Source organism: Bos indicus, chromosome 21, assembly GCF_029378745.1.
Source record: "Bos indicus isolate NIAB-ARS_2022 breed Sahiwal x Tharparkar chromosome 21, NIAB-ARS_B.indTharparkar_mat_pri_1.0, whole genome shotgun sequence".
Classification (NCBI taxonomy): domain Eukaryota; kingdom Metazoa; phylum Chordata; class Mammalia; order Artiodactyla; family Bovidae; genus Bos; species Bos indicus.
The window spans coordinates 5,777,276-6,065,633 of NC_091780.1; the positions used below are offsets into that span (position 1 = coordinate 5,777,276).

At 45.6% G+C, this 288,358-nt stretch overlaps 2 protein-coding genes and 1 pseudogene across 7 annotated transcripts; 1 reads left to right on the top strand and 2 right to left on the bottom strand.

Annotated features, from left to right (window-relative positions):
• Nucleotides 1–10,319: 10,319 nt before the first annotated feature.
• On the bottom strand, nt 10,320–145,272 carry LRRK1 (leucine rich repeat kinase 1). Of its 6 annotated transcripts, none has more exons than XM_070775003.1 (34): nt 145,123–145,272; nt 138,765–139,017; nt 102,593–102,756; nt 94,682–94,853; nt 89,201–89,380; nt 88,637–88,785; nt 58,692–58,918; nt 57,514–57,641; nt 57,256–57,419; nt 56,142–56,279; nt 54,896–55,008; nt 53,812–53,888; nt 48,470–48,599; nt 47,226–47,338; nt 46,643–46,857; nt 43,895–44,059; nt 43,218–43,390; nt 42,457–42,577; nt 41,916–42,075; nt 41,243–41,519; nt 37,949–38,120; nt 35,265–35,428; nt 34,124–34,263; nt 32,638–32,887; nt 30,073–30,239; nt 27,579–27,776; nt 26,372–26,649; nt 24,648–24,842; nt 23,745–23,896; nt 19,002–19,119; nt 17,813–17,929; nt 14,288–15,138; nt 13,807–13,908; nt 10,320–11,699 (listed from the first exon to the last, which is right to left on the bottom strand). In XM_070775003.1, exons 2-34 carry the CDS (start codon nt 138,862–138,864, stop codon nt 11,522–11,524), a joined length of 6,048 nt encoding a protein of 2,015 aa, XP_070631104.1. In that variant the 5' UTR covers nt 138,865–139,017; nt 145,123–145,272; the 3' UTR covers nt 10,320–11,521. The 6 variants fall into 6 exon arrangements, with proteins under 6 accessions (XP_070631104.1, XP_019839293.2, XP_070631101.1 ...); XM_019983734.2 differs by lacking the exon at nt 145,123–145,272 and adding an exon at nt 144,310–144,797; XM_070775000.1 differs by lacking the exon at nt 145,123–145,272 and adding an exon at nt 143,602–143,742.
• On the top strand, nt 81,514–83,760 carry LOC109575101 (phosphatidylinositide phosphatase SAC2-like; annotated as a pseudogene).
• A 2,015-nt stretch (nt 145,273–147,287) lies between the features above and the next one.
• ALDH1A3 (aldehyde dehydrogenase 1 family member A3) lies at nt 147,288–189,696 on the bottom strand. The gene is made up of 13 exons (XM_070775006.1): nt 189,510–189,696; nt 184,158–184,262; nt 181,727–181,867; nt 177,013–177,142; nt 176,645–176,706; nt 174,210–174,338; nt 172,568–172,681; nt 170,577–170,679; nt 168,130–168,314; nt 158,831–158,995; nt 157,341–157,498; nt 156,452–156,526; nt 147,288–149,177 (listed from the first exon to the last, which is right to left on the bottom strand). The coding sequence occupies exons 1-13, from the start codon at nt 189,606–189,608 to the stop codon at nt 149,105–149,107; spliced, it is 1,539 nt and encodes a 512-aa protein (XP_070631107.1). The 5' UTR covers nt 189,609–189,696; the 3' UTR covers nt 147,288–149,104.
• Nucleotides 189,697–288,358: the final 98,662 nt, after the last annotated feature.

Below are 288,358 nucleotides of genomic sequence, written 5' to 3' on the forward strand. Positions count from 1 at the left end.
AATGCATATATATGGAATTTAGAAAGATGGTAATGATAACCCTGTATGCAAGACAGCAAAAGAGACACAGATGTATAGAACAGTCTTTTGGACTCTGTGGGAGAGGGAGAGGGTGGGATGATTTGGGAGAATGGCATTGAAACATGTATAATATCATATATGAAACGAATCGCCAGTCCAGGTTTGATGCAGGATACAGGATGCTTGGGGCTGGTGCACTGGGATGACCCAGAGGGATGGTATGGGGAGGGAGGTGGGAGGGGGGTTCAGGATGGGGAGCATGTGTACACCTTTGGTGGATTCATGTTGATGTATGGCAAAACCAATACAATATTGTAAAGTAATTAGCCTCCAATTAAAATAAATAAATTTATATTAAAAAAATAATAAATTGTGTGTGTGTTGGTTGCTCAGTCGTGTCTGACTCTTTGTGACCCCGTGGATTAGGATTCACAAGGCTCCTCTGTCCATGGGATTTTCCAGGCAAGGATACTGGAGTGGGTCACCATTTCCTTCTCCAGGGGATCTTCCCCACCCAGGAATCGAACCCCCGTCTCCTGCATTGCAGGCAGACTCTTTACCATCTGAGTCACTAGGGAAGACTGAAGTATAGTTCAGGTTCAATGTTTCTTTAATGAATTTCTATCTAAGTTTCTACCCACTGTTACAAATGAGTTATTGGTGTCCCCCACTATTATTGTATTGCTGTCTACTTCTCCCATCAGATCTGTTAAAATTTACTTCATATATTTCAGTGCTCCAATGCTAGGTTCATTTGGTTTTTATATATAAAAACCATTTTTATATTTTATATATAAAACTTCATATATATCCTCAATGAATGGTTTTATCCTCTTAAATTACAATGGTTATATGCTTTTAATGAGTTCACCCTTTTGTCATTATATAATAACCTTCTTTGTCTCGTTACAATTTTTGTGTTAAAGTCTGTTTTGTCTGCTATAAATGGGTATAGATACCCTTGCCCTTTTTTGGTTTCTATTGCCTAGAATACTTTTTTCTGTACCTTCACTTTCAGCATATGTGTGTCTTTGAAGCTGAAGTGAGTCTCTTGTAAGAGCATACAGTTGTATCTTATTTTTTATTTATTCAGTCACTTACTGTGTTTTGATTGGTGATATATATACATATATAAATTATAATTGTACAAAATTATATTTACAAGTGTAACATATAATATAGTGACTCACAATTTTAAAGTTTAGACTCCATTTATAGTTATTATAAATATCCTATTTATATTTAAAGTAATCATTGGTAGGTAAGGACCATTGCCATCTTTTTCATTATTTTATGGCTTTTTTGGTAGTTCTTTCATTCCTTTATTCTTCTCCTGCTGTCTTCCTCTGTGATTTGATCGTTTTCTTGTGGTGCTATGCTTGGATTTCTTTTTCTTCATCCTTTGTGTATCTATTAAAGGTTTATTCTTTTTAGTTATCACGAGGCTTACAAAAAACATCTATAAGATCTTAAGCTGATAAGACTTATCTTAAACTGCTAAGAACTTTGGTCACATCTAAAAACTCTATCTACAGGGGGCCATGGTTCAGACTAGATTACTGCTCATCTGGGTCTCTTTTTTGCAGTCTCCAGGGTGGGGAAGGGAAGTCCTAGAGCTGCATGACCATGGGATGGTGTTGGCCATCCCTGGCCTCCCAGATTGCTGCTATGTGCCGCCTTGTGAAGATTTGCCTCTGCAGAACCCCACAGGTGCGCCCAGCAGGGCACCTGTGCTGATCTTTCCTCCCACAGCTCACTCCTTCTGGGTCCTTTGTGGGTGCGGCAGAGGTGGGGGGATCTGCCCTGGAGTGCAGTGGCTTGGAAAAGATGGAAATCGGATGCTGTCACCCTCTGGATCTTTCTGGCCCCTAGGTCAGAGAAATGGGGGACCTGGCATTTTAAGATGGCAAACCCAAAGCATCTCCATATCTGTCTCCCTCTGCCTTCAGTTAACTCTGGGATCATGCACATTTCCTGGGCGCAAGGCTGGGAACCAGGCTGTGGGCATGCTGTTGGGCTTACATGTTACTGTCTTTATATTGCTGATGCCCAATTTATCTGGCTTGTGAATCTATTAAACATGAAACAATAACCCATCTCTAAATATTAATACACTTCTTATATATCTAACACATAACAGCTGAGTATTGACAATTTTACCTAATTATACATTTAAAATTTTATTCAATCCCACTTATAAACACTTAAAATCAAAGTCTAAAATACTAGATTACCTTCAGCGCTAAGAAACAGGCAAAACACATATGAAATGCTACAAAGGCTACACAATCAAGTGCTGTACTAACTATAAAACTGTGCCCCAAATGCTACCTACTGCCTTGGACTCACATTTTCCTTCCTTGTTCCACACTAACCTTCTTCTTAGTCATCTTCATATTCAACTTAGTCATAGTTCTTCCTGTGGTTTCTGAGCCTTCCTAACTTTGCAGTGTATGGGTCTCACACTCAACCCAAATATGGGAGAAGGGAATTTCCATACACCACCAAGTAATTCTCTGAAATCAGCTGGAGGTCTTACAATTCAACTCAAACCTGACACTATCTACCCAGAGATAGTGTCAGAGTCCTACAAGACTGCCCCGCCCTTGACACACATTTCACATGCCAATCCAAGTCCAGATCATCACCCATGCTTCTAACTGACTGGCTATAGACTGGAGATTCCAGTGAGCCCCACTAAAGTGGCTCACAAACCTCAGAGAAACGTATTGCTTACTAGATTACGAGTTTATTATAAAGGGATATAACTCAAGAACAGCCAGGTGGAAGAAATACTTAGGGCAAGGAATCGGGAAGGACTGTGAGTGCCCTCTCTGGGTGCATCACCATCCACAAATCTCCATATGTTCACCATAGGGAGAAGCTCTTCAACTCTGTCTTTTTGGGTGTTTATGGAGATTTTATTATATAGGCACGATGATTAAATCATTGGTCATTCCTGATCAATTCAAACTCTACCTCATCTCCTCTCCCTGAAGGTCAGGAAGTGGGACTGAAAATTCTAACCCTCTAACTACATGGATTATGTGATTGGTTCTCCTGGAAAACAGTCTTCATCCTTTGTTGTTATTCTTATTCAGTCACTAAGTCATGTCCGACTCTGAGACCTCATGGACCGTGGCACACCAGGCTCCCTGTCCTTCACTATCTCCTGGAGTTTGCTTAGATTTGTGTCCATTGAGTGGGTGATGCTATCTAACCATCTCATCCTCTTCTGCCCCCTTATCCTTTTGTCTTCAATCTTTCCCAGCATCAGGGTCTTTTCCAATGAGCTGGCTCTTCGAATCAGGTGGCCAAAGTATTGGAGCTTCGGCATCAGTCCTTCCAACAAATATCCAGAGTTGATTTCCTTTAGGATTGAGTGGTTTGATCTCCTTGCAGTCCAAGGGACTCTCAAGAGTCTTCTTTAGCACCACAGTTCAAAAGCATCAATTCTTTGATGCTCAGCCTTCTTTATTGTCCAACTCTCATATCTGTACATGTCTACTGAAAAAAAACATAGCTTTGACTATTTGGACCTTTGTCGGCAAAGTGATGTGGAAACAGAGGCTCTTTTTACACACAGAGGTTTTTTAAACACTGTCTAGGTTTAGCATAGTTTTCCTTCCAAGGGGCAAGTGTCTTTTAATTTCACGGCTGCAATCACCATCTGCAGTGATTTTGAAGCCCCGCAAAATAGTCTGTCACTGTTTCCATCATTTCTTCATCCATTTACCATGAAGTGATGGGACTGGATGCCATGATTTTAGTTTTGTAAATGTTGAGTTTTAAGCCAAATTTTTCACTCTTCTCTTTCACTTTCATCAAGAGGCTCTTCAGTTCCTCTTCTCATTTGGCCATAAGGATGGTGTCATTTGCATATCTGAGGTTATTGATATTTCCTCCTGAAATCTTGATTCCAGCTTGTGCTTCATCTGGTCTGGCATTTTGCATGATATACTCTGCAAATAGGTTAAATAAGCGAGTTGTCAATATACAGCCTTGATGTACTCCTTTCCCAATTTAGAACAGGTCCATTGTTCCATGTCCAGTTCTAACTGTGGCTTCCTGACCTGCATGCAGATTTCTCAGGAGGCAGGTAAAGTGGTCTGGTATTCTCATCTCTTGAAGAATTTTCTAGTTTGTTGTAATCCACACAAAGGCTTTAACCTAGTTAATGAAGCAGAAGTAGGTGTTTCTCTGGAATTCTCTTGCTTTTTCTATGATCCAGTGGGTGTTGGCAACTTGATCTCTGGTTCCTCTGCCTTTTCTAAATCCAGCTTGAACATCTGGAAGTTGGTTCACATACTGTTGAAGCCTCACTTGGAGAATTTTGAGCATTACTTTGCTAGTGTGTGAGATGGGTGCAGTTGTGCAGCAATTTGAACATTCTTTGTCACTGAGTTTCTTTGGGATTGGAATGAAAACTGACCTTTTCCAGTCTTGTGGCCACTGCTGAGTTTTCCATATTTGGTGGCATATTGAGTGTAACACTTTAACAGCATCATTGTTTAGGATTTGAAATATCTCAGTTAGAATTCCATCACCTCCATTATCTTTGTTTGTAATGATACTTCCTAAGGCCCACTTGACTTCACACTCCAGGATGTCTGGCTCTAGGTGAATGATCACACCATCATGGTTATCTGGGTCTTGAAGATCTTTTTTGTACAGTTCTTCTGTGTATTGTTGCCACCTCTTCTTAATATCTTCTGCTTCTGTTAGGCCCATACAGTATCTATTCTTTATTGAGCCCATCTTTGCATGAAATGTTCCCTTGGTATCTCTAATTTTCTTGAAGAGATCTCTAGTCTTTCCCATTCCATTGTTTTCCTCTATTTCTTTGCAGTTTTTTCACTTTAGGCAGGCTGTTTTTATCTCTCCTTGCTATTCTTTGGAACTCTCTGTTCAGATGGGTATATCCTTCCTTCTTGTCTCAGCTATTTGTAAGTCCTCATCAGACAACCATTTTGGTTTTTTTGCATTTCTTTTTCTTGGGGATGGTTTTGATCACCGTCTCCTGTACAATGTTATGAACCTCTGTCCATAGTTCTTTGGGCATTCTGTCTGATCAGATCTAATCCTTGAATCTATTAGAAATTATACATATCTTTTAAATTACAACTACAATTGACATGCTCTAAATAACTTCTCTTTTTTGGTATCATTCCAACTTTTTACAACTTGTGTTGCAGGAAGGACGACCCCTTCCAGGGCCTGAAGGTGGACTCCTGTCTGACCCTGGGAGATGAACTGTCCAAGGAGACATACGTGCTGACAAAGCAAAAGGCTTTATTGGGAAGGAGCATCCGAGCAGAGAGCAGCAAGGTGAGGGAACCCAAAGAACTGCTCTGCCCCATGGTTTGTGGTCTCTCTCGGGTTTTACTCTTTGGTAAAAGGGTTAATTTCCAGGGTGTCTCTGGTCAATCACTTTTCTTGGCCCCTACTCTGACTCGAGGTCCTTCCTGGTGGTGCACACATCTCAACCAAGATAGATTCCAGGAAGAAGGATCCTGGCATGTTGGCAGAACATGCCAACCCCCCTCCTTTTTCAGTTCAGTTCAGTCACTCAGTCCTGTCCGACTCTTTGCGACCCCATGAATCACAGCATGCCAGGCCTCCCTGTCCATCACCAACTCCTGGAGTTCACTCAAACTCATGTCCATCAAGTCGGTGATGCCATCCAGCCATCTCATCCTCTGTCATCCCCTTCTCCTCCTGTCCCCAATCCCTCCCAGCATCAGGGTCTTTTCCAATGAGTCAACTCTTCGCATCAGGTGGCCAAAGTATTGGAGTTTCAGCTTCAGCATCAGTCTTTCCAATGAACACCCAGGACTGATCACCTTCAGAATGGACTGGTTGGATCTCCTTGCAGTCCAAGGGACTCTCAAGAGTCTTCTCCAACACCACAGTTCAAAAGCATCAATTCTTTGGCACTCAGCTTTCTTCACAGTCCAACTCTCACATCCATACATGACCACTGGAAAAACCATGGCCTTGACTAGACAGACCATTGTTGGTAAAGCAATATCTCTGCTTTTGAATATGCTATCTAGGTTGGTCATAACTTTCCTTCCAAGGAGTAAGCGTCTTTTAATTTCATGGCTGCAATCACCATCTGCAGTGATTTTGGAGCCCAGAAAAATAAAGTCTGACACTGTTTCTACTGTTTCCCCATCTATTTCCCATGAAGTGATGGGACCAGATGCCATGATCTTCGTTTTCTGAATGTTGAGCTTTAAGCCAACTTTTTCACTCTCGTCTTTCACTTTCATCAAGAGGCTTTTTAGTTCCTCTTCACTTTCTGCCATAAGGGTGGTGTCATCTGCATATCTGAGGTTATTGATATTTCTCCCAGCAATCTTGATTCCAGCTTGTGCTTCTTCCAGCCCAGTGTTTCTCATGATGTACTCTGCATATAAGTTAAAGAAGCAGGGTGACAATATACAGCCTTGACGTACTCCTTTTCCTATTTGGAACCAGTCTGTTGTTCTATGTCCAGTTCTAACTGTTGCTTCCTGACCTGCATACAGATTTCTCAAGAGGCAGGTCAGGTGGTCTGGTATTCCCATCTCTTTCAGAATTTTCCACAGTTCATTGTGATCCACACAGTCAAAGGCTTTGGCATAGTCAATAAAGCAGAAGTAGATGTTTTTCTGGAACTTTCTTCCTTTTTCCATGATCCAGCGGATGTTGGCAATTTGATCTCTGGTTTCTCTGCCTTTTCTAAAACCAGCTTGAACATCTAGAAGTTCACAGTTCACGTATTGCTGAAGCCTGGCTTGGAGAATTTTGAGCATTACTTTACTAGCGTGTGAGATGAGTGCAACTGTGTGGTAGTTTGAGCATTCTTTGGCACTGCCTTTCTTTGGGATTGGAATGAAAACTGACCTTTTCCAGTCCTGTAGCCTTTTGGCCCCTTCCAAAGTCTGTTTTCTTGTGGCAGCACCTTGTTCCTTACTGGGACCTCTGATTGCAAGACAAGGCTTACAAGTGATTATCATTGTGCCTGGCTACGTAGGCGGTTTCGGTCAGTGGTTACTAAGACTTGCACTATTTCAATTACCTAGTTAATGAACCATCAGAACTCAGCCAGAGCAAGCCCCTTTTTGGTGGGCTCCTTTATCCTTTAAACACTGTCCCTGAAATCCTTGGATACCCAACTTGCCTCAGGCCCATTCTAAGTAGTATGTGTATGCTTATGTGTGTTTGTATGTACATATTTTTGAATGTGCGTGTGTGGACGTGTGTGAGTGTGTGTGGAGATGGAATCAGCAGCCTTCCAAACAAAAGCCCTGCTACCCTTCAGTGGAGAAATGCAGTAGGTCCAGATCTAAGATCCAGGGGCATACATGAGAATGGTGAAGTATACATGAGAATGGTGACATATAGATGAGAATGGCAATGCATACATGTGGATGGCGATGCATACGTGAGAATGGCGAAGTATGAAATGGCCGCTTTTAATAACAGAGCTCCAAAATGCTTTTGATGATTTTATATACTAGTTTTGATTTTTTAAAATAAGTAACACTCATGATATAAAAAGGCCATCCTAGCCATCTGATTCACTTCTCAAGGCAACTACAGGTCTGAACTCTTGGTCTTCTACACTGAAGGTTATGAAACCACGTGGATGGTTCCTGTGTCACGAGTTATAGTACTCCACCTCCATGTCTCCCTTTTCTTTCAGGATGAGGCTTTTTGCCCATTTGGATCTCAATTTCCTGTCCCCTTCCTCGAGAAGTTGTGAGTCTGGGAGAGCAGGGCAGAGAGGACAGCACTATAGAGGCTGGTCTGTGGGCAGGAGAACCCTGTGTGAGTATGCTGGGGGTGGGCATAGAGGGGGTGAGGCATCAGCAGCTAGTATCCAGCAGCATGGCCAGGTGAACTTGGGTGACAACCACAAAGCTCACTTCTTGCTCTTGCTGTGTGTCCGTGGTGGAGTTTGGGACACTCTAGGTCACCTCTCGGAGACTCAGGCTGATTGAACAAGCACCAGCTCTAGCTGCAGATCCTGGGGACAGAGTGGAGAGCTCCCTGGAGAGTCTCACAGGGACAACCCAGTGCTCTCGCCCCACGTGATGGGCAACCCTTCCACTCACCCCACACCCTGTTTTCCAGAACTAGTCCCATGGCCTCTTTATGCAGCCAGACCCCAGGCCCAGAAGAGCAGGGAGCACAGTGACAGCCCACAGGATGGCACAGCCCATGGAGGGCAAAGGGGAAATTTTACAATCTTGTGTGCCTATCATTACTTCTATTTCATTTTTAAAGCATGTGTTCCCAGTGGGAGTCCTATTGCCTTCTTACACCCATACATCAGCTTTCATCTACTGTGATGTGTGTTACACCTTAATTCTCAAGCAAAGCTGTTAGTAAAAGTCTTCTTGATACTTCAGAAAAAAAGAGATTTATTTTTAAAAATTTAAACATTTACTTGGCTGTGCGGAGTCTTAGTTGCAACATAGGGGATCTTTAGTTGTAGCATGCAGGATCTTCAGCTGTGGGGTGGAATGCTCAGTTGTGGCATATGGGATCTGATTCCCTGATTAGGGATTGAACTCGGGCGCACTGCATTGGAAGCACACAGTCTTAGCCACTGGACCACCAGGAAGTCCCAGGAGATTTATGTTTAAAGTTGGGCTGTTTCACAGAGACAGAGCCGTGTTTCCCTGGAGCAGTTCTCAGAGAGGACTTGTGTGTGCGCTGGGTGAGGGTCCTGGGTACCCACCCAATCAGGTGGGATGGTGGTCCTGACCGGGGCCAGGAGACAGTCCTGGCCCTGGGTCAGGGCTGAGGCTGGATTGTCACGTATCTGTCTCTCTTGGTCCCCAACCAACCCTGGTGGGTTAAGACGTGTCATGGCCATCTCACAGAGGAGAAACCAGAGCCACAGGACTAGGGTAGCTTGTCTGGGGTGGAGGGTTTAAACTTATAGATGTCACACCCTTAGTTTGGGCCTTTGGGAAGGAGGTTGAAGCCCCAGACCTCCCTCTGTACCTGTGGTCGCTCTAGGGACAAGATCTACAGGCCAAGTCGTGCCCAGTGCTCACAATGCAGAAGTAAGCTTCGGCATGGCCAGCCACAGAATGTTCCAGTCCGCCGTTACTCAGGTCTCTGCCCAAACTTGAACAGATGCTTGTTAGGGTCAGCTCCAGAGCATCACCTGTTAGGTCTCAGGGCTTTGCTTTGGCCAGTAGCAAATACACCTGAATTGCACTTGGCTCTGGGTTAGCAGAGAGCAGGACAATGCTTATACAACAAAGCACTTTCCTTGTCTATGACATGACAAAGAGCCCAAAGGGAGGTAGCTGGGGCTGATGTGGCAGGCAGTTCCCCCTTCACTGCCCAGGGCCTCCCTGCACCCCTCCCCCAGTGAGGGGGGGACCTGCCCTGGTGCTCCAGTGAGGACCAGGGAGGCGGGGGAGGGCCACAAAGGCTCCTGCCAATTGGGCCCTCACAGATTCTCCTCAAGCCCTACTCAGGCGTCTCCACAGTGTCCCTGGGCAAGCCCATAAACAGCATTTCATCGTTGTCTCCACAACTCTTGCCTTACTGTTGGGTCAGGCTGAGTCTTGTTTATGTCCTCTACCCATTTTCCTGTTGAGTTTTCTCTTTTTCAGCAGCAGCTAGAAACTTTTTGCTTAAAGGATAAACCAACTATTTGTGTCTCCTATTTATTACTAATATTTCCCCTCAATTGACTGCTTATCTTTTTAGTTTGTAGAAATTTTTCCATTTAAGTTTTTAAGTTCAAAGTATTCAGGTTAATGAACCACTTCCGTATGATTTCTAACTTTGGTGGAGACGACCCCCCCAGCTGGCTCTCGAGAACACGGGCCGAGCTCACTGCAGCTTGTCGCCATCCTGGGGCTGGGCGAGGGCGGCGGGGAAGGCTGGGACCCGAGCCGGGGCTCCTGAGGGCCACAGAGCAGTCCGGCTGCAAGTGAGGTGGAGCACGGGTTTGGGACAGAGGAGGCACAGGGCCTGGTTTGCATTTGAGAAGTTAACTAGGCAGCCAGGCGGTGTGGAGACAGCAGGACGGGGGAGCAGTAATCTCCGAGTCCCTGCTGGGGGTGAACGGCAGGGATGAGGGCTGGAGGCTCAGACTCCAGTCCCCCTGAGGCCACGGAAAGCAAGAGGGGAGACTGACGGAGCCCATCTCTGCCCACAGAAACTGCTGGGGGCACATGAGCCCGGAGGGCACGTCCCTCCTGCCAGGACAGCAAGTGGGCTGGGTGGGTGGGACACGCTAGGACTGTTAATGTGTGCGCTCCACAGACAGAAGCCGTGACTTCATTCTTGAGAGTCTGTTTATTTTCAGATAAAAGGAATCACATTTGCCTACATACCCCACAAAACCTAAAGTTTGAATTTTATAATTTAATTTCAGAAAAAAGTCAACAGTTTGCACTGGAGGATGATCTCAGGTTCCCACTCCTGTTCTGGGTTAAGCAGCCTCAAACAGTTACTCTTGGTGATGATGTGAACGTGAATGCATGCGTGTGTACACACAAGTGTGTGCATCCTTTATGAAAGTTCTTGCTGTCATACCCATACATCCCCCTTGACAATTTCACTTTTTTAAATTCTGCTGTACTATTTAGCAAATAGATAATTTGATACAATGTGATACGATGTGATTTCACAATAAGAGGTCTAATCATGGAGATATGACTTAATATGTTAAAGTAATAGAAAAGCTTATTATGTGCAAACAAACAGGGCTTATGCTGCAGCTGCATCCGAGTTTATTTCACAAAGCTGTAAACACAGGCCCTTTCTCAAGTCCTGCTGATGGATGGAGTCTCTCCTGCCTTCTGTCGGCAGGAGAAGAATGCAGCGGCTGAGGCGTGCTCCGCCCTGTGCGGCTCTTGGCTTCCCAGCCCGTCACTTAAAGGAACCCATTCATCCCCACGCCGGGCAGTGCTCCTCTTGGGGTCCTTCTGAGGCTTTTCACACACAGGCTTTCCCGAGCGGGAGACATCTGATCTCCGCCTGCCCAAGCGGGGCCCCAGGCCCCAGGGACCCGGGAGCTTGAGAAACGTGCTGAGAGCCGGGGAGCTGCCAGGGGAAGGGGCAGGGGTCACAGCCCTCATCCCTCCCTGCCCTGAGCTGCTCCCCGACTGAAGGCCCTAGTGTAATTCCACCCCAGGCCTGGGGGTGAAAGTGGGGAGGCCCACGAGGCCAGCCAGGCCCAGCCCTGAGAGTGGACGGAGGGGGCAGGGGCCCAATCAGTTCTGCCCACTGCCTTCCCTTGGGCTGTAAAACCAGCACTGGGGGGCAGGGGGTGGGTACCCAGGGGACTGTGCCCTGGAACAGGAGAACCCTTAAACCCCCGGTGTGGTGGGGTCGTCTCAGCACTTCTTAGCAGCAAGTGGTTCGGAGGACAACCCAGCCTGCCTGCCGGGTCCTCAGAGGGCTGCGGGCTGCAGGCAGAGGGCTCAGGCTGCAGGCCCACGCTGGACGCGTTCAGTGAACGCTCGCCCCGCAGGAATCACCTCCTCTTCCGCACACAGGCCTCCAGCCGGCCCAGCTCCTCGTAGGACTGGTAGAAAATGTCAAACTCCTGCATGCCCCAGCCCCTCCAGACAGCCAGGCACCACTCCAGATTTTCATTCTCAAAGCCGCACACAACCGTGTCCTTTGCCACCACGGCAGCCTCCGTGAGAACCCTGTGGAGAGAAGGGGTCTGAGAAAACCCACGGGAGTTCCTGCTTGGTCAGGGCAGCAACCCTCACCCTGCACCTTCTCAGAGGACAGAGCCTGGCTAAGGGGGCATCTGTGCACCCCAGTCTGGCACCAGAGACGTGCCTCTCTGTCTGGTGGCCTAGCATGTGGGCAGTCTTTCTAAAGCCTAAAAAGGGGCATCATTTCAGCTTCACCTCAGAGCAGGTATCCTCCCTAACATACCTCAGACCCCAACATGTCCAGAAAAATGGTCAGCCTTCCGTGTCTACGAGTTTGGCATCGTTGGATATGGAGGGTTGACTGTGCGTCCTTGCGTGTGCTTAATTGCTCATTCATGTCCGACTCTTTGTGACCACATGGACTGTAGCCCACCAGGCTCCTCTGTCCATGGGATTCTCCAGGCAAGAATATTGGAGTGGGTTGCTATTTCCTCCTCCAGGGGATCTTCCTGACCTAGGGATTGAACCTGTGCCTTCTGCATTAGCAGGCAGATTCTTTTCCCACTGAGCCACCTGGGAATCCCAGGGCTGACTATCATTTTATATATAAGGACTTGAGCATCCTTGGACTTTTGTATCTGTAGGGGTCCTGCAATCAGAGCCCCCGCAGATGCTGAGAGAGGCTGGAATGATCAATTCTATCTAACAGTTCTTGCTTATCAATGGTCTGTGACAGGTTTTAAGCTTTAACTCAATTCCCTTGCCACTCAGTCCAGGCATGATTCTTCTCTATTATTATGTTTCCACATGCTTAGGAAATATAGGGGAATATACTAGACAGAAAATCTGTACCAAGTCCAAACTATGTACATTTTTAAAAGCAAGTTCTGCATGACCCGGGCACACCCTACACATTTCCTTCCGGGCCTCTGCAAGCCATGTGCCCTGCTCTGAGCAGACACTGCCAGCCTCTCCTCCCTCTGCCCATGCGGCCTGACGGCACCAAGGCCACCATGTAAACTGGGATGTGTACGGAAATCTGCTCTCATGGGCCTTGCATGTCTCGGGCACTCAGTAGCTCTTTGCCAAGGGACTAAATGTCTCAGCACGACTGAGTGACTGAGCAGCAGTAAATGTCTCAGACGCATCTCAGAATGCTGGTGGGCTCAGGCTATGGCCTTCATTTTGCTGGCTGCTGGGTTGCTTTCTTCCTGCAGTGAGGGTACCTGCTCTTGGTAAACCTGTCTTTGGGGGAAAAACAACGGCAGGGGAAAAGTCAAGGGCACTGATGGTGGACACTCTGAGGTCAACAGGCCCGGGCTCTATGGACACACCTGCTCCCCTGGGAGCCTGACCTGGGACCTGGGGACCACTGCCCCCACACTCAGCCAGCACTCAGGAGCAAACCCAGCTCCGGTCTCCAGAACCATGGGTAGGGCAAGGGCCACTGGCCCAGGGGCCATGTACATCTCCATCATCAGTCTGCTCCGGGGAAAGCGGGCCGAATGCAATTTCTCCATAAGGGAGAGAAGCGCATGGGACTCAGCCCAGTGAGGGGTGTGGACGCCGCGGGCTGCCTGACAGCCCCGGGAACACTGGCTGGACCAGCCTTGCGTCAGTGCAGCCAGGTGGGCTGGGTCCGACAGGCATCCTATGGTGGCGTCTGGCCTGCCTCCTGACAGTGGGCAAGTACAGCTGAGCCCAGGAACGGGCATGGCGGGCATGGACATGATGAAGGCTGGTGTGGCCTGGCAGCGTGGCTCCACCTGGTGCCCGGTGGGAGGAGAGGCTCCTCAGGAGGGCTCCCCTGCTTGGCAGGAAGAGTGGGGGACCACCTGGATCCCCATTGCCACTGCAGCTGAGCTGGGGCTCTGCAGGCTCCCTTGGGTGGGGCAGGTAGTCCATAGGTGCCCCCCAGAAAAGAAAGCCGTGACTGTGACTGATGCCCAGCTCAGCTGGCATTTGCTGATCCCCTGGGAGCTGCCTCCTGCAGACTCTGTGTTGCTCCCCCTCTGCCTCTGCTGACAGGGCTGGATGCTATGGGTTTTGGGTAGAGGACGGAAGGGCCATGGCCATCACGTGGGGAGGTGGCAGCGGGGCCTCGATTCCCTAAGCTACAGCCTGGCTCCCACATAGCTGCCCTCTGTCTTACCCGTGTGGAGTCAGCTCTCGGGCTTTCAAGACAGCAATCACGCGGCCCCGCTGAGTTCCTGCCTCCTTCTCCAGGCTAATGACGATGATATCTCCACCGCGCCTAAGAAACCAAAACCCCGCAGGGGAACCGTTTGTCCAGGGCTGTCCTCTCCAAGGGGAAACGGAGCGGGTGTGCAGAAAGGCAGGGAAACAGACTCAGCTTCAGCAAATGGATCGGGTTACTGAGAGGGCCCCAGAGCTGGGTGAGAAGCCCTTTGCTGGTCGGAAACCCGACCACGGCTCTCCTCTTTGGTGCCCTGAGCTCTGGTGGGCCGACAGGCTTCTGTGCAACCCTTCTTAGGTTTGCTAAAGGGAGCCCTCCAGTTCCAGGAGAGAAAGGCAGCCCCTGATGCACCTGACTGTACTTGAAGGTTCCCTGCACTCTGGCCCCAAAGCAAGAGCAGAGAGGGCGCAGGGTGACGCCCCTCCAGGACACCTACCTGGGGACCCAGATGACGTCTTTCACGGCGAGGATCTTCACAGCCTGCAGGTGCTGGCTGAACGCCTCGCCGTCCACTGGGCTCAGGTCATGCACCGACCTGTCGGAGCCCACGGTGGGCTTGGGCAGCTGGCTGGTGTCCTCGCAGTCAGAGGAGAAGGGCAAGCTGGCAGAGCTGGCCGGGGAGCAGGGCAGGCTGGACAGGGCCATCGGCGCCGGGTGCGGCGAGGCCGCGGAGCAGGAGGATAGGGAACAGTAGTCGGTCAGCGAGTCCTGGTGGGTGAGGATCTGTGTGCCCAGCTCCTCGCTGAACATGAAGCTCACGTCGGCGATGGATCCCCTCGCGGGCTCCCTCGTGCTGGCTGTGGGGCTGTCCAGGGGCGGTGGGCCCATCGGGCACACGGGAAACACGTCCCCTAGGGGGCTGGGGTCCCCGCAGAAGTAGCGGGCGCACAGCTGGTAGGTCGCCGAGTGGTACAGCACCAGGCAGTTGGCCCTATCGTCCAGGCACCACACCACCTCCTCGCCACGGCACTCCGAGCCGCACACCACCGACGTGACCACCGAGGGCGCCGCGTAGGGCTCCAGCCGCCGGCGGATCTCCAGGGCCGCACAGTCAATGACCAGCAGGCCTGGCCCGTTGCTGTACCAGACCTCGGACCCGCAGTTGACCACCTCCATGGCCGTCACGGGGTAAGGGTTCTGCCGGGCGTCCTCGTCGGGGATGCTGAACTTGGCCCTGTTGGCTGTGTGCGAGCACAGGTAGGAGCAGCCGTAGTCCGGGGCGCCCCACGCCGCCGGGAACACCGCCACCAGGCCGTCCGCCAGGCCTGCTAGCACCAGGTGGGAGTTCTGAGGAGGGAAGACAGGGTGTTTGATGCCCTTGCAGCTCAGGCATCCTAGGAGAGAGACAGCATGTGCCGAACCCATCCCTGCAGGCACCCTGTGAGCACGCGCTTTCTGCTAGCACCTCCCGGCTTCTAACGAAGGCCGGGCTGCCAGCAGGATCTTCCGGGTGTGCTCCCAAAGGAGGCGTGGCTCAGGCCCAGAAGAGCCGCCTCCACCCTCCTTCCTGGGAGCAGGAGTCCCTGGGAGCGAGGACCATGTGCTGCTAGGACCCTCGATGAGCCTGGACCTCTTGCCGGGCCAGGAGGAGGGAGTGGCCTTCCCCTCGGTCCCCAGGCCTCTTCTGAGGCGGCAGTGGTGCCTTCCTTCCCCTGAACTCTGCTGCATAAACTCACGCTGGCTGTGGGTGCCCCACGGGGCCGGGACTCCTGCTCGCAGCTCCACAAGAGCAGGCCTGGGTCTGTGCATCCAGCCCTGCCCCCAGGGCGGCCCGCACAGGGAAGGGCTGACTCCTAGCCACCTCGGGGACTCGCCCCAGTTTTCTGCTCAGGTACCAATGGGTGCCTGCTGAGCTAAGTCTTGAAGAAATCACTTCCAGCTCAGTCCTCTAACGGAGGCACCTCTTGGCCACCACGCCGCAGGCCCTGCTTCCCACATCTACTCTGAAACACCTGTGGTCCAGCTGACACCGAGAGGGGCCTTGGGGTGCGCCTGCCCTGCCATGAAGCACATGTTCTACGACCACTAGAGGTCACCAGGCAGAGGCGCTGCTGAACGCTGGGCCTGGCCCCGGGCGCCTTGGAGCGTCTGTGCAAAGCTGGGAGCAGAGAGCAGCTGAGCAGGCTCGATGCCCAGGTGGGCCGGGAGAGGGGTGGGAAGGGTTCAGGAGCACAAAGCCAGAGCCGGGAAAGGGCAGCGGCCCCGGCCTTGAGCCAGCGAGGGCGAGCAGCAGAAAGCCTCCTTGTCGGGAGCTGGGAAGGCAGGCTGTCCAAGGCGATGAGTGAACCAGCCCCGAGATCAACAGCCCTCAGAACGCTTATCAAAATCCATCTTCAGGATTCCAGGACAGAAAAGAGCCAAAGCAAATAGGAGCAAGGTCTCTCTCTGAGTCCCAGCTCCAGGCCCCCGCCAGGCGGCGAGTCCCATGTCCTGGCTGGGTGTGGACATGCACGTGCAAGAATTCAGGGTCTGCCCTCTGCGGCCAAGGGGCAGCACGTCCTCGGAGGGTGCAGACACGCCGATGGGGAGGCTCTGCACAGAGCCGGCTTTGTTCCTGCCAGCCGCGCGGGCAGCGGGGCCCCGGCTTGGGGCTCTGGCCAGCCATGGCCTTAAGCAACACTTTGTGTCGTGCTCCGTGGTTCAGTGCAACTGGGTCCTGAGCTGCCCAGCCGCGCCTGTGGGGCCACAGTCATAACTGACTCTAAGATTGATTTCAGGTTTTTTTTTTCTTAAGAAATGAAACCATAGAGGGGTGGAGAGGAGAGTGTATGTAGTTCACGACTGTCAGGAAGTAGCAACAATGCTCTCTTTACCCAGTGTGCTAGCCCAGGGCTTTAGGTACGCTGTGTCCAGAGATCCTCCTTACCATCTCTTTTATGTCCACTTTGCAGAAGGGAAAACTGGAATCAGACGATGATAGTCAACTCGTTTTAACAAAGCCGCACCAATAACGGCCCTTCGAGTGGGGAGCTCACAAACAAGTGCCTCAGGGCCCACAAAGGCGTTCCAGAGGCTGGAGAAGCCTTGGGCACGTCACCGAGGAGCTGGGGAAAGGGCGGCTCAGCCTCTCAGAGTGGGGGGTCATGGCCCTGATCTTCATAAATGAAGAGGAAGAGGTGTGAGCAGCCAGATCGCTTCTGGAGGGAAGGGCCTGCTGGGCACGTGGTGCTGGGTGGGGAGGGGTGCGGCAGGGCCGCCTGTGGGCTGGGTCTCATCTCAGCTGCAGCAGCGCTCGGGGTCCTGGCTGGGGTGGGCACCACTCGCAATTCACTTGAGAAAGGCAGGAGCTAGAAGCTGAGGTGGTGAGTCTTTGGGGCCAGACTGGACACACAGGGACTGAGGTCTGGGCTGGATGATGTGTCTCCCAAAGCAGGAAGAGCTGGAGGGGGCAGGGATACGGCTGCCCAACAGGGGTGGGGGCCTGCCAGGGCCTGGGGACTGAGTGGCCATGGAGGTGCCGGGCCAGGTTCTCAGAGGGCACACGTGCAACTGCTCCTGGACGCCAGCTGTACCAGAAAAGCAGCTCACTCCAACTGGAGCTGTGGCATTTGCCTGCGCTTAGCCCTTAGTTTTACTGGTCACTAGCTTCCCTGGTGGCTCAGATGGTTAAGAGTCTGCTTGCAATGCAGGAGGCCCAGGTTCAGTCCCTGGGTCAGGACAATCCCCTGGAGGAGGAAATGGCAACCCACTCCAGTATTCTTGCCTGGAGAATCCCAAGGACAGAGGAGCCTGGTGGGCTACAGTCCACAGGGTCACAAAGAGCTGGACATGACTGAGCAGCCAACACTTAGCTTCTCGGAAACCCAGAGGCATTGAGGATGGCCCGGGCCTCCTGTCTCTACGGCCGACTGTGACCTAGGCCTGGTGGTCCAGAAGAGCATGGCTCTGCTCCCTTCCCTACCAGCCCAGCGGAACAGGTGACGGAGAAACAGAAACCTGTGCACCCACCTCCTTATCTCACCTTTTTTATAATAGGTACTGCCAAGAAGCAGGTGACGATGGCCGGGGTGTCCAAAGCCCGCTGGGGTGTGTTCAGTGGACACATGCCCTTGAGGCTGTAGATGTAGATCTTCTGGTCCTGCAGAGGAGACGGCTAGCATGAGAGCTGGCTGCAACGGGCCTGCAAGCTCCTGGGGTGCACGCGGCCTCAGGAGGCCCTTCACCCCTAAAGAAGTAACATTTATTGAGGCCTTCTGGTGGCTGGTTACATACTTCCGCTCTTTCTAGAAACTCTGAAAACTACAGAATAGTCTAAAGAAAAACATAAAGTCGTCCACACCACAATCCAATTTTCAGGGAAAGCCACCTTTGGAATTTGCGGCCCGGACTTCCAGTTTTCTCTGTGTACTGGTGTGTGTCTGCATCCCCAACAACACTGGGACCACACTGCTGTGCTGCTTCTCTGCTTTTCTCCTCCCAGGACGACGAACGTGGGCAGAGGCCCTTTCCTCCCTGGTCTGTTAGGGAATGAGGCATGTCCATCACTTGAGTGCACCAGAATTTGGCTTATATGCGCTCAGATGTTTATTTTGTTCATTTTCACTACTGTGACTTACACTGGAATAAGTATTCCTACCCTCCTGTCTTGTCTGAGTGTTTCTGTGTTTGTATGTCTTGGTGTTTTCTTTAGAGCAAATTCTTAAAACTGAAATTACTAAGGCTTGCAAAGGCATGAATATTGTTGAGATTTGTGATGCATATTTGAACTACACTTGCCATCTGGCAAGGTGGCACCAATTCATATTCTCCCGCCCAGTAGCTTCAGGTCATTTGTTTTTGTGGCATTCCTCTCTGGAGGTCTCAAAAGACAGTTCCTTGTGCCTTCTGCTGACCTCTTTACACGAAAGCAAGAGGCCTCAGAGCTGAGTGGATTTGCTGTTAGGCAGGCGTTGTTATAAGAAACCCAGTCACTTCACCAGCCTACCGGGGTGAATCCCTCTTGCTGGGACTGTGCACTTGACACATCAAAGCTACATCCCAGCCACCAGTCAGGAACTAGGCGGGTGAGCCGGCCCTGTGAAAAGTGTGGGGTGGGGTTATATCTGAAGTTCGAAACGTGCCTGGGTGTCCTGCCTGTTTTGTTGCTAAACCTGACCCCCCAGGGGCGGGAGTTACCCTCGTCGATTAGAGCCCTACAGGGGCGCGGTTACCTCGGTGGCCGTCCACAGGGAGTTCTGGATCTTGAGTTGGCAGCTCAGCTTCATTCCCGCACAGCTCATGTGCTGCACTTCCAGAAGGCCCTTCTCCGTGTTCACCACCGTGTAGTTCCTACAAGCGGCAAAACGGTGCAGTCAGCACGGGCCCCCCTCCGGAGGGCAGGCCTGGAGCAGCAGCCTTGGAGGAGGGCATCAGCTGTGGGCCTTGCTTACCCTTCCAGCCCAGGGCCCAATTCTGCAAGTTCTGAGGGGCTCAGGGCTGTGGCAGAGCCTGGTTTACCTGCCTGGTGATGCTTGAACATTTAGGCTGAGAAAGGCCATTCCCAGTGATCCTCTCTCTGTGATCTTTGATGGCTCAAAAAGTTGCATGAAGGGACACCAGGAGGCTGTACGTGCACCACAGTCACTCCCTGCCCCCTCCCTGGGCATGTCCTCTCCCCGCCCCCAGCAGAGTATATCAGGTCCTCTAGAGACACGGTGAATGAGCTGCAGAGTAGACGGAGGGGCGGGGGGCAACGAGGGGGGTGGGCCTCGAAAAAGCATAAGTGCCCTGAGAACTCACAAGCTGCTGTTTTGAGGGTGGCCTTTCTCTCACCCACCCACCCCTATGTCCCCCCACACTGCCGTCTGTCTCCCCGCCACCCTTGACAAACACCCAATGTGCTCACTGCTGCAGGGGAGGCTGCAGATGGGGCAGGGGTGGGTTCTTCACCCAATCCCTGCAGATCTGTCCTGCAGTCCAAGGGAATAAGTCAAATGAGTGGCTAGCAGTTCTCAATGTAAAACTTTTCTGCCACCAAATTTTGGAAACCCTTGCCACGGTTGTCTGATAACGTGTATTTGTAGATGATAGAGTTGAATGAAAAATCAGCAAATGAACACTTTCTTCAAAGTTATATTCCACCTCCCCTTTTCTCCAGTCTTTTTTCTATGCACTGAGAATATGAAAAATAAATAACTAAAACACAGAGAAACTTACAGGATAACACTCCCCTATTCCCTCCAACAAGATTTCACGCGTGTCCTGTTTTCTGCATGTACCACTTCCTTCTTTCCCCTTTGTTGTTGCCCAATTGCTAACTGAGTCTTTGCCACTCCGTGGACTGCAGCACACCCGGCCTCCCTGTCCTTCACCATCTCCCAGCGTTTGCTCAAGCTCACGTCCATTGAGTTGGTGCCCTTGTCCTCCCTAATTCAGGATGGTCTCATTTTCCCCTCCACTCTCACTTTCCAGGACCACTGCCCTTTGTGCTCTGGCTTCAGTGAGCGTGTCCCTTCTTCAGGCTGCTGGTGAGCTTTTAAAACCTCCCCACATCACAGGGGCCTTTCCCTTCCCACTGGAGATGAGCTTTTACCGCTTTGGGCAGTGTTGTCTCCAATATTGTGGGTGAGTCTGTAACACTGAGACGGTAAAGAAAGCACCATCGTGGGGCGGCGGGGAGCGGGGAGGTGGGGCAGAGCCGATGCCAGAAGCAGTGCCGAGCACAGCACCCCTGGGAAAGGCTCTGCTGCTGCTGCTGCTAAGTCGCTTCAGCTGTGTCCAACTGTGTGTGACCCCATAGACGGCAGCCCACCAGGCTCCGCCGCTCCCAGGTGAGCAAATGCTGGGTCAAAGGGCATGAGTATCTCAAGGCCATTTAAAACATATCGACAAATTGTTTTTCAGACAGATGTGCAAATTTACATACTCACTAGTAAGGTATGACCAACCTTCAGCAGTTTCCATTATTATGTTTGAAAACAAAGTTTGCCAGTAGGATAAGAAAAAGGAATCTTGCAGATTGAATTTACATTTCTTTGATTATTAGAAAGTTCTAATGTTAAAAATATTCCTTGCCTATTTTATGACTGAGATTTTAGTATTTTTTCCCACTGATGTGTAAAAGTCTCTGAAACAACAGATAATAATTTCTAATTTTCTCTATTTGTTTAAAAGATTTTTGAGAGTCTGCTGAGAAAATAAATATTGATGGGAAAATGGGATTTGTTTTTATATTTATATATCTGATGAGCACTTCAGTTTGTTTTATGTATACATTTATATCCTTTAACAGTAAGAGGGCTTTATTTTCACGACAGGCAGTATGCCTGTATTTCCTGGTCTTCTGAGAGTGTGACACTCCCCAAAAGCATTTGTGGCATCAGGACGCTGTCTGTGCCCATGAAAGGAGTTTGAAAACTGTGTGTGCTAAGTCACTTTAGTTGTGTCTGACTCTTTGTGACCCCATGGACTGTAGCCTGCCAGGCTCCTCTGTCCATGGGATTTCCCAGGCAAGAACACTGGAGCGAGTTGGCATTCCCTTCTCCATGGGATCTTCCACACCCAGGGATCGAACCTGTGTCTTTTATGTCTCTTGCCTTGTGCTGTCCTGCAAACCAGAGCGCCCAGCTCCCCCCTCTCAACTCCTCCCTCCTTTCTTCTTTTGCAGTGTGCGTATCACAGCCCACGCGCGCATCATCCAGCTTCAGGAACGATCACTCTCCGGCCGTGTCAGTTTATCTCTGCCCCCCATCCATTTTTTTCTCTCCCCAGATTCTTATGAAGCAAGTCCCCCAAATCATCTTTTTATCTAACATTTATCTGTATTTATCTCTAAAAAATTATTAGAAAAAAAATTAAAAACCTAACCACAGGGCATGACCACACCTAAGAAGAGATGCTAACTCCTTACTGTCATGAATGCCCAGAGCTCCAACTTCCCCAATTCTGTCATCATTGCTTTCACAGTTTACTTGAATCAGTAGTGAAAGAAAGCCTGCATTTCTGCTGATTTTTATGTCTCCAAGTCTTTTGATAGGCTTCCCTTCCCTTTCTTGTTCTCTCCGAGCAGGTCACCTGCTGAAGACACGGGCGGTGCCCTGTGGAATTCCTGCAGCCCAGGGCATCATTCACCTTATTCCCCTGCTCCCCATCTTGAGTCTCGATTAGATTTCATCTGATTTCTTGGGCTAGAAGGCGAGGCCCACAGTGTTGGGATCTGGCTCCCTCTGTGATCGTTAATGGTCACTGCCGACGTCCGTTACTGCAACAGGGATTACAAAATACTGCCATTCTAATTCTAGTATCTTGCTCCATTTACTAGCTTCATTTACCCTAAAAAGAGAAACTTCCTCCTAACATCTCTTTTGCTGGCTACCCTGGGGAATAGCTCACATTCCAGACAGACTAGTTTTCGGAATATTAAGTTTGCTCTCTAGGAGCCTCCAATGATGATAAATGAGGAGTTTTTTTAATTAAAAAATCTTTTTAATGACTACTTTTTATTAAGTAGCATTAGAAACTTGTGAACTTAAACAATTTGATGTGTCTCAGTTTATTGCAGATGCTTATTCTTGCTGAGGCTTGTTGCCCTATCTTTAGCCCATGGGAACCTCTTCAGGTTGGGTCCTGAGTCCGTTTGACCTAGCCTCACCATCTCTGATGGCATCCTTGTTGTCAGTGTCCAGTGTTTCAGGCCTACTTCCTCCCCTAGATCTGGAGTCAGGCACTTCTCCAGTAAGCTTTGGTTCCCTCGGACCATCTGCATCCTACGGGGTCTCACTGGCATTTGGTCAGTCATTGTTTCTAGGCCTTTTCAATGGGCATAGCTAGGAAATATGAGTTCATTCTTCTTAAAGGTAAAATACTCACAAATCTACCCAATTTAAATTCAGAACTACAGAAGTTTTATTTAACCTATTTTTTATATTTTACATGATAAATATCACAATTTGCAAAGCATGGCGTCAATATAATTATTCATTAACTTTACCCTATAGTTATAAGCAATGCCTTAAAACAGCAACACTACCACCACCATTATAATTACTGTGCGTATACACACACACACACATGCATTTTACATAGATATAAGTATTTATGTATACACTGTTTACATATATACTTTTCTTTTTTCCTTAGGGCATGGTTTCTCAGAGCATGTCTTAGGTCAGAACGCTCCATCACAGTGGCATAAACCCTGATGAAAACCATACCAACACTGACCTAAGTAAAATGGCAAAGTCCTTCTCATTTATTTCATTGCATCTAAAGCTTTGCTTCATCTAAGCCTTACCAGATTTGCACACCTGCACATATTTGCACTAGGCTTCCTAGATCATGCCATGAAAGTCTTTCCTGCTTCTGCAGGTGTCACACTAGGTAGGTGGGAGAGGCCAGGACTGAAGCATCTCACACAGGATGTGCTTTTCTGCAAAGTCTCTGATGCTATCTTTCCAAATCCCTGGCCTCGGTGTCCTTCTCCTTGAATGAATATGAAATCCTCTCCCCCAGGCCCTTGTCCTTCGCACCCCATCACAAAGAAGAGACGTGCCTGGGAGTTGGGTGGGCGGCAGCATGAATCCCTATTTGGGCACCCTTTCTGCTTGACCGGGGGCTCCTTCCCTCCTCTCTACTCAGCACCTCCACTAGCATCTTTCTCTCTTCCTGGCCCCCAGCATCATTTACTGTCTCTGCCATCGAGCTGCAAGTAACTCCCACCTTAAAACATAACCCTCCCTTGACCCCTGCCCCTCATGTTCCAGGCAGACACCACATTTTCTCTGCTTCTCTTATTCACAAACCCACATGTGCTTGTCTGTATGCATGTGGACTGCTTTCTCTCTTGAGCAGACGCCATCAGGATTTCAACTCACCATTCATTAAACACCTCTCACCATGGTCATCCACGACTGCTCCCCATCCACCGCTGCCCCCCACTCTGACAGCAGCAGGTTATGGCAAGCCTCGGATGTTACCTGGACTCCTCCTTGCCTTCCCAGAACACCACCATGTACTCCTGGCCCTGGGATGAGAAGAAGGACGTCTGCTTCCCACAGGGCAGTTGGTACATGAAGGTCGCAAAGGTCGGGTCCTTCATCTGGCTCACCACCGCCAGGGCCAGTGGTCGCTGAGGGAGAGAGGCCCACAGAGACATGAGTGAGGGTCACTTACAACCAAATGAGTGCCCACCCTGTCCTCAAAACTAAGGGTCTTAAACCAGGAAGAAGTAGAATCTGCTTATTCAGGACCCAACCGAAATAAGAAGCCAAAACAGCTTCAGATACCAGAAATAAACCCTCCCAGGCGTCTAGGTCACCATCGTCCATGGCAATTCAAAACCAGGTGGTCAGGTGAGCATAAGCTCTGATATTCCAACCCTTTTGTCCAGGGACACACAGTTGTAGAAAGAATTTTTCTCAAACCTCATTTACTCTCAATAACCAAATCTAACTTGATAAATGAGTTTTAATCCTGAAACCACCGATCTCTTCCAAAAACAAAATGATAGCTTCAAAATGATAATATGACTCCTGTTTCTCATGAGCAAACTTTCTTCCCATTCCTTTAAAAAGAGATATGTACATTTGCACTGCTCTTTCCTGGGGGCTATACTGCTATAAAGGGGTTGGCTTGTTTTATGTGCATAATGATGTAACATAAAAGTTGGGGAGGAAAAGAAACTTTGCTTTTCCTGAGAGTGATACCACACAAATAAAATGAACTGGGTGTGTCAGAGTAATACATATATCTTTGTAAAAGAGCAGAGAAGAGCCCATTTGTTTTAGACCCTCAGTGAAGAGTGGGCAGGCAAGCACACAGGTGCGCTCTGGTCACCCACAGCCTCCACCAGCTGCTGGAGCTGCGAGGACCCCAGGTACCTTCTCGGGCTTCGTATCCCAGCACTCCATCATAAGCGCCTGCAGTCGGTGGAACTGCACTTCCTCCGGCTGACCCAGAACTGGGCGGATGCCCTTGGACAGCTTCTTGGAGATCTGGAGCTGGTGCTGGCCCAGTGCGGGCCGCTGTCCTGACAGCAACTCGTACAGCACCATCCCATAGGAGAACATGTCTACCTGGGCAGAGAGGCAAGCCAAATCAGACACCCTGCCTGGGCCCAGCAGATCTTGCAAGCTGGTCCTGACAGAGAGGGAGCAGGGAGACACATTAGAGAAGGAAAGCGTGGGTTCTGCCCAAACGAAGGCAATCATCAATTCACCCATCCATCCACCTCTCTCCACCTGTCCAAACATTCCACCAACCATCTGACCTTCCATGACTCTGTCCCCTAATCCATCTATCTTCCAGTCCTGTTTTCCCTTCCTTCCTCCCTCCCACCTTTCCATCCAACCATACATCTACCCACACACATGATCACCTTCCCTTCTGCACATTTATCTGTCCATCCTTCAATGTATCCATAAATGCAGCCCTTTGACTGTCCTGTCCATTTACCCATCTTCCAAAACTTCCTTCCTTCCATCCACCCACTGAACACATGATGAAAACCTGGTGTCAAGCACTGCATAAGGGTTTGAAGGATGCCATGGTACTTTCCCTTTATCAAAACAAGGCAGGAAAATGCAAACCCTTGGTTTAACACGCTTGATAGTAGGAGTACATGCAAATCACAAAAAAGGGGAAAGTCTCCCAGATCACAACATCTTGATTCATCTAAATGTCATGAAAAGTCCCCTAAAGGAGAGCGTGACACAGGTCTCCATAAGGGTCAAGAAATAACCTTTTAGCAGGAAAATGGCTAAGACAGACCTGAGCGTTTTCAATGTGAAGGTTCTGTTATAAATTTAGTTATGAGGTGCTTTGCCGCCTGCTACTCAGAAGCTTATTTTTGTCACCCTGATTTGCCTTTTCTATCTTGGTTAATAGCCACGGTGCTGGGTTAACATGTTTGGGTCATTTGTGGAGCCATCAGTCAATGACTCATCTGCAAGTCACAAAATAATGAGAAATTATAGATAAGAGGAGTTTCACTGCTGGATCACTAATTAGCCAGGGCCAGCCCTAGATGCAAGGTGAGCACTGCAAGAGAATTTGGAGTTGTCTGTGTACCTGCACCTACCCAACAGTCCTCAGGGAAGAAGGCCCTGTCCCAGTCAAGGTTGGCCACACGGCTGTCTAGGAGGCTCTGCTGGACCTGCCGGAATCACTCTCTCCTCCTGGCTTCAGTGACACTGCCTTTTGATCTGACCAGGGGCCTTTAGCAGCTTTATCTGTCTGTTGCTCATAAGCCACTGCGAGGCTGGTCCTCTGTCCCCCTTTTGCATATCTGCCTGGCAGAAGTGGGACCCAAGTCTGGACGCGTCTCTGTCTTGGACTTTTTGTCCACTGTGCACAGCCTCTACTGTGTTTCTGAACTGAGGTTTGAGAATTCTGAGGTTCGGTAACTGTTCTGCAGCTAAGGAGATGTCACCCTTGACGTTTCCAGGTGGACACAGGCCTCTGTGCCCTTCTGGTTCATTCCAGGGCCTCCCGGTCTAGCACGGGAGAGGAGAGATGTGTGCTTGAGGGTGTGTAGAGCCCAGAGCTGCAGGTGCCCCAGGACCAGGCCATCCTGGGCCAGGGGACTGCTGTGGGTGGGCCGTACCTTCTCGTCATACACGATGCGAGGCCGGATCTCCGGGGCCTGGTAGCCGGGAGTGCCCTCCACGCCAAGGGCACCCTCGTGGAACGACTGCCGGGAGATGCCGTAGTCGGACAGCTTGATGTTGATGTGCTCCTTAATGTCCAGAGACCAGACCAGGATGTTGTCGGACTTCAGGTCACAGAAGATGATGTTCTTCTTGTGCAGGTAGGCCAGGCCAGAGGCTATCTGGTAGGCTATTTTTTGGGTGAGCATGTGTCCCAAGGGCATAAAGGAGGAATCTTGGCAAAGAAAAAATATCAAACTATTATCATAACAATTCTTATTTTCTTACCTCTGTCTTCCCCAGTATTTTATAGTCTACACATGCATTCTCATTGTTCTCTAGGCTGGGTGCCAGAAGAGACAGAGGACAACCTTCTTAGGATTATTTATGTTAGAGATGCTTGTTGTGAGTGCTTCATTCACAGTATCTCATGCCTGCAGTGGTTGGTGGTTTTACTTAAAAAAAAAAAAAGCCAGGATTCAAAATTCCTAGAGCTCATCTCAGGCCAAGATTGCTACTATAATGTCAAGGAGTGAGTTGCAGGTATAAGAACTCCATTAAAAAAAATCTCTTCTGTTGAAAGAGAAATAATTAATTTTAATTGATTAATTTTAATTGCATTTCTTCTTCCTGAGTTAAAAGACAGCTCTTTCCCTCTATCAGTTCTTTGGAATTTAGTTACTCATTTCTTAGGGAAAGTGTTCTGAAGTTTTGTTGAAAAATAATGTAGGCTAAAACTGACCGCAGGGCCTCGGATGTTTAACCATGGTGGATGGACACGGAGCCCTGTGGGCAGAGAGAGACTTGAGCGGCCGCAGGCTTCCCAGGCTCTGCTGCTTGGGGCTGCCAGGGCTGCCTCCTTTGACGGTCTCACTGCCCTCCAAGGGGGGCTATTACCTCCTTTGATGGGTGAGTAAATGAAGCAACTTCCCAGATCATGGCAGAGAACCTGGACTCAGAACATGGTTCTGTCTGACTCCAAGCGGCAAGCTCCTCCAGCGGTGCCAACGCCACTGCCTGGCACTGAGGCCTGCAGACGCTCTCCTGTTTCCACCGGGCATGGCGCACGAGACTCCGGCAGCCATGCCCGGCCCTGGCTGGCTCCCTGGGCCCTGTGCTGCCTGCTGTGGGCCCCTGGGGGAAGACTCCAGGTGCAGCGCTTACCTCTGGCGTTCTCGGACAGCACGGTGTTGAGGCTGCCCAGTGGGGCAAGCTCCAGGGCGAAGCAGAGCGGGTGGATGCTGATGCCGATGAGGGACACGATGCAGGGGTGCTGCAGGGCGTGCAGCATGCTGGCCTCCTGCCGGAACTCCGAGAAATTCCTCATGGCGTCAGTGGCCCGCAGGTGCCTCAGCATGGTATCTGCGGGGAGAGCTCGGCTGTCAGCGCCACCCAGGGTGGGGGCCTCGCCAGGCTCAGAGCCACCTCTCGGGGACTCCCGGGGCTGGCTGGGGCCAGGACTTGTACCTCTGGGGGCTGCAGTATCGTCACCCAGAATCAGGCACCAAATGGGGGCACTCCTGAGGCATCTGGGCTGGTATCAAGCCCCTTCCTCGGGCACCATACTTGTCAGCTGCTACACTCGGTGTTCCAGACTCTTTCGTGGAGGGCTGCACACCCCCACCCTCATCACCCACCCTGCTGCCTTCCCCCCAGCCTGCTGTTCACCACCTAAGGCTCTCAGGTGCATCTTATTCCAAAACTGCAGCCCTGAGGGCCACCCAGAGCCTAGCAAGTAACCAAGCCCCCACTGCTCAGCTGCAAGGATTCTGGGGGCTTGGTCACTGCTGCTCACCTTACCCCTAGAGGCCGGGGCCATGAAGGCAGACCGGACTACCGCCCTCGTGTCGGCCAGAAGAAAAACCACAGGGCGGTCACGGGCCTGTGACAGGCCATCTCAGGCCAAAGAAGGAGCATCTAGGGGCAACGGTGGGCTGTGCTGTAACGTTCTCCCACTGCCTCACAATCACCCCACATGGAAGGCGTTTGCCTGAGTCCCCCTGAGGGGCCTTTTCCACCCATCGGTCACCCACCAGGCTGTGGCCAGCCCTGGGTCACTGAGCAGTATCCACCTGGTACTGCTTGTCCTCTTGGGTCCTGATCTGTCCCTCCCCTGTTCAGATTCTAAAATCAGGAATCACTGGACATGGAAGTTTAAACAGCAGAAAGAAAATCTTGGCAGTTAAAATGGATCGATTGTGCCAGATGGATGTGTGAGCCAGACAAATTTGTTTTTAAGTGTAAAAGTTGTTTTTCACATTGGGCCTTTAAACCATTAATCAAGTATTTTTGACTATGGCTGAAGTCTCTGCCCCAGTTTAATGAACAGCCAGCCTTTCTCTTGACTCCCGACGTGTGCCAGCCTCTCGCACATATGCAGGCTCTCTCTGTTCCCGACAGGCCCAGCCGTGCCCAGGAGTACCCCACCCTAATGCTTGGAGCCTGGTAAGTCAGGACGTTTGCTGGGCAAGCCTCTCCTCTTTGTCTTCCATTGTGGAGTTTTCCTGGCTGTTCTTGGGTGTTTGTCATTTCATATGCATTTTCTTTTTCTTTCAATTTTAATTTATTTATTTGGCCCTGCTGCACGGCACACAGGATCTTAGTTCCCTGGCTGGGGATCGAACCCCTGCCCCCTACAGTGGAAACACAAAGTCTTAACCACTGGACCACTAGCAAAGTTCCCATATGAATTTTAGAATTAGTCAGATTTCTCTCTCTTTCTCTCTCTGCCTCTATCTCTCACACACACTGCTGGAATTTAGATGAGAACTAAATTGAGTGATATCTATTAATTATTTCTCAATATCTTGTGGCTTAATGGCTGCCACGGAAGGCATTGTCTAATGGGTCATTGTTGCCAAATTTGATGTTGAGCTCACATCTAGCAACTGTATCAAACTCTTGCTGGCTCTGACACTTGTTAATAGTCTCTTAGATTTCCATTCTCTTCCCACGTCTACAGTTTTGCCTCTTCCTTTCTAATCTGGTTCTTCACATTGTTCCACGATTCTAATTTTCTACCAAGGGTGTAAATTCCTTCTGTGATCATGACGATAACCATGCTAAGCCAGGGGCCAAGAGAAATGCAACCCCAGTGGCTGGAAGGTAGAAGGCCCCCACGTGCTCGCCTTTGATGGGCATTAGGTGGTGGCAGGTGGCTCTGGAGCACCTCTGAGCTGCACACAGTCAGTGGACAAGGGCGGGAGGGGAGGGGGTGAGGGAAAAGCTACCCACGATGGCTCCCCAATCCATTCATCTGGACTGGGATTGAGACTTAGCCACTATCCTTCCCTTGGTAACTGCATGGGGGGCGGGGTGAGTCCCCAGGGTGAGGGGTCCACTTGAGGTCTGCCTGTGTGCCCATCATGTGGGCACTGTGCTCGACATGCAACGGATAGAAATTGTAAGGCTGGCCCATGCTCTTGGGGGCTCATGTCAGACAAGAAAGTCACCTCCGAAAGCAATTTCTAGGCCGTGCTCCTCCTGATCCTCAGTCCTGGCCCACATCTCACCAGGCAGAAAGCAGGACCACCCCTGGGGCCCACACTGGCATCATCCCCATCTTCCGCTGCCTGTGTGGCCTCGGGCATCTGAGGTGGTACAGGTTTGGACTGAGGGAAGACAGGTCTGAAAAGAAACAACCCAGGGCCCTGTTTACCTGCAGGGGCATTTGCATAGTTCTTGAATTTCTTGATCTGGAATCGCTTCACAGCCACAGGCTGGCCTTGGTACCTGGCCCGGTAGATGACGGTGCCACTCCCACCTTGGCCCAGGACAGCGCTCTCATCCTCGCTGTGCTCCAGCTTGCTGTTGTCCAAGAAGAGTCTGCCAGAAACACCGTGTGTGTGTACTGGGGGTCAGAACAGACCTCCCTCCTGCCCCATGTTCCCCCAGAGATGCCCACCAAAGTTAGAGGCGGGTCCTGGGCTGGGTGGGTGGAAGAATGTGCTTGGCTATCAGTTCCCACTGAGCAAAGTCAGGGTTCAAAGCCACCTGGTGGGGGGTCAGACAGATTTGGGATAAATGCCAGCTCTGGGTAGGTCACTTAGCCTCAACAAGCCTTGGTCTCCTCTGGAAAGTGGATTCATAACAGGAATGGTCTCAGAGGTGTGAATGTTGACTGGTATAGGATGGAGCTTCCAAAGGTGGTGGACACAGAAAAAGAATTCCTGTGGACCTTTTCCTCCAGAAGGAAAATGCTTTGAGAGCTAGTATCTATTGGAAATTGCATATATTTATTGCTAGGTTAGCTGTCTCATTTCTTACTAGTAAGCCAGTGATTGGCCATGTAGAGCTTCTGGTCAGTGTGTCTAGTGTCCTGACAACTGATGGCTGGGATTTCACCCAAAGGCAGGGATTTAGACCTTCCCACCTGTTTGTATGTTATAATCCTAGGTCAAAGGGAGACTTCTGTTGGAAGTACTGCAAGTCACTCCTGGGAGGGACGGAAGGTGGATGGGGGAGGGAGGAGGGGAGGGTGGCAGGCGAGCACCCGAATGTCCTCCCATCTCAGGGTCCCCCCGGCCCTGCAGAGGTCCCCAGGTCTTTCTCCTCAGCTACCTCCACCAGGTGCCTCCACCGGACCTCTCCTGACCGAACAGACTGACCCCTTCTGCCCCTCATCACCATGCAGTCTTGCGCACGCCTTCCAGGAAGAGACTGTGCAGCAGCTGAATCTCTGCAGAGCCTGACCACATCGCACTCCAGGCAGATGCAACTGTACTCGCGGCGGACCCGCAGCTGAGGAGGAACCGGGCTATTCTCCAAATGCCCACCCCAAAACACCTGCTCAGGAAGTGTGGCCCTTGGGAGCCTCCTGAGACAGGGAACAGTGGGAATGCTGGAGATCCCTCAGGGCCTTCTGTCAGGACTCCTGAACAGGGACACAGGACGAGGCTCTGTGGAGCCAGACTCTCCCTGCCTGCACCTGCCCAAACTCCCAGCTGGGGAGCGTGATGCTTTGAGGTCCTGGTGGGACATCAGCCAAAGTTTCCAGAAAGTCTCTGCTGGATTGTGAACCCTGTTCAGATTCTTGGGTTTTTCAACTCCCAGCCAAGTACTTTGGTTTAAGAACCATGCTACAGCTTGTAATTAGATCCAAACCAACAGGAACAACCAACCTGGCTTTCCAGATTCCACACAGTAGATTCCAGAGTCCAGATTCAGTGGGGGCATAAAACATAAAAAGGTTCAGCAAATAAATAAAAACACTAAAATTTGGGGCTGTTTAATTGGGCACCCCATCATGAAATTTGATTCATACATATATAAAACTCTGTATGTGGTCTCTGAGAAGTGATGACCCCCATGTTAAAGATCTAGGAATAAAAGGAAGTTATTTCGCAGAAGAGTAGTATTTAATTTTCATTTCCACCAATGAGGTAACTGGGGAATATGAAAAAGAACCATGGGGGAATTTCTCCAATGTAGGAAGTGATTTCTTAGTTTAATAGACTCATCCAGAAGCATGTTTTGGAGCCACAGTTCTGCAGTATCAGAGTATTCTACATCCATTTTCTGGGGTCAGGGAAACAATTTGGAAAAAATGATGATACAAATATTCTTACACCCCCAAGTTTAATTTTCTTTAAAGAAATCAGATAAAGCAATTCTTTGAATAAGAAAACAATTCCAAAACACTCCAAAAACACTGCTAACCAACAAGGTCAAATTCTTTCCAGGGAGACCAAATCATGGCTTCTGGTTTCCATGACTACTTGGATTCTGTGATGGTTTCCTATAGGACGGGACCACAAAGTGTTCTCTCTTTTCTCCAGCATTATCTCCCCAGTTATTATCTTAGATTAGTATAGATAGACTCATCTTTAGGGATAGATTCAGGGGATCTAAATGCTCAGCACCAGAGCAGCAGTAAGGAGTCATCATTTGCCAAGAAAGGAAAAGGAGGTGGTAGGTCTGGGAGTGCTTCCTTCTTGGACACCAATGAATCTTTGTCTTCTATTCCTTGATCTGGCGGCAAAGTAGGAGTCAGAGAAGAGGGTCAGCTCAACAGGAAAGAGTGCCAGCTAACGTAAGGGTGAGATGGGGTGGGGCCCCCAAGGTGACTTTGCCCTCCAAGTGGTCTGCCTGCTGGCTGGGCCTGTGTGCCTCACAGACAGAGAGTGACAGCCTGGCTCCCTTTAGGCAGCCTAGGCCAGGAACCTAGATGCCACCCGGGGCTGGATGGGAAGCAGTAGGTCTATGTGTCAGCATGGAGGCCTACCTGGCTGGGAAGTCGGTCATGAACAGCTCGGGGACCAGTTCCTGGAGAGGCACCAGGAGGTCAGGGTGCCTGGGGCAGGAGATGAAGTCCCGCTCAATGGCTGTCAGCACGCAGTCCTCCATGTCGAAGTACTGCACGTCCTCTGACCTCTCGCTGGGGTTGCTGTGCTGAGCCCAGGAGGCCTCGCAGACAGGGCAGGGCACATACTGCTCCATCAGTGGGGTCCCGTCACTTTCCGTGGCCGTCAGGGCTAAACAGGGACAGAGTGGGCATCAGCTCACCCGAAGGCAGCTGCAAGCGGGCCCCTGACAAGCACCTACACCCCCGGCTGGGTGGGCCTTTCACAAGAGAGGGGTCTGCCTTCCCTGGCCTGAACCCCCAGGAGAGGCTGAAATGTGACTGTCACACTCTGGTTCCTTTTTGGAGGGCACTATCCTCAATCCTAAAAGACACTTGCAGGGAGGGGCCAGGGATGCCCTGGACAGTCGCCAAGGGTGCAGACCCTGAGCTAGCTGGCCGAGGAGGTGCTGAGAGTCTGGGGATCCCTGTGCAGGACACTGCAGGCCGGGTCTGAGCTACGCCACACTCAAATGACTAAAATTACCTTCTCGTAGGCCCCTATCAATGCCTTTTCTCCTTGTAGGTCACCTTTCCCGTCAACACGCAAAGGACACCAGACCCTGGTGTCCAGAGCATGCCCAGCCCTGTCTCTTGTTTGCTCTGATGCTCTCCTGGGCAGCCAGCTCAGGAGGCCAGAGGACTGGACTGGCAGGCCAGAGGGGGTGCTCAGATCTTAGACCCACTCTCCGCTCTCTCGGTCTCTAGCCTTCCAGCGCTCACAGGGAAGAAGTGGCCTGGTTTTGCTCAAACGGCCTCCTCCGTGCGGGATACCCCGCAGTGGATTTGTCTCCAGTTCAGTAACAAAACAAACAGAGGACCTCAATGGCTCTACTTCAAAAAGTATTTTCTTTGGGTGGACTGTCAGTGAAGAAACTGATCAAAGGGGCTGGAAAGGGCTGCGTGGGTGGCTGATCACTGCTGGGACTTGGGGGTTTGGGGTAGGCATGGAAGGAGAATGGGGGCTCTTGGCAGGTGTTTGTGGAAGCTTCCCTCCCACCCCTGCGCAAGGGCGGTTTCGGGCTCCCCTCTGGATTTCAGCAGCTTTGTCCTTACCACGTAAACAAGACCATGTGAGGCGCCTATTGAAGGTCCTCCTAGACCACATGTGGTACCTGGGGCATTCTTCCTACACACTGGGCGCCAGGGCACAAGTACTGCCTCCAGGGCCCCATCTCAGCCATGGCGCCCCCGGCTATGCCTGCAGCTGGACCCCCAGGGCTCAGAGCTCCACCAGAGGGCTGCTAGGACCCCTCTGGTTTCCTAGGGCTGAATCCCAGCGGGATTTCTGTTCTCCAAATGGGCTCCACCCCAATTTATAAAGAAATACTACCATGAGCCAAGGCCTGGTTCAAGAACGCTTTCTTACCGGGAAACCACTGATCGATCAAGGAATTGACATGGTCTGTGATAAAAGCCATTGCCGAGAAGTCCCTTATTTCTGATTGGCACATGATTTTTATTCCTCCGCTTTTTTTCTTTTTCCAGTTCACATCCGAGGATTCTACACTGCAACCCAGAAACCAAAAGAGGTTCATTGCAATTGGCTGTGAAGGGCCCTGGGATAAGCTCTCTGCCTCCAGGGTGAGGGTACAACTCCCAGGAGACTGCTCCCCTGGGGGTGGGGAGGTCCTGAGTCCGTGTACTTGTGTGTATGGCCCTGCCTTGTCCCCCTGCTGCCCCCAAATGGTGAGGTGGACACGAGGATCTTGCCGTAAGGGGTGCTCAGGCTGAGCTCTGAGCCTTCGATGTGACCCTGGGAAAGGGTTTCCCATCTGAGCCACAGGGCTTTCGTCCATCAAGTGATGACTGTGCGCTTTAAGTGCGACTGTTACCTGAAAGCCCCAGGCACCAAGCATGGCCCAGACCAAGCCCTCACAATATTCACTTTCCCCTCTCCCCCTCTCTTCTCACAGAGCTGACAAATATTTTGAAAAACTCAAAGTATGAAATAATCCTGTGTATATCAAATTAAATCTGATTAAAAATCAGTTATTAACCTGTTGAGCCAACTTTTTCTCTCCCTCTTTCTCTTCCCCACCACCAAAAAAAAAGAAAAAAAAAGAGCACAGGAAAAATGTACTGTTAGGTATCACGAGATGTGGTCTGGGGAACAGTGTCTTCCCCTGGGGCGCACTCTCTTAGGACGAGGCGGAGGTGCACAGGACAGCTGCGAGGCCCTAAGGAGCCCCCTCAGTGACCGGGGTGCTGGGTGCTCTGACCCTGAGCTCGGGGGCCGCCCACTGCCCTCCCGCCGGGCTCGGTCCCCACACCCTCCCTGGCCTTTCCTGTCCTGTCAGGAGAGAGGAGGAGGTATGAGGAAACGGGGACCCTCTCAGACATTTGCTAGCGGGGGCCCTTTCTACTTCCAGCAAGCTTCTGTGTATATACGCTGCCCTTGAGAACGGGGCTCTGCACGCCAAGCGGACAGGCGTCCAGTGGCGGCTCCTCTGGGGGCCATTCCCAGCACGCCATGGAGGCCTAGTCAGGTGAGCCCCTCATGCACCTACCTGAGGTAGCCCCCATCAAAAGTGACCAGGAGCCCCTCCTGCCAATAGATGGTCTGGTTCCTTTTCACTCTGAATGTGCTGCAACGATTTCTCTGGTTTCCTGTAAAACTATAAATGGTGACTTTCCTGTGCCTGCTCTTAGTATTCTTCCTGTTTTCAAACAGCTGAAAGAGAAAAGACCCTGCTTGAGTATTCTGGGCTCCGTGCTGGCCCTGGGCAGAGCTGTGAGGAGGCCCGTCTGGCCCCGTCTGGACAAAGGACACCGCCCGTCTTCCCGTCCCCCGCCCTCCACATCCTCATCTTGCTGCCAAACGAAATGCTGCATCATCTAAAGGAGTCTCTAGGATACTCTGGGAACACATTTTCCCTAAAACACAGAAAACAGGTCTTTCTTTTCCCTCCCTGATTTTATAAGCAAAAGATTACCTTAGAAAATGTGGAAAATACAGAGAAATATGAGAGAAAATAAAATACCAGTTTAACACACAGGTCATGAAAATTTTGGTATATCTTATTCTAGGTTTTTTCCTATCTATCTGTAATGTTTATAAAACAGCTGAGGCCATATTTTGTAACTTTGCATTTATAAATTTCTAATTGTGTGTACTTTTAAAAACTTTGCTTTTCCTGTCTGATTAGAAACTCATAAAATTCATTTTTCTAAATCTCAATATTTTATTAAGTAATTTGTTGAGTCATTCTCTTCTTTGGACTTTTAGATTGGTTCCAGTCTTTTGCTATTACGGATAAGCCAAATGAACATGAAAAAACCACAGAGCTTTCTCTGATTTCAAATGACTGCTATAGTTCAGATTTATAGCTGTAGGATTACTGGGTCAAAGGGCTTGAACGTCTTCAGGCTCTGGATTCCTAGTGACGAATCGCTTCCAGGGTGACTAAGCTGTACATCCACTCACCATGACGTGCGAACTTCCCTGACTGCTGGGCTGGCTGTCAGCTCTCTGCTAGTTTGATAGGTGAAAAGTAGTATATTTTCCATGCTTGAATCTGCATACCTTTGATGACTTCTGAGACTGAATTCCAGCAAAGCTTCTTTTCCTAATTCTGAGTGAGGGATGCTGCTTTGAAGGGCCCTCACCCGGCCAGCCACTGAGCACCCTTAGGAGCTCAGGCCTCACACGACGCCGAGCTTGGCGGGGGGTGGCGGGGTGTGTGACCTCCCACTTAGAACACGGCAGGAAGCAGAGTTCAAAGGGAGGGAGGGTGACAGCGGGAACACTGGGAGAGCCGGCCCTGCGCCCACTCCTTCCCCTGTCAGCACACCCAACTGGGTTGCTAACAAGCCTCTTTCTTGCTAACACAATCTGTGAGAGGTTTTGGTACTTTCAGGCTCTTGCATTTACTTTTGAACATTTCAGTAAAATGGGAAGATCAAAGACTATCTCTATTTAATAGGCAGGAAGTTTAATTCCATAAGGGCCTTATAACTCGAACATGTCAAAGGCAAACTCACACTGAGTTTACTGACCATTTTTCAACAATTCTGGCTTATGTCAGGGGTTCTCACAAGGTGAAGTAGGTTGGAATTCTCTGGAAGGCTGAGAAACAGAGCCCTGAGTTCTATACTGGTGCTTCTAATGCAGGGGGTTTGGAGCAGGCTTGAGGGCTACCCTAAGAGCTCAGTTGCTAAAGAATCCACCTGGTTCAATTCCTGGGTCGGGAAGATCTGCTGGAGAAGGTAAAGGCTACCCAGTCCAGTATTCCTGGGCTTTCCTTGTGGCTCAGTTGGTAAAGAATCCACCTGCCATGTGGGAAACCTGGGTTCAATCCCTGGATTGAGAAGATCCCCTGGAGAAGGGAAAGGCTACCCACTCCAGTATTCTTGCCTGGAGAATTCCATGGACAGAGTAGCCTCATGACTGAGTGACTTTCAGTATAGATTCACTTTGAGAATCTGTACTTCTAACAAATTCCCAAGTGAGGCTGATTCTGCTGGCCCAGGAACCCCACTTTGAGAACTACTGCTCTAGCCAACTGCCACTTCTATATTATTGCCCTGCATGAAATGAATATTGACTGATAGCCAAGCCCTCCTCCAACAACCCTGGTGAACCCACAGAAAAGAACTCCTTCCATTAGGTGTTTACTCCTCCCAGACCAAGTTAAAGCTCTATGCCAGTGGTTCTCAAGCTTGACTGGACAGCGAAATCAACCACCTGGAGAGCTTTAAAAAATATGATCCCTGTGTGCCACACCCACAGATTCTGACTTGTTGGTCTGTGCCTATTAAGAGATCCCCAGGGGAGTTCAGTCACAGCCTGAATGGCAAAACCATGATTCTCCCGGCGTCACCCCTGAGCAGCAGCATACTCAAGGTCAGTGTCTGGATAAGCAGATTGTGAGTCCCGGTCCACAGCCACGGAGCCAGGGAATGTGGACGTCGGTAAGACTGAAACCACTGCTCCTCATGGGATAGTCTGCCCAAGCCAACTGGGTGCTGATTTGGCATTCACAGAATGACTCGCGTGGGTCTGTGGCCCACAGGATAGGAGGCAGCCGTGCTGTACCAGGGTCCGGACCCTAAGCCAGCAGTTCTGCTGCAGGAAAGGTCTTCAGTCAGGCTCCTCCAGCAAAGGGTATCTCCCTCCCCCGACTCCCACCAGAGCATGGCCGCAGGTGCTTGGCCTGCAAGCAAATAGTGCTCTATGCAGAAAACACAATACCTGGAGGTCCATCTCAGCCAAGCTGATCAGCATCCGGGCTATAAACCGCTGCCAGAAGCCAACCGGGACGAAGCTCATCTTAAACACTCTCTGAATGGTGTTGGCTGTGGGGTGCCGCATGCCGTGGGTGTCCAGGCCCGGTTTGGATGGAAGGAGATGTGGCAGGAGATAGCTGAAACACCAAAGGGGGCTGGTGAACTGGGGCCTGAGCTCTGCTGTGGGGCTCTGACCCCTGCAGACAGCCTGGCCTGGGGCGGGATCTGCTGAAACAGCTCAGGTTGCCGGATGCCTTCCTCCCAGGGCCTTTGGAACCATTTTTAGAAAGAGGGGGTAGTTTATATGGTAAGCATAAATACTCCAAGAGAAAACGAAGATAGGCATAGCGAATCAGTTTGTTGAAGTCTCTAAGATAGAGACTAGAACATGGCGAGGGAAGACGTGAAAACATCTGTGGTCATAAACACAGACACAACAAATCACAGTTGGTTCTCTGTAAACCGGGTTGCGATTGGGGAGTCACTTAAAATTAACTTCGATGGTGAAGGAAAAACAAATACAGCTGCACAGTTCCAAGCACAAGATATCGGGGTCAGAGAAACGTCTTTGGCTTTAGAAGCTACTTATTGTTCTTGGCCAGTTGAGACAACACAATTACCTTGACATTTCTAATGAGGCTCTTTGTGCAAAAGAATGATGTTTTATAAGAGCACTCTTACTCATCACAGTGTCAGTGAGCTGTTCACGACTGTGATCATTTGCAATGAGGTGAAACGAGGGAGGTCCCTCCAATAATTCCCTGAAAACCAGCATCTTCTGTGTGTGCTGGAGGAGCTAAGGTAGCCTTGGGCAGAGCCTTGGGTGTGTCCTTAAAGCCTTGCCTTCAGTTCTCCTAATCCTCTAAAATTCCATCAGTTTAGGTCCTATAAAATGTCTTTAGGACTTTCTGAAAGGAATCCCTGAAAATACTGTAGGAGGAAAATTCAAAGACAGCCTGGGGGTGGAGTACCCAGGGTGTCTTCAGCACACGGCCCTATCCCATTGCCATTTTGCTTCCTTGATGGCGGAAGAATGGGGATGCCAGCCTTGCAGGGTTAGAGGACAGACAGTGGCTGTGTAGGTGAGGTCCAAGGGGACAGATGGTGAGGTCCAAGGGGGACAGATGGTGAGGTTTCGGTCCTTTGCAGCCATTATAGGTCTTGGCCCAAAGGACCTTGTCAACGACCCCAGCTGGAATGCCTCTGTCCATAGCCAGGAATTCTCTGGCACATGCCTTTCAGTTCTGAGAAGTCCTTCTTTATCTCTCTGACCTCAAACAGGAGGCCGTTGTCAGCGCCCAGTGAGATCTAGCCTGCTTCTTCTGCCTACGTCATGTTCAGCTTGGGTGCATGGGACCCCCTCCTTGGCTGTGCCCTGGGACTTCCCGATTCTTTCTATGTGGCCGGTGTGCCCTGAGGGAGGGGGCACGCTCTGTACCCAGGTGCCCCAGCATGCGGCACACACAGCAGGTGTTCAATATTTTTGAAGGTACAGATGACTTAAAAGTCAGCATGGCAAGTTAAGAGGTTTAAACTGATGGGCAAAGGAAGCCCCTCTCAACGTGAGCAGAGCCCTGGGCGAAACCACTGGCACTGGCTTGAGAGCAACCGCTAACAGGGCAGGGCTGCCAAAGGTGTGGGCTTGGGGAACTAAGAGGGGAGTTCTTCATGTGCCTGCCGACTAGAAAGCCACAAAGACCTGGGCACTGCATGGGGTTTGCACTACGGCGGAGCCAGTCCATGATACATCCCTGAGGCTGTCTCAGCAGTTGGGCCGGAGCCTTCCCCAAGTGCTGAGAGCCAGTGCATCCCTGCCTGGAAGAAGCACAAAAACTCTGAAGTGTAGAGAGAGGTTTAGAAACCTTGGAAGGTTTTCCCAGGGACTGCAGGTTGAAAGCCATGCTCTAAAAGGAGCAGCAAATGCCTTTGTTTTTGTTGATCATATAAAAGCTTATGGTGCAAACAGCTGAAACTCCTTGTCTCTGGGGTACAAGGGACCCATTATATCTACACTTAGAGGTAGATATAATGCTCAGACACTCCTGACTTTAGATGGAACTAGACACCACTGACTATGAGTACTTAACGCAAAGATAGTAACAATAACAGCACTGATAATCCTTGATGTCCTGGAAGCTCAAAGGTGCAAGAGATAACGTTTCATAGTTTATATGTACTCTCTGATTTAATCCTCACATTGACTATAATACTAGTAGGTGATTGTATTATTTCTATTTTACATATGAGGAAAAAAAGAGGCAGTTGCTTTTACAGAGTGAGAGTATTTCCGCATTCCTCTAACCTGTTGATAAAATAATCACAAAACTGTCAAATTCCGCCAATGCTGTAAACTCACAGGCTGCTTTACCAAGGGCCAAAGTCAAGGACACACCCTGGCCAGGATGTGAGGGGTCATGTGGATTCTGAATTCCTCTTTAGGGTTTCTCTTTTTAGGACTCACTCTTGGTCCCCGTGGGGCTAAAGCAGGAAGGACTGAGGCCCCTCCCACAGTCATTAGACCAAGTGGAAATGTGGGTGGGAGCTCAGGCAGAGATGGCCTAGAGTTGGCTCCCAAGAGACCCAGTTGGTGCTGATGGAATTGTTCGGCTGGCCACACAGGGGCCAGGCCAGCCCCCTGAGAGTCCAGAGGGTGTTCCCCTGGAGCTCTGGGGTTAAGGGGCCGGTGGTGCTGTGTTCCAAGACAGACATCAAAAGGGTCTGGAGATTTGGCATCCTGGCTACTGCCTCATGGTCAACATCAGCATCAGACCCAGGAAACGGCTGAAACTGAAGTAGAGAAAGGAGGCTCTGAGAACAAAGCCAGAGCTTTGTTAGATTGAACCCACATGCCCCTCGAGTCCTTGCCCTCCCTGCATTTTGAAACTGGGCTAGATGGTTAGCATGCACACTTCGTGAAGCCCGTGCCAACCAGCAGCAGCTGAAGGTCCTCAGCCCTGATCAACCAATCAACCGCCCAAAGCATGAACTCCCCAAAGCTACTTTTAAGGCCACTGCCATGCTTACATGTTTTCCTACGCCTTTCCAATAAATGGGTTTCTTTGAACCCTCTGAACAGAGACACCCAAGGCACAGGGAGAAGCAGCCAGCCGGGACCGGCTGAGCCCGACCACCCTGCCCCAGCCCAGGCAGGCAGCTCCTGTGAGGTCCCATCCTTGGAAACCTTGTCAGGCCACCAGGGGCCCCGGCCTTAATTCCCTCCTGCGGGGAACAGCCGGCTCGGCCCAGTCTGTCGCCTCACCTGTCATTGGCGACGGGCAGGGCGATCTCAAATTTGGCCAGGAACTGGAAGTACTGCTCTTCTGTCTGCTTCGTGAAGCCCGTACCAACCAGCAGCAGCCGAAGGTCCTCGGCTCTGATCACCCCATTCTTGGCCACTGACCGAGAGCCCTTGATGTTGAAGATCCTCTGCAGACACTCGGAAAGCCAGATGGGGTCGAGGAAGTAGAGGTTCCTCAGGCCGTGGCTGGTGTCCGGGAAGTGCAGCAGGGAGCCCGTCTCAATGAGGAAGCTGATGGCTGCCCGGGGAGGAGAGGAGAGGGCAGTGTCAAACAAAGGGCAGAAGGGGCTCTGGGTGACCTCCTCCTAGGGCGGCCAGGCCACAGATTCTTCTTAGGAAGCTCCCAACACATGGGGCCCTTTGCAGCAGTCAGCTACCTCCTCACAGGTTCTCAAGAGGCCAACGTACTGACCTCCATAATTCATGCATTCCATCTGTGCAAATCTGCATACACGTTAAAATGGATTTGCCACCCCAAATCGATAGCTGAAGTCTTTGCCGTCATTTGAAAACACACGCAGAGCAATGAAAAGTCTGGGTGCCCCTCCCCAGGACCCCGCCCATGGCTGTGCCTGCTGGCACCCAGCTGAGCCCTTGCGGCCCGCCCGCCCGGCCCACCCTCGCTGCTGCCCACCAGACTGCAGGTCCTCGTAGTCCTGGATGTCACTGCAGGGCATCTGGTCCACCAGCTGCTCTAGCTGCCGGTCTGTCAGGTACTGCACATCGTCACTCAGGCTGCGGTGCTGCTTCTCTGCTAGCACAGCCTCCTGGAGGCTCAAGTAGCTCCTGGGGATCTGGGGCGGGAGGGCAAGGCTGGGCCCTCGGGGCTTGGGGCCGCCCGCCCGCCTCCTGAAGACCGGGCAGGTGGGCTGTCTCTGCCACGGCCCCCCACCTCTAGAAACCGCTCACAGAGGGGCCTCAGGGCCTGATCCACAGCGTGCACAGCAATGTGCCTCAGGGCAGGGGGGAGAGGGAGGTGCAGACCCCCTGACAGGCAGAGAGCGGGCCCTTCTGGCTTCCAGGGGGTGAGGGGAACCCACCAGCCTCCTGCTTCCTGGGAATGAGGGGTACCCACTAGCTTCCTGGGAATGAGGCATACCCACCAGCTTCCCTGCTTCCTGGGGATGAGGGGAACCCACCAGCTTCCCCACTTCCAGGGGATGAGAGGTACTTACCAGCCTCCCTGCAAGTCGCTGACAGCCGATGGTGCTGCCCACGTCCTTCATGTTGCACGTGACCTGGAAAATGAGCTGCCGCAGCCCTTCCTGACCTTCCAAGCTCTTACAGGAGAGTTCGCTGTGGGTACAAAAACGAAGCGTGCACACTCACCAGACCCCCCTCTCTGATCAGCACGGCAGGGTCTCTGTTTTCCCAAAGGTTCCATCCCAAATACCGGCAAGTTGAGAAAGCTCATGACAGACAGACACAGAGACATACTGAGGCCTGACGCGGTGCAGGGCACGGAGCTGGGGGACCATGGTGTGGCGCCTCAGTCTTTCCAGTGTGCCCATGTCACCCCTCCGCGGCACCCTTGCCCATCCCAGCCCTCAAGACCACTCGGACCCAACAGGCGGCCCAGGGCCACGCCTGGGGGCTGTTGTTGCTCAGAGACCAACAGTGTGCTGGGTGGTGTGTGAGCTCCTGTTTGCTGGTGCCACTGGGGCCGCGCACACAGTGCTGAGCGTGGCGGTGGGGAGACCCAGACGGGAAGTTCAGACAGCGTCTCCAGGCCCTGGCCTGCAGGTCCTCGGGCAGCGCCTCATCTTGCTCAGGCTGAAGCTGCCACACTTCACCCTGGACGGGGCTCCAGAGGATCAAAGCCCCCCTTCGGGAGCCCCCTGTGGGCAGAGCAGCTGTCTCTGGAGAGACGGACAGCGAGGGGCGGGCAGCCACAGCCCCGAGAGGCTGGGTGCACAGGATGCCGTGGGACACTCACTGCAGGTGTTTACACGTGATGTCCGGGAAGCCGGTGGCCCTGGACCCAGAGGGCGAGCGGCAGAGGGCCAGCACGTAGGCGCGCAGAGTGGCGATCCTCTCCACGCGGAATTTGGTTTCAATTAAGTCCAGATGTGTTCCCACCACCAGCACCACAGCATTTGGGGCCTTGGCCTGCAAGAGAGAGTCTGGGCTGAGGATGGGAACAGTCCCCTGGGCGGTGGGTGTGTCAACCCCGGACGCCCACAACCCTCAGCCGGCGCCCCTGAACTCCTCTCTGTAAACTTCGAGGGCCTGCTGCACGCCAGGGGTGTGTGAGGGCCCTCGACTCTTCCCTGGGGTCTCTACCTCTGATTCCTTCAGACCGCACCCCACCTCCTGGCCCACATCAACTTTCCACTGCAGGAGGAGAGCCCTGTTCCCCTCCTGGGTCCAAGATGCGGGGCTCTTACACCGAAGGAAGCAGCAAAGGACAAGGGCACCATCAACCATGTAGCGGAGGAGGGACAGAAGGCTGCGTTTCACGGCGATCTGTGATCCTAGGGCCTCCGTGACAGTGCAGCTAAGCGCACCCTGGGTCTCCCTACCCGTCTTCTGTGCCCCACCCCACCCCTGAGAAGTGCTTGGGCACCTGCGACGTCCTGAGGACTGAAGGCTGGAGGGCGGGGGCCCCCTCACCTCGATGTTGAGCAGCCAGAACTGAAGGCTGGCCACGGCCTCCTCCCCCAGAGCCAGGTTCCAGACCACCACGTACAGGGCCTTGTCCGTGAAGAAGCACTGGTTGACCGTGGCCATGCTGGCGGGGCCGCCGATGTCCCAGACGGTGAACTCCACAGACTCAACCTACTTGAGCAACAGGGCAGCGACAGGGAGACACTTTAGCAACCAGGGCGTTAGCCAGTCCCTCTGAGAGAACTGATCCCTCAGCACGTCGCACACGGGGGTCTGGAAAAGGCGCAGCTGCAGAAAATCACCGCCCACTCTACTGTGTGTCTCAGTGACCAGCCGTCTGAGGGACAGAAGGGGGTCCAGCAGCAGGGACAGAGGTGGGCTCTGGGGGGTTCTATCTCCTGCTGCGGGAGCAGTGGGGGATGGACGGCTGGCTCCCTCGGGCGGGGGCATCTGTGGAGCACAGGAGGGTGCTGTCTGTATCCGTCTGAGGTGCGGGAGGTGAGGGGACGCCTGTCAGAGGAGCCTGAGGCTTCTGGCAGCAATCATAGCAAGACTGACGCTCCGTCTGAGCGCGGGCAAGGCCACGCAGACGCACCGGCCAGAGGGCGGTGGCACAGGGCCCTGACGGAGCACGCTAACAGGTCAGCTGCGGGGCTTCGGGGGAAGGCTGTGTGAACAGAGGTTTCTGTATAGCGCTATGAGGTCAGAGTCTGGCCCGAGCTGCGCTTCTTGGTGGCAAAGAATCATTCCCACCATGATGCAGGTTGGCCTCCAAAACAGCGTGCTGACCGGCTTTTTCGGTAAAAAAGATGAAAATGGACAGCTGTTCTAAGCTGGCTTAAGGCCCGGCCACACAGAGAGTTACAGAACTGAGCATTCACAAGATCAGGTGGTTGTCCTTCACTGAAAAGGGTAGGCGGAAACGTGAATGATGGCAGAAAGGAAGTGGTGGGGGGCGGGGGGCGGTCACTCCTCAAACCTCAAGACAGCTATTTGCTGAAGAACAGCTGGAAAAAAGCGACACAGAATAACAGCTCAAAAAAGTAGGAGAGAATCCAGAGATTCTGGTTACTTTCAAAAACCTTTGGACATGCGTTACCTAGGTTCACTTCTGGGGTTTTCTTGGGAAGGGGGACGTGCTGGTGTTAATTATTCCGCTGTTCCGGCCCTAGTGGGAAGATCTCCACTCTCCAGAGAACTAGTTTCCGAGTCCGTATCAACATTCACCCACCTCACTACAACTGACTCAGATTCATTCCTTTTTATGGGCTAAGTAATAGTCCATTGTGTATATGTGTCACAAGTTCTTTATCCATTCATCTGCTGACGGACATCTAGGTTGCATCCATGCCCTGGCTATTGTAAACAGTGCTGCAGTGAACTTTGGGGTATATGTATCTTTTTGAATGGTGGTTTCCTCAGGGTATAGGCCCAGTAGTGGGATTGCTGGGATGGGCTTCCCTCATGGCTCAGCTGGTAAAGAATCCACCTGCAATGTGGAAGACCTGGGCTCGATCCCTGGGTTGGGAAGATCCCCTAGAGAAGGGAAAGTATTTTGGCCTGGAGAATTCCATGGACTGTATGGTCCATAGGGTCTCAAAGAGTTGGATACGACTTAGCGACCTTCATTTTCACTTTTCATGGTAGTTTTATTGCTAGATTTTTGGGGACTTTCCATAACACAAGGAGCCCAACTTGGTATTCTGTGTGACCTAGAGGGGTGGTGGAGGGAGGCTCAAGTGGGAGAGGAGATATATATATATATATATATACACACACACACAAACACAGTTATGACTGATTGACATATGGCAGAAACCAAAACATTGTAAAGCAATTATCTTCCAATGAAAGAGATTTTTTAAGTTATAAAAAAATAGACATTCAGCTTAAATGCCTAATGACTCAAATTGGATTTCCTTGACTTGCGAAGTGATTTTGTATGAAAGACTCTGCAACAAAATTGGTTTCCAGGCCATGGGGAACATCACGCAGCCTCTGGCCTCAAGGCTGCTGAGTTTATTTTCCACAAATAAACTCTTTGTGTCTGTGTCCCTGTGTGGCCACGTGTATACCATAAACACAGCAACAGGTAAGGGAGGCATCACTGGCACGTGCCCATCCCTTGGGCTGGGATAAAACAGGCTCCCTTCTCTGATTCAAGTGTAAGACAATTCTTGCTTTCATCTGTCTCATACTGAATGGAAAACAGGATGATTAACAGGTTCATTGAAGGACTCATTTAAAATAGGGTTTAGAAACTGGACTTTTCAGAACTTGGGGTGAAAGCAGGTGTCAAGGAGGACAGGGCCTTTGTTCCGGGGCTGCCTTCTCGGCCTTCCTGCTAGGGGTAGGTACTGGTGTGTCTCACTTCTATAGTGGTAGTTCATTCTCCACCATGGGGAAGGGCCCTGTCCCAGGCTGTCTGAATCACAGTCCTTGGGGTTAGAGCTGATGAGGCCTGGGCACTGTGATCTTTAAAAGCTCATCAAAGAAGTCTAACTGTCAGCCAGGCCTGGAACCACTGGCCTGGAACCTCAGCTCAGCTATAAGAGAAAAAATACAAGGACATTTAAGAGATGATTCACTGTCCTTGGCAGGAGCTGGTTTGAAACAGTACATGACGACTCTTGCAAATATCCTGGGACTCAGACACTGGGCAGAGAAAGTCCTGGGCTCTCTGGAGAGGAGGAAGCAGGGGCCCTGAGCGCACCCTCCCTCCCACAGGGACTCTGCACGCCAATCATCCTTGACCTTGGCTCTCGAGCCAGCCGGCCTCTGCAGCTCCCACTTGGTGGTCCTGATGGTGGCCTCGCTGTGTACCACCTGGGGGGCCCTCCCCGTCTGTAAGATCTCCAGGAGGGTGGACTTGCCCTGACGCGGCGGACCCACGATGATCATCTTCATCTGCTTGCACTTCTCTGCTTTCCGCAGCTGAGCACGCAGGTAAGACAGCATTGCTTTGGGGCCTGTGCAAAACCACAGCGGGGCAAAGGAGATGCTGCTGCTGACACAGAGCAGGGAACACACTCACAGTTCTTGAGAAACAAAGTCCTGAATGAAGGAGCACCTTCTGTGTATTCTAATGGGATGAACTGAGAAGACTTTTGGGTCTATGGAGAGAAGGTGTGATACAATTCACCCCAAAAGTGAAATCTAAAAGTCAGGGACCTAAAGACAGCATCCTAGTTCTGGAGAACTTGGCAGCATCTTCCCAAATGTGGGAGCTGGATGGAGGCTCCACGGGTCCCCAGGAGTGTCTACTCCAGGTCCTTAGCAGCTAGACTTGAGCATCTTTCCCTGGGAGGCGGGGCTTGTGATGCTGAGGAAGCCCTACCTTCTTTTCTGATCTCTGCAGGCACGTTGACGATATTCAGGTCTTCAATGTCCAACTGCCAGAGGTTCCCCAGCTGCCCCAGCTCAGGAGGGAGCTCTCGGAGGCTAGGATTGCTGAGGGCATAAACACACCATGGGAGCACACACACACCACAGGAGAACACACATACACACCATGGGAGAACACACACCACAGGAGAACACACACACACACCACGGGAGAACACGCACACACACCGCAGGAGAACACACGCACACACTGCGGGAGAACACACGCACACACTGCGGGAGAACACGCACACACACCGCAGGAGAACACACGCACACACCGCAGGAGAACACACGCACACACCGTGGGAGAACATGCGCACGCACCACGGGAGAACACACGCACACACCGCGGGAGAACACGCGCACACACACCGCAGGAGAACACGCACACAGCAGCCTGTCAGCCTCCAGGGCCTGTGGGGGCCACTGACAATCTGTACCCCAAACCAAATATCTTGGGCCCTGATTTCAAGTGTTTCATTTAAATACTAATTCCAAAGACTTTCCAAGTGGCACCAGTGGTAAAGAACCTGCCTGCCAATGCAGGAGATGCAAGAAACGCAGGTTCAATCCCTGGGTTGGGAAGATCCCCTGGAGCAGGAAAAGGCAAGCCACTCCAGTATTCTCGCCTAGAAAATTCCATGGACAGAGGAACCTGGCAGGCAACAGTCCATGGAGCTGCAAAGAATCAGACTGTGCAACTGAACACGCATGCTTTTCCAAAGCCTTTTCCCCTGGGAAGCCAGTGCTACAATGGCAGCTCTGTCTTCTGCAAATCCCCATGGGTTAGAACAGGGTCCCTCCCCCAACTTCCCCATCTCTTCAATTAATTACACTGTCATAAAGATGATCGCTACCTCTTTGAGACAAGGCAACGTAGCCTGAATTATTTTGCACACTGTCTGAATCCTTCAGCACTATTGGGCAGTAGGTACTCAGTGAATGAAAGGATGGATGATTGAGCCGCTCTTCCCATTACAAATGAGTGAAATAGCAAGGAAGACGTCCTTGCACAGCCACCCCTACCTCCCCCTCCCCTACCTCTTGGACTAAGTCGGGCTCTGAAAATCCAACTGCTGCTTCTTGGTATGTAGATAGTGTCTCCCTGGCTCCTGTGTCCTTGGATGGTTCACACAAGGACATTCTGCTTCCTGGGCTGAAGGGCCGGTGCAGCGGCACTGGCTGTGTACTTACTTCCCCAAGTAGAGTTCTGATAAGCTCTTCAGTAGGCAAACTGAGGGCGGGACTGCATCCAGGTGGTTGTCGTTCAGACAGAGGACTTCCAAAGACTCACTTAGGAAGGCGGGAAATTCAAGTACACACGCTGCAAAGAAATGGCGAAGCAGACTGTACATTGGAAGAGAATTCTGGGCCATGACAGCATGGAGGCCAGGTGGGTGCATGCACTGGTATAACCTCTAGAGGGTATCTTGACAAATCTATCAGAATGAGGTGCTCATCTCACCAACCCAGGGATTCCAACTCTAGGAAATGGTCCTACGGACATCCTAGCATGTGTGGCAAAGATGTGAGAACAAGGACGCTCAGTGGCACAGTTTGCAGTAACAAAGGTAGAAGACAGCTTGTATGTCCACCCACAAGGAGTTGGTTAAATGAATAATGGGATTCTATACAATTATTACAAAGCACGGGGTGGGTCTACATGTATAGGTATGAGGAGATACACAAGAGATACTGGTAAATCAAAAAAGCAAGGTGTGGAAGCAGATATCCAGAAGCCTAAATTTGTGTACCATAAAAAGTGTACAGACATGTGAAAAAGCAGCCCCCCATGCACTTAGATATGTTATATGCATGTGTGCATAATTATGCACGCTATATGATGCTATGTGCATGTGTACACAACACACATGCCTACATGCTTACTTTTGTTACATGAAGTTATGTGCATGCACATGTTATATACATGCACACATATACCACACACATTAATATGTATACATGTTACATGTTATCACCATGTGTATATACACTACAAATACATACATTACATATGTGTTACAGTGCATGTCAGACACAAATGCAATTGCTACCACAGACACGTTAAGTTCCGTAGTTCTCTCTGGAGAAGATCACTGGTGTAACTGAGCAGGACCCTATGGGGCTTTCCCAGAATAGCCCACCCCAACCCCACGTCCTCTGCTCGCCTCTTGTCTGTAGAAAAACTGGGGCCTTCTAGGCTTCCCCAGCTCAAAAGAGTACTTTTCATCAGAGAAGTTGAGAAAGTACAGAAACAAAGGAAAACAGCCAAGCAAGCCAAAATAATAATAATTCATCCATTAAACAAAGTCAAGGAGCTTTAGTTCCTCCTCAAGGGCTATAGAGAATATTCTGAGTCATGAATATTTCAAGCTGTTTTGCAGTCTGAGACCTCCGGCAGGTGGAAGCAGTTAACTGCGTGCTGTAGACAAGCACGTAGACCCCAGACTGGTCGGAACCACAAAGTGGATGCTGACTCCCGACGGCCTCACCACCAATCAGTCAGGTGAATGTCCGTGAGCTGCTCCCACCCCCCGCAATCCCCCTCCCTCGCCCTGTCTTTAGAAACCTTTCCCTGAGAACCTTTGGGGAGTTCAAGCCCATGAGCACTAGCTGCCTGGACAGCTTGCTTGCCTAGACAGGCACCTGCAAGAAACGCTGCACTTGCCTTCGCCACGACCCGGCGTCGCTACGTGGTCTTTGCTGGACACGGGTGAGTGGACCCGAGTTCAGTTTGGTAACACTGGAAGACTGACCATTCACTCCACACCCTTGGGTGCAGTTCAGAAATTCTGTTTACCGTATATTAATGCATTTATTACTTTAATTGAAAAAAAGCCAGTTAACTGAAAAATAATAATGTGGACTTGGTTTTTATGCTTCCAAGGAACAAGTCAACTCTCTAGTACATTTAAGTGATTTCAGTAATTATGCTGGTTTTGAGGTTCCTATTAAAATTACAGCAAATTTGCTGTTTCTACCGCACCAGAGTGTATGAGTTGAGAAAGAACGTGGGGAAAGCTTGGAAACTGATAGGAATCAGAGGGTCGGATTGCAACAGAATCTCTGAAGCGCCTTCTCCTCTCTCCTGAGGCAGGGAGAATGGGGGCAGGTGAGCACCCCCTTGAGGGTCCCTTTCAGCTCAAATTCAAGATAAAACAACTGCCTCAAAGCCCTCTCAGCCAGGTCTCAGCCAGGTCTCTGCCAGACACACAAGATAGAGAAGCTGGAATTCTTTTGTGGGGCTGAAACGATGCCTCTGCCCTGGATCACAGCTCCTCCCTTAACTCTGGCTTTTCTCCACACATGTAGACGCAGTCTCAATGGTAACAGGGTAACCTGGCATCAGAGAATGTTCTGGGAGAGACGATAACAGAATACTGATATTGGCGCCTGGATAGTTTGCCCAGCTAATACCACATGAATGGGATTCAACACAGTGGCCCCTACAGAAATAAATGTGCAACAGACTCCTAAGGACAGCTTTGTTCTTAATCCTTGTTCTATAAGAAAAATGTTCAAAAAGTGTTGATTTTTTTTAAATGAACAAGAATGATCAACTTCACCCTGCCCTAATTTGCATGAAAAAAAAAAAAAAACCATCAAGAAAGACCCACTTTCTTCCCAGAGAACACGTTCTAAACACATGGCCTCTGCAGTTTCCATATTTAGTTTCACCTTGGTGTTTAAGAAGCCTCTTTAAGAAACAGACAGATGGAATAGGGACTTGTCCTCTAAACAGAGACAACACCTGTCACAGACCTCTTGGCCCAGAATGGAAACTCTGAAAACCGGGCTGGGCAGAGAGCACAGCTCGAGGTATTTATGAACTGTAATTACTTATTCAAACGTTATTTATGACTCAGCTGGTCTGAATTTTACTGCAAAAATGGCCATCCAAATTATTTTTGGACAAGACCACTGCGCCAATGTGACTACTTGAATGTACATAAATCTACTTGGAGTTTTCTATCCATCTTCAAACAAGTAAAGATGATGCCTTACCCCAGGTCAACAGCCCGAGAGAACAACCCTCCTAGGAAAAGCATCTCTCCCTTTCTCCCAGGCACGGGCCTCAACTCTCCAGATAAAATCACAAAATCACAGGGCTCTTGTTGCGTGCGGACAGCACAGCGCCCCCACCCCTGCCAGGGAGCCTCCCAAGGGCTGGGTCCTCCCCAGCTCCAGCCACGCCCCTACTGGCCACCGCAGGGCCACTTTTCAGGGCATGGTGCGTGTTTCTGCCCCGCTGGGCCCCGTGCGCCTCTGGTCTTGCACTCTGGTGGTTTCATGAAAAAGCGGCTGGTCCCCGGGGAGTGCTGGTCCACCTCCTGAGGCACCGGCACGGTCTGCGTTTCTGGACTAGAGACACCCTCCTAGTCCACTCCAACTCCCGAGGCTTGGCCTGCCTCAGTGGGAGTGCAGCTGAGGTCCACCAGCAGCCCTTCTCCTGCCTGTCAGCCTGTTTGGGTTCCATGAGACAAAAAATGCTTGCTTTTCCTTCCTTCCAAGTGAAATCCTCAGGTCTGGACTCAATTTCCAAAGTCCTAAGGCTCTTTGTTTTGAAAAGGATCAGTTATGAAATTCCAAATTGCATTTCCCTAGTAGCGAGGTTCGAGGCCTTTCTGTTTCTTCCTGGGCCATCTGGACTTCCTTTCCTGTGAACTGTTTATATCCATTGCCCAGTTTCTGCCTATTGGGTTGACTTTAAAAAAAAAAGTCAATTTGTAAGCTGTCTTTGTATATTAGGGACTTAAGCCAGTTTATGTTGCAACAATTTTTGTTGCAAATATTTCCTCTCGGTCTGTTTGCATTATGCCTTTGCTTACGATGCCTTTTATTGAACAAAGTTTTCCCATTTTTTTACAATGCTAAAGATTTTGCTTTTTAAAAAATTACTCTTGGATTTCCATCTGCCTACACTCAAATTATATATTTATGCTCTTAAATGTTATTTTCTTTTTTCTTTTATGCTTCAAGCTGCATGGAGCTTATCTCCATCTGCATGGAGATATTTGTAACTGATGTAAGGTGGGCACCTCATGCTGTGTTTTCCCTTCTTTCAGCTGGACAAGCAGTTATATAAGCACTATTTATTAAAACAATAAAACATTCTTTTGCCCACTGAATTGAAATGCCACTTGTGTCATACTAAATTTCTATTTTTGGACTCTTCTCTGTTTCACTATGATACATTCTTTTTTCAATCATATATAATCAGCAAAAAAGGGCAACAAGTAGGTCGACTGTTTAGTTCACCTCCTGTAAATGTGTCTTGGCCTCTGTGGCATTCTTATTCCCACCTGACACCACCTACACTTAAAAAGCAGTTGTCAAGATAGATCAATCAAGCTGAAGAAAAAAGTTACATTACGCCTAAAATAACCTAAATATTGGTTCCATTGGATAGTATCCACAGGGATATATCTGTGAGTGTTGACGGCTTTAGAACTCCTGACTTTCAGATTAAAAAAGAGGGCTGGTGACTGAACGAGAGGGACAGTCCACACCTCTCGCTGTACCCTACAGAAATCAAGAACTAAAAGAACTATGTTCCTAGAAACGTTCTCTGCGGAACTGGCCTTGTCATGTGGCCGGTCCCAACCCTCTAGAAAAGGTTCTGTTTCTGATGAGTCTGGAGGAAGACCTTGAGCTCCTCTAGAGCCTCAGTGTAGCTAGGACAGCCTGCAGGACCCAGGACCGTGGTGTTTCCACGGGCGCCTCACAGGAAGCCGTGGTGTGGAGGCAGGAGAGCAATGCCCCCAGGCCCAGGGCCGACACTCACGGCGCTGGCCTGGCTCTCCCGCTCAGCAGCCCCTGCCCACATCAGTTACCCCTGTGCTCAGACTGAATCGGGTCCCTCACATCCGTGAGTGGGGGCCCTGACCCCCAGCGCAATGGCATTAGGAGACGAAGTCTTTGGAAGGTGACCAAGTTTAGATGAGCTCATGAGGGTGGCCCCACAATGGTGTTACTGTCCTTATAAGAAGAGACATCGGTGGGCTCTCTCTGCCATAGGAGGACAGAGCAAGAAGGCAGCTGTCTGTAGGCCAGAAAGAGAGCCTTCACCAGAAACTCACTGTGCACCCTGACCTTGGACTTCCAGCCTCCAAAACCGAGAGAAAATCTATTTCCGTTGGTTAAGCCACCCAGTCAGTGGTGCTGTGCTATGGAAGCCTGAATTAAAGACACTCCGGAGGCTCAGTTTCCTCATTGGCAAGATGGAAAGTCACAACCCACGTCATGCTGTGATGGTTACAGAGAGACTGACACATGCAAGGTATCTAAGGCAGTTCTCACACAGCAGGCCATCCACACGCAGGAGCTGCTAGACTTACTGGGCTGCAAACAGGAAAGCGGGGTGTGGGACACAGATTGGCCATCTGGGTGACACGAGCCACGGGCACAGTCAGGAGCCCGGATCAAGCACAGGCGTCTCTGGCATTCCACCGGGCACTGCAGGCGAGAGCCCACTGGAGCCGTCTCCCTGCAGGGCTCCCCCCAGCCCTCTCACCTCCCGGCCGCAACACACACACCTGCCTCCGTCCCCGAACGCTGGCGGCCTCTGGTGGTGAAAAAGGAAATGCGCTTTGTTTTAAGGACGTCTTCATTTCTGTAGGGGGGAGAAACATCCAGGTTTGAGGAAAGCACGGCAAAGACATTTCTTCTTGGGCTGTGACTATGCAATGGCACGCAGAAAGAAGGGAGAAAATACCCCCAGAAGGGTGCTGGGGCCCCTGCAGCCGATGTGCAAGCGTGGACAGCCACTGTCTGCTAACTGCACCAGCTGTGCTCACAAGTCTTTTGGGGAAAAAAAAAAAAAAAAAGCAGAGAAGACAACGTAATGCCAGCAGGACTGGTGGTTTCCACTCCTGAGCTTTTCCGTCTCAGGCAGGGCAAGCCTGGCAGGAAGGCCCGCTCCAGGGGCTGCTGCTTTTCTCTGCACTGGGGGAGCTCTCTCAGAGGGGTGAGTCCCACTGAGATGCCGCAGTGGTGGCCCTCAGCCAGTGAACAAGGAAGCTGGGCTTCCTAAGGAGACCTTGGAGGGTACGTTTTATTCAGTCTACACATACTGGCTAGTGACTGGCAAAAACTTTTGAACAGAAGGACAACTGAGGCTGATACAGGGAGAGTCTCCAGGAGTCTTTAAATATTGGCAACTGTAGGGTACTGTGCTGGGCTGAATGGTGTCCCACCCATTCTCATGTTGAAGTCCTAACCCCCAGCATCTGAGAATGTGAGGTATTTGGAGACACGGCCTTTAAGTAGGTTGTCCAGTTAAGATGAGGTCATGAACGTGGGCCTGGATCCAGTCTGCCTGGTGTCCTTACAAGAAGAGGCGATCAGGACACAGACGGCACGGGGGAGACTGCGTCGACACAGGGTCCGCTGTCTGCGTGCCGAGGAGAGGCCCCGGGAGACACCGGCCCTGCTGCTACATCCCTCTCAGGCTTCCAGCTTCCGGAACTGGGGGAGGATCCACGCCTATTGTTTCAGCTGCCTGGTCAACAGACTTTGTCATGGCCGTTCAGCGAGCCCGCAGGGATGCCATCCCACGGGTCTGTGACTGGGCTCACACACACATCTGAGAGCTCACCGGGGACAGAGACCCCTGCTTACTTGCCAAAGTGATTTCTGGAGAGATCCAGGGTTTTGAGCTGTCTGCAGGTCCACTTCTCTTGAGGTGGGAGTGCCACCAGCTGGTTTCCCTGTAACTTCAAGAACATGAGGGCCTACGGCAGAGGGAGAGAGGGCAAAGGTGATGTAGACACCACAGGGGTGGAGGAACAGAAGGGAAACCAAACGGCTATAACCAATTCACTCTCACAGGGATTCCAACAGTGAGAGGCCTCACAGAGTCTTCAGACTCCTGACATCATAGCAGAAAGGGCAAATGGGACAGTTAATAGATCCTTCCCTTCAGATCAAGGTGAGGCAATTATTCCAGAATGAAAGGAATGAATTGACACTTCTTAAGAGTGACAATTACTTGTGGACCCATCCTGGGTATAGCAAAAGTCTGAGGCCCTGGAGGCCACAGTGCCAGGGCAGGAAGGGTGGGCAGAGCATGATGGCTCCCTGGGCTGGCCCAGGTGACACCCTGGACAGGGGTCGGGTAGCGGCAGCAACACTGAGGGTGACCCGCCCGGGTCACGGAACCTCTGCCAGCTTGACACGGACTCCTCTGGGGTGATGGAGAGTTCCCCACCCAGGCCTGGCTCTGCGCACCAAGTGGTGACTAGGACTCACGCTCTGCTTTCAGAGGCTCCCACTGGGCACCAAGTGGTGACTAGGACCCATGCTGCGCTTTCAGAGGTTCCCACTGGGCACCAAGTGGTGAATAGGACCCATGCTGCACTTTCAGAGGTTCCCACCGGAGCAGGAAAAGCAGACAGGTCTGGGAACAGCCCTGCTGGGACACACACAGCCAGGGCTCTGGCACAGGGCATTTCCTGAGTTCACGCCCAGCAATTCCAGTTCTTCCGCTTCCGGGCAGGGAGCAGGGACGCGACGGCAGTGCCGCCCGAGCCTTGTGCGCCAGCGGGCCTGGAGGGCCCACTCGTGCGCTGGGAAGGAACAAAGCCACAGAAGGTCCAAGGGGCTGCTGGGCTGTGCTTACTGTCAACATTAAAGAAAATCCTGGAAATAAAAACCCACCATCCCACTTCCTCCCAGAGCTGGGTCATTTTGCGCATTTCCTCTCAATCTTTGCACACAACCATGCATGATCTTGACGGTTAAACTTTTCTGTCAACTTATTTTTTCTTTGTCTCAAAAGCTCTGAAGAAGTACAAAGAACTGCAATGTGGAGTGGTTTTCTTACAAAAGCTGAAAATGAGAAATAAGGTGCTATTACTTGACTCACATCAAGCTGGAAAAGTCCCAGGGGAACTTCTTTCAGTGCGTTTTCTGAGAAGTCCACATCCTTCAAGTGGTTCTTCCAAAACACAGCCATTTTGTCTGGTAGAGACTCCAGGGCATTTTTGGATGCTTTGCAACATTTCTAGGAGTATGACAATAAAGAGAATTAATCAGCTTTTTAAAGGCAGGGGTTTCTATGAGAAAGACTTTCCAAATTTAATGTTAAAAATAAGACCATTACAAAAACCTCTGTAATAAATACAATTCAGCTAATTAAGAGGCTACAGACTATTCCTGGGCTTCCCTAGTGGCTCAGCGGTAAAGAACCCACTCCAATATTCTTGCCAGGAAGTCTTCATGGACAGAGGAGCCTGATGGGCTACAGTCGATGGGGTCAAAAAGAGTCAGACTCGACTGAAGCGACTGAGCACACACGCATGCAGACTCTCCTTGCCCTGTTTTCCTGTCCTTGCTCCAAGGAACGGGTGGGAAAGGTTTCCTGGGGAGACCAAGGTGGCTCGTGGTCTTCTCCCTTCCCCCAGGACACCTGGCCCATTGTCCTTGAAAATAACGGGACGATTCAGGACAGTGTTCTGCAGAGGAGCCTACACCCCACACGCATATATATTTAAACTAGAAATATTAATGTTAGGAATGGAGAATTTCCATATTTTCTGTTAAAAATAACAGCAAGAAAACACAAATATACTTTATGCTGTCCCATCTGTTTTAACAAGCAAACTTGCCAAGAAACAAAACCACCGTTTGAAGGGGAGTGCTATGCAGGCAGACTACGCCTTCTCTCCTTCATTCTTATTTTATGGTTGTCCTAAGGAATGGCCTCGCGTTTTTGGATAGAACTCGACCCGGGCCATCCCATTTGCAGGCTGTAGCTGTGGAAAGTCTCGTAGGTGCTATGGTGCCGATCTCAAACCCAAAGCCGGAGGGGCTGGCTCTCAGGTGAGTTACCTGCCTGAGACCCTCAGCTGCAGATGCTGAGTGACAGACACGCTCATCTATAACATGGGACAACTCTGCACAGCGAGGGGAGGAGCACGGTGCACCCTCAGCGCTGTGGGACTGACCGCTTCCTTCACGGTTTCTGGCAAGTTACTAACCAAAGGGCAAGCCCAGGCATCTGGAAACGCCTTCAGGTTATTTCTGGAGACGTTTAGACAACTGAGCGATTTGAAAGAATGGAGGAAAAGTGCAGGGAGTTCTGTCAGTTTGTTGTCAGAAACATCGAGCTCCTGTAGCTTCCGTAAACCAATCCAGTTCGTGGCTAGGAGAAAATAAGAGGGATGAATTAGTAAAAAATATATCCCAATCAAGAAGAAAATGTCAAAGTACATCAGGTTACTGATGATGAAACATACCACTCTCTTCTTCAAACAATTTTTCCAAATAGTTTTTTGAAGCCGTCAGTTTTTGAAGTTTTGAGAGATGCAGGAATCCTGGTGGGAGGTGGGACAACTTGTTGCTGGAAATGTCAATTTCAAGTAGCCTGTAGTTGGGAAAGAAGGAAGTCAAGGCATCGGAAGCAAGCCGTGGCTGCGTATTTCTCTGTAAACACGTGTCTTCTCCTGGCACGAGGATAAGGAAGCATGGAAACACCAACGTGACTTTTGTTAATTGTGTTGCTGTCACTGTGTTGAGTGTAGAAAGAAGACCAGAGCTCTTTGGTTGGCCCGGGTCTCACGCACCAGTAGGGATGTAACCTTTTTCACGTATGTGATAACAGAACAAGCTGGTGTCCTGAAGCTACTGCAAGTCCAGAGAGCCGTGCTTTGTGACCTTTGGACTCTCGGGGGTGCCCCACTTAAGGACCCCCCACTCCATGGCACTTGTTTAATTTTTTGTACGGGGCTTCTTTCCCAAGAGTTACTGCTGACCCTATGCTCTTATCAACATTCTTTTCCTCACTTCACTTAGAGCCTTAGCTTTTGAAATCAGCTCACATCCCATATGGAACCAGGGCTTACAGGCATGATCATCAGTACATCAGGGAAGAGAAGGTCCTTCCCCTCCCCGTGCAGCCTCAGCAGGGGGCTTGGGTGTCTTCCCAAGGCCTCCCAGAAAAAGAGACAGGAGCTGCCCACACTGTCAGACCATGGCCAGAGTCCTGTGCAGTTAACTGCTTCTTGGAGGCCCTGCTCACTTTCCTTGGGAGGTAGGCCAAAAGCCGGGGTGTCTGGGCCCCATTGCTTCCACCAGCCCCCTTCCTCTGATGCCTGCCTGCAAGGACCAAGACTGGGCATTGTGGGCTGGCAGGCCTGCATAGCTGCAAAGAGCAGTGGACACGTGGGTCAGACAAACCACCCTGTCAGAACTCTCTGTGTTCACGTGGACAGCAGGCCGGGACCTTGTGCCCAAGAGCTTGCTAAAGGCACGGACAACTTCCTTCTCTCATTTTAGCTGAAAATCTGTTTTCCAAAGCACCAGCTACAATCAGGGAGCACGCCTGCAGGAAGCAGACGCTGCAGGCAGAGGGTGTGGGGGCAGCCAGGCTCACAGGGTGAGGGCCCCCCACTGGGGCCGCGGGGCAGGAGCCCACCTGGAACAGATGATTTCATCTGATGACTGCACGCTGGGCAGCTCCCCCAGGTGGTTGTCTGAGAGGTTCAGCTTCCGGAGGTTGATGAGGCCCCAGGGGACGACTGAGGGGAGGGACGCAAGGCAGTTGGCAGAAAGATCCAGCTCTGTGATCTGGCAGGAGATGTCGATGAGCCAGTCCAGATCCACCCAGGGCAGCTTGAGGTGGGACCACTTCACACGCAGAGCCTGGGTGTTGGAGAAATGGGCAAAGCACACGCCAGTGATAAACCCAGGGCTCACGCAGACTTGGAATAAAGCAATGGTTTATCCAAGTGTGAGTCTGTCTGCTCGTCTCAGCAGAGTCCTGAGAGATCGGGAGCACTGGGAGCACACTGTCACTTGGGGGCACCTGTATCCTCGAGGGGATCTCTGCAGACACAGCAACGTGCTCTCCAGACACGAGAGGGAGCACGTGGGCTTCGCGTCACCTCTGAGAGGGCTGATCACAGCCGGGCGGGACACACAGCAGGAATGGCCCCTGCTTTGTGCAGAAGAGGCCACCCCAACTTGGAGGACCCTCCCCAGCCTGCAGAAGAAGGCGGAGACCCAAACCTGCGTCTTCTCCCTTCAGGGCACTCTTCCCCGTGATTAGGACAAGAAGTGCCTGCACGTGCTCACACCGAGTACGGTGCTTTGTGGATGCACCGCTTCCAGAGTGAGCCACAACACACAGGCAACGGCCAGACCACATGCGCAAAGAAGACTTTGACCCACAACCTGCAGCCTACCTGCAACCACAGCCTACCAGGACACTAATAACCCCTCATCTAAACTGGAAGGAGGGACAAAGCCAGAGAAGCGGTTACTTCTCAGTCGAGTCCCGGAGGTTTGGGGCCAACCGTTACAGAAGTTACCCTGTAACTTCCTGGACTAGGCGTTGTAGTGAGTCAGGGGTGGGGCCTGGCATTTGGCATTTCCTTCAAGCTCCCAGGTGATGCCAGAGCTGCTGGTCTAAGGAACATACTCTGGGAAGGAAGAGACTGAACTTGACCTAGAGCTTGACTCATTCTATTTAAAGAAATAAAATATAAATTATATGATCCTTTCTTTCAGGTGAGAAAGGTTCTCTAGCCCTAGGCTAAGACAACTGCTGTGACTAATTAGGGAAAGTCAAACATGCTCCCCCAACCAGTTATGAAGGATGCCCCCTTCTAGGTCACCACCTCCAGCTTGCCCACCCAACAGCCTCCAGACAGGGCACACCTGACGGCTTGCCCTTGTCCGTGATAAAGCCTCTCCACTCCTCTGACAAAAGGTGAGCGACAGTGGCTGACTCGCTGCCGAAAGCACTGAATAAATCTCCTTTGCTTTCCTCATTTGGTTGGGTCAGAAAGGCCAGCAGCTTGCTGGCACATGGTGGTAAGTGGGATCTGGTGAAGTGTTCATGAGCAGGGCTTTGCTCTTCTTGATCATCCAAGAATGTGGTTTCTGGGGAAAGGAAATCGGCTCTTTTGGCTAGTTTCTCTAAAGCAGCTGGAAATCCATATCAGAAAATTGGAGAAACAAGAATTAGTGCTTCACTAAAGGGAAAATGTTGCAACTGGGAAAGATACCAATAACGTGAGGTAAGTTCACTTTTAAAATTGGCAGCAGTAGACTCCCTTATCTGGTCACAAGGTGGCGTGTGCGCCTCGTCTTTGTCTCCTTGGCTAACTTGCCAGGACTGGAAAGGCTGGGTCGGCTGTGCCTTCTCAAAGCTCTGGGTTTTGAACCAAGGAGATGGGGGCTCTGTCTCTGCCTGCCTGTCCCTCTCCATTCACCTGGATGGAGAGAGGCGGTCGTACACTGGATTTCAGGTCAACAGAATGGAGTTTTAGTCTCAGTTTTATTTTAGACAAGTCAAGCTTGAGCTGTAGGCCTGTTTTTATTATCATTATTGTTTCCCCCATAATTATTTATCTTGAAAACTTTCAAAACTGCAGAAAGGTTTAACCAGTTCAATGCATATCCATTCATATGCACTTCATCTAGATTCACCAACTGTTAATACGTTGCCACATTTCTTTTTCTTCTTTCTTCCCTCCACACAAACACACACTTCTCATTTTTTGCTGAGTCATCTGAAAGTAACCATGGCACTTCATTCACACCAACGTTACCTTGGAAGAAATGAAATCAGTACAACATTATCAAATCCATACTCCATGTTCAAATATTCCAGAAATGTCTTTTATAACTATTCTGCATCTTGATCCAGGATCTCATCAAAAATCACACACTGCATTTAGTTGTCACGTCTCATTACTTTTCTTGAATCTAGAAGAATCCTCATGACTTTTGCTGTCCTTTTAAACTTTGACACTGTAAGTTTTCAAGTCATTCTAGTTGTTTTGTAGAATATCCCATAATCTGAATTTTGTTTCCTAATGTTTAGATTCAAGTGAAACATTTTTGGCAAGAATCTCAATGTTCATTCCTACTAACTGAACTCCACAAGAGGGCACCTGATGCCATGTTATTTCACTAATGGTGATGCCAAGTCTGATCCTTTGGTTAAGGGATCTGTCCTTTGTAATGCCACATTTTGTGTGTGTGCGTGTGTGAGCATGCTCAGTCATTTCTGACTCTTTGGGACCCCATGGACTGGAGCCCGCCAGGCTCCTCTGTCCATTGAATTTCCAGGGCAAGAATACTGGAGGGGGTTGCCATTTCCTCCTCCAGGGGATCTTCCCAACCCAGGGATCGACTCCAAGTCTCTTGCATCTCCTCCACTGGCAGGCAGACTCTTTACCTCTGTGCCACAAAGTCACACTGTACTCTTTGTGATTAGCGATCTGAGAGGGTGATATTCGGAGACTAGTGAATGCTTTCTGTTCCTACATCAGTTCATCTTGTCGTTTTAGCATCCATTGTTGATCCAAGGTGTCCAGATCACAGTCTGACTTTCTCTACTCTGCATGGCCCTGTATGTCCATTCAGGTCACCTGAACTGATACGGCAGTCAAACGCAAAGTAAAAAAGAGACTGGGTTTGCTTTTAAATAACAAACCTTAGGTGTCGATTGAAAGTTTTATAAATAAAACTTTGGAAGGGCCATCAAAAATAAATAAAACAACAGGCAAAATTGACATGAACCAATTACGACACAAATCAATCAGACATCCTCGGGGAACCAGCTGAGACTTTGTGTCCCGATGATGGCAACCTCCCTCCTGCATCTCCTCTGTGTCAGCCTCTCTGATCCTGGAGCTGCAGCCTAGAACTGCACAAGGAGCAGGGACTCTGCCTCAGGGACTCGAGCCCTGTGTTTGCCTAACTCACCGCATGTGGGGCCTTGTGCAAGCTGAGTGGGGGTGAGCACTTTTTCAGGCACTGTCGGGCTCAACTCCCTTTTAAGGAAATCGCCTGTGGATTCCGTGCTGCGCTAAGTCAGCCCAAGGGTCGTCTCCATCTCCTCTGCCCCAGGAGGCAGTGTGGCCTTCCAGAAGCTGGACTGCAGGCATCTCCAGTGCTAGGCCTCATATAACCACCTCTGAAGCTCAGCACTGTGCCTAGCGTGCAGCAGGCACTCAAGAAATGTTTGTGTGCTGAAAAGAGTCAAGCCACTGCGACCAACAATCCATCTACTACCGCCTCTAGCCGTATCCACCACTCTAAACTATCAAGGTCTGCTCAAACCCCACAGCCTCCCCCACTGCAGTCTGTCTGCAGAGAACACCTCAACTCCTGCCCCGGACAGCCCTGCACCTCCACAGTCTTCCCCAAACACCCCCCAAATTTCTGGCCCACTGTTTCTCCCAAGACCTCTGCCCACCCTCTGGGTTCCTTTTGGCAGATGGCTTGTGGGGTTAATAATTTGTTCTTGGTAGAAGGTAGAAGAAATCGGGGAATGGGCCACCTCCTAGAACTGAGGATTCAAGACTAAAGGAAAACTTTCAACTAAAGCCCAGAAACTCAGTTCAGTTTAGTTCAGTTGGTCAGTTGTCCATTGAGCATGTGGTAGTTTGACCCTGGGTTAAACAACCAAACAGTCGGTCCAACTCTTTGCAATCCCATGGACTGCAGCACACCAGGCTTCCCTGTCCATCACCAACTCCTGGAGCTTACTCAAACTCATGTCCATTGAGTTCGTGATGCCATCCAACAGTCTCATCCTCTGTCATCCCCTTCTCCTCCTGCCTTCCATCTTGCCCAGCATCAGGATGTTTTCCAATGAGTCAGTTCTTTGCATCAAGTGGCCAAAGTATTGGAGTTTCAGCTTTAGCATCAGTCCTTCCAAAAAATATTCAGGTCTGATTTCCTTTGGGATGGACTGGTTGAACCTCTTTGCTGTCCATGGGACTCTCAAGAGTCTTTTCCAACACCACATTTCAAAAGCATCAATTCTTCGGTGCTCAGCTTTCTTTATAGTCTAACTCTCACATCCATACACGACTACTGAAAAAACCATAGCTTTGAATAGACGGACCTTTGTCAACAAAGTAATGTGTCTGTTTCTTATTATGGTGTCTAGGTTGGTCATAGCTTTTCTTTCAAGGAGTAAGCGTCTTTTAATTTCACGGCTGCAATCACCATCTGCAGTGATTTTGGAGCCCCCAAAAATAAAGTCTCTCACTGTTTCCATTATTTCCCCATCTATTTGCCATGAAGTGATGGGACCAGATGCCATGATCTTCATTTTTTGAATGTTGAGTTTTAAGCCAGCTTTTCACTCTCCTCTTTCACATTCATTAAGAGGCTCTTTAGTCTTTGCTTTCTGCCATAAGGGTGGTGTCATCTGCACATCTGAGGCTATTGATATTTCTCCCGGCAATCTTGATTACAGCTTGTGCTTCTTCCAGTCCAGTGTTTCTCATGATGTACTCTGCATATAAGTTAAATAAGCAGGGTGACAATATACAGCCTTGACGTACTCCTTTCCCGATTTGGAACCAGGCTGTTGTTCCATGTCCGGTTCTAACTGTTGCTTATTGACCTTCATACAGATTTCTTAGGAGGCAGATAAGATGGTCTGGTATTCCCATCTCTTGAAGACTTTTTCACAGTTTGTTGTGATCCACACAGTCAAAGGCTGTGGCATAGTCAATAAAGCAGAAGTAGGTGTTTTTTCCGGAACTCTTGCTTTTTTGATGATCCAACAGATGTTGGCAATTTGATCTGTGGTTCCTCTGCCTTTTCTAAATCCAGCTTGAACATGTGGAAGTTCATGGTTCACATACTTTTGAAGCCTCGCTTGAGAATTTTAGGCATTACTTTGCTAGCATGTGAGTTGAGTGCAGTTGTGTGGTAATTTGAGCATTCTTTGGCATTGCCTTTTTTTGGGATTGGAATGAAAACTGACCTTTTCCAGTCCTGTGGCCACTGCTGAGTTTTCCAAATTTGCTGGCATATTGAGTGCAGCACTTTCACAGCGTCATCTTTTAGAATTTGAAATAGCTCAACTGGAATTCTCTCACCTCTACTATCTTTGTTCATAGTGATGCTTCCTAAGGCCCACTTTGCTTTGCATTCCAGGCTGTCTGGCTCTAGGTGAGTGGTCACACCATCATGATTATCTGGGTCATGAAGATCTTTTTTGTGTAGTTCTTCTGTGTATTCTTGGCACCAGAAACTACCTGTTCATAAATGAACCACAGGATTCAGAAAGTGAACCCAACACTAGAATTCATAGAAAGGTTGTGGGGCCAAGGGATCATGGCCTTGCTGTCAGTAACCAACTGACCAACCTGCCACAGGGCCACCAAGGTTCTCTGGAGCTGTTGGAAGCACCAGGATGGTGGGCCTGGAGCCAAGAGAGTCTTGCACAAGTTTACAGGAGAGAGAGGTCGCTTTTGATCCTGGGTTTCACAGGGTTACTCAGGGACCCCAGATTTTGCAGGCAGTCTGGCCTCTGCCTTTGCACTCTGTCCTGCCACCACGACAAAGGGGACAGGGTGCTCCCTGGTCTGTTTTCTTTCTCCTGGAGTTCAGAGCCCTCATCCTTTGAGTCATTTAAAGCCTCCTGAACCTGCAAGTCCTTCAGCGAGGGTCTGTGTTATGGCCCCCAGTTAGGCAACAAGGATGCCATCCTGCCTCACAGTCAGCACTTACTTGAGCACTGCCAAGCGCAGGCCAGCCTGCCAGGCACTGTGGCTCTGGATGCTGCAGATGGAACCAAGGCCCAGGGAGTTTATGGCTCAAAGGAAGAGCTGTGTGTACTGACCATGCATCTGGACATCCTAACTCACCAGTTTCTTGGTTTTCATGGACTAAGAGCATATGATGTTAACCACAAAGCCAGGAATGAACACCCGCAGGGAAGCCTCTCTGCTTCTTTGGAGGCATTATTTATCAGAAGTAAATCATCAATAAGAAGTGAGTGGCTGTGTGTGGCACTCAGTAACCTGGACATGAGGAAGGGGAGGAAGCAGATCCTCCCAGTTCCTAAAATTGAGCTTTTTTAGGTCTAATGCCCACCACAGTTTCTGCAGGGTTGAAATCTGAAACTCAAGCTCAAGCCCTGAGAGAAGCAGTAAAAAGCAGAAGTCTGAAAACATGATGACACGGACACATTCAGAATTCAGACATGCTTGTGAAAAGACTTCTGGGCTGGATGGTGGTTGGAAAAACATGTAAGGTTTCTACCTGGTCTTGGAATAGTCTGAGAACTTTCACCTTCAAAAGTTACTTTCCTTTTGGTGCACAAACATTACAGGGTGTACAAGTATTTCCAAAGCGGCAGTGAGGAAGAAGGAAGGAAAAAGGATGCATAGAAACCTAGCTGGGCAGCCCTCATTACTTATTTGTGTTTAGTGCAGGCAGGACTACAATAAACCAGGTTCTGAGGGAGACAACCTAGCAAATGTATCATTAAACCCATGCACGCTGAACTGCAAAGTCAAAGATAGCTGGCTGTAGAGATCCCAAAATTCAACAGCACCATGGTTAAGGCCACATCACCCTGGAAGAAGCAGACAGACAAAGTGCTATGTTTGTTCTTAAGCATGAGTCCTTTCAATTCTGGACCTAAGTAAAGGAAATACTGATCTCCCAGAAGGCAATGTAGGTGACTTAAGAAACTTGTTTTCCAAGGCCGTGATGGTAACTATGACCAGTTTAAGGAAGACCAGGACACTAGGCTCAGTACAGACAGTGATGTTTGGGAGGACCTCTGCATAAGGAGGTCTTGTCCTGTGATGGAAGCTGTGGTCCAGGAAGGCAATTGCCTGCCTTTGCACACTGCTGCCTGAAGCTTCCATAGACAAATGTCACAGAGATTGAGTCCAAGACTGAGAGCATGCCTTCTTTCATGCTTTTATGTTGGCGCAACCCTTATGGTTGAAGAATATAATGGTTTATGAAGGGCTGAAATTGATAATGCTTTTAGGCTGGCTTTAACCTGAAGAGCTGAGGGGCTGGCAACTGGGCCCTGAGCGGACACAGAGAACTCTGCTCCAGCGCTGGGAGGACGTGCCTCTGCAATCTTGAGCACAGCCCCAGCAGAGCAAGCTCCAATGCTGCCCCCTTCTTAGGTCTCCGTGGAACCCACAAAGCAGAATCTGCATCCCTTCTCCTCATATTCTCATCTCACTGTCCCTTGAGGGGACAGATGGGAACTCAATGACAGCAAGGCATGACACAAAAAAGGCAGTCAGTGCAATTAGTCTTTTCAGTCAAGACTAATTGAGTTAAAATTCTCCCCCATGAGTCAAAATGGGGGAGAATGCATAGAATGTTCTAAAATGTATTCATGGACCCTTAGACTACATAGGGCTTCCCTAGTGGCTCAGATGGTAAAGAATCCACCTGCAATGCTGGAGACCTGGGTTCAATCCCTGGGTCGGGAAGATCCCCTGGAGCAGGAAATGGCAACCCACTCCAGTACCCTTGCCTGGAAAATCCAATGGACAGATGAGCCTGGTAGGCTACAGTCCATGGTGTCCCGAAGAGTTGGACATGACTGAGCGACTTCACTTTCTTTCTTTCTTTGGACTACATAGAACCTAAGACTTCCTTTTTGTGAGTAAGCACATTCCTGGGTGATGGTTCTTTGTTGAAATAGACAGTAAGACAAGAACTACCTTCTGACTGCGAAGGAGTAGTCAGGGCACCAGACAGCTAAAGGAGTGCAAACCCAATGGATGTAATCAGAAAGGAAGAGACTCACAAAAAGGTCTGAAGAACAAGCCAAAAGAAACCTAAGAACGAAGGTGTCCAGAGCATCAGTCAGCTGCAGAATCTGAAGATAAATCCTAGGCCTCCTGAATGACATCAGTGACTGCAAAAGGGGGTCTGTGCATGGAGGCCAACAAGTTAGCAGTAAATTTCAAGCCTGCAAGTGTCTTCTGGAGCCCAGACTGTCAGAGGAGGCTCTGTGTGATGGGGAGTCAGCTGGATCAGCGTGCTGGAGACAGCAGCTCTGGCCCAGTCTCCCTGTGCAGGTGAGGGCCATGGCAAGTGAGGACTGACTGACTGCACCCCCAGCCACGGCCTGGAGAACCCTCTGTGCAAGGCTCCCAAGTGCCTGCTCAAGTCTGCGCACCTAGCAGGAACAGGCTCTCAGGAGAGAAGGGGCGTTGAGAGTGGAGGGAGGAGCAGGAGCCTGGACTTGACTGCCTGTCTGCCTGTGTGTGTGAGACCACCACGGAGGCGGACTAGGCCAAGGACAGCGGAGTAACAGCCACAGGATGGTGTCATGGGAGGAGCTGTGTCCCGGCAAAAGATATGCTTCTTTTCAGGTACCTGAAAATAAGCTTATTTGAGTTTGTTTGGAAACAGGGTCTTTATGGAGGTAATCAAGTTAAAATGAGGTCACTAGGGTGGGCCCTAGTGTGACTGGTGTCCTTATGGAAAGGGGAGGTGAGACACAGAGGTGGACACGTGCAGAGAAAAGAAGAGAAGTCAGGGTTGGGGGATGGCATGAGACTAGAGTGATGGGTCTACACGCCAAGGAACACCAAGGACTGCCAGTAGCCACTGGATGCTGGGAAGTGGCAGGGAAGGGTCTTCCGCTGGAGCTGTGACAAGGAGCACAGGTCCTGTCAACACCCTGAGTCAGATGTGCAGCCTACAGAACTTGCGACAATACATTCCTGTTATTCTAAGCCAACTCATGTTTGCTCCTTTGTTACAGTGGCACTGATACAGAAGGTAACAAGTTAAGTGATGACGGGAGAAGTCAAGACCTGAGAATCCAGAACATTTCATCAACAGAAGCCCACAGATTAAGAAAGGAAATGGAATAAGCAGAGATTCTTAAAAGACACTGCTTATCTTGAGATAAGCAGATTAGAAACACAATAAAAATGTAGGGAAAGGACAGTGAAACCAGTTATTAATTTAGGGAAAAGCCTAGGAGGACTCTATGATGAAAAAGGAGAAATTTGAAAATGACCTGAGGATAACAAAGCCGGTAAGGGAAAGGAGAGAAGAGAAAGGGGAGGATAGCCTAAACTCAGAAGAAAGATTAATTAAATGACTCAGTTATTAAATTAAATGACTTAGTGAGAGAAAAGAAAAATGAAATCAGTTCTGACAAAAGCCTTCCTGCTAAAAATATTGTAAATGTCAGAATTAGTGGTGGTTAGCTGCCAATAAAATTTCAGACAAAGGAAAAAAAAAGGGAAACATAACCAAGGAAGCCAGATCAATGCAAAACGTAAGCACAAAAATAACTTATAAACAATCCTGCAGTGGCATTTTAAACAGTCAACACGGAACAGTCTGATGCCTAGTAGGGCACACTCAAACCTGAACCCTGTAGGAGAACCTTCTGGAAGTTGAGCTGTGATGGCATGATAATACCTTCCTGGTAACTCTTTGCAAGGCATACACAGAACTTTTTCAAATGACCCTCATAGTAACCCTGTAAGCTCAGGTACAATTTGCATATTAACAGCCTCAGTGAGGAAATTGTTTGAAGGTAAGAGAACCAGGATCACAGTTCACATCAGGAGCCTAATGTTCTCTTCCCACTGACGGCGTTCAGTCACAAGGCCATGAAATAGCTGACATGATTTCAAAGGCATTAGGAGAGATAATCAAGGTGCCTCAATGATGGTAAAGCCCCAAAATACATCATGCTAAATCTCTGGGTTCCAACCCAGGACAAATTCATGAAAAACAAACTCATGAAAATTTTAGAAAAATATTAGCAGAATATGATAGGTCTCATATGCAAAAAAATGAATAGAGAATTATAAATTACACATAAGAATGGGAGTAGGGGCCAGGAGACCAAACTCTTTTCTCAAATCAGTATGAACTTGCACATAAATTGCTAACATTCTGAGTAAGAAACAAAAGTAAAAGGAAAAAAGGGAAAAGGCAAGCCTCCCGCATATCTTATTGCTGAACAAAGGCAAAGTAAAGGTAAAAATCAATGATGAAATCAGAATTGAAAGGTATCCAATTATTTGGACACTAACAATGTCCTTTCAAATAATGCTTGGGTAGGAGCAAAAATAGCTTCCCTGGTGGCTCAGATGGTAAAGAATCTGCCTGCAAAGCAGGAGACCCAGGTTCCATTCCTGGGTGGGGAAGACCCCTGGAGAAGGGAATGGCAACCCATTCCAGTATTCTTGCCTGGAGAATTCAGGGACAGAGGAGCCTGGTGGGCTACAGTCCATGGGATTGCAAAGAGCTGGACATGACTGAACAACTAACACCACCACAGGAGAGAAAAACCAATTCACACGAGTAGAATATATTTTTAGACCAACAAAAGCATCACAAGTAATGGGGACAAAAACTCTGATAACGGTTATCAAAAGGAAAAAGTAAAGCGTCACAAACTAGCCCTGCCCTGCTTAGAATGGAAAGCTAAAAGAAAGTGGGGAAATGAAATTAGAGTAAAAATAGAAAAACCAAAATGAAATAAAAACAAGGAAGTTGCAAATAAAACCAATTTTAAAATAATTTGAAAATAATAAAGTTGATAACCAATGACTAAATTAAAAATAAAAGTACCTTAATAATCTAAGAATAAAAATGACAATCTATCAACCACTGGAAAATAATGTTTAAGTTATGGGAGATGTCCTCAGCCAGAGCTAAAAAAACAAATAATGATATTGAAATGCAAGATTTACTTCTAAAATAAAAAGTTCTCAAAGTGATACAGTGAGAGAAAAAACAAAATAATGTATATGAGACAAACACGGAAAATAACTAAAGGCTCACTCTCCAAAGGCTCCTAATTCAATATAGCTCTTTTTCAATCCAGTCTTTCAAAGAACTAATTGTCTCTGTGTTACATACATGGTTCCTTAACAGAAGACTCACTTCATTTTATGAGTAAAACCAATTATTCTTCAAGAGCCATTAAAATTCTAAGTCAACTACATGTAGACCTATGGATGCAAAAACTGGAACAAAATTTTCTCTAATGGAAATCAACAACTGAACTCAAAGGTTTCAGTTCTCCAACCAAGCAGGATCTATACCAAGAAAAAAGCACAGTGGTAACTTCTGGAAAACCATCAAGCACATTTTGTTAAAGAAAAGTGGTCCTCTTTGAATCATCTAAATGCCAAAACATATTAAAATTTATTATTTTTTCTTCACTAAAATTCTTCAAATAGGTAAACAAGGTCTGCTTTTAAATCAACATTGTGCTTTTCTCCCTGTAGTATTTCGGTCATTCCTTTTAAAAACAGGAAATTTACCAAAAAATCTTCCTTCCAACTTAAGAATTTTGCCAATAGCAATTTGAGAGAAAGAAAAAAAGAAGGAAATAAAAATACTATCTCTGCAATTACTACCCTATTCAAGTTACTGTTTGAGAGAACTCTGTTTCCTCAATTTTTAAATAAAGACAATTTCTACCTCATAGATTTGTATAGATGATTAAAGTAGAATGTTTTGCAAAGTACTTTGTTAGCCATGAAGTCCTTTGCAAACAGAAGGTTGCTACATGTGTAAAAATTTATCCATCCGTCTATTTACCTGTCCATCCATGCATCCGTCCAGGGAGCCCACCCATCCATCTACCCACCTACCTATGTTCCATCCATCCATCTAAGCAACCATCTACTCACCCTGTTCCAGGCCCTACACTGAGAGGCAAATACAGGGTGAGCAAATTCTTGCTTTGGAGAAACTTCCAGTTAAATGGGGGAATTGACATTAAACAAGAATATCACCCAAACAGACAACCCCAAATTTTAAGTGCTATGAATAAGAGGGAAGGGAGCTCTAGGAGAAGGAAGAGGGATGTGACCCAGCCTGTGGGCTAGGGGAGCCCTTCCTGGGCCTGGGGCTGAGGTGTGGCGAGCTGGCGGGGCGGCGTGGTGCAGAGCGCGGGCAGGGCACTGTCCCTGCTGGGCAGTGTCCACCTTTGGGTAAAGCACACCCGCTGCAGTTCCCCTGCTGCTGGGTAGTGGGGGTTTTCTCCTACTTTCTTATAAATAACCGTGCTTTGAGCAGTGCAGTTGTGGCAATTACTTTTTTTTTCCTTTTGAGTTATGTCCTAGAGGTATCTTTCATAAAGGAAATACCAAATTCAGAGCTGTTCTCTGAGAGAAAAGCACTTTATAGCTTTTGTCACATGATGCCAATTACTTTCCCCACATATGGAACCAATTTATATTGCCAGCAGCAAGGCTTTGGTGTCCCTTTCTCTTTGACGCTGCCAAGTGTCTTACTCAGCATTTATATTTATTTTTGTGAGTTTAACAGGTATGTGACAGCATTTTCTGTAGTTTCCAATAAAGTTGTATGTGCTTCCATGCCACGATTTACTGTCTGTGTTTTCTCTTATGTAAATTAACCATTCATTTCTCAGAACTTCTTACCCAAGGCCATTTGTATGCAATATGACCACGGCTCTGGCTTGGGCACTGCAGACTACTAAGCATCTCATAGATGATCTATAAACACGGACTGAATTAAACTCAATTATCAATTGACATATACCTGTATCAATTCTTTTGGATTTCAGTTTCTGTCGGTTCTTTTTTCTCAAGTACCTTCTAATGTTTTTCTTTTTAATATTTCTTTAAAATTTATATTTTACTATACTAGTGTACTATAGTAAAAATATATCTTACTATATTACTACATTTTACTATAATTGATTTTAATATATATCATTTATCTTATTTGTGACTATACATCTTGACATACCTTTAAAGTTTTGAAATGTAATCATTTTCTTTTATAACTGGAATAAATGTGCTTTTAAAATATATTCTAACGAGTTTCCAATGCTTAACTTTTACCTGTCTGGAATTAATCTGCATAATTATGAATGTACTTGTCTATGGCCACCTGATGAGAAGAGACAACTCATTGGAAAAGACCATGATGCTGAAAAAGATTGAGAGCAGAAGGAGAAGGGGGCAACAGAGGGTGAGATGGGTGGATGGCATCACTGACTCAATGGACATGAGTTTGAGCAAGCTCCGGGAGACAGTGAAGAACAGGGAAGCCTGGCAGGCTGCAGTCCATGGGGTCGCAGAGTTGGACATGACTTAGGGACTGAACAACAGTGCTGATATCCAATAGTTTCAATGACATTTCTTTTTCTTCTCTTATTCTTTCCTTATTGTGTTTTCTGCTGCTGCTGCTGCTGCTAATTTGCTTCAGTCGTGTCCAACTCTATGTGACCCCACAGACGGCAGCCCATCAGGCTCTGCCATCCCTGGGATTCTCCAGGTAAGAACACTGGAGTGGGCTGCCATTTCCTTCTCCAATTGTGTTTTCTAGTTGGTCACATATTCCAAATAATAGTATTTCTGTATCTCTATGAATCATTTTCTCCACTGTAAATTAAATGCAAGTGGTTTGTATAACTGCTGGTTTGTGTTATGTTTGATGATCCATTAGGGACGTTCCATTAGGGACGCCCAGCATGAACACCTGCCTGGAGGGTTACAGGGTTCCCTGGCTCACCTGTTCTCTGTGACCCTCACTGTCTGTTCTCCAGTTCTAGGAAGCACTCACCGTGCGGACGGCATCACAGTGGCAAGTTTATTCCATAGGGAAAGCATATGAACAGGGCATGAGGGTGGAGAAAGCTGTGGCATTCGGAAACTAGAGAAAACAGACACGTGCAGGATCATCGGCTGAATTCCAGGGCACGGAAAAGCGGAGCTTACTTCAGAGGCCATGACCGTTCTGAGTTTGATCTCATATTTAGTAACTCTCACAGGGCAGGTGAGGTGGTGAAGAGGCAGACTAGCCAGTGGTGAAGAGGCAGAACCGTGCATATTCAGGCTGCCCCCGCACTGCTGCGCACCCGCTGGGCGGGCCACACCGCCCGCCCCGCCCAAGGAGGCTGCGAGGAGCCGAAAAGGCGCGCGGTACAAATGCAGAGATGCCCTGGAGAGTTCACAGTTCTCGGGTAAGACCCTGACACCAAACCCCAGGCCTAACTGGGGCAAGGATGCGCCCCAGAAGCCTCACCTCCCCCAGCACCAGCGGCCCTCGGTCAGCTGTTCACGGTGGCTGGAGCAGAGCTGAGCAGCCGGCCCTGCAGCGGGGGTGCCCCTTCGAGCGCCCGCGTGTGCGTCCTGGGACCCTCCAGACCACCCTGATGCCTGAGAAGGGCGGCCTCAGCTCCCCAGTGCAGCCAGGCCCTTTGTGCTCGGGCATAGACACCAGCATCTGGATGGCCGGCCACCAGCAATGTGCAGGGTGCATCATAAGCCAGAGCTGCTCCAAAGTGCCAGCAGTAATAATGACAGTGTAGTAAGTGCAATGAATGATCCTCTCTAGGTTCACTATCAGATCTGACATTATTAGAGACTTCTAAAGAAAATTAGTAAGTTCCCAACTGGGTAGTTAAAAAAAATTCAGTTCTAATCCACTTACTCCAGCACTCAAACCAGCCCAGCAAGCCCTCCAGCTTCTCACTGCTGAATGGGACAAACACCGTGCCAAGTCCAGGCCCTGCCTTGGCCTCCTGGCATTTGTTTCTTTCTGGCCATGCCAACACCAAAGTGTTATTTCTCATGGCAACAAAGCAAACACTGACAGAATGGTCACCACGAACACAGGCCAGCTCATTAAACATCCAGGCAAGGGTTTGGGCGACTTTCCAGAGGGGCACTGGGGAGCCAGAGCTAGGAATGATTTTGGTCAGATTTGACTTGGCTTCACTTTTCTCTTTGAAAAATGCATCTAGACCATGTGATGCAGGCTCCTAGACTTTCCTTTCCAAACACCATCAAAACCTTAACTGCCCGCTGACAGTGGAAAATCAATGTGGGCTTCTCGGCCCTTCCCGATTGCCGGCAGAAATAGATTCTGGCAGCCTGAGAACTAGGCTGGGCCTGACACAGAGGCGTGGGGAACCTCAACCAGCCATGGCTTCCACAGAGGCAGCAATTCCATTAAAAAATACCAACTGGCTGGTGGGGAAGGCAAAGCACAAAAACAGAAGAAAACAAGATGACTGCTTTAGCAAGGTCACTGCCATGAATGGCCAGGAAGACAGGGAGTTTTCAGGCTGTGTACACATAGCAGCCAAGTACCCTTTTGACGCCAAAGCCTTAGTCCAATATTCTAAACCCCAAATGCCAGTTCAATCCCCCTGCATACCTGGGAAGGTCAGGGCACTTACCTCTGGCTCCTGAGTCATCATTCTTGAGGCTGGACCCCCCCACACACTAACCCCCTCTCTTCTGTTGGCAGCACAGAAGGAAAGTGCTGTCATAGGTCAGCGATCCGAGCAGCCAAATGCACCTAATGCAAGGCACTTGAGTGTGAAATTCACTTGAATAATAATAATTTAAAAAACACCACCCTCTTTGGGGAAGCACAAAGAGTCCTTATGACTCAGGCTGTACTGTAATTTCATTTTCTCTTCCTATGCTACCCAAGAGAGCCAAGGAGAAGAAAAGCAACTGCGTCTTGTCTTTGCGTTCTCATTTATAGAATGCAATAATCACGTGCATGCTCTATCCCTGCCCTGGCAAATTAGCAGGAATTACTGGTTGAAAATATCACAGACACAGATCTCAACCATTTCTGCTTTTAACCTTAAACCAAAAAAATGAAAGTTACCAGGTGCATCTTAGAGTCACTTGGGAACTTTCTAAAAAGTACTGATTCAGGTCTCTTCCTACAGATTTGGATTTAGGTAGTGTACAATGTGGCCTGCACATTGTGATTTTTAAAAGCCACCAGGGACTCCAATTACAGAAAAGTGCAAGAACCACTGATCTACATGAAAGACCTGAGGGGTACACTGCAGGGATCATGAAATGAGAAAATCCCCAAGTTACAAAGATTCAGATTCTGGTCTCAGCATCCCTGTTTAATATTTTCTGTTCTCAGACAAGTAACAGAATGTCTCTAAACCTCAATATTTCCATCTGGTAAACAAATTCTATTTCTTGCAGTTCTTACTGAAGTGTTATATGGTTCAAATATGATAAGAAAGTGCTAGGAAAAACACTAAACACTATACACATGTAAGGGTTAGATGATCATTATTTCCTTTTGCAACCTGAAGCTGATGTTTAATGTTTATTGAGACTTATTATGTGCCAGGCCTTGGCCTAAGTGCACAGCTGGCTTCCAAGATAGATACTAAAACTACCTCTGTTTATAACTGAGACCAGCCAAGGTACAGAGAGGTAAGAAGGTGTGGAAAACAGAATATCAGTGTTCTCTAGAAACTCGCAAATCAGAAATGATTAGAAAAAGGTAAAAAGGGATCCCTGGTGCTCCAGTAGCTAAGACTCTGAGCTCCCAATGCAGAGGGCCTGGGTTTGGTTCCTGGTCAAGGAACTAGATCCCCCATGCCACAAATAAGGACCAAAGATCTCTTGTGTCACAACTAAGACCCTAAGCAGCCAAATAAATAAGTAAATAAATACTAAGAAATGAAAAAGGTAAAAAGGAAATGTTGCTGTTCAGTCGCTGAGTCATGTCTGACTCTTTGTGACCCCGTGCTCTGTAGCACACCAGGCTCCTGCGTCCTCCACTATCTCCCAGTTTGCTAAAATTCATGTCCAATGAGTCAGTGATGCTGTTTAACCATTTAATCCTCTGCCACACCCTTCTTCTCCTGCCCTCAATCTTTCCCAGCAGTGAGGGCTCTTTGCATCAGGTGGCCAAAGTATTGGAGTTTCAGCTTCAGCATCAGTCTTTCCAATGAATATTCAGGGTTGATTTTCTTTAGGACTGACTGGTTTGATTTCCTTGTAGTCAAAGGGATTCTCAAGAGTCTTCTCCAGCACCACAATTTGAAAGCATCAATTGTTTGGCACTCAGCCTTCCTTATGGTCCAACTTTCACATCTGTACATGACTACTGGAAAAACCATAGCTTTGACTATATGAACTTTTGTAAGCAAAGTGATGTCTGTACTTTTTTTTCTTTCTTTATGTGTGTATATATATATATATATATATATATATATATACATACACACACACATATAAACACATATATATATACATATATACACATATACACATATATACAAGCTGGAATCAAGATTGCCGGAGGAAATACCAATAACCTCAGATATGCAAATGAAAGTGAAGTGAAAATGAAAGTCACTCAGTCATGTCTATTTTACTCCATGGACTATACAGTCCATGGAATTCTCCAGGCCAGAATACTAGAGTGGGTAGCCCTTCCCTTCTCCAGAAGATCTTCCCAACCCAGGGATCAAACCCAGGTCTCTTGCATTACAGACAAATTCTTTACCAGCTGAACCACCAGGGAAGCCCAAGAATCCTGGAGTGGGTAGCTTATCCCTTCTCCAGCAGAGCTTCCTGACCCAGTAATCGAACTGGGGTCTCCTACATTGCAAGCGGATTCTTTACCAATTAAGCTATCAGGGAAGCCCTAATGGCAGAAAATGAAGAGGAACTAAAGAGCCTCTTAATGAAGGTGAAAGAGGAGAGTGAAAAAGCTGGCTTAAAACTCAACATTAAAAAAACTAAGATCATGGCATCTGGTTCCATCACTTCATGGTAAATAGATGGGGAAAAAATGGAAACAATGACAGATTTTATTTTCTTGGGCTCCAAAATCACTGTGGACATTGACTGCAGCCATGAAATTAAAAGATGCTTGCTCCTTAGAAGTAAAGTTACGACAAACTTAGAATATTAAAAAGCAGAGACATCACTTTGTTGACAAACGTCCATATGGTCAAAGCTAGTCATGTATGGATGTAAGAGTTGGACCATAAAGAAAGCTGAGGGCTGAAGAATTGATGCTTTTGAACTGTGGTGCTGGAGAAGACTCCTGAGAGTCCCGTGGACAGTGAGGAGATCAAACTCATCAATCCTAAAGGAAATCAATCCTGAATAGCCATTGGAAGGACTGATCCTGAAGCTGAAGCTCCAACACCTTGGCCACCTGATATGAAGAACTGACTCTGGAAAAGACCCTGATGCTGGGAAAGACTGAAGGCAGAGGAGAAGGGGACAGCAGAGGATGAGATGGTTGGATGGCGTCATTGACTCAATGGACATAGGTTTGAGCACACTCTGGGAGATAGTGGGGGACAGGGAGGCCTGGCATACTGCAATCTATGGGGTTGCACAGTCGGATATGACTGAGTGAATAACAACAAAATAGTTGACTTACAATGTTTCAGGTACGCAGGAAGGTGGCTCATTTATACATATACACATATATTATTTTTGAGATTATTTTCCATTATAGGTTATTACAAGATACTAAGTATAGTTCCCTGTGCTATACAGTAAACCTTTGTTTCTTGTTCTATATCTATTTTAACTTAGAAATCTAGCATTTTAGTCATACTAAGGCAAACAAGTGGAATCAAAATGTCATAAATTTTTTAGTTAGGCAAAAATTCATGTTTCCTAAAATATATATATTATACATACAATTTATATATATGTATACAAAAGTTTTTCTGCAATGCTTTATAAAGACTTGAGAAAGAACATAAAAAAAGAGAGATGGAGAAATTGAAAAACATAAAATGAAATGGGAGTACTTAATATGAAATAGAAAAAGTGAAACAAACTGCATAAAAGATCATCATAGTCCAGTCATTTTTAAACATGGCTCCTCATTAGAGATATATCTGGCACTCTGGAGGAAAAAAGCAATACCTGGGCCTTTGTATTTTTTTAAAAAATTCCAAGAAAATTCTGATATGAATCTGGGTTTTAAAAAGAGATTACAGGTTTTGCTATTAAGTGGTAATTTTGGTGATACAAAATTCTATTACTTTTCTGTTGACCAATCATGATACAATGGTATTTAATGAATAATAGTTACATAATCACAATAGTAAAAGATGTTTATCAGTTTCACAATCAATAGCCAGACGAAAAGTAAAAGATAATTATAACTGCATGCCATAATGGGAACATGACTAACCTAACAATATAAAATAATCACACACAATTTGGCAGTGGAGGGGGGGCGGTCAAGGAGAGTGCTGTGGTCAGCAGAAGTGCATACATGTATATTTCCATCCGCTCAGCCAGTCTATGTCTTTTGGTTGGTACATTTAATCCATTTCCATTTAAGGTAATTATCGATATGAATGATCCTATTACCATTTTCTTAATTGTTCTGGGCTTATTTTCTGTAGGTCTTTTCCCTCTCCTGTGCTTTCTGCCTAGGGAAGTTCTTTTAGCATTTGTTGTAAAGTTGGTTTGGTGTTGCTGAATTCTCTTCAATTTTGCTTGTCTGTAAAACTTTAGATTTCTCCATCAAATCTGAAGGAGAGTCTTGCTGGGTAGTCTTTCTTGGTTGCAGGTTCTTCCCTTTCATCACTTTAAATGTATCGTGCCATTCCCTTCTGGCTTGTAGAGTTTCTGTTGAGAAATCAACTGATAACCTGATGGGAGTTCCCTTGTATGCTATTTGTCATTTTCTCTTTGTTGCTTTTAATGTTTTATGTTCATCTTTAATTTTTGTCAGCTTGATTATCACGTTTCTCAGTGTGTTCTTCCTTGGGTTTCTCTTTCCTGGGACTCTGTGCTTCCTGGACTTGGCTGACTATTTCCTTTCCCATGTTCAGGAAGTTTTCTTCAGCTATGGGTGGGCAATAGTCCTTGTGATCGCAAAGAGTTGGACACAACTTAGCGACTAACACGTAACACTTTCAGAGGTCTGTTACGCTGTCTTCATTCTCTTTCATTCTTTCTCCTATATTTTGTTCTGCAGCAGTGATTTCCACCATTCTGTCCTCCAGGTCACTTAACTGTTCTTCTGCCTCAGTTATTCTGCCATTGATTCCTTCTAGCTCATCTTTGTATGTTCTTTAGCTCTTCTAGCTCTTTGGCAAACACTTCTTGCATCTTCTTCATTCTGTTTCTGAGATCTGGATAACCTTCACTATCATTATTCTGAATTCTTTGTCTGAATGGCTGCATATCTCCACTTCAGTTAGTTGCTTTTTTTTGGGGGGGTGGGTTATATTGTCCCTTCATCTGGGACATACATCATTCTATGCTATTTCATCCTGATTAACTTTCTGTAAGGTGGTTTTTATTCTAGCTGCTGTGGGACTGTGGTTCTTCTTGTTTCTTCTGTCTGCCCTCTGGTAGATGAATCTAAGAGGCTTCTGTCGGCTTCTTGATGGGAGGGCCAGGGTGGGAAAAACTAGGTCTTGCTCTGGTGGGCAAGGCCTTGCACAGTAAAGCTTTAATCCAATTATCTGCTGATGGATGGAGCTGACCACCATCCCTGATAGTTGTTTGGCCTGGGACCCAGCCCTGGGGTCTACAAAGTCTATGGCAGAGTTAATGGGGACCTCCAAGAGTGTTTACTTCAAGGGGGACCTTCCAGGACTGCTGCTGCAGTGCCCTTGTCCCTGTGGTGAACCCCTCCTGACCCAGGAGACACCCCACCCCAGCAGGTAGTTTTGGTCCAGCCTCCTGTATGGGTCATTTCTCCTTTCTTCTGGGTCTGGGTGCATGCAAGATTTTATTTTGCCCTCCAAGACTGGAGTCTCTGTTTCCCCCAGTTCTATGGAAATCCTGCAGTCCAGTCCCACTGGCCTTCAAGGTCATATTTCATAGGGATTCCCAGTCCCTTTGTTGGATCCCCAGTCTGGGAAGCCTGACACAGGACTTAGAACCTTGACAGCAGTGGGAGAACTTTGGTGTTATCGTTCTCCAGTTTGTGGATCACCCATTCAGCAGGTATGGGGTTTGATTTTAACATATTTGTGTCCCTTCTACCATCTTGGTGTGGCTTCTTCTTTGTCTTTGGACATGGGGTATCCTTTTTTGGTGGGTTCCAGTGACCTCCTGTTGATGGTTGTTCAAAAGCTGGTTGCAATTTTGGTGCTTTTATCAGAGGAGATAAGCGCACATCCTTCTACTCTACCATCTTGAACCAGAACTGATATCTATGCTTTTTAATACACTGTCTAGAGTTGTCATAGCTTTCCTTCCAAGGAGCAAGCATCTTTTAATTTCATGGCTGCAGTCAATGTCCACAATGATTTCTGAGCCCAGGAAAACAAAGTCTGTCACTGTTTCCACTTTTTCCTCTTCTATTTGCCATGAAATGATGGGACTGGATGCCATGATCTTCGATTTTTGAATGCTGGGTTTCAAGCCAGCTTTTTAACTCTTATCTTTCACCTTCATTCAGCCCTGGGATTTCTTTGGAGGGAATGATGCTGTAGCTGAAACTCCAGTATTTTGGCCACCTCATGCAAAGAGTTGACTCATTGGAAAAGACTCTGATGCTGGGAGGGATTGGGGGCAGGAGGAGAAGGGGACGACAGAGGATGAGATGGCTGGATGGCATCACTGACTCAATGGACGTGAGTCTGAGTGAACTCTGGGAGTTGGTGATGGACAGGGAGGCCTGGCGTGCTGCGATTCATGGGGTCGCAAAGAGTCAGACACAACTGAGCGACTGAACTGAACTGAACTGAAGAGGTTCTTTAGTTCCTCTTCACTTTCTGCCATTAGAGCAGTATCATCTGCATATCTGAGGTTATTGATATTTCCTCCAGCAGTCCTGATTCTAGCTTGAGCTACATCCAGCCCAGCATTTTGAATGATGTACTCTGTATATGTTAAATAAGCAGAGTAACAATATACAGCCTTGTCATACTCCTTTCCCAATTTTGAACCAGTCCATTGTTCCATGTCCGTTTCTAACTACTGCTTTGTGACCTGCATACAGATTTCTCAGGAGGCAGGTAAGGTGGTCTAGTACTCCCTTCTCTTCAAGAATTTTCCACAGTTTGCTGTGACCCACATAGTCAAGGACTTCAGCGAAATAGAAAAGAAATAGAAATGTATGTAATCAAAAAGGGGCTTCCCAGGTGGTGCTAGTGGTAAAGAGCCCACCTGTCTATGCAGGAGATGTAAGAAACAAGGGTTCAATCCCTGAGTCGGGAAGATACCCTGGAGAAGGGCATGGCAACTCACTCCAGTATTCTTGCCTGGAGAATTCCATGGACAAAGGAGCCCAGCGGGCTATAGTCCCTAGGTTTACAAGGAGTCAGCCATGATTGAAGGGACTTAGCACACATGCATAATCCAAAAGACGGAAGGCATAAACCAATATGACAGGTCCTGCAAAAATGTGAATTAGGTGTGTTCCTCTTTCAAAAGACATACTCTCAGTTGGGATTAAAAACTCATTGCTGTTTACAAGAAATACACCAAAGACAAAGACAAAACTGAAAATACAGGCAGTCACTACAGGCACTGGGTTTGGTGCAGACTGCTCTGACTGTGCAGTAATGACTGACAGAACAGGCGGCACTGACTAGCCACGCACGCCTTGGGGCTCCTCCCCGCCCAGCCTCAGGGCCAAGCCTGAAGCGGCAACCTGGCAGTGACTTTCCAGATCCTTCTCCTTTGCGCAGGTTAAAGTTTCTGTAAGGCTGTATTTGCTCTGTAAATCACTGCTTTTCTAAAGCCTCCTGTTCGTGTAGCCTGATGACCGTTGCGGGGGTGGGGCTGCGTGAGGGGCTGGAGGCATCGTGGAAGGAGGGGTATCTGACTGGCTGCCCTTCCTCCAGGCGTGGGGGAGGGGAAGCACCCAAAGAGCTTTCCTTTCTGTTCTTGTCTTTTTTTTGAAAAAGGTCTGGGTTTTTTTTCTGTTGTCATTTTTGTTTTTTTCTGTTTAAGTTGGGTGGAGGGTGGTGGAGAGGAAAATTAAGTATTTACTGAAGCTTGCTGCTAAGTCGCTTCAGCCGTGTCTGACTCTGTGCGACCCCATAGAGGGCAGCCCACCAGGCTCCCCCTCCCTGGGATTCTCCTGGAGTGGGTTGCCATTTCCTTCTCCAGTGCATGAAAGTGAAAAGTGAAAGTGAAGTTGCTCAGTCGTGTCTGACTCTTAGCAACCCCATGGACTGCAGCCTACCAGGCTCCTCTGTCCATGGGATTTTCCAGGCAAGAGTACTGGAGTGGGGTGCCATTGCCTTCTCCATTTACTGAAGCTTATACTTTGGTAAAATGTGTGGGTGGGGGAAGGGCAGACATTTTTCTCAACTGCCTGTTATATGCCAAGTGCTTTTCCTTCTGGACTTGATGCTTTTGACTAAGATCATGTTTGACAGACGTAAATATTAGTGTCAAAATAGAAGCTAGGATGAAGTAACACTAATTAGTAGGTGTAGAATTTATTTCAAATTACATGTCATGACATAATTTTTATGGCTTGGCTCAAGAGACAGTTTTAAGAGCACATCCTCACTGATGCTACATTACTGCTTTCTAACCATCTACTTCGTGGCCTGTTACGATGATGAAAGTTGACAAAGTAAACCAGTATCAACAACTAAGTCTGGTAGATCTGGGAAAAATAGAAATAGGTCCTGAACCCACTCTTTGGTTAGCCAAATTTGTCCTGCATGAGATGGCACTGAAGATATACAGAAGCAAGTGGCTGTTATCACACACTGAGAGCTGTAATGCATAATCCAGAAGAGGATGGAAAAGATACCCTTCAGTGCATTGCAGAGATGCTGCAGATCACCAAGCAAGCCATGAGATTAGGTGTACCTATAATAGAGAGAAAGCTTGAGAGAAAAATCAGTAAACCTCACAAAGACATCATTGGCATCAGTTCTCAAAACTAAGGCTCTTTGGCCCAGGTGAAAAGTTTTTAATGAGTAAATTTTCATCTCTAAATAAAAAAGTGATACAGACCAAATTCATTGTAAATACTGGTAATCTATGAAAGTTCAGAAATCTTACAAACTCTGAAATGAAAGTTAACTTTCTAAAACCAAACTTAAAAGTAAATCTTTAGAAATCAGATAGTTGTCTTGAAACCATGGAAAACACAAGTGTGATGGATAATAAAGCCCAGGCAGAGTCAGATGGAGAAATGTCTTCAGATAATGACTCATACCACTCTGATGAATTCCATACAAATTCTAAGTCTGATGAAGACAGGCAGCTAGCTAACTCTTCAGAGAGTGCAGGGACAGCAGACTATTTCTTCCTAACTGTGGTATTATTGCTTCAGCACCTCAATTAGGCAGAAGATCTTAGTTTACTAGAAGCACTGATATTAGCATTCATGTTCCTTCAGAGGTTACTATTGCTCATGAACATGGGCTTGGAAAAGGCCATGAGTCTTCTTTGAAGAAAAGTCCTTCTGCTGACATCATATACATGTTGACTGGCTTTGCCAAGCCTGTGGATATTTGCTGCCACAGATTTGTTCAAGATGCACAAAACAAAATGACCAAGCTATCAGAAACCAGATCTGTTTCTCAGCAGGATAGGAAGAAAGGAAATCAAATGACTAATCAAGTTTCTCATGAAGAAATTCAATTGAATCAATGGAAACAGATACCTTCTCCACCATCTCAATTAGATGTGTCTTTTTCTGCAACAGGCCCACAGTTTGTGTCAGTTGAACTAGGGCATTCAGTTGTATCTCAAAAGACCACCGGCTCCAAATCCAGCATGCTTGAACTTGAGACAGGGCTTCATGTAACTCTTTCTCCTTCAGAGAGCTGTAGCAATAGGGCAGTCTCTCCCTTTGGAAAGGTTTGAAGTTTCACAGAACAGGTTGCTAATATTACCCAAGCTGGATTAACCCAGGGGATAAAGTTTGCAGTGGCAAATGTTCAGAAGAGCCCTGTAGAACCTGAAGTAGTTAAAGAAGTCCAACAAAATGAACTTTAAAATATATTTACATAACACCAGACATGAGTAATTCAGATTTAGTTTTCAGCCACACAGAATCCTGTGGTTTTCATTTAATCAAAAAAAACAAGGTGTCACATAATCTGTACTGTCTTTGAATTTAAGTATCACAAATTCTAATTATGTTTATTTGGAAAGGTTCTAAAAGGAGATTAAACCTGAGCAGATTCCCAAATTATAGAGCTAGGACAATCGAAGTGCATCATCCTAGGGTGTGTAGACTTAAGTAGCTTATACACTGTAGGGGAAATGGCAACTCACTCCGGTATCCTTGCCTGGAGAATCCCATGGACGGAGCAGCCTTGTGGGCTACAGTCCACGGGGTCGCAAAGAGTCGGACACGACTGAGCGACTTCACTCACTCACTCACTCACTCACACTGTAGGGAGGTTTGTCTCTTGAAAAATATTTCAGGAATAGATTACTTTGGAATGTAATAATCTTAAAGTTTTTTTGGAGTGGGCTGGGTGGGAAGAATGTATGAAATAGACACAAAGGGTGGACATGGATCCATTTAGGTAATTAGCATTTTTCATAATTTGTTTCTGTTCTGGCAGCTCATTTCTGTGTGTTTTCTCTACAGGGGAAATACTTAGTTTAGTAACTTTCAAGTGTTACTAGTATGGAGTAACTGCTATTTACATTTTAACATAAAAAACTATTGCTTTAGCTTTTGATGCTTAACCATTCCCTACAGAGTTAATTGAGGGCTAATGGCACTATATAGTCAAGAAATGTATGCCCATTTGATTCTAATTTTCCCCACATCCTACATAAACAAATTTAAAATATTGCTGCCTTGTAAACCCCAAAGTCCAGGAGCATTAAGACTTGCCAGTCATAAAACTTGAGGTGTCAGATGTGAATATCAGAAACTATTAAGTTTGCTCTTTTCAGAATTATTTAGAATGTACACATATTGGATACTGGTAATGCCTGAAAGAAGTCTTCAAATTGTAATTTTTTGCAGAAGGCAGTCCATCACCTGGAGAAGGAAATGGCACCCAACTCCAGTGTTCTTGCCTGGAGAATCCCAGGGACGGGGGAGCCTAGTAGGCTGCAGTCCATGGGGTCGCACAGAGTCGGACGCGAGTGCAGCGACTTAGCAGCAGCAGCAGCAGCAGCAGTCCATCACATATTGTGTAAGCTATCATAACTATTTAAAATTTAGTCTGAAGCACGATTGTGCTAAAACTTTAGGTTTTATGACTAACCTTGACCACATGGAACCAGGACCTCTTCTGTAAGCCCATCATTAAGAAAGTTGCACATCTTATTCCAAACAAGTATTGGTTTATCCGGCACCTTTAGAGCCTTATGCTATTGAAGTGATTCTCAGCTAAACATTATGTCTGTTGTAACTTTGACAAGTATATCCATTTTTGTAATTTATCAGTGGTATATCTGTTTTTGAAGTGTCAAATACTGTGACTATGCAAAATAAAATATCATTATAATTTAAAGTGAAAAAACCACAGTGCTGTTTATAAGAAATACACCTAAGACAAAGAAAAAACTGAATATAAAGGCTTGGAAAGCTTATACAAGGTGGATGCAAAGGAAAAAAGAGAAGTGTGGCCATGTGCAGAGCAGACAAACCCAATTTTAAGGAGAGAAGCTTTGACGGGGTTAAGGCAGATATTTGACATAATGAATAGGTCCAAATGGGTTATAAAGCCATAAACCAGGAGTACAAATGAAAAACTTTCAGAACTATATGAATAACTAGATAAAAATCAGTAGATGAGGAAGCCAAGACTAAGAGATGTAAGGAACCAGATGGAGGTCCTAGAGCAGTGAGGCCTGGAGCCCAGATTAGAGCACAGCCAGGAAGCCTCCCACCAGAGCCCATCAACCAAATATTCAGAGATGATGTCAAGACGGTTTCAGTACAGAGAAAAGCCAAAGTGAATGAAGGAACAAACAAAATAAATCATGAAAAATAAATAAAATCTAGTGGTTCCTTGAGGACCTCTAGAATATATAAAACCCTGACTAGCCTGATTAAATTTAAAGGAGAAAAAGTAAAACTGTTCAACATCATAAATCAATATCATGAATGGAAATATAACTACAGACATAGAAGAAAATAATTACTGAAAAAGGTAAATGTAACATACCATGATGGCAAATTCAAAACTCTAAAGGAAATAGATGATTTTCTACCAAAATATAACCTCTTGAACTGCACATAAGCAAAAGCAGAGAACCTGAACTGACCAATGATTTCAAAAGATGTCTGAAAACAAAGACCTGCTTTATCTAATAAACCATTAGCAATAAATAATTCCTATGAAACTTCTCCAGACTGTAATAAAATGGGAAGTTCTCCAAGTCATTCTGTAAAGCTAACATTGTCTCATACCAAAATCTCAAAGACAATAGAAATAGAAAAGTATAGATCAATTACCTATAAATATAGAAGCAAACACTGTAAATAAAATATCAATAGGTCAAATCCATCCATAATAACACCAATTAACATTTATTACAAATTTCAATATTGGGTTAACACCTACAATCATTCATTAGAACGGCAAATTAAAGTAGAAAAACTATGTGAGTATATCCACAGCTGCTAATATAGATCCAATAAAATTCAGCAACTTTTCTTAATAAAAACCTAAGCAAAGAGGAATACATGGAAACTACCTAAATATATAGCAATAGTCTATTTACCAAAAATGCTGATGCCAAGACCTTTAAAATCAGGAACAAGAGAGATACATCTGCTCTTTTCAGATGATTCAACTTTTGACATTTCTGCTAATACATAATAAGCCATGAAATAAAGTTAAATAAATATTAGAAAAGACAAGACAAACCTGCTTTGAATTTGCAGATAACTTGATACATACCTAAACGTTTTGAGGAACTTCTCTGAAAACTAGTAAAATTAATAAGAGAAGTTGGTAAGCGGATTGGGTAAAACAAATAAATAGAAGAGCTTTCCTTCATATCAGCAATGCTAAGTTGGACATGGGAAAGAATGATATACATGCCATTCAAACAATGGCAAAAACAATAAAAAATAAACAAAATAGGTTCAGGAAACCTTTATCAGGAAAACTATAAAATCCTGTTAAAGGACCTAAATGCAGCACAAGTCACCATGGAAGTTACCGGGGGAAATGCACAAAAGGGAAAAAACAAATGTCTGACAACAGTTAGGGTATTTTTGAAAAAAGCAAATAAGGAGTAGAAAACTTGCATTAACCAGTCGTAAGGTTTAAATAAAATGCCTGTAATCAAAACAGCGTGGCATTTGAACAGAAATAGATTTAAAGGCTAGTAGACCAGTGCAGAGAATCCCAAAATGTATATAAGTATATATTGGAAGAAATGGCAATGGTGACATTTTAATCCCGAAGGAAAATCAAAGTTTACTTTAAAAATTGTGCTGGAATATTTGAAGAAAGGAAAGTTAGATTCCCTCCCTCAAACCACATACACAAAGAAATACCGGGAAAACTAAGACCTAAAATGTAAAAAATAAAAGAGTCAAAATGTATAAAAGACTCTAGGAGAATATTTACATAAAAGTGAGGGGGAAATGACTTTCTTATATAACCTAAATGCCATAAAGGAAAAGACAGGCATATTTGATTATATATTCACATATCTTTGTTATCTCAAAAGATAACAGACGAAAGACAAATATAATGGATTGGGAAAAATATTGGTAACATCTATGATAAACAAAAAAGGCTTAAAATCTCTAATATACAATAAGACGCTTCAAAATTAGAAGGAAAAGGTGAGTAATCCTTGAGAAAAATAATCAATAAACTGTAACAGGCAACTCACACAAGAGGAGACACAAATAATTTATGAGGATATGCAAAGATGCTCAACATCATTAAGATACGAAATATGGACATTAAAACAAGAAGATTCCATTTTTACCCATGAGAGCGATGAAAATTAAAATGCCCCTGGACATCCAGTGCTGGCCAGGGTGTGGGGAATAGAAATCCCCATGTCACACTGGTGAGAGTGTTGAGTCACCACAGCATTTGGGGAAGTGATTCCAAAGCAGTCCACTTTCAGGACTTTGATCTACATAAGAATTACCCTAGAAATCAGGCTATATCACAAGGGCAAAACCCAGAAATAATCCAAATGTCCACCACCAGGAAAAGGGCTGAATCAACTAAGCTACATTCACTCTAGATTTAAGGCACATATCGAAAAGAATGAGATACAGCTACATTGACTGAACGAGGGGGAGTCAGTGATGGAGTGCTCAATTTAAAAAGCCAAATTGAAGATAATGTAAATAATGCAATCCTATTTTTGTTATTAAAATGGTAAACTAACTATAACTACTCCCCATATGTGTTTTTTCCCAGTTTTATTGAGCTATAATTGACATATGACATTGTGTAAGTTATGACATGTTGATCTAATACATTTATATATTGTACAACGATTACTACTGTAGCCTTAGCTAACACCTGTACCATGCCACTTAATTACTATTTCTTTTTGTGGTGAGAACATTTAAGATTTATTCTCTTAGAAACTTTCATGTATATAATACAGTGTTATTAGCTGCAATCACAGTGCTACACATTAGATCTCCGGGCTTATTTATCATACGGCTGAAGTGACCAACACTCCAGCTATATGACCAACATCTTCCCATGTGCCCCACCCCTCAGGCCTTGTCCTACTGTTTCCACAGTTTGGCTTTTTTAGTTTCCACCTATAAGTAAAAACATACAGTGCTTATCTTTCTCTGTCTGACTTCTTTCACTTGGCATAATGTCCTCAAAGTCCATCCACGTTGTTACAGATGGAACCATGTCCTTCTTTCTCATGGTTGAAGAATCATCTGCTGTATGTAAACACCACCTCTTCCTTATCCATCCGTCCACAGACAAAGACTACTCACCATTTTTCCCGGACAACTGCTGGGCAAGGCGCTTGCTTCAACAAAATACTTCCTGAGGAGATGTTTGCTGGGGTCAGGACTGTCCAGTAAAATGTAGGAGCAGAAAAAGGCTCCATGCCGAATCAGGAAGATGGCAATATCTTCATTCCCTACAGGACAGAAAGCAGAGTGCTCAGGGCATTCGGGACACAGAGCGTGTCACGGTTGTCCAAAAGGCCAGACACGCACGTGAAACGAAAATGAGAAGGGCGTGAAACTGCTGAACGTCTCTGTTGCCTCCCTTGACTGCACAGGTGCCTGTCAGTGAGAGCACTTGTGTGGGGCCTTGCCCTCTGCAGCACCTCCGAGGGGAGTCGCATCTGCCGTGGTTGGTCCCTGGCACTGAAATCCCCTCGCAGGAGGGAGTCGGCGGAAGGAAGGAGGATGCAGATCTTTTGAAGAAGAAGCCAAGAACAGAGCTGCGAAACTCCATGCAGGCCACCGGAGAGCCAAAGGCGAGTGTGACAGGCGGGCCCGCGTCTCTACAGGACAAAGGCTCTCGCAGGAGGCCTGACTGGGACCCACCTGACTTGATGGCCGCGTACAGCGGCAGGCGTACGATGACAGGGAACTCGTTCTTCCTGACTGCGTAGCTCTCCGGGTCAGCCCCGTAGGTCAGGACCAGGAGCTTCACCACTGCCAGGTGCCCCTGCTGGCAGGCCAAGGCCAGCATCCAGTTCAAGAGCCGCTGGGGGCTGCAGGGACCTGCACGGATGACGGGACAGAGAGTGGCTGAAGGGACAGTTGTTGCTGCTCTGAAATCTCCTCCAGCCACGGCCCTGTTTCCCGCTGAAAGTCGCTTATGTCCAGTTGACAGTGTCTATGGAACAGCCCCCCTGAACTGCATATGACATTTCCCCACATCACTATAAACCCACCTGCCCGTCAAATAACACCCGCTGGGGAAAAGGAGCATTTAGGACAGCACATGCAGTGAGATCGTGATGAAAAATGTGTGTGTGGAAGTAAGACTAGTTAGAACTACCTACTCTCAGAGCTGCAGAATTCTCTCCAGGTGGTAGGACGGTGAGATGCCCTTATTCTCTGCCTCATCCCCAGCCCTGACTGCAGCCCTGGAACAGCGTCACACACAGGGACACAGGTTTTGGAGACAGGTGACTTAGGATTAAAATATTTCTGCTGTGTCATCTGGGGCAAATTTCTTATCCTCTCTGTGGCTCAGTTTACCCATAAGTAAAACGGGAAGAGGAACACCCTGCCTTCCAAGTTTAATGTGAGGATTAAATGACATTGTGTATGTCAAGTACTTGCTTCAATAAACTGTCACAACATCTGACAAGTGCCTGATATAACTCATTGTGGTATGTCATTATGTTCTTAGAGTAATAACACTTTCTGCTTTCCCAAATTATCTGTAATACAAATATACCACTTTCATAAGTTAAAAAACACTTTGGTGAAGAAACAGATCAGCCCAAAACTTAAGAGAACTGCTCCCTAAAAGAACTGCCTACTTAATTCCAGGATGAAATAACACACTGAAGGAACAGGGACAGCATAGGCTGAAATGCCACAGTATCTTCAAGTTCAAAGTAATGCAAGGTCTTTTGGATCTGGCTGCCATGGAAAAATGATCTCATCCCCCACGTGGACACTTCCCAATTGCATCATAACACTCATTTCCAGAGGTGGAGAGTTCTCAGGAACCAAAGTGCTCTGGGGTCTGGAGAGAGTGCCTCTCTCTGTGTCATAGGAAATTGACCAGGAAATGGGGTGAGGTAGAGAAGGCAAGAATTAAAACCCAGTACACAAGGTACCTGGCATCATGTCTGGGGTGCAGCGGGTGCTAAATAAATATCCCTTCTTTGCCCTCAATTGATGACTAAAATGAACAATTCAAAGGAGGAGGTACATGAGCAGAAAACAAATTACCCCTAACTCAGTTACAACCAGATATCCAGCTGTGAGAATTGTGGTTGTCATGCTGCTAACTTCTGCTGAGGATGGAGTGCGTCAGTCTCAGGAGGCAGGCCCTGTATTTCACAGTCATCATTTTAATATGAGGAGACCAAAGCTCAGGGACAGTGGGGAACTTGCTGAAGCTCCGACAGTTGGTAAATGGCAAAGTCAAGCCTTAAGTTCTGCTTTACCCGCAACCAAAGGGTACTATCTTAACCATAGAAACCCCTGTGTGTATTCTTTGAGGCCCAAATCCAGCTCAAAGAGCCCCATTTTGGTTTCCATCTTTCCACCTCCTCTCTCTCGTCAGCCCTGCTGAGCTACAAGACCAGAAATTACATAATGATGTCCTTCGAATGATGTTCATAATTACACAGTGATGTACCCGCCCACCACGGACCTCTCCTCCCTCCTCTTCTTGGACCCACCCTTGTTCTCCAGCTGCCTCTTATCTTACCTTACTCCTGACAAGGGCCACCCTCCCTTCAGGCTGGGAACCCCCAGAGGACCAGACACTGTTCTGCCCATCTCTGCATCCCAACAGGGCTCAGCACAGTGCCCTGAACTCTTTCAGTCCCACTAGCTCTGTCCCAAGTCGAATTAAAGACAGGACATCCCAGGAGCTGCTGAAAACCATGCCCAGCTCCAACATACTCAGGTCCAGCCAAGCTCCCTGCTCTGCAAAGCAGGCAAACCAGGCTCTTCCCTTGCTTGTCTGCCAAGTAAACCCTACTCAGTCTGCAAAGCCCAGTTGAGATGTCAACTCCTTCTGAAGACCTCAGCCTGCACACGCAAACAAGACCATCCCCTGATGTGTGGTCACAAACGACTGTGTAGACATTTCAACCTCTGCATGGTTACACCACACAGTTACTCTTTTCTGCCTCAATTTCCTCTGCTGTACCAGGAGCTACTAAAGGGCTGGGACCACCTTTTTAAAAAGCCTCTGTGTCTTTCAGGTTCTGTAGTGTGTCCAGTACTTGGCAAATGCTCAATAAATGTAAGCTGTCCAATGAGTCAGCTGGCATAGACTCTTTGGGGCAAGAACAGAGCTACTCTTGGGGATTCCTGAGGAGAAAGAATCAGTCACTGGCACCTCAGGGGCTCCTCTCTGTCTTCCTATACCTTGCTTGACCCAATCTGTGTCTATGGGCCCTAACAGTGCCCTGATTTCTATTCAAAAACTCATTCTTCCTTCAGGCGTATGAGGGCATGCCAGCTTGGAACCAAATCTGAGCACAAAGCTACCTCAAAGGACACAGTCAGACACTCCCTTAACAGTGAAAAAAAAAAAAGAAAAGTGAAAGTCATTCAGTCATGTCTGACTCTTTGCAACCCCATGGACTATACAGCCCATGGAATTCTCCAGGCCAGAATACTGGAGTGGGTAGCCTTTCCCTTCTCCAGGAGATCTTCCCAACCCAGGGATTGAACCCAGGTCTCCCGCATTGCAGGCAGATTCTTTACCAGCTGAGCTATAAGGGAAGCCCAAGAATACTGGCGTGGGTAGCCAATCCCTTCTCCAGGGGATCTTCCCGATTCAGGAATCAAACTGGGGTCTCCTGCATTGCAGGCAGATTCTTTACCAAGTGAACTATCAGGGAAGCCCTTAACAGTACTACTGCATAGTTTGTGGTATGTATGTGTGTGTGTGTGTGTGTGTGTGTGTGTGTGTGTGTGTGTGTTAGTTGCTCCGTTGTGTCCGACCCGTTGCAACCCATAGCCTGATGCCCGTCAGGCTCCTCTGTCTGTGGGACTTTCCAGGCAAGGATCCTGGAGTGGGCTGCCATTTCATAATTTGTGGGGTCCCATGTAAAACTTAAAATGGGGTCCCTTGATTAAAAACTATTACAAATTTCAAGAGGGTAATGCAGAGTGTAGTGGGCTTCCCAGGTGGCGCTAGTGGTAAAGAATATGTTTGCCAATGCAGGAGACCTTAAAGACGTGGGTTTGGTCCCTGGGTTGGGAAGATCCCCTGGAGGAGGGCATGGCAACCCACTCCAGTATTCTTGCCTGGAGAATCCCACGGAAAGAGGAGCCTGGCAGACTACAGTCATAGGACTGCAGAGAGTTGGACACAACGGAAGCGACTTAGCAGGCATGCTCACAAACCAAGTGTGGGGCCCTTCTAAGTACGGGGCCCTGTGAGACTGCATTGTCACATACCCATGAAGCTGGCCCAACTCCCTTGCAACATTCTAACTCCCAAAGACCACTGCTAAGACAATGCCTCAGCCTATAGCTGTAGCAATAACTGTAACAGATCCAAGGCCATTACAGGAAACCAAAGGAGACCAGGATTTCTGAGTCTACCAGAGAAAAAATTACTTGTTATTAAGAAAGCAACATAGCAAGGAACATCCAGACAATGTAATATTATTCAGTGATAAAATACGTGTGTGTGTGTGTGTGTGTGTGTGTGTGTGTATGAGCTCTCAAGTCATGAAAAGACATGGAGGAAACTGGAATGCATACTGCTAAGTGAAGCAGTCTATCTGAAAAGGCTACATACCATATGAACCCAACTATATGTCATTCTGGAAAAGGCATAGTTTTGGGCTCTAAAATCACTGCAGATGGTGATTGCAGCCATGAAATTAAAAGATGCTTACTCCTTGGAAGGAAAGTTATGAGCAACCTAGACGGCATTTTCAAAAGCAGAGACATTACTTTGCCAACAAAGGTCCGTCTTGTCAAGACTATGGTTTTTCCAGTGGTCATGTATGGATGTGAGAGTTGGTCTCTGAAGAAAGCTGAGCGCTGAAGAATTGATGCTTTTGAACTGTGGTGTTGGAGAAGACTCTTGAGTCCCATGGACTGCAAGGAGATCCAACCAGTCCCTTCTGAAGGAGATCAGCCCTGGGATTTCTTTGGAAGGAATGATGCTAAAGCTGAAACTCCAATACTTTGGCCACCTCATGCGAAGAGTTGACTCATTGGAAAAGACTCTGATGCTGGGAGGGATTGGGGCAGGAGGAGAAGGGGATGACAGAGGATGAGATGGCTGGATGGCATCACCAACTCAATGGATGTGAGTTTGAGTGAACTCTGGGAGATGGTGATGGACAGGGAGGCCTGGCGTGCTGTGATTCATGGGGTCACAAAGAGTCAGATACAACTGAGCGACTGAAATGAACTGAACCAAACCAAACTGATGAAGACAGTAAAGAGACCAGTGGTTGCCAGGAGCTGAGAAAGAGATGAACAGGTGGAACAGGAGGGCAGTGAAATTATTCTGCGTGATACAGTGATGGTCCATATATGTCATTACACATTTGTTAACAGTCATAGAATATACAACCCGAGTGCAAACTGTGCGCTCACGTTAGTAATAACACATCAGTATCGGTTCGTTCATCAATCTTAACAACTGTACCATTCTCATACAAAACATCAATAATAGGGAAACTGTAGAGGGTGGCATATGAGAATTCTTGGTACTTGCTCAACAACTTTTCTTTAAACCTAAAACTGCTTTAAAGAATACCCCCAGATTTCTGGATCTGGATTGGTAAACAGTGTGAGGACATAAACATTTTGGAGTGAAGCACCCCACCCCCAATGTCTGTCTGGTTCCTAGGAAAAGAGGGTCCCCGAAGGACTTCCCTGGTGGTCCAGTGGTTAAGAATCTGCCTTCCAATGCAGAGGATGCTGGTTCAATCCCTGGTTGGAGAACTAACTCCACATGCTGTGGGGCAGCTGAGCAGGTGTGCCACAACTGGGTAGAAGCTTGCGTGCAGCGACAGGGATCCTTCATGCCACAACCAAGGCTCAATGAAGCCAAACAAATGAGGAAATAAGTATTTTTTCAAAAAGAGGGTCCCTGAGCAGGGGTGAAGAACCCACACCCTGGGACTTACCTGGCAAAATGAGTGAAGTGGCTCAGTCGTGTCCGACTCTTTGCAACCCCATGGACGGTAGCCCACCAGGCTCCTCTGTCCATGGGATTTTCCAGGCTAGAGTACTGGAGTGGTAGCCATTTCTTTCTCCAGGGGATCTTCCCACCCCAGGGATCAAATTCAAGTCTCCCGCACTGCAGGTGGGTGCTTTACCGTCTGAGCCACCAGAGAAGCAAAGCCTCTTTACCTGGCAAAGACTCGAGTAGCTCCTGAACGACATCAGTGTGCCCAAACTGTGCTGCCACCACGGCGGGGTTGTCGTCAGTGGGCTCCGTCGGTAGCTCTACCAGCCTCTCAGTGAGAAGATACCGGACGGTCTCCAGGTCACCATGGGCTGCAGAGATACTCAGGAGCTGGCCCTGGTCAAAACAGAGCAGGGACAAGACATCAGCACAAAGAGTGCTGTTGGGAACTGCCAAGAGAATCGACTCTAAAGGCTCACCAAGCCCACGGGCAAGTCTGGGACTGTGCTGCCCAGGACGGCAGGACCAGTCACGTGTGGCTGTTAAGGCTTGAAACATGGCTCATGCAAAGTGAGATGTGCTGAAAATATAAAATCATATGTGATTTCAAAGTTCATTCAGTTGCTCAGTCATGTCTGACTCTTTGCGACCCTAAGCAGCATCCCGAGCTTCCCTGTCACACCAACTCCTGGAGCTTGCTCAAACTCATGTCCATCGAGTCAGTGATACCATCCAACTATCTCTTCCTCTGTTGTCCCCTTCTCCCCCTGCCTTCAGTCTTTCCCAGCATCAGGGTCTTTTTCAGGTGATTTCAAAGACTTACTACAAAAACGGTAAACTATCTTGTCAATATTTTCTGGGGCTCTAAAATCACAGTGGATACTGACTGCAGCAAAGAAAATTTAAACACACTTGTCCCTAGGAAGGAAAGCTATGACAAATCTAGACAGTGTATTAAAAAGCAGAGACATGTTTTGCTGACAAAGGTCCATATAGTCAAACCTATGGTTTTTCCAGTTGTCATGTATGGATGTGAGAGTTGGACCATAAAGAAGGCTGAGTGCTGAAGAATTGATGCTTTCAAATTGTGGTGCTGGAGAAGACTCTTGAGAGTCCCTTGGACTGCAAAGAGATCAAACCAGTCAATCCTGAAGGAAATCAGTCCTGAATAATCACTGGAAGGACTGATGATGTAGCTGAAGCTCCAATACTTTGGCCACCTGATGCAAAGAGCCAACTCATTCCAAAAGACCCTGATGCTGGAAAGATTTAAGGCAAAAGGAAGGAGGCAGCAGATGGTTAGATAACCTAGACAGTATCACCAACCCAAGAGATTTGAGTTTGAGCAAGCTCTGAGAGATAGTGAAGGACAGGGAAGCCTGGTGTGCTGCAGTCCATGGGGTTGCAAAGAGTCAGACATGACTTACTGACTAAAAAACAAAAACAATCTTGTCAATAATTTTTACATTGATTATATGTTGAAATGATAATCTTTAATATATTCTAGTTAAATAAAACAGAGTATTAAAGTTTACTGTTTTGTGAAATTTGACCAATATCTGTGCTTTAGTTAATAATATTGTATACAGGTTAATTTCCTGTTTTCTTACATGATATTTCTTTATATTTTCAGAATTGTATTAGAATACTATTAATAGTTATATAATCACAATAGTAAAAGATGTTCATCAGTTTTCACAATTAATAGTCAGAAAAAAAATAAAAGATAATTATAATTGCAAGCCATAAGGGAAACATGATTAACCTAACAGTATAAAATACTTACAATCTGAGGCATTAAGCAGAGTGATGTGGTACATGGAAGTACATATACGCACATGTTTTCTTCCACCCAGCCAGTCCATGTCTTTTTGGTGCATTTAGTCTATTTATATTTCAGTTAAGTTTGATATGTATGATCCTATTACCACTTTCTTAATTGCTTTGGGTTTATTCTTTGTAGGCATTTTCCTTCTTTTGTGTTTCCTGCCTAGAGAAGTTCCTGCAGCGTTTATTGTAAAGCTGGTTTGGTGGTGCCCTCTCTTAACTTTTGCTTGTCTGTACAACCTGATTTTGACATCAAATCTGAATGCAGTGTTGCTGGGTAGAGTATTCTTGGTTGTAGGTTCTTCCCTTTCATCACTTTAAATATATGGTGCCATTCATTTCTGGCTTGCAGAGTTTCTGTTGAGAAATTAGCTGATAACCAGATGAGAATTCCCTTGTATGTTATTTGTCATTTTTCCCTTGTTGCTTTTAATATTTTATCTTTGTCTTTAATTTTTGTCAGTTTGATTACTATTTAATATATGTCTCAGTGTGTTCCTCCTTGGGTTTATCCTGCCCGGGACTCTGTGCTTCCTGGACTTGGTTGACTATTTCTTTTCCCATGTTAGGGAAGTTTTCAGCTCTTACCTCTTCAAATACTTTCTTGGATCCTTTCTCTCTCTCTTCTCCTTCTGGGACCCCTATCATGCGAATGTTGGTACATTTAGTTTTCCCAGAACATTCTTAGGCTGTCTTCATTTTTTTTTCATTCTTTTTTCTATATTTTATTTTACAGCAGTAATTTCCACCACTCTCTCTTCCAGGTCACTTATCCATTCTACCTGTGATTCTGCTGTTGATTCCTTCTAGTGTATTGTTCATCTCTGTTTGTTCCTTTAGGTCTTTGTTCTTCTAAGTCTTTGTTAAACATTTCTTGCATCTTCTCCATTCTTTTTCTAAGATCCTAAATCAACTGGATCAAATTGCCAACATCTGTTGGATCACTGAAAAAGCAAGAGAGTTCCAGAAAAACATCTACTTCTGCTTTATTGACTACACCAAAGCCTTTGACTTATAGATCACAACAAACTGTGGAAAATTCTTAAAAAGATAGAAATACCAGGCCACCTGACCTCCCTCCTGAGAAATCTGTATGTAGGTCAAGAAGCAACAGTTAGCACTGGACATGGAACAACAGACTGGTTCCAAACAGGAAAAGGAGTACGTCAAGCAAGGCTGTATATTGTCACTCTGCTTATTTAACTTATATGTAGAGTATATTACGTGAAATGCTGGGCTGCATGAAGCACAAGCTGGAATCAAGATTTCCAGGAGAAATATCAATAAACTCAAATACACAGATGACATCACCCTTACGTCAGAAAGCAAAGGAGAACTAAAGAGCCTCTTGATGAAAGTGAAAGAGGAGAGTGAAAAAGTTGGCTTAAAACTCAACATTCAGAAAACTAAGATCATGGCATCAGGTCCCTTTACTTCATGGCAAATAGATGGGGAAACAATGGGACAGACTTTATTTTAGGGGGCCTCCAAAATCACTGTAGATGGTGACTGCAGCCATGAAATTAAAAGACGCTTGCTCCTTGGAAGAAAAGTTATGACCAACCTAGATAGCATATTAAAAAGCAGACATAGTACTTGGCCAAAAAAGGTCCTTCTAGTGAAAGCTATGGTTTTTCCAGGAGTCATGTATGGATGTGAGAGTTGGACTATAAAGAAAGCTGAGCGCCAAAGAATTGATGCTTTTGAACTGTGGTGTTGGAGAAGACCTTGAGAGTCCCCTGGACTGCAAGGAGATCCAACCAGTCCATCCTAAAGGAGATCAGTCCTGGATATTCATTGGAAGGACTGATGCTGAAGCTGAAGCTGAAACTTCAATACTTTGGCCACCTGATGAGAAGAGCTGACTTATTGGAAAAGATCTTTATGCTGGGAAAGATTGAAGGCAGGAGGAGAGAGGATGAGATGGTTGGATGGCATCACTGACTTGATGGACATGAGTTTGAGCAAGCTCTGGGAGTTGGTGATGGACAGGGATGCCTGGTGTGCTGCAGTCCATGGGGTCGCAAAGAGTTGGACACAACTGAGCGACTGAACTAAAATCATCTGTGCTATTATTATTTTGAATTCTTTTTCTGGAATGTTGCCTATCTCCACTTCATGTAGTTGTTTTTCTGAGGTTTTATCTTGTTCTTTCATCTGGGAGATAATCGTCTGCCTTTTCATTTTGATTAAATTTCTGTGGCTGTGGTTTATGTTTTGGAGCCTCTAGGATTGTAGTTCTTTTTGCTTCTTCTGTCTGTCCTCTAGTGGATGAAGCTGTTGGGAAGGACTGGTATGGGAAAAAACTGGGTCTTGTCCTGGTGGGCAGGGTCTTGCTCAGTAACACTGTAATCTGCTGATGGGTGGGGCTCCCTCTCTATTAGCTGTTTGGCCTGAGGTGACTCAGCCCTGGAGTCTACAGTCTATGGCAGGGTTAATAACCACTTCCAAGAGGGCTGGCTTGCCAAGGAGCACCTCCCAGAACTGCTGCTGCCAATGCCTCTGTCCCCATGGCAAGCCACTGCTGACCCACACCTCCACAGGAGACCCTCCACTGTTCATTATGTGTTTTCAAGATTCCACATTGTATTTAGTTGCATTGAGCGGCTTCAGATACATGTAACAGGTTCTGATAAATTCTCCTTTAATTTTTAATCTGTTACAAATATTTTCTAATTTTCCTTGTTATGGTTTCTTGGTTACACCCATCATTTAAAAGTGGACGTTTATTTTCCAAATACATGGAGTTTTTAAAGTATCCTTGATGCTAATTTCTCATTTTGATATTAGCTTCTCATTTAAATTCTTTCTTCTCTGTAATCACCTTCTGTGTTTTCTCAGTCTTTTAACCTTTTTGAGGTTTTCAATGGCTAAGTCTCTTAGTAACTGTCACATTACACTTGAAAATATGTGGGTTATTTTCAAATATCTTTTGATATTGATTTCTAACATAACTGCACAGTGATAAGAGAACAGACTCTGTATGATTTCAATACCTTTGACCATGAAAGTTTTGCCCTTTGTTTTACATCCCTGGATACGTTCCAGTGTCTCCTGGTTTATAGTCTACGGCAACTTGAGTAGAACTTGTACCCTGCGTTGTGTGAGAATTGTATACATCTTAATAATGTTGAATTGATTCACAGTGCTTTTCAGGTCTACTATATCCTTCTACTTTCATGTCCAGTTATTCTATTAACTTTTGAGGGTTTGATTTATTTTGAAATTCCAACTAAAAACCTTAATTTATCTAGTTAAAAAAATTGTAATACATAGTAGAACTATATGTAACTTTGTTCTGCATTTTTCAAGTCTTCTGTAAATGTGTTATAATACTATCATACTTTAAAAAATTAAGAATTAAGAAAAGTTTACCTGTTTTTGTTTAGTTTTTTAACGCTACTTCTAGAAAACTCTACCTTCTAAGTGTCTCATATTCTGTTTCTTTGGAACAGCATCATTGTTTTGCCAAAAGTTTTCACTTTCATCTCAGGTTCAGATTTGTTAACAAATTATATTATATAGTTATACATATATCTCCTCATTGTATACAAATTAACAATACAAATATTTATTAGAGAATTATCTAGTCTACTTTCAATACACATTAAAAGAGAAAAAAAAGAAACAGCAGAGGACAGCAATAGTATATACATCATGAAACTGAATTTGCTGACATCTGGACTTAAACATGCCTTCCCAGGTGGTGCTAGTGGTAAGGAAACTGCCTGCCAACACAGGAGATGCAAGAGATGCAGGTTCAATGGGAAGTTCTATGTGACGGCAGTCTGGAGGTCCATTTGGGAAAAGGTCCCAGGCAGTGCGACTGCTCTGTGGGTAACACTTTGGACTGTTGCTTCTTCGGTCCCCACTTAACAATCCCCAGGCCACAAACGATGGGCCAACAACTTTGACCTGCTCCAGTTCTCCCATAAGAAGAGAGGTTTTGACCACATATACTGTGAATTCATAATGGGAGGAATCAAAAATGCTCAGTTCAGTTCAGTCACTCAGTTACATCCGACTCTTTGTGACCTCATGGACTGCAGCACGTCAGACTTCCCTGTCCATCACCAACTCCTGGACCTTGCTCAAACTCATGTCCATTGAGTCGGTCATGCCATCCAACCATCTCATCCTCTGTTCTCCCCTTCTCCTCTCCTGCCTTCAATCTTTCCCAGCATCAGGTCTTTTCCAATGAGTCAATTCTTCACATCAGGCGGCCACAGTATTGGAGCTTCAGGTTCAATATCAGTCTTTCCAATGAATGATTCAGGACTTACTGCCTTTTGAATTGAATGGTTTGATCTCCTTTCAGTCCAAGGGATTCTCAAGAGTCTTCTCCAACAACACAGTTCAAAAGCATCAGTTCTTCAGCACTCAGCTTTTTTTATGGTCCAACTCTCAAATCCATACATGATTACTGGAAAAACCATAGCTTTGACTAGATCTACCTTTGTTGGCAAAGTAATGTCTCTACCTTTTAATAGGCTGTCTAGGTTGGTCATAGCTTTTCTTCTAAGGAGCAAGTGTCTTTTAATTTCATGGCTACAGTCACCATCTGCAGTGATTTTGGAGCCCAAGAAAATAGTCTGTCACTGTCTCCATTGTTTCCCCATCTATTTGCCATGAAGTGATGGGACTGGATGCCATAACTTTAGTTTTTTGAATGTTGAGTTTAAAGCCAACTTTCACATTCATCAAGAGGCTCTTCAGTTCCTCTTTGTTTTCAGCCATAAGCATGGTATCATCTGCCTATCTGAGGTTATTGACATTTCTCCTGGCAATCTTGATTCCAGCCCGTGCTTCTTCCAGCCCAGTGTTTCTCATGATGTACTCTGCATATAATTTAAATAAGCAGGGTGACAATATACAGCCTTGATGTACTCCTTTTCCTGATTTTGAACCAGTCTGTTGTTCCATGTCCAGTGCTAACTGTTGCTTCTTGACCTACATACTGATTTCTCAGGAGGCAGATCAGGTGGTCTGGTATTCCCATCTTTTTAAGAATTTTCCAGTTTGTGGTGATCCATACAGTCAAAGGCTTTGGCATAGTCAATAAAGCAGAAGTAGATGTTTTTCTGGAATTATCTTGCCTTTTCTATGATCCAACGTATGTTGCCAGTTTGATCTCTGGTTCCTCTGCCTTGTCTAAATCCAGCTTGTACATCTGGAAGTTCTTGGTTCACATACTGCTGAAGCCTCGCTTGGAGAATTTTCCAAAAATGCTCTCTTCTCAATAATTATCAAGCACATTGAACTTGACTATTTTCCCCCCAAAATTCTCTTACAACTTTGAGAAGAGGCTGGAGGTTTAGTAATTGAGCTATTTCCAACTATTAATTAAATGAAGACCTTAAACCTGTGCTAATCAAAGTATTGCACACAAAACATCAATAAAGTGCTCTCCTGGTTTACAGCCAATAAGAATTTCCCACAAGGACCAGAACATAGCAATGATCTTCCCAAGCTGTAGGCCAGCAAGAGGGTTGATCTCTATAAGCTTTTGGAAAAAGTTTGGCTATATGTTTCAAAATTTTTAAAAGGCTCTTACCCACATTCTCAATTTTTGCAAATCTACCTAAGTGAAGAAAATAGCTGACAATAAGAAAAAAATTAGGCAAAAAAACATTCAGTATAGTATTATTTATAGAAATAAAAAATTAGAAACAATCCAAATATCTAACCAAATGGAATAGCCAGATAAATGAGACTGTCTCTACCAGATGAAATGTCATGTATCCACTGAAGGTGAGGCACATAAGGAACCTATAGTCATACAGAAAATGGTTCATATAATATTAGATAAGAGAAAACAGTATGCAAAACTATACATAAATAAGACTCTATCTATATTAGAAACAATAAAAACAAAAAATGAATGTTCAAATCAGCAACTCGGAAAAGAGTATACCAAAAATGCCAGTGGGATTGTTTGGATGATTAATTTTGGTTCTTTTTTCCTTTACTTTTATGTTTTTAAATTTTTCAGTTTGCACATGTGCTATTTTATAGTGGAAAAAAGTATAAAAGACTATATTAGGTTAAAACCTCGACTGTCAATTTTGTCCTTTTCCTTTCTGTGACCCCTTCCTGCCCCTGGGAATGATGGCCCAGCGTACTTACCTGACAAGCTGAGAAGTCCACTTGAAAGGACTGACACCAGGAGGTTTACATGAGAAACAAGGTATTCAGAACCCAGGAAATATCCCCATTATTATAATGATAACAAGAAAAGAATTTTCGTGGTTAACCTTCACTCAACCTGGGTCCCCAGTTCTGGCAAGAAGGGCTGGCATAGACCTTACCTTTTCCAGCTGGGATGTGCTCTCGTCACAAGCTTCTCGGAGCAGATGCTGGGCTCTGCTGATGTTTCCTCGCCTGTATGCAGCATGAATGCCTTCCGTCCTGGGGCTCTGCACCATGGGCTCACTGCCTGGCATGGAGAGTTTGCTGCCCATGTCCCCAGCACCTGGGTGAACAGAGGCACACACACATCACCTCCACTGCCAGTCCTGCTTATGGGAACCACCAGAGAGGAGAGCAGGATGTGCTTAAGCCAGAGAGGGCTGCTCTGAAATGCTGCCAGTGTCACCCAGCACAGCCAACTTCAGCACCTGCCCCCTGTGGAGGCACTTCCTGCATGGAGCCAGAGGTGAAGGCGTGGGGAGGCTGGAAGATTCTGGAGTGAGACAATGCCCAGGGAGCGGGTCCAGGTCCCCCAGGGCAGCTGCCTGGCAGGCTGGCCTCACCAACAGCAACACCAAACTGCCCCACTGCTATGTCCCTCAGAGGGATACGGTATCCCGTGGAGGAAGAAAGGCAAGTCAAAACCTGAGCATGTGGAAATCTAGACCCTCTCTGCCTGGAAAATGCCACAAAGGCATGGGATTTAGAATGGCAGCCCTCACTCCATACTTGCTGGGTCTGAAGACGCAGATGTGAAAGCTGTCAGCCCTTGGAGCTCCCGCTCTAGAATGGCTTCATAATTAGCAGTCTGTAGATCCCAGAAGGCTTCAGAGACTTCCTGCACATCCTAAAGTTGCACAGAAAATTGTGCGTGTATGTGTGTGTGTGCACATTTCTCTGGGAAGAAAATTCAAGGTTCCTACTAGATTTGCAAATGTATTACTGAACCATTCCTACTAGATTTGCAAATGTATTACTGAACCAGAGTCTAAAGTTCTGTCTCTATCATAGAAAAGACTGCAATGAATGAATAGTTACATTTGATTGTGTTAAGTGGCAGCAGAAATGGGAACAGAATTCAAAAATCATTCTTGGCCAAGTTCACCCAGCTTGTAAGAGGCAAACCATGACTGGTGTTTGGTTTACCAGCTCTTAGGCTGGGTCTAACCCCACCCCATCTCTTTGAAGAGATGAAAAAAAATGGCTTTTTTTTCATGTTAAAATGTAAATGATGAAGAAGGTTGCCTTCCAAACATTCACATCACAAAAGCAAATCACATTACAGCAGCTAACATTTGGAAAAAAGTTTTTTTCAAAATTTATTTACAATAGGATAAAATTTACATGTTTAGAAATAAATCTTTAAAATGATGGATAAGATCTGTATCCTATAAACTATAGGGTATAGATATAAAATATATATATATAAAAACTATATATATATAATATATAAAAACTATAAACATTGCTGAAAGAAGTTAAATAAGACCTATACAAATGGAAAGATATCTCATGTTCGTGGATTAAAACAATCAATATTATTAAGTCTCAATTCTCTCCAATTTTATCTGTAGATTCAATGTAATCCCAACCATAATCCCAATAGGATTTGAGGGGGATAAAATTGACAACCTGGTCCTCAAATTTGTTCAAAAATTCAAAGCAGTTACCCCAAACAATCTTGAAAAACAAGAGTTGGAGGATCTACACTACTTGATTTCAAGTCTTACATAAAACTATAATAATAATCAAAGCAGTGTGCTACTAGTATATACAAATATATCTGTAGAACAGAATAGCTTCTCAACTTTCTGTTGGGAAATAGACTCATACTTGTACATCCAATTAATTTTTGATAAGGGTGCCAACACAATGAGAAAAACAAAAATTATTTCAATAAATCGTGCTGGGACAACTGGACATCATTGAATAAAAAGGGACTCTGACTCCTACTTCTCACCACACACAAAAATTACTTTGAAATGGATCATGGATTTAAACATAAAGGTTAAAACTGTAGTGTTTCTAGGAAAAAAATATCACAGGAAGACATTTTTATGACTTGAGAGTAGGCAAAGCTTTCTTAGATGGGACACAGAAAGTAATAAACATGAAAGGAAAAAATCACTAATTAGACTTCAACAAAATTTAAAACTTACGCTCATCAGAAGGTTGATCTACCATTTAAAAACTATTTACCATTTGACAATGAGTAGGCAAGTTACATACTGGAAGAAAATATTTGCAAAACATACACCCAAAAAACGGATGGTATTCAGAAAACAGGAAGAACTCCTATAACTTGGTAATAAAGGACAAACAATCCAGTTAAAAACAAGCAAAGATTTGAATGGCAGAAGAGATTCAAAAAGCTCAATATCATTAGTCATCAGGGAAATGAAAATTAAACACCACAAAAGTCAGTGAAATTTAAAAAGACTGGTAATACTTGGTGAGGATATGGAGAAACCAGAACACTCATACCTTATTGGTTGCATCTAAAATTGTACAACCACTTTGGAAACAAGTCTATTGGTTTCTTACGAAACTAAATACACACCTATCCTATGACTTCCTTATTCTATTCTTAGGTATTTACCCAAGAAAATATGTCTAAAATATATCCAATAATGTTTATATTAAATGCCATTCATAGTATTTTCAAACTGTAAAGGTGTCCATCAAAAGGAGTTGAATAAATAACTCCCATAATATAGTGACTACTTAGCAATCAAAAGGAATAAACTGCTGATCCACGAAATGATTGATGGTAATCTAAAAACACACTGCTGAATGAAAGAATGACTTCATAAAATGATCCCATTTATATGCTGTTCTGATCTATGGTGGGAAAAAAATCAGAACAGTGGTTCCTGAGGGTGCGCATGAAGTTCACCAGAAAAGGGGCACGAGGAAATTGTTTAGGCATGGTTCTATATCTTGATGACGTTTTCAGTATACAGGTGGTGGCTTTTGTCAAAACTTATCAAATAGTCCAATGAAGATATGTACATTTTCTTTATATAAACTTTATCTAAAAATTATAAACAATATTAAACTATAGTGAATAAAATGAATACTAAAGTATTTGAGGGTGAAAAGTACAGATATTTCCAACTTAATTTGAGATGCATTAATAATAACAGATTGATAGATGGACGGAAGAACAGATAGATGGATAGAAATGAGAGTAATTTCAGAAAGTGTTAATGGTAGAATTTAGGTGGTGGGTATATGGACATACATAGTTCTATTCTTTCAGTTTTACTGTATGTTCAACTTTTCACAACACAATCTTGGGAGAAGTAAATCAGAATAACATACCCTAAATGCAAGGCCTGCCATGTGGCATACTGAACGAGTTCCACCACCAGTGCAGAAAAGTCCTGCTTGGGGAGACAGGGAAAGACAAACTGCTTACAGTGAAGGTCCTTGATACCATTCAGAGTCTTTGTAGCTCACTCTAAGCCATGACTACTTCCAAGACAACCATTCTGAAAACCCACATTAAGTGGATTTCAGGAGCATCACTCACAATCTGCACCCTTCCTGAAACATGAATGCAAGACTGTTATGTTTAAATGGAGTTTACTGGGGTTTGGGCTCTGTATTTTCAGAAAGAGGAATCAGAAAAGGGTTATACATTAGGCAGCTTCCCAGGTGGCGCTAGTGGTATGGAATCTGCCTGCCAGAGCAGGAGACACAAGAGATGCAGGATATTGGGAAGATTTCCTGGAAAAGGAAATGGCACCCCACTCCAGTATTCTTGCTTGGAAAATCCCATGGACAGAGGAGCCTGGTGGGCTACTGTCCATGAGACCACAAAGAGTCAGACATGGCTGAACACACACTTCAAGGCAGCTTCACATCTCAACGCACACTAACAATCCTCATTAACCTTTATTTTTTTATATTTGTAGTTACCTTTTATTTAACATTTTTATTCCTCTCATTTATCTCTTTTAACTAGAATTACCATCTTATGTCATTTCTTTTTATTTATTTTTAATTGGAAGATAATTGCTTTACAATATCATGTTGTTTTCTGCCATATAACAATGTGAATCAGTAATAACTAAAAATATATATATACACACACACATATATATATCCCCTCCCTCTTATTTCTCCCTCCCACCCACCTCTCTAGGTCATCACAGAGTGCCAGGCTTGGCTCTCTGTGTTATATAGCATCTTCCCACTAGCCATCTATTTGAGAAAGTGGCACTGGTATATACAGTATCATGTAAAATACTACCATGTAAAAGACATGTACAATTTACTACCATGTAAAATAGAGTCCTCATTAATTATTAACAGTCAGAGACCCTGAGACATTTGAGCGCCACGGGCAGGGAGGAGGGAAGCCACTGGAGGGAGAAGGCTTTGTCGGGGCAGAAGGCAGAATACACGGCAGCATCATCCCTCAGAAGGGGCACTTAGTCACATCACTGCTCATCTTTCAGAATTAAGCAAATATCCCACTTAGCTCCATAAAAGACAGATGTGTGCAAAGGCATAAAGTAACTTCTTCTCTTCAGATTAGGAATAAAGTAACCTCTTCTGTTCACCTTAGGAACATAAAGAGAAACTTCACCTTTACACCCAGGTTAAGCAACACTGCTAAGGTGGAGCCTAGGACATGGGATGCGCATGAAATTACAAGGGTGGTTTTACTTTAACTTGATTTTTAAATAATGCAAAGTACGTGGAATAAATGACATAATTAGAAACACTCTGCTCAGTTCTATTTACATATATATTTGTTTTAATGCTGTGGTTTTTTTCACTTTGAATCTGATTTTCTTAAGTTACACGGACAACACATGTCCACTGTCACTGACACAAGAGCTGGGACTTCTGGTCCAAACAAACTGTTAGAAGGACCTTATGGGAAAATACCAGTTAATGCATATGCATTTAATTTAATCTGCCAATTTCATTTAATTTCCCGAAGTTGTAAAGAGAAGGGTTAACGTTTATTTAAATTGAAAAAGACCAAAATGCTAATGATAAGTATTACTGATGGGCTGAGGGGAATTAGATAGGATTAGAAAAGATTTTTCTTTATTCCCTAAAGTCTCTGCAATGGAATTATATGACTTAACTTAAAATTTTAAAGAAATCAAATAAGTAATAAAAGAACACATTCTCACTGAAAAAAAATTAAATAGTAGAGAGATACATCATGTAAGGCAGAAACCCTCTTCCCCCACCATGAAACGTCTTTTGTTAAAGGTAAATATATGTACTTTAATAGTAATTTTATTTTTACAAAAATACTACTAGAGTTTTATATTGAGAATTGGTGACCTTTGATTTAAACTTAGAGCAAGATAATTTATTTATACTATTTGAGATTATTCGATTATTTTTGCCTATTAATCAAACATTTCCATAATTATATTCTTTAATACAGTAAATCATCACAGTTCTAAATATTTTATTCATACACATTTAAAATTCATATTCAAAATACAATCCCCAAACATATTCTATTTCAATACAATATTAATGTAGCAGAGAACTAAAACTAGTAGGGAATTAATAGTAGAACATTACAATGATTCAGTGTCAAAATTTTTTAAAATCCTTTTTGTTCTCTATTACAATGGGTGTAGTTATTTTCCTAGATAACAATGAAAATTCCATATATATATCAACAGGCATCCTATTTGCTTTTAAGATAAAGTTAATATGCTTAACAAAGAAGATAACTTAAAAAAAAACAAGGAGAAGGGCAAGCCATTAGCATAGCTTTTTATTTTTAAGGTTTGATTAGTGTTGCTTGTTTGTTTTTGGGAAAGAGACAACCGGCATTAAGTAGAAGTAGGAAGTAGTGAGGGAAAGCTATAAATGCAGTGGATGATTAGCATTACGGATTTAGTACACAGACTTACTCGAGAACGCAAGAAATATTTCCAATGAGCTGTGACGATGACAAGTGAACATACTTCTGGTGGGTGATACATGTTAATATTTATAAGACCCGGTATTTAAATACGCTGGACATGGGCAGTAAATGAAAGTTCATTATGTGAAAAAGTATTTGTTAAAAATAGTCTAAAACATATGAAACCAGAACATCATTTAGGCTTTGGTAGTCACTTTCAAGTTAATAATCTATTTACAAAAAAAAATAAAAAAAACTTTCAGTAACACTGTATGTTTTACATATTCTGACATTTACAGGATAAATGTTTTTAGTTGCCAATAACTCAACCTCTAAATGTTATTTCTGTAATTCAGGATTTAGAAAAATAAATTATTTTGACTATAGGAAAATGAGCAGGAATTATTCTTCTCTTTTATTTTGGGAAAGTAAAGAAACGGAATTTCACAAATGTTACAGAATGATATCTGGTGATACAAGCCAAGCTACTTACACTAACAGTTCATCGTGGCCTTCCCCATCCTAGTCCTCCTTTGTCTGCTGATTCTGAATCTGTTCTGTCTTTATATCCTAACGAGGTATTCTTACCTTTTCTTCTAGAACAGTATTTGTTAAATCATTCCTCCTGACCCACAGTCAGACTAAAATTCTCTCTCTACTGCTGTTTTATTTTTCTGTGAATCTAGGCCAATGGAGAGGTAGTATGAAAGTGACTTTAATTCTATCAGTTCTAAATCAGTTTGTCTCTTACATATATACATTTATTATACTACTGTTTAATTCATCCCCATCAAGGAAAGCATGCATGACAGAAGACAAATGTTCTTTCTTGATTCAAAAATCTCTGGCATCCCCTGTGTATCCTAGAAAAAAAAGACACTACCATTTACATGAATACATGCTTTAAAAAAAATTACATTCACCTGCATCAATGGAGTAGCAAAAAGTAAAAATATATCTAACAACTCAGAGTTCACTGCAGAATAAAGAGTAAATTCTAGACTGCGACTGACCTGGTCATAATTGTTCAATGGCTTTCCTGTGCCACTGTCCATAGAATCCCTATGTGGTCAAATCCTGGGGTCAGGGGCTGTCCCTCCCTGGAGCGAACACCCTCCTGGCACTGCAGGGGCCCATCCACAGCAGTCCTGGGCTCACCAGCCTTCAGTGAGAAGGATGCTTCTTTCTTTGTCAGCTGTCCCTCTAGGGTTTTAGCCTCAGCAGCACTTTTCATCTCTGGGTCGCATTACAGTGAAATCCAACCCTTTACTTCTTCAGGGAAGAAGCAGAGGTTGGGGGTGTAGAGGGCGACATGACCCCCGGGGTGACCCTCAGCAGTAATTCCTCACCGACTCCAGATGGCTGGGGCTCAGCTCCATCAAGCTGGGCCATCGGACCAGCATCAGAAACGAAAGCAAAGACAGAGGTGGCCTTGGCCAGAGCCCTGGCTCACGGCTCACACGGAGCAGATCTCCAGCAGTGCAGGCTGCACATTTCTTACACCAGCAAAGCCTCCCAGCACTGATAGGAACTTCTCTGTGAATATTTTCACCAGATACTTGAAATGAATTTTTGCTAATAAAAGGGGCATGGGTGGTTATACCTATGAGCAAGCTGGACAGAGGGAAATCACACGTATAACAGTGTGATTATCTTTAGTAATAAAAGATGCAACTATTCATAAGACATCATGTTATGTCTACCCGATACAGTGAAAAATTTAACAAGCTCTAACATTTACTGCTGGCCAGAGTGTGGTGGAACTGGTACATTTGTCATGGGAAGCCTTACTGAGACAGGCTGGGACCCGGGACCCTTTACTGTAGTTCTGCAATGCTTACATCTAGACCAATGTCTCTTGAAGCTACAAAATGCAAAGAAAATAAAGAGGCTAAAAGTACCTGTATGCATGCCACACTTAGGGCAAATTATGGACAAAAAGATACAAAAAGACCGAAAAACAACAGCCACATCTGAAGAACAGGGAGTAAAAGCAGTGTACTGTGCACACCCCTTGCACACACCACCAGGGAAGCAGTGGGCAAAATAAAGTAAGCCACCCCTCCAGTCTGACCCCTGGACACACCCCCACCTTCACCCCATGATAAGAACCAGCTCCCTCCTCACCCCTTCCCCCTCTAACCCCAGGGAGCAGAGCAAGCAAGGGAAACAGATGAGGGAAGCCAGGATGAAGACACTCCATGGTGACAGGCCAGCAAGTGGCAGGGGCGAGAGTGATGGAGCAGGGCTCTGTGGCCCTGGGGCCCACAGAACCCCACGACTTTCCTTTCCACTTTCATACTTGAGACAGGCTGCATGCTTTGTCCCTCTAAAGTTCATGCTTTGATCCTGATGCCCAGTCTAAGGAGGTGGGTCTCTGGGAAATGACACCAAGGCTCATCACTTGGTGTTATGGGCGTTATGAGCTAGTGTTATGGATCAGTGCCCTCCCAGAAGAGACAGAGAGCTCACTCCTTTCTCCCACATGAGGACGCGGTGACAAGGTGGCGTCTACAACCAGGAGGTGGGTCCTTGCCGAGAACAGAACCTGCCAGCACCTCATCCTGGACTTCCTGGCCCGTGGAGTGAGAAAGAAATGTCTGCTGTTTAAGGCACCCAGCCTTTGGCAACTTGATAGCAGGCTGAGCCACCTAAAGTAGTAGTAGCGTTAGCCACTCAGCAGTGTTCAACTCTTTGCGGCCCCACGGACTGTAGCCTGCCAAGCTCCTCTGTCCATGGAATTCTCCAGGCAAGAATACTGGAGTGGGTTGCCATTACCTTTTCTAGGGGATCTTCTGGACCCAGGTATCAAACCCAGGTCTCCTGCATTGCAGGTAGATTCTTTATCATCTGAGCCAGCTGGCCCAGTAGGACCTCAGGATACTTCAAAATGAGGATACTTCAAAATTAATGCAACCATTAATACTGATTACATGGAAAACTAAGTAAAAAAAAACATTACCTATATGATATTAAGCTAAAAGAGTAGAATATGGAGCAGACAGGAAAAAAAAGGGAAAATATATAACACAGAAAATAGGTTGGAATCATTTGAAAATACACAGTGAAAGTGAAAGAGTTTATTCCAGGCTTGTAGATGATGTCTTATTAAAATGCTTGGGGGAAAAAAGGGAGATTTCTAATGAGCACAGGCTATTATTTTTGTTTATAAAAATTTAGTCTGTGTTTTCCAAAATCTTTTCCTCTTTCTCATCGTTTGTACTGATTTTGAAATTAAGAAAAGGAAAATGATAACAAAGATAAATGGATCCAACACAAAATTAACTCCTTTCAGATTTAATGAAGTAGTTCTTTGATGGGATTATTTAACTAAAGCAGCTCTTGGGTACAGCACGTCCTGACACAGTTGCCCTGGAAATAAAGAGAATAAGAACATTTTCTGGGACAGTAATTGGCAAAGGTGTCATGGACTTTAAAAGAGAAAATAAAATGATCTGTGATAACATTTAGTAGATCATTAATTGATACTGATTAATAAGAACTGCCAGATGCTATGAGAAATACTCTACGTACATCCGCCTTCCTCCTAACACCCACGCAAGACAGGGGTTCTTACCACCACTTTTCACCAGGTGACCAGTGCTCTGAGTGATTAGATAAAGCGTCTCCACCCCGCTTCTAAGAGCAGATAGGGACTTGAACCCTTGGCCCTGTCATCAAAGTCCGACTCCTCACTTCACAGGCTGAGTGCACCCAACCAAACATGGGGCCATTGTTCAGAACATAATGTGCCAGGGAAACATGTGGGAACTAAAAGGTAAGATGATTGTCATGTTGTTATTCTTGAGTCACTCAGTTGTGTCAGACTCTCTGTGACTTCATGGACTGCAGCACACCAGGGTTCCCTGTCCTCCAGTATCTCCCGGAGTTTGCTGAAACTCATGTCCACACAGTCAGTGATACCATCCAACCATGTCATCCTCTGTTGCCCCCTTCTCCTGCCCTCAATCTTTCCCAGCATCAGGGTCTTTTCCAATGAGTCAGCTCTTCATATTATGTGGCCAAAGTGTTGGCGCTTCAGCTTCAGCATCAGTCCTTCCAATGAATATTCAGGGTTGATTTCCTTAAGGATTGGTTTGATCTCTTTGTTGTTCAAGGGACTTTCAAGAGTCTTCTCCAGCAACGCAATTCGAAAGCATCCGTTTTTTGGCACTCAGCCTTCTTCACAGTCCAACTCTCACGTCCATACATGACCACTGGAAAAGCCATAGCTTTGACTAAGTGGACCACTGTTGACAAAGTGATGTCTCTGCTTTTTAATACACTGTCTAGGCGTCTCATAACTTTCCTTCCAAGGAATAAGCATCTTTTAATTTCATGGCTGCAGTCACCAGCCACAGCGATTTTGGAGCCAAAGAAAATAAAATCTACCACTGTTTTCATTTTTTCCCCATCTAATTGCCATGAAGTGATAGGACCGGATGCCATGATCTTTGTTCCTTGAATGTTGATATTTAATCCAGTTTTTTCATTCTCTTTCACCTTCATCAAGAAGCTCTTTAGATCCTCTTTGCTTTCTGTCATTAGGATGGTATCATCTGCATATCCGAGGTTGTTGATATTTTCCCTGACTATCTTGATTCCAGCTTGTGATTCATCCATCCTGGTATTTTGCATGATACACTCCACACAGAAGTTAAATAAACATGGTGACAACATATAGCTTTGATGAACTCCTTTTTCAATTTTGAACCAGTCCATTGTCCCATGTCCAGTTCTAAGTGTTGTTTCTTGGCTTGATACAGGTTTCTCAGGAGACAGGTAAGGTTGTCTGGCATTCCCATCTCTTTAAGAATTTTCCAGTTGGTCATGATCCACACAGTCAATGGCTTTGGTATAGTCAGTGAAGCAGAAGTAGATTTATTCTGGAATTCCCTTGTTTTTTTCATGAGCCAACGAATGCTGGCAATTTGATCTCTGGTTCCTCTGCCTTTTCTAAGCTCAGCTTCTACATCTGAGAGTTCTCTGCTCATGTACAGCTGAAGCCTAGCTTGAAGAATTTTGAGCATTACCTTGCTAGCATGTTAAATGAGCTCAATTGTAAGGTAGTTTGAACATTCTTTGGCATTGCCCTTCTTTAGGATTAGAATGAAAACACATTTTCCAGTCCTATGGCCACTGCTGAATTTTCCAAATTTGCTGTGAGCACAGGACTTTAACAACATCATCTTTTAAGATTTTAAATAGTGGAGCTAGAATTCCATCACCTCCATTAGCTTTGTTTGTAGTAATGCCTCCTAAGGCCCACCTGACTTTACACTCCAGGATGTCTGGCTCCATGTGAGTGACCACACCATCATGGATTGTTGTTGTTCAGTCACTCAGTCGTGTCTGACTCTTTTTGACCCCATTAACTGAAGCATGCCAGGCTTCCCTGTCCTTCACCATCTCCCAAATCTTGCTCACTCTCATGTCCATCGAGTCAGTGATGCCATCCAACCATCTCATCCTCTGTCCTCCCCTTCCTCTACTTCCTTCAATCTTTCCCAGCATCAGGGTCCTTTCTAATGACTCAGCTCTTCATATCAGGTGGCCAGGTATTAGAACTTCAGCTTTAGTCCTTCCAATGAATGTTCAGGATTGATTTCCTTTAGGATTGACTGGTTTGATCTCCTTGCTGTCCAAGGGGCTCTCAAGAGTCTTCTCCAACACCACAGTTTGAAAGCATCAATTTTTTGGTGCTCAGCCTTTTGTGATCCAACTCTCATATCCATACACGACTACTGGAAAAACCGTAGGTCTGACTATATGGACCTTTGTCAGAAAAGTAATGTCTCTACTTTTTAATATGCTGTCTAGGGGGTCATAACTTTTCATCCAAGGAGCAAGGGTCTTTTAATTTCATGGCTGCAATCACCATCTGCAGTGATTTTGGAGCCAAACAAAATAAAGTCTCACTGTTTCCATTGTTTCCTCATCTATTTCCCATGAAGTGATGGAATCAGATGCCATGATCTTAGTTTTTGAATGTTGAATTTTAAGCCAGCTTTTTCACTCTCCTCTTTCACTTCTATCAAGAGGATCTTTAGTTCCTCTTCACCTTCTGCCATAAGGGTGGTGTCATCTGCATATCTGAGGTTATTGATATTTCTCCCAACAATCTTGATTCCAGTTTGTGCTTCATCCAGTCAGGCTTTCTTATCTCTCCTTGCTAGTCTTTGGAACTCTGTATTCAGATGGGTATATCTTTCATTTTCTCCTTTGCCTTTTGCTTTTCTTCTTTCCTCAGCTATTTGTAATTCTTCTTCAAACAACCACTTTGCCTTTTTGCATGTCTTTTTCTTGGAGATGGCTTTGATCACCGCCTCCTGTACAACGTTACACACCTCCATCTATCAGATCTAATCCCTTGAATCTATTTGTCACTTCCACTGTATAATCGTAAGGGATTTGTTTTAGATCATACCTGAATGGCCTAGTGGTTTTCCCTACTTTCTTCCATTTAAGTCTGAATTTGGCAATTTGGGTCATTACAATCTTTTTTTGTATAGTTCTTCTGTATATTCTTGCCACCTCTTCTTAATCTCTTCTTTTTTTTCTGTTAGATCCTTACCATTTCTGTCCTTTATTGTGATTCTGTCTTATTAGATGAAAAACCAGAGAGGAAATGGAAACCAATTCATCCACGAATTCAGCAGCAGTTGAAAAGAGACACAGAAATACAGAGCTACAAAGATGAATTTTTTCCAACATTGAGGTCCTCTTCTGAAAATTAATTTATTGCTCACTCATTTTATAAATATTTAATACCTACAATGTGCTGAGCTAGAGCCTGGGGACACACATTGATGAGACATGTTGGAAAAGCTAGAGTGTAGAGCTGTATTCTTTCCAGATTTTACTTTTTTTAAAAAAAAATTGAAGTATGGTTGATTTGGGTTTCCCTGGTGGCTCAGACAGTAAAGAATCCACCTGCGATGTAGGAGACCTGGGTTTGATCAGTGGGTTGGGACGATCCTCTGGAGGAGGGCATGGCAACCCACTCTAGTACTCTTGCCTGGAAAATCCCATGGACGGAGGAGCCTGGTGGGCTGCAGTCCATGGGGTCGCTAAGGGTCGGACGTGACTGAGCGACTTCACTTTCACTTTTCACTTTCATGCATTGGAGAAGGAAATGGCAGCCCACTCCAATGTTCTTGCCTGGAGAATCCCAGGGACAGGGGAGCCTGGTGGGCTGCCGTCTATGGGGTCGCACAGAGTCGGACACGACTGAAGCAACTTAGCAGCAGCAGCATGAGACAAAAATACAAAATCATGTCTAGTATTGTATTGTTATTACAGGGGAAAAAATCTAGATGTCCATCTATAGAGAACTAGCTACAGAAACTATGGAACATCCACACAACAGAGTCCTACGAACCAGGAACAAGGAAAGAGAAAGAGTTCTCTATACTGGGGGGTCATCTCCTATTGCTCTGTGATTCTCAGGGCAGCTTCCATTATCCCTCCCTGGGGTAGGGCACAGGACATGCCAGCCTCCAGTGACTCTGTGTGCTGGGTTTGCTCACCCCATCCTAGAGCTGGGAAGGTAGACTAGCTCAGCAGAGGGCAAGTGAGAAATCTGAATTGCGCCCCCAAGAGGGAGCTCGGCACAGTGAAGCAGAAGGAAGTACAGCACTTGTGCTTGGCTTGAGTCTGACCAGAAAGCGATACTGGTTCCCAGAAGAAGGAGAGGCCCCTCCCTTCATCCCAGCCCCTGTGCCCGCCTAGGGGTTACTGCCAAGGACCCTCCTCATGCCCATCTGTGGTCTCAGCGCGTCCAGAAGTACTGATGGTGGGGAGGGAAGCTGCGAGCAGATGTCTTGCCTCCATCTCCTCACCCTCCTAGGTAGCATCTGGATGGCCTTACTGGTGCAGGGCAGGGTGCTGCGGTGTCTGCACTGGAAAGGGCAGAAGCAGGGTAGGCAGACGGAAACAGACTCTCACCAAGACAAGACAAGCTGACTCTGGGGGAAATGCCTGGGAGGTCTCTTGAGAGAACAAGATTAGAGACTGAGGACAGAGGCTGCATTTTGTGAACTTCTGGGAAAGATCTGGGCAAAGGAGTTTAGAGGTTTGGCCGTGTGCTTTAAATGGAATTTCTTGTGGATGTCCTTTCAAAAAACTTAAGATCTAAGATGCTTTATGATTTTAAGATTCCAGGCTGGAGTTTCCTTGGAATATAGAGGCCATGAGTGATTTCCCTGGATCTCACATAAATATTCATTTCTCCTCTTCTCCCTTTTTAATGAATGAATTATACTACGTTTATGTTCTACAACTTGCTTCTCTCACTTGGAAGTTCTGGGTCGGCACTCAGAGACCCAGCACAGCTGTTGTCATGGCAGCCCTTTGTCTTCATTGCTGGATATTTCGGGCAGGTCTAGTTTTGTGTAACCCCTTCCACTGCTGCACTGAATATCCTTATGTGTGCATTTCTCACACATAACCTGAACTGTCTCCCCAAGTTAAATTCCTAGCAGTAGAAGAAACAGAGGATATAGTAGGCCTTGATTTTTAAAAAGATTACCAATTTGCTTTTCCATAAGTTGCATCAATTATGTCCTTACTTATCAACCCAATATTAGTTTAAAATAAAATATGAAAAACAGAGCAAAACATATCTTTGCTGTCTTAAATGATATCAAAATTCCTGATTGTTTACAATCTGCAAAGCAAAATAACATATCTCAAAATTGGTTTTGGTTTCAATTTCTTCTCATATGAATGACATTCAATATATTTTCACATTGATCCATCATTTCTATCTTTTTCAATGAATTAATAAACTCTCTAAATCTCTTCTTTGGTTCATTTGAAATTGGGCTATTCTTTCTATCACTGATTTACCAGTGCTCTTTGCAGTATATGTTGAAAACAGTTTTGACCTGTTTGTGGGTTGTCACTTCTATTTCTGCAGAATAGTTCTAATTGTTAGGTAATTATTTTATTAATGTTCTCCTTTATGGTATCTGGATTCTGTACCATGCTTAGGAAAAAGTCCCTCCTCACTTCCAAATTATATTATCATTTTCTTAGACTTTTAGTGGTATTCATTACTATGTTTAAATATTTGATTCATCTGACACTGATTTTGGTGTGGAAGTGAGGAAGTAATATGTTATTTTTGTCCTATTACCAAGCAAACTTTCTTTTCTGGACAAATTTGAAATCCTAAATAGTAAAGCAAAACTAATGTGCATTTGGCCTATTTGCTGAGTTGTGGCTCTAACCCATTGCTTTTCTTGTCCTTTCCCTCTCTAGTCTCCAACACGTTTCATTACAATGGCTTTGTAATAATTCTAACATTTGGTACTCTTTCTTTCAACTGACCCCCTTCTCATTTGAATTTTCTTGGCTATTCTCATGTTTATTTTTCTACATAGAATTTACTTCTCTCTTTATGTTCTAAAAGAATCTTGTTTGTATTTTAATTGAAATTGCACTGAATTATAAAATCAACATGTAGAGAACCAATATATTTACAATGTTGTCTCTCTGTATAAGAGGATGATATATGAGGATGATATGTTGTCTCTCTATATAAGAGGATGATAGTTGACTTCCCTTGTATAGTTGGACTTCGCTCGTAGCTCAGTTGGTAAAGAATCTGCCTGCAGTAGAAGAGACGTGGGTTCAATCCCTGGGTCGAAAAGATCCCCTGGAGAAAGAAATGGCAACCCACTCCAGTATTCTTGCCTGGAGAATCCCATGGACAGAGGAGCCTGGCAGGCTACAGTCCATGGGGTCGCAAGAGTAGGACACGACTTAGTGACTAAAGAGACAGAGAAATAGTTGACTTATAGTATTACATTAGCATCAGGTGTAAATATAGTGGTTTGATACTTTTATAAATTATACTCTAAAGTTATTAAAAATATGTTATATTCCCTGTGCTATATATTGTATCCTTGTACCTTATTTATTTTATACCTAGTAGTTTGCACTTCTTCCTTCCCTTCCTTGATCTTGTCTCTTTCCCTGTCTCTTTCCCCTCTGGTAATCACTAGCTTGTTCTCTATAGCTATGAGTCTCTTTCTGTCTTTTTATATTCACATGCTTATTTTTTAAGACTCTACATATAAGTGAAAACATAGTTTCTGTCTTTCTCTGTTAGACTTATTTCACTTAGCATAATACCCTTCAGGTCCATCCATGTGGTTATAAAGAGCAAAATTTCATTCTTTATTATAGTTGAGTAATATTCCATTGTGTGTGTATATATATGTTGTTGTTATTCAGTTGCTAAGTCATGTCCAACTCTCTGTGACCCCATAGACTGCAGCACGCCAGAATTCCCTGTCCTCCAGTATCTCCCTGAGTTTACTAAAACTCATGTCCATTGAGTCAGTGATACCATCCAACCATGTCATCCTCTGTTGCCTCCTTCTCCTCCTGCCCTCAATCTTTCCCAGCATCAGGGTCTTTTCTAATGAGCTGGCTTTTCACATAGGTGGCCAACGTATTGGAGCGTCAGCTTCAGCATCAGTCCTTCCAATTAATATTCAGGATTGATTTCCTTTAGGATTGACTGGTTTGATCTTGCTGTCCAAGGGACTCTCAAGAGTCTTCTCCAGCATCACAGTTTGAAAGCATCAATTCTTCAGTGGCTAGCCTTCTTTATGGTCCAACTCTCACATTCATACATGAATACTGGAAAACCACAGCTTTGAGGTTTTGTCAGAAAAAGTAATGTCTTTGCTTTTAATATGGTTTGTCTAGGTTTTTCCCAGCTTTTCTTCCAAGGAGCGAGCATCATGGTTGAAGTCACTGTCCACAGTGATCTTGCAGCCCAAGAAAATACAGTTTGTCACTGTTTCCATTTTTTCCCTATCTATTTGCCATGAAGTGATGGGACCAGATGCCATGATCTTTGTTTCTTGAATGCTGAGTTTTAAGGTAGCTTTTTCACTCTCCTCTTTTACCCTTATCAAGAGGGTCTTTAGTTCCTCTTCACTTTCTGCCATCAAAGTGGTGTCATCTGCATATGATAGGTTGTTGATATTTCTCCCTGCAATCTTGATTCCAGCTTGTGGTTCATCCATCCTGGCATTTTGCATGATGTACTCTGCATAGAAGTTAAATAAGCAGGGTGACAACATATAGCCCTGACTAACTCCTTTCCCAGTTTTGAACCAGTCTGTTTTTCCATGTGTAGTTCTAAGTGTTGCTTCTTGTCCTGCATACAGGTTTCTCAGGAGACAGGTAAGTTGGTCTGGTGTTCTCATCTCTTTGAGAATTTTCCACAATTTGTTGTGATCTACACAGTTAAAGGCTTGAGCATAGTCAGTGAAGCAGAAGTAGATGTTTTTCTGGAATTCCCTTCCTTTTCCTATGATCCAGCAGATGTAGGCAATTTGATCTCTGGTTCCTCTGCCTTTTCTAAATGCAGCTGGTACAACTGGAAATTCTTAACTCACATACTCCTGAAGCCTAGTTTGAAGGATTTTGAGCATAATCTTGCTAACATGTGAAATGAATGCAATTGTATGGCAATTTGAACATTTTTTGGCATTGGCCTTCTTTGGGATTAGGGCTCCCAACATGGATCAGTGGTAAAATAATCTGCCTGGCAACACAGGAAACACAGAGAAGCAGGTTTGATCCCTGGGTAGGGAAGATCCCCTGAAGTAGGAAGTGGCAATCCACTGCAATATTCTTGCCTTGAAAATTCCATGGACAGGAGAGTCTGGCAGACTAGTCTATGGGGTCACAAAGAGTTAGACATCACTGAGCAATTGAGCATGCATGCATTCTTTAGTACTGGAATGAAAACTGACCTTTTCCAGTCCTGTGGTTCACTGCTGAGTTTTCCAAATTGACTGGCATGTTGCATGAAGCACTTTAACAGCATTATCATTTAGGATTTTAAATAGCTCAGCTGGAATTCCATCACCTCCACTAGCTTTGTTCATAGTAATGCTTCCTAAGGCCCACTTGACTTCACACTCTAGGATGTCTGCTTCTGGGTGAGTGAGCACACCATCATGGTTATCTGGGTCATTAAGACCTTTTTAGTACATTGTATTCTTGCCACCTCTTCTTAATATCTCCTGCTTCTGTTAGGTCCTTGCCATTTCTGAATTTTATTGTGCCCATCTTTGCATGAAGTGTCCCCCTGGTATTTCTAATTTTCCTGAAGAGATCTCTAGTCTTTTCCATTCTATTGTTTTCCTCTATTTCTTTGCATTGCTCACTTAGGAAGTATGTCTCCTTCCTATTCTCTAGAACTCTGCATTCAGTTGGGAATATCTTTCCCTTTATCATTTGCCTTTTGCTTTTGTGCTTTTCTCAGCTATTTGTAAGGCCTCCTCAGACAACCACTTTGCCTTCTTGCATTTATTCTCTTGATGATGGTATTGGTCACTACCTCATATACAATATTACGAACCTCTATCCATAGTTCTTCAGGCGTTCTCTCTCCCAGACCTAATCCTTTGAATTTATTCATCTCCTCCACTAGACAATCATAAAGGATTTGATTTAGGTCATACTTGAATGGTCTAGTGGTTCTCCCTGTGTTTGTGTGCTCAGTCACTCAGTCGTGTCCGACTATTTGCAACCCCGTGGACTGTAGCACGCCAGACTCCCCCATCCATGGGGGTTCTCCAGGCAAGAATACTGGAGTGTGCTATGGATAGATCAACTAAACAGAAAATTAGCAAGAAAACACAAACTTTAAATGATACAATGGACCAGTTAGACCTAATTGATATCTACAGGACATTTCACCCTAAAACAATGAATTTCACCTTTTTGTCAAGTGCACATGAAACCTTCTCCAGGACAGATCACATCCTGGGCCATAAATCTAGCTTTGGTAAATTCAAAAAATTGAAAATATCTCAAGCATCTTTTCTGATCACAATGCTGTATGATTACATGTCAACTACAGGAAAACTGTTAAAAATACAAACATATGGAGGCTAAACAACACACTTCTGAATAACCAACAAATCACAGAAGAAATAAAAAAAGAAATCAAAATATGCATAGAAACGAATGAAAATGAAAACACAACAACCCAAAACCTATGGGATTCAGTAAAAGCAGTGCTAAGGGGAAGGTTCATAGCAATACAAGCCTGCCTCAAGAAACAGGAGAGAAATCAAATAAATAACTTAAATCTACACCTAAAGCAACTAGAAAAGGAAGAAATGAAGAACCCCAGGGTTAGTAGAAGGAAAGAAATCACAAAAATTAGGGCAGAAACCAACGCAATAGAAACAAAAGAGACCATAGCAAAAATCAACAAAGCTAAAAGCTGGTTCTTAGACAAGATAAATAAAATAGACAAACCATTAGCTAGATTTATCAAGAAACAAAGGGAGAAGAATCAAATCAACAAAATTAGAAATGAAAATGGAGAAATCACAACACAGAAATACAAAGAATCATAAGAGACTACTATCAGCAACTATATGTCAATAAAATGGACAACTTGGAAGAAATAGATGAATTCTTAGAAGAGTATACTTTCCAAAATTGAACTAGGGGCTTCCCTGGTGGATCAGACGGTAAAGCGTCTGCCTGCAATGTGGGAGACCCAGGTTTGATTCCTGGGTCAGGAAGATCCCCTGGAGAAGGAAATGGCAATCCACTCCAGCACTCTTGCCTGGAAAATCCCATGGACAGAGAGCCTGATAGGCTACCATCCATGGGGTCACAAAGAGTTGGACATGACTGAGCGACTGACCTCACTTCACTTTCACTGAACCAAGACCTCCAATTTCAAGTGTCTATGGCATAAAATTGAACCAGGAAGAAATAGAAAATCTTAACAGACCCATCACAAGCACAGAAATCAAAACCGGAATCAGAAATCTTCCAACAAAGAAAAGCCCAGGACCAAATGGCTTCACAGCTGAATTCTACCAAAAAGTTAGAGAGAGCTAACACCTATCCTACTCAAAGCCTTCCAGAAAATTGCAGAGGAAGGTAAACTTTCAAACTCATTCTATGAGGCCACCATCACCAGACAAAGATGCCACAATAAAGGAAAACTACAGGCCAATATCACTGATGAACATAGATGCAAAAATCCTCAACAAAATTCTAGCAAATAGAATCCAACAACATATTAAAAAGATCATACATCATGACCAAGTGGGTTTTATCTCAGGCATGCAAGAATTCTTCAACATTCACAAATCAATCAATGTGATACGCCACATTAACAAATTGAAAGATAAAAACCATTTGATTATCTCAATAGATGCAGAGATAGCTTTTGACAAAATTCAACATCCATTTATGATAAAAACCCTCCAGAAAGCAGGCATAGAAGGAACATACCTCAACAATAATAAAAGCCATATATAATAAACCCACAGCAAACATTATCCTCAATGGTGAAAAACTGAAAGCATTTTCCCTAAAACCAGGAACAAGACAAGGGTGCCCACTCTCACCACTACTATTCAACATAATTTTGGAAGTTTTGGTCACAGCAATCAGAGCAGAAACAGAAATAAAAGGAATCCAGATTGGAAAAGAAGAAGTAAAACTCTCACTGTTTGCAGATGACATGATCCTCTACTTGGAAAACCCTAAAGACACCACAGAAAATTATTAGAGATAATCAATGAATATAGTAAATTTGCAGGATATGAAATTAACACACAGAAATCCCTTGCATTCCTATACACTAACAATGAGAAAATAGAAAGAGGAATTAAGGAAACAATTCTATTAGCCACTGTAACAAAAAGAATAAAATACTTAGGAAGAAATCTACCTAAAGAAACAAAAGACCTATATATAGAAAACTATGAAACACTGATGAAAGAAAGAAGACACAAGTAGATGGAGAAATATACCATGTTCATGGATTGGAAGAATCAATATGGTGAAAATGAGTATACCACCCAAAGCAATCTATAGATTCAATGCAACCCCTATCAAGCTACCAACAGTATTTTTCAGAGAACTAGAACAAATAATTTCACAACTTGTATGGAAATACAAAAAAACCTAGAATAGCCAAAGCAATTTTTGAGAAAGAAGAATGGAACTGGAGGAATCAACCTGTCTGACTTCAGACTATACTACAAAGCTACAGTCATCAAGACAGTATGGTACTGGCACAAAGCAGAAATATAGATCAATGGAACAAAATAGAAATCCCAGAGATAAACCCATGCACCTATGGACACCTTATCTTTGACAAAGGAGGCAAGAATATACAATGGAGAAAAGACAATCTCTTCAACAAGTAGTGCTGGGAAAACTGGTCAACCACTTGTAAGAGAATGAAACTAGAACACTTTCTAACACCATACACAAAAATAAACTCAAAATGGATTAAAGATCTAAATATAAGACCAGAAACTATAAAACTCCTAGAGGAAAACATAGGCAAAACACTCTCTGACAGAAATCATAGCAGGATTCTCTATGACCCACCTCCCAGAGTAATGGAAATAAAAGCAAAAATAAACAAATGGGACCTAATTAAACTTAAAAGCTTTTACACAACAAAGGAAACTATAAGCAAAGTGAAAAGACAGCCTTCAGAATGGGGGGAAATAATAGCAAATGAAGCAACTGACAAAGAATTAATCTCAAAAATATACAAGCAACTCCCACAACTCAATTCCAGAAAAATAAGCGATCCAATCAAAAAATGGGCCAAAGAACTAAATAGACATTTCTCCAAAGAAGACATACAGATGGCTAACAAAAAATGAAAAGATGCTCAACATCACTCATTATCAGAGAAATGCAAATCAAAACCACCAAGAGGTACCATCTCATGCCAGTCAGAATGGCTGAGATCCAAAAGTCTACAAGCAATAAATGCTGGAGAGGGTGCAGAGAAAAAGGAACCCTCTTACACTGTTGGTGGGAATGCAAACTAGTACAGCCACTATGGAGAACAGTGTGGAGATTCCTTAAAATACTGAAATAGAACTGTCATATGACCCAGCAATCCCACTGCTGGGCATACACACCGAGGAAACCAGAATTGAAAGAGACACATGTACCCCAATGTTCACTGCAGCACTGTTTACAATAGCCAGGACACGGAAGCAACTTAGATGTCCACCAGCAGATGAGTGGATAAGAAAGCTGTGGTACATATACACAATGGAATATTACTCAGCTATTAAAAAGAATGCATTTGAATCAGTTCTAATGAGGTGGATGAAACTGGAGCCTATTATACAGAGCAAAGTAAGTCAGAAAGAAAAACACCAATACAGTATATTAATGCTTATATATGGAATTTAGAAAGATGGTAATGATGAGTCCATATGCGAGACAGCAAAAGAGACACAGATGTAAGAAGTCTTTTGGACTCTGTGGGAGAAGGCAAGGGTGGGATGATTTGAGAGAACAGCATTTAAACATGTATATTATTATATGTGAAACAGATCACCAGTCCAAGTTCGATGCATGAGGCAGGGTGCTCAGGGCTGGTGCACTGGGATGACCCTGAGGGATGGGATGGGGAGGGATGTGGGAGGGGGGTTCAGGATGGGAAACACATGTACACCTGTGGTGGATTCATGTCAATATATGGCAAAACCACTATAATATTGTAAAGTAATTAGCCTCCAATTAAAGTAAGAAAAGACATCTCCCAAACAGAAAAATAAATAAATAAAATATATGTAAATCTGTAGTATTAAAAAAAAAAAGAATATTGGAGTGTATTGCCATACCCTCCTCCAGGGGATTTTCCCAACCCCGGGATTGAACCCAGGTCTCCCAAATTGCAGGTGGATTCTTTACTATCTGAGCCACCAGGGAAACCCAATGGTCTTCCCTACTTTTTTCAATTTGAGCCTGAATTTTGCTAGAAGAAGTCATGGTCTCAGTTACAGTCAGCTCCTGGTCTTGTTTTTTACTGACTGTATAAAGCTTCTCCATCTTTAGCTGAAAGAATATAATCAATCTGATTTTAGTGTTGACCATCTGGTGATGTCATGTGTAGAATCTTCTCTTGTGTTGTTGGAAGAAGGTGTTTGCTATGACCAGTGCGTTCTCTTGGCAAAGCTCTGTTAGCCTTTGCCCTGCTTCATTTTGTACTCCAAAGCCAAACTTGCCTGTTAAATCCAGGTATCTCTTGACTTCCTACTTTTGCATTCCGGTCTCCTATGATGAAAAGGACATCTTTTTTTGTGTGTATTAGATCTAGAAGGTCTTGTCGGTCTTCACAGAATTGTTCAACTTTAGCTTCTTCGGCATTAGTGGTTGGGGCACAGACTTGGATTACTGTGATGTTGAATGGTTTGCCTTGGAAACAAACTGAGATCATTCTGTTGGTTTTGAAGTTGCACCCAAATACTGCATTTCAGACTCTTGTTGACTTTGAGGGCTACTCCATTTCTTCTAAGAGATTCTTGCCCACAGAAGTAGATATAATGGTCACCTGAGTTAAATTCACCCATTTCTGTCCATTTTAGTTCACTGATTCCTAAAATGTCAATGTTTACTCTTGCCATCTCCTGTTTGACCATGTCCAATTTACCTTGATTCATGGGCCTAACATTCCAGGTTCCTATGCAATACTGTTCTTTACAGTATCAGATTTTACTTTCTCCACCAGACACATCCACAACTGTGGTCTCTTTTTGCCTTTTCATTTTGTTCACAGGGTTCTCAAGGTAAGAATATAATATATGTACCTCATCTTCTTTATCCATTCATCTGTTGATGGACACTTAAATTGTTTTCATATATTGGTCATTGTAAATAATGTTGCAGTGAACATTGGGGTACATATATCTATTTGAATTTTCTTTTTGATATAAATCTATTTTGAATAAATCTATTCATTTTCTTTGGATATAAACCCAGGAGTGAAATGGCTGGATCATATGGCAGTTCTATTTCCAATTTTTTAGGAAACTCTATATTGTTTCCATAGTGTTTATACCAATTTACACTCTCACCAACAGTGCATCAGGGTTCCTTTTTCTCTACATCCTAGCCAATATTTATTATTTGTAGACATTTTGATGATAGCCATTCTGACAGGTGTGAGGTGATATCTCATTGTGGTTTCGATTTGCATTTCCCTGACGATCAGTGATGTTGAGCATATTTTCATGTGCCTGTTGGCCATCTGTATGTCTTTTTGGAAAAATGTCTGTTTAGGTCCTCTGTCCATTTTTAAATCAGGTTTTATTTTTGTATTGAATTCTATGAGTTCTTTATACACTTTGGATATTTAGCCCTTATTAGATTTACTTAAACCTAAATGCATGCATGCATGCTAAGTCTCTTCAGTCATGTCCAACTCTGTGCGACCCAATGGACAGCAGCCTACCAGGCTCCTCTGTCCATGGAATTCTCCAGGCAAGAGCACTGGAGTGGGTTGCCATTTCCTTCTCCATTAAATCTAATTATTTAACCTAAATCTTAAAGGTTCCTTTATATGGCCCTGTATATTTATCATTACTTTCCCAAGACAGTGTACATTTAATTTATATTAATTCAATAATTAAGAAAAAAGCAAAACATTTCTACTGATAGCCCCTTGGACATTCAAAGTTCTCATTTCAATTCTTCAGAGCTTGTAGGTGAGACTGGATAGGGTATTTAGTTACCCACTACATACAATGTCAATGCAAAGAGCTCCTAGGAAAGATAAAGAAAGACCAAAAAGGTCCTAGAGGTTGATAAGGAAAAGATATGAAGAGAGAGCTCAAAAAAAGTAAATATAACCAGCTCTCACACATACTAAAACATGCTAAGTCTCACTCATCTTAAGATAAATGCATATCAAAACTATACTGAGACATCTTTTTTCACATAGCAGATTAGGAAAAACCAAAAATTTGGTAACACTGTAGTCAGGCCTATGGGGAAACAGGCACGCGCATACACTGTGGAGGCAAACAGGAAAATCTCCCATGGAGGGTGATCTGGAAGCATATGTTCTCTGGCCTGTCAGGGTTTCTCAGGTGGTGCTGGTGGTAAGAACCCACCAGCCGATGCAGGTAGATGTAAGAGACACAGTTTCCATCCCTGGGTCAGGAAGATCCCCTGGTGGAAGGCACGGCAACCCACTCTAGTATTCCTGCCTGGGGAATCCCATGGATGGAGAATCCCATGGACGGGGAAGCCTGGCGGGCTACAGTCCATAGGGTAGAACAGAGTCAGACACGACTGAAGCGACTTATCACGCACGCACACACATGTTCTTTAGCCCATTACTTTGAGAATTTACTGTGTAGATACACTTGTATATGTGTGAAAAGACATCAACAGCATTATTTGTTATATACCTAAATATTAGGAGCCCAAATGTCCATTAGAGGGGACTGCTTACTGAGGTATAATACAGTAAATAAATACAATAAATACATACATAAACAGGTACAATACAATAGATGCTATGCATTTGTCAAAAGAATGATGATGAATGTGTGAAAGAAAGAGGCAAAGTGCAGAACAGTGTGTGTGATCAGCTACCCACTGTGTAAAAGAGGGAAAATATGAGTCTACATTTGTTTTGCTTGTATACATACAAAGACATTCTGGAAGGATGTAAAAACCAAAGAATTGTAAATTGTCACTATGGTTGTTGAGTAGTATGACTGTATTCAAACAACTAAAGTTTTAGGATCTTGGCAAGGAAAAAGACATGAAGTCATTCACTCTGCCTTTTCCTCTGCATGTCTTCAGGCAGAGATACACACCCTCGAATTCAAACAACAAAAATTGACTCCAGCTGATTTGCCTCAAAACTGAGACTGCCATCTGCCTTCTAAATCTCAAAGCAGGCACACACAAAAAAGCAAAAAGCCAGGATAAGGGGTTCTCTGTAGCTCACAGAGTTATGAGTTGATGTATTTAACACGTGGATTTGAAGGGAACCCCACGGGTGATTACAAAGCGGCCTCTGAAAAGTTAAAAGCAAGCACCACAAATGTATCTGCCTAAAAGATAATGCTTAACAGAAGCAAACGCCTGCAGCCTCACCCTTTTGCCCTGAGACAAAAATGCAGAGAAGATTTTCAGTCTGAGTAAGAGTTTACATTCCTGGGCGCCCCACTCCTCTGTGGCTAGGTTTGTAGCCTGTGGCTGAGTTGGACACAGTTGCTCTGTGATTGTCATATTCACTATTTTCCTCTATGGATATGTCCACTCAATGGACATTCCTTTATGGAAATGTCCAATGTAGTACAAACTTCTTCGGTTAATACAACCCTCACCAGACAACAATATGGCCCTTTATTTTTATGAGTGCTGTTCTGATTATTAAAGCAAGAAATGCCACGACTCCTCAGAAATCACAAACATGCCAAGAAGCCTGGGTTCTGCTACTGTGGCCCTTTGCCCACCAAAACCTGACTCAGCCATCACTATTTCTCTGAGTTCAAGGCACTCCTTATGGATAGCTTTTGGCTGAACATTTAGGATACTCATGAATATTAGAACTTCGAGCTTTAGTAAGAGACATACAGATTTTGTAATCTGGCTAAAAAGAAAAAAAAAAGCATTCTGGCATTCTGAAGATAAGGTGAGGAAAGATTTCAACGTCAATGAAAATACTTTCAACTAAAACTTTAATTAAAACAATTTTGAAGATTAAATTGGGGTCATCACATTTCAGTGATAAACACATTTTGAAAATGAGGACTCGTCAAGTTTTAAATTCCATGCCTTTTATAGCTTCAAGCCCCCAAAATCAAAGATCCCCATTTTTAAGGACCTCCTCATTTTTATCAGTATAATAATATCATCATTTTCACTAACAGAAATAGGATCCAGCTGAGGCTATATGATTTACTGAGGATTTACCAAGTATGCGTACTTAGCAAACAGATTCTAACCATTTCTGTGTTACAGATGAGGACTGGAGTACAGAAAGATCAGGATTTAAACCTGGCTCCTTCCAACTGCAAAGTCCACAGTTTTAACACCATCACTCAGTTTCTCCTAAGTTTGTGCAAATTGCACACCTGGGAAATGCCAAGGAGAGTCTGGAAGACAAGATCCAGAGAGTAGGCTGAGCCCTGACTGTAGCCACAAACTCCTATACAGAACAAACTCAACAAGCCACGTGAGCATAGAAAACAAGGAGACCTAAGAGGACCAGAAACCATTGTGCAAGAGGTGAGCAAGGTTCAGGAGTGCTGCAAGGCTGCACGGAGTGCATCCAGGAAGTCAGGCCTCCCAAGCCACCCACCGGGGGACTGCGCAGAGGGAAAACCCACAGGAAGCCCTTCTCCAGCCTGCGCCAGGCAGTACAGGGCCAAGGCTCCTGGCCCTTGTGTGCTAGAGACGAAGTGTGAAACCTCACACTTGGTGGTCGTGGTGGCTGACACTCGGGAGGTTCGTGTAGCCCCCACCCAGAAGACATACACCCAGGTATCCCTAGGGCAACCTGCGACAGTCTCCCTGCCCAACTCTCTGCAGCCTGAATTAACAAAAATGGCCTTCAAAGACAGTTTTGGGGAATCCCAGATACAAAGATCAACATCCAACCACATACCCACAAACATTTGAGGAAGATTAACATCATAAAGGAGAAGCACCCAACTCTGATAACCGCGCCTCCAAGCAAGGCAGCTGCAGATGGGCAAGAAGAGACCCCTCCCCACTCCCATCTCCCCCACACACAAAGCTAGATTAAGTTCCCTGCTATTGAGCCAAGGACCTAATGCCCCTGGGAGCATGTTGACTGCCCCCCGCCACCACCACCACCACCCAGGACAGGACAGGATGAGGCATATTCCACTACAGCTCTCCCTTGGGCCTCAGAGTCTCCAAGGGGAAGTGAGCAGTTGACAGTGACAATGCTTGGGCAAGGCAGGGTCTTACCAGATCTGAGAACCTGCACCTCTTGCTTTCCCCTTACATTACAGCTCAGTGAGAAAACCTACACAAATAACCCAGTCACCGAGATAAGGGGGTGTGGGCAAACTTTGGACTGGCTGATGATTAAACTTGCTATTGGCAACCACTACTCTCATCTGGGAGTCAGTGCCTGAGCTCCCCTAAGCAGGATCTTGGGCTCTAGCTTTCCAGAATCTGGGGGGGCCATTTCCACCTAGAAACAGTGTTATATAGCAAGAACAAGCCCTCAAAATAAATATGAATGACGTCTTAGGGAGATACAAGGGGACACAGCATCCATACCAAAGAACTGGCTGAAAAGCTGGGAAATTAAAGTGAAAGAGGTGATCTATAAAACACAAAAGGTTTGCTACAGAGCATAATGGACAGAGCCAGAGGACAAATCAGCAACATGGAAGACCAAGCAGAGACTGCAGTACCAAGACACAGAGAAGTTAAAGCACAAACAAAAATTGGAGAGACAGGGAAGATGCTCTGGGTAAGCTTCAGGCTCTGCCCGCTGAGAACGGGGTGGGGGGACGGGATGCCCCAGAGAGCCAACCTGAAGAGCAAAAGTTAAAATTTTGCATAAGCTTCTCCTTCTCCTCCTGCCTCTGTAACTCAGCCTGCCCCTTGTAAAGTCTAGATCACGTAGGTCATGTAATCTCAGAAAGCGGGGCTTACAATCCTAGGAACTGAAGTTTATCTCACTCACCCTTGTCCTGCTCTTGGCAATTGCCGAGCCCCTGCAAACCTGCCGAATCATGCCTGTCCGTGTAAAGGACAGGTACCCCCTTGCTCATCTTGACTGCTGTTCCCACACACGCGAAATCACTTAGTTTAAACCAGCCTATTAACAGCTAGTGTTGTCCACTGCAGTCTGTCCATAAAAACTCTGTAACCCCTTTGTTCAGGGCTCAGAGCTTGGAGTGTTAACTCCTCTGGGCTGGCTGGCGTAATAAACCTGAGTTCCCCAACTCTCCGAGTGTGATGCTTGGTTTCTCGAGTAACCCACGGCAGCAGGGACATGGAGGGTGGGAGGCCGTTCTCTCCTTGGGCCCAGGTGGCCATGGCCGAATGGTTAGTCCACAGACTAAGGAGTTCTGCTTGGTGACACCCGAGGGAAATGTGTCATGGGCTACCTCTCTTGAAAGCAGTGGGATGGTTAGCGCAGATTAAAATGGAGTCCAAGGGCGAGATACTTAGTTATTTCAAGGAAGGGATTAAGGAATGCCAGTCAGCCTAGGCAGTGGAGCCAGAGGCAGCAGAGACAGGACTGGCCTCAGCAGCACTGATTTCTCACCAGAGCAGCCCACACGAATATCTGAGAGTCAGCTCCCCGATGCTAGAAGTAAGCAAGCATAGTCTGAACAAATAATCAGAGGATTTGAGCCTCAGATCCAGGTTAATAGTAAAAGCCCCATCACACCCAGAGCTTCCGCCGCAGGCAGGTCTTCGTCAGCAGGAAGCACAGCTGTGTCAACCGCTCCCACACAGATGGACGCCGCTGTCACTTCTCCCAAGGCCTGGGCTGCCACTCAGCCTCCTTCCCCTTCACCTCCCAGTGAAGGACTCTTGACTGGACACTGGCCGCTCCCTGGCGGCCCAGGGCTGCTCCTGCAGCCAGATCCCTTCCTGGCAAGGCCCTGTCCTCCCAGCAGGCGTGAACAGGACACCGAGTCCAGGAAGAGCTCCAAGGCGTGCGTGGGCAGTTACTCGGAAAGGCACCCAAACCAGGGATCTGCCCCTTGGAGGATTTCCTCCCAAGGCTCACTGAGGAAGCATGAGGCCACACAAGAGGCACTTCCTATTTAGGCTATTTCTATTTCTGGAAGGCAGACAAATCTGCTTGGCTCTTCCATTAAGAAGTTATTTTCAACACAGATTTGAAAAACTCAAAGCAAGAAGAAAAGGACATTGGAAGTAGCTATGTCAAAACCTGGGACTCGAGGGCCCTCTGGAATGTTCCTTCTCCTTCTTCCGTCCATGCTGGGCCCAGTGGAGGACAGTGCTCAGCGGCAGGCAGCAGAGCTCAGGGCAGCTCACGGAGAGGAGCAGGGTGAGACCCCCTCGGGTGACTGTCCAAGTGCCCCCCAGCCTCATGGTCCTGAAGAGTCTTACCAAGCATTCTTGGCCAGAATTATCTGGAAGTTTCCTCACTTCTCTGCTTCCGGGGAGCCCTAACCTCAGCTGACAGGACAGGTTTTTCCACTTTGACTAGTGTGAGGCAGATGTAGAAGAATGTCTAATGACCTGTTTGTCAAACTGGCTCACCCGGCAGTCCTGGCCCGGGATCTCACTGACCCTCGCTCTCTCAGCTCACGCACTCAGGACCCATCCAAGTGTGCCTTCTGTATCCAAGGCTGGGGGAATGCTGACGGTGTGAATACGGTTGTGACAAGCCTTTCTGGGGCACAACTGTGTTCCACAAACTCAGGACAGGCGCCTATAGCCTGCCTGGTACCACATGCATATTCATGGGCGCTGCAAGGGTTAACCATTCTGAACAAGCACACGGTGGGCTGCACAAGTCAAAACAAGTAGAAGCACTAACAAACACACCCAGTACACACACACAATAGACAACTACCAAAACCCCAAAAGTAAAAAAGTTAGTTTTTTGTTGTTTTTTTTTTTTACTAATTTTTATTAAAGTTTGGATCTTTCCTAACTCTACTTGGAGGTATAATGGTAAGATTATTTCCAAAGCATGCTACCTTCCAAGGATTTTTAAAGGGTGGTTTTATCCCGACATTGAGAATAACTTGAGTATCACTGCTCCTATTTCTGACAGTTTTCCTCAGGCAGTGCTGAGAATTAAGTCTGCAAGGATCTTTCCTGGGGTGAAGTTGGTGGACTGGGGAGAAGGTGGGGCAGAAAACTCATCCAACAGGGACAGAACTAAGAGGGTAAGTGCTGTGAGAGGCACAGCTGCAGATTCCTGAAGCCAAATACTGTCCCATTTAATTCAGAAAGAAGTGAATGAGAGAGAGGCCAGTTAAAGCAAATTTAACCTTGGAAGTCAGCACCCAGTGACGGAGGAGGTATGCAGGTTGGATCCTAATCACAAAATTTCTGTACTTAAGCAACAATTTTTTTAAGTAAATTGCAATATTATTCTCCTGGCTGCAAAAGTAATGCAAAACAAGAACAAAAGAACACGTGCTCATTGTAGAAAACATAAGCTCTACAGATAAGTAAAAGCTATAATCCCCGAGGACTGTACTACTCTTTGAGTGTCACCTGCTCCCAGGCTGTGGTCTCGGTGCACATATTTCTGCTTTGCGAAAATGAAATCCAACATGCAATGTTTTAGAATAGGGCTCCCAGAGCTCTGGGTTCAAGGCAAAGATCATTTCATCGGTGAGATTCACCACTCCCACCCCTCCACAACTGCCCATCAAAGCGACCCCGCTGCTAGCTGTTAGTGGGGCTGGGGCTTCCTGTCAAGGTTCACAGGAGAAAAGGGCTCTGCCGGCTGCTTGTGGAAGTTGCTCAGTCGTGTCCAACTCTTTGCGACCCCATGAACTATAGACCATGGAATTCTCCAGGCCAGAATACTGGAGTGGGTAGCCTTTCCCTTCTGCAGGGGAATCTTCCCAACCCAGGGATCAAACCCAGGTCTCCTGCATTGCAGGTGGATTCTGTATCAGCTGAACCACAAGGGAAGCCCTGCTGGCTGCTTAAATAAATATAAATATATGGATAAGATATATTTTTTAAAGAATTGAGCCCACCACCCCCTATTGTGGTAGATGGAATGACAGACACCAATTTTTGCCCTCTGCCTGCATCCATAGCCTGGGAGCGGCCTCCTCATGGAGGCAGCTCTTCACTTGGGCTTCTTTACGTGACTTGTTTCGGCCAAGGGTGGAGCATGGCGGCAACAGCGTGTCAGTCTGAGCCAAAGCCTTAAGAGACACAGCTTGCTTCTACTTTCACTGCTTGCACCTCTGCAACCGGCAGGGAAGAAGGTACCACGCCAGCCTGCTGGGCTCTGAGGAGAAGACCCATGCGGAGCGGAGCTGCAGAGTACAGGATGCAGCAGGGCCCCAGGACTCCCATGGGTTAGTGGGCCAAGAATAAATGCTGACGGGTATATCCGACTGAGATTCTGCGTCTGTCTGGATCCGGGTTCAGAGACATTGAGCCAAGCAGCTGAGGAAACCCAGAACTAAAAACTGGCCTAATGAGCCCCACAGGCAGCCCTTGGGCCCCCTCTTGAGCCCTTCTCACACTGAGTGAGTCCCAGGAGTGCCTCCCCAAACCTGCTCACTCAATAAGAGGAAACACAGATTTAACCACCTGTGGGGCTCTAAGCAAGACAGACATGGGGGTGCCCATCACTCCAGCATGCACAGAATTAGTAGTGGCTCCTTATCCAGAGTCCAAGGTAATGGACTCTGCGATCCCAGCATCCACACAAGTCCCCGTGGTGACACTGTCCTCCCCCGGACCCAGCAAGAAAGCAGACAGTGTTCTCCACTGCCCTCAGTCACGGCCCTCAGTCACTGCCCTCGGTCAATGTCCTCAGTCACTGCCCTCGGTCACTGTCCTCAGGCACTGTCCTCACGCACTGCCCTCAGGCACTGCCCTCACTCACTGCCCTCAGGCACTGCCCTCACTCACTGCCCTCAGTCACTGCCCTCAGGCACTGCCCTCACTCACTGCCCTCAGTCACTGCCCTCAGTCACTGCCCTCAGGCACTGCCCTCACTCACTGTCCTCACGCACTGCCCTCAGGCACTGCCCTCCGTCACTGCCCTCAGTCACTGCCCTCAGGCACTGTCCTCACTCACTGCCCTCACTCACTGCCCTCGGTCACTGCCCTCACTCACTGTCTTCAGGCACTGCCCTCACTCACTGCCCTCAGTCACTGCCCTCAGGCACTGTCCTCACTCACTGCCCTCACTCACTGCCCTCACTCACTGTCCTCAGGCACTGTCCTCACTCACTGCCCTCAGGCACTGCCCTCACTCACTGTCCTCACTCACTGCCCTCAGGCACTGCCCTCACTCACTGTCCTCAGGCACTGTCCTCACTCACTGCCCTCAGTCACTGCCCTCAGGCACTGTCCTCACTCACTGCCCTCAGTCACTGCCCTCAGGCACTGTCCTCACTCACTGCCCTCACTCACTGCCCTCAGGCACTGTCCTCACTCACTGCCCTCAGACACTGTCCTCATTCACTGCCCTCACTCACTGTCCTCACTCACTGCCCTCACTCACTGCCCTCAGGCACTGTCCTCACTCACTGCCCTCAGACACTGTCCTCATTCACTGCCCTCACTCACTGCCCTCACTCACTGTCCTCACTCACTGCCCTTACTCACGGGCCCTTACTCACTGTCCTCACTCACGGCCCTCATTCACGGCCCTCAGGCACTGCCCTCACTCACTGTCCTCACTCACAGCCCTCACTCACTGCCCTCACTCACTGCCCTCACGCACTGCCCTCACTGACCGCCCTCAGGCACTGTCCTCAGTCACTGCCCTCAGGCCAGCTGAGTGGTAGAGGAGGAGGCCAGGAGGGGCCCTAAGCCTGATGGCCAAGCCACAGAAGCAGCCTGTTGCCAGTGGAACAGGGCACATTTCTTCCCCCTGGGTCCTGGGGCAGGGCCTCCACACAGCTTTTCAGCTGCCTGCCATTATGGGACCTTTTGACTCTTGGAGAATGGACATGCATTTGTCCTTCATAATTCCCACAATGCTGAGCTGTAGGAGAGAATTTTCCAGTGTATTTTAGGTCACTTTGCTCTCTTCTTCAACTCTATGGCTTACATGTTTTGTTCGCTGCATAAACACATCCCTCAGCACCAGGGTTCACAAGACCTGGGTCCCCGCTGTGGGACCCCCCAGTGTAGGCATGAGAACAGCACCAGGACAGGATGTACAATTCCCAACAGGCTAGTCAAACCTTGCGCATGTCCTGAAGCCCATCCGAACTGGGGTGTTGTGGAGCCCTGAGATTCCACTGGCAAACCGCGCCCTGAGGAGAGAAGACTTTTCTGAGCCTGCTCTGTGCTGCTCGGGGATCATAGCAGTCGTGGAGGGGGGGCCACGGCCATGAGGGAGGGGGACCACGGCAGTCAGAGGCAGGGGGCCACGGAGGTCAGAGAGGGAGACCATGGCGATCGGGGGGCGGGGGACCACAGTGGTCGGGGAGGGGGGACCATGGTGGTCTGGGAGGGGGGACCACGGCGGTCAGAGAGGGGGGCTACGGAGGTCAGAGAACGGGACCATGGCGATCGGCAGGGGGGACCACAGTGGTCGGGGAAGGGGGGCCATGGCAGTCTGGGAGGGGGGACCACGGTGGTCTCGGAGGGGGGACCATGGCAGTCAGAGGGGGGCCACGGAGGTCAGAGAGGGGGACCACGGCGGTCTGGGAGGGGGGACCACAGCAGTCAGAGAGGGGGGGCCACGGAGGTCAGAGAGGGGGACCATGGCCATCGGCGGGGGGACCACAGTGGTCGGGGAGGGGGGGCCATGGCGGTCGGGGAAGGAGGGCCACGGAGGTCAGAGAGGGGGACTATGGTGGTCTGGGGGGGGGGACCATGGCAGTCAGAGAGGGGGGCCATGGAGGTCAGAGAGGGGGCCCACGGCGGTCCAGGAGTGGGGCCCAGCCGTAGGAGCAGCACAGTTCAGACCCAGACCTCAAGGGAGAGAAACAGGGGCTGGGAGTATCAACCTTTGGCCTCTTGGTGTGCACGAACACTTTCTGGACATCACCCACCTCAGGCCCCGAGGCAAGGCTGGTTCCTCTCTGTCCCAGGTCCCCAGGACCTCTGTGAGTCAATTAGATCCCTGGGCACCTTGGAAAAGCCAAGGTCTCAGCCTTGCCACTTCGTCGGTGGACCGTTGGCATGGCCTGGGAGCCTGTTAGAGACACTTGTTAGAGACGGGGGTGTCCCACACCCAGGGGATGAGAATCTACAGCTCACCAAGGTCCTCAGGGGACTGGAGTATACACCGCACTGTGAGAAAAGCCGCGCCAACGCGCTGGGCCGAATCATCCAGACCAGGTGCTTCTCACCCCCAGCTGCACATCAGGATCGCCGCGGTGGGGAGGCAAGAACTTTTCAAAACTCCCACGCCTGTACCTCCCCACAGGACGCCGCTCCAGGGGGGCTGGGCGGGCAGTTCCAGGCTCTGCCCAGCGTTTCTGGGGCCAGGGTAGAGATGTGCTTACTCAGACCACCGACTTGTGCCCAGGATGAGGGTGGGGCAGAGTCCCTGCTGTAGCTTTCTCAGATGACACAGTCACCCACCCAACGAGCCACAAAGGGACCCAAAGTCCCTGCCCCAGCCCCATTCCTCAGGATTGCTGAGGGGAGAAGATGGGATACTGAGGGACTGCTGAGGGAGCCTGGAGAGAAGCTCTACCCCAATCAGGACTAGCATGCCACAGACAGGGGACCTTGATCTCATGGTAGTAAGGCAGGGCCTTCCTAACAAGCAACTGAAAAAAGTCAAACATCTGAAAAACACACACACACGCACACACAAAACTTTTCAAAAGATGCTAGTCAAACACTCTGGGAACATTTAGTGCTGGACAATGTCAAGAAGCAAATTCTTTTCTCATTTCATAATCTAATTTATGTGTAAAAAAAACCTTGCAGAAACACCACCTTAGTCAGACTTTGGGCATTTTCGATGGAGAAAAATTACTCCAGTAACTGAACATAATGTCTGCGGAGTCAGGTATCACACTGAATCACTAACTTGACGGAGGTGCAAACATACAGGTCTTCTCAAAGCCCGTAGGACGGCCCGCAGGACGGCCTACACTTTGACGATTAAGGGTTAAGGAAGGTTCAATTGGCAGTTCTGCCCATTCCAAGTTGTTGACATCGACCAAGTTTCTACATCTCTCTTACTCTCATGTTCCTCAGGTATAAAATGGGGATACAAGTACCATTTATAAGTTGCTGTGAGGATTAAACGAGGTTATTTCCTAAGGCACTGAAACCAGTGCCTGGTATGTACTTAGGGTTTAACAAATATTTATTGTTAACAATATCAATACTATACTATTAAGGATAAAAGTGACGCATCTCTGGTGGACAACCCAGCAATACATAAAGAGGCTTAAAAATCTTCAAACCTAATTGTCCTGCTTCTGTAGATCAATCTTAAAGAAATAATCTCAAAACCATGTATAAAAAGGTGGACATGGAATGATTTAGGTCTGAGTCAGCAACTAGAAGAAACCCAAATGCCCCAAAACATCCAGCAGGAGAGTAAGAATTAGGTCAATCATTTCACACATTTTTCTACTTGTTTTTTCTTTTTTCAATTTTTGTGTAATAAACATGTAGTAGCTTTATACTGAGAACACAAAACCAAATCCCCATTTCAAAAAATCCTTTTAACCAGTACGAAATGATGCCTTGATTTTTAAGATCCACATACATTTTAAGTCCATGTAAATTTTGTCCCATGACATCTTCAATGTGTAGAATTTAAGTGAGACTCCCACAATATGTTTTATAATGAAAAACTGCACAACTCATCAAATAACTGGCACTTCACGTGTTTTGGTTGAGAACCCCTGGTTTGTGCACAGAGCATGCAAAGCAGACACGACCAGCCCTGCCCGTACCGTTCTCCTGGGTCTCCATGGCGCGTCCTGGACACACAGCTGACCCTGCTGGCCCCACACACCAGTACATGCTGGGCGGTAGCCGAGACATTCCAGCCATCAACCCTCAGGGTAGCTGCTCTCCCAAGTCAGTTCCGCCGTGGTCACAGCCGCTGCTGCTGCTGCCCGAGGGGTAGACTAGGTCATGGCTTAGAGTCCAGGGTGGAGCATATCACAGACCCACCGTCATGGCTGAGCAGAAAACTGTCTTCTCCTGATGGTGAAAAAACATCAAGTCAGAAGGCTTTTCTTAACTATCAAGTCCCTTCCCGAACCCTTGCACAAACACTTATATTTACAAGGCCATGGCAATGTGCACTGGTCATCTCCCTCCCCCATTTTTGCAACACTTCTCTTTACATTCCATCTCTCGAGCCACCGCGGGTCACATGTGGGCAGTGAAGAGACAGAGCTCTCCCACCACACCTGGCAGCTGGGCTTCTGTCTGCCTGAGAAGAGTTCAGAAACCCCAGACAATCGCAGAACACCTACTGTTAAGGGCTCAATCACTGTTACATCAACACGCACTCACTGTCACCAGCAAAGGGACACTGAGACAGTGAAATGAGGTTCCTGCCTTCGGGGTTTTCACCCTCCAGTTGGGGTGAGGCAGACGCACGCCAACAGAGCCAAGGCTTCCCTTTGCCCAGAACAGACCCTTCCAGAAGCCTGGAACTGGGGACATAATGACAAAGCGGTAAGCAGGCAACAGTCCCAAAGAGAAGGGTCTGGAAGGCGCTGGCTATGAAGCCAAGTGAGAGTGAGTCCTGCGGGGTGGCGGAAAGGACCCCCCATGTTCCACCAGTCCCCACCACCCTGGGGGTATCTGGCAACGTCCAGAGGCATGTTCGGTTGTTATAATGCGGGGTGGGAGTGCTTACAGGCATTTAGCAGGTAGCAGCCCGGAGGGACACTGCTGAACATCCTGCAACACACAGGGCAGCCATCCACAGCTGAGAAGTACCCAGAGAAATTCTGAGTTGGATTAAGACACATCTCCTAAGACTAAGGAGTCTGTGATGAGGCAAGACACTGCTCTCACATGCGGGGCTCCCACTGAGCTTGGGGTCCCTGACACGACAACCCAGCCTGCTGATTAAATGACCAGAAGCACCCGGAGGGCAAGATCAGGCCCGGCTCTGCAGGACCTGGGGTGAGCTGCACGGTGGGAAGGGATGACCACATGAAACGCATGTGTCCCACTCAGCATTCCCATGGAGTCTATAGTACAGATATAAAAAGTATGGTGTCATCAGCAGCTATTCTCTGAGACAGACAACTCTGAAATGGAGGGTGATGGTAAAGCCCCCCACACACAAAAAATAAACAAGGTAATATATATGATGCCTAAGACAATATCATCTATTAAAAACAGACATGCACCCTCCTCCCCAGGCAACCCTTCAGCATTGGTGTGAGATTTCTACCAAGGTCAAGTTTCTGAAGTCACTTTTCACAGAACTGGAGATGGTTCTTCCTTGCAACAATAATAATGGGAGAACTGGGAAGCCAGCAGGGTCTCCTACCTGCCCTCTGATTAACAAGCTCAGAAGGAGACTTCTCTGGCAGTCCAGTGGTTAAGACTCCATGCTTTCAATGCAGGGGGCATGGGTTCGACCCCTGGTTGGGGAACTTAGACCCCACATGCTATATGGCTGAAAATTAAAAAAAAACAAGCTCCGAAAATCGAGGGCCAACCCACTGTTGCCCCAGTAAACAGGTTCTAGAAGGTAGGCACTGAACAAGCTGTGGAACAAGGCTGTGAGAGCACCAGAGTTCTCGCATCTTAGGGCCTGAAAAAATCAGGCCCCTGGCCCAGGTGATCTGTATTCTTACAAGCAGGGAGAGGTGGGGCTGGGAAAGCCCCAACCAGAGGCCTTGCCCTGAGGCTTCTGTGCGCCTGCATCTTCTTGAGCTAGAGAGCAAAAGGTTCAGAGAAACCATGACTGGGGAAATCTATGTTTGAAGTCTGGGAGCCTGAAAAGTCCAAGAAGGAAAGAAGGAACACAATTTTGGAGACAATCAAAGCTTTATAAAATGCAAAACCTGATCAGGAAAATCAACTTGAGAGGTGACAGGGAGAAGCAGCAAAACAGAATACCTGTTCTAAAACAGAAGCTCCAAATCACACAGCAATGTCAGAAACCAAAGTGTCCAGCTATTACCTGCTTTCAAGCACCTCTCAAAATCAGCTACCAACTATACCCAACAACACCTCAAAAATCCAAAAGCTAGATGTTTCTTCTGAATCAGAAATATCTTACCATATAACGTTTTTAAGTTAAAAACGTCTTAAGAATATTTTAGGCCAATCCTCGCCCAGCCGTTTTGTTCCCCTTTTTATTTTCAGTTTCCTTTTGAAAATCATTTTACCAATGGAGGATTTTGCGACTGGAGCAATTTTTCAATTGTAACTTGGTTTTTGGTTTAGACTTTAGGGTAGCAATCTTAAAATGAAGTAACTCAAGTTTTGCCCTGTATTTGCCCTCTAACAGATCTTAGCTTCTTCCTGCTTCTTTTGGGTTCAGATCAATGAAACAAATAATGGTTTCAAGTTACATGTTTTCTTTTCATAATAGTATATATATCCTAAAGAGGGCTTCAAGAAGTGTCCTGCAATAATAATTATTTTAATAATTAAAAAAATCTCATCAAAGATGAAAAAGAAAAAAAGGAACCTGATATTCCTTCTACAAATATTTTTATTGGGTCCTTTTCATAGGGAGTGAGCTTCAACAGTTAATGAAACTTACCATTGGTGAGGAAGACACTGTTAAGTACATACTAGACACTTTCTGCCACGGAAGGAACATCCTGACTCTGCTCACTTGTCGTTTTAAGAAGTTTGAAGAGGGCCGTCAGTGCCAAAGAGCAGGAAGACACTTGTAAGTGAAGCACGTTAGAAACATACTTATCATCCAGCTCTTTTTTGAATCAAAAGCCTAGTTGAGATGGTTGGCACATCTCTGAGACACCCTTTTGACACTGTTGGCATCCCTTGACGAATTTTGGCTTGCCTACGAAATGTGTTTAATGTATTTGTGGACATCAAAATATGACAGAGCTACAAATTGGAGAAATGTGTACTTCTCAATCCCAGATGAGAACAGAAGCCCTTCAAGAGCCTAAGCCAAGAACAAGCTAAGGTTGTCAATTCACCACTCAGTCTTTCTACTTGTATGTGTTTGGTGCCTCCCGGACAGCTCTGGGAGTAAAGGAGAAGCAGTGAGCAAGGTAGGTAGGGTCTCTGACACCAGGAGCAGCAGAAGAGACCTCCAGGAGGAATTAAAGGAGTAATTAAACAGATAAAGTAGGAACACAGACAGTGGTAACTAAAAAGAAGCACACAGACGGATGAGAGAATGAAGCTGGGTTTGGAGAGGGTGACAGCGTGAGCCAGGGGGTCTGAGATGGCAGAGGCCAGATCAACTGGGGGATGTGAGGGGAAGGAGGTCTTTGGGATTTCATGCCAAGTATAAGAGGAAACTATTGAGGATTCCGAGTAGAGGACTGACACTCTCTAATTTACCTTTTTAAACAATAAATTACTCCGGCTATACTCCGGTTCCCAAATAGAGAATGGGGGAGAGGAGAGCTGCAATTGTAGGAAAGAGATGCTGGCGAGGGAGAAGGGGCTGGACCTGAACACTACCTTTGAGAGGCCGACTCAACAGTCCTTGCCAATAACTGAACTCAAGGGATGAGGACACGGGAGGGAAGACAGCTCCCAGGTTTTTATGTCTCAGGGTTTCATCTGAGTCTACTAGGGCCGATCCCTGAGGTGTGGAAGCCTGCAGAGGGAGAGGTTTGGCAGGCCCACAAACCTTCTGTAGGGACAAACTGGGTGTGAGGTTTGTATGTTTTCAATTTAATTTTTTATTCTTTTAGTACATTCACAAGGATAACTAAATCAGACCACAAAATTAGTTGAATTTAGCATTTTTCAAAATCGTGCATATTCTAGTTGCCCCTTTAAGTGAAGTCGCTCAGTCGTGTCCTACTCTTTGCGACCCCGTGGACTGTAGCCTACCAGGCTCCTCCATCCTTGGGATTCTCCAGGCAAGAACTGGATTGGGTTGCCATCTGCCCCTTTAACGCCCAGGCAATCTGGATACAATGGGAGTGAATGGCAAACTCTAAAGACAGTGCATTTGGTGAAAAGCTCGCTAAACACGTAACTGCACGCTCTATTTCCTTACATCTACGATGCTTGTGGGAGAAAAACTCCCCGGCTTCTCAAGGTGGACGGGCAGGGTGAGCGGACCGCAGAGATCCCAGAGCCTCTGTCGCCACCGTCCCCCTGGGGTCCCCGGCCTTCCCCGGCCGCGATCGCACTCATCCCTCGCGGCCCCGCCGCAGAAGGTCGCCCTCAGAGGCCGCCGGGAGACGGCGGGTTCCATCCCGGACTCGGCGGGGGGCGACGGCGCCCGGGCGCCCCGCGCCGCCAGGCCGTCCCGGGCCGCGCCCCCGCGCCGCCCTGCACTCACACTCACCCCGCGCACACGCGCGCCCGCGCGGCCGCTCCCGCTCGAAGGCAGGGGCTTCTCTAAGGGCGGAGGAATCGTGTGGACGCCTCGGCGCCTCTTCCTTTTGTGGCTTTCGCCCGCTCCCCCGGCCCGGGCTCCGGCCTGCGGGGTCGGGGTGCCCCGCCCGGGCGTCCCCCCCAAGCACTCCAGCCCGAGGGCGCGGCGGGAGACGCAGGGCCTGTGCGCCGGAGAGGGCGGGGGAGACGCTTCCCGCGCGGGGCCTGGGCGGCGGGGCCGGGACTCCGCGCCGGCCGCGGCGGGGCAGCGCTTACCTGCGGGCGGTGGCGGCGGGCAGGGCCGCGGGCGCCTGGGGCGCGGGCTGCGCGGGACCGGGAGGACGGCGGCGCTCGGGGCCACCCCTCTGCCCTCCTCCGCGGAGGCTCCGGCCGCGCGCCGGGGGCCGGGCCGGGCCAGACTCACTTCCTCAATCCTGAGCGGGGCGGGCGGCGCGCGGGGCGCGCGGGGCGAGGGGCGGCCGCCGAGAGGCCTCCGCAGAGCGCGCGCGGGAAGCCCCTGCGCTCGCCCGCCGGCTTCCCTCACCGAGACCCCGGAGGTCACGGGGTCCGCAGGCGCCCCCAGCGCCGGTCTCCTCCAGGTCTGGGTCCCCTGCCCTACGGCAGGGCAGTCTCAGCGGCGAGCTGAGCAGCCCAGCTTTCCCTGCCCCTCTGTTCCGCTCAGCAGCGAGATCCGCTGGTGAACTCCGGACTCGTCTATGGAGGCAGTAAATACTCAAAAGACAGGAATATTCGTTTGTGTACAACTCTTCATACAGCAGACTAGACGTATGAAATGTAAAACTTCAATAGTTTGCAAACCTCACCCCTTCCACCACATGGATTTACTAAGTTATGGTTACAGACAAAGATATCACTGGTGAATCATTTTAAATTGTCTGGATTTATTTTGGGGGTGGCAGTGGTAGATAAACCTGCTGGAGTGTAGGCAATTTATATTTCAACCTAATAAAAAGATGTACCTACAAGTAAGGCCATTATCCAAAGACAGATCATAATGACGTACGTCCAGGCGGGCGGGCAGGCTTTAGACTGGGCTCCACGTGCCCACCTGGGAAAGAGAAGACTTCTTCGGAAAAAGCGGATGGTTCTGCATCCTGGCGGGACCTGCGCGCCCCAGGTTCCTCCCGTGTACGGCTATGACTGGAACATTCCCAGGGTTTAATCCCAAGGCTCAGAGACAAATCGCCAGCACCCTCACTGCCGTTTCACAAAAGCCGGCCAGCAGCAGCCAGCTCCCGCCTCCACGACCTCGCAGACACTCTGAGCGGTCACCACGGACGAGTTCCTTGGGTCCCTGTTCGAAGAGGGGACCACGGGGCAGCTGAGTTTTGCGCCCAAGAGGCTGCCCCGCCGGCTCTCCCGCACCACACACCCCTCCAAAAGGAAGGGTGCAGTTCTGCAATCCTGCCTTCACCACCGCGGTTCTAATTCCAGTAAGCAAAAGGCGGCAATATGGTCGCTACCGAAAAGTCCCTAATAATTTGCAAGGCGTGGCGTCCACGGTGCCGAGTGAGCCTGGCGATAGCGGCGCGGCGCCCACCCCCACCCCGAGGTGCCTGGTCCTGCCATCTAGCGGGACCGCAAGGAAGCGCGCGCCGGGTGACCGGCCGACCAGGGGGCAGACGCGGCCCATGGAGGGAGGACAAGCCCGTTTTAAATGAGCTTGCCATCCGCTTAGAAATGTGTCCAAGGTAGAAAGAACTTGTCACATGGGTGGCCTGTTTCGAGCTAGTTGTATCCCAGCATTTAACCTTATCCTTGGCATGCGTTACTTACAGGTTTGCATGAGGCGATTGTTACAGGTCAGTTAAGATTTCTTTATGCTTCTTAACCCCCACTGACCAACTTCTCATGTTGGAATGCTGGTAAAGAATCCACCTGCAGCGCAGGATTCCCGAGTGCTATCCCTGGGTGGGGAAGATCCCCTGGAGAAGGGAACGGCTACCCACTCCAGTATTCTGGCCTGGAGAAAACGAGTCGGACAGGACTGAGTGACTTTCACTTTCACTTTCTAAGTTTTATCCTAAGTAATGGAGGCAGGGAGGGGTTTCCCTGGTGACTCAGACGGTAAAGAATCCGCCTGCAATGCAGGAGACCTGGGTTCCATTGCTGGGTTGGGAAGATCCCCTGGAGAAGGGAGCAGCTACCCACCCCAGTATTCTGGCCTGGAGAATTCCATGGACTATATAGTCCATGCGGTTGCAAAGAGTCGGTCAGGACCAAGCGACTTTCACTTTCACGGTAGGGTCAATTGGAAGCTACCTCCCTGAGCTACCCTTTCTGCCTTCTGAAGGTGTGGTAGTTTCTTTTTTTTTAATTGGAGGATAATTGCTTTACAACATTGGGTTGGTTTCTGCCACACACCAACATGAATCAGCTGTATACACACATCCCCTCCCTCCGATCTCCCAGCCATTCCCACCCCTCTAGGTTGTCACAGACCAAAGGGTCTGAGCTTCCTGCGTCATATAGCAAATTCCCACTGGCTATTCATTTTACGTATGTAAAGTATATGTTTCAATGCTACTCTCTCAATTCTCTCCTCTTTCAGCTGTGTCGGCAAGTCTGTTCTCTATGCGTCTCCACTGCTGCCCTACGAACAGGTTCATCAGCACCATACTTTTTGTTGTCGTTCAGTCTCTCAGTCGTGTCTGAATCTTTGTGAGCCCATGGACTGCAGCACAGCAAGCTTTCCCATCCTTCACCATCTTCCAGAGTCTGCTCAAACTCATGCCCATCGAGTTGGTGATGCCATCCAACCATCTCATCCTCTGTCATCCCCTTCTCCTCCTGCCTTCAACCTTGCCCAGCATCCTTCCCACCATCCTTCTAGACTTCATATATATGCATTAATATATATTTGTTTTTCTCTTTCTGACTTACTTCACTCTGTATAATAGGCCCTCAGTTTCTAGTCACCTCCCTTCAGCTGGGTATTCAGTTTCCACTGATATTTCTTCTGGGACACTTAAAAAATGTCCCTTATTATCAACCTTCAAGCTCAAGACAGGCTAGGAGCAAGAACTTCAAAAGGGCTCAGCCTGCCATTGGGAGAAGCTTGGGTGTTTCAAAGGGTCCACTTTTAGAGAATGTGCCAACTTACTGTCCCCACCCCAAAAGGCACTGTACACACACATGCACACACACACACACCACAGCCACAGTGTATGTCCTCAAAATGGTTCCTGTCATGGTAGTGACAAACAAAGGAAATGCTGTTTTCCTTGAATTTTCTGCTCACATTTTGGTTGGGAAATGGAAGGTTTCTAAATGCATTCAAACATACACAAGGGCATAAATTAAGATGGATCTTATCCAAGGCTCCCTCAAGTTTTCTCTGAAGGGGTGGAACTTCGCCTCTACATGACCGAAATGAAATGGACTCAAAACGAGAGGCATGGTTGAACACGGTGGACCTAACCAAGTACAGAAATATTCTTCCTCTAACCTCAGTGTCAGTGTACGACTGAGTGATTGAGGCTTACTGGTCTGAAGCCTTAGAAACTCTGGATAATTTAAACACAAACACAGAGATCCTCATAGAAAAAAGTGACAAAAATGAATGCTTGTGCACACAGTTGCAGGATACGGTGTTTCCCTAAGTCCCCAAGCAACCTTCCCCACATTTTCCACACTCACATCCTCATCGCTTTATGATAAAAAGGGACTCAGTAAGCTCAAATGACAGCTTTAACTTTACCAACTAAGATGCAGAGCCTTTGAGGCCAAGCTTGCTGCCTCATCCACCCCCAAAACCATAAAAGTGAGTTTCACACTCAAGTCCTTAAACACAGGACTTGATTGATTGAGCAAATGTAATTTTATCCTTAAGTGATTGAAACCACTTTATTGTAAGTCACTTTGTACCAAAGTTCTAAGGAAGAGAAAGGTCAGTCACAGAATTAAAAGGGGTCTTCTGATCTTTAAATGAAAAAACATAGTTTTTTTTTCAAATATCTGATTTTATTTTATAGTTATTGCATCGTTGGACACAATCTGCAATTAGGGTCAGAATTCCCAGGCCAATAGATTTTTTAAAACCATACCACAGGAGTAAACCTTAAAAGAACTGGAGTCTAATACTAGATAGATTTCCATTTCTAAATACAGTATATTACAGAAGGTTAAATACATCACCTCTGTTTACTTACAACTATAAAAAGATACATTAACTCTACCAATTATAAATAATGTAGCATCATATTAAAGGCATTATTGTACAATGAAAGAATAAGAACCCTCTAATGTATTACTATCAAGGTTAATGCCTTTAGTTACTTGAGATAAAATCCTGAAAATTCAGCATATGAAGTCAAATCCTGATTTAACAAGTTACTGGTAGTCTAAGTGATGTGTTGTTCATTGATTGAGAGAAGGTGAATTGCATATTGCATATTTCCAACAGGAATGATAACCTCACTTCACATAAGACTTTCTCTATACATAACACTGGTTTTGACATAGACCTCCATTTTATTATTCTCCCCCCCAACTTAATTCTCAAACATAACTTAATTCTCAAACATAAGCACCATTAGAAAAGTACAAGTTAGTAATAGTAAAAGTATCTGAATAACACAATTGCAGTTTGGCTTTGTTTTTTTAAAGCTCCGTGGGACACTTTCAGTTTTCCAAGCTGAAACTTGGAATTGCACATCCTTTGGGTACACAAAGAGGAAAAAAACACTTTTCAACCTGTCAGTGCAGTGCTTAAGCCACTCTAGTAGCAGACCCAGTTCCTCCATGAAGTTCAGATGTTCTTTGTTAATTATCACTAATTAATATCAAAACAGGACTTCAAAAAACCAGAGCTGTATTACAACAGCAGTCTTTTCAGTTGTGTATGTCTTATTCATCTAAAATGTTGATAACCCAACTGGAGAAAAGGAAAACTATATAGGGTTATCATAAATCAATGCAAGTGGTAGAAATGCCTAACTGGGAAAAGCACATTATGGCTTTAATTAGTAAAATCTGGGACTTAATGATCCTAGAATCTGTACTGTCAGAGCACTGGGTCTTTAGCAGTGATGGGGACATTTGCGACATTTCCTGCCTTGATTAAGGTAGACCATGACATGCGTTAGATAAGCTCTTACAGTTGTTGATTTGGTCATATTCCAAAGGCTGTATTGGTTTTAAGCTGAGTCCCATGGTCAATGTCAAGATGCAGTCCTTGAAGACCATTCATACCAGGGCCTTCATGACCCTTCCATGGTACTTGCTTCCCCAAAGTCCCCCACATCAGATCCTCCCAACCTTGTTTTTAAAAAAAAAAAAATTTTTTTAAACTTAGTGCTATTCCTTCCTACTGAGTAGTCGGTGGGGCTTGTTCTGTGGGCAGGTAATCATGAGGAACCCGCAGGTAGAGTCCTGTTTGCAGAACGTACAGGGAATTTTTTCTCCAAATCCTTACTAGAGTTAGAGTCCACAGAACATTTTAAAGTGATGGCTCGATACTTCAAATACCACTTCCTGTTGACAGTGCCCTGAACCTCCTCACCGTCCCAGGGATCTGGGGGAAAGCAGAAAACAGAGATGGCCCTTAGTCCCACCCCAGGCAGGACTGCAATTTCACACACAGCATTTCTGTCAATAAAGAGGAATGTAAGAGGAAAACAAAAATCGTTCAAATCCAGCAGATTTAAAGTCTCCAGAAGAAACTATCCCAGGAAGGTCAGAATGTAGATTTTTCTTCAGTAAGTTTGATCAGCCACATTCAGTTGTCAGATGTTTGAAGAAGGAACCTGCTTATCCTTCAGGAATCCTTGTCATCAAGTTTGATGGTGACAGTTTTCACTTCTGTGTATTCAGCCAGCGCATATTCACCTCTGTGATCACAGAAAAGAGTGAGATATAAAATGGCACTTAGCCACTCTGCATGAACTTCGTTCTAATGCTTCAAAGGCGAGTACTCTGTTGGGCAGTCTGGAGTCTGAGCAAAAGGCCAAAAAATGAGGATTTAATAGAGTCTAAGGGCTGTAAGACCATCAGTAAGTTTAAGTATCTGGATGCGTAACTGAAGGTTAAATGCCAAGTTTTGTGTGTGTGCGTGTGTGTGTGTGTGTGTGATGCTTTTGAAATATTCAGGACTAAGGATTTGCCTTCAAAGGATGAAGGGGATTTAAAACAAAGTGATGAATTCCCTGGATGGGCAGTGGGGGAGGGGGGCAAGAAGAGAGCCTGTGTGGTGAGGGATGGGCAAGCTGAGGAGTAGATGGATAACTTCTGCAGATTTATAACTTCTGTGGGCAATTTGGAGCTGCTGGAAGAGACAAGAGAGACAGAGGCCCAAAGCTATTGACTGGGCTGTGGCCAGAGCATTGGTGAGAGGCAGGGCTAGGAAGGACCTGGAGCTGGTCTTGAAGAGCACAGCTGGGGACCAGCTGTGAGAAGAATGAGGCCCGGGCAGGGACACGGACGTTAGCAGAGTGGACACGAGGGAGTCCACGGCCTCTGAGTCCATGTTTCTGATATGTGTCCCTTCCTGAAGTCCTGCAGAGCCCAGTAACCCGACTCAGGCTCCATGAATCATGCTTAGGGCCCCTTCCAAGAATTGAGAGGTGGCTTTGGATCAATTTAAAAGTCTCTGCAACCCTTGCTCTGCCATTATGTAAATAAGAATGTGTACCTGTTTAGGAAAAGAGGTAGCTGTTGAGGGGGCTACTGAGTCTCTGCCGCTAGAAACATGCAAGACAGAATCCCATCTCTTCCCTTAAACCAATGCTTTTCAAAGTGTGGCTCCCTGACCAGCAGATCAGCCTCACCTCAGAACTTGCTAGAAATGCAGAGGTTCAGGCCCCCCAGGCCTTCTGTGGGAAGCAGAATAATGCCCGCCTCAAGGTGTCCTCATCACAAGTCACTGAAGCTTCGAATATATCATATGATGAAGGGGAATTAGGGTTGCAGACAGAATTAAAATTGCTAGTTAGCTGACTTTAAAATAGGGAGTGTATCCTGAATTATCTGGGTGGACCCAGAGTAATCACAAGGACCCTTGAAGAAGGAAGAGGGATACAGAAGAGATTCAGAGGACAGTGAAACTACAGAACAGCTTAGAGAAATGCAACGCCACTGGCTTTGAAATGAAGGAAGGGGCTGCCAGCCAAGGAATATGGGAGGGAGGCCCTGGAAGCTGGAGAAGGCAAGGAAATAGATTCTTTCCCTAGAGTCTCCAGGAAGGAATGTAGCCCTGCAGACATCTTGATTTTAGCTAAGGGAGAGCATGTCAGATTTTCAGCCTTCAGGGCCGTAAGATAATAAATTCATGTTGTTTAAGCTCCAGATTTTGTGATTATTTATTATAGCAGCAATAGAAAATTAATACATCTATTGAACCTAGGAGTGGGACCCAGAAATCTGTGTTTTAACAGCCAGAGGATTAACAAGTCATTGGGTTCTGATGCAGCTCAAGTTGGATAACTACAGCCTTGGATCTATGCCATCTAGGCAAGTTTTTTGTCTTCACTGAGCCTCAATATTATCATCTGTAAAATGGGAATACCTTCACCTCCTTATAGTTAGAATTGATTGAAATAGAACAAATTTGCCTACTATGTGCTAGGTAAAAAGTAAATGGTAGAAAGGAATATTATTATTTTATTGCTAATGTGTCATTGAGATTCTTTGGTAGTGTCCTAAAACCAAATTCAAGGACCCATGATAATGGGTGAATTATTTTTTAATTCTTTTCTAAACACAATAAAACATAGAAGCCATATATAGAATGTTAAATCCAACTTTTACAGAGCAGAAAACTCCATTAAAAGCCCAAAGGCAAATTATAAACTGGAAAAAATTACATTTACAACACTGTGAGAAACAAGAGTGCTGTTTACCTTAAAGCACAAAGAAGTCTTACAAACCAATTTTTTTAAAAAATGGAAAAATCAACAAAAGATATGCAGTCAGTCTGCAGAAAAAAAAATAAAGATTACCAATAGGTGTAATTAAGGTGCTCAATCCCTTACCATTAAAGAAATGCAAACCAAAAGAGTGAGGGGCCTATTTTTCCTATGCCGGATACCTGATTTGGGGAATTTCTTCTGAAAACAATTTCCCACAAGTGCATAAGGACTGATGCACAGGAAGAATATCAGCAGGATATTGGAAAACTCCTTGGAAAAGCACCAAAGTTAGTCATGGGAGCCCACCAATGAAAAAGACAGCATAGCCAAAGCATATTCATAACAGCACAAGTATTTTCCTCTCAAATAATTTGAAAACAGAAAAAAGCCATGCACGTTTACATTCATTGTATGCATAGAAAATGTACAAAACCTTGAAATATGATAGATCTGATAGAGTGCCAGATGAACTATGGACGGACGTTCATGACATTGTACAGGAGACAGGGATTGAGACCATCCCCATGGAAAAGAAATGCAAAAAAGCAAAATGGCTGTCTGAGGAAGCCTTACAAATAGCTGTGAAAAGAAGAGAAGCAAAAAGCAAAAGAGAAAAGGAAAGATGCACCCATTTGAATGCAGAGTTCCAAAGAACAGCATGGAGAGATAAGAAAGCCTTCCTCAGTGATCAATGCAAAGAAATAGAGGAAAACAATAGAATGGGAAAGACTAGAGATCTCTTCAAGAAAATCAGAGATACCAAGGGAACATTTCATGCAAAGATGGGCTCGATAAAGGACAGAAATGGTATGGACCTAACAGAAGCAGAAGATATTAAGAAGAGGTGGCAAGAATACACAGAAGAACTATACAAGAAAGATCATAATGACCCAGATAACCATGATGGTCTGATCACTCACCTAGAGCTAGACATCCTGGAGTCCAAAGTCAAGTGGGCCTTAGGAAGCATCACTATGAACAAAGCTAGTGGAGGTGATAGAATTCCAATTGAGCTATTTCAAATCCTGAAAGATGATGCTGTGAAAGTGCTGCACTCAATATGCCAGCAAATTTGGAAAACTCAGCAGTGGCCACAGGACTGGAAAAGGTCAGTTTCATTCCAATTCCAAAGAAAGGCAATGCCAAAGAATGCTCAAACTACCACACTATTGCACTCATCTCACATGCTAGTAAAGTAATGCTTAAAATTCTCTGAGCCAGGCTTCAGCAATACATGAACCGTGAAATTCCAGATGTTCAAGCTGGTTTTAGAAAAGGCAGAGGAACCAGAGATAAGATTGCCAACATCTGCTGGATCATTGAAAAAGCAAGAGAGTTCCAAAAAAAACCCATCTATTTCTGCTTTATTGACTATGCCAAAGCCTTTGACTGTGTGGATCACAATAAACTGTGGAAAATTCTGAAAGAGATAGGAATACCAGACCATGTGACCTGCCTCTTGAGAAACCTATATGCAGGTCAGGAAGCAACAGTTAGAACTGGACATGGAACAACAAACTGATTCCAAATAGGAAAAGGAGTACATCAAGGCTGTATATTGTCACCCTGCTTATTTAACTTATATGCAGAGTACATTATGAGAAATGCTGGGCTGGAGGAAGCAAAAGCTGGAATCAAGATTGCCGGGAGAAATATCAATAACCTCAGATATGCAGATGACACCACCCTTATGACAGAAAGTGAAGAAGAACTAAAGAGCCTCTTGATGAAAGTGAAAGAGGAGAGTGAAAAAGTTGGCTTAAAGCTCAACATTCAAAAAACTAAGATCATGGCATCTGGTCCCATCACTTCATGGCAGATAGATGGGGAAACAGTGGCTGACTGTAGTTTCTGGGGCTCCAAAATCAGATGGTGACTGCAGCCATGAAATTAAAAGACTCTTATTCTTTGGAAGGAAAGTTATGACCAACCTAGACAGCATATTAAAAAGCAGAGACGTTATTTTGTCAACAAAGGTCCGTCTAGTCAAGGCTATGGTTTTTCCAGTGGTCATGTATGGATGTGAGAGTTGGACTATAAAGAAAGCTGAGCACAGAATTGATGCTTTTGAACTGTGGTATTGGAGAAGACTCTTGAGAGTCCCTCGGACTGCAAGGAGATCCAACCAGTGCATCCTAAAGGAGGTCAGTCCTGGGTGTTCATTGGAAGGACTGATGTTGAAGCTGAAACCAGTATTTTGGCCACCTGATGCAAAGAGCTGACTCATTTGAAAAGACCCTGATGTTGGGAAAGATTGAGGGCAGGAGGAGAAGGGGACGACAGAGGATGAGATGGTTGGATGGCATCACCGACTCAATGGACATGAGTTTGGGTGGACTCCAGGAGTTGGTGATGGACAGGGAGGCCTGGCATGCTGCGATTCATGGGGTTGCAAAGAGTCGGACACGACTGAGTGACTGAACTGAACGGAACCTAGTGTTACAGTGTAAAAATCAAAGTAGTGAATTTGTCAGCTTCATAAAGAAAAGCAAACCAAGTGATGGAATCATGCTGAACCAGCACATAACGAGTAAGTCCAATATGAAATCACTCCTGTACGAGGAAGTGCAGGAAACATTTCATTCTTTTTATTCCTGCACTCACTGTAAAAGGAAGTGCAGGAACCACTTCATTCTTTCTATTCCTGCACTCACTGCCCTGCTCAAGTTTTTGTCACTTTTATTTGACCCACTGTGGCATTTCCTAAACTGCTTCTCACCCAGTTTTGACCACCTTGGGGCTCTAGACCATCCATAAGCCCAGTCTTTCTGCCACTGAACCTCACCAGAACACTGGGGCGCTGGTACTGCTGATTATAGAGTTCACCACTGTGTGCTCAGCACCCAGCATGTGCCCGGGGCATCAGAGGTACTCAGTAAATATATGCCAGTGAACAAAGAATGAATGCACAAAAGGAACACAATGGATGATGGAACAGTGGTTACTTCTAACAAACGAGATTGAGGGTCAAGGGAGGGGAGCCCTGACTTTCCACATGTCTCTACAGTGTGGAGTTTTTTTCCCTTACTGTATCGTAAAGCTAAACAAAGAACTAAGAAAAACAGCCAGGAGGAGGAGAAACTGCAGGCTTCGTTCCCAGATCTGCACAGGGGGAGACGTGAGGGGCCCGTGGGTGGCCAGCGGACAGCCTGCCGAGCCAGGAGTCTGGGGACGGGGAAAACCGTGGAATCCACCACATGGGGCTCCACATGGAAAAGGGGAACTTACTGCAATGTGAAGACATTAATTAGAGACAACTGAAAGTGGGGATTGGTTTTTGAGCCAGTTTCCGGGCTCCCTGTGGATTATGTAAAAGTACATTGTCAAAAGCTTTGGGAAAAATATATGCCAAGGGTCAAAAAAAACAGACATCCACAAAAGTCCCTGTTGCAGCTAATCAGCAGGGTGATACATGGACTGGGTGCAGCAGACACCGGGCCTGTCCCGCAGCGGACAGGCAGAACCACGGAGGAGGGGGGACATGCAGGCCAGGAAAGCAGGGACAGGACACCGGGCCTGTCCCGCAGCGGACAGGCAGAACCACGGAGGAGGGGGGGATGCAGGCCAGGAAAGCAGGGACAGGACACCGGGCCTGTCCCGCAGCGGACAGGCAGAACCACGGAGGAGGGGGGGATGCAGGCCAGGAAAGCAGGGACAGGACACCGGGCCTGTCCCGCAGCGGACAGGCAGAACCACGGAGGAGGGGGGGATGCAGGCCAGGAAAGCAGGGACAGGACACCGGGCCTGTCCCGCAGCGGACAGGCAGAACCACGGAGGAGGGGGGGATGCAGGCCAGGAAAGCAGGGACAGGACACCGGGCCTGTCCCGCAGCGGACAGGCAGAACCACGGAGGAGGGGGGGATGCAGGCCAGGAAAGCAGGGACAGGACACCGGGCCTGTCCCGCAGCGGACAGGCAGAACCACAGAGGAGGGGGGGTGATGCAGGCCAGGAAAGCAGGGAGAGGACAGAGGGTAGGAGTCAGCTGCCTAGGATCAGGTGGGTCCCACACACCCTTCCTGCAGCTCTGACACCCAAGGACACCTGCTCTGGGGACTGAAGTTTCTGCTGCGGGTGGAGGCTGTGCCTAGCCCCTAGAGGAGGCCTTGGGGGCTGCTGGCTGAGGCTTCAGCACAGAGGAGACAGATAAGGGGAGCCCAGGGAAACAAGGCTTTGCAGTGTGTGGGGTTTAAGAGTTCACCCTCAGGGGCTTCCCTGGTGGTTCAGGGATAGAAAGAAGCCACCTATCAAGGCAGGAGGCATAGGTTGCTTCCCCGGTCTGGGAAGATCCCAGATGCCACAGAGCAACCAAGCCCAATGACACACTATTGAGCCTGTGCTCTAGAACCTTAATTACCGAAGGGCGTGCCCTGGAGCCTCATGCCCAAAGGAAGCCACTGCAGTCAGAAGCCGCACAGCACAATGAAGAGCAGCTCCCGCCAGCCGCCGCTAGAGAAAAGGCCATGCAGCAGTGAAGACCCATCACAGCTAATGAATAAGTGAGTACACAAATTAATAAAAAAAGAGTCCAGTCCCAGCTTTGTCACTTACTGGCAGTGTGACCTGGGAAGGCACAGGACTTCCCTGAGTTTTCTCATCTAAAAATAGGGATGGCAGCAGTACCCACCTGCGATGGACTGCACGTGTGTGTCTGCCTGAAATTTGCCGGCCCTTCATGTGAAGAAATCAGGAGGCGGGGCCTTTTATCTTGGGCCTGACACATTAGACCACAGCCTAGGCCGATGGGGCACGGCCTCCCAAAGGGCAAGACAGAAGGAAACCATGGAGGAGCGCGCAGTGTGACAGGCTGCTCTCAGCGTGCTGCAGGACCCCTCCAGGGAAACGCCCGAGGCCCCAGGGTCTGTCCTGAGACCTTGCTAGTGGGCAGGAGGGCCACATTCTGACCACGGAGAGTGCCCATCCTCCCTGCCTTGGGCTTTCCCAGCCCTGCCCTGTCCTCATGCGGAAGTTCAAGCACCTGCTGCTGCACAGCTCCAATGGGCTGGGTGCTGGGGGTTGCTGAGGCTGGGGGTCAGTCCTGGGGCAGGACGGTGCAGGTGGGGCAGGGAGAGAGGGGCAGAAGACAGGGGGTCAGCCCAGCCCAGAGGGAAAGGACCACCAGCCTGCGGGTACAGCTGACCCAGGCTGGCACACACGAGCACAGGGCAGGGCTCTGGACCAAGCACCCGCAACTACCCTGTGGACCTAGTGAGTCTTCCATCTGCCCTGCGGACAGGCGTGCAGTGACAAGAACACTTACAGTTCTCTGCCGTTCCCTGACATTTTGAAGCCACCAAACGGAGCCTGTGCATAGATGGCATTGTAGCAGTTGATCCTGGAAAGAGAAGAGAGAGACGCTCGTGGTCACCGGGAGAGGACTGGGCGGGCCCTTGAGTGCTGTGGGCACTAGGTGCCAGGTGCAGAGCATTGCCGAAGCGATGGTCTGTGTCCAGGTTTTATACCAGGAAAGCTGTGTTTTCAATCTCTGCCTTCTTGCTCTCACCACCAGAAACTAAAGTTTGAATATTGTTAAGTATAAATCTCTCACAGGGGTAGGAAGGAAATGACAAGGGGAGAAAAAGAAGCGAATTTTGCTGAGGGAATAAGAATCAGCTCTGAAAAGAGACAGGATTCATTTCAAAGTTCTCCTGCTTCTTGGCCTCCAATTCACATTTATCTTCTAAGATTATCTTTAAAATGAGGATAGTGTCATCAGCAGATGAAAGAGAGACTTTCATCCATACTTTGCACAAGAACATGTGCTGCTCTTAGAATATAAAGGGGAGGTCCAACGCAGTGGTCAAGAGCACCGGCTTCATCAGAGCTGAATGGCTGGCTCTGAGCTCTGCTCTGCCGTGTGCTGGCTGTGTGACCCCGGACAAGTCACTCAGTCTCTCTGCATCTCGAGTCCCTCAGCTGTGAGAAGAGATGATGACACCATCCTGCTCAGAAGGTGGTCACAAGGAGGGGGCAACATGCTCAGACGTGTGTGGTGCATAACGCAAGTCGGAAAGCTCTCTGCTCACAGAAGGGTAAGGAGACTGGCTGGCCAGCAGCTCGGGGGCTGGGCACTCACGCTTTACTTACCAGAAGGGTAAGGAGACTGGCTGGCCAGCAGCTCAGGGGCTGGGCACTCACGCTTTACTTACCAAACAGTTCCAGACTCTAACGCGGAGGCCAGCTTCAGTGCTTTATCGAGGTTTTTTGTGAACACAGCTGCCGTGAGTCCATATTCAAGGCTGTTTGCTCTTTTGATCACTTCTTCAATATTTTTGAACTTCAGTATTGGTTGCACTGGTCCAAAAATCTATGATTAATTGGAAGGATGGCAATGAGAGGCTGCGGAGTGAAGCGTGTGTGCCCTGAGCAGGCACCTCCTTCATGTATGCTCTTTTCACACACCCAGTGCTCACACCCATGGGAGAGAGTGAAGGACAGCACTCAAGCATTCTTTTTAGCTGTGCGATGGTTGAAATCTGAAGGAAAAGACTGAACTAAACAAAAGTAAAAAATAACCACCAAAATACTATGTTGGGTGGAAGCCCTCTCACTGTGGTCAGGGCATCTAGAGGTCCCAGCCTCAGAGGAGCCTCTGCGTGTTGGGACGCACAGACAACTCTGAAAGTCATCCCTGGAAAGTTACTGTGAAGGGTGTTTGCAGGCACAGACTATGGGCCGTGGCCTCTGTGCTGTGTGTTCTATCAAGGAAGATGCCCTGAAATGTTTCCCTAATAATTCCCAGGGGAAGGAATGAGGCTGTGTTCCTCACCATCTGCAACACAGCAAATAAAAGGAAAGAGTTACGAACATTCAGAGGTAATTTTGAAAGGAGCCTGTAATGGATTCAGTGTTCAGCACCACAGCTCAGGAGGACAGTGTCAGCCTGCCAAAATACCTCCCCGGTTCCCAATGAGCTTCTCTCACAGAGGTTAAACAGCTGAGTCTCATGCCATCACAGTACAGTTAGTAACTCCCCCAAATCTCAAGGAGAATGTGTATAAACAGCTCATCCCAGCAAGACTCTGGCAGTGATTCCCTCTTTCATGTGCCCCCCAAAATGCCACAGCCTGGAGGCCGAGCACCTGGGACCCAGGTGGGAACCACTTCCAGCTAGCTTAACAGTGGCCCCGAAAGACAGAATTACACTCTTACGGGAGTTACCCTAATTTCCACCACTCCAAGGATGCCCACGATGGACAACTTCTAAGAGACTTCTAGTCAGGACAGGTCTTTGGGATGAACAGTTGCCATTTAGGTTTGGTCTGGTGGAGTGAATGAGGCTTTGGGCCCTGAATCCCTGGCTCAGTTTCTGGTAAGAGCACAGGCTCTCCACCCGCAGCTAACCTGAGGACACGTCAGAGCACAGAAGAGGGACTGTTGTTCCCAGAGAGGATGAGCAAAGCATGGAAGTGGGGGTCAGGACAAGCTCTACACAGTTCATGGGTCCCAGGGCAGGACGACTGCCCAGAGGACTCCAAAGGAGAGGGAAAAGACCTCAGAGCAAGGAAAACACTCCCTTCCCAAAGGCTTCGGGGATCCCTTGGCCCTGGAGAAGGCTCTTTTTGAAAGGCCCAGCCCCTTTCCCCGCTCCCAGGGCCCCAGCTCGCATAGGACATGGTTTTCCTCACAGCCTGCTGACCTCCTCTTTGGCAATCCGCATGGTGTCCGTAACTTCTGAGAAGACGGTGGGTTTGATGAAGAGCCCCCTGTCTTCCATGGCGGAGCCCCCACATTCCAGCTTGGCTCCCTCCTTCTTTCCGCTCTCGATCAGATCGAGGATTTTGTCGAACTGCTTCTGGTCAATCTGTAAAACAGAGAGAAGTAAGCTTGGCTTCTTTCTGGATGCTGGCTGCCAGCGTATGTGTCCAACAGCCTCCTATGTGGTGGCTGACCTCATTATGTTCTAGCCAAGACAAAATTCATGGACCAGATGTGCCTTGTATGCAAATGTAGCTCCAATGCACAAATCTAGGTTCTCTGGGGCAGGGGAGAGATGGGCTGTTCTCATCCTCTCCAGGTATGAGTGTATTCATACATCTGACCCCCTCCATGGGTGCTGTGTGCTTAGTCGCTCAGTCAAGTCCAACTGGACTTGCGACCCCCTGGACTGCAGCCTGCTAGACGCCCTTGTCCATGGGACTTTCCAGACAAGAATACTGAAGTGGGTTGCCATTTCCTTCTCCAGGGGATTTCCCCAACCCAGGGATCGAACCCACATTTCCTGTGTCTCCTACATTGCAGGCGGATTCTCTACCCACTTAGCCATCAGGGAAGCCATGCTCTTAAGCAAATACATGGGTGAAACAAAATCTGAAGTGGTCATATTCTTGGTTCTAACTCTTGAATCTTTCTAGGGTTGTCAGATTTAGCAAATAAAACCACAGGATACCCAATTAAATTTGAATTCCTAAAAAAAACAAGAAATGATTTTTAAAGTATAAGCAAATCCCAAACAATATTTGGGAGATACTTATGCTAAAAATGTATCCACTGTTTATCTGAACTGGGTTGTCATTGCTTAGTTGCTAAGTTGTGTCTGACTGTTTGTGACCCCATGGATTGCAGCATGCCAGGCTTCCCTGTCCTTCACCATCTCCCAGAGTTTGCTCAAACTCATGTCCATTGAATCGGTGATGCCATCCAACCATCTCACCGTCTGTTGCCCCCTTGTCCTCCTGCCCTCAATCTATCCCAGCATCAGGGTCTTTTCCTATGAGTTGGCTTTTTGCATCAGGTGGCCAAATATTGGAGCCTAAGCTTCAGCATTTGAACTAGTTGCCTTGTATTTTATCTGGCAAAACTGCACACTGCTCCTAGGGCACCACAGATCAGAGTGTAACACTTACTGGAATTCTCCATCCACAGGGCAGAGAAGTGAGAAATAATGCTGACGACCTTACTCATCACCCGTGGATACAAAATAGAGGCTCAAGGGGGTAGACAGGCTGCTCCTGGTTGGCGGGGAGCCAGCTCATCAGAAAAGCTCTACTTTCTGCCACTTTGATTAAGGGGTCTCCTCAGCTAGAGTGTACCCTATAAATATCCAGCTTGTGGATGCTATACTCAACCAGCTGGCAAAGGGCACCTCTCTGGGAGACTCAAGGTGGGGAAGTGCTCTCTCCACTCAAAATGGTCCTTCTTACCAAGTCCATGGGAACCTTGTTCTTACCACGACTCTGTTGTAAATCCCTTTCACTCTGGCTGGGAGAGACAGAGTTTTGTTAGACAGGTTTGCTGTAGCTGTGAGTTTCAGGTAAAAAAGTGGCTCAAGTTAAGCAAATTTGAATAAAAAAATAAGCAAACCTAAGGAGAAAAGGAAAGATATACCCATCTAAATGCAGAGTTCTAAAGAATAGCAAGGAGAGACAAGAAAGCCTTCCTAAGTGATCAATGCAAAGAAATAGAGGAAAACAACAGAATGGGAAAGACTAGAGACCTCTTCAAGAAAATTAGAAATACCAAGGGAACACTTCATGCAAAGATGGGCTCAATAAAGGACAGAAATGGTATGGACCTAACAGAAGCAGAAGATATTAAGAAGAGGTGGCAAGAATACACAGAAGAACCATACAAAAAAGATCATAATTCCCAGATAACCATGATGGTCTGATCACTTACCTAGAGCTAGACATCCTGGAGTTCAAAGTCAAGGGGGCCTTAGGAAGTATCACTATGAACAAAGCTAATGGAGGAGATGGAATTCCAGCTGAGCTATTTCAAATCCTCAAAGATGATGCTGTGAAAGTGCTGCATTCAATATGCCATCTAATTTGGAAAACAGCAGTGGCCACAGGACTGCAAAAGGTCAGTTTTCATTCCAATCCCAAAGAATGTTCAAACTACCTCACAATTGTACTCATCTCACATGCTAGAAAAGCAATACTCAAGTTCTCCAAGTGAGACTTCCACAGTATGTGAACTGAGAACTTCCAGATGTTCAAGCTGGATTTAGAAAAGGCAGAGGAATGAGAGATCAAATTGCCAACATCTGTTGGATCATCGAAAAAGCAAGAGAATTCAAAAACACATCTACTTCTGCTTCATTGACTACTCTAAAGCCTTTAACTGTGTGGATCACAACAAACTGTTGAAAATTCTTCAAGAGATGGGACTACTGGACCACCTTACCTGCCTTCTGAGTAACCTGTATGCAATTCAAGACGTCACAGTTAGAACCTGACATGGAACAATGGACCGCTTCCAAATTGGGAAAGGAATACATCAAGGCTGTATATTGTCACCCTGCTTATTTATTCTATCCTGAGTACATCATGTGAAATGCCGGGCTGGATAAAGCACAAGCTGGAATCAAGATTGCCAGGAGAAATATCAATAACCTCAGATATGCAGGTGACACCACCCTTATGGCAGAAAGTGAAGAGGAACTAAAGAGCTTCTTGATGAAAGTGAAAGAAGAGAGTGAAAAAACTGGCTTAAACTTAACATTCAGAAAACTAAGATCATGGCATCTGGTCCCATCACTTCATGGCAAATAACAGGAAACAATGGAAACAGTGACAGACTATTTTCTTGGGTTCTGAAATCACTGCAGATGGTGACTGCAGCCATGTAAATAAAAGACACTTTCTCCTTAGAAGAAAAGCTATGACAAACCCATAATACATATTAAAAAGCAGAGACACTATTTTACCAACAAAGATCTATCTAGTCAAAGCTATGGTTTTTCCAGTAGTCACATATGAATGTGAGAGTTGGACCATAAAGAGAGCTGAGCACTAAAAAATTGATGCTTTTGAACTGTGGTGCTGGAGAAGACTCTTGAGAGTCCCTTGGACTGCAAGATCAAACCAGTCAATCCTAAAGGAAACTGGTCCTGAATATTCATTGGAAGGACTGATGAAGTTGAAACTCCAATACTTTGGCCACCTGATGTGAAGAACTGACTCATTGGAAAAGACCCTGATGTTTGGAAAGACTGAAGGTAGGAGAAGAAGGGGATGACAGAGGATGAGATGGTTGGATGGCATCACCAACTTGATGGACATGAGTTTGACCAAGCTCCGGGAGTTGGTGATGGACAGGGGGTGTGCACAGTTGGTGATGCACAGTTGGTGATGCTCCAGTCCATGGGGTCGCAAAGCCTTGGATATGACTGAGCGACAATGCAAGGAAATAGAGGAAAACAACAGAATGGGAAAGACTAGAGATCTCTTCAAGAAAATTAGAGATACCAAGGGAACATTTCATGCAAAGAAGGGGTTCAATAAAGGACAGAGATGGTATGGACCTAACAGAAGCAGAAGATGTTAAGAAGAGGTGGCAAGAATACACAGAAGAACTGTACAAAAAAGATCTTCATGACCAAGATAATCACAATGGTGTGATCACTCACCTAGAGCTAGAAATCCTGGAATGTGAAGTCAAGTGGGCCTTAGAAAGCATCACTATGAACAAAGCTAGTAGAGGTGATGGAATTCAAGTTGAGCTATTTCAAATCCTGAAAGGTGATGCTGTGAAAGTGCTACACTCAATATACCAGCAAATTTGGAAAACTCAGCAGTGGCCACAGGACTGGAAAAGATCAGTTTTCATTCCAATCCCAAAGAAAGACAATGCCAAAGGATGCTCCAACTACCTCACAATTGCACTCATCTCACACGCTAGTAAAGTAATGCTCAAAATTCTCCAAGCCAGGCTTTAGCAATATGTGAACTGTGAACTTCCTGATGTTCAAGCTGGTTTTAGAAAAGGCAGAGGGACCAGAGATCAGATTGCCACCATCTGCTGGATCATGGAAAAAGGAAGAGAGTTCCAGAAAAACATCTATTTCTGCTTTATTGACTATGCCAAAGCCTTTGACTGTGTGGATCACAATAAACTGTGGAAAATTCTGAAAGAGATGGGAATCCAAGACCACCTGACCTGCCTCTTGACATACTTATATGCAGGTCAGGAAGCAACAGTTAGAACTGGACATGGAACAACAAACTAGTTCCAAATAGGAAAAGGAGTACGTCAAGGCTGTATATTGTCACACTGCTTATTTAACTTCTATGCAGAGTACATTATGAGAAATGTTGGGCTGGAGGAAGCACAAGCTGGAATCAAGATTGCCAAGAGAAATATGAATAACCTCAGATATGCAGATGACACCACCCTTATGGCAGAAAGCGAAGAGGAACTAAAAAGCCTCTTGATGAAAGTGAAAGAGGAGAATTGAAAAGTTGGCTTAAAGCTCAACATTCAGAAAACTAAGATCATGTCATCTGGTCCCATCACTTCATGGGAAATAGATGGGGAAACAGTGGAAACAGTGTCAGACTTTATTTTGGGGGGTTCCAAAATCACTGTAGATGGTGATTGCAGCCATGAAATTAAAAGATGCTTACTCCTTGGAAGGAAAGTTATGACCAACCTAGATGGCATAATCAAAAGCAGAGATATTACTTTGCCAACAAAGGTCTGTCTAGTCAAGGCTATGGTTTTTCCAGTAGTTATGTATGGATGTGAGAGTTGGAGTGTGAAGAAAGCTGAGCACAGAAGAATTGATGCTTTTGAATTGTGGTGTTGGAGAAGACTCTTGAGAGTCTGTTGGACTGCAAGGAGTTCCAACCAGTCCATTCTAAAGGAGATCGGTCCTGGGTGTTCTTTGGAAGGAATGATGCTAAAGCTGAAACTCCAGTACTTTGGCCACCTCATGTGAAGAGTTGACTCATTGGAAAAGACTCTGATGCTGGGAGGGACTGGGGGCAGGAGGAGAAGGGGACGACAGAGGATGAGATGGCTGGATGGCATCACTGCCTCAATGGACGTGAGTTTGAGTGATGGACAGGGAGGCCTGGTGTGCTGCAATTCATGGGGTTGCAAAGAGTCGGACATGACTGAGTGACTGAACTGAACTGAACTGAATTGAGCGACTGAACTGAACTGAATGGTGCATTTGGATGACTCTGTCCCTGAGGCACAGGCTGGCTTTCTTTGAAAGAGTGGGCACAAACCATGCAAGCCCCTTTACCAGTCATCTCATGAAATGTGGATTCAGTGTTAAAATACCAATATGATCCATACCTCACACTTTGTACTAGGATAGATTCCAAATAGATCAAAGACTTAATCATGAAAGGTCAAGTCATAAAAAGTCTTCAAATTCTCTCAGGTGGGAGAATGCCTTGGTGAAACAGGAGTGCTGATGGCCTTTCTATGACTTGAAATGCAGAAGCCAAGAAGAAAAGATTAATAATTTTGAGTAAGTAAAAAAGGAAGGCAAAAGCATCATAAGCAAAGTCAGAGGGCAAAACAGCAAACTGGAAAAAACTGACAAGTCACATAATAGATAAAGCTAATCTCTCTAGGATGCAAAGAATTCTTATAAGTGACAAAAAATGATCAGCAGTACAAGTTAAAAATATGCAAAGCACTCGCATGGTTGATAGAAAAGGAAACATAAATGACCTTTAGACATAATACTAACATGTTCCTCTTTACTCTTATAAGAGATATGCCATGCTGTGCGCTGTTCTGTGCTGTGCTCAGTCGCTCAGTCACGTCCGACTCTTTGAGACACCATAAACTGTAGCCCACCAGGCTCCTCTGTCCATGGACTTTCTCCAGGCAAGAATACTGGAGTGGGTTGCCATGCCCTCCTCCAGGGGATCTTCTCATCCCAGGGATTGAACCTAGGTCTCCTACATTGCAGGCAAGTTCTTTACCAGCTGAGCTACCCGGGAAGCCCATAAGAGATATATGTACATTAAAAACAAATGAGATATCATTTTGAACTATCAGATGGGCAAAACGCCACGCGTATTCTGTTAGTAAGGCTGGAGAAACAGGCAGGCTCATGCAAGGTTGGTGGGAGCATGAGTTGGTTCATCCTTTTGGAAGGTAAATTGGTGACGCTTATAGAAATTACAAATGTTCCCTCACTCAGCAATCCCACTTGGGCAGTTTGTCCTGTGGATTTCCTTGCACACATGCAGAATGACATACTCCGCAGTGCTGTACGTGATTGCACACACCCACAGACTTATCAGTACATGTTTCTAAAATTCTGTTGGATTCATACAGTGGAATTCTATGTACTTATAGAAAAGAACAAGGCAGGTTCCTGTGGTTTGGCATGGTACAGAAGGCTCTTCAAGTTTCTTGTTAGGGGATAAAAATCAAGGTGCAAAACAATATTGTGTACAGGTATCTGGGGTAAAAACAAGGGAGACCAGAATTCATATTACATTCTTGTATACATACTCAATTTTGGTTGTATATACAAAAATTCTGAGACTTTTCACCTAAGAACTAAGTACACAAGATACCCATGGAGGGAAGCGTAATAACCATGTCTATGAATGAATGGAAGGGAGCTTTCTCACTATTGACCTTTATATGTATTTTGGCTTTTGACCATGTGTATGTGTATGCGTGCTCAGATGTGTCTGACTCTGTGATCCCATGGACTGTAACCTGCCAGGCTCCTCTGTCCATGGGACTTTCCAGGCAAGAATACTGGAGTGGGTTGCCATTTCTTCCTCCAGGGGATCTTCCTGATCCAGGGATCAAATCCATGTTTCCTATGTCTCTTGCATTGGCAGGGAGATTCTTTTCCACTCTGCCACCTGGTAAGCCCCCCATGTGTATGTACGGCCATCTCAAAAAGTAATTCAAATTACAACAGGCCTGGTAATCTGGTAATTTCTCTCTGGATGAACCAAGTCTTGGGTTAAAAGCCAGGATTGCTCTTTCCTCCTCTTCGGAGACCAAGAGATTTGTGGGGCTTCAGCAAACTACAGATCTTCAGTGGCCGCTGACCATGTTCTGCCTCCAAGACCATCTATCCTGCAGCCAGCACTAGGTCTCCCTGGAAACTCTACCCATCCAGATTGACTCTCCCTGGTCAGTGTGTGTGAATACGTTGTTTAAATCTAATAATCCTCCATGAGTGTCAGCTTCGTCTCACAGTGCAGGAGAAGAACCTGCTATGAAGTGAGGGCTGTGCCAGAGCGCCACACCAGAGATAGAGAAGCAGGGCCCAAGGGTAGCCAAGGCAGCGAGCAGCTCTGCTGAGAGGAGAGGGTGGGGAGGACTTGGGACCCTGCCCTGCACCAGGTGGCCTGTGTGAGTCCGTGCATCTCTTTGCTCGGTTGCCAAGTAAACTTGAATAATTTTGGAGCATGCCGGCTGCCTGCAGTGGACCCTGAGCTGGTCAGCTAGTTGTTTTACTAGCATGAGATAGACAGGACTATTTAGACAGCTGTAAATCCTCTCAGAGTAAAATCTTATTAACATAGATGAAAAAGCACTTTGGGAGGGGAAAAAAAAAAAAACTCAGCAGCATCCCTAAATAATACGCTGAAGTTAGATGGCTTAAGAGAGTTTTCAATAGGACTTTCAGCAGCATCAAAAGCACTGATGAAATCAACACCACTCTGCTCTCTTGGAATAGATTTGTATATCTGGCTTCAGAAGTCAAGCCTGAAACCTTGGAAAGAGACTTACGATTAATGATGGGGTAAAAGGGATTCCTTAGGATGGATCAGCTCACATATTTCCCACAGATTCTGGATCAGCTTCACAATCACAGCAGATTCGATAATGACTTGTGGCCATGTCTGTATGCAGACCTGAAATCCAACCAAGGCCGCTGGACTTTGTCTCACTGGCCACTACTAGGTTGGGGGTTGAGGCCTGACAGGAAGTGGAGCGTTGGCCACAAGTAGAGATATTTCTCTCCACCAGGATCACGTGGCACCAGAGCCACAGCATGTGGGCTGGGCCAAGGCAGAGGTGGGCGCTGCGGCCAGACACACACCTTTTCCACGTGGTCCTCCCCACTCCCCAGCCAAGGCGTCCCCCCAAGGATGGTCAAGCAAGACCTAACTGATGTGGCTTGAAGTCATGTACATTCACTTCCACCTCCCTTAGGAAGCCTGCTGTTTAATGCCTCTCCCCTTAAAGAATAAAAACTTATTAGATGCCTTGAAATTTCCTTAATATGCATCAATAGCTCTGTCTTCCAGATGAGGAAACTGAGGTTTGGCAGGAGCCTGTAGTTTTCACAAAATTCCAGAGCCCAACTTGTCCTCAGTTCCATGGCTTCCCGTGGAAGCACACAGGGCCAACGCAGTGGGTGAGTCGCTAGTTCCGGGACAGACGCAAATGGGTGAGTCCTGACATGTGATTTGAAACTTCCTGGCTGGAGCAGGACTTTGGCTACAAGTAAAGTGGGTTGCTGTTGAGCTCCATTTCAATAATTCATGTGATGGTTAGGCTGTCCTCTTTTAAATATTTATCCGTCTGCTGCCCTGCACAGTTAGAAAGTGATACAGGATGTGCCCTCTTCCTGAGGTTATTAAACCTCGGCGTTATGATCATTTTCATCCTGTTGTTAGCTTCGCAAACCAGGCTGCCAGAGACATGTTCCTGCTGTTCAGAGATGTAGCCCGATCCTCTGAGCCCTCTCTGCTGGGATTCTGATGGTCACCTCGTCCTGTAACTCCCATGGGCTGGGAGACCGCTAGGCCTCTGACTCCAGGTGCCACTTCCACCTGCACTCTGCTGCCTTTCAGCCAGGCTTCTAACTCGCTTCTGCAAAGAGGCCAGCTAAGCAAGCAGCCTCTGCCTGCGGCTCTCTCCTGGGGACACTGCGGCTCAGAGAAGAGGTGCCTCTGGCTGGGGGGTGCAGGCACACGGGCTTCTGAACCAGGAATGCCTCCCTTCTGCCAAGGCCCAGAGCTCAGTATTACCTGCCGTGAAGAGTCGAGTGTCTGCGTGTCCACTCTGATTTCATAACCCTACCAAGGCCTGACAGGACTGAACTGTCAGTCAGCATTGGAACAACAGCCCTCAGTGGGCAGGCAAGCGGGTAACGGAGCCCTTGCTTCAAGAAGGACCCTGAAGCCAGGGAACAGCTGAGCTGCGCAGGGCCAGAGCCCTGCTTGCTTAACCCCCCAACTTGCACTTGGGACGTGACGCCTCAGTTACCTGGGGCCCCTGTTCGGTCCTGACGTCAAAGGGGTCTCCAACCGGCCGCTTCTTGGCATACTCCACGCTCCGCCTGACAAACTCGTCATAGACCTGCTCCTCCACGAACACCCTGGAGGCGGCCGTGCAGCACTGGCCTTGGTTGAAGAACACTCCCTGATGGGCGCACTCCACCGCCAAGCTCACTGCAGGGAGGGGCGGCGGGGAGAGGAAGCGATTAAGTCGTTAGGGCTGGACGGGCGACAGCTGCAGCTCTAATTGCCCACACGGGAAAACAGGCCTAGGGATGGCTGCGGTGCAGAAATTAATTTTGCTCAGCATTTCCCCAAAGCAGAGGATGGGAAAGGGGGTTTTCGGGTCCACAGAGTTCTGGGTTAAATAGGTCCCTGACTGCTGGATGTCTCAGCATTTTTACTGTGCTAATGAGCACGGAGACTGTTCATATCCCCATCTCCCTTGCCCACGGATCCCTCCCCTTCCTTTTCTGGGGACTAGTGATGTATAAAATAACCTTTTGTAAGTATTGATGTTGACCAGTTGGTGAGAATTTTTCAAGGGGCCGAAATTTTCCACCTTGAGTGACAAGGGGGAGCTTATGAAAGGAACACAACACTACGCGTGACTTAAAAGGGTTTAAAAAATGTATTGATTCTGCCTGATGAAGGCTGGATCTGCACTGTAGAGCTACACTGAAATAAAACCAGGTACTCAAGCTGAACTAGCAGGGTGCTCAGGGAGAGAGGCCACTGACATCCACTGAGGGGCTTCTACAGCCCACCTGCCCGCCCCCCAAATCCAGGGCAGCTTCGCTTCGCATAAAGCAAGAGCCAGGCCCCCCTGGACGTGGGTGGAGGTTCCACGTCAGCCAGCACTGCTCTCCGGGCAGCTCTGAGGAAGGCTGCTCTGGGCTTTAAGAGCCGTCGTTACCCAGCAAGGGCTTCTGTGTCAGTCACTGTCACAGCAGGACAGGGTCACAAGGTTCTGTCTCTGCCTGCACCCCACCTCCTCCTAGGCAGCTTCAAACTACCCCTGCTCCAAAACAGCTCATTTACTTCCTGACAGCACCCAGAGGCGGGCAGCTGCCGTGTTGGGAGACGGTGGCATGTTACTGTTGATACTACGCCTGGGATGCCAGCTATGCCAGGATTGAATTTTGTGGATGGGCACTGCCCAGCCGAGGAACAGGAGATGGGTGTTTATGACCCTTGTCAAGCCAACACTCAGACAGGAGTCCGTGTTTCTGCTGCAGGCTTCCCGGTTGGGAGGGAAGAGAGTGCGCTGATGGGCAGAAGGGGCGCCCAGGTCTGGAGTCAAAGGAGGGCACAACAGGAGTCCTGCTCTCTGAGACCGGAGCTTCAAGCTCCACATGTGGGTCACAGTGGGGCAGCACCCAGGACTGCCCCACGTGGCTGCACAGACCATTAGCAACACTGGTCCTACTTCCCATAGGAAGCTGCAAACCAGGCGAAAACGAGCAGTCCATCTTCACACCCAGCTCCCCTTCCTTTGGGGGTGCTTGAGTCCTCGCCCAGTCCTCTCCCTCGCCGGGAGCCCACCGCGAGGAGGAGAACTGCTACCAGTGATCTACACCTGGGCCAGAAACGACGCTAGGGTCACTTCTTCTTGGGGAATTGTGCAATTCCAACCCTATCTGACCATGGAACGGGAGGCTTCGGACTGCTTGAAAGGCATCCCAGGCACCAGTGGACAGGCACGGAGGTGCTCATCAAGGCAAAGGCGTTTTAGTGTCCTTGAGAAATCACACCTTGGGCAGCTGACCCTGCCAGCAGGTCAGCCACGGCCCATCGTGGCCCTTTCTTCCCTCTTCTGGACACGGCAACCCAGAATAGTGCTTACTTTAATGTTGTATTGTGAGACACAAGCTTCTGGACAGGCAGGCTTTCCCAGGGAAGAGGCAGTCAAGGGAAAGACAGCACCCAGGCCAGCAGGATACTCCCGAGGGCCCCTGCCACGGGCCTCTGATTTGTCAGGTTTGAGACAAAGAAGAAAGGAACCCCTCAAGTCTTCCAGAGCCGGCAAGCAGTGCAGGAAGCACTGAGCTAGAGGGCAGAGTGATGAATGCCTGTGGGGGTGCCCGTCCCCTCCTCCTGACCTCCCCTCCCCCCACACACAGGGGCTCTGAAGAAGACCCAGACCCACTTGTCACGGCCCCAGCTCTGCAGGGACAGGGAAGGAAAACTCAGCCTCGAAGGGCAGAAACAGGCGGCCCTCGTGGCTATACATTTTTACACATTCCCACCGCCAGTGAAGCTGGCCTTTGGGTCTCTATCTGCCTGTTATTTACAGTGTGATGACCCGAGGTGGAGAAACGTCCCCGCGAAGCGTGTGCCTGTTTCCCTCAACTGGTTCTGACTCAGGCAAGGAAGTGAGGAGAAAGCTGTGGACCGAGTGAAGCCTCTGCGACTCCGGGAAGTGGGGAGACTCACAGTCAGCATCAGCACACACGATGCAGGGGTTTTTCCCACCAAGCTCCAGCGTCACCCTCTTCAGGTTGCTGTGGGAGGCCGCCTCCTTAACCAGCTTCCCAACCTTCGGGATAAAAACCAGACAGGAGAAGCCTCAGACAGAGCTGAAGTGGCGGGACGATCTGAGCAGGCCCTGGGCCGTGGTGCTGCCCCCTCCGTGCCCTGGGCTCTCGCAGCGTGTCCTCCTGGACCCGACCGTGACCCGGCTGGAATCCAGGCTCTGAGCAGCTCCCTGCAGGAGTGGGCTGGAGCCTCGCAGGCCCATGGCTCGCCCACGGCCACCCACGGTGAGCAGCTGAGCTGACCTCGCCTGCCGCCTACCGCCAGCAACAGCTGGTCTTGCCTGAGGGACTGAGGGGTGGCCGCTCTGCGCGGCCCTTTGGTCTGATCTGAGGAACCTCCAAGGGCTAGAGAAACGGGGGACCTGATCTGCAGGATGGGAAGGTGCCCATCCTCTGGAAATGCACCCCACGACCGAGTGCCCCGGGAGGAGGGAGAGAACGGCTTCTCCGTTTCACCGTGGCAAATCTGTAAGCTGGGCCCGTCACCCCTACACCGCTGGAGGGGGGCCTGGCTCAGCAGCGCCTCGTCCTGGGGCCACCAGCTCAGGACCGGCAGACTCAGAGACCAGGGCGCACAGGGGCCTAGGGCCAGACAGCCAGCAGGGGGCGGAGCTGGGCTCCCCCGGGCTGAGGGGAGGGTGCCAGCATGAAGCAGGGCACTCAGAGCCGGTGCGCTGGGACAAGCCAGATGGCCCCACCGGCAGCCCCATGGTCCCAAGAGAGGGCAGCGGGGGCAGGGATGCGCCCCTTGTCGGGCAGAAGACAGGGGACCTGGGAGCCACTGCGGGGGCCCCCTCTCTGCCCCCACCCCTCTGTCTCCGTCTTGAGGGTCCTGTTCTCCAGCCACAGAAGAGGGGCTGGGGACCCCTGCTGGAGGAAACTAGGAGAAATAGGCACGCTTATTGCCTGGGAGATTTTATCCATCTATTTTTTAAGTACAGAAGTGCTTTCTCATTAGAAATAATTCCACATATAGATGCATATAAATTAAAGGGGAAAGATTTTATCTCCCCTCATCTGTTAATGCCCCAGGACTTACCGAGGAGGCCACAGTAAGAATTTCTTGGGAGTCTTTCCAGGCAATTTCTATTTCTCTACACATACCTTTTTATTAATAGTATATATATATATATATATATATATATACACACACACACACACACACACACACACACACACACACACATATAGTAGTGTTAGTCACTCAGTCATGTCTGACTGTTTGTGACCCCATGGACTATAGCCTTACCAGGCTCCTCTGTCCATGGAATTCTGCAGGAAAGAATAGTGGAGTGGGTTGCTGTTTCTTTCTCCAAGGAAACATATATACATGTGTGTGTATATATATATATGTGTGTGTGTGTGTGTGTATATGTATATGTGGTATATACTTTCCTGCAGTTTACTATTTGTGTGTGTGCTTTAGCAATAGATTATGGCCCAGCTTTCCTTATTGTAATGGCATCATATAGTATAGATACAATATAATGGAAAGTACGTCCTTGAATGCTCATGGAAACAGTAGTTGCTAAGCAGCTACTTCAAAATGGACTTTCTGAATCAAAAGTTGACACTTTCAAATGTGTGATCAGTACTACAATATTGCTAGTCACCCTACGCTTATTTTTTTTTTCACCTTGATTATGCAGTTTATCCTATGGCTATTTCACATTTTTATCTTATCTAACAGTATTTTCTTCTGAGGCTTCTGAATAAATAAATTAGATATTTATTTAGTTTGGAAACTGGACCAGTAACTTTTTTTTTTTTTTTACTATTGCTATGTACTAAAGTGGGGTCAGATTTAGCACAGGGACGCATCACAGTTTAGCCTCTAAAGGAAAAATTCCCAGCGACAGCCGGTGGCCCCCCCGGCTGGTAAGGAGTTACCTCTGTGGACCCAGTGAAGGCTATCTTGTTGATATGAGGATGAGAAGAAATTGCTGCTCCCACTGTGGGCCCAAATCCCGGCACGATGTTCACCACACCCGGAGGGAATCCCACCTGGGAGGAAATTGAGATGGTGTTCAGAGGAGGAGGTTAGGAGAGCCACGGCTGGGCGAGGTCCCTGAGTGGAGTGGCAGCCTCACCTGGAAGCTTGGGCCCAGGTTCGACAAACTTTCCAGGGCCAGACCCAGTCAGCCAGCAAGTGGGTGGGACAGGGTGAGGCCTATACCCCTCTTCCGGGTGGGCTGCCTACCCCGAAGGGCTTCTGAACAAAACAGCAGTTGCCCTTTGCAGCAGAGCACCATTCTGTGTGTGTCTGCGTGTGTGTGTGTGTGTGTGTGTGTGTGTGTGTGTGTGTGAGTCGGTATGGGTCTCTCTCTGTGTGTCTGTATCTGTGTGTTGAGGGAGCAGGGACACCTTGGTGACAGCCCCCAGGCTCAGAGGCATCTGCAAAATACACTTCCTCGGCTTCAACTTATTTTTTTTTAATCTGTCCCATTAATGTTCCAAATGGCAATATGGTCTCACTCCCTCAAAGTCCCTGACTCTTGAACCTGGGTCACTCTGAGAGCTAGCACATCCTGAAGGTGGGGAGCAACGTTTCATTAATGTGGTACTCTGCACATGCTAGGTGCTTTTTATTAACCAAGAGCAGCGCAAATGAGCTGGAGGGTGGGGGGAATGCTCTTCCACTGGGGGATGCCATTCTCTTTGTTATGATAAAACACATTAATTCAGAAATGGAAGATTTTAGGACATGGTGCTTGAGTCTTCAGTTTTCCTAAACACTTTTTTTAAACAATTGTGACTTTAGAATCTGTAAGTCTAATCATATGATGTCATCAGGTCCCACATCACGGGTCAGAGGAGAGTGGAAAACTGATCAGTTGCTGGCTCTGCAGCCTTACATCTAAACAGTAAATGTTTCACGTCCTGGTTGTATTGGCCTGGCTAAGAGACGAAATGAATGGACCTTTCCTCCCATCCCTCTTTTCTTCCTGTTTCTTTTAAAAAAATCTTTGCAACATACAGTTTGGGGACAGAATGACTGAAATACATTGCCAGGTGTGTCCAGAAGGAGGTGGCCCTTTGGGCAGCTCATTTCCCCAAGTGGTGGCTGCCAGGGAGAGGACAGGCGCCCGAGAGCCAGCACTGGGGAGGAGGCTGGGGCTCGTAGTAGCCCCTCTGGGGGGCTGCTGGTGGGGGTCACAGCTCCAGGAGAAGGACGGACACCACACAGACAGGGTCTGGAGAAGTTACCTCTCAAGCGACCCCCTTGTAAATTCTCTAGACAAAACATTTGGCCCGAGACCACAGGTTTGAGCTCGTCATCAGAATAAGCATTCTCATTAGGATCAGGTGGAGGAATGGAGTCCCTTCTAGTCCAGCAGCCACAAGCAGGAGCAGGGAGGAGCAGCTGCCAAGTGAAACCAGGAGGCATTCCCGTCCCACTCAGCCGGGAGCTGGAGGGCGTGGGCACGCACGGCCCGGCTCTGCAGGGCAGGCTCATCTCTGGCGGCGGCGCGGCTCCCAGGAGTGGGAATGTTCCTGATAACATAGAGCATTTTCTCCTGGGACGTCTCACCTCTTTGATCAGAGAGCCCAGATAGAGGGCCGTGAGGGGGGTCTGCTCCGCCGGCTTCAAGACCACGGTGTTCCCGCAGCAGAGAGCAGGAGCCAGCTTCCACACCAGCATCAGCAGAGGGAAGTTCCACTGCAGCAGAACACAGAGGGGTTGGGGGCCCCGGGGCTGCGCACGACGCCGTCCCCAAGGCCTAGGGATGCCTGCGTGGAGCACTTGCTTTGCATGGTTTAGGTGCGGGGTATAGGAGGTTACGCAGGAGTATGCAATGATCAGGGGCTTCCCTGGTGGCTCAGGGGTAAAGAACCTGCCTGCAGTACAAGAGCCCTGGGTTTGATCCCTGGGTCCACAAGATCCCCTGGAGAAGGGAATGGCTACCCACTCCAATATTCTAGCCTAGAGATTGCCATGGGCAGAGGAGCCTGGAGGGGTCCTCATATAGTCCATGGGGTCACACAGATCAGACGTGAATGGAGCAGCTAAGCAGGAGCAACAGCAGCGTGCAATGATCAGAACTGCATTCCTGCCCAGCATCTCCTGAACTGCATCCTAGGAGATGCTAATAGGTGGTCACCGCAAAGAGGATTTTGCTCTAGGTGTGCTACCGTCTCCTCCTGCAGGTTAACAATGCCAGCAGCACGTTAGTATCTAGGAAAAGCCCCAAAGGAATGAGGCCTGCCTCTCCTCAACTCAGATGCCACCCTATCTCTCTTCCTACAGAGCACAGACCAACCCCTGCCTGATGGGTGTTTGGTGACATTCATCTTGGAAAACTTTCTTGTCCTCCTTTCACCAGAGGCAGGGACACCAAAGTCTCCCTGGCATCAGGCCTGAGAAGCACCCTCACCCACTGGGCGTCCACTGTGAGCCTGGTGCAGTTCCAAACGCTGAACTCATCTGATCCCGAGACACCTGTGTGGGGGCAGTCACACTGCCACTCCCCTCGACAGAAGGGGGATGCGGCGCAGAGGGTGAGCTCACTGGACCAAGGTCACAACTGTCAGACAAAGGCCGGATTCACAGCCAGGCTCGTTTCCCTCACTGCACTGCTGCCTAAGTGCATCTCCAAGAGCACACCGAGCTTGATTCTGGCCAACCCTCATCCCTGTGCCCACTCCCCCCAGTTGGCTCCTTAGGCTCCGTGGATGCCTTTCCCCCAGCAGGGCTGATGAACGGCCAGCTAGATTTCACCCCCAGCTCTGTCTGAAATTCCTACCACTGTACACCAAACAGAACACCCCAGGTCCCAGGGGCCCGTGAGGCTGGCTGATGACAGCAGGCACAGCCCCGCTGGTCCCCGGGGTCTGCTCGTCTTCTAGACCCCCACTCCTGAGCACCCAGATGCCATCAGCTGTCCTCTCCAACAAGCAAACCTGCACCTTCTCCTGGCCTCTGCCTCTCCTCCCAGCTCCCTTCTCTCTCACTGCAGCTTCTGGAAGGCCCAAGCCCATGTGCCCAGCTCCCTTTCCATTGGCCCTAGCTACATTGAAGACACCCCCGGCACCTCTCTTGGGGAGCACATCTAACAGTAGGTGTCTCTGTTGTTTTGAATTTCCAGGTAGGAGATGACTGCATCAACCGCAATCTCTTTCTGAAGATGTATCACGTCCCTGGGGGGCCCCTGACCCTGGCTGCTCAGGCTTCTTCCTGGGATTCCTTAGCAGTCCATGGAGCTCCCCTGGGCCCTCTTCTTTTCTCAATCTACATCCATCTTTAGGGGACCCCCTCCCAACTTGATGGGCAAGAGCACCTCTGTCCTGACCATTGACTGGCTCTCAAACCTGATTACTGAAGCATCACCCCTTCCTTGTCCCCAGAGAGTGCTTCTCCAAGCCTCTCCACACTGCTGCCTGCCTCCTCAGCTGCCGCAGTGGCCTGGGTCTTCCTCCCACAGACGGCAGAATCACAGCAACCCTGGCACCTGCCAGGCACTCCCTACCCAGAAAGTAAAGTCCTGGGCCCTGGGCACCATGGTGCTGGACGCTGGGCCGCACCACCTGCCGGGTCCACCTCCTCATCCTCGCTCTGTCCCTGCCTAAGTTCCCACCTCGCCAGCTATCCCGCTGCTGCCCCCCAAGTAGCCAGACACTTTTCCACCCTCCTGCAGGCCATTCCTATACTCAGAAACCCCTTTATCCTGGGTAACAACTCTTTGGTATCCTTCAAGGCCCAGTTGATAGCCTCCTGCCCAAGGGGAGCTGACCATTCCTGACCCCTCTGGTTGGAATCCATGTGTCTTCTGCTGCATTCCTGGAATTGGCCCCTTGAGAGCAGGAATGAGGTCGGATCCATCTCAGCCCCCAAGCATCAAGGTCCATGCCACACTGCGATGCTCCTCTAGTGCCAGTGCAGTCAAAACCCATTAGAGACCGGTTCCAAAGACCGAAGTGCAGTGGAGTGGGATCTACAGATCTCACGAGAAAAGCTGCCATACTTACAGGAGTGATGGCCCCACATACACCGATGGGCTCGTGCCTGGTGAAACACACAACGTTGTCATCTGGAAGAGACATTAAGAATCTCTTAATCTCACATGGATCGAGCTTAAGAATCCTACATAATTACAAAGACAAGAAACAAACCCAGAGGCCCATCAAAGTGTCAACTCTAAGTTTTATCTGCTTCGTAAAGAAGTGATGTCTAACTCAATTTCAAAAGCAAAATTCCTTAGAGGAAGAATCCGCACGGTGCCGTTTCTTTTGCCAGGGGGCGTGGGAAGGATGCTCTGGAGAGAAACCAGAGGCTACTCTGAAGAGGCTGCCTGGAGGAGAAAGAAGACCAGGCCGGGAGTTCTGAGCTGGCTCACCTGTGGGGATGGTCCTTCCCTGTATTTTGTCCGCCCACCCAGCAAAGTATCGAAGGGTTTTGATACAGCCTTCCAGGTCGATGAAAAAGGCATGAAGGAACGGCTTCCCTGTGTCCATCGTTTCCAGGGTCTGCAATCATAAGACGATATGTTTTTAAGACACGGTTTTCCGTTTGACCCTCAGATTGGTAAAGACAGCGCAGGGAGAGAGAGCAGGGTCCTGGAGTGCTGCCTTCAGGACCTCCCAGCCACGCGAGTCTCGGAAAGCAAGACAGCACGTTCAAGAGAAGACCTGTCCCAGGCTGTCAAGGACTGCTTTTCTTTCAGAACACCTCAGCCTGGGGGATCGGCCAGAGCATGGCCACGGGTCCCCTGAAGGACGGCACGCGGCTGGTCTGGCGCCTCTCTGGGAGGGAATAAACGCGCTCTAGCACGGCCTTCTGTCGTCCTTCGGGAGCGCCGTTGGCCACTCGAGTCCGCGCGCTCGAGGAAGCTCGCAGAAGGTGTGCCGGCTTCAGGTTGGTTGGGAAGGGGGCTAGGTCCCCTAACAAAGGAGAAGGGGCCCCGGGTTCTCTCTTCTCGGCCTCGAGGACCAGCACAGCTGTGGAAAGCGTGCCGGACTCCGAAGAGTCAACAAGCAGCACAGAGGCTCGACTCCGCGCTCCTCGCCGGTCCTGCGCTGGGCCGCCAGCCGGATGCCGGCTGGGAAGAGAGCGGGCTCTCCCTGGGTGGTGAGGGGTGACTGCTCCCCAGGCGAGCACGCAGCCACTCAATGGTACGGATTCTTTTCTGTTTCCAACCAGGGAGAACCCCTGTGTCCCTCAGACAAGCGGCCCCAGGTGAGTCCAGGGCTGCAGCCACCCATCGTCATCCGTGGCTGCAGGAAGCGGCCACCCTGACACAGAGCCCAGGGCAGGATTCTGGTCGCAGAGTCGCTGGGGCGAGATGGCGGTTTACAGAGGAAGAGAGGCCCCTCCGTGCGCAGGCGCAGACGCCTCGTCTCCGACGGATGGCTCTGCTCCTGCTTCAAGGTGCAGACGCCAAGGCTAACGGAGCCCAGGACTCATTTGTGTTATCAGGAGGGCAGGGGCATGGCTGGCACTGAATCTAGGCCTTCTGACTTCCGTCAGGTCAGTGATGCTCTTCAGGTCGCTGCCTTGGACTTTTGCACCAGGGCATGTAGGTTGGCTAGGTGAAGGGCTGGGACCACTTTATCTTTGCTTCAGGAATGAACCATGCATTCTCTGAAGAGGAGGCAACCCTTTCTTAGCTGAGCGGCCGTGGCAAGTCCCTGAATGTCATCCTGCCTCAGTTCCCTCATCTGTAAAACAGCACTAATAATGGTATCTACCTTACAGGAGTACTGTGTGGCTTAGAGGAGTCCCATTCATAAAGCACTAATAGCAGTGTCTACCCATGGTACCAGTCACATCCACTGTTCAAATGATGGTAATAAGAGCTGTGACGATTGTCATCATTTTCCCTTTTGGGACCAGGTGGTCAGCAATCCTCATCTGGGGACAGTGAGGAGACAGGAGTGTGTATTGCTAGAGATGACAGGGCTGCTCCAGGTCTGCGGTGTGTCTCAGCCCTGGTGGAAGCTGCTCAGGGACCCAGTCAGGGCAATGTGACAGCCAGTACACTGTACCTTTGCCTCCTATTGATTTACATTCCAAGTTGGAACTTTTCTTTTCCCAGGGGGAACTCAACAATTGTAAATAATGCCAAAATTCTCCAGGTCCCAGCTGCTCCACACAGCATCTGGTCGTCTATCAGCAGAACCTGGAGCTTGTTCTTGGCGCTTTTCTGGGATGGGAAAAAAGGCAAGGGCTGGGCAGAGCTTTGTGGGGACATGCAGGGCCACTGCCCAGCTCCAGTCCTGGCTCACCTTCCAGCTGGGTAAACTAGGACAGATGACCTAACCTCTCTGGGCCACAGCATTCTTATCTTTTAAACAGGATGATAAATACTACAGATCAAGTGCCTGCAACAAGCCTGGGACAGAGTGAGCATTCAACAAGCATTGACTATTTTTATTATTAATTTAGTCACGTTTGCTTACTCTCGTGATAACAGGAATTTGCCAGGTTGGTGTTATGGAATCTTTCCAAGCAAAACTGGGTCATGATAGCTTTAGAAAGGAAACTCTTAAAAAAAAAAAATCAAACCCAATTTTCAGGTGATTATGCAGACATGAAGCAGAGAGATGAAGAGAGTTAGCTACTCGCTGGGACTTTTAAACAATTATTGTGGCTGGATCATGAGAGAACCACAGCTGCTTTTAAGTTTCTTTTTAACATTTTAGGAGAAAAATATACCTTTTGAGAAATCAACACATGCTAACCCTTAAATACTAAAGAATGAAGGGAAAGTGCGGTAGGGACGTGCCCACGATGCCCTAGTGCTGAGGCTGAAACGAAGGGCTCAGAAGTGGGGCTCTGATTGAGACGAGAGCAAACAGCGACAGCTCCTCTTTGGAGGCTCCCGAGATGAGCATCCGAACACGAGAGCCTGGGTCCAGGTACCGCGGTGAGGGAGAAAGCGCCAGGCCTGCTGGATCTGCCCACGGTCTCCAAACACTGAACACGAAGTATTCAGGCCCAGCTCCATCAGAGCCACCAAGCTGGCAAGGGAACATGATGGAAGAGATATTTTGTGCAGGAGAAGGCAGGAAAACCCTCTCAAGGACATGCTTTCTCTTGATGCAGTCTGGGTTCTAAAAACTGTATTTGCCGGTCACTCGCTTGTCCCTTCCACAGTGTGGTGAAGAGCTGGACCTTACTTCTCGTGGGCAGTGAGTCTTGATGGCAGAGGCACCCTGCTCCACGTGCACTCACAGCAGCCTTCCAGGACAGCCAAGAGGGCTGAAGGTGAAAGGGGGGGCCTTGCAGCCACCGCACCCCAAGATGATACTGACGCTTAAGGACAGGGAGGGGAGGGTACCGGGCACATCCTCTCCCGCCTGCTCTGAATCCTCACGGACATTGCAGACAGATGAGCTCATGCTGGGGGAAAACAGAAATGTTTTTGAAGAAGCCAGTTTGGCAGCTTGAGAGTTGAGACTGGCTTTTGCTGCAGGAAGAACCAGAGGCTCTGTGGAGAGAGACACTGACCCTGGGGGGATCTCTCTCCCCTACTGCAGGCTGGCCAGCTGGGGCGGAGGAAGGAAGCTGCAGGTCTCTCTGTGTTTGTGGACGCACACGCAGGGCAACACACCCCAGAGCAGCACCCGAAACGGAGTTTCTCCAGCCTCCACCCATGACACACACGCAGGGCCAAGAGAATCTCAGCATCCTTGCTGGCGCTGACCTCCACGCGGGTGTCCACCTGACCACTCATTCCCAACATCAAATCAAGAAAGGAAAGAACTGTTTTTCCAAATCAGAGGCCAAAAAGGAGGTTTCCTTTCCTACCAACTGGGCCTCCAGTTCTGGGACAAGTGTTACACGGGAGTCTGAGCTATGAGAGCTGTGTGTGCGGGCGGCAAAGGAGAAGGCGCCAGGGCCCCAGGATCTCCTCTGATCAATCACCCGCCACAAAGGAAGGTCTGAGGATCCCAGTAAATTCTGCACTTGCTACTCCTAAATGTCTTCACAGCCCATCTCATGAGAGCAGCCCAACTCACGCAATGGGATGAATAAAGACACACATTTTGCAGCTGAGGAATTACGGTGCTAGAAATCACCAGAACACACAGCTGAGCTTAGAACCTGGTCCTCAGATGGCATTATTAATAACTTCATCTGTTTAGTGCTTACTGGATGACGGGGACTGCAAAGGATTTTAAGTGGATCATTCTCACAACACTCAGATATCAACAATGTTTCCGTGAAGAAACATACACTCAGGGAGGCTGGGCAACTTGTCCAAAGTCACACAGCTGATAAAGCAGCAGAGCTGGAGTTTGAACCTAGGTCTTTCACACTCTGAAGTTTCCTGTAGCTAAGTTATCCCCTCACCATCACCCCACACACACTCACCACTGCCCATTTCAAGGTGAAACGGGTGATTTTTAAGCTATATATGGACACTTTTTTTGTGCCAAGGGGTGGCATTTAATAAGTATTAGAAAAACCACACCAGCACATTACAACTGTAATTTCATAGACACTGTCCCTTAGGATGAGGTTAAATTTCAGTTTGGAAAGGAGTTGATATAAGAAAACAAGTTAAGCTCTAACTGTGCAGGTAGGACCAAGGTACGGCCCAGCCCGGCTGTCTGTGAGCATCTCGAGTCTGGGAGCCACTAGTGGATCAGAAGTTCCTCAGGCCGAGAAGACAGCGGCAGGGGCAAAAGTCTGACCTCAGAACGGATCGTCTGAGTCCAGGGGTGCGGACGCCGGCCTTGGGCTGGAGAGCCGTGCCTCAAAGGGCAGCGCAGCCCCACCACCTCCAGACCCGGCACCCGAGTCCTGTCTCCTGCGCCGGGAAGGGGCGGGCCCGAGGGCCAGCGGGCCATGGCCCCCTCCCCGGGGCGGGTCCCCGGTACTCACCGCCCAGACGGCGCGGTCCTTCCCCCTCCCGACCCCGCTCCCCAGTCCTCTCTCCTGCGCCGGGAAGGGGCGGGCCCGGGGGCCAGCGGGCCACGCCCCCCTCCCCGGGGCGGGTCCCAGGTACTCATCGCCAGGACGGCGCGGTCCCTGCCCACCGGGAAGGGGCGGCCCGGGGGCCAGCGGGCCACGCCCCACTCCCCGCGCGGGTCCCGGGTACTCACCGCCAGGACGGCGCGGTCCCGCTCCACCAGGTCCGCCAGCTGCTGCAGCAGCCGGCCGCGGCTCGGGGCGTCCAGCCGGCGCCACGGAGAGCCCCTCTGGAAGGCGGCTTGTGCGGCCTCCACCGCCTTGTCCACGTCAGGCTGCAAGGCCGAACAACGGAGAGAGCCTGTCACCTTTCGCGGAGGGCTCGGCTGTCCAGGAACTGCAGAATCCGGCCTCCATCCCGGCACAGAGGACGGAGGTGGGCGGGCAGCTCAGAGCAGTCGCCAGGTTTCTAATCACTTCAATGGTCAGGGACTTTTAAGGGATTTTGTTTTTGCTTTAAGTCTTTCAAGTTTTCTACAAGGGCCAAGGATTAACTTTCCTTCTGATTATACAAAGTATTTAAAAGAGTCATAAGACCACTGACTGTAATCATTTTTCTTGCTGACCTATGTCGGAAGAGAGCATCTACTTGCTACCTAAGTTTGGACACAAACACATTCCCACAGCTCACCAATGAGGTGGGGAATGTCTGTCTTGGCACTTTACTCCAGCTGAGAACCACATGCGGTCCAAGAACGGGGGCAAGAGTCCTCCTCTGGATCTCAGAACTGACGGTATTGAAAAAGTCCACATCAGGGACTTCTCCCCTCAGCCTCACTTCACCTACCCCTGGGGCTTCCCTGGTGGCTCTGCCTGAAATGCAGGAGATGCGATTTCAATCCCTGGGTCAGACAGATGCCCTGGAAAAGGAAATAGTAACCCACCCTAGTATTCTTGCCTGGAAATCCCATGGACTAAGGAGCATGGATCACAAAAGAGCTGGACGTGATTCAGCAGCTAAACAACACTATCAGCTATCCCCTGGGAGCTGCGATCATTTTATAGACAAAGAACTGGATCTTCTGGACACTGACAGAAAAATTACAAGCAAATCTTCTTTACTAGGAAAGAACGAGAGCTATTTAGAGTAATGTCACCCATTCTCTCAAAATTTTTATTTTTTTAATATTGCTTGGCCACATCATGTGGCCTGAAAATCTTAGTTCCCTGACTAGGGATTGAACCTGCCTTCCCTGCAGTGGAAGCTCAGAGTCCTAACTACTGGACTGCCAGGGAATTCCCTGACATCCATTCTTATGCTCAAGAAATTGAGGTTTGAGGCTTTGGTTGGTAATGATCAGGGGCTCACCCCCCAGATCCCTCTGAGCCTCTCTTCCTTAGGGAGATGCAGCCAGCAGTGGGCACCCAGCACCAGTCAAGAGGGACACTGCACCAAGATTCTGTGTATCCAAAATGGGCTTGGAGGGGAGTAGAAACTTTGGCAAGGGAGATATTAGGGCTTTGAATTCCTTGTCCCAGGCTCTGGGGTGGAGGCCAGGAATTCTCCAGCTGCAGGGACGGGGAAGCCTCTGTCTTCTGGTGCTTGGAACAGTCACTCAGACCATGGGATGAGCCAGAGCCCGTGGCGGGGATTTCACTGCTCCCTGGCCCCTGTGTACTACACCTGGGAGACCTGCTCAGCATCATGTCACACCCCTACACCCTGACGTCTTCACATAAGCTCCTCGGTGCTAGTATTATAGACACAGAGCTTTTCATGGGGTGCTGCACACGGGAGGGGCTGAACAGGTACAAACACGGTGCATGGCACACCATCACAAAAATCCTGCTACTAGAATCAAACTCAAGCCTATTTTACACATGTCGTTCACACTACCTACATATTTATGAACATCAGATAAGTACTCCAGTGGTTGAGAAGACGGCTCCGTTTCTCTTCCCTCCTTACAAAAGCTGTACTTTCAACCTTTTCCCCAATGACACATATTCAAAAGATATTTTATGGTTTGAAATGTATCAAGGACATATTCAGGAGTCTCTTAGCTTTATATATAATAATGAAATTAATATATTACATATATAACACATAACTTACACAATATACCCCGCACTATCAAATAGGGTTATAGGCTATAGCTTTACACAATCATTTAAGTTTCTGGTAGAAAAAAAAAATCTGGCAGTTGCATAACATTATTACTTCTGCATGACTTAGCAAGTCTTTGGTCTCCTTCAAGTCTTTTTTTTAAAAAGTGTCTCCTGCCAGAATGTTGCATTTGGTGAAACACACCAGCCAGCCGGAAATGCTTTCAGGAAAGATTCTTTAATGCTTCCAGGTTCAAATCATTGATAAAAACCTTTCCTTGAGCCACGTGATAAGGACGGCTGAAGTCATCCTCACAGATGGAAAAACATCTATCAAAGGAGAAGGACTCTACAGCACAGGGTCCCTAATTGATCCCATTCTGGGCCATGTGTCTACGAAGCAGTTTGCTTAGGTTCGGCCTCAGTGTGGGCCAGCTCTGACTTACAGCTAAGCTGAAGCACTTCCTTATCCTCTAGCGATCAGTAATTGAATTACTGGGCCAGGGGGAGGGCACCCACCTTATCTCCTTCTTCTACTTCACATATTTTCTCTAGAGTTGAAGGGTTATACGTGGCAAATTTTTTTCCACTCTTGGATTCGTTCCATTCATTGTTGATGAATATCTAACCAGGAAAGGAAATTGTAATGCATTAGGCTTAAATCAAAATCATATAATTTCAACATGCTGAGGACCTTAGGTCACGTCTTTTCTTTCCCTCCTGCCAACCTGCCCGCCTGCCGTTTTACAGGTGGGACCTGGAAGTGGGGGGGACAGTCACATGCCCAACTGGGAGCGCACTCAGAATTATCAACAGAATCCAAGTCTTCTGACTTTTTAATACATTTCCAGAGAACTACAAATTGTCAAAATAAAACTGAAGTAATTTAGAATTTTTTCTAAAATGTTTTTAGACAATAAGATGGAGTCACAGAAGAATAAAAGAGTTAGTTACAAAAAGGACATGAGTTAAATTTTACACACTCATCAAGTTCAGGGAACCAACACACACATGCACACACGCAGTGCCAAGCAATCTGCCTGCCCCGAAGAGCATGTCAGCAGTGAGCGTTCCCTTCTCCCTCCTTCCTGCTGCAACCCCCAGCTGGATCCACCAAAGAACTGGATTTATAAAAGGATCTCACTATAACCCTTTAGCCCTCATTAATGCACATCAGTGCCATCTCCCCATTCTCTTTAAAATGTCTATTTTCATGTTGGGCTTTAATAAAAGCCAGTGTTGGAATAGCAAGATAAATATCTGGGTTAGGAAATGTTCGGGTTATATTAACATATGTTGCAAATAACTGCTTATATCCAGAACTAAAGAATCAACTCACAAAAATCACTTAGTTCTGAGACTCGGTTATCTAGAACACAGCCAAGAATAGAGATATTAAAAAAAAAAAAAAAAAGACATTATGAACAAACTAAAAAGAATTTCATGGTCTATGCACTGAAATATGTGTACTATTTACTCTTAGCTTACCCTAAGTTCTTAAAAAATATTAAAAGAGAGGATTTGGGGGAAAGAACTAGGAACTGAGGCTACAGATACCACACAAATCATTTTCTCACAGTACGGAGGTCCTGGCCACCCAGTGAGAGGACAGAATCTCCCGTTGTACCCGCTAGGGACCACCTCGTGGTCAGAGCCCATCGTGGCATCACAGAGACCCCAGTAGTGAACATGGCTAAAATGCTTTTGAAGCATGTCCATAGAGTAAAATGTCATCAACGATTTCTAAATAGAGAACTAGCTCATCAGATTCCATCTCCATATCTATGTACATGCTAAGTTGCTCAGTCGTGTCCGACTCTTTGTGACCCCGTGGACTGTAGCCCTCCAGGCTCCTCTGTCCATGGGATTCTCCAGGCAAGAATATTGGAGTGGGTTGCCATGCCCTCCTCCAGGGGATCTTCCCTGACTCAGGGATTGAACCCGAGACTCATGTCTCCTGTATTGGCAGGTGGATTCTTTACCGCTGAGCCACCAGGGAAGCCTCCATATCTATATTCATATGTTTATACACATACATTTATATGCATGTCTTTATATCCATCTATTCTATTTATTATATGCTTATCTTTGATTCATTTAAAGGGAGAACTGCATCACTACAGGGCTAATTTCCATCACTGTGACTACAGGGCTAATTTCCACGACTGTGAATTTCATTCATTTGGAATACCTGGTTCCCCGGTGAGGACGGGTGAAAGGGTGGCCGATTTATCCAGCATGTGACCTGACTATGTTCTCTGTCCTCAGCTGTCCTGTAAAAACTCTGAAGCTCACGGGAAAGGAAGCCTTCTCTGGGAAGCCACTGGGGTGCTGTTTTGATAACTCTCCCTGGAAAGCAGGGAAATTTGAGAGTGGTGGGGACAAAGCACAGAGGGCCAGCCCTGGCTGGGCAGGTGAGCAGTGTCCCTGCCTTCTCGTGTGGGTCCAGGCTGACAGTGGCCTTCAACTGTGGGACATGCCCATCCCACTTCTGGAAGCTCAGTGCCTTCAGCCTGAGGCCAGGCCCCCAGAGAAGCATGTGGGAAAGGCCAGGCTACAATTACAGGCTTATTCTTCCCACTGAAACCAAACCCGAGAGTTCAATTTTGCCATCCAGCAAGCAATCACTCGGTAACAGTGAGAAATTAATGAGTAGAGCAGAGGGGTTAAGTTAGCGCAGGGAGGAAAGTGCAGCCAGGAAGACAGGCCCATTTGTCGGAAGATGAAATTTCGTGGGTTAGATAATAGAGACTGTCAGCGAAATCTGCTGATTCTAGGACCTTCCTGATATCAATTCCAAGGGGGAGGGAAAATGAGCAGGTAGTAGAAGAGAATATAAATAAGGGGATAAAAACACGTTGCAATGATCAGATGTCTGTTATACTTCAGCTTCAAGCATGTTCCTCCAAAAAAATAATTACTCAGTTGTTTTGTGACATTGATCCATAATCCTTTCTAACCAGCAACTTAAAAAAAAAAAAAAAAGTTCAGACTACTCAACTTTACTCATATTTTCCCATCACAATGTTTCTAATTTAGCAAAATTTTTTGCTTTATACTACATTACTAAGCAATCTTGTAAGTGGTTTCTACTGTTGATTTTACTCTGCACTAAAAGAAAACAAAAACACAAATGAGGAAGGGGTCAGAGAGTGTGGCCTATCAATTATGCTGGCTTTCTTGTTTTGAACCCCAAATCAGGAAAGTGGGTCTTAAAAAAACCTGTTTTCCTTGACTTGTGAACTGGTAAGAAACAAAACTTTCAGAGGAATAAAACTACGTTACACAGAGCGGATGGGATTCACACTTTATTGGAGGAATGGAATGGCGTCCTATCCAGACTGAGTTGGAAAACCACAGCCGTGGTTGCAGTCAGGTGCCCCAGAGAGGTGAGGGTAGTTGTTACACAAGAGAGTTCTGCAGTCACCGCTTACAGAAACTTCCACTGGACCCCAGCTCTACTCAAAAGCAGTGTTTTCAGAAAAGGAGATTTGAGGGAATTTTACTTTTCATAGAAAACAATCATTAAAAACTAGCGTTTTATTGAGCCAGAAAATCTTAAAAAAATTTTTTCTGCTACTGTAAGAATTGTTAAGGAAAGTCCTTCTGAAGTGAAAGGGGCTGCTACCCTCTAAGACCTATGTGGGGCTTCTAGGGGACTCTCCCCTCCCCAAAATCAGAGAACAGAGCCCAGTGTTAAAACATGCAAACAAACAAAGGCGCTTCTTCCTTACAGAGACTGGACTTACCCTGGGACGTGGCCCCCCAAGGCTGGGGCCCAGACCCACCATTTCCTGCATGTCCTCCATTAGCAAGAAGCACCAGGAGTCGGGTTTGAAAAACGACAGACCATTACCACTCACACGCTCCACAGCCAGGAGGGCCTCGATTCTGTAGCTCTGATTCTCCGTTTCTTTCCTCGCACTGGGGGCTGCCTCTGCAGCCAGAGGCTCTGCAAGCATTGCTTGCCTGGGCTCCCACCCTCAGTCACAGCCACCCTGGCGCCCTGACCCCACAACTGCTAGGAAGAGGCCTCCGTGAGGTGGGCCTGGAGCAGGGACAGCGAGGCTCCAGCAGAAAAGAGGGCGCAGGGGCCTGCTGTTGGGCTTCCCCAGTCTTCATCACCAGAAGCTGCTAAGGATCTGGCTTTCCAGCCCCCTCCATCTCATGCCGTCCCCTGAGCCTTAGTCACAACCCAGTTCTATTCCACTAAGAAGACGGACACCCAGCCAGACAACAAAGACTGACTGGTCACTCTGTGAACGTGCTAAGATCCACCTCTCTAAGTAAGGGCTGCATCTACGCTTGCAAAGGGCCAGAAAGAATTGCAGACAAAGAGGCAACTTTCCATATGTGGCAACATTGCTCTGATAGCACTATAAAAGGTAAAAAGGAATAGGAAAACAATATATATAATTTTTGGTTGCTATAAAAGAAAAACAAAATGCCACCACCACCTACAACAGGTGACAACCAACAGTTTTAGGGGCTAAAAACATTTAGCTACTATTTTCAGTGTTTCCAGAATTTGCACTCTGAGGCTGCTCCTACTTATGAAACTACATTAAAAATGGTCTCCATCGGTCTGTCTCTGTTGATTACAGAGCCCTCTGGAAACAGTTAATTTTAATGTCATGTGATCAGAGGTCCAGCCGACCATACGTGCCAAGAGATCAGAATCTGAAGGCCACACATAGTGGCCTGCAACTTTCTCTGCTTGATTAAAACTATTTGAGACACATAATTGCTACTTTTGAAAGCAAATTGATGGAGGAATTTTCTAAGTGCTGTGTCAGCTGAAGTCGGGGCGGGGGGTGATAGCAATGGATAAGACGCAAAAATAAAAGGAGATAAACTTGAGGAAAGTGAAGCCCACAGTGACTTCTGGCCTGCGTCCCTGAAATGCCCCCAGACCCAGTCCAGTAGCTTCCAAACAGCCTCGGGGTGTCCCTGTACTGGAGAGGACGCGCTCCGCGCTGGCCGCGGAGCTGCCAGCTGTGCCCAGCTCAGGCCTCGCCATCTTCCTCTCTGCCCCAAGCAGGTGATCCCGCCGCTTTGCCGTGCTCCAGCCTGCCGGCCCCGCGGCGCAGAAAGGACTGTGAGGTGCGGGACTCCGCGGCACGATGGAGCCCTGCAACCCGCGGTCTCCCAGCCCAGACCCGAGACCCTGATCTGCCAAGACCAGGGTCTCGGGGCTCCGGGACACCTTCCCGCTAGCCCTGGCTCCGCTGGTAAGCTGGGACGAGCTGAGCTAAGCACGGGAGGTGCCCTTCTCTCCGCTTGCTCCCGCTGACATTTCCGGAAGCTTCCCAGGGCAGCCTGACCTCCCAGAGCGGCTCTCAGCGTTTTCAGGCACCCTCTGACTACCCCGAAGCCCGACCCCTTCAGCCCTGGAGACCTCGCCTCAGAGTCTGCGGGGAGACGACCGCTCCGGTCCCCGCGGCCCACCGCTGGCCTTCAAAACAGGCCTGCAAGGGCACGTCGGGGCCGCAGCGGCCGCAGCCTGGCACGGCGCGGCCGCTGCAGAGCCTCCCTCGCGCGGGTTCGGCGCCGGAGAGTCCGTCTGGGGGTGCTGATCTCGGGGTCCCTCTCGGGGTGCGCGGCGGACGCGGGTGGGGCGCGGGCTTCCGCCGGGATGTCCAGCGCTGAACGCGGCTTCGGGAGGACCGGGCCCGGCGCAGAGGCTCGGGTCCCAGAAGCGCCGGGCGGACTCCGCCGCCCCAGGCCCACTCCGCCGCCCCACGCCCTTGCACGCCCCAAGCGCAGCGGCGGGGCTCCCGGCCTGCGGGCCCCTCGTCCACGCCCCCGGCCCGGCCGGGCAGCCCGGCGCAGAGCCAGGCTGCCGTCGGGTGGGACGCGGGCCCGTCTCACCTTGGTGAACTGGACCTCCAGGTTGCGGACGGGGCGCGGCAGGGCGGGCGCCTTCCTGTCCGGCTGCCCGTTCTCCACAGCCCCGTTGGTGGTGGCCATGGCTCCTCGGCGCTCCCCGGCCCGCGGCGCCCGAGTCCTCGGCGCCTGCTCTGGCCTGGGCGGTGCGCAGCCTGCTCGCAGGGTGACAGCTCCGCGCCGCTTTATGGAGCGCCCCACGCCTCCCGCCCGAGGGGGTTGTCTAATTGGCTGCAGGACGGGAGGAAGGGCGGGCGGGCGGGCGGGGAGGGGGCCGGCCCGCCTCACCCCACCCCGCCCGCCGCCCCTGAGGGAGCCCGGCCACCCCCGGCCCGGCCACCGCGCCGCGCGCTCCCCGCCTGGGAGGCCGCCCTTGGAGGAGCGCCCCTGAGCCCCGCCGGGCCCCGGAAGTCCCGGGACGGGGAGCAGGGACTCGGGCCGCGGTCCCGGCGCCCTCGCCGAGGTCGAGCGAGCCCGTCCGTGGCACCTGCCGCCCCTGGCCGGCCGCTGCTCGGCGCACTCGCTCCTCCTCGGGAGGGCGCGCCCTCCGGCCGGTCCGCTGGGGGCCTCGCTCCGCGCCCCGCGTCGGGGACCCAGCGCGGCGGCCCCGCGTCGCCGCCCACGTGCCTCGGCCTGGGGTCCGGCCGCCGCCGGGGCCTGGCTTGCGGGACCGACGCCCGCCGTGCGGCGCTGGAAGCTCCCGGGCCCTGGGCGTCGCACACCGAGGGGCAGAAGGTGAGGGGAAAGCCTTTGGCCCTTCCTGCCCCGCGCTGTGGCGTCCCAGGCCGCCGGCCTCTGACCTTCACAGCCGCACAGCGGGCCTCCAGCCTAAGTCCCTGGAATGCAACCGTTTCGATTCTTTAAAATGCATACATTATATTTCAATTAAAAAAAAAGAAAGAAAAACAGAAAAAGAGAGAGACAGCACATGAGATCTTTGCAGCTTTGTTTTGAGCGGACGCGCTTGTCCCATAGGTTGTTCAACTTGCCAGCTCTCTTCAGAGCACCCAACGGTGCCAGAGGAGACTTGCTCCAGGTCCCATCTGAGACTTGGAAGCGGCTTCTCATGCATGTCTTCCCTCAAGTTTCTGGAAGGATGATGTGGGGCACGACCTGGGGGACAAAAGCAGTGGTTTCATCCCCAGAAGCCTCAGCCGCTCAGTCCATTTCCTTCTGTGAGTAATCTCCAGTGACACACAATGGAGACACTCCTTACTGTCCTGAGGCTCCTTCTGTTTGTTTTGGGGCTCCCAGTGGCATCTGTGTCCCCACTCTCTTTCCTCACTGCAGGGCTGCTTTGTGTTCGGGATTGTGGAGTAAGCTTTTAAACTTTCCCAAAATTGTCATCAGATCACCTGCCTTCTGGGCACGAAAGGTTCCTGTGCTCTTGTGGCTTACAATGTACACGTGAGGCAGGGCAAGGGGACAATAGGTTCCCTGAGCGGGCTCACTGATGTGCTGTGCTGTGCTTCCTGACACTGATGAGTCCCAGAGCAATTCTGTCTCTTTTCTTAGCTGCTCCTGCCAGACCCTTGGCTCCCTGTCCTCGTGGCCCCTACTCAATCCTCCTGGAAACCTGTGGGCAGCGTCTGAAGCCGGGGTCTCTACCTGGATGCTGAACCCAGCATTTGGGTGCTGCAGACCCTCCTGACAGGCAGCCTCTGGCCTTGGGGACCAACCACCTCCCCTGGGGCTCATCCTGTTGACATCCACCCACGTGATCCTGGGAGCTTAGGATGGGTGTGGGGTATTCAGCCAAGGCAGGCGGCTCCCAGGTCAGGAGGATGGGCCTGGCTTGAGACCTGTTGAGACCAGCAGGCTCCCTCTGCTCCCTGGTCTTGCCACTCAGTGGAAAGGATGAAAGCAAATGCTCTTCTCCCCATTTTACAGGTGAGTAAATAGAAGCATGCAGATACTTGCCTGAGACGGCATCTGCAGTGGAGGAACCAGGGCCAGATGTGTGTGGGTGGGTCGTGCAGGGTGGCGGGGAGGGATTTCTCTTACCTTCCTTCGGCACCCTTCTTTCGCCAAGGGCGGCACCTGTCTCTAGGGCCCCATGTCACGGGCAGCAGAGAGCACAGTGAGACGCAGGTGCAGATGCTAGCAGCATCTCTCCAGGTGTGCTTTGCATGGAAATCAAGCCCTTAGCTCCTGGCCTCAGAAGTGGAGACCATAGGTGCCAGGAAAGGAGAAAGGACCATTGTCTCCCACAGTCAGCTGCTGGATGTCGGGCAGCAGGGGGATTGCCTGACTGTCTAAGGCCTCAGAGGCCAGACCGCTCTGACCTCAACCCTGACCTTGATTCCAGCTGTGTGCCCCTGGCTTGTACACTTCACTCTGAGCTTTGGTTTCTTTTTCTGTAAAATAACCTTCTTACTTTACAGAGTTGAGGGAAGCTTGAGCAAGAAAATGGTGCTTTATAATATGTAAAGTGCTGTGTGCATGCTGGCTCCTCGTTGTCCTATTCTTCCTGGAGATTGATTCCTCTCAGTAGGCTTTGTTAGCAAGTCCCCCTGGATTCTCTCTGGCTTCCACCAAGTACCCTGGTCAACAGTCACTCTGCTGTGATTTTGTTGTAAAAATAAAATCACATTTGTACTTTGTATTCAGTTATGTGGTGGTGCTGCTTGCTGTCCGCTGCTTGGCTTTTTGGCATCTCAAATTATCTAAGTCCAGGACATCTCATACTGAGGGCCTGCTTGCTTGATGAATATTTCATAAAAATTAGCATAAATAAAGAGAAAAGACTGAGATAAAATTTGTTAGATGTCCCATCCCCTCCAAAAGCTCATCTTAATTCACTTTCAAATGCATAAAACTTGTGGGAGATATTTAAATCTGTAGCAAATTAATTCATAATGAGAATGAGGGTAAAGGAACCCCATTTTGTTTTACCTCATTTCTAGTCTGGTTCCTAAGCCTCATGGAGGGCCCTTCTGACAGCCCTCAGCACCCTGAGAGCTGGTAGCCAACGCAGAGCTGCCTCCCACAGGCACTTACCTCACGCAGCAGCCGGGAGTCAGTGCTGGGCTCTGGGACCTCAGTGTGTGGAAGCCTTTCCGTGAAAGACCCGCTCCTTGGGTGAAGGTGGTTCTCTACAGGAGGGGAGAAGTGTGGCCTGCAGTGCAGGTGACCTCACTTCAGTTTTCTTGGCTAGGAAAATGGGCTGACGAGGGCCCCTGAGATGAGGGAAGACTTCACTGCAAGTACCTCCCCACTAGGGTCAATGACGTGGATTATTCAATGTTTCTCAGACTTGAGTAGGGGACTACTTCCCTTTCAGGCTCCCTGTAACTCAAGACCCCCATGCTACCACATTATTTTCTCCTCAGGGGTCATGCAAACACATCTGCTTTCCTGCGAGATTTCGTCAGTGATGACACCAGAAGCCTGAGGAAGATGGGCCAGGGGTCACCCAGCCCCTTTAACCCCTCTAGTCCTTTCTGGCCTTGGGGAAAGATCTGCCAACCCAACATTGATCTTGGATAGATCAGTTCTAGACCAGGCAGAAGGACAGAACTAAGTACGTCAAAGCAAAGAAGACACATCAGAATCTTTGTGGGTCAGGCCAGGATTAGGTCTCACGCACCTAGCCTGACAGTTCATGGCTGCCAGAATTTTATTCTTGGTGCTGCTTCTACCAGTAACTTCTGTGGTTAAGAGTTGTGACAAGAGCAGGAGAGAGCATGACGGGTAAGGTAGAGACAACTGGTTGACTGCCCAATTCTTCTTTCTTGCTGGTGGAACTTTTATATTATCGAGGGCAGCAATATGCTTTGATAATACATATTTTCCAGCCTCTCTGGAAAACAGAAGTAGTTAATTAGATATAAACCAAAAGTTTTGGTTTGGGCATCTAAAGAAGCTCATTAAAGGGGACTGAGTCATCGGAGAGACTCTTCTTCCTTCCTGCTGCCTAGAACATAGACATGAGGGCTGGGGCTCCAGCAGTCATCTTGTGACCATAAAGCAACTCTGAGAACGGAAGCTGTATGATGAGGGGAGTGAAGCAGGCAAACAGGAAGAGCCAAGAGCCCAAGTCCTTGAGGACCTTGGAACTAGGCTTTATAGCCTGGATTTCCTTTCTTGGATTTCTTGCATGTGATCAAAGGGTAAATCCCTGTTTGACTTAAGCTTGCTATTTGGGCTTTCTGTTACATGTGGCTAAACCTCATTACTAAGTGATACAGCTGACTATTTAAACCATGCCCCATTACCATGAGAAACTTCTAAAACTCAACTGGAATCATTATGTCATGTTTGTACAGAAAGAGCAGCATATTAAAAAAAAAAAAAAAAACTTCTTATCACCATCTGTACTTTTTTGGCTTTGATCAAATGCCCTGAACATTCTGTGCTCAGGTTTATAGTAAAAATTTTTAAAAAAACAAAACTAACCCTGGCATAGAATAAATGAAGCTAGCTTGTAATCATTGTGTCTCACTTATGATGCTCACACTTCTAAGTACCCCCACCAGATTTCCTTAGTGACATGAAGATTTGTTTGTAAACTTTCTAACCCTCTTAGAAATTCAGGGATTCTAAGTTTTGAACAAAATTTGAATTATTTGGGAGTTTGAGTTCAATTTACTCCCGAAAAAACGTGCTTCCTGGTTGGAAGGAAAGTTGTCTAAGGGGCTTATAAAAGGGTTCTGGAAGATTCTTGGACACAAAGTGGCTCTCACTAGCAATTGTGCTGAGTTAAGCTGAATTGAATCAGAAACATATATATTAAATTTTCCTTGAAATCCACAGGGGTATAAAAATGTCGGGAAAGGGGGCTTAACAAGATAGAGTTTGCCAAACCCAAAATGTTTGAAAACTAATTTGAGTGTGTTTGGCAAATCACACTCAAGTTATAGACGGATGGGCTCACAGTGACAAGACTTTCCTCCTGCCTTTCAACCGGCTCCCTGCAAAGGAGCATCAATTACCAAAGAATCTTACCTTGGGTTTTTACCATTACTTGAATCCTGGAGGAGACAGGGTGGGAGAGGTTGTTAAAATCTGTATTCTCATGAGATGGCCTGAGGATCCTCCTGTGTTAGTGTTTGTGGTCTGAGAGTTGCTCAAGTGGCAGTCTTGATGTTCCCCTGTGATCAGAAAGTCTCCAGAAAGCGCATCCTGTTTTAGCATATGTTTAGTGATGACAGATGGGGAAAATATTTATATATATTTAATCTAGTTTTCTTTTTTTTTTTTTTTTTTTGGTATGACAGTATGGTGATCTGAAAGCACCCCTAGGGGATTAGCTCTGTAACATTTCCAAATTTATAATGTTTTTTCACTATTAAGCATGTCTGCAAGCTTTGGGTTTATATTATATTTTACATATATTATTTATATTCTATTAATTCTATTATATATATTAAATCTACATCTTATCATATTATCATCAAATACAGTTTATCAGTTAAAAGATGATTGGTTGGATAAGGTATTTTTCCCACCAGCAACAGTTAATAAGCATAAATATTACAAACAAAACTGGAATTATAGGTTTTGCATGTTTTAAATGTGCATCTTATAAATTCCATGGACGCAAGTTATTATGATTTCAGCCCATCTTTTATCCCTGGAAATGCCACGCTTTGCACCTGCTAGCAATGTCCAGTGATTCCATTGCACTCTTTCAGTTGGCCACTAGATGGGACCAAGTTAAGTAGGAAGTTCCCATGAAGTTTTTTCTATTGTGAGAAACAGGACTTCCCCAACTTACGAAGAAATGGTGCTGAGACTAGAGTGCCCCAAACTTCAGCGGTATCATAGACACAATGCTAGAACTGGAGATTAGGGCACAGGATGGCCTACAAAAGCCCACTCACCTCTTAATGAGCCTAGAAGGGTTCCTGTCTTTGAGACCAGACATATTTAGGTGAGACTCTTTGCCCAAGGAGCACTCAGACCTGGCACCTGAGCTTTTCAGGACTCCAGTTCCTCTTCTGAAAATGGGAGTCATGATTTCTGCCCAGATTGGGGTGGGGGGGCGGGTGGTAAACGAGAGAGCAGGCATGACATGCCAAGCACTTGCAGTGAAACGGAAAGGAAGACACCACAACTGCCCAGCTCATCACTGATCTGACAGAGCCCCGTCCTGCCTACTCTCAGGTCCCCACCGACCAGTTCTCATCCCTTCCTGTTCCTCACACAAGCAAGGCAGTCAAGGACTCTCTAATGAAAATTTGCCAACAGAGTATAGGAAATAGAGTTTTTTTAATGCTAAAATACATATACGTATGAGCCTAGCTGGGCCTTGCAAGCAGAGCGATTGGGTCAAATTCCTGCTAAGGCATTTTCTAGCCTCCTTATTCAGACCTTCTGGGACTGTTTCCTGATCTGTCAGAAGGGGACATAGGACCTCCCTCAAAGATTGAGGCACCTAAATGAGATCACCTAAATGAGATTTAGGTGACAGGACTCATCTCTGCCTGTTGTGTGGTAATTGCATCATTAATGCCCCCTGAGACTCTCCTGCTGGGGAGACAGACCCCAGCCCCTGCCTTCAACCCTGGACAAGCAACTCCCATTTGGGCTCAACCCTTCCAGGACCTCTTTCCTGGTTTACTCCCTGGTCAATGCAACAGGTGACTTTTGGCAGCTCCAGAATTCAGAGACCCTTCTCTGGATGACTCTAGGTCTACTCCCTCTGAAACACATCCCCTCCACATATGTCTGTGCTTCATCTCATTGGAGATGAGATGCTCCATCGTGCATTGGAGAAGGAAATGGCAACCCACTCCAGTGTTCTTGCCTGGAGAATCCCAGGGATGGGGGACTCTGGGGTCCCACAGAGTCGGACACGACTGAAATGACTTAGCAGCAGTAGCAGCATCTCATCCTTGCAGACCCTTCCTGGGCTCCTTTTAGAGATCTTTGTGGTGTGGGGGCCTCTGCAATCAGACTTTGCTCTGACCTGTTTCTCTCTCTTGTTTCATTAGCCATATGTGAGGGCTGATTCTTCTTCGTCTCTCTAGCCCAGAGCAGCCACAAGACTCTTTTCCCAGCTGACCTCAGGCATGCGCAGGGCACTGGCAGCACCATGTGAGAAAGGGTCTCAGCTCATCGTGAGAGTGGTGACGGGAGAGTTGATGCCTACTGCGGGCACAGTACGCAGGGACGGCCTGCAAACCAGCCTTGACATGCTGTATGGGGCACAGGAATCCCCTGGGACGTTGCTGAAGTGAAGACTCCACCCATAGATTTGAGGCGGGGCTGAGGAGGCTGTACTACTAACAAGCTACTGACAAGTATCTCAGAAAATGCCACTCTAGGTTTTCAACATCACCATCTCCTAGGAGTTTTTGAGAAACACAGACTCTCAGGCCCTACCCTAGACCTAAAGAATCAGAATTTGCATGTTAACTGGAGCCCCAGGAGTTTCCTGTTTGCATAGTGGAAGAGCACCACCAGGCTCTGATATCGCAGTTCAGTTCAGCTCAGTTCAGTTCATTGGCTAAGTAGTGTCCGACTCTTTGCGACTCCATGGACTGCAGCACACCAGGCCTCCCTGTCTGTCACCAACTCCCAGAGCTTGCTCAAGTTCACGTCCACTGAGTCAGTGATGCCATCCAACCATCTCATCCTCAGTCATCCCCTTCTCCTCCTAGCTTCAATTGTTCCCAGCATCAGGGTTTTTTCAAATGAATCAGTTCTTTGCATCAGGTGGCCAAAGACTGGAGTTTCAGCTTCAGCACCAGTCCTTCTAATGAACATTCAGCACTGCTTTCCTTTAGGATGGGCTGGTTGGATCTCCTTGCAGTCCAAGGGACTCTCAACAGTCTTCTGCAACACCACAGTTCAAAAGCATCAATTCTTTGGTGTTCAGCTTTCTTTGTAGTCCAATTCTCACACCCATCCATGACTCCTTGAAAAACCATAGCTTTGACTAGACAGACCTTTGTTGGCAAATAACATCTCTGCTTTTTAATATGCTGAGTTGGTCATAGCTTTTCTTCCAAGGAGCAAGCATCTTTTAATTTCATGGCTGCAGTCACCATTTGCAGTGATTTTGGAGCCCCCCAAAATAAAGTCTCTCACTGTTTCCATTGTTTCCCCATCTATTTGCCATGAAGTGATGGGACCAGGTACCATGATCTTAGTTTTCTGAATGTTGAGTTTTAAGCCAACTTTTTCACTCTCCTCTTTCACTTTCATCAAGAGGCTCTTTAGTTCTTCTTCGCTTTATGCCATAAGGGTGGTGCCATCTGCGTACCTGAAGTTATTGATATTTTTCCTGGCAGTCTTGATTCCAACTTGTACTTCATCCAGCCTGGCGTTTCACATGATGTACTCTGCATATAAGTTAAATAAGCAGGGTGACAATATACAGCCTTGACGTACTCCTTTCCGGAATTGGAACTGGTCTTGTTCCATGTCCAGTTCTAACTGTTGCTTCTTGACCTGCATACAGATTTCTCAGGAGGCAGGTCAGGTGGTCTGGTATTCCCATCTCTTGAAGAATTTTCCAGACTTTGTTGTGATCCACACAGTCAAAGGCTTTGGCATAGTCATTAAGAGAAGTAGATGTTTTTCTGGAACTCATGTGCTTTGTTGATGATGCAATGGATGTTGGCAATTTGATCTCTGGTTCCTCTGCCTTTTCTAAATCCAGCTTAAACATCTGGAAGTTCATGGTTCACGTACTGTTGAAGCCTGGCTTGGAGAATTTTGAGCATTACTTCACTATCGTGTGAGATGAGTGCAATTGTGTGGTAGTTTCACATTCTTTGGTATTGCCTTTTTTGGGGATTGGAATGAAAACTGACCTTTTCCAGTCCTGTGGCCACTGCTGAGTTTTCCCAATTTGCTGGAATATTGAGTGCAGCACTTTCACAGCATCATCTTTTAGGATAGCTCAACTGGAATTCCATCACCTCCACTAGCTTTGTTCATAGTGATGTTTCCTAAGGCCCACTTGACTTTGCATTCCTGAGTGTCTGACTCTAGGTGAGTGATCACACCATCATGATTATCTGGCTTATTAAGATCTTTTTGTACAGTTCTTCTGTGTATTCCTGCCAACTCTTCTTAATATCTTCTGCTTCTGTTAGGTCCATACCATTTCTGTCCTTTATTGTGCCCATTTTTGCATGAAATGTTCCCTGGGTATTTCTAATTTTCTTGAAGAGATCTCTAGCTTTTCCCATTCTATTGTTTTCCTCTATTTCTTTGCATTGATCACTGAAGAAGGCTTTGTTATCTCGCCATGCTTCTCTTTGGAACTCTGCTTTCAGATGGGTGTATCTTTCCTTTTCTCTTTTGCCTTTCACTTCTCTTCTTTTCTCAGCTATATGTAAGGCCTCCTCAGATAGCCATTTCGCTTTTTTGCATTTCTTTTTCATGTGGATGGTCTTGATCACTGCCTCCTGCACAATGTCACGAACCTCCATCCATAGTTCTTCAGGCACTCTGTTTATTAGATCTAATCCCTTGAATCTATTTCTCACTTTCACTGTATAATTGTAAGGGATTTGATTTAGGTCATACCTGAATGGTCTAGTGGTTATCCCTACTTTCTTCAATTTAAGTCTGAATTTTGCAATAAGGAGTTATGATCTGAGGCCCAGTCAGCTCCTGGTCTTGTGTTTGCTGACTGTATAGAGCTTCCCCATCTTTGGCTTCTAAGAATATAACAAATTTTATTTCAGTATTGACCATCTGGTGATGTCCATGTGTAGAGTCTTCTCTTGTGTTGTTGGAAGAGAATGTTTGCTATGACCAGTGCATTCTCTTAGCAAAACTCTGTTAGCCTTTGCCCTGCTTCATTCTGTACTCCAAGGCCAAATTTGCCTGTTACTCCAGGTATCTCTTGACTTCCTACTTTTGCATTCAGGTCCCCTATGATGAAAGGAATATCTTTTTGGTGTTAGTTCTAGAAGGTCTTGTAGGTCTTCATAGAACTGTTCAGCTTCAGCTTCTTCAGCATTACTGGTTTTCTGGTTGGTCACTATCTGGATTCTTGTGAAAAGTCTCTCCTGTGCCCCAACCTGAAGCCTATTTTGTTAGGATAGCTGAAATGAGTCCTTCTTCTCTTTCTAGTTCTATTACTTTCAGATTGAAGATGACTTTACATTCCACCATGAGCCCAAAGAAATTCTAATACTGTCCCAGCCAGGAGCTGTCTGCCCACACTCTTCAGAGAGGCGCTTACAGCTGCTGCCAAGGGAATGGCTTTGCCGAGTTGTTAATCAGTACATTTTTACAAGGTAGAAGCCCAGAAACACCAGGGTAATACTGTGAAGATGTTATATTGTTATTACATGGAATGTAAATTGCTCTTTTTATCCATCTTGAATTCAGGGGTTTGAGGATGGCAAGTGATTAGATCTTGTGCCCACTGAGGGGCTTAGATGGGCATTACTAGGCCCAGGACGTGAGACTCCCCTCCCCAGGGGGCAGGAGGTCACCACACGGTGTTTTCTCAGAATGGCTAAAGTGGAAACATGCAAGGGGCAAACACGCATGGGCAGTGGACGGTCGAAGCAGGCAGTGGGATGCCAGAGCACGAGGGCACAGGGCCTCCAGGTTCTTGGTAAGCACATCAACTCTAGGCATTGTGTATATTCCAACTCAGGGTGTAGCTGCTGCTGCTGCTGCTGCGTCACTTCAGTCATGTCCGACTCTGTGCGACCCCATAGATGGCAGCCCACCAGGCTCCCCAATCCCTGGGATTCTCCAGGCAAGAACACTGGAGTGGGTTGCCATTTCCTTCTCCAATGCATGCAAGTGAAAAGTGAAAGTGAAATCACTCAGTCGTGTCCGACTCTTAGTGACCCCATGGACTGCAGCCCACCAGGCTCCTCCATCCATGGGATTTTCCAGGCAAGAGTACTGGAGTGGGGTGCCATTGCCTTCTACATTATAATAAACATGATTTTGTGTATATGCAATTATAATTAAGCATTCTTTGTGTAGTCATTGATTCAATATTACTCTTTTTTTTAAATTAAACTGAGCTCTGTGTAGGAAGGGATGTGGTCTCGTCTCTTCACTATTGCCAAGCCAAGTGGCCAACATCGTGGAGGTGCCAAAAAAAAAAAAAAGTCACTGAATGTTGAGTCCATGTATTGCTTCCATAATTTGTTTTCATTTTGTTAGAGAGGTGACATGACTACTCTCAGGCATCCTGGCTCCAGCAGTTGCTGGCTGTGTGACCTGGGGCAAGTCTCCTTAACTTCAGCTTCCAACTCTGAAAAATGGGACAGTTTTGTAGCCCACTGCTGCATGGATGTCCTGGTGCTACTGGGCTGTTCTGGAAACAGGTCTTTCCAGGTGAGGGTGCCTGGTCAGGTCGGGTGTGTGGTCACCCTTCATCTCCTCAAGGAAGGATTCTCTGGTGCCATAAGGCATTCACTGGCAAAGGTCAGGGTCAGTTTGTTCCCAGTGGGATGGAATGGAAGATTGGTTAAGGGAAGAGAAGCTTTCTGGAGATACCTGAGCAAAGGCTAGACTAGAAAGAAACACTGTCTAAAGTTGACCTGACTGCACAAGACACAGAAGGAGCACAGCATAGAAGGAACATGCTCCTTCCCCTCTGACTCTAACCCCATCCAGGGTGAAGCAACTCCACCCTCTCTGGAAGGCTGAGGGCAACTGCCTTCTTGCTCTTCACCATATCCATGCCACACCGCATATTTGCCAGGCGCTGGCTGTGCAGGGTATCTTTCAGTTCCGAAAGCATCATCATATCTCCACCCCAGGGCCTTTGTGACTGCACTTGTTTCTGCCTGGAATATATACTTTTCAAGTTGTTGGTTTATTATCTGGAGTCCTATTTCCAGAACCTAAGTCCATAATTGTAGAGACCCCGCAGCAGCCACCAGGTGGTGTCAGGGACCCAGGACAGCTTGGTACCAGAGGTCCCAAAGGGGCCCCAAAGTATCAAAATGCAAATGGCCTTTTATATTCTTGGCAGATTGATCAGCTGTCAGTAGGATGGTTTATTAGCAGGTCTACAATGAATGCATCAGGACTAGTTATGTTTCTAGAACAAATTAAAATGAGGCTTTGGACTGGAGTAATACAATGTCTTCCCATCCCTTCCTGGTACATGTATTGATGAAATAACTTTATCAGTGGTTGGCCTATACTGTAGATCTGGTGGAGGCTGTACAGATCTCCAAAACCCTTTTCTTTATTTTACAGACAATCAACTCTGGACTTGGAGGGGCAGTGTTTGTCTACAGTCATAGAGTTAGCTGATTCCAGGTCAGGATGTTTTCTTCTGCACACATGGAAATCCATGATTCACAGGCATACATGCCCAAGCACCTGCTTGATGTGTGTCTTCTCAAAAGTCAGTCCTGAGTGAAGAGGACTTCAGGTAAACCAAAAGGTTTGAAACTTTGATAAAGTGTTTTAATTGGGTTTCATGACTACAGAGAAGGCAATGGCACCCCACTCCAGTACTCTTGTCTGGAAAATCCCATGGACAAAGGAGCCTGGTAGGCTACAGCCCATGGGGTCGCGGAGTCAGACATGACTGAGCGATTTCACTTTCACTTTTCACTTTCATGCATTGGAGAAGGAAGCTGCAACCCACTCCAGTGTTCTTGCCTGGATAATCCCGGGGACGGCGGAGCCTGGTGGGCTGCAGTCTATGGGGTCACACAGAGTTGGACATGACTGCCTCGACTTAGCAGCAGCAGCAGCAGCAGCAGCATGACTACAGAAAAGTAGGATATTGCTTTTACTCTCAAGAATTTGTAATTTAGTTGGGAAAATATGTCCAGGCAGCATATTTATCAGTTCAAGATATTATGCCATTCTGGAAAGGCAAGAGATGATACTCCTGAGTACAGGGAAGGATTTTGTAAAGGGAAATCAAAGGTAGATACTTAGACCTTTATGTCGTCACCCCACTTGGATAAAATAAGAGCAGGCAGCATTTGTTCAACTCTGCCAAGGGTACCAGAGAGTCCCAGCTTTCAAGTCTGTGTGAGGCTTGTGTGCACTACCCTGGAGCCGAGGTCTGGTGAGCTGTGGCCCAATGTTATCACCCAGCACCATCACCCTCCAGACCTCCTACTTCTCAGCATCTCCCCCGTAAGGCATTCTCGTGTGTGTGCTTTAGAGATGGCGCAGCTCCTCAGAGATCCCTCGAACAGCTGCAGAATCTGGAAGTGCTGAAAACAGGCCTGATTTGGGTGTTATTGGGGGTGTCTTGCCTATGTGTTGGAACACAGAATAAAGGCCACCGGCTTAGAGCAGAACCCCCTTCCGAAGGAGAGAGAGAGAGCCGCTGTCCTTACTGTCTCCTGGCTCCTGAACTGGCGCTCGAAGCTGCGTTGTCAGGTTGCTTGGTAAACCCGTGCTGGGCATTCTGTCTGGGGTGCTGGTTCTCAAGGGGGAAGTTATACTTTGGTATTTGCTTTTCTTAAACTATAGCATGAAGTGATCACATACTGCTATTTTATCTCTACTCTTTGTATAAGGACTAATAGACAAACTTGCTTTTACTCCTCCAGTTGTACTGAGTTTATTGACTCTTATTGGCATTATACATAACAAAAGCTTGAGTGTAGGTGGTCTGACATATCTTCGTCTGTAATAGCATTTACTTACCTACATCCGCTCTCATCTTTCAAATGATCTAGCAACTTCCTTTGTGTTAACTTCTGTGACTGAAGGAACTTATTTTTGGTAAGTTTCCCAACCCACAAAGCCAATCCCATTTTAAGGTGGAAAAGTACAGTGTAACAATGGCATCACTGTCTTTTTGTTGGGGACATGAGAATGTTGAAGCTTGACCCTAACACCAGTTACCACCGAAAGGTAATGCCTTGTACAAAATAACAAACCAAATCCCAAACTGTCTGTTTACGGTCATCACAGTTCACTTCATTAAGCCATAACTCTGATTGCATTCTTTCTCCTGCCCTACCCCAAAGGCTGAGCTCTGAGGCCAGAGGGCCTCGGAGCCCTGGGAACTGTGTGTCCAAAAACACATTTGTGCAGAATCAATGCAGGAAACATTCAAGCTCTGTGGGGACCTTACTTTAGGGATTCCTTCCGGCCTTGGAGTCCTGCTTTCATCTCCACCTTTCTAAGCACCTCGCCCCTCAGGGCCCTGCTTCCTGTTGGGCCTGCAGACACTGCACTGGGAATTCCTGGCTGAGGATGGAGAGAATGAGGTAGGTAAAGTGCGTGTGGGAATATATTTTAATTTGTGAGAAATGACGCACAGACAGAAATCTTAAAAGGATGGGATGGAGTGAACAGAGGAAGCCAATGGCTGTAGGTTTTGGGGGGTGAGTGACCCTGAGTCTGCGTGTCAGCCCCCATCAAGTCACCTTTCATCTTGACAACGTTTTCCCTAGAACCCCATCACTGCTGGAAATGACAGATCTAAAACATGGAGGAGAGATCTGTCCTCAACCTAGTGTGTGTGCAACTCTTGACAACGTGTGCTTTGGCTTTGTATGTGCCTTTAGGAGCAGCCCTGTGTCCAAGGGGCTGAGTGAATAAGAGGAGAGAGAGTGGGCTGTGGAGGTGGGTTGCCCTGGGTTCCATCATCCCCCCCCCGCCAGTGGTGTAGGGCCAGGGCAAGTCCCCTCACTCCTCTCAGCCTAGGCCCCCTTACCTGTAACATAAAGATTGTCACACAGACTCATGGGGTACTGCGGGGGAAGCTTATCCCCAAATATGGCTCCTATGAATGGTCCTCCTAGGGTGCACTTACTTGTGCAGTTACTCCCATGCTAACTCGGGGCTGGTCCTGCCTGTGCTTTAACAAAGTCATGTGTAAGATCTGGAAACTTCTGCTTCTGTACTTTTGGGGGCCCCCCAAAAGTTAGAATCATGTTTTAAGTCACTGAGTCTTGGGGAAGTTTGTTACATAACAATAGATCATGAGACCAAGGGGATATACTAGAGTAAGAAATGCTGGCTGTCTACACAATAGTCACAATGAGGATCAGTAAGATCAGTAAGATTTTTTGTTAAACACCAATACAGTGCATATAGCAGGTGCTCAGAAATAGCCATTTTACTGTTATAAATGAATATAAATAGGTGATTTTCCCTCTTCTAAGCCCTAATTATTCTAAACACTGACCTCTCATGAGCCTTGACTCCTGATATCCTGTAAGCTTGATTAACTCTATGGAAAGCAGCTCCAAGGATGCCTATCCACAGGCAGAGCCATTTTTCAGGGGCCTCTCATTTAACAAATATTTATAAGGCTGCTACTATGTGCCACGCTGAAAGTCAGACAATGAGGCTTCAGAGGTGAAAAGAACGGACACACTGCTGATCTCATAGCTCTTACAGGGAGAAGACAGTCTCAGAATAAGAAATTGCAAGTGTGAATAACAGTAGGGAGAAATGCAGAAAGAGGAGAACTTAGTTTAGTTTAGCTGCTGGGGACAGAGACTGGAAACCAAGGTGACTTAAAGTAAATAGAGGTTTATTTTCAAATTAAAAAAAATGCAAAGATGGGAAGTCAAGAGCTGGTAAGCCAGCTCCACACTCAATCACCAGAGAGACTGATGCCTTCTATCTTTCCTTCTCTGCTCAGCCATCTTAGCTTGTACATTACATCCTCAAGTTAGTCCCAAGAGGGCTGCTGGAACTCCAGCCATCATGACTATATTCCAAGTGGGAAAGTCAAAGAAGAAAACCTACCTCCAGGTTTAATTATCCCTCTTTTGAAGAATTTTCTCTGAAGCACCACCCCTCTCCAAAAGGCATTTATATCTCCTTGACTTAGATATCTTAAACCTGGTAAATGTAATTTTCTTCCCTGGGCTCATTGTTGTCCCCAATAATATAGGGGTCTGTTAGTCAAGAAGAAAAAGGGATATGTATTGGTTGACAACTAGCAACCTCTGCCACAGGGACCACTTCCTGATCACAGAAGTTGCATCCTGGGGAAGTGACATTTTTAAGCAGAAAGAAAGGATGAATTTGGCAAAACTAATACAATTATGTAAAGTTTAAAAATAAAATAAAATTAAAAAAATTAAAAAAAAAAGAAAGGATGAGTGCATTAGGTGAAAAGCTTTGTGGAATCAGAGAACCAACTTTTGCTTAAAGCCCAGAGGTAAGAAATCTCAAGAAAATTTAGGAACTCACAGGAGTCCAATATGGACCTTTTGCCCCTAAATATGGTTCCGTTATCTGCGTAGTAGAAGCTTACTTTAGCTTAAGACCTGTGAAAATCTGATTCTTTCCCTCCATCCAGTAAAGTTGGAATCCCCTTTCATACACGGGTGTGAGCGAGGTTTCACTCTGTAGTACAGACTCACAGGTTGAGAGAGGTGAGAAGCTGAGGCCCTGGAATATGATGGGGAGAGAGAAACCCAGAAAGTTAGGGGAGATGCAACTTCACTTCCCTCTTCTGGGCTGAAGTGACCTCTGAGGGCAAGGGGCACAGGTGACCCTCTAAAGCAGTGGCCGGAGAGGCCACAGCTCTAAGACTTTCGGTAACTTCCAAGAGGATTTGGCACTCTGCTACCTGTTTGCTGAGCTCATATGAAACAGTATTTTACAATTACAACTTCCTGAGCTCTGGGCCCTATAGCAAGAACTACTCTAAATTCCTTTTGTTGTGATCACACACATCAATTCAGCGTGTGAGGGGGTCTGGAGGGAACTCAGATATGCAAGCCAGACAAATGTAAAACATGTTTTCTTTTTTTTTTTCCCTTTGTCTTTCAACAACTGAACCTGCCAAGCCCACTTCAAGGAAAGGAGCTGCATTTTAAGTTAGCCCCATTTTCTGGAACTGTGGGAATATCTTCATATTTTGGGGTTTCCTCCTGTGGTTACCTTGCTCGGCTTCCCAGTTCCTCTGTGTCCCCTCCCCAGCTACATCCTGGCTCCTCGGGCTTGATTTCCCATCACATCTGGTGTGGGCTGAGTGCCCAATCATTTTCCATGAATGTCTCTGTACAGAGAGGCCTCCACAGCTGCATGGCTCGAGGTGCACTGTACCCAACACAGATGCCCGGCAACTCTGGCCAGAGAGCTATTGGAAACTGGCATTGACCAGGGAGCAATGTGACTTTGTAGTCACACAGCCCAGTTCTGTAGCCTGTGCAATCCTGAGTACTCCCTTCTCCCAGGAGCTTCCTGTCCCTCACAAATTGCTGTTTGGAAATATGAGGCTCAGAAAGGGAAATAGAAGGTGGTAGCATCATAATATGTATATAAAAGGGTATTTACATACTTTCATGAGAGGTCCAGGCCACGGCACACATTGGGTGAAATGTTTATTGTTGCTCCTTTGAGAAATGAGCTATAACTCTTTAAACTCGCCAGAGTCATCACTACCAGGATCTGATTCTCATCTCTTAGAAGGCATTACATTGCTTTAATATGCAACAGTCTAACAAAACATTAAATCATTTTTTAAAGTTTCATCTAGTTGAGCCTGAGCCAAGAGGTTCTTGGGTTGGGTTTTTCACAGCCACCCTTTTTTTTTTTTTTTTTCATATAGTTAAAAAGAAACACACGACAAAATACCTATCGGGTGATTTCACTCTTGCCAGCATCCAAGAGTGATCTGCGTAAGTGGGCCCTTTGGGCTTCCAGGGGCCCCACGCTATGGCTTAGTTGCTGTCAGGATCAGCAAGTATTCTCCAGTGCCCACCACATGCACCACACTGAGCAGGGGGAGATGGGAGTACACAGTAGGCCAGGTGCAGCTTAGAGAAGGCTCGGGTTTCCATGCATGCCAAGGACTCAGTTGGAATGCTTTTGCCCCATTTTGTAAAAGTATCACTTCATCTTTGCTCCATTCCCCTGCAAGATTCCACTCATCCACCAAGGCTGAGTGAGGGCAGCCCTCTTGCGAAGGCTTCCTCCTTCCTCCACCAAAGCTTCCTGTTTCCTCCTCATTCTGGACCCCTTCTCAACCTTTGAAATAACCCTCAGTAAACTCCACCTTAGATTATATTTGGGTTGTTCACATGATGGTCTCCCAGCCTAGTAAGAGAAGGGCCGTGTCTTGACCACTCTAGAATCTTGGTGACCTTGCAGAGTCCTTTGGTGGCCCAGAGAATGCAGCAGCACCCTCTTCCAAACACACTGCTGGGAACATGCGAAGCTGCAGCTCAATCGTGCCATCCTGCCTTCTGCCCAGGTTCTCCCCATATCTCACTGGTCCCTCTTGGTGGGCTCCCCAGCCCACTCCCACCTAGGTGGGCACACGTGACTGGTGGCAGAGATGAATCTGAGGACAGTTGGTGAAAGGAGCTTCCTCCCAGCCTCAACTACTTCTGGGGAGTGGCCCATGCCCTTTGGACTGGGTGATGGTTAGGAAGAGGTTGGTTAGGTCAGCAGAGGCCAGATGGCTTCCTGGATTCCTGGCAGGAAGCTCACTGTCAGGGACCCAGCACAGTTGTGAGGACTTGCTAGATGATCCACACTCTGTCTTCATCTAGGAATTCAGCCTCTTGGGAGCCTCCTCCTCGGCCTTGCCCCACCTGGTGCTGCCCAGATATGGGGGGTGTATCCAGCTCCCCCGGAGCTGCCAGGGTCCTGTGTTGCAAGCCTGTCTCTTTCCAGGGCCAGGAAGACAGTCTCCCTGGCCCGGCTTCGCCTTCCCAGCCAGCTTGGTCGGTCTGGAAACAATGACTGTAGCAAGAAACTGCTTCTCACGGGGTTTTGGAAACCGCGGCGGGACACCCGCAAACAGCCTGTGCACAGGGCTGTGGCTCCAAGTGGAGGAGATGCTTCAGTGCTGGGAGGGTGGAGAGGAAGTGACAGAGACAATGGGCAGCTTTGTGTCTTCTCCCAGGAAGCTCTGCTCTGCGCTGCTTTTAGGGAAATTGACTCTGGGGGCAGCTCAGTCTGTTCCAAAGCAACAGCTTTATGTGATTATGTTAGTCGCAGGCTAGGACAAACCCGCCCTTTCTACCTCATTAACAACGCCAGCAAGGACCAGCCATGCCACGGGGGGCTCTGTGCCCTAATTCGTCGGGCAGGGGCTGAGTGTAGGAAGTCGGAATAACAATGCATCTTGGAGCAGAAGCTGTCCATGAAGGGGGTGCAGCTTTGATGTGGGGTCCTGTCCTGATTAAGAATGATGGCTGGGGCCCCGGCCATGCTCGGGAAGGTGGCGTAAGCCGGGATGGCGTTTGGGATGCGGGTTTTTGCACCTGGGTCTGATGCGGTTTGATGGGGTTTAACACATGCAAACAGCAGCTTTTGTTCTGGAGGACAAAGGCCTCCCTTTCTCGGGCCCAGGCTGAGACCCCGGTGGCACCCGTTTCCTCCCCGTCGCCTCTTGTCACTCTCCTCGTCGAAGTTTAATTAGGACAACGAGCTTTCACAGGCTCATTTCTCACTCCAGCAACTTTCTAACACTTCCTAACGAGGAGGCTGGAGCCTGAGGGCTGGGGGACGGAGCCGGGCTGTGGGGAAGGACAGGAGGACCGTTGGGGGGACTGGGAGGGACTGGGCAGGGGACGTGTGGAGAGGAGCTGACCGGGCAGGCACAAAGGAAGCGCCAAACCACGCTGGCTCCTTGGGGAACCAGGGATTGATCTGGGAAGCAAAGAAAACAAAACAAACCCGGGCTGGCCTTTGTTTTCTGGGTGGCCAGAGAGTAATTTCCCCCAAATTCTTTACGGTTCCGGAAAAGAAAGCAAAGAATCAATCAGGGCTGACTTTGTGACTTTCAGAACTGGATCACACGAGCCCTTAACACCTTCAACTCCTCTAACTCAAGCACAAGCTGTTCCCATCCGCTGGGTTCTGAACAACCAGAGCCACGGAGACAGTCCCCAGCCTCCCAACCCACGCCTGCGCTGACTCGGAAGTAAGGAAGCGCAGTTCCCTGTCTGGACGGTGGGAGTCCCATGCTCCTGGTGTGATTCTGCTGACTCTGATGGAGATGTTGGCTTCCTCCTGCAAAGAGCAAGAAGAGAAGGAGACAGGGGTGGAGGATCCCTGTGCAGGGATTGCCTGTTTTAGTCAGTATGGTTCTAGACCTGCTACAGTAACAAACACCCCAGAAGTATCTTCAAACCCACAAAGACCTATTTCTTCTTCTGCTACCTGTCTATAGTCAGTCGGCTAGGAGCTCTGTAACAATAACCCCCATCGTGGGTCCTCAGCATGGTCCCTGATAGGCAACGTTGATGGAGAAAGATGGAGAAAATGTGTTGGCTCTTGAAGTGCCCTCAGGGAGGTGACCCACATCAGTCTTGCTCACATTTCATAGTGAGAGTGAAGTTGCTCAGTCTTGTCTGACTCTTTGCGACCCTCTGGACTGTGACCTACCAGGCTCCTCTGTCCATGAGATTATCCAGGCAAGAATACTAGGGTGGATTGCCATTTCCTTCTCTGGGGGATCTTCCCAACCCAAGGATCGAACCCCAGTCACCCACATTGCAGGCAGACGCTTTACTGTCTGAGCCACGAGGGAAGCCAAAGACAATTATATAAGCATATCTAAAACTTCCCCAGAGGAATGATATGTCCTCCTGTCGTGTTTCTAGAAGGTATAATCAGAAATATCTGGTTATTAGTACTAAAACCCTTCTGTTTTTGTTATTTGTTCAGTGTAACAAATTGCTCCAAAACTTAGTGGCTTAGAACAGTAATTATTTATTTTCTTACTCAGGAATCTGAGGTGATGCTGGATCAGGGTTTCTCCTGATGATGCTGCCGAGGTGTTGGCTGGGTCTGCATCATCTGAAAGCTTGCCTGGGATGGACAGTTTGCTCCAAGATGGCACCTCACATGGCTGTTGGCAGGAGGCCTCAGTTCCTCACCATGTGGGTCTTTCCACTGGGCCACCCAAGAATATTCATGACATGACAGCTGGTTTTTCCCAAAGCTAGTTACCCAAGAGGGAAAGAATCGGAGACAGAGACACAGAAAGAGAGAGAGAGAAACAAGGAAGAAGCTACAGTGCCTTTTAGGACTTAGTCTTGGAGTTACACTCCATCACTTCTGCTTTCTTCTATTTGTGAAAATGGAGGTGTTAAGTCCAGCTCACAATTAAGTGGAGGGGCATTAAGCTCTGCTTCTCAAAGGAGGAGTATCCAAGAGTCTGGGGTCCTGCTTTCATACCCCTTCACTTGCTGGGTGAATTGGTCAGGAGCTCTGTAGCAGTCACCCCAGATTCACTCTTCGGCAGCCCACACAGACTGGTGTTGGTGGCAGATTCTCAGTTTGGAGAGGAAGAAGCAAGAACATTAAATTTGTTAAACGACATCATGCCGTTTGTTCAGAAGAGTTGTCAGTAAGGACAATGGTCTTATATCAACTTCACCTACAGGAACCCCCCAGCTAACTATTAGATCCTGGGGCCAGTCCGCCAGGCTGAGAGTCCATTAGGTCCAGTGCAGCCCTCTTCACTTGTAGCTGGGCTTCTCCATCCATCCCTGTTGGCCCCCAACAGGAGGAGGGTGAAGGGCATACCTTTCAAAACAGTCTCCTGATGAAAAGGGAAAATGAGAGAGAAAGAAGAGAAATGCTTCAGCCCATGAACTCTCCCTAACGTCTCTTGCTCACCCCAGCTCACCGCTGCCACACGTAGACTGTTGGAGTCAGAGGTCTTGGCCTGGGCAGACTGAGATGCCCCTTTGAGAAGAGGTGAATAGAGAGCTGGTGTCCCTCACCAGCTAACATATATTGTACCAAGCCCATAAGGTTCAAGGGCCTGGGGTTCAACTTTATGCTACCACAAAACTACAAACCTTTGATTTACATCTTTGAGTTACACCCAAACTCTGAGTTACAAATGAAACTTTCAAGGCCAGGGGCCTGCTGAACATCCTGGCCCATGTGAAACCCCCAGCAGAGACTCTAATCAACCAACCTAGAGTTGAAAGGAAGGAACAAAAGCTTTGAGGGGAAACCCAGGAGAAAGTTAGCCAGTGGCGCCAAGGAAATGGGGCATGAGATGGGGAAGGCGCCTTGACCCAGAGGTTCTAAACTTTACCAGTCAGAAGGCCTCCAGATTCACCCTTTGGCAGCCCACACAGACCCTGCTGGTGGCAGATTCTCAATTTGCAGAGGAAGCAGCAAGAATATTAAATTTTAAAAACGATATCGTGGTGGTTGTTCAGGAAAGTTGTCAGTAAGGACGATGGCTTTCTATCTCCTTTATTTCTAAAATTGCCTGAGAGTGGCATCTTAGGTTCCTACTTCCTTTGGGATTCTGGCCTAGTTAGAGCCCAGAGCCCAAAGACCTCCTTCTGGGCCTCCTGTGGGTCTGAGCATAAGTAGGGAGGATACGGTGCTGTCCCTAGAGAAGGCAGGACCCAGAAAGGGTGGCAAGACCACTGTGAGTAGGGGGACTGCTGGCCACGGGGGTGGCAGACTTCCTTAAGTAGTCCCACTATTTACTTTTTGGTCAATAATTAGAAAGATTTTTGGAAAAAGAGAACATATGGTATTTGGTACAAATGAGAAAGGCTCGGGAGGCTTACTGGATCAAGCAAGCAAGTCCCATGAGTATCACTCTTCAGGGCAATGCATTGGGCTGGATGGTACTAGAGGCAGCCTAATCCCAGAAAGCCTTGTTTGTCCCAGGAGAATCCTGGCCACACACATGGCCAAAAGCCCTAAGGCTGTGAGCTGCCTTCCCTGACCACAGTGGGTAGGAAACAGGGCACCTGGATAGAGCCAGGGAAACTGAGGCCAGCTCCTTCCCTGGGAATGATTTCAGTTTTTGAATTAGTTTTTCCTCCCTTTCCTTTGCTGGAACATGGTGACTCCTTTTGGGAGCAATTGAGGAGATTACACCCCTTATTGATGTTCAAAATGTGTCCAATGGGCTCCTGGTGACAAAGCTGGCTGATACAATCTTGCTGGAAAGCGATCTGGCAGAATTTACCAAAGATACACATACCGAATGTCTCAGGAATTCCATTCTTGCCCAAAAGGAAAAAAGTACTTACGTTTACCCAAAGACATGAACCAGAGTGTTCACATCACCAGTAGATGTGGACAAGAGTGTTCACAGCAGCTTTCCTCCTAAGAACCGGGACATACACAAATGACCATAAAAGGTAGCATGGATTAAGGGTGATATATCCACACAAAGGAAAACTACTCTGAAATGAAGATGCCGGAACCCAGGGCAATGTGGATGGACAGACTGGACACACAGCCTTGAGAGAAAGAGGCCAGACAGAAAGGTGTGTTCTGTGAAATCCAAGGACAGGCCAAACCCTTCCAGGGGATGGAAATCAGGATGGAGGCTCTCTTGGGCTGGGTGATGACTGGAAGGAGTTAAGAGCTTTCAGGGATCAAAGATGCAGCTTTTTATTCTCAGTGCTGGTTACACAGATATATACCCAGGTGAAAAATTCATCAAGATATGCTTCTCCGATGTGTGCATATCACTGTATGTGTGCTCTGCCTAGAAAGAAAGATAGTTTATGGAGTAACCAGGTTTTCTGCATGTTCTGGCTCTTTCTGGAGCTTTCAGAGATGTTTCCTCCACAATGAAGCATCAATCATTCCATAAAAAACAGTACAGATGTCACTTCCCCTCCTAGGCTTTAAGAGTCTTTTCACAAAAAAAATCATCTGGGGGGTAAACTCTAATAGCAGAACTTTGTCCCTCTGAGGAGACGTGCCCTGCCCCCTCCTCCTGTGTCAAGGTTTGTGCAGCAAATAGTTTCAACTTTCAGATGTCATCCTTCAAGCAAAGAGTTCTTATTATGGTCTAATTACCTTGGCTGTTGGAAACAGGAAGCGAATAGCCGAGCTATTGAACTTGGGGAAAAAAAGAAGAGAACCACTTCCTACCAATATTTTTAGTCTCAAAAAGATCACTGCTTAGTCCCCTCAGAGCTATTAGGTGCATTGAAAACCTGCCTAATTATATATTTTAGCAGGAAATCAGAGAAAGGATCCAGAAAGTGCAGCTTCAATCTTCTGGATAAATAAAACTGAATGTGTGGTTTAAGCTATAAATAAACAAATCTTGTATTTTAAAATGTTTAATCACATATTTGCTTAAGAAATTTCTGCACATCATGGTGAAAATGTATGTCTTACATTTTCCTCTGAAATATGTGAACATATAAATAAATAGAAAACATTCCATTCAAAAAATTGTATATGAATTCTGGTCAGTAGAGTTCCTTTTTCTTTATGAATTTTTATGATTTGTATGAGCAATCTAGGCAAAGGAACATTGTGAAAGAGATCGTAGTGATAGAAAGTTTCAGAAATAGGAGGACTTGTCTCTCTGCTGAGCGCTTTATATCACGCCACTGACCTCCTACCCCCACTTCTGCTGCAGAGTTCTGTCTGCGGGGAATGGTGAAAAGTGAATCCCACTGATTTCTCATTGTTCTTGTAAAATATATGTTACGCCTACGAGCCTAGAGAATGGGTTCCCCATCAGAAGCATTTCCCTGTCGTTTCGCTGCCAACCTCTGTGACACTGGATACTACATGAAAACTAAGAAAGCAAGCAAGATGGACATGAAAACGCTGGGAAACAAAATCTGCATATTTTATTTCAAAGGAAATGTCTTCATGAATGTCTCTCCTTGGCCCTTTGGAGACACACTGAACATAGCATACTTTTAATCAAGTAAATTAAACTTGCTTTAAAACCAAGTGAAGCAGCTGAATTGCATCCTGCTAGAGAGATTGGCTTCGATGAGTAGAAGCACACCAGGTCTCTGGAAACACAACACTGGGCAGGGAATAATTAATACTACTCCCACCATTTTAAGGAAATTGTCTGCAAACCAATAGAATCCTTTATGAACATTAAGTAAAAGAACTTGTTTTTAAAGTGTCAGTCAAGTGCAGATTCCCAATCAGTCTTGTGCAAAGGGTAGAGTCTTAAGAGTGGCTTTACCTGGTTTTCTATCCCTCTCAAAACATATCTGTGTCATTAGCAAAAGTTAATGGCTTTTGTTAAAATGTATTTAAAATGATTATTGCTATTTGCAATAGCTTAGTGGTCATGCAGTTCCCACTCTTTTGTAAAAAGCGTGCATTTCTTAATTTGTTTCCCCAGTTCCTCATCTAAAGGGCCTACAAGTTGCTTATTCTTCACATTCACATGTAAATAATTGAACTAATGACACAAGAATTAGCACACAGACATTATTGTGGGTTTTTTTTTTTTTCTGGGGTGAAAAAAAGATATGTTCATACAACTATCTTAGAGACAAAGAGAAATCAGTGGGTCTGGGAAATTGCCTGTTCTGTAGGCAAGTAACTGTCGTTAGGACGTCCCTTTTTATCTCAATAAGGCCTGAACTGGCAGCCCCAGCATCTCCTGGGAGCTTGTTAGGAAAGTGCTACATCAGGCCTGACTCCACTACTGACTCAAGATCTGCATCTCAGGGCACCACCGTACACACGAGGGTTTGAGAAGACATGGAGTGGCTACTACATATCCCATCTGGGCATTGTAAGTGAGGAGCCAGCAAAGACCTTATGTTTCATCAACATAAGGTTAAAAGATGTTAACAGAGGTGGGATATTACCTTCAAAAAGTCACATGGTGTTTGGACCAGCATCTGCCTTTGGATGGCCCCCGGCCTTCCACACTGAGCAGTCATCCTGTTCTCTTGACAAGGAGGCGTGAGGCTGTTAGTTCCTCATCCTGACCCTACACACCTGCCTCAACTTGCGCCTCCAAACTGTCCCAAGTTACATTTCTTTCCGTGGCTGCTGGATCTGCCATGGCGTAAAGATAAAAGAAGGAACACAAGGTTTCCTTACAGAAAGTCAATGTTTTGGAGCAAATGTGGAAACACTGGGTTTCATAGGTTTTCAAGGGAAGCCGTCTGCAGCTGCACACCCCGACTGATGCTGTGCCAAGCGTCTGCCTGCTCTCTTGGACACACAGCCAGCATTCTTATCTGGTAGATGCTTCAGGAAGGCGAGAGCAGGCTGGGGGCAGGAGGGTAGGTTCCCACCCTCCATCCCTGAACCCGAGTCCTTCTGCTCTGCCCCGTGGAACGCTGCCTCTCAGCTATGCGGTCCTCACCTGCGCGGCCCTTCCATACAGATGCAGGGTTCCCTCTGCCATGTGGCTGCAGCCCACAGCAAAGCCTGCAGAAACTAGGCCCCGTGGAGCTTTGGGCGGACTGGCCTTCCACAGACAGGGGTGTGACTAGGCCTCGAGAGCCCCCTCCGCACTGTGGGCCCAGAGAGGCCCCCCTGGATAACGTGTTCCAGGTGTTCAGTCTCAAAACAAAGAAGCTTTTCTCTGTTGCCTGAGAATGAAGAGTCCTCACTGCTTGCATACAGTTTTTCCAAGATGGTAATATTTGGTTACAGTGAGATCTGTTATTTCACAGGAAACCCAGCAGAGGTGCCCGTAATTTGATTCATGTAGTAACTGGGAAAACTCAAAGCAGGGAGCTGGGGGGAGTGGAAGACCCCAGCTCGCTAATGCAGCGCTCAGTGGGGTCAGCGTTTAACCCTCTGGGCAGAACTTCACAGGAGCCTGTGGGTTCCCAGCCACCTCTGAGGTCGGGGTTGCCATGGAAGTTTTGCTGGCGTTACTCTAAGTATAACACCCCAAACAGATTCCGTGACCTGCATTATATTATTCTTCTGATTGCTCGTGTGGAGCTCTAAAGCCCGAGCAAACAGCATTATGAAACAGAACTAAATCAATATTTAAGAATGTCAAAAGTCAATTGCTACAAATATGTCGAGGGTGCTATAGTATTTGGTACCTGTAGAACACAATTTTATAAAGTATCCAAGGGGAGTTGAAATAATGCCTTAGGTTTTCCTAAACATATTAATTCATACCTTTTGAGAAATTTTTATTTAATGTACTATATTACAATACTAATTAAATCTATGACTTATGTATATGAATGGCTTAAATATAATTTATTGGAACATGTTTTATCTAAAATAAAGAGCCCTAAGAAACCCATACATTTAATGTGAGAGTGCTTAAAGGTGTTTATCAGTGCCCAGATCTGCTGATGTATTTACTTAAGCCTCTTAAATAGTTGGTTCCTGCTGTCCAGGGCCAGGCAGCAAAATGCTGGGAGAGGGAGACCCTTTCTGGAGCAGCTCCACAAGCCCTCACGTTCACTCTTGCTCCCAATTCCAGGAGGTACCCATAGCTGGTTTCTCAGATGCAGAACTGGGGCAAGATCTGGAGATTTTAAGCTGTTGGAGTGCCAGGTATTGTGGTAAACTCACAGTTCTAATGATTATGTCTTTGCTTCTCATTCTTTTGAGTCCATTTGCAGAAGAACCAGGACTGATGAGTGGTGGGGCTTCCTGGTGACCCGCAGTCACCAGTTTGGGGGATGGGAGAGGATGTCGGGGTTGGGGTGGCACCCGTGGGTGTTTGGGAAGAGGATGGAAGCCACAGATGTGGGGACCTGGACTTACTGATAGCTGTCAGTTCCACGGCCTCCCACCTCCACCCTGGTCCCCCAGGTAGACACTCTCCATGCTTGGTGCCGGCACATATGGCATTGGTCCCACCAAAGCACATTTATCAGGTCACAAAGTTGTAGTCTGGAAAATGCTTGGCTGATGACAGCTGAGGTGTGCTTTGGTCCATTTGTTTGGGATCTGGCTTCCCAGAGTTATATATTGTAGCAGGTGTAGCCTGATTGGTATAAATAAAGTAGAAGTACTCAATAAAATCATCACATGCTACCCTCTCTCCACCTCTTTTTTCTAGGTTTTAATATCTTTTCCCACTTTTCTCCACTAGAGTTGTTTCAAACTAAACTCCCAAGTTTCCCTGTTCCACTTATACTTTTGGTAAAGTCCTGGACCTTTCTGTTCTCTAATTTGTAACATGGGCTGAATATACTAATCATTTATATTTATAATGCATGATTATCTATCAGTATTAACTTATTAAAATTAATAAACATTTAAAAATGATTAGTAAAATATTTAGATACTTTACATTTTCATTTTTTCCAAATTTATAAAAATGTGAAAACCATTAAAAGTATAAATAAACTTAATGGAAATATTTATAATACTATATTTTAATAACTTTTAAATATATTCACTTTTCTCATCTTTAAAATGATAGGCTGCCCCTAAAATGTTATGTTCAAAGATTTGGGTTGTGAGTCTCTTATCAGTCAGCACGCTTCAAAAGAAGTATAGATAGATAGATCCATTTTTTTTCCTACTTGAATTATGACAAATTTTAAACATACGAAAAAGGTGAAAGAGTAATACAAGGAATAACTGTGACTCCTCACCCAGATCCCGTGCCTATAAGCATTTGCCACATTTGCTTTATCTCTGGGTCCTTGTAAACCATTTGAAATTAAGCTGCAGACATCATGCTTCTTTCCTCCTGAAGACCTCAGCATGCCTTTCCTAGAGGCTAAAGACAGTCTCCTGCATGACAGGATACAGCAGTCACCCTTGAGAGGATGAACAGCACGGAGATACCCTGACTCTAGCACTCTTCTATCATCTGAGAAGACACGCTGTGTCTCGCTGGTCTCTTTTCATCTGCATCTTTCCATCCTTTCTCTTTGTGCCTTGGTTTCCCCATCTGGGGAGAGTGGCAGAATCTCCCTGTAGCTTTGTTGAGAGGATTCACTCTACTCTGGTATCAGCAAAGTACTTAGGATAGCGCCTGGCACACGGTGCGCATGAGTGAAGGCAGAGTTTGGAAAAGTGTGTATTTAGCCAGGTGTAGGTGCCTTTCCCAGGGACGGGGGAGCCTGGTGGACTGCCGTCTGTGGGGTCGCACAGAGTCAGACATGACTGAAGCGACTCAGCAACAGCAGCAGCAGATGCCTTTCCAACAGCCTCTGTGAAGAGACCTCCATATATATACGGCGGGGTTCACCGAAGGCTCTGTGTTAAATGGACACCACACGCTGGTTCTGTATATCCAGCAGAGGGACTGTACGGGTAGCTCTGGGGACACCGGGGTCATTCTGTGGGCCACCCTGCTCCCTTCGTCATGCACAGCGAGCACCCACGTGCATACTGAGTGGGCAGCACTATCGCCAGATGTCCCCTCTCATCATCCCCACGTTGTACCCCTGAGAAACATGCAGGTAAACAACACTGAGAGCTGGCTGGATATGACTCATCATGTTCCATTACCCCGTATGCCTGTTGCTAGGTTTTCTGTACTTTCTTCTTGAATGGAAAATAAGAAAGATTTCTATTTGAAATGACAGCTGGGGGAAGAATCAAGTTGCTAATTTCCCTGAGATGCATTAGAGTGTGATGACAGAGAGAGGCTGGAGACCAAGAGTCATTTCCCTTAAAAGATATATTTGAAAGTCATTCTTTAAATGACTTAGATCTGACCTTCTGAGTTTCAAGGTCCTATTAAAAGCAGAAAAGAAGGGTGGAGGAGGAAGGAGACATGGTGAGATCCAAATGGTTAGTGGTCCAGAATACATCGCTCCTTGGGACTCAGAGACTATTTGCAGTGGCTTTTGAAATGCCCGTTAACACTGATCCAAGTCATCAGAAGTCACCAGGAAATGGAACTTCCCCTTCAGAGGCAGTGGCAGACTCATTCTGGGGCTTTTGCCTGAGAAGGAGAAGGAGGTGGAGTCTCTTGTTTGCTCTGGACTTCTCATCAAAAGCCCAGCAGGCCTCAGTTGGTTTGCCCATCTGTTTTGTTACTGACCTGATTTGTAACTTCAGGCAAATGAGTCTCAGATTTTTCATGTACTAAATAAAGGATGAGGGTGAAGTGTCTCCTGCTTTCCCTCCTCCAAAGGTCTTTTTGAGCTCTAAAATTCTATAATCAGAATCACAGCTGAACTGTTTTCTATTTATTTTGATATTTTATTATTTCCCACTGTTGTCATTTCAGAAGATACATAACATTTTAAATAGCTAGTGATCATGGAAATCAGTGAGTATTATCTAGAAGGTTGGTCTGTTTGTGTTCCTAAGGTTGCAATAAAACTGGTATTGCTTGTGGAGGTTGCCACTGGTAGCCACTAGGAACTGGTCGTATAGTTTTGAGGAAGTAACTTAGTGATATATATCAGGGATTATAACACATTACATGCTGTCTGAATAATAGCCCCTTTGGGAATTTATCTTAAGATAACAAAAAAATATTAATGTATGTCTGAAGGTATTCATTATAGTAGTGGAAAAACTAACAATAATATATACATATATATATATCAACAGGTCAAATTTATACTATGATATCCAGGGATTAAAAATTGTGTAAATGCTAGAAATAGGGGAAGTATTCATGATACAATGTTTTTTGAAAAAGAAGACAACAAAGGTAAATATATGTGATTACAATTATGTAAGTATATGTAAGGGAGTAGGCAAAAATAGAAGTAGCTAGTATAAGGTACGGAGAAGGCAATGGCACCCCACTCCAGTACTCTTTCCTGGAAAATCCCATGAATGGAGGAGCCTGGTAGGCTGCAGTCCATGGGGTCGCTAAGAGTCGGGCACAACTAAGCGACTTCACTTTCACTTTTCACTTTCATACATTGGAGAAGGAGATGGCAACCCACTCCAGTGTTCTTGCCTGGAGAATCCCAGGGACAGAGGAGCCTAGTGGGCTGCCGTCTATGGGGTCGCACAGAGTCGGACACGACTGAAGCGACTCAGCAGCAGCAGCAGCAGCAGCAGCAGTATAAGGTAGTAAAATTATGAGTACAGAGTAGACAAAAATAGAACTAATTAGAGTAAGGTAGTGAAATTGTGAGTGCACTTGTTTTTATTCATGCATTTTTACCCTTTATTGTTTCAGAAACTTTAAAACAAATTGCTAGTTTTGTTCCAGGTTCAGTTCACAATTCAATTTAAAGTCATGCATTAGGAGAGTTATTTACTTTTTAACATACCCAGCAACAAGGAGGGTAAAAACAAAAACAAAGAAAGTCAGGGCCATGTCGCTGACAGTCTCTGAGCGAGCCTGTTTTTCCAATATTTGGTTCACTCAAAGTTGGCACAAGGGGTGGCAAGCATGCCAACTTTGAAGCAGACTGAGCCTCAGTCTGAGCCTCCGTCCCAGCTTGGACCTTCCTCAGCTGGGTGGCCTGTTTGACCCAAGCTTCAGTTTCTCCATCTGTGCTGTGGGAGAATAGCTCCTGCCTGTACAGGGCAGGAGTAGAGTTGATGATCATGTACCTAGTGAGTGTGAACTCAATAAATAACAGTTTCCCTTTTACTAGAAATTTTAAAAATTGTATTTTTGTAACATTTATCACACACAGTTACAAATCTTGTTTTTACATTTGTTATTTTTCAATTGGAGGACAATTGCTTTACAACGTTGTGTTGGTTTCTAACATATAATGACCCCCTCTAGGTCATCATAGAGCCCCAGGCTGGACTCCCTATGTTATACAGCAACTTCTCTCCAGCTAGATATTTAACACATGGTAGTAATATAAATGTCCATGCTACTTTCTCCCTTAGTCCCACTCTCTCCTTCCCCCACTGTGACCACAAGTCCATTCTCTACACCTGCGTCTCCATTCCTTCCTGACAAATAGATTCATTAATACCATTTTCTAGATTCCATATATATGTGTTAATATATGATATTTTTCTCTTTCTGACTTATCTCAATCTGTGTAACAGGCTCTAGGTTCATCTACTTCACTAGAACTGACTCAGCCTCATTCTTTTTTATGGCTGAGTAACATTTCCATTTTATATATGTACTGCATCTTCTTTATTCATTCATTTGTAGATGGATGTTTAGGTTGCTTCTATGTCCTGGCTATTGTAAATAGTGCTGCAGTGAACACTGGGCTATATGCGTCTCCTAGCATTGTAGCTTTCTCGGGATATATGCCCAGTAGTTGGATTGTGGGATTATATGGTAGGTTTATTTCTATCTCTTTAAAGAATCTCCATACTGTTCTCCATAGTGGCTGTATCAGTATACATTCCCATCAACAGTATAGGAGAGTTCCTTTTTCTCCATATCCTCTCCAGCATTTATTGTCTGTAGATTTTTTGACAGTGGCCACAGATTATTTTTCTTATGATGAGAACTTTTAAGATTGACTATTTTATGTACTTTCTTTTTTTTTAAATTTTATGCACTTTCAAATATGCAATACAGTATTTTTAACTATAGCCACCATACTGTGCATTACAGGACTTATTTATTTTATTATTGGAAGTTTGTAACTTTTGACCACCTTCATCTATTTTGCCCATACTACCTTCTGCCTCTGGATACCACCAATTGGTTCTCTGTATTTGTGAGTACAGGCTTTTTGGTTGTTGTTGTTTTTAGATTCCACACATCACTGAGATCATAAGTCTTTATCTTCTCTGTATGGCTTACTTCATTTAACACAATGCCCTCAAGATCTATCCATGTTGTCTCAAATAGCAAGATTTCTTTCTTTTTGGCTGAATAATTTTCCTATGTATATACTATATATTTACACACAGCTTTTCTTTTAGAGCAATTGAAGATGTTTATATTTCCCTATATTATCATTTGAAAAAATAAATATATTAATATGCACAGCAGATGGTATGAAACATTGCTTAGTTATAAAACATCATACTGCAATCCACTCAAAAGACAGGTTCCTGCCCTGCCCAGTGCTTTCCCCCTCCCCGCCACTGCTCACCTATTCAAGGAGACTCCTTCTCAATTTCAAAATAAGAAATTCACACATGCCTTAACCACAGTGGGAGTCATTGCAAATCATTCCAAAATATCAATTCCTGGAGGTGATAGAAAGAATCCTTTTCTGAGTAAGTCTACTTCAGGAAAGTGAGCAACTTCTCAGTTGAAAAATATGTAATTTTGTTGTTTACATATTGGATTAAGATGTTGTTGTTCAGTCACTAAGTTGACTGAATTCTTTGCAACCCCGTGGACTGCAGCACGCCAGGCTTCCCTGTCCTTCACTATCTCCTGGAGTTTGCTCAACCTCATGTCCATTGAGTTGATGATCCCATCCAACCATTTCATCCTCTGTTGCCCCCTTCTCCTCCTGCCCTCAATCTTTCCCAGCATCAGAGTCTTTTCCAATGAGTTGGCTCTTTGCATTAGGTGGCCAAAGTATTGGGGTTTCAGCTTCAGTTCTTCCAGTGAATATTCAGGACTGATTTCCTTTAGGATTGACTGGTTTGATCTCCTTGCAGTCCAAGGGACTCTCAAGAGTCTTCTCTAGCACCACAATTTGAAGGCATCAATTCTTCAGTGCTCAGCCTTCTTTATAGTCCAACTCTCACATCCATACATGACTACTGGAAAAACCATAGCTTTTATACAGACCTTTGTTGGCAAAGTAAAGTCTCTGCTTTCTAATATGCTATCTAGGTTTGTCATCACTTTTCTTCCAAGGAGCAAGCCTCTTTTAATTTTGTGCAGTCACCATCTGCAGTGATTTTGGAGCCCAGGAAAATAAAGTCTGTCACTGCTGGATTAAAGTATCCTAGGTAAACAAGAAGTTATTCTGGTTAAGGTCTTGAACTGAACCTAACCATGAACCAAAAAACCAGTGCAGTCTTATATTTCTTGACGTCTTTCTGAAATATACCATCATGGGTTTGTATCTGTCCAGGTTTCTGCTCCTTGAGAGCATTGTGAAGCACGAGGTCACAGTCAGCTGTCCTCTGGGCCCTCCCACCTCTCTCTCCTCCTGTTCTTCATGATGTCAGAGGGCCTCCCTGAGGTGCTGGAATCAGACAGCTGTGACCTGAGTTCCTTCAAGGAGAAGTCTTGATCAGTAGATGGAACCCTCTGAAACGACTCCATATGACCTTGGGAAAACAGTCCTAAATGATCTGGGGACAATGGTTAAGTGAAGCGTGGGTCTTGTCCAGGTCTGAAGGCTGTTTTGCCCTTCAGTAGGTCAGATTCCAGAGAAGCACATCATACAGGGAGTGAGCCACATACTGCACAGTTATCAGCTGAGGCCACAAAGCCGTGCTTTAAAAACACTGCCCCACCACTACTATGCAACATAGTTTTGGAAGTTTTAGCTACAGCAATCAGAGAAGAAAAAGAAATAAAAGGAATCCAGATTGGAAAAGAAGAAGTAAAACTCTCACTCTTTGCAGATGTCATGATCCTCTAGATAGAAAACCCTAAAGACTCCACCAGAAAATTACTAGAGCTAATCAGTGATATAGTAAAGTTGCAGGATATAAAATTAACACAGAGAAATCCCTTGCATTCCTATACACTAACAATACACTATAGGAATTAGTGTATAATTCCTGTACACTAACAATGAGAAAACACAAAGAGAAATTAAGGAAACAATTCCATTCACCATTGCAGTGAAAAGAATAAAACACTTAGGAGTAAATCTACCTAAGGAAACAAAAGACCTATATATAGAAAACTATAAAACACTGATGAAAGAAATCAAAGAAGACACAAATAGATGGAGAAATATACCATGTTCATGGAATGGAAGAATCAATATAGTGAAAATGAGTATACTATCCAAAGCAATCTATAGATTCAATGCAATCCCTATTAAGCTACCAACAGTATTTTTCAGAAAATTAGAACAAATAATTGCACAATTTGTATGGAAATACCATACAAACCTCGAATAGCCAAAGCAATCTTGAGAAAGAAGAATGGAACTGGAGGAATCAACCTGTCTGACTTCAGAATATACTACAAAGCTACAGTCATCAAGACAGTATGGTACTGGAACAAAGACAGAAATATAGATCAATGATACAAAATAGAACACCCAGAGATAAATCCATGCACCTATGGACACCTTATCTTTGACAAAGGAGGCAAGAATATACAATAGATAAAAGACAATCTTTTTAACAAGTGGTGCTGGGAAAACTGGTCAACCATTTGTAATAAAATGAAACTAGTGTCCGACTCTTTGTGACCCTGTGGACTGTAGCCCACAAGGCTCCTCCGTCCATGGGATTCTCCAGGCAAGAATACTGGAGTGGGTTGCCATTTCCTTCTCCAGGGGATCTTCCCGACCCAGGAATCAAACCCAGGTCTCCCGCATTGCAGGCAGACACTTTAACCTCTGAGCCACCAGGGAAGCCCTAAAAAAATAAATAAATAAATAAATAAACTCAAAATGGATTAAAGATCTAAATGTAAGGCCAGAAACTATAAAACTCCCAGAAGAAAACATAGGCAAAACACTCTCTGACACAAATCCCAGCAGGATCCTCTATGACCCACCTCCCAGAGTAATGGAAATAAAAGCAAAAATAAGCAAATGGGACCTAATTAAACTTAAAAGCTTTTGCACAATGAAGGAAACTATAAGCAAGGTGAAAAGACAGCCTTCAGAATGGGAGAAAATAATAGCAAATAAGCAACTGACAAATAATTAATCTCAAAAATATACAAGCAGCTCCTGCAGCTCAATTCCAGAAAAATAAATGACCCAATCAAAAAATGGGCCAAAGAACTAAACAGACATTTCTCCAAAGAAGACATAGAAATGGCTAACAAACACCTGAAAAGATGTTCAACATCACTCATTATCAGAGAAATGCAAATCAAAACCACAGTGAGGTACCATCTCACACCAGTCAGAATGGCTGCTATCAAAAAGTCTACAAACAATACATGCTGGAGAGGGTGTGGAGAAAAGGAAACCCTCTTACACTGTTGGTGGGAATGCAAACTAGTACAGCCACTATAGAGAACAGTGTGGAAGACTCCTTAACAAACTGGAAGTAGAACTGCCATATGATCCAGCAATCCTACTGCTGGGCATACACACCGAGAAAACCAGAATTGAAAGAGACACGTGTACCCCAATGTTCATTGCAGCACTGTTTATAATAGCCAGGACATGGAAGCAACCTAGATGTCCATCAGCAGATGAATGGATAAGAAAGCTGTGGTATGTATACACAATGGAATATTCCTCAGCTATTAAAAAGAATGCATTTGAATCAGTTCTAATCAGGTAGATGAAACTGGAGCCTATTATACAGAGTGAAGTAATTAAGAAAGATGGTAACAATGACCCTATGTGCAAGACAGCAGAAGAGACACAGATATAAAGAACAGACTTTTGGACTCTGTGGGAGAAAGTGAGGGTGGGATGATTTGAGAGAATAGCATTGAAACATGTATATTATCATATGTGAAACAGATTGCCAGTCCAAGTTTGATGCATGAGACGGTGCTCAGGGCTGGTGCACTGGGATGACACTGAGGGATGGGATGGGGAGGGAGGTGGCGGGGGCAGTTCAGGATGGGGAACACATGTACACCCATGGCTGGTTCATGTCAATGTATGGCAGAACCACTATAATATTGTAAAGTAATTAGCCTCCAATTAAAATAAATAATTTAAAAAATAAAAAAACACTGCCCTTCCACAAGTAGCCAACACTATCCTGGGAGGAGCAAGCTCTTCCAGGGACCCCTCTGCCCCAGAGATCCAGCCTTGTCTACAGTGAAACTGGGCAGCTCAGGGCTGGTGGTGCAGGAATTTGATTGTGCTCTGGGAGGACAAATCTTTGTTCTTTAAGAATGAAACAGTTCTAAAATCACTCAGATCTGGTGAAAAAAAAATCACTGTAGGGAATATAATTTTTTGTTTTAAAAGAATTTTGCTATCCTAAGAAATGTAGTGAGACCAACTTTGCAGGAGAGGCTTGTTTACTAGTCTTTCCAAGAATGTTCTAAAACTCCATCATGAAAGTGGAGTCCAGTCTCTCAAAGGGGCAGTGCCCAACTGAAAGTGTAAGTTTGGATTCAGTTCTTTGGGGATCAGTCTATCAATATTTTATTTGCTATGCTTTATGCTTTTCCAACACACCTGCTCCTTGCAAGAGACACCCTTCAGCTTGAGGTCCACTCTGTTTCACAGCATTTTCCCATAGATGAAGCCACAGGCATTTTGCTTCCAGGTTCAAGAAGCATTTATCTAAACAATAAAATCTATAAATTACTAAATTTCCTCAGCCAAAGATCATAGCACTGGGGTTATTTGAATTATTTTCTACTTTCCTTGAAAATATTGTCTCAGGAATATTGTGGGTCAATAATGTTTACAAGCTATGCTTATATCAAGGTTACTTTGAATTCAACTTAAAATTTTTTTTTTTACTTTTGACTTTATAACAGAACTTTATGTTACTATTTCCTTATTTTCCTTATAACTTTATGTTATTTATTTCTTTCTTGTTAGTTTTCCATAATCTATGTTAAACAAGATCATGTTCCAATTCAGTGAGTGGAGCTTATTTTTATGAACAGAACTCTTCATGCTAGAATAGTCAGAGTTAAGCCAATAGTCCAGCTGTTAAATATAAAAAGTTTCACATTTCTTTTTGTTATATGGTAAAATACTTCCTTTCCAGAAAGACAGCTAGAGCTCAGTGGTCAAATGAAGCAACTTCTCTGTGAGTTGTGAAACACCATCGCTCTCCTCAGAGAAGGTATTTAAACGTCTAACTCATGTTGCTGGTTTCAGATCAGATGTGTGCGTAGTTTGGAGAATGTGTGCAAGTTTCCATCTGGGCTGTATTTCTACATACGGCGTTTAAGTCGACCAAGTAAAGTGGTAAGTTTGCCAGAGCCCATCCTCCATACCGCAGGCAACATTGCCCCTGAAAGCACAGTGAAGATGGTGGTGAGGGAAAGACACTCACATCATAAATTAAGTTAGAAACAAAGAATTTAGACAAAACATGGAAAATATGTGTGCATAATTTGAAACGCCCTTGTTCAGAATTGACCAAACTTGAGAGGAGAAAGGCTTTGCGGCTCACAGAGCGTTTAAAGGCTTCCTTCTCTGATTGTTATCTGCTGCTGATTACCTGGATTTCAAGGTAAAAGCAATGTGTGCTCACGCCTCTGAAAATAACATTAATCCCCTCCACAGAAAACCTAGCACCAAATCCAACGCAGGCTCCCTTCCTGGAGAATTTCACTTTTTGCTTTATCTCTGCTGTCCATCTGGCCTGTCAGCCCTGTCACATACCTGCAGCCTACAGCCTGGAAATCGGGGACTTTGATGTTCTAAAGGACGCTTTATCTGGGGTAATTTTCACCAATTCTTATGTTATTGTGTAGGATGCTCAGAGATTCAGAGAATGAGGGATGGCTTTGTCTACTAAGATCAGAGTAATTTGCAAGCTTTACTGAGGGACAAGGTCTAATAAAGGGACTTTTGAGCTGGAGCCTGTCAACACCACCAGGAACTGGCATGACATCAAGCTCTCTGATTATTGATAGCTTAAGCATCAGTGGGCAGAGAGAAAGGCTGTGGGCATGTGGAATTCCTCCTCACCAGAGCAGAAAAGCTTTCAGCTTATTACTGGCCTAATACTAGATTTAGTTGTTTAATTAAAAAGGAAATTCATACACATGGAGAAAAAGAAGTCAAACTGTACAATGAAAGGCAAGTCTACCTACATCCTAAATTCCCAGTGGAGTTCTCCTCTCCAGGCATAAGTGTAATTTTCTAAGACAAAGCACAGTCCTCTTCTGCCTTCTGCACCAAAGGGAGTGGCCACTCACTCACTTCTGCCTCCCTGCTCTCTGCAACTTCCCTATGGATTTTGCAGGTTATTGCTTTGCTTACACACTAATGGCAAGATACCAGATCAGTGCTTGTATGTATACTTTTAATGCTCTCAATGGTCTTAGGAATTGGATGCAATTATTTAAGCCCATTCTGCATATGTGGAAATAGAGGCATGGGTTGCCCAAGGTCACCAGTCTGAAGGGGCTAACCCAGGATTCTGACCCCAGAACCTGTGTGTGACTACTGCCTGTGTTGTTGCCTAGGGCCACCTTTTTCATTAAAAACAGTTATTATTACATAATTGACAGATACAACAGAATATATAAAGAGTATGGGGTATTAAGTCCAGTAATAAAACTGAAACCCCGGAGCCCACAAATACAGCTTAAAACCAGATTCTATCTAAATCTTGTATACTATCTTACTTTATAAAAATCATTTTACTCCACATGTAATAATCTCTAAACAATATCTCATTTAGTTTTGCTTTTTCTTTCTTTCATAAAAATGGAGTTGTATTTCCTTATTCATTTATACAGCTGTGTAATATTCCATTGGTGGGGTATACTATAATTTACTTAACCAGTCTCCTAGCTGATGACCATTTTGGTTGTTTGGATCAAACATTGTAGCTGAGAATCTTCTTCTGTGTATGTCTTTACACACCACTGTGAATGTAATGAAGGATGAAATCCTATATCAACTGAGTCAAAAGGCAGATAGTGCAAAATTTACCTCCCAAGAAGTTGCACCTGTCAAAGCTGGCAAAAGCCAGTCTGCTTCACCACAGCAGTATGAAAAATTAAACTCTTTATAACTGCCAATTTGAAAGGTAAAAGTTTTATGCTTTTTAAAATAAAATTTTTAATTACAATTAAGGTTGGGCCGTAATTTTTTGGGCATTTCTTTTTACATGGAAATAGCTTTACTTTTTCTCTGTTTATTGTCTTTTCTTACTAAATCTCAACAGCTCATGGAAGATGAGATGGAAATCAGCCCTTTTTCTATCTAATCTATGACAAACATTTCCCTTTAGGCTGTCATTTATTTTTGACTCTGCTTATGCTCTTTTTTCCTTAACAGAATTATGTGATCAAATTCATAACTCTTATTATGTCAGGTTATTATGTCTTGTGTAGAAAGGCCTTTCAAAAACACTCAAGGATATTTATTTGTTTGTTTTCTTATTATATATAACATTTTCTTTTTTAAAATGTTATACTATATTTTTTAGTTTATTTAACACTGTGGTAAGAACACTTAACATTAGGTCTACCTGCTTAACAGATTTTCAAGTGCACAATATCATATTGTTATCTACAGGCACAAGGCTGTAAAGCAGATCTCTGATCTCTCTTATTCATCTTATATAACTGAAATTTTAAACATGCTCATTAGCAACTCCCCATGTCCCCCTCCCCTCAGCCCCTGGCAACCACCATTCTACTCTGCATCTATGAGCTTGATTATTTTTGATTCTTCATATAAGTGAAATCATATCCTATTTGTCTTCTTGTGGCTGGTTTATTTCCCTGAACATAATGTCCTCCAGGTTTATCCATGTTGTTGCATATTGTGGGATTTCTTTCTTTTTTAAGGCCAGATAGTATTCCAATATATGGAATATATATACTGTATATATATAAAAATATATTTATATATATATAATGTATACTGCATTTTCTTTATCCATTCATGTGTTTTTAAATGTTCCTGAGTTTTATTCTAATATTTTTGCAGTTTTACCTTGTGTATGTGTTTAAATTTTTCATCCATAAAGAAGACTTTGGTTAAATAAAATGAGATAGAAATCTCCATATCACGTTTTGTAGATTGCTGACCTGATGCCCAAACTCCATTTCTGAATCATTGACCTTTTTTACCTACTGATTTGAAATGTAGTTTTGATCATATACCAAATTCCCATATATGCATTTGGCCTGTTACTACATTAATTACACAGTTCCCTTGATCTTTTGGTCTATTTGTATACAAAGACCACCCACCACCCTCCCACCACCCTCCCAGCACCCACCCTCCACCCTCCCACCACCCACCCTCCACCCTCCCACCACCCGCCCTCCACCCTCCAACCACCCTCCCACCACCCTCCAATCCACCCTCCCTTTCATCTTCCCACCCCTGTGGAGTAGGATGGAGTAGGATGAACCTGTTTTCTTATACATAAAATGGGAGGATACAGCTCTGTGGTTTATAAACTTGACCTTTTGGAGCTCTAGGGTATCTAGGACTTATTGGCTTTCTGTATTGTGATTCTGGGTAAGATTTCATCCAAAGAAAGATAGTGGGACACCATATGGCTTCCCTATCTGCACCCCTCTAGAAAAAGGGTCACTGTGCCATGTTCATTATTGCATCACCAGGGTCTACTGCACCCCACAGTAGACCCTCAATAAATACTATATGGAAGGAAAGACAAGAACAGAGGGAAGCAAAGTAGATGAGAGGGATGATGAGAGTGTGGGTGGATAGGAGAAGAGATGGGAGGGTGGGTGAGAGGATGGTGGGAGGGTGGATGAGGGGTGGATGGGAGGGTGGATGTGAGGATGGTAGGAGGATGGTGGGAGGGTGGTGGGAGGATGGTGGAAGGATGGTGGGAAGGTAGATGGGAGGATGAATGAGAGGATGTGAGAGGATGTGAGTGGATGGATGGGAGGATGGATGGGAAAGTGGTTGGGAGGGTGGTGGGAGAAAGGTGGGAGGGTAGTGGGAAGATGAATGGGAGGGTGGAATGGAGGGTGGTGGGAGGATGGTGGAAAGATGGTGGGAAGGTAGATGGGAGGATGAATGAGAAGATGTGAGAGGATGTGAGTGGATGGATGGGAGGATGGATGGGAAAGACCAAACTACAGCTTTGTAATATTTTAACATGTAGCATTAAATCCTCTCTCATTGCTCTTGAGTTTTAACAGTTTTTATGGAATGATCAAATGTCTATTTTTTCCTATGTGAAATTGCACTAACTTGCATAATTTTTTAAAAAGGAGATCCTATTAGTGTTTTGAGGGCTTCCAAGGTGATTCAGTGGTGAAGAATCCACCTGCCAATGAAGGAGGCCCAGGAGATGCAGGTTTCATTTCATCCCTGGGTCCAAAAGATCCCCTGGAGAAGGAAATGCCAACCCATTCCAGTATTCTTGCTGGAAAATTCCACAGACAGAGGAGCCTGGTGGTCACAAAGAGTAGGAAACAAGTGAGCACACACAGGCCATCGTTAAACATTGAGTTTTTCTCTCAAACAATAAAGCAATTTCCCCTATTTTAAAGTCTCCCTTAAATCCATTGTATTATTTAAAGATTTTTAATATAAGACCTGAACATTTCTTATATAATCCCAGACAGTCTCCCTCTCTCTGTTTCTTATAACTCTTTACTTATGCTATATTTTCTAATGAGTTGTTGCTTGAACATATAAAAGCTACTAATTTTTGTATAATTTTGTTGCTAGCTATCTTAAAATTTTTTCATAATGTTTATAATCAACATTTAAGGAGTCAGTTAACTAAAATGGACCAGAATGGGTGAAATGAATTTAGATGACCATTATATCTACTACTGTGGGCAACAATCCCTTAGAAGAAATGGAGTAGCCCCCATAGTCAACAAAAGAGTCTGAAATGCAGTACTGGAGTGCAATCTCAAATATGACAGAATGATCTCTGTTCATTTCCAAGGCAAACCATTCAGTATCACAGTAATCCAAGTCTGTGCCCTGATTGGTAATGCCAAAGAAGATGAAGTTGAATGGCTCTATGAAGAACTACAAGATCTTCTAGAACTAACACCAAAATAAGAGGGATGGTATGGGGAGGGAGGAGGGAGGAGGGCTCAGGATGGGGAACACATGTATACCTGTGGCGGATTCATTTTGATATTTGGCAAAACTAATACAATTTGTAAAGTTTAAAAATTAAAAAAAAAAAAAGATGTCCTTTTCATCATAGGGGACTGGAATGCAAAAGTAGGAAGTCAAGAAATCCCTGGAGTTAATAAGCAAGTTTGGCCTTAGAGTACAAAATGAAGTAGGGCAAAGGCTAACAGAGTTTTGCCAAGAGAACGCACTGGTCATAGCAAACACCCTCTTCCAACAACACAAGAGAAGACTCTACACATGGATATCACCAGATGATCAATATTGAAATCAGATTGATTATATTCTTTGAAGCCGAATATAGAGAAGCTCTATACACTCAACAAAAATAAGACTGAGAGCTGACTGTGGCTCAGATCATGAACTCCTTATTGCAAAATTCATACTTTAATTGAAGAAAGTAAGGAAAACCACTAGGCCATTCAGGTATGAACTAAATCAAGTCCCTTATGGTGGAAGTGATGAATAGATTCAAAGGATTAGATTTGCTAGAGTGACTGAAGAACTCTGGATGGAGGTTTGTAACACTGTACAGGAGGTGCTGATCAAAACCATCACCAAGAAAAAGAAATGCAAAAAGGCAAAGTAGTTGTCTGAAGAGACCTTAAAATAGCTAAGAAAAGGAGAGAAGCGAAAGGCAAAGGAGAAAAGGAAAGATATATCCATCTGAATTCAGAGTTCCAAAGAAGAGCAAGGAGAGATGAGAAAGCCTTCTTAAGTAAACAATGAAAAGAAATGGAGGAAAACAATAGAATGGGAAAGACTAGATATCTCTTCAAGAAAATTAAAGATACCAAGGGAACATTTCATGCAAAGATGGGTACAAAAAAGGACAGAAACGGTATGGACCTAACAGAAGCAAAAGATATTAAGAACACAGAAGAACTACACAAAAAAGATCTTCATGACACAGATAACCACAATGGTGTGATCACTCACTTAGAGCCAGACAATTAAATTACAAAGTCAAGTGGGCCTTAGGAAGCATCTCTATAACAAAGCTAGTGGAGGTGATAGAATTCCAGCTGAGCTATTTCAAATCCTAAAAGACGATGTTGTGAAAGTGCTGCACTCAATATGTCAGCAAATTTGGAAAACTCAGCAGTGGCCACAGGACTGGAAAAAGTCAGTTTTAATTCCAATCTCAAAGAAAGGCAATGTCAAAGAATGTTCAAACTACCTCACAATTGGACTCAACTCACATGCTAGCAAATTAATGCTGAAAATTCTCCAAGCTAGGCTTCAACAGCATGTGAATTGAGAACTCCCAGATGTTCAAGCTGGATTTAGAAAAGGCAGGGAAACCAGAGATCAAATTGCCAACATCTGTTGGATCACAGGAAAAACAAGAGAATTCCTGAAAAACATATACTTTTGCTTCATTGACTAGGCTAAAGCCTTTGACTGTGTGGATCACAATAAACTGTGGAAAATTCTTCAAGAGATGGGAATACCAGACTACCTTACCTGCCTTCTGAGAAACCTGTATGCCGATCAAGAAGCAACAGTTAGAACTGGACATGGAACAACAGACTGGTTCCAAATTGGGAAAGGAGGACATCAAGGGTGTATAGTGTCACCCTGTTTATTTAACTTATATGCAAAGTACATCATACAAAATTCTGGGCTGAATGAAGCACAAGCTGCAATCAAGATTCCTAGGAGAAACATCAATAACATCATGTATTCAGATGAGTGAGTGAGTGAGTGAAGTCGCTCAGTCATGTCCGACTCTTTGCGACCCCGTGGACTGTAGCCCACCAGGCTCCTCCGTCCATGGGATTCTCCAGGCAAGAATACTGTAGTGGGTTGCCATTTCCTCCTCCAGGGTATCTTCCCAACCCAGGGATCGAACTCAGGTCTCCCACATTGCAGGCAGACGCTTTAACCTCTGAGCCACCAGGGAAGCCCTGTATTCAGATGACACCACCCTTATTGCAGAACGTAAAAAGCAACTAAAGGGCCTCTGATGAAGGTGAAAGAGGAGAGTGAAAAATCTGGTTTAAAACTCAACATTCAAAAAATGAAGATCATAGCATCTGGTCCCATCACTTCATGGCAGATAGATGGGGAACAATGGAAACAGTGACGTACTTTATTTTCTTGGGTTCCAAATCACTGCAGTTGGTGATTGCAGCTATGAAGTTAAAAGACACTTGCTCCTTGGAAGAAAAGCTCTGACAAACCTAGACAGCATATTAAAAAGCAGAGACATCACTTTTCTGACAAAGATCTGTCTAGACAAAGCTATGATTTTTCTAAGAGTGATGTATGGTTGTGAAAGTTGAACCATAAAGAATGCTGAGTGTCAAAGAATTGACAATTTTGAACTGTGGTGTTGGAGAAGACTCTTGAGAGTCCCTTGGACTGCAGTCCATCCTAAAGGAAATCAACCCTGAATATTCACTGGAAGGACTGATGCCAAAGCCGAAGCGAATGCAAAGAGCTACCTCATTAGAAAAGACCCTGATGCTGGGAAAGATTGAAGGCAGAAGGAGAAGGGAATGACAGAGGACAAGATGGCTGGTTGGCATCACTGACTCAATGAACATGAGTTTGAGCAAGCTCCAGGAAATGATGATGGACAGGGAAGCCTGGAGTGCTGCAGTGCATGGGGTCTCAAAGTCAGCCGCAACTGAGTTACTGAACCACAATCCTCATGGTAGTTTTTCAGTTGATTCTCCGTGTGTCTATGTGTATATGTATGTGTGTGCTTGAGGCATACTCTTTTGTCATCTGCAAATAATGAAAAATTTACTTCTTTCCCAATTTTTATGCATTTTGTTTCTGTTATCTGATTACGTTGACTAGTAATTCTAGTTTAATTTATTCATAGTTGTAGTAATTGTGAGCATCCTTATCTCTTCCATGACATCAATAGAAATACTTCTAATGCTTTATTATTAAGCAAAATATTGCTGTGTGTATGTGTGTAAGTATGTAAAATCATGGCAAGTAAGTTGTCTCCTTTTGTTTTGTAAAGACATTAAATTATGAGTTTTGTTGAAATTAATAAATGCCTTTTCTTAAGCTATGAATAAATAAATTTAGTTTTTCTCCTTTGACCTCTACTGTGCTGTATTAATAGATTATCTAAGCTGAAATAGTCTCATATTCTTGGAATGAACTCCAGTTCGCTTTGATGCATGTCTCTTCTAAAGCATGGCTGAATTACTGAAACCCTTTGGAGCTTTTGTTAGTGAAGTTGATCTAGATCTTTCCTTTAGGAGGCCTTGTCAAATTTTGTTATCACTATACAATTTTTTTGCCTCATAAAATTAATTTCCTAATTACAACACAGTATCTTGATCTGGATCCTGAAACAGAAAAAGGTCAAATCCAAATAAAGTTTGTAGTTTAGTTAATACTCTAATACCAGTGTTAATTTCTTAGTTTTGAGAAATATATTCTGGTTATATAAGATATTAACATTAGGGGAATCTAGGAGAAGAATGTGTGAGAACTCTGCACTATCTTTGCAACTGTTTTGTAAATCTAAAGATAAACCTAAAATCAAAATAAAAATTCTGAAATAAAGAGTAATTTGGAAACTTTCCCTCTTTATTTACAATCTTGTACATTTTAAAAGTCACTGAAGGTATTTGTACTTTGGCTATGTGGTAGAATTTATCTACAGTACCAACTGGACTTGGGGTTTTCTGGAAAGTAACTTTTTGATAACTTTAAAAATTTCTACTATGCAAATTGTTTCGTTTCTATTTCTATCTCTTCTGATTTCTATTTTTACCAATTTATATTTTTTAAGAAAATCATATAGATTTTCACATTTATTTTTGTAGAACTGAGCAAGGTAAACATTTATTATTTAAAAATTTTTCTTTGTAGCTAAGAATTTTCTCATTTCCATATTTTTCTTTCTTTTTGTGGTTTTCCCTTGATTTGGTTAATTGCTTAATTTACTAAGGCAGAGGAGGAAAAAGTTCTTTTACTTTTTTGGTCTTTTATTTTTCCTATTTCTCTCCCTGCAATATCCTCAAATGTATTATTGCTCTCTCCCTAATTTCTATTAATTAAATACTTAAGGCTAAGAAATTTCCTCAGAGTGTTGCTTTAGGTCTATCATATAGTTTCTGCTACCTATATGCATTATTTTTATTTTCTAATATTCTACAGTCCCGTTTTCTATTTCATTTTGGACCTGAGACTTGTTTTTAAAACTAGCCCTTGCAAGACTGATTACATTTATTTGTGAAAAATATTTGTCTTTATAGATGAGTAACCACTGTTAACTTTTTCTCTATGAATATTATTTGGCCTTGCATGTCCATGATCAAGTAAAAGCAGATGGAGCAAAATTCTTCATTTCTGCCGTGCCTCCCCACACTTTGAGAATTCAAATTCTTTTTTTCTAAATAATTTAAATTTGTTTTCACAGTTATGGTTGAGCTTTCAGTTAAATGAAAGAAAATATACAACTTCGATCATGTCATTTTGAGAGGTTGTATAGGTTTAAAAGTTTAGGCTCAGTGAGGAGTTAGAAAAAAATTACAATGATAGAGATATATGTGACATAAAGGATATAAATATGTTCCAAAGTCTGTGAATTTCCTATCTTAGGAAGCCAAGTGACTCGAGTCCCCACTCCTAAGCTGGGAAACTCTTAAGAGTCCCTGACAGACACACTTTTGGTACAATGTAGCCTGGAGAATCCCAGGGATGGGGAAGCCTGGTGGGCTGCCATCTCTGGGGTCGTGCAGAGTTGGACACGACTGAAGTGACTTAGAAGCAGTAGCAGCAGCAGCCTGACATTACTTATATCATTAAGTGAATGGCCATCACTTTCAGCTCTATTTCTCAGCTAAGAAAACTGAGAATCTAGCCAACAACCCAGAACATAGTAACTTCACCTCCACCAGATGGGCAATGCTCCCCACTCCACCCTTGAGCCTTCAGAGTGGTCACGCTCCATCCCTTATCTTTCCCACGTGCCACTGCAGCAGTCTAGAACTTCTTCAACAGTTTCACAGTCTGAGGCACTTCCCTTCTCTGCTGCACATCTCCAAGAGAAGGCATACTCCAAATCATTCAGAATCTTGGTATGTAAAACCCGACATGGGTTTTATTAATATTTGCACACAACCTATAAAACTGTGACTTTAGTCTTGAATGCTTCCTTAAGTAATGGATTTTAACTTGCTCCCCCAAATCTTCCCACAATGACTCAATCTGATGAAAATTATATAATTCTCAAGGGATTCATTTGGTTCCATTGCCCACACCATTTGCCATTTTCCACCCTGTCCCATCGTGGTGGGTCTTTTCCAGTTGTTTCATTTGGCTGATTGCTGTCCACATCTTCTGTGCCAGCCCTTGGGTGTGCATTCTTGTTCAAGACACATCACCAAACCCGAATATGGAGTGAGCTTCCCCTCCCCCCCGGGTATTTATTTATTTAGGTATAAAGAAAAATGACAAATGTGTTTTGTATTACATGCTATCAGCAACAGTGGGCTGCAGTTCCAGTGGGGCTGAGGGCTGTTTTCCATTAAAGATCTAAGTTGCCCCTGTGAGCCGGGCCTCCCTTCTGCTGCGAGCTCGTGGGAGTGGCCCGAGTCCCCTGGGCTGATCAGCTCTAAGTAGGGGATAGAGTACATTACCTGCTTTTTCTCCCTTGTACTTTGCCTTTTGTGCCTTTTTGTTTCTCTTTCCACAGCTTCTTTTATTTAGAGAAAACACAGCTGTATATGGATTTCAGGGCAGCTTACTCATGTCCCTTATAAATCCCACCAGTACTTGACTCCAGTGCCACATAGTAACAATAATTATTATTTTATAGTAATTACCATTGTTTTATAATTAAGCACCAGAAAGAAACAAGGTATTCTAATGCTTAATAACTTATAATTAAAGCCAGTTGTATGTAGGGTATGTGTATGTGTGTGTGTGTATGAGAGAGAAAGAAAATGACAGCATATTTGTATTGTCACTGATTAGGTCAGCCATCAGCTTAGGAAACAGTATAGCATTTCCCATTTTGAACAACCTCAAAACACCATCCATCAAGTAAGTGATGCTGGAGAAGACGCTTGAGAGTCTTTCGGACAGCAAGGAGATCAAACCAGTCAATCCTAAAGGAAATCAACCCTGAATGTTCACTGGAAGGGCTGATGATAAAACGGAAACTCCAATACTTTGGCCACCTAATGTGAAGAGCTGACTCATTTGAAAAGACCCTGTTGCTGGGAAAGATTGAGGGCAAAAGGAGAAGGGGACAATGGAGGATGAGATGGTTGGATGGCATCATCGACTCAATGGACATGAGTTTGAGCAGACTCCAGTAGACAATGCAAAACAGGGAAGCCTGGTGTGCTGCAGTCCACAGGGTCACAAAGAGTCAGACACGGCTTATTGACTGAAAAACAACAAGCTATCATCCATCAGATAATGAACACAATAATAATGATACTAGCTAAATTTTGTTGAATCTTCATTCTATGTCAAGGCATTGTTTGCCGAAGGCTTTACACATGTTACATCAATTAGTCATCACAACAGATCTACAATAATCGAATTTTATTCCCCTTTTACACATGAGGAAACCGTGGGCTCTCAGCAACCAATTCACTTAACTTGGAAATAACATAAAAGTGTGGATCTTATAGCCAGTGACAGTGGGAATGTCATAAGGAAGACATAGTCATGATTACTGTGGCATTTCTGTTACTTTTTAAGAGTCTCTTCCCCTCCAAAGTGGCAATGTATCCCTTCTCAGAGTCAGGCAGAGAGTTTGAGGGTTCAGAAAGGAATGAAACAATGTCTGGAACAGAAAATAAAGTCTTTTTACCCACCCTCTCTTCTCTCCCCTGAGGGACCCTCTTCCAACTTGATCTTTTAGCTAATCAAATTGATATAATTAGAGGATTTTAGGTTATTTTTTCCTGTTATAAATAAAAGCTAATTTTTAGAACCAGTTTTCTTTACTGAAACATACATTATTTTGTTTCCCATATTTCTGAAGCAGAATCTAAACTTTGGAGTGTGGTGTTATTTTTAAAAGTGAAATTTCATTTCCCAGACAATTTATGTGTTCAGCTGTTTAGTTTGCTTGAAGGTCAATCTTTATTTACTGAATAAATAGATCAAAGCTAAAAGATGCTTCTTAGAAAGTGTCAGCCCAGAAGTCGCCACCAGTTCTCTTAAATGTGGGCCCTTGGCACATGGTAAATATGGTAAACTCTACCTTACATTAATCTAACAGCTAATGCCAGGGAGGTAAAAAAATCCCTTAAACTCATCGGACCAGATTTTTGTTAGGTGCTAACCCTCCCTAATCAGCCTCACTCTAAGTCTGGTAGTATTTAGGAGCAAGTTTGGGGACTCAAGTGTGTGAAATCCTTGCCATAACTACTTTCATCTCAAAGGGTCATTATGGAAAATGATCTTTTATAACAGAAACATTTCAGAGCATGCCAAGGAGATGGGATTTTTCTCCCCCTTAATACACAATCAAGAAACATGGGCTCTGTTTCTTTAGTAATAACAACAAGAAAGACATTTGTAGACTTTCACATGAGCAGTTACATGTTCAGAATAATATTTCCTGTGGCTGAAAAATCTCAGGAGACAGTGATCTGGAGCAACAAGGAGGTGCAAACAATTACTTTAATGAGAGGCAAGGCTTGCTGCTCACACGAGGGGATGAAAGCTTCCTCCAGCCTCTCTCACATGAGCCCTGGCGGCAGCTGTGACAACCGTGCTGCTGCTCTAGGGCGAGGTGCATCTGAAATCCTGCAGTGTAATTGCCTGGGCTGCCCTATAATTTAGGGTGCTGAGTGTGATATAAGAGGGCCATTAAATCAGGACATTAACCATGTCAGAAAATAAATGAGCTCCTTTGTTGGATGGGTTCTATGGTCTTAAAGTCACCAGGGTAAATTCTTCACATGCATATGGCTCCCACGAGGGGTCTGCACTGGCAGAGTCTGGGGGTCTACACAAGAAGAGTAGGTTTCATACACACCCACACATGCTACACTCCACAGCTTATGAAGACAGTTTTCAACCTCAGCTGAAGTCAATACATTTTAACAGAAAGTCCGTTGACCACTAACTGGAGTGGACAACGGACTGACCTCATTTCTATAAAAGGGCAGGGACATTCTACTCCAAGAGGGTCTCCAGAGGGGCCACCTGGGAGCCAGTGATCACTAGTCTTTGGTGATTTTTAGTTTAGTGCTGCAAATTTTACCTTGTGATTTCAGAATTTAGTTTCAGATGACAGATATTAATCTTTAGACTTGTGCAGTTTTCTTTTCAGTGCGTGATTTCTTTATTTATTTTTTAATATAAATTTATTTATTTAAACCAAAATTTTTTTGTTTTTCTATGAACAACATTCTAGGCAGGGGGCCACGTCCTTTTGCATATATCTTGCTATTTTAAGTAAGTAAAATGATCTTTGATTCACAGAGGAAAACTGACATAAAGAAGGGGTACAAAATTCATGCTAATATTGGCCAACATAACAATTGGAAATACACAAGCAAAAACCAAAACAAATCAAAAAACTAAAAGCAATTTTTTTTAACTAAAAGCAATTCTTGAACTAAGCCTATTACATTATAAAAACATTAATTCAAAATAGACCACTTAAAGCTATAAACTTATAGGGGGAAATAGGAAAACATCTTCATGACCTTGGGTCAGGCAAAAAGTTCTAATATATGATATCAACAGTATCAGTTCAGTTCAGTCGCTCAGTCATGTCCAACTCTTTGTGACCCCATGAATCGCAGCACGCCAGGCCTCCCTGTCCATCACCAACTCCTGGAGTTCACTCAGACTCATGTCCATCGAGTCAGTGATGCCATCCAGCCATCTCATCCTCTGTCGTCCCCTTTTCCTCCTGCCCCCAGTATATGGATCAATAAAAGAAAAAACTTCATAAACCAGATTTCATCAGAAATTAAAATCTTTTGCTTGTAAAAGTCTCTATGAAAAGACAAACCACAGAGTAGGAAAAAATATTTGCACTTAGATCTATAATACACACAAAAAATTTCTCCTAACCAAATGTAGAAAAATAAGTATCTGATTTTTAAAATAGGCAAAATATCTGAGTGGACACTTCACCAAAGAAGATGTAAGGATAACAAATAGGCACTTAAAAGATGTTCAACATCAATAGAAAAATGCAATTTCGAACCATCATAAGATACCACTCCATACCTATAAGAATGGCTAAAATTTTTAAAAAGTGACAATACCAATTGCTGGTGAGGATGAACAGCAATAATCACTCTCCTACATTGCTGATGAGAATGCAAGATGGTGTGGCTGTGGCTATGCTGGAAAACAGTGTGTCAGTATTTTATAAATGCAATCACATACTTACCATATGATCCAATAATTTCTGTCCTAGGTATTTATTCTAGAGAAATGGAAATACATTCAAAAAAGTGTTCAGAAACCTGTTCAGTAACACATATAGACAAAATATTCATAATTGCCCCAAAGTTAAATGACTGCAGTGTCTTTGGATGGATGACTCAACAAGCAAACTATGGAAATATACACCATGGAATACCATTCAGCCATAATGTGTGAACTATCGACACACACATATGATACGGATGAGTTTCAGCAGCATTATGCTAAAAGAAATAGTCTCAAAAGGTTACTTACTGTCTGAGTCCTTTGTATGACATCCTAGAAAAGGCAAGCGTATTGAGATGGAAAACAAATCAATGGTTTCCAGAAGTTGGGCTGGGGGAGAATTTGACTCTAAAGGGGCAGCATGAAGGAGTTGATCGGGATGAGGGAGCTCTCTGGATCCTAACTGTTGTTGTTCAGTTGCCAAGTCATGTCCAGCTCTTTGCGACCCCATGGACTACACACACCTGCCCTTCACTGTCTCCTGGAGTTTGCTCAAACTCATGTCCATTGAGTTGATGATGCCCTCCAACCATCTCATACTCTGTTCCCCCTTCTCCTCCTGGCTTCAATCTTTCGCATCATCAGGATCTTTTTCAGTGAGTCAATTCTTTGCATCAGGTAGCCAAAGTATTGGAGCATCAGCATCAGTCCTTCCAATGAATATTCAGGGTTGATTTTCTTTAGGATTGACTGGGTTAATCTCCTTGCAGTCCAAGGGACTCTCAAGAGTCTTGTTCAGCATCACAATTCAAAAACAATTATGGTCCAACTCTCATATCTGTGTATGACTACCTGTGTGCATTTGTATATGACTAACTGTTGTGTTAAAATTCATAGAGCTGTACCCCAAATAAAAGTCAACTTTTTACATAAAATTATGTAAATTTGAATATTAATAATAAACAAGTGGCTAGCAATCATTGAGCACTGTGTGCCAAGCTGTATTCTAAGTATGGTTGGTCCAAAGTCATTTAACCCCCTCACTCCAAACTTGGTCTCTCTGATTCCAGGTTTCCACCAAACCTGAGCTACCTGGCTTTTCAGATAAACTGGAAGAAATGATTAAGAATGTAGATTAAATGTTAAAATGTGTTCTGTTTGAAGCCATTGTTTCCCCATCCATTTGAGAGGAAGTGATGGGACTGGATGCCATGATCTTTGTTTTTTGAATGTTGAGTTTGGAGTCAGCTTTTTCACTCACCTCTTTCAAGGCTCTTAAGTTCCTCTTCACTTTCTGCCATAAGGGTGGTGTCATCTGCATATCTGAGGTTACTGATATTTTTCCCTGCAATCTTGATTCCAGCTTGTGCTTCATCCAGCCCAGCATTTTGCATTTCATTTTTCTAACTCAATGAAACTGTGAGCCATGTTGCGTAGGGCCACCCAAGACTAACGGTCATGGTGGAGATTTCTGACAAAACGTGATCCACTGGAGAAGGGAACGGCAAACCACTTCCGTATTCTTGTCTTGAGAACCCCATAAACTGCTCAGGTCTGTAAATAGCACTGAAGTGAACTCAGGTGTGTGCCAGGAGGCTGAGAAGACCACGGTTGTCTCCAGTAGTCAACCCTCTAGGTGCAAAAAAAGGATTGAAATCTGATTCTTGATACCTGTGTAGTACAGAAAAGGACCATCCTGGCTCACTGGACGGTGCTCCTGATCAAGACTGCCCAGGGTGCCCTGCCACCAGTCCCCACACAACTTATGGCTTAGCAAGATGAGCATTGCCCTGACACAGATAAAAATTAAAAGCATTCTGCACAAAATCTATAATTCTTCCTGGACACAATACGGGATGGGGGCTTTACCTGGTCAGACTTGTAAGCTTCCGAACCTTAATGTGATTCAGGGACTGAATGTGAGTTGATTTGTGACTCTGCCCTGACTCTAGAGAGTATAACCAGATGAGGCTTGCTGGGGGCTGTCTGGACCATCCAATCCTGAGGGTGGGTAGATATATGTACACTTGTTCATCTACACTTCCCCTCTGTGTGTTGCTCCTGTGTGTTCACTGACCTTGCTGGTTGTAATCCCACACTCTCCTGGGTGTTCTGCAAGTCTCCATGAAGGTTGTGGTGTCTATGTAGCAGACTGGTTGGAAGCTTCTTCTCTGGATGGACAGAAAACTGTATGTAGAATAAATGACTGAGATAGATGACACATATAAATGGAGTGGAATTTCAAAGGCCTGATTTCCAGAAATAATCACTGAAATATACATGCTTGAAGGGTCTTGAGACATGGGGACTGTTTCTCGAAGACGGTGAAGGTAGGACAATTAAGTAAAGGAGGAAGGCAATGGCACCCCACTCCAGTACTCTTGCCTGGAAAATCCCATGGATGGAGAAGCCTGGAAGGCTGCAGTCCATGGGGTCACTGAGGGTCGGACACGACTGAGCGACTTCACTTTCACTTTTCACTTTCATGCATTGGAGAAGGAAATGGCAACTCACTCCAGTGTTCTTGCCTGGAGAATCCCAGGGACAGGGGAGCCTGGTGGGCTGCCGTCTATGGGGTCGCACAGAGTTGTACACGACTGAAGCGACTTAGCAGGACAATTAAGAGGGCCCTGCTTTCTTTTCTCATGGAAAGCATGGGTGGATGGGATTACCACAAACACACAATGCAGAAGGTGATGTCATTTGGTGAACAGAGAGCCTTCAGGGCAGACGTGGTGGGCTCACCCACAATCCCAGTCACCTCCGGAGCTTCAAGCCCCTTATCCCAGGGAGGTATGCAGCTCTGCAGGGCATAGAGCAGAGTTGCAAGCTGAGGCAAGCTGGCACTGTGTGACTTTGTATAGCACATAGACCCCTGGAATCTTGATTCCCATGTCTGTAAATGGAAAAGGAAGGTAATAAGACTGATGCCTGCCTTGCTATGAAAATTCTATAAACATAAGCACAGGCTATGTGCATGCTAACAATCTATGTGCACACTAAAGATCTATGTACACGCAGCAGGCTATGTGCACTCAAACACATGTGACACTAGTGCAAAGAATGTGGGCCAGTGGACTGACCTGTTCCTGCCCCAGGTTCCTTCTCAGGGTGGCTCTGTAAGAGTTTTCTTGGCCTGGGCCAAGGCGCATCTGAGCCAGCATAAAAATCATAGCAGACAATTTACAATTAACAATAAAATATACAGTACTCTTCATTGTAGTTTCCACATAGCCATTCTATTTTCACGGAACTCTTTCCCTACTTTTTGCCAAACTCTTGTATCCATAACAAATGAGTACAGTTCTTAGGTGATTGTTAGTTATATTTCCATTTATGTTACTAAGTAAGACAAAAGTGAAAAAATAAAGAATTTTTTGGAAACCTCATTTGTATTGTTCCTATATGATTTGAGCAACCTCTTTGGTCAAATATTCATTTTCAAATGCTGGAAGAATAAATACTTCCTCATTTCATTCCTGCTATTTACAATAGCTTCAAACTTCAAACAGAGCACACTTTAAAGTTTAATCTACATTCTTAACTATTTCTTTGGGCTTCCTAGGTGGCACTAGTGGTAAAGAACCCATGCCAATGCAGGAGACGTGGGTTCAGTCCCTGGGTTGGGACGATCCCCTGCAGGAGGGCATGCCAACCACTCCAGTATTCTTGCCTGGAGAATAGCTGAAATGACTTAGCACACACGACGGACAATCATTTCTTCATTATTTTCTCAAGTATGGACCATCAGAATAACAAGTCAGAGCTCGATTTGTAGCTTTTGCTGATTTCCATAGTATAAATACTTCCACCCTGGCCAATTTCAAGCTACTAATGTGACATCGCTGAACAAAGAGCTGAGGAGAGATGTACAATGGCACATATGGTATACTTTTACCGTCCAGATACTTAAACCCTCTGTAACCCCAGGAACATAAAGATTAGGAAAAAGTAGTAATTTAGAAAGAGATGAAGTTCTAGCATTTATTATCTTTGTTTTAAAATATAATTTAGTGAAATATCAGTTTATATAACTTAAAATAATGGCTTGTAAATTTCCTGAGTATCTAACAGTGGGCTCTCACATGCAGATGCCTGCCAGCTTCCTAGGACCACTGCATGATGGAGCCCCACACCAGAGTCCCCATCTCCCTTCAGTTTTCACAGACAGTTCTCAAGGCTGCTGCATAGCCCTTGGCATCAGAGTTCCCTTCATCATCATTCCACAAATACCCTTTACCTTCCTCTTCATTGGATCTCATTTCCTGGAGTACACATTGTCCTATTTTTGCTTTCCTCTCTCTTTTTTTATGAAACACATCCTCCCATAGCTTCCTGAAATAGAAAGGAAATGGAATTTTTCTGTTAGATCGTCTGGGACATGTTGAATGAAATGTCACTTGTCTCAGTTTTTTATCACTTATCTCATTTGGTTGAGATAAGGCTCATTCTCATAATTAGTTAGAAATCCTCACTGTTGTATTTCTGATCAATTTTTAACAAACATTGGCAATCTACTGCACTGTACTATTTCTACCCTCTTTTTTGTAGTCATGAACATTCTTCTGCTACTTAAAGTCTTTCATGTGGAATATTATGCTTTTCAAGTCTTGAGCTTTGATATTTTCATCTTGCAAATTCCATCATCAAACAACAGTCATCCACAGTTTGTTCATGTTCTTTCCTGCCCCCATCTCAAATGCTACACCATGCTTCACTCACTATAATTTGTCATCGGTGTGATAACATCTTTAAAGACAATGCTAATGTCTGACGTTGCATATGACTTGTGTGCTGGTTTCTAAAATGTGGTTTAGTTGAGACAAGGCATTATTTATTTGCCCTGTATTCATAACCTGTGGCCTAATTTCTTCCTTTAAAATGAAGGCATGTGACTTAATGATAGTTTAGAGACTTCTTACTGTAAAATTCTAGAATGACGCTTTATGAGTAATCTTGGGATGACTTTACCCAGGGAAATCTTCAAAAACAAGGGTAGGGTGAAGCTGCAGAGGAAAAAGGAGTGGGCTGACAGTGGAGGAAATATCATCAGAAGCCAACTGCTTGATTTGATATCTGTAATGAAAAGATCCACTCAAACCAATATGCTTTGAGATAAGATAAAGGAATTCTTGTGGATTTCCAAAAATTGTGGAAAAAAATCCTCTACATTTCAGAAAATCCAATCTGGGCCTATGAGCTCTTTATTTACTGATGATTAGGGATTAATAAGCATCACTGAACATCATTCTTAGGGAATATCCCAGAAGTATTAAAAGTTCCTGAGAAACTTGTACCAGTTTTCTGCGCTCCCTGGGGAAGAAGCCAGGTAGGGAAAGGCATTTGAGGGCATTTGCCTCTGTGCCTGGTAAGGCTAGTGGAGTCCTGAAAATTGGCAGCTCCCTGTCCCCTTATCCCTTACTCTCCACTCCTCTCCTCCCATTGAACCAACCCTCTGGGACCCCCAACGAGTGCCACTGGGCTGGCCCAACTGATGGCCTAACTCCTTCCTGACCCCCATTTCCAAGGGTGTTCCAGGTTTCTCCCTCTACCCCAAGTTGGAAGCATCTGGACTGTACTTTTCCAGTCCTTTGGGGGCGCTCATAATGTGCACACATCATCCCTACTTAATGTAATTTTCTGAAGCATTCTTGGCTGCAGATCAGCCCCCTGTGGATGGAGCTGTGTCTGCATCAATCTGGGACTTGAGGCCTCTGGGCTTTTGTTGAGGGTGTTTGTTTTTCCAAGGAGAAGCTACCACATTTCCCACTCCCCTTCCCACTCCTCCAGTGACATTCCAAACACTTAGGGCTGTACCTTGTCCCTATTGCCACTCCTGAAGCCAACCGGGGAACCCAGAGGCTGTGGACTGCCCAGATGGCCCCATGCCAGAGGGAGATGAGGATCCCAGGGTGGTCAACAGTGGACAGAGCCAGGAGGTGAGGACAGATGAGCACAGACCATGCAAGCACAGGCACAGGACAGGAGAAGGGGACTGTGCCACACAGGTCATGCATATGCTGAGACAGCTGGTAAGGCCACGGCCTCTTCCAAGCACCTGGGAAGTCATCTGGCTTAGTGTTCCAGCATTGGGCTGGACAGCTGGGCACCCGTCCTCAGGAGTGTGTGCGATCAGGGCACAGGCACTCAGGGGAAGATGTTGGGGCTTCTGCTCCTCCCTTCAATCAAGGGCAAGGCATTGCTTGTTCTTGTTCCCAGTGGCTGAACTGACCTTTCCCAAAAAGGAGCCCACAAGGGGCAGGCACAGTGTGCACTCCCGGGAGGGCTTCTGGGAACCACTGGGCCCTACTTCCTCTGTGTCCCCGATGCATGCTCATGCCTCTCACCCTTCGTTTCCTGGGCTCCAGAGGCAGGTGGTGCCCCATATAGTTCAGGTGGCAAATTTCCTTGTTCTGAGGAGTTTAGCGTGGCTTTGAGCCGTGATGTGGATCTCTGATTTTTGTTACACTGTTGACATGTGACTGTCAAAGCTCCTTACTAATTCCTGCTGAATCATGAGCTTGCATGGCTTTGGAAAGGGCCTCTTATTAAGTGGTCACTTTAGACCAGCACATGGGTGCCCCTTACTAGCTGAACAGATTGTCTTGGTTCCCTCAACTCCTCATGCTTGGCATTGTCCAACTCATCCCAAAGTCCGACGGCTCTAGTAGCCACACACAAGTGGCCAGGAATTCCCCCAGCCTGCTGCCTGCCTTTGAGGGTACTGCTGCCAGCCACCCCGTGCACTCACTCCCTCTGCTGTGGTCCTGGGCAGGACCCTTCCTGACCTGGGTCACGGGCAGTTAGGAGGCTCCTTGTCTTGGCTCAAAGGCCCCAGGAGACCATCCTCAAAAGACGACAGTCAGAAAGCAGGAATTCCTAGGGTCTGGCTGCCCAGGTTTACCCATGGCCATCTGATTACATGCTCTATGTCATTATAAAGGCAAATTACCCTATTAGCAGTCTGGGGCTGGAATTCCCTTTTCTGTTGATGGAAACTCTGCAGTTTTCCATGAGTTACATAAAGAAATCAAGGCTACTTATGAGAAGTTTTGCCCACAGATAAAAGTTTGGGAACTACGGATGCACCCAAAATGAGAGGTGAAGGTGGTGGATGCTCAGCCGCCAGTGATGTGACTTGATTTGCTGTTTATACATTTTCTTCACCTCTATTGAATTTCCTCTTTATCAAAAGAGGAGCAAGTATGTGGACAAGTTAATGAATAGAATCAACAAGCAATAGGAACATTTCTACCAAAATGAGGAGCTTTTCCTTTGAAAGTCCCCTTCTCTTCACTCTCAGATGCAAGAGGAAAATTCCAGGGATGAAGCAGAGCCTGAGGAGGTGGTTAGATTTTAATGATAACTTTAAAAAGTCTTCTGATCTTGATTTTATTCTGCACTAAAGGACACATTTTCTATTACCATCTACTTATAATAACCTAACTTCCTTTAAAAGAGGGTGCAAAGGATTGAGATCCTATGCAATTCCATATAATCTAAGCCACAAGCAAAGGTTCCCTGAAGGAATAGTTACTTTGGGGAATTCCTGAGGATCGTACAGAGTAAAAGAAAAGGTATTTCCATAAGGGCTAGAGACCAAAGAGATGTGCTGCTGAGGAAGTGAGCTCAGAAAGCCCACTCCTGGAGTGACATCTTTAAGGCAGGGTGTCGATGGGACATAACAGACATTTCCTCTGTGGAAACTTGAGGTTTTCTGATAGGTCAACCTGGAGGTAATTGTATCGGGATCTATGAATTATAGGATTTAAATTCTGCAGCTTTTTTGGTATCTGACATGGGCCGTTTGGGGAAATAACTTTTAGATTCACCAACTTGAAGAAGGTGAGGTGATAAAAGATTACCTATAATGATAGTATTGCCGTATAGCAATGGTTTCCTTTGTGAGAAAACATTATTATTGGAGTCTTATAAGACCTTTTCTTTTTAAAGCAAATACTTCACTACTGGGTGTGATTTTTCTGCTCTGAAACAAAGGTAGAGATAAAGAAATGCTGTATGCACCTCACCTTTTAACAATCTGGGGAGTTTAACTCAACAAGTGCTCACAGGGTTGACAGTTCTGGAACTGGTTTCTTTTCCCCATTGCTGGCTTTTGCAGTCTCCAGGAATCGGAAGTAGGATACTGGGACTGTTCTGCAGCACAGCTGTGGCGTTAGGGGGCCAGAAGTCCTGTGTGAGGACACTGTGGTTGATTCCCTGGTACAGTGAGGGGCAGGCACCGTGAGCACAGACAAGCCAGGATGCCCCTGGCAGCAGTAATTTTCAGCCATGTTTGTAGAATCCAGAAAGTGTTCCATGATGGCTCCAATACTCTCAGGGACCTTAAATCTTCAACAGGAGCCATCTCAAATCAGAAAGCAGCTCTCTGACCCTGGAAAAGTCCAAGAATGGTGCCAGCCTCACCTGGTCCCAGAAAAATCCTCTGAATGTGGTAAGCCAGCCAAGCAATATGGAGGAGGCTTATTTCTTCATATTCTTCTCTTAAGAACAACTAAAAATCTTTACTGTAAAAGAACAAACATAAGAAGCCTCTGAATAGTGGAAAGAATAAGACAGACAGGCCAGGAACCTCAGCGTTTGAGGAATAACAAAACAGTGAGTTCCCACACATGAAACTGACCAGAATTAACGTGACAAAAAAGTTTGAGATCTACAGTAGAGAATATCACCCTGAGTTTCAGATTAGCCTAGAGGTAACCCACGAAGAGGTAACTGCCTCCTAAGAAATCTGTATGTAGGTCAAGAAGCAACAGTTAGAACCGGACATGGAACAACAGACTGGTTCCAAATTGGGAAAGGACTATGTCAAGGCTGTATACTGTCACCCTCCTTATTTAACTTATATGCAGAGCACATCATGCGAAATGCTGGGCTGGATGAAGCACAAGCTGAAATCAAGATTGCTGGGAGAAATATCAATAACCTCAGATGTGCAGATGACACCCTCATGGCAGAAACTGAAGAAGAACTAAAGAGTCTCTTGATGAAAGTGAAAATATTGGTGTAAAACTCAACATTCGGAAAACTAGATCATGGCATACAGTCCTGTCACTTCATGGCAAATAGATGGGGAAATAATGGAAACAGTGAGAGACTTTATTTTGGGGGGCTTCAAAATCACTGCAGATGGTAACTGCAGCCATGAAATTAAAAGATGCTTGCTCCTTGGAAGAAAAGGTATGACAAATCTAGACAGCATATTAAAAAGCAGAGACATTACTTTGCCAACAAAGGTCCATACAGTCAAAACAATGGTTTTTCCAGTAGCCATGTATAGATGTGAGAGTTGGACTGTAAAGAAAGCTGAGCCCCAAAGAATTGATGCTTTTGAACTGTGGTATTGGAGAAGACTGTTGAGAGTCCCTTGGACTGCAAGGAGACGCAACCAGTCCATCCTAAAGGAAGTCAGTCCTGAATATTCATTGGAAGGACTGATGTTGAAGCTGAAACGCCAATACTTTGATCACCTGATGCAAAGAGCTGACTCATTTGAAAAAACCCTGATGCTGGGAAAGACTGAAGGCAGGAGGAGAAGGAGATGACAGAGGATGAGATGGTTGGATGGCATCCCCGACTTGATGGACATGAGTTTGAGTAAGCTCCAGGAGTTGGTGATGGACAGGGAAGCCTGGTGTACTACAGTCCATGGGGTCACAAAGAGTTGGACACAACTGAGTGACTGAACGGAACCCACAAAAGAAGCAGAGTTGACTTGCACGCTAAGTCTAAACAAATGACTGCCTGCTAAAATGAAAGAATTTAATAGGACTCAGAGTCTCATACATAATGCCCAAATGTCATAAATAATTATAATATCATACATATACATGATGTCATACATATACATAATTTCATGCATAATTTTTTAAAAAATCATTCATTATACCAAGAACCAGAATCACAACTTGAAAAATAATCAACTGAAATGATTCAGATGTTCGAATTTTCTGACAAGAATTTTAAAGCAGACATCATAAAAAATGCTCTAATAAGTAATTGGAAGCAATTTGAAACAAATTAAAAACTGAGAAGTCCTAGCAAGAAAATAGAAAAACATCCAAGTGGAAACTGTAGAACTGAAAAATACAATAACCAAAATTTAAAAATTCTTAATGTACTTGATAGCAAAGAAGAGGAAAGAATCTGTAAACTTGAAGACAGATGAGTAGAAATTACCCAATTTGAACAAAAGACAAAAAATAGGCTGAATAAAATGAAGAGATCCTCAAGAATCTGTAGAACAGCAATAAAAAGTCTAACAGTTGTTTCATCAGAATCCCAAGAGAAAAAGAAGAATGGGGCTGGAAAATGTTTGAAGATATAATGCCTGAAATTTCTCCAGATTTGGAAAGAGGCATCAACCTATATTTAAGAGGCTGAGCAAATCCCAAACAGGATAAATTAAAGAAATCCATGCTCAGACATACCATAATCAAACTTTTGAAAACTAAAAAGCATAGAGAAAAATAACACATTATCTACAGGCTAACAAATATTTGAATGAGAGTTGACTTCTCACCAGAAATCACAAGTCTAGAAAGAAGTGGCATATTTTTCAAGTGTTGAAAGAAAAGAATTGTCAACCCAGAATTCCAAATCCAGCAAAAATATCTTTCAGGCATGAAGAGATAGTAAAGGTATTCTAGGATAAAGGAAAATAAGGAGAATTTGTTACTAACAGACCAATCCTAGGAGAATGACTAAAGAAATTTCTTCGAACAGAAACAAAAAATGGTAACAGAAGGAAACTTGGAACACCAGAAAGGAAGAAATGATGAAATGGGTAATATGGAGTAAAATAAAATACACTCTCCTTCTCCTCTTGAGTTTTAAAATTGAAGTTTGATGGATGAAACAAAAATTGAACCATCAATTAGTGAGGTGCTTAATATAAGTCAAGGACATATTTAAGGCAATTATGTGATAAAGTGTGGGGAGGATGGTAAAGGGACCCAAATGGTAAGATTCCCACTTTCACTCGTGTTAAAATAGTGATACCAGTGGACTGGTAAATTATGAATGCATATTTTAATGCCTTAAGTTTTCCCTAAGGAAACTACACAAAGAGATGTACTTAAAATACTTCAGATAAGTAAAAATAGAACTCTGAAACATTTTAAAAATCTTTATTTATGTGGATGTGCAGGGTCTTAGTTGCGGCACATGTTTAGTTGAGCGTGTGTACACTTAGCTGTAGTATGTGGGATCTAGTTCCCTGACCAGGGATCAAGGCTTGGCCCCCTGCATTGGGAGCACAGAGTCACAGCCACTGGAACCAAGAAAGTCCCCAGAAAATGTTTAAGAAACTCACAAGAAAGAAAGAAAAAGGAAACAGTGGAATGAGAAACAGAAAACAGTAAAATGGCAGATTTAAGTCCTCATACTTCAGCAACCACATTAAAGGCAAGTGATCTAAATACACCAGAGATTAACAGAATGGATTAACACTCATGACCCAATCAATATGCTATCTATACGAAACTTAACTCAGTTGTCATTGTACAGGTAAGTTGAGAGTAAACAATAGGCACAGAGATGGGCACTGCCTGGGTGGGCATGTAACAAGCTGACATCTGATGCTCAGTCAACAAATCAGCATGCCATCTAGTCCAGAATCAAAGTCAGAGGGACAGTTCTGAGCGCCCACTGGGAAGCAGGTGCTTGACCAATACTGTCCTCAGTGATCACCACGGCCCTACCGTGTCGTGCTGTATCTCATTTCATGGCTAAAGAAACTGCCCCAAGTCTTGATCTAGGACCTGACGACTAATAAATAGAGACTGGGAGCATTCATCACCCATAGGCAGGTTTTTTTGTTGTTGTTCTATTTTAGACTTAAAGTAGAGCTGGAGGGCAACAAGAGTAGGACCAAGTAAAGCAGAGGTGGGAGGCAAGGAGAGAGAATCCAGCAAGGGAACTTGAAGTTTTTAACAGTGAATTCTGGCAAGGTTTCAGATTTCTAGGAAGGCCCCATCCTGAAACTCAGAGCTTGAGCCCTTACCCGTAGCTCTTGCATCCCCCACTCCAGAGTGCACAGTGAGGAGATTTCCCATATATATGATGGCTCTTAGTCTTTTTGCTAAAAATATAGATGTGGTCATGATATTGAGCTTATTATTATTTTTTCAAAATGAGTCTTTAACTTTTTGGATATGCATACTTTGTTATTTATAAACAAAATGGTATGATGTCTTGGATTTGCTTTGAAATAATCTGGTAGCTGGGTAAGGAGGAGAGTCAGTGTGTTGATATAACAAGCTTATCTGTGACTTACTGAAGCGCCATATAGGTGCATTCACCTAGTCTCTCTACTTTTGAAGGTATTTGGAGATTTACATAATAGATTTTTTTTAATGGCCCATAAAGATAAGTTGGAAAAGAAAGAGAAGTTAGGTTCCTGAGGGAGCAAGAGAGGCCAGGCCATGCTCCCAAAGGGTTGGGTTAGGGAGTTGGGGAAGAGATGCTGTTGATGGACTAACTAGGTATTAATGAATTCTGACTGTTTCTGGGCATGAACCAGCAGAATTTCCCCACACTCTGTTGCTAAGCTTGTCCACTTCTTAGTCCAGGATGTCTAGAATCCCAGGCCTAATAAGGGTAGTATCTTCCAGGAGGGTCCTTCCAAGGACCATCTTTTTTGAGGAGCTGGAGAGCTGAGATGGCTGCCCCCAGATCAAGGGGCTTCCAGGGGACATAGTAGGAGCCTGTTCCACACTGCCTGCATCCTTTTTGGCTTTTGTCATCCATGCCTTCATCTTGCCACCTGGCACTTAAATATTCAAGCACTTTATCTTTTCACATTTTGTTCCTGTTCCACTCTTTTCCCAAAGCCATGTCTGCACTGGAATGCCTGTTCCCTGTCTGCTCACCAGAGCACTCTGCATCCCAGGTTTTAAAACATTTCTGGGATACTTATCACTAAGAAATTGCCCCAATATTTAGATAAGGGGTGTTGATTTACCACCACAATTCCCTCCTCTCATATTCCTCTGCCAAACACGCTGGCCCATTTGCTTTTCATTAATGTAAAAACATAAACCCCTAGTTTATTAATTGATGTCTGTTTCTAATATTTCGATTTGGCACAGGGTAGTCTGTGCTGATGTGTCAGCTGCCAGGAGATGGAAACCATACCAGTTCTCTTAACTCGTTCTGGGTGAGCAACACTAGGAAAGGCACCGTCAGGTACCCGACAGGTGCTCTGGGAAAGAAGGACCATATTTGTGAAAGGAGTAATGAGCATGATGATGTGTGGATGTGCCCTTGCTGCTCCCCATCTCTCAGGCCTTCAGTACATTTATGCAGCTCCCTCAAACGTAGGACCACCTCCAAGTCCTAGAGTCCAAATGCTTTCTTCCCTGAAAGCAGTCCCATCTCATCAGGGCTCTTCTCCTTGGTGGAGTAGTCAACCACTTGGGTGGTGATGACTCAATAGATTACTCCATCCTGGTTAACATTTTCATTTTAATAACTTGGTTCAAAGAGTAAATATTGTAGGCATTTGGGGTACCCTTGGAGGCCAATGGATGAGATATTTAGGACAGTAAGTGATTTCCAGAACCCTTTATATCAGTCCACGTGGGCTGCTGTAAGAAGTTGGCACAGAGTTCAAGTTGTAAATCAGCCAGTAAGTTGTGACAAAGCCAAACCCTGGCAAGTCATCTCCCTCTAGGTAGTGAAGACTTTATGAAGGTAAGATTTGTATCCAATCGTAAAGAAGATGGGAGCCTCTTTGAAAAACTGAAGTCCCAAATTGAGCACCATCTCTAATCACAGCTGGATTTTCCTCTGAGGTGCTGGTGTTGAAGGGGCCTCTCACCTGAGGGCTCCACAGTTTGGGAGGGATTTCACACTGGGCTCTGTTGGGAAGGAGATATACTGTTGGAAAGAGAACAACTCAGAAGCCTTCCAGTTCCACAGTCCTGGTCTCCATTTCAAGTACACACTGAAATTTTCGACTAACTCCCACATGCTGAATCATCATGAACTAATTTGAAAAGGTAAAACTTTTTATCCTGAACCTTAGTGAAAGAAAGTGAAAGTGTCTCAGTAGTGTCCGACTCTTTGCGACCCAACAGACTATACAGTCCATGGAATTCTCCAGGCCAGAATACTGGGATGGGTAGCCTTTCTCTTCTCCAGGACATCTTCCCAACCCCAGGATCGAACCCTGGTCTCCCGCATTGCAGGTGGATTCTTTACCAGCTGAGCCACAAGGAAAGCCCAAGAATACTGGAGTGGGTAGCCTATCCCTTTTTCAGGGAATCTTCCCAGCCCAGGAATCGAACAGGGGTCTTCTGCATTGCAGGCAGATTCTTTACCAGCTGAGCTACTAGTGAAGCCAAATCCTGAACCTTAAGAGTCAAATATCTCTTTCAAAGCAGCCATGGATCCTGGGAGGACCCCTCCCTCTCTTCCTCTCCAGTTTTGGTCTCCTGATGTCAGTGAAGCGTTTCCTGGCCTAGAGGCCTTGGCCTTGGGCCTAGAAAGCATCAGTGTGGACAGCTCAGACTTGAGGCTGATGGCCCAGATAATTGGACAATCTGCGCCCAAATGTCAATTTCCAAAACCAAAGACATTTCTGTGCTGTTTGGCCTATCATTTCAGCCAGACAGAAAAGCTTTGACATTTCTCCCCCACCGCCTCTTTTAAACAATGTAGCACACTACTCCACATCTAATTATACCCAAGAAACGGGACAGCTATAATTTTAGGAATCCAATTCCCACAACAATTCTGTAAAACGTACAGACTCTATTCATCGATAAATGACGTATAATTAAGCATTCTAAAACGATTTTTTTTCTTTGTTCCTAACTTTAAAAATTTCTAGCTCATTGGTAACTACTTCATATTACATAATGACTTTCAGATATATATACATACGCATATAAACCTGATATATAAAACTTTAAACATATATATGTATATCTAATCCTTTATATATAATAAAATTAACTTTTCTTTGTGAACAATTCTGAGTTTTTATATATGCAGAGATTCTTATAACCACAGCCACAGACAGAACACAGAGCAATTTCCACACCCCTAAGAAACCTCTTATGCGGCCCCTTTGCAGTCAAATCCTTATTCTGCTTTTAGTCCATGGCAACCCTGATCTGTTCTCCATCACTGCAGTTTTGCTTTTTCCAAAATGTCATATAAACAGAATCACGGGGTAGGTACTTTTTGAGAATGACTGCTTTCACTAACCATGATGCCCGAGAGATTCATCCAAGTTGTTCTGCGCATCTATAGTTTTTTATAACAAACTGCCTGACTATTTTACAGAGTGACTGTAACCATCTGCATTCCCACTAACAATATATGTTAAAAGTTGCTTCCTACTCTTGTCAACACCTGGCATTACTGTTCATGCCTTTGGTCTTTCATTTATTTATCTTTTTGCCATTCTAATAGATGTGTTGTGGCATTTCCCTAATAGTTAATGATACTGAGCATCTGTTCATGTGTTCATTTGTGGTCTATCTCCTTTGGTAAAGTGTTTTGCTCATTTTATTATTATTATTTTTCTCATTGTTGAGACTTCTTTTTAGTTTCTAGATACAAGGTCTATGATATGTGATTTGCAAATATTTTCTCCCAGTCTGTGGCTTGTTCTTTCATTCTTTTAACAATATCCTTTGCAGGGCAAGGGTTTTTATTTTTTATTTTATTATTATTATTTTTAATTTATTTATTTTAGTTGGAGGCTAATTACTTTACAATATTGTAGTGGTTTTTGCCATACATTGATATGACTCAGCCATGGGTGTACATGTGTTCCCCATCATGAACCCCTCTTCCACCTCCCTCCCCATCCCATCCCTCAGGGTCGTCCCGGTGCACCAGCCCTGAGCACACTGTCTCGTGCATTGAACCTGTCAATTTACCAATTTTTTAATGGAAAAACATTTCTTTTTGGTGTCATGTCTAAGAACTCTTTGACTAATATAGGTCATGAAGATTTTTCTCCTAAGAGTTTCACAGTTTTATGTTTTACATTTAGGTCTACGCATTTAAGTCTATTTAAGTTAATTTTTAATGTGGTGTGAGGTGTATATAGATTGAGGTTCTTTTTTTTTTTTTTCGCATATGGTGTTCATTGTTCAGAATTATTTATTGAAAAACCTGTTCTTTCCTGACTGAGCTGCCTTTGAAACTTTGTCAAAATTCAGTTGGCCATATTTGTTTGGCCTATTTCTGGATTTTCTTTGTGTTTCATTGAGGGGTGTCTCCATACTTTTACCTTTTTTTGAACTGTGGTGTTGAAGAAGACTCTTGAGAGTCCCTTGGACTGCAAGGAGATCCAACCAGCCAATCTTAAAGGAAATTAGTCCTGAATATTCATTGGAAGGACTGATGTTGAAGCTGAAGCTCCAATACTTTGGCCACCTGATGAGAAGAACTGACTCATTTGAAAAGACCCTGATGCTGAGAAAGATTGAAGGCAAAAGGAGAAGGGGATGACAGAGGATGAGATGGTTGGATGATGGACATGAGTGAGCAAGTTCCAAGAGTTGGTGATGGACAGGGAAGCCTGGCGTGCTGCAGTCCATGGGGTCATAAAGAGTCGGACAGGACTGAGCAACTGAACTGATACTTTTACCACACTATTACACTGTATTTATTACCAGAGTTTTATCACTTATTTTAAAAATCAGGTAACATGAGTCCTCTAACTTTGCTCTTTTTTTTTTTTTCCCAAAACTGTTTTGGCTATTCTAGTTCTTTAATTTTTAGCATACATACTTTAGATTCAGTTTGTCTATATATAGAAAGAGTCTTGTTAAGACTGAATCTATAAATCAATTTAGGGAGATTGACATTTTAAGTGAGCCTTTCAATCTGTGAACACTGTATGTCATTCTATTTGTTTAGGTCTTTGATCTTTTTCACTGACATTTTGTATTTTTCAGCAAACATATCCTCATACAGTTTGTTATATTTATATGTAAGAATTTCATCAATGTTATTGTAAATGTTACTATTTTAAAAAATCAGTTTTCAATTGTCTATTATGATTATACAGAAACACAGTTGATTTTGTATATTGCTCTTGGGTGCTATAAGCTTGATAAACTCAATTATTAGTTCCAAGATGTTTTTAAAAATAAGATTGGAATTTTCTGTATAAAATAATAATATCTGAATAAAGACAGTTTTGTCTCCTTTCAAATCTGAATGTCCTTTTTTTTTTCTTGACTTTTTACATTTGCAAGAGTTCCTGCATGTATGAATAACAGCAGTAAAAGTAGACATCCTTGTCTAGTTCCCATCTTTTACTACTAAGAATTATGTTAGTTAGTTAGTATGTTATACACTCCTTATCAGATTCCCTTGTGGCTCAGCTGGTAAAGAAACTGCCTGCAATGCAGGAGACCTAGTTTCGATCTCTGGGTTGGGAAGATCCCCTGGAGAAGGGAAAGGCTACCCACGCCAGTATTCTGACCTAGAAAATTCCATGGACTGCATAGCCCATGGGGGTCACAAAGAGTCGGACTCGACTGAGCGACTTTCACTTTCACTTTATCCAATTGAAGAAGTCCATTCCTGTTCTCAGTTTGTCTATTATGCTTTGATCCTTTTTTCTATGTTTATTGATATAATCATGTGATTTTTCTTGTTAATTCTTATAATAACTAGTTTTACACCATCAACTTGAGGGTTTTGGGGATGAGATTAACATTTAAATCAGTGAACTTTGGGTAAAGCAGATTGCCCTTTATAATGTGGGTGGCCCTCTCCAATAAGTTAAAGAAATGAATAGAACAAAAAGACCAGCCACCCTAAGTAAGAGAAAATTCTCCATTAGCCTGCCTTTGGGCTTTATCTGTACCACTGGCTCTTCTGGGCCACAAGCTTGCAGATCCACATTTCAGATTTTGGACCTCCCAGGCCCCATAACTGTGTGAGCCAATTTCTTAGAATAAATCTCTTTGTATACATATTTATATTTTATATTTATATATAGAAGTTTACTTCTACTATATAAAATTTCTATAGTTATATTTATAATCATATATATATTATGGGGCTTCCCAGTGGCTCAGATGATAAAGAATCTGCCTGCAATACAGGAGACCTGGGTTTGAACCTTGGGTTCGGAAGATCCCCTGGAGAAGGCAATAGCTACTCACTCCAGTATTCTTGCATAGAAAATTCCATGGACAGAGAAGCCTGGTGGGCTACAGTCCATGGGGTTGCAAAGAGTTGGACACAATTGAGCAACTAACATTTTGACTTTTTTCATACACACACACACACACACACACACATATATAAGACTGGCCAAGGAGACCAGTCTTTCCAAATAAATCATTTTTACATATCTACATATAACTATAGATAATAAGACATATAAAAAGAATTATTCTAATAAGTTGGTTATTCATTCTAAGAAATATAACATGTATAAATTCTATTAATAATTATATAATTATAATTTATATATAATATACATTTGACCCTTGAACAAAGTGAAGTTAGGGAGGCATGTAATTTTACAGTTATCCCTTCATATTTGCTGTTCCACATTCATGAATTCAATCAATTGAATCATGTAATATACAACACTATAGTATGTAATTAATTTTTAAAATTTGCATATACATAGACCCATGCAGTTCAAACTGGTATTGTTCTAGAATCAAGTGTAATGTATATATTATATCTCCTGTGGGTTCTGTTTTTCCAGAGAACTCTGACTAAAAGAGATTTTGGTAATGAGAGTGATTCTAGAGGGAAAAAAACCTTAGGAATAAATTTTCTGAATTGGTTCTGTGGTTTCTGGGTTTGGATCTCTAATCTGGACACTAAAGACTATATTTGTAAAGAAAGCAGAGATGCCTATGGCATAATCTGGCCAACTGAGATACATAAAATATCACCATTGTATATTCCTAACCAAACACTTATAAAGAAGCAAGAATCTGAGTACTATGTATATGATACTTTCAAACATTTTTGTCAGACTAATAAGTATATGAGATTGGCTGGTTGCTCCTATCAATGCTGGTTAAAGTAGGGAAAAAAAAGGATGAGCTCAAGAATCAAATTCCCAGCTCAAGTACTGAATAAATACCTGAAAGCTTCTCTGTTTGCCCTGAAAGAGACCCTTTATCTGCAGTAGCCCCAGGGTTGAGATGGCTGAAAATCAAAGGTAGAATCTCATCCAGTGAGTGACTGTCTAATAATGCAAATTGAATTTCTAGATTTGCAGGGTATCTACTGTTTACTCCATTGGGAAGGAATGGTTTCCTGAAGGCTGGAATGGGGATGTGGCGGGGCACCTAATGAACCTGGGAACTTTGAGCCCCTAAATTCTGATGAGTCTTCTTTGCCTATAAGAAACAGCCTCTCTACCCCCAGTGAAGCTGCCTTGTTACCCCTATCTGAGAGGAGTAATCCTCCTACACTGGCAGAGGAAACTGTAAGGACCCTCACCTGAGGCAGTTGCCATGAAAGATTTCTGACTCTCCTCAGGACCTCCTACCTACCCATCCACCCCCAACTCTCCAACATACACACACACACACACACACACACACACACAACACACACACACACACCTCTTTGTTCTCGACCTACAATGAGACTCCAGTTTGGAGTCTTTCTACCCCCTGCAGATGACTGCTCTGAAACAGCTCTTGGTCTGTTACTGGGTCTTAGTGGGGACTGAATGCTTCACCATGAACCATAAAGTTGCCATATTACCTGAGCTGCCACCATAAATGGGGCGTTACATGACACACCAAGCCCTAATGCTGAATGTGACTGTGCGCAGCAACACTCCATCATCAAATGGAAGTAATATATGTGATTGGGCCAAAGCAGGCCCCGAGGCACAAGTGAATTACATGAAGAAGTAACCCAAATGCCCATTTTCCCTATTCTTGCCATATTAACTTCTCCCTTCCAGTTTGTATCTATGGTTTCCTGAGGACTTCCCTACATGGACCAAGGCTGACTGCTCAATTTGCTAGCAGCAGAGAACAACACTGAATTCCTGATATGGTGTTGTCAGCTACAAACTGGCACTTGCTATGGATGCTTGCCATCTACCTCTACAAGGATTAAATCATGGGCTGCTGCAGCTGATTTCTTCAGCACCTCCTGAAAACAGTTCAGGGTGGAGAACTCCGAGGAACTCTGCTCGAGGAGGGGGGTGGTGGGCGTTGGGTGGGGGCGGGAGGGGGAACCGGCAGACACCATTTCAGATAGTTTGGTTCATTTCAGTCCAGTCCCTGTCACGCACTGCTCTTTGCGACCCCGTGGACTGCAGCACGCCAGGCTTCCCTGTCCATCACCAACTCCCAGAACTTGCTCAAACTCATGTCCATCAAGTCGGTGATGCCCTCCAACCATCTCATCCTCTGTTTACCCCTTCTCCTCTGACCTTCAACCTTTCCCAGCATCAGGGTCTTTTTCAATGAGTCAGTTCTTTGCATCAGTATTGGGGTTTCAACTTAAGCATTAGTCCTTCCAATGAATATTAAGGTCTCATTTCCTTTAGGACTGACTGCTTGGATTTCCTTGCAGTCCAAAGGACTCTCAAGAGTCTTCAATACCATAGTTCAAAAGCATCAATTCTTCAGCACTCAGCTTTCTTTATAGTCCAACTCTCACATCCATACATGACTACTGGAAAAACTATAGCTTTGACTAGACCAGGCAAAGTAATGTCTCTAATGTTTAATATGCTGTCTAGGTTTGTCATAGTTTTTCTTCCAAGGAACAAGCATCTTTTAATTTCATGGCTACAGTCACCATTTGCAGTGATTTTGGAGCCCCAAAATATCAAGTCTCTCACTGTTTCCATTATTTCCCCATCTATTTGCCATGAAGTGATGGGACCAGATGCCATGATCTTAGTTTTCTGAATGTTGAGCTTTAAGCCAACTTTTTCACTTTCCTCTTTCACTTTCATCAAAAGGCTCTTCAGTTCTTTGCTTTCTGCAATAAGGGTGGTATCATCTGCATATCTGAGGTTATTGAGGTTTCTCCCAGCAATCTTGATTCCAGCTTGTGCTTCATCCAGCCCAGCATTTCGCATGATGCACTCTGCCTGTAAGTTAAATAAGCAGGGTGACAATATACAGCCTTGATGTACTCCTTTTCTGATTTGGAACCAGTCTGTTATTCCATGTCCAATTCTAACTGTTGCTTCCTAACCTGCATACAGATTTCTCAGGAGGCAGGTAAGGTGGTATGGAATTCCCGTCTCTTTAAGAATTTTCCACAGTTTGTGGTGATCCACACAGTCAAAGGCTTTGGCGTAGTCAATGAAGCAGAAGTAGATGTTTTTCTGGAACTCTCATGTTTTTTTGATGATCCAGTGGATGTTGGCAATTTGATCTCTGGTTCCTATGTGTTTTCTAAATCTAAGTTTCTAAATCTAAATTCCAACATCTGGAAATTCGTGGTTCATGTACTATTGAAGCTGGGCTTGGAGAATTTTGAGCATTACTTTACTAGTGTGTAAGATGAATGCAATTGTGCAGTAGTGTGAGCATTCTTTGGCATTGCCTTTCTTTGGGATTAGAATGAAACCTGGCCTTTTCCAGTTCTGTGGCCACTGCTGAGTTTTCAAAATTTGCTGGCATACTGAGTGCAGCACTTTCACTGCATCATCTTTTAGGACTTGAAATAGCTTAACTGAAATTCCATCACCTCCACTAGCTTTGTTCATAGTGATGCTTCCTAAGGCCCACTTGGCTTCACACTCCAGGATGTCTGGCTCTAGGCAAGTGACCACACCATAGTGGTTATCTGGGTCATGAAGATCTTTTTTGTATGATTTTTTGGGTATTCTTGCCACCTCTTCTTAACATCTTCTGCTTCTGTTAGGTCCATACCATTTCTGTCCTTAATTGTGTCCATCTTTGCATGAAATGTTCCCTTGGTATTTTATTTACTTATCTAATTTTCTTGAAGATATCTCTAGTCTTTCCCATTCAATTTTTTCCTCTATTTCTTTGCATTGATCACTGAGGAAGGGTTTTCTTATCTCTCCTTGCTATTCTTTGGAACTCTGCATTCAGATGAGTATAGCTTTCCTTTTCTCCTTTGCTTTTAGCTTTTCTCCTTTTCTCAGCTATTTGTAGGGCCTCCTCAGACAACCATTTTGCCTTTTTGCATTTCTTTTTCTTGAGGATGGTCTTGATCACTGCCTCCTATACAATGTCACAAACCTCCATTCATAGATCTTCAGGCACTCTGTCTATTAGCTCTAACCCCTTGAATCTATAGATAGGAACTGATTTTATAAACCCAATTCTTATATCTCCTCATATCTATAAAAGCACTGGAATCTTTCGTGGTGAAGAGTATTACTTGTGAATCTCAAAATATCACAAGACTAGTAGAAATCTTCTTGAAGAATATGTACTTGATTGCATGTATTCTCCCTTCACCAAAATCACATATATACTGACCTTTCCCCCTTGCCTCTTTGCATCGGTTTCTCAGAGTTATCTGAGATGTTGTCTCCTGGGTTGCAGTCCTCATTTTGCCCCATATATCTTACCTTGCAACTTAACTTGCAACTCTCATATTGTGCATTAAAAAAAAAAACAAAAACGGTTTTATGGCAACCAAGAAGAAGGGACTGAGTGGACTTTTCTCTTTCACTTGAACTCTATGAGAAATTGGAGTCTTGGTACCAGTAGAGGCCCTGTGTCCATCCATCTCCTCAGAGAGTCCTGGTGAATTTGGTAAGTCTCTCCTGGTTCTCAGGTTTCCCATATTGGTTGATGATCTTGAGTTTTATTTGGGGGTAGAGCATGTATCTGTCCCCTCCCTGCCGAAAGATACTCTAGCGGGAGTGTTGAGGGGAGGGGTCAGTTGAAAGTTACCTAAAGAATGTGCCTGCAATGCAGGAGACCCAGGTTCAATTCTGGGTCTCCTGGAGACCCCCTGAAGAAAGAAATGGCAACCCACTCCAGTATTTCTTACCTGAGAAATCCTATGGATAGAGAAGCCTGACAGGCCACAGTCCATGGGGCTGCAAAGAATCAGACACAACTGAGAGACTAACACACACACTCACCCAGTGGAAAGATGCTGGGGTGGCAGGGGTGGGGGCTGGTTGAAAGATACTGGGTGACACTCACCCAGTGGCAAGGTACTGGGTGGGGCTTTGTTGAAAGATACTGAGGTTTCTCAATTGTAGGAAACTGAGTGGTGTGTGCTGAGTGTTTCAGTAAGAGGCTGATCTGATGCTTTTATAAGGGGCATTAGAAAGCCCATCTCTAAATAATACCCCAGCCAGGGTTATAAATAAATAAAACTTATGCTTGTAAGTACCTACTTAATTGGGGAAATTATACTAAAGGAGACCTCAGCTTAAAATGACCAAATTCTGTTTTTTTGATATTCTAAAATTGATACATTTTGAGCACACAGTTAAACAAGCTGGCTGTAAGATCAAACAGACTGAATGGAATGCTTGCTTTGATTGGTATCTAGAAGCTTCTCTTGAGACTATGCTTCCCTCATAGCTCAGTTGGTGAGGAATCTGCCTGCAATGCAGGAGACCCTGGTTTGATTCCTCAGACAGGAAGATCTGCTGGAGAAGGAATAGGCTACCCAGTCCAGTATTCTTGGGCTTCTCTGGTGGCTTAGCTGGTAAAGAATCTGCCCGCAATGCAAGAGACCTGGGTTCGATCCCTGGGTTGGGAAGATCCTCTAGAGAAGGGGAAAGCTACCCACTCCAGGATTCTGGCCTGGAGAATTCCAAGGACTGTATAGTCCATGGGGTTGCAAAGAGTCAGACACGACTGAGCGACTTTCACTTTCACTTGAAACTTCTCGAGACTGTATCAAAACAAACAGAAAAAAGGCTGCTAACACTCTGTCTTTCCCTCTAAGTTATCCTCTTCTATTTGAATTATTTGAATTATTTTTCTTTTCCAGTTCTTCATCTTCCTACTGCTCCCCTTTCTCCAGCAAAGGAGAATTAAAAAAAAAAAAAATCAGAAGTAACTATAGTTCCCTTCAGGAGCTGCACACCCAGGACCTGAGCAGAACTTAGTCCTGGCTAAGGAATTTCCCAATCCGAGTCAGGACCTATTGAGATTTGCTGAGGAATTCGAGTTAACCATCTGGTCCTATTAGTCTGGGTTTTCAGATTTGTGTCAATTAATACAGCTGTTAGTTTCTGAAAAGGAAGAAAAGAAATGAATAAAGAAAGCAGGGTGGAAACATCCCTTAATGGATCTTGGATCTCAGGCTTACATTGAATGCAAGGATTTACCTCAAAAATTGCTCAAACTTAACCTAGAGTTTTCCCCCAAAACCTTAGACTGAACAATAATTCAACATTCAAAGGATTGAATGAGTCCATTCTGGACTATTATGAAAGGTTTGAAAAAAAAGTTCTGAGAGAATAAGTTCTAATTCAGGTGATTCAGTGGTAAAAAAATCTGCCTGCCAACCTGGAGGTTTGAGTTCAATCCCTGGGTCAGGAAGATCCCCTGGAGAAGGAAATGACAACCCACTCCAGTATTCTTGCCTTGAACTTGCAAAGAGTTGGATGCAACTTAGCAACTAAAGGACAAAAATAGGAGAACCTGAGTTTCACTCCTTATACCTTAAGACCAGAACTCTCATGAACACTTATCTAGACCATCTCTAAACTTATGGAAAAAAAAACAAACAGGAATTGAAGCTAGATATCTTGTTGTGTCTCTTTGAATAAAGCTAGTGGAGATAATGCAATTAGAATCGAACTATTTCAAATCCTAGAAGATGATGCTCTGAAAGTGCTGCACTCAACATTCCAGCAAATTTGGAAAACTCAGCAGTAGCCAGAGGACTGGAAAAATCAGTTTTCATTCTAATCCCAAAGAAGGGCAATGCCAAAGAATGCTCAAACTACCACACAGTTGCACTCATGTCACACGCTAGTAAAGTAATGCTCAAAATTCTCCAAGCCAGGCTTCAAAAATATGTGAACCATAAACTTCCAGATGTTCAAGCTGGTTTTAGAAAAAGCAGAAGAACCAGAGATCAAATTGCCAACTGGATCATGGAAAAAGCAAGAGTTCCAGAAAAATATCTATTTCTGCTTTATTGACTATACCAAAGTCTTTGACTGTGTGGATCACAATAAACTGTGGAAAATTCTGAAAGAGATGGGAATACCAGACCACCTGACCTGCCTCTTGAGAAATGCAGGTCAGGAAGCACAGTTAGAACTGGACATGGAACAACAGACTGGTTCCAAATAGGAAAAGGAGTACATCAAGGCTGTATATTGTCACCCTGCTTATTTAACTTATATGCAGAGTATATCATGAGAAACGCTGGGCTGGAAGAAGCACAAGCTGGAATCAAGACTGCCGGGAGAAATATCAGTAACCTCAGATATGCAGATGACACCACCCTTATAGCAGAAAGTGAAGAAGAACTAAAGAGTCTCGATGAAAGTGAAAGTGGAGAGTGAAAAAGTTGGCTAAAAGCTCAACATTCAGAAAACTAAGATCATGGCATCTGGTCCCATCACTTCATGAGAAATAGATGGAGAAACAGTGGAAACAGTGTCAGACTTTATTTATTGGGGCTGCAAAATCACTGCAGATGGGAACTGCAGCCATGAAATAATAAGACGCTTACTCCTTGGAAGAAAAGTTATGACCAACCTAGACAGCATATTAAACAGCAGAGACATTACTTTGCCAACAAAGGTCCATCTAGTCAAAGCTATGGTTTTTCCATTAGTCATGTATGGATGTGAGAGTTGGACTATAAAGAAAGCTGAATGTTGAAGAATTGATTCTTTTGAACTATGGTGTTGGAGAAGATTATTGATAGTCCCTTGGAGTGCAAGGAAAGCCAACCAGTCCATCCTAAAGGAAATCAGTCCTAAATGGTCATTGGAAGGACTGATGTTGAAGCTGAAATTCCAATACTTTGGCCACCTGATATGAAGAACTGGCTCATTTGAAAAGACCCTGATGCTGGGAAAGATTGAAGACAGGAGGAGAAGGGGATGACAGAGGATGAGGTGGTTGGATGGCATCACCAACTCAATGAACATGAGTTTGAGTAAACTCCGGGAGTTGGTGATGGACAGGGAGGCCTGGGGTGCTGCAGTCCATGGGGTCACAGAGTCAGACATGACTGAGCGACTGAACTGAACTGAATGTATGTCTCAAAATGTGTCTTTCTTTGTCTTTGATAGAACTGCTGAGATTAATTTGCCTATGAGCTCTAATTTAATTGGCCTAAGGGAAAAAAGCATTTCAAATCAAACAATTCTAAATACAAGAAGAATTAAGCTAAATGAATTTCAGATTCAAGTGAACTGGGAAATAGTCTGTTTAAGTTTGTTAGTCTAATTAATATAGACATGTTTTAGAGTTATCCATATGATAATCAGTATAATACTTTCATTGTGCCTAGGTTTAATATAAGCTAAATAAGATCTTATTATATCTGTTGCAAATTTGTCAGCAAGGAAATTAACTCAATGTCAAAAATTTTTAAGGAAAGAAAATAGAACAGGGATAAGAGCCTTAGATAAACTCTATTAAGAATAATTATATTTTAGGAATGTCTATTTATTTTAGTCTCTCCAGATATTTGAAAATTATATATTTGATAATTGAGTAGTGCTAAATTAAGTGATGGAAGTTTATCAAATAACCAGGTCATTCCCAAATAAAATAAAGTACTGAAAGAATTACTAAACACTGGCTTCCTCTTACTGAGAAACTAAAAATATTTTGGACTATTAATGAATACTAAAGAAACAAGATGGCAGAGTAGGACATGCACTCATCTTCTCCTGCGAGAACTCCAAAATTGCAACTCGATATTGAACAACCATCCACAGGAGACTGTTGGATCCCACCAAAAAAAAAAAAAAAAAAAAATCCATATCCAAGGGCAAAGGAGAAGCCCCAAGAAGACGGTAGGAGTGTCGAAATCATGCTTGGAATTGTCAGCTACAAATTGGCACTTACCAAGAGCATTGCCAATGACTGAACAACAGTGGCATTTGCCATCTGCCCCTGTGAAGATTGAACCCCATGCTGCTATAGCTGTTGATCTTCAACACCCCCTGAGGGAGTTCAGGGTGGAGTGAGGCCCTCTGTGCTCCAGGGAATCTGGTGGGACAGGTCTTTAGATAGTTGGGTGTTTTTAGAAACAGATTTTATGATCTCAGTCTCTTCATATCTAGAGAAACACTAAATCCCTAAATGGTGACCTCAGATCCCCATGACTAACAAAAACCTTTTGTAAAATGAGTGCTTCATAGCATTGTATTCCCCCTTCACCAAAACCTTGTATATTGACTTTCCCCCATTGCCACTTTGGAGCACTCTCTCAGAGCTATCTGAGATGCTGCCTCCCAGGCTGTGGCCCTCATTTTGGCCCAAGTAAAACTTAACTCACAACTCTCAACTCGTACATCTGTTTTTAGTCGACAGAATCGAACCCCATAGCCAGCAGAGACACTTGGATGGTCTGTGCACACCAGGACCCAGAGGCCCCACAGAGACTGAGCCAGACTTGCCTTTGAGTGTTTGAGTGTCTCCTGTGGAGGCACAGGTCAGCAGTGACCTGCCATGGGGACAGGGGCTCTGGCTGCAGCAGACCTGGGTCACAAAGCCTGTGGCAGAAGCCATGTTGGAGGAGGTCACCATTAGCCCCACCATGGAGCCACCGAGCAGACAACCCACAGACTGCAGAATAATTATGCCAAATAAATTCTCTGTTAAGAAAGTTCTAGGACCCGCAACAGATTTCCCAACCTGGGGATCTAGCAAGGGACTGAGAACCCCCAGGTAATTTGACTTTGGAGGCCAGTGGGAAACTGAGCCAACTTGTCTGTGAGTGTGCGGGAGTATTTGGTGGCCTTTGGCCAAACAACAAGGAAGGAACACAGACCAATCCATTGACAGATTTGGATTAAAGATTTACTGAGTATCAGTTCAGTTCAGTCACTCAGTCATGTCTGACTCTTTGTGACCCCATGAATTGCAGCATGCCAGGCCTCCCTGTCCATCACCAACTCCCAGAGTTCACTCAGACTCACATCCATCGAGTCAGTGATGCCATCCAGCCATCTCATCCTCTGTCGTCCCCTTCTCCTCCTGCCCCCAGTCCCTCCTAGCATCAGACTCTTTTCCAGTGAGTCAACTCTTCACATGAGGTGGCCAAAGTACTGGAGTTTCAGCTTTAGCATCATTCCTTCCAAACAACACCCAGGACTGATCTTCAGAATGGACTGGTGGGATCTCCTTGCAGTCCAAGGGACTCTCAAGAGTCTTCTCCAACACCACAGTTCAAAAGCATTAATTCTTCGGTGCTCAGCTTTCTTCATAGTCCAACACTCACATCCACACATGACCACTGGAAAAACCATACCCTTGACTAAACGGATCTTTGTTGGCAAAGTAATGTCTGTGCTTTTGAATATGCTATCTAGGTTGGTCATAACTTTCCTTCCAAGGAGTAAGCGTCTTTTAATTTCATGGCTGCAGTCACCATCTGCAGTGATTTTGGAGCCCCAAAAAATAAAGTCTGACACTGTTTCCACTGTTTCCCCATCTATTTCCCATGAAGTGATGGGGCTAGATGCCATGATCTTTGTTTTCTGAATGTTGAGATTTAAGCCACTTTTTCACTCTCCTCTTTCACTTTCATCAAGAGGCTTTTTAGTTCCTTTTCACTTTCTGCCACAAGGGTGGTGTCATTTGCATATCTGAGGTTACTGATATTTCTCCTGGCAATCTTGATTCCAGCTTGTGTTTCATCCAGCCCAGCGCTTTTCATGATGTATTCTGCATATAAGTTAAATAAGCAGGGTGACAATATACAGCCTTGATGTATTCCTTTTCCTATTTGGAAACAGTCTGTTGTTCCATGTCCAGTTCTAACTGTTGCTTCCTGACCTGCATATATGTTTCTCAAGAGGCAGGTCTGGTGGTCTGGTATTCCCATTTCTTTCAGAATTTTCCACAGTTTATTGTGATCCACACAGTCAAAGGCTTTGGGGTAGTCAATAAAGCAGAAGTAGATGTTTTTCTGGAACTCTTTTCCTTTTTCCATGATCCAGCAGATGGTGGCAGTTTGATCTCTGGTTCCTCTGCCTTTTCTAAAACCAGCTTGAACATCTGCAAGTTCACGATTCATGTATTGCTGAAGCCTGGCTTGGAGAATTTTGAGCATTACTTTAGTAGCGTGTGACATGAGTGCAATTGTGTGGTAGTTTGGGCATTCTTTGACATTGCCTTTCTTTGGGATTGGAATAAAAACTGACCTTTTCCAGTCCTATGGCCACTGCTGAGTTTTCCAAATTTGCTGGCATATTGAGTGCAGCACTTTCACAGCATCATCTTTCAGGATTTGAAATGGCTCAACTGGAATTCCATCACCTCCACTAGCTTTGTTCATAGTGGTGCTTTCTAAGGCCCACTTGACATCACATTCCAGGATATCTGGCTCTAGGTGAGTGATCACACCATTGTGATTATCTTGGTCATGAAGATCTTTTTTGTACAATTCTTCTGTGTATTCTTGCCACCTCTTCTTAATATCTTCTGCTTCTGTTAGGTCCATACCATTTCTGTCCTTTATCGAGCCCATCTTTGCATGAAATGTCCCCTTGGTATCTAATTTTCTTGAAGAGATCTCTAGTCTTTCCCATTCTGTTGTTTTCCTCTATTTCTTTGCATTGATTGCTGAGGAAGGCTTTCTTATCTCTTCTTGCTATCCTTTGGAACTCTGCATTCAGATGCTTATATCTTTCCTTTTCTCCTTTGTTTTTCACTTCTCTTCTTTTCACAGCTATTTGTAAGTCCTCCTCAGACAACCATTTTGCTTTTTTGCATTTCTTTTCCATGGGGATGGTCTTGATCCCCGTCTCCTGTACAATGTCATGGACCTCATTCCAAGTTCATCAGGCACTCTATCTATCAGATCTAGGCCCTTAAATCTATTTCTCACTTCCACTGTATAATCATAAGGGATTTGATTTAGGTCATACCTGGATGGTCTAGTGGTTTTCCCTACTTTCTTCAATTTAAGTCTGAATTTGGCAGTAAGGTGTTCATAGTCTGAGCCACAGTCAGCTCCCGGTCTTGTTTTTGCTGACTGTATAGAGCTGCTCCATCTTTGGCTGCAAAGAATATAATCAATCTAATTTCAGTGTTGACCATCTGGTGATGTCCATGTGTAGAGTCTTCTCTTGTGTTTTTGGAAGAGGGTGTTTGCTATGACCAGTGCATTCTCTTGGCAAAACTCTTTTAGCCTTTGCCCTGCTTCATTCCATATTCTAAGGCCAAATTTTCCTGTTACTCCAGGTGTTTCTTGACTTCCTACTTTTGCATTCCAGTCCCCTATAATGAAAAGGACATCTTTTGGGGGTGTTAGTTCTAAAAGGTCTTGTAGGTCTTCATAGAAAACCATTCAACTTCAGCTTCTTCAGCATTACTGGTTGGGGCATAGACTTGGATTACTGTGATATTGAATGGTTTGCCTTGGAAATGAACAGAGATCATTCTGTCGTTTTCGAGATTGCATCCAAGTACTGCATTTCAGACTCTTTTGTTGACCATGATGGCTACTCCACTTCTTCTGAGGGATTCCTGCCCACAGTAGTAGATATAATGGTCATCTGAGTTAAATTTACCCATTCCATTCCATTTTAGTTCGCTGATTCCTAGAATGTTGACGTTCACTCTTGCCGTCTCCTGTTTGACCACTTCCAATTTGCCTTGATTCATCTGACATTCCAAGTTCCTATGCAATATTGCTCTTTACAGCATTGGACCTTGCTTCTATCACCAGTCACATCCACAACTGGGTATTATTTTTGCTTTGGCTCCATCCCTTCATTCTTTCTGGAGTTATTTCTCCATCGATCTCCAGTAGCACTGATCTCTTGGGTGGCCCCACGGGGCATGGCTTAGTTTCATTGAGTTAGACAAGGCTGTTGTCCTAGTGTGATTAGGTTGACTAGTTTTCTGTGAGTATGGTTTCAGTGTGTCTGCCCTCTGTTGCCCTCTTGCAACACCTACCATCTTACTTGGGTTTCTCTTACCTTGTATGTGGGTTATCTCTTCATGGCTGCTCCAGCAAAGCTGCTGCTTCTTAGCTTGGAGGAGGGATATCTCCTCACTGCCGCCCCTCCTGACTTTGAACATGGAGTAGCTTCTCTTGGCCCTCCTGTGCCCGCGCAGCCACCACTCCTGGAATGTGGGGTTGCTCCTCTCGGCCGCAGCTCCTGACCTCAGGCGTTGGGTAGCTCCTCCCAGCTGCCGCCCCTGGCCTCGGATGTGGGATAGCTCCTCTGCACCATGCTTCTGCGAGGTCCGTCGCAGCTGGCGTGCTTCTGCCACTCAGTTCGTCGCAGTATGGCCCCTCCCATTAGAACAAGACCCAGTTTCCCCCACAGTGTCTCCCATCAGGAAGCTTCCATAAGCCTTTTATTCTTATTCATCAGAGGGCAAATAGAATGAAAACCACAACCACAGAAAACTAACCAAAATGATGCCATGGACCACAGGCTTGTCTAACTGAGTGAAACTATGAGCCATGCTGAATAGGGCCACCCAAGACAAATGGGACATGGTGAAGAGTTCTGACAAAACATGGTCCACTGGAGAAGGGAATGGCAAACCACTTCAGTATTCTTGCCTTGAGAACCCCATGAACAGTATGAAAAGGCAAAAAGATATGACACTGAAAGATGAATTCCCCAGGTTGGTAGGTACCCAATATGCTACTGGAGAAGAGTGGAGATATAACTCCAGAAAGGATGAAGAGATGGAGCCAAAGTGAAAACAACGTCCAATTGTGGATGTGACTGGTGATGGAAATAAAGTCCAATGTTGTAAAGAAAATACTGCATAGGAACCTAAATGCTAGAAACTGGAAGTGGTCAAACAGGAGATGGCAAGAGTGAACATGGACATTTTAGGAATCAGTGAACTAAAATGAACTGGAATGGGCAAATTTAATTCAGATGACCATTACATCTACTACTGTGGGAAAGAATCCCTTAGAAGAAATGGAGTAGACATCATAGTCAATGAAAGAGTCCGAAATGCAGTACTTGGGTGCAATCTCAAAAATGACAGAATCATCTCTGCTTGTTTCTAAGGCAAATCATTCAGTATCACAGTAATCCAAGTCTATGCCCCAAGCATTAATGCTGAAGAAGCTGAAATTGAACAGTTTGATGAAGACCTACAAGACTTTTTAGAACTAACACCAAAAAAAAAAGAAGAAGAAGATGTCCTTTTCATTATAGAGGACTGGAATGCAAAAGTAGAAGTCAAGAGATAACTGGAGTATCAGGCAAGATTGGCCTTGGAGTACAAAATGAAGCAGGTCAAAGGCTAACACAGTTTTGCCAAGAACACACTGGTCATAGCAAACACCCTCTTCCGACAACACAAGGGAAGACTCTACACATGGACATCACCAGATGCGCAATATTGAAATCAGATTGATTATATTCTTTGCAGCTGAAGATGAAGTCAGCAAAAACAAGACCAGGAGCCAACTGTGGCTTAGATCATGAACTCTTGTTGCCAAATTCAGACTGAAATTGAAGAAAGTAGGGAAAACCACTAGACCATTCAAGTATGACTTAAATCAAATCCCTTATGATTATACAGTGGAAATGAGAAATAGATTTAAGGGAGTAGACCTGATAGAGTGCCTGATAAACCATGGACGGAGGTTCATGACATTGTACAGGAGACAGGGATCAAGAACATCCCCAAGAAAAAGAAATGCAAAAAGGCAAAATGGTTGTCTGAGGAAGCCTTACAAATAGCTGAGAAAAGAAGATAAATGAAAGGCAAAAGAGAAAAGGAAAGATACACCCATTTGAATGCAGAGTTCCAAAGAATAGCAAGGAGAGATAAGAAAGCCTTCCTCAGTGATCAGTGCAAGGAAATAGAGGAAAACAATAGAATGGGAAAGACTAGAGATCTCTTCAAGAAAATTAGAGATACCAAGGGAACATTTCATGCAAAAACATTTCATGCAGGCACAAAAAAAGGACAGAAACTGTGTGGACCTAACAGAAGCAGAAGGTATTAAGAAGAGGTGGCAAGAATACACAGAAGAATTGTACAAAAAAAGATCTTCATGACTCAGATAACCACAATGCTGTGATCACTCACCTAGAGCCAGATACCCTAGAATGCAATGTCAAGTGGGCCTTAGGAAGGATCACTACGAACAAAGCTTGCGAAGATGATGGAATTCCAGCTGAGCTCTTTCAAATCGTGAAAGATGATGCTCTGAAAATGCTGCACTCAATATGCCATCCAATATGGAAAACTCAGCAGTGGCCACAGGACTGAAAAAGGACAGTTTTAATTCCAATCCCAAAGAAAGGTCAAACTACTGCATAGCTGCACTCATCTCACACACTAGAAAAGTAATGCTCAAAATTCTCCAATCCAGGCTTCAACAGTACATGAACTGTGAACTTCCAGATGTTCAAGCTGGATTTAGAAAAGACAGAGGAACCAGAGATCAAATGGCCAACATCCATTGGATCATAGAAAAAGCAAGAGAGTTCCAGAAAAACATCTACTTGGCTTTACTGACTACACCATAGCCTTTGACTATGTGTATCACCACAAACTGTGGAAAATTCTTAAAGAGATGGGAATTCCAGACCACCTTATCTACCTTCTGAGAAATCTGTATACAGATGAAGAAGCAACAGTTAGAACTGGACATGTAACAATATACTGGTTCCAAATTGGGAAATGAGTACCTCAAGGCTGTATATTGTCACCCTACTTATTTAACTTATATGCAGAGTACTCATGTGAAATGCCGAGCTGAATGAAGCACCAGCTGGAATCAAGACTGCCAGGAGAAATATCAATAACCTTAGACATGCAGATGACACCACCCTTATGGCAGAAAGTGAAGAAGAACTGAAGAGCCTCTTGATGAAAGTGAAAGAGGAGAGTGAAAAAGTTGGCTTAAAAGCTCAACTTTCAGAACACTAAGATCATGGCATCCGGTCCTATCACTTCATGGCAAATAATTGGGGAAACAATGGAAACAATGAGAGACTTTATTTTGGGGGGCTCCAAAATCACTGCTTCTTGGAAGAAAAGCTATGGCCCACCTAGACAGCATATTAAAAAGCAGAGACATTACTTTGCTGACAAAGGTCCACCTATTCCAAGCTCTGGTTTTTCCAGTAGTCATGTATGGGTGTCAGAGTTGGACTATAAAGAGGGCTGAATGTGAAGAATTGACGCTTTTCAACTGTGGTGTTGGAGAAGACTCTTGAGAGTCCCTTGGACTGCAAGGAGATCCAACTAGTCCATCCTAAAGGAAATCAGTCCTGAATATTCATTGGAAGGACTGGTGCTGAAGCTGAAACTCCAATACTTTGGCCACCTGATGTGAAGAACTAACTCATTGGAAACAACCCTGATTCTGGGAAAGATTGAAGGCGGGAGGAGAAAGGGATGACAGAGGATGAGATGGTTGGATGGCATTACCAACTTGATGGACACAAGTTTGAGCAAGCTCCAGGAATTGGTGATGGACAGGGAGGTCTGGCGTGCTGCAGTTCATGCGGTCTCAAAGAGTCGGGCAGGACGGAGTGACTGAACTGAACTGGACTGAACACTGGCCTTCTAAAATGAATTAGAAGTGAAGGGCTCCACTTTTTTATTTTATGGAAGAGCTTATGAGGAATTACCCTTATTTCTCCTTTACAGGCCTGGAGTTTGCCTTTTTGGAAGGTCTTTAAACTAGAAATTAAATTTCTTTGGTATATACATATAACTATTTAGATAATCTATCTCCTCTTGATTTAATTTTGGTAGTTTGTGGCTTTTCAGAAATTGGTCCATTTCATCTAAGTTACTAAATTTGTGTTCATGGGTTGTTCATAGTATCTCTTTATCATCCTTCTGATGTCTTTAAACCCCACCACCACCCCAGCTGCACATTGGTAGTTTGTTTCTTCCATCTTTTTTCTTGGTATCTGTCTAAAGGTTAATTAATTTTAATGACTTTTTCAAAGAACCATATTGACTTTCATTGATTTTATCTATTTTTTCTGTTTTTCAGTGCATTGATTCATTCTCTTATACCATTATTTCTTTCTGTCCTTTTCCAGTTCCACAGAAAGACTACTGCTGCATGCTTAGTTGCTCAGTCATGTCCGACTCTTTGCGACCCTGTGGACTGTCTCCTCTGGGGATGGGATTTTCCAGGCAAGAATACTGGAATGGATTGCCATTTTCTCTTCCAGGGGATATCCCCCACCCAGGGATTGAACCTGGATTGCATGCAGATTTTTTATCTGCTGGGCCATCAGGAAAGCCCATGGACAGACTAAACACTAGCAAATTTCAAACTAAACTGTAAAAGCTCTGCTTTTACCTGCAGTCTTATGCAGGTTAACAAATTTTGAGACAAGTTTTGGGATGTGCATTTTCCAGAGTCTCCCAAGTGAGCAAGTATAAGTATAATGGGTGTTGGCCATGGTGGGTAAAGGTGGGACTCAGGGAAGAGAAAGGAGCTTTTTAAGGAGCTTTTTGCCTATGTGTCAGGCTCTGAGAAGTGAAGTTTAGAGAACAGACTGAAAATATCATTTCAGAAAAGTGTTTCTAAGCATTGTTAGAATCTGACTTGAAAACAACACTTCTAATAACATTTAAAATTTCTTTATTGTCACTCGAGTGTATGTTCCTTGGTTCTTTGTCTTGTCACAACAAAGATTTGGAGCAATGGACATTAAAGCCCTCAGCGCGTCACAGCTCTTGGGTCTTGGACAAACCGTGCTACAGCTCTTAGGCAAATTAGTGTTACAGCTCCATTTTATTTAGAAGATAGCAGGAGGATCCAAGACTCCAAGAGAAGAGAATGGAGGAGCATGCAGGGGAGGGAGAGAGAGAGAGAGTGAGAGGGGGAGAGAGAGAGAAAGAGCGCACGCATGCGGCAGAGAGAGTCTGTGAGAAAGCGCTTTGGCTCCTCCTTTTATATGTTTTTTTCCTCCACCTGGGCCTGCCCTATGCAAATTGGGCTTAGCCAGGAGTGCTGTTTGTTCTGCCTGAAGTCTTCACTCCGGTCCTTTGACCTTCCTTTGACCTTCCTTGTCTTTTAGCCACCGCCATTTTGAACTCGTTTTTCCTATTCTACCTACCTAACATTTGTTATGCCAAAAGTTTGTAAACTAATTAAGGTGCCACTTCATGTAGAAGAGTCAAGGCCCAGTGGGTTGACCTATTGAGCCTTGTCCATTATTTCAGTCTTAAGGGCCAGAGGTCACAGAGCTGTCATCCATATCTCCCTCACATTAGATATCTACATCAAGAACCATTCCAATTAAAAGGGCAGGATTCTCCCCAGTGGCTGTTTACCAGGTTTCCCACAGCCTGGGAAGTGAACATCTGATACCTGGCCTGAGAAGCCATAAACTCACTTTCACCCACAGTTCCATGTTTTACCAGTCCCTATGTGTTTATTCGCAATGTTCCTGGTTGGGTGGATCTGAGTTTAAATTGTTGACAGGAAATAATGCCTTCTGGTCTGATATCCCAAGTTCATCCAGAGCCTGGAAACTCCAGTCATTATTTCCCAGGTTGGTTTACTCTCCCTATAAATGAGTATAATGTCTTTATTCATAAAGGACCCACTGCCTCAAAATAGCAGGAGCTTGAATTGACATCCTTAATAAACACCCAATCCGGCGGAAATGGGCCTCTCACCCCTGGAGGCTCTTAGTGACCTCTGGGTGCCTTCAGCCACTAGTTACCCAGGGTGGACAAACAAATACCCTGGACTCACTATAAGGGCCACAGGAAGCTTCAAGCTCACAGATCTTTGTGCACATGTAATTAGCCGGTGAAAGCTGTAGCACATATTCTTAAGTTCTGCTCAAGAAATAGCTTGGGAGAATTGGCCTTAAAGAGCTTCATTAAACTCAAGGGTGGAAACTGCCTAATGAAATCAATAGGTCTTTTGTGTGGTAGGAAAAGAGAGCAGTCAGGCCCCGAGATGCTCACTGCTGTCCTGCTTGCTGGATGTGGCAGGGAGCTCCTAGCCTGTTGTGCACAGAGGGCCACACTCGACAGGAGCCCCTAGCCAACCAAGCCCAGGACTTGCTGGGGTTGCACTGGGCCCGGCACTGGTGTCTGAGCCGCACCTACCTCTGTGGCAACTGCAGCTTGAGCACGGCCTGGCTCTGCTGGGAATGGTGCCCTCTAACCTCAGAGCCAAACCTCTATTCCCTCGTCCTGTCCTCTGTGCCAGTTATCTGTTTTCAGAGACAAGTAAGGATCGGAGACCCTCCTGGGCCCCTGAAATGCACCTGATCTATTGCTGCCAACGTCAGACGAAATGGCTGCTCACTCTAGCCATTCTGCAAAGGGGCGGGCTTCCCTGGTGGCTCAGAGGTTAAAGCCTCTGCCTGCAATGCGGGAGACCTGGATTCAATCCCTGGATTAGGAAGATCCCCTGGAGAAGAAAATGGCAACCCAGTCCAGTATTCTTGCCTGGAGAATCCCATGGATGGAGGAGCCTGGTGGGTTACAGTCCACGGGGTCACAAAGAGTTGGACACGACTGAGCGACTTCACTTTCACTTTCACTTTCTGCAAAGGGGCAGGCCGGCATGGCTCTCTGCACTGGCCCAGCTGTGCTAGCTTTAAGGACAACTTTGCCTTCTGTTCAAAGCTAGCTGACCAAGGAGTGCCTTTGTGTTCACTGGTACTATCTAGACACTGGTTACTGGGTTCTAAAATGAGAGCTTTTTCATTTGTTTTGTTTCCTACTTATTGTTGTTGTTCAGTCGCACAGTCGTGTCCAACTCTTTGCTACCCCATGAACTTTGCAGCATGTCAGGCCTCCCTGTCCCTCACCATCACTCAAGTTTGCCCAAATTCATGTCCATTACATCAGTGATGCCATCCAGCCATCTCATCCTCTGACATCCTCTTCTCCTTCAGCCCTCAACCTTTCCCAGCATCAGGGACTTTTCCAATGAGTTGGCTGTTTGAATGAGATAACCAACATAGCTTCCCTGGTAGCTCAGCTGGTGAAGAATCCTCCTGCAATGCAGGAGACTCCGGGTTGATTTCTGGGTCAGGAAGATCTGTTAGAGAAGGAATAGGCTATCCACTCCCATATTCTTGGGCTTCCCTGGTAGCTCAGCTGGTAAAGAATCCACCTGCAATGTAGGAGACCTGGGTTCGATCCCTGGTTTGGAAAGATCCCCTGGAGAAGGGAAAGGCTACCTACTCCAGTATCCTGGCCTGGAGAATTCCAAGGACTGTATAGCCCATGGGGTCACAAAGAGTCAGAAATGACTGAGTGACTTTCACTTTCAGCTTCAGCATCAGTCCTTCCAATGAGTATTCAGGGTTGATTTCCCTTAAGATTGACTGGTTTGATCTCCTTGATGTTCAAGGGACTCAGAAGTCTTCTCCAGCACCAGAGGTCAAAGGCATCAATTCTTTGGTGCTCTGCCTTCTTTATGGTCAAGTTCTCACAACCGTATGTGACACTGAAAAGACCACAGCCTTGACTATAAGGACCTTTGTCAGCAGAGTAATGTCTCTGCTTTTCAACACACTAGGTTTGTCATAACTTTCCTGCTGAGAAGCAATCGTCTTCTGATCTCATGGCTGCAGTCACCATCCACAGTGATTTTAGAACCCCAAAAGAGGAAATCTGTCTACTTTTACCTTTGCCCTTTCTATTTGCCATCAAGTAATGGGGCCAGATGCCATGGTATTAGTTTTTTTAATATTATTTTTAAGCCGGCTCTTTCACTTTCCTCCTTCATCCTCATCAAGAGGCTCTTTAGATCCTCTTTGCTTTCTGCCATTAGAGTGGTATCATCCACATGTCTGAGGTTGTGAATCTTTCTCCCACCTGTCTTGATTCCAGCTTGTAACTCATCCAGCCCAGCATTGCTCATGATGTGCTCAGCATAAAGGTTAAATAAACGGGGTAACAGCAGGCAGCCCTGTCATACTCCTTTCTCAATCCTGAACCAATCATTTGTTCCATACAGGGTTCTAACTGTTGCTTCTTGACCCACACACAGGTTTCTCAGGAGACAGGTAAAATGGTCTGCTATTCCCATCTCTTTAAGAGCTTTCTACAGTTTGTTATGATCCACACAGTCAAAGGCTTTAGTGTAGTCAATGAAACAGGGGTAGATGTCTTTCTGGCTTTCCTTGCTTTTTCTGTGATGCAGAAAATGTTGGCAATTTGATCTCTGATTCGCTGGCCTTTGCTAAACCCAGCTTGGACATCTTCTACTTGGTTGTTGTTAAATCCAGGCTGTGGGCTGCCCTGCCTTTTTCAGCATCACAAGAAATGCTGTGGCCTGCTTGTAGGGATAAACACAAAAACAAACACAGGTAGAGGGGACATCCGAGGACAGCTGAGATTAACCAGTGCCGATGACTAAGGGGAGGTGGGTTCTAACCCTGTCATCTCTGGTGCGTGGTGGGAAAGAGGCCTGGGCAGTGGGGCCAGTCATGCAGTGTGGCCCCTGGAGGCCTAGGCCACCTCCCTAACTGGGCTCAGGAGACAGCAGTGCTGGAGGGGCTTGTGGGATTCCTACTCCGCGTCTGGCGTTGACCTGGGCAGATGGCCGAGCAGCCCACCAGCTGGGGACAGTAGTCCATTGTTGAGTGGAGAGTGAGCCTGCCGGATTGGGCATCCTGCAGGAGGCCAGAGGCTAACTTCTGCCCACAGTGACTGGGGCACCTGAAGTCCTGTCAGCGCCAGTGCTCCCAGGCCTCAGCTGAATGGCCTGACACTGCTTACATCTCCTGGGCTCCTGGGCGCCTAAGAGCAGAGAAAGCACATGCTGATCATTAGACCCCAGGCTCAGGGCTCTGCTTGTGCCAGGCAGGCTGTGCTCAGGTATGCAAGAACCGACACCCGACACCTGGTGCCAGGGGCTGGTGGGACACACCCACTAGTTCTAGGCCCGGTTTGCTTGGAGGAAAATTTTTACATCTGCCAATTGTGATAATTAAAGAGATAATCATAAAAACAATCCATGGTGGCTGGATTTTTTGTCAAAGAAAACAAAACTCATTCCAGGGCACCAACACCTCTCCTATAGGTCTGAAACAATCTAGCTCCAAAGACCAGGGATCTTTTGTACAGTGGGAGTGTTTTGAAACTTTTTCGTAGTCATTAGAGCCCAGATACAATGGCCAAAGCGCATGACCAGCACAGAGAACACTCAGCCTCCTAGACAGCAATTACGTCTTCCACAGGCAGGCCTAGGAGTCTTGGTTTGGGGATGTCATCTGAGGATCCCAGCAACACTCAAACCCTGACTCACACTCAAACACACACCCCGCCTCCTGCCTCCATGGGGCCACAGTTGACACTGCCAAATTAACTCTGAGTCCTAACAGATGCTTAGGTTTTATAATAGTTCCTGGACTGCAAACAGCCACTGGTTTGTCATCTTGCTCCAGATACCGCAGATTTTTGCCCACAGAGTAAGTTGTGTCTTCAGTTCTCCGTTCACTTGACGCTGCATGCCCCTCTTAGTCTCTGCCTCTCTACTAGGTTCACCCAAGCCTGTCTGGCTGGCCAGATGGAAACAAGAAAGCCCTGGGCCCATGCCCTCTGCCCACCCTGAAGCCCAGAATCTCCTCCCTGCCTCCTCCATGTTCCTGTCCTGCTTATCCTTCTCCGGTCTCTCTGCCCACCGTTCAGATAGAATAATTCATGTGGTCAGCCTGATTTTTGACCCTGGGGCTTATTCTAGGACTTGGTTTTGCTTTCACTCACTCCCTACCTCAATTCTTTATGTCTGCCTGTTAGGGAAATTAAAATGGAGGTAGTCTTGTTCATGGAGAAGGCAATGGCACCCCACTCTAGTACTCTTTCCTGGAAAACCCCATGGATGGAGGAGTCTGGAAGTCTGCAGTCCATGGGGTCACTGAGGGTCAGACACAACTGAGCGACTTCTCTTTCACTTTTCATTTTCATGCATTGGAGAAGGAAATGGCAACCCACTCCAGTGTTCTTGCCTGGAGAATCCCAGGGACGGGGGAGCCTGGTGGGCTGCCATCTGTGGGATCACACAGAGTCAGACACGACTGAAGTGACTTAGCAGCAGCAGTCTTGTTCAGGATTCAGAAGTAGGGGAGCAGGCCTCTGACTGACTTCTGACCTTGCCTGAACTACATGCCTGCCTGCAAGTGCACCAATTGTCTCCAGCAAGTCAGGCAGCACTTTAGATAAGAAAAGGAGTGGGTCTTGAGATTTCTTAAGCCCCTAGGGGCCTAGCCAGCCACCCTTCCCAACCCTCAGGTGAAACAAACATCATTGTAAAAGTTAAAGGAAAACCAGAGCTGTGTTTTTGTACACAAACTGATGATAATACCAATTTTCGGCCTGGGATGGTAAGCAGGAGCTCCTAGAGCTGCAAACTGAAATCTCATCCATGGAGTGGACACACTGCATGGGACCCTTTCCCAACTGGGGACTCCAGATTGCTGTCATTTGGGAGTTCCAGTACTGCTCAAGTCTGGGTGTAGGTTTCAGCCCAATTTAGTGATGTTATTTCTCGCAGTATGAAACTGTTTATCACAGATTGGGATTCAAACTCATGTCCTGGGACTCAAACCCAGCCAAAACCCTGCTTGGGATTTGAACCCATGTGGCTGGGACTTGAAACCAGACAAAACCCACAGTACCTGGTTTCAGGATCTAATGAAGCTCAGGTTCTTGATGTCTCATTGCTCAAAAAATTCAGTGAGAGACAAAGTGATAGTAAGAAGTGGATTTATTAAGATACAGAGAGAAGAGCACTCCACAGACAGAGTGCAGGCCATCATAGCAGAGGGCAAATGCAGCCCTGAAATGTGGCGTGGTTAGTTTTTATAGGTTAGGTAATTTAATATGTTAATCAATGTGAGGATTATTTCAACTATTTTGGGGCGGGGTGGAGATTTCCAGGATTTGGGCCACTGCGGAACTGTCATGGCCCTTCTGGGTGTGTCATTTCACTTGCTGATTGAGGATCAAGATCACGTCTTGTCTGCCATCTTGGTCCCATTGGATTCCAATCAGTTGATGTTGTGTCCTTGGGCTATGTCCTTCTTTCAAAAGTTGTGCCCTGCCCCTTTCCCTCCTGTCACAAATGGTTTATATTTGTTTTCTTTTAATGACTGTATACTTAAATTCAGTCACATAATCCTCTATTAAATAACTGAAATTACTTATCGTGTGTGCAGCAAATGGTTTCTTTTGTTAATGAATCCTTCGAAACTACAACAAAACTAAAACTTTCACCAAAACACTGCCCTGGATCACTTATCTCCCCTTGTCTCCCCAAAGCCCCCATCTGTCCCCCACCTCTTTGGTCCAGCTTGATTCTCCCTTTAGACAGGAAGACCAGATGTCTTCCCAGTTCTTTTTACTCTATATATTTGTTTCATTTTAGTTTAAAAAATAAATGATCATTGGAGAGATGGGTGGGGCTAGTCTGAGACCTTACCCCTACAGCAGAATCATACTTTAAAGGGTCCTTGCCCCAGGCTAAATCCAATCCAGTAATGTACCTTGCCCCTTGCTGAATGCATTTCATTTTACTATGTGAGAGTGGAGTTACTTTTCACATGTAGACAGGTTATTAACTGGGCAGGCTTTTAATGCATCGTGTGATAATCTCCATTTTTGCAGCCTTCCTCTCTTATTTTGGAGCTGATGATTTCTCTGTGGCCCTTGTCCTTGAGTGGCAGCAGTTGGTAAGTTCCCTGAGTTTGACCTTCACAGACAAGAAGTCTCCCATGGAAATTACCTATCTTTGTGCTAAAGTGTAGACAGGTGCTGTACAAAATGTTCATGCAACAGTGGTGAATAAAGAGACAGAAAGTGCCTCCTCTTCCTGGACCAGGTGAAAACTTGCCCTCCTCCCACCCTCTCCCAAGTGCTCCAGAAAGTTAGCCCAGAAATCATCCTTTCCCTCTAGTAAGCTCACATCCTGCCACCCACCTGGGACCTGGCTTTTTTGCCCTTAAAAGGTCATTAAAACACACACACACCCTGTAACAAAAATATCTTGTTCCCACATCTGCTTCCAGCCACTGCCCTTATTTCCTTCACAGCATTCATCTGAAGTTTGTCTTTCTGTGAATGAGTGGCTATTCCCCAGCCATCAGGAGGCTGCTCCTGTCAAACACTGCCTTCCGATAAATGCCCACGCTCTTTCTGACTTCTCCATTATATTCCGCTGCTCTACTCTTCAGTGTCTCTACGAGCACCACACTGACTGTACAGTGGTTTAATGTCCAGTAGGGTTAGGTTTGCTTCGATGACAATGTTCAGAGTTGATCTGGTCATTCAAATTCCTTTACTGTTTTATGTGAATTTTAGAATCTTAGAGGAGGGACAAGATGGCAGAGTAGAAGGGCCTTGAACTCATCTCCTATGAGAACACCCACATCACAACTAACTGCGGAACAACAACCAATGAAAAAAGACTGGAGCCTATCAAAGAAGATATTCTACAACCAAAGACATAAAGAAGAAACCCAATGAGATGGTAGGACGGGTACACTTGTAATATAATCAGTCAATCCCATACTCCATGAGTTGGCAACCCACATACTAGAGAATTATTATATTGCAGAAGTTCTCCCACAAGAGTGAGAATTCTGAGCTCTATGTCTGGCTTCCTATCCTGGAGGACTGGCATTGGGAAGAGGAATCCCCAGAGCTTTGAGCTTTGAATACCGGGGGAACTTGATCACAGGAACTCCATAGGACTGCAGAAAACAAAGACTTCACTCTTGAAGGGCATACACAAGGTCTTGTGTGCCCTGGGACCCAGGGCAAGAGCCGTGACTTCATAGGAGCCTGGGCCAGGCCTACCTGCTGGTCTTGGAGAGGACCTGGGGAGGCAGAGGGTGGCTGTGGCTCAGTGTAGAGACAAAGACACTGGTGGTGGGTATACCGGGAAATATTCATTGAGGTGAGCTCTCCCAGGGATCACAATTTTGGCACCTAGACCTGGTCCCACCCAGTAGCCAGTAGGCTCCAGTGCTGGAATACGGAACAACCCACAGCAGGGAACACAGCTCCACCCATCAGGAGACAGGTGGCCCAAAGACTTTCTAAGCCCACAGCCCCCTCTAGGCACACCCCTAGATGCAGCCCTATCCACTGGACACAGCTTTACCCACCAATGGGCAGGCACGAGCCCCTCTCACCAGGAAGCCTGCACAAATTGACCAGATCTCTGTTAATATTGAGCCTTTCTATGTACGAACAGTGACCTTTCTATGTATGAACTCTCTGTTTTTCTCTTTCATGTCTTTCAGAGCTTTGTAACTATCTCCATAAGAGATTGGCACATATTTCTTTATTTCTGGGTGTTATATACCTGCTTTGCAGTCGTGAAATTTTATTTGCTTATTATTCTAAAATCTTTATTTATTTATTTGGCTGCATTGGGTCTTAGTTGTGGCACCCAGGATCTTCGCTGCACCATGCGGGATCTTTCTCTGTGGCGCACAGACTCTCTAACTGTGGTGCATGGGCTCCAGAGCACACAGGTTCAGAAGTTGTGGCCTTCAGGCTTAGTTGTTCTGTGGCCTGTGGGATCTTAGTTCCCTGACCAGGAATCAGCTTGCAGCACATGCACTGCAAGGCAGATTCTCCACCTGATGGTCTCCTGGACCATCAGGGAAGTCCTTGCAATTGTGAAATTTTAAATTTTACATTTCTAGTTATTTATTGTGCATTTAAAGTAACATTATTGATTTTTATAATTTTCCTTTGTATGCTTATACCAGGCTTCTCAGGTGGCACTAATGGTAAAGATCCCACCTGCCAATGCAGGAGACATAAGAGATGTGGCTTTAATCCCTGGGTTGGGAAGATCCCCTGGAGGAGGGCATGGCAACCCACTCCAGTATTCTTGCCTGGGGAATCCCATAGATAGAGGAGCCTGGCAGGCTAGGGTCCCTAGAGTCAAAAGAGTAGGACAGGACTGAAGAGAGTTAGCACGTATTGTTATACCTCTCTTCACTGTTTTACTAATCCTATTATTTTATCTGTTGATCTTTTCTTTCTTTATGTAGATGATTATATCATTTATAATTTTGTATGATTTTCTAGTTCTTAGTTTTCTAGTTCTAGTTCTAGTTTTAGCTTATTGCATCATTTAGGAACACCAGTACTATACAAAAGAGTAGTGGCATTAATAGGCTTTTTTTTTTTTTTGACTATTAAATGTGCTGTTTCACTATTAGCTATGTTGTGTGCAGTAAGTTTTGATAACTACCAATTTCTCATTTTCAAGACATTTCTTCCAATGTTTAGTACTATCGGCTTTTTCGTGAATGGATTTTAAATTTTATCGAATGTTTTTCTGTATGTTTTGAGAGATCTTATGATTTTTCTTGTTTAACATACTAATAAGATACATTATATTAATATCTACACTTATTCTTTTGGCAGAGCTGTCTTTGCATTCCTAGTATAAAAGCCTGACTTGGTCATGACAAACTATTATTTTAGTGCACTTCTGAATTATAATTGCTAATATTTTCTTTGGAACTTTTACAATTATATTCGTCAGTGAGATTAGCCTGCAATTTTATCTTCTTTTGGAAGTTATCTAGTTCTTATTTTATTCCACATTATATTTGCTTCAAAAATAAATGAACAGATTTACTCATTTTCTATCATGTGAAACGCTATGCTAAGTCACTTCAGTCGTGTCTGACTCTGTGCGACCCCATAGACGGCAGCCCACCAGGCTCCCCTGTCCCTGGGATTCTCCAGGCAAGAACATTGGAGTGGGTTGCCATTTCCTTCTCCAATGCATGAAAGTGAAAAGAGAAAGTGAAGTCGCTCAGTCGTGTCCGATTCTTAGTGATTCCATGGACTGCAGCCTGCCAGGCTCCTCCGTCCATGGGATTTTCCAGGCAAGAGTACTGGAGTGGGGTGCCATTGCCTTCTCTGATCATGTGAAATAACTTGTACAAATAGAGAGTATCTGTTCTTTGACAACTTGATTAAATTATACCCTAAAAATTAGTAAGAAGTTGTGGATTACCACTTGATTTTCTTAATTGTTATTGATTCATTTAAACTTTCCATCATTTGGGTCAATTTTGGCAATTTAAGGTCTATATTTTCTTTATTTTTTCAAAAGCTTTAACATATAGTTGTTCATAATATCTTTTTTTTTATTAAGGGTAGACTTTATTTTATTTTGGGCATAATTCTTTTGATAAAGTTGTCTGAGAGTCATAAACCAGTCTTTCTTTCATCTTCAATTTTCAGAGTTTTTGCAAAACATTATAGACCTTCATCAATTTTCCCAAGGGCCTCTCCTTATCCTTTGATATTCAAATCATTCCATTCTGAATCATCTATCCTCCCATCATCCTTTTCACAAGGTCTGCAATTTCATTTTGTAATCCGTGTGTGTCCCATATACATTATATATTCTGCGTTACATATACACAATGGAGTATTACTCAGCCATTAAAAAGAATACATTTGAATCAGTTCTAATGAGATGGATGAAACTGGAACCTATTATACAGAGTGAAGTAAGCCAGAAAGAAAAACATCTTAAAGATTCTATCACTCATAATATCTTTCTTGATTAAAATATTTTCTGTATCTGTAGTTATTTCTGTTTCTAATTGCCAGATTTTTTTACTTTCTTTTTCAATCAGTCCACTTAAATGACTTTTTAAAAATCTTATTAGTCTTTTCAAAGGACCTTTGGTTTTATTTATTATCTATGCTCCTCTCACCCTTATTTACTTTGTTAATTTATGCCCCTTTTTTATTCTAATTTCAATTTTTTTGGTCTTATTTTCTACTAAGTATATTCAAACTGTAAAATTTCCTCTTTAACTTGGCTGTATCTCATATTTTTTGATAGCTAATAGTTTTATTTTCATTTTGTTGAAAAATTATAATTCTATTATGATTCCTTTCTAATCCATGGTTTACTTAAAATTATGAGTCTTATTTTAAAAGCATGAGATGTTTTCAGCTAACTTTTTTGATGCTGATTCCTAATTTTATTGCACCATGAAGAGGGAATATAGTCTGTATGATGTTGGATATTTGGAATGTGTTGAGACTTTATTTTTGACCGGATGTGCAATCAATTTTTTATAACTATTCTATGTGATTTTTCTTTGTTGGATGCAAAGTTATGTCAAGCTTGTAATTGTTTTATTCATTCTATATCCTT

Coding starts and splice junctions, on each gene's coding strand:
- LRRK1 (XM_070775003.1), bottom strand. CDS start 138,864: ATGGCTGGAATGTCTCGGCTACCGCCCAGCATGTACTGGTGTGTGGGG. Junction 43,391..43,894: donor TCTGGCTGCTCAACATCGAG/GTGAGGGGGCCC, acceptor TCTCTCTTGCAG/GCCAAGGCCCCAAATGCTGT. Junction 23,897..24,647: donor GGGATACGAAGCCCGAGAAG/GTACCTGGGGTC, acceptor TCTCTCCCTCAG/CGACCACTGGCCCTGGCGGT.
- ALDH1A3 (XM_070775006.1), bottom strand. CDS start 189,608: ATGGCCACCACCAACGGGGCTGTGGAGAACGGGCAGCCGGACAGGAAG. Junction 176,707..177,012: donor GGGAAGGACCATCCCCACAG/GTGAGCCAGCTC, acceptor TGTCTCTTCCAG/ATGACAACGTTGTGTGTTTC. Junction 149,178..156,451: donor TCAGGGAACGGCAGAGAACT/GTAAGTGTTCTT, acceptor CTGTGATCACAG/AGGTGAATATGCGCTGGCTG.